The sequence below is a fragment of the Mixophyes fleayi genome, chromosome 4, assembly GCF_038048845.1.
Source record: "Mixophyes fleayi isolate aMixFle1 chromosome 4, aMixFle1.hap1, whole genome shotgun sequence".
In the NCBI taxonomy this organism is placed as follows: Eukaryota; Metazoa; Chordata; class Amphibia; order Anura; family Limnodynastidae; genus Mixophyes; species Mixophyes fleayi.
The window spans coordinates 94,306,003-94,594,360 of record NC_134405.1 but is presented as its reverse complement, the minus strand read 5'-3'; the positions used below and the strand labels follow the sequence as shown (position 1 = coordinate 94,594,360).

The following is a 288,358-nucleotide window of genomic DNA, read 5'->3' as shown; positions in this document are numbered from 1 at the left end:
CTTTCTCAATTTCTATTTATATTCTAGATTATATAGCGGCTGAATAGTTTTCTATTTTACTCCTAGTGGAGAGGGGATCTGATGCAGACAGATACCAAACTGCCTTTGTCCATTTCTTTGTATATTTGAATTTCTAGTTCTACTGTCTATGCAGGCTGCTTTTTTTATATTCAACTACAAGTGTAGGGCGGGGGGGGGGCATAGATAGCCACCAAAGTAACGTGGTCCATTTAATTTCACTTTCTAGCTCCACAGTCTGTGCAGCCTGCTTTTTTATTCTTTAAAGTATTTACAAGCCTTGCAATCTAAATTAACTAGAGGTAGTGACGTGGTAGAACTCCAAAAGGCAGTTTGGAAGCCCCTGTACAAACTGGCTCTATTTTACCTGAGTTGTCCCTCCTCCAGTGTGTACTCGGAAAGAGTTTTTAGTGCAGCGGGGAACCTGGTCAGTGAGCGGCGAAGGAGGTTGCTTCCTCACAACGTTGAAAAAATGATGTTTATAAAAATGAATAATCAATTCCTCAATGAAGTACAGCACTGCCCTCCAGATAGTACAGAGGGACCTGTGGTTGTGGAGTCCAGCGGGGACGAATTGATAATGTGTGAGGAGGAGGAAGTACACACTGTAGGGGGAGAGGAATCAGAGGTTGAGGATGAGGACGACATCTTTCCTCAGTAGAGCCTGTTTAGTTTGTACAGGGAGAGATGAATTGTTATTTTGGTGTGGGGGCCCAAACAAACCAATCATTTCAGCCACAGTTGTTTGGTAGGCCCTGTCGCTGAAATGATTGGTTTGTTAAAGTGTGCATGTCCTATTTCAACAACATAAGGGTGGGTGGGAGGGCCCAAGGACAATTCCATCTTGCAACTATTTTTTTGGCATTATGTGACCATTCAACAGTCGTTTGCCATGTTCAAAAAGTAAAAGAAAATGTCAACAAATTAAAAAAATGTAATCAAAAGTTAAATGCCCTGTCATTATTTAAAACAAGAGGGTTTGACGTGCTAGAATTAGTGTAGTGTTAATATGTTATAAACACTACACTTGGAACTTGGAGGAGGTATTGTGGCCCCGGTATCAAATTTAGTACCGGGGCCACCCCACTACGCAGTCCAGATACTTGTTTGGTGGAATTCTAACCAGTTGAGGGTGTAACTATTTATTATATTGTGGCCCCGGTATCAAATTTAGTACCGGGGCCACCCCACTACGCGTTCCAGATACTTGTTTGGTGGAATTCTGACCAGTTGAGGGTGTAACTATTTATTATATTGTGGCCCCGGTATCAAATTTAGTACCGGGGCCACCCCACTACGCAGTCCAGATACTTGTTTGGTGGAATTCTGACCAGTTGAGGGTGTAACTATTTATTATATTGTGGCCCCGGTATCAAATTTAGTACCGGGGCCACCCCACTACACAGTCCAGATTTTTTTTTTGGGGAAATTCAGAGCCGTGGAGGGTTTTTTATTAATTATATTGTGGTGACCACTCCTCTACGCAGTCCAGGTACATTATTCGGTGCGATTCAGATCAGTTGATGGTTTTCTTATTATATTGTGGTGACCACTCCTCTACGCAGTCCAGATACATTTATTGGTGCGATTCATACAAGTTCAGGGTTTTTAATTTATATTGTGGTGACCACTCCTCTACGCAGTCCAGGTACATTTTTTGGTGCGATTCATACCAGTTGATGGTTTTCCTATTATATATATTGTGGTGACCACTTCTCTACACAGTCCAGGTACATTATTCGGTGCGATTCATACCAGTTGATGGTTTTCTTATTATATTGTGGTGACCACTCCTCTACGAAGTCCAGATACATTTATTGGTGCGATTCATACAAGTTCAGGGTTTTTAATTTATATTGTGGTGAGTGACCACTCCTCTACGCAGTCCAGGTACATTATTCGGTGCGATTCATACCAGTTGATGGTTTTCTTATTATATTGTGGTGACCACTCCTCTACGAAGTCCAGATACATTTATTGGTGCGATTCATACAAGTTCAGGGTTTTTAATTTATATTGTGGTGAGTGACCACTCCTCTACGCAGTCCAGGTACATTATTCGGTGCGATTCAGACCAGTTGATGGTTTTCTTATTATATTGTGGTGACCACTCCTCTACGCAGTCCAGATACATTTATTGGTGCGATTCATACAAGTTCAGGGTTTTTAATTTATATTGTGGTGACCACTCCTCTACGCAGTCCAGGTACATTTTTTGGTGCGATTCATACCAGTTGATGGTTTTCTTATTATATATATTGTGGTGACCACTCCTCTACGCAGTCCAGGTACATTATTCGGTGCAATTCAGACCAGTTGATGGTTTTCTTATTATATTGTGGTGACCCACTCCTCTACGCAGTCCAAATACATTTATTGGTGCGAATCATACAAGTTCAGGGTTTTTAAATTATATTGTGGTGACTCACTCCTCTACGCAGTCCAGGTACATTTTTTGGTGCGATTAAGACCAGTTGATGGTTTTCTTATTATATTGTGGGGACCACTCCACTACGCAGTCCAGAAAGATACCTCGTTGAAACGTTTTGGACTAATAACTATATTGTGAGGTGTTCAGAATACACTGTAAATTAGTGGAAATGCTTGTTATTGAATGTTATTGAGGTTAATAATAGCGTAGGAGTGAAAATAAGCCCAAAAGCTTGATTTTTGAACTTTTTATGCTTTTTTCAAAAAAAATCCGAATCCAAAACCTTAAATCCGAACCAAAACCTTTCGGCAGGTGTTTTGCGAAACAAATCCGAACCCAAAACATCACGAAAATCCAAATCCAAAACACAAAACACGAGACACCAAAAGTCGCCGGTGCACATCCCTAATGAAAATAACATTGTGAACTGTGAGGTGGTCAAAATTGACTGCAAATGACTTGAAATTAGTGATAGTGAGGTTAATAGTAATGTAGGGGAGAAGCAAAATTATGTGATTGTAGCAAACAAAATAGGGATTTTAGAAAAAAATAGGGATCCAAAACCAAAACCAAAACACGCGAGGGCGGTTTTGCTAAAACCAAAACACAAAGTTATTCCAGATCCAAAACCAAAACCAAAACCAGAGCACGGGGGTCAGTGAACATCTCTAGTTTTAAGTACTGTTTGGTTTATAAAATTCAAAGGACTGTGCAAGACCACCATCTAGGAGATATATGGGATATTTGCATTTTCTCCTTAATAGACCTTGGAGCTATGCAAGCAATAACTGGATGCAATGTGTGTTACATATTACAGGCACCATAATCAAGCTCACTGTATATAAAAAAAAGAGGTGGCAAGAAAGAGGTTAAATAAAAAGAGAGTGGAAATAATGGCCATTACAGAATGAGAATGTCTCAGGCTACTTTCCCATACTAAATAGCACATGATTCTTTTCATTCCATTTTTCCTTTGACAGCAGAAAGGTTTTGAGGCCTTGAATGCGAGTTAGAAGATATTCAATGTGCATCTTCATAGAGGCTGTTAATGACAGTCTGGTGAAGCCTCACTCCTTAGACTAATAATACCAAAATGCATCTCCAGTTTTGTCAATGTGGCTTTCACTCTTTCACAGTCATGTGCTAATTAATGCACAACACCGGTGTTCTAATTATCTCCTTGTTGTATGCTGTTATTTCCATTTGTCAAAGGAAGAAAGAGACACATTCCTTGCTTCTTTCAGTGGCAGAGGACTCATTTTCTCAGGTTTATAGTTATTGTTGTACAAGTAAGAGAGAGAAATCTGCATCTTATGAAACTGTGACTTGTTCGCTATGCAGTAGACCTTTAATGTATGATACAAATGTCATTATGTATAACTGAGATATAACTTAGAGATCTAAATGTATGCTTTTTGAAAATAATTAGTCAGTGTAGCCCCAACTCTGAGCATTTTTTCAACTGTACATTTGAACTGTAATGTAGGAGAATGCAGACACTAATGTGGACAATAGCTCCCAAATGCAGAATACTGTGAATTTACTGAAAACACATCTATTTACTAGAGCCTACACTACTCCCATCTATACTACTTATAGCCACACATTTGCTGCCATCCGAACCTTTGCTCTGCACCAAACTTGCTCCTGTTGTCCTAGCTCTGCCCCTTTCCCAATAAAATGTGAGCTCTCTGATGAGCAGATCCCTCCATAAACTATGTTTTCATGTCTACATTTATTTTGTCTATTTTTATGTATGTACTGTTTACCCATGTGGTGCATTACCAATTAACGACAATAATAATAATATGTCATGACTCCTTGCCATAAAAGGCTGGAATGCCTTCCTTGAAAATAATATCCACAATTTTTTCTCCCACCATTATAAACTGATAGTGAAAGAGAGGACAACTCCTCCATCCCCCTCCCCCTCCCCATTTTTCCCACTGCAATGATGTAATCATGGGGGTAGAACAGGGAGGATGTTGAGCATTCGGTAGGCAGTTCCGCAAAACATAAACCATACATTGTGTACATGTGAACACGGAGAATAATGGGGAACAGCTAGGCTTTGCGCTCCACTTTTTTTTTTACCTCCTCTACTCTCTAACCACCAAAGGAAGTATTTCCCCTCCACTCTTTCCCTGCTTCACCCTCCTCCTCTCTTCATCACTACCATACTGTGAAGCATATAGGAATATGGGAGACTATGGAGCATGGAACATATAAGAGCAGATTGGAATATATATATATATATATATATATATATATATATATATATATTATGGGAATATGAAGGGAAATGATTAATAATGATGTATACTAGCAGACAGTGGTGTTTGATACTAGGAACAGTGGTGTTTGTACATGAGCAGTGTTGGTGTTTCTATACAAGCACTGTTTGTAGCAGAGTAGTAGTATACTGAGTGTGGTTTGTACTGGAAGCAGTGGAGTTTGTACTGTGCGTAGATTGTATTTGACTGTAATGGAGTTGTAGCATTGTGCGGAATAACAGAGTTGTAGTATTGTGTGGAATAATGGAGATGTACTATTGTGTGGAATAACAGAGTTGTAGTATTGTGTGGAATAATGGAGATGTATTATTGTGTGGAATAATGGAGATGTACTATTGAGCAGGATTATTGGCAGCAGTAATATTCTATTGAGCAAGAGATCGAGCAAGAGCTTGCTAAAACCCAGGGCCAGATTAAGAGCCACATGGACCTGGGGCTGAAAATTATAAAGGGCCTATTGTGAGAAGAGCTGTCTCACCAGAGGTGTGGCTAGTAATGTGTGGGTGTGGCCAGCTGTGTTGTGCTGCCAGCACCATGGATGGCAACCAGGGAAGCTGCCAGTGGGGAGTCCACATCACCATCCCATTCATCGCCCCAACCCCCCCTCCCCCTTCCTACGCCAGGTGTCCTTACAAGAAAAAAATATAATTTTTTTCCTCCTGGTCGCTTTCAACAGTAGTCATCGGAATCATTATGTCGTAGTAAGTGTTGTAGGGGTATTCGGCATTGAAATACCGTACCCCACCCATCTAAATGTAACACGGCTAGGATGTCTGCTATGATGTGCATGTGGAGAGTATATAGTGATACATACTTCTAATGCAAAGCGTTAATTCACTGTACAAAGGAACAGTATTGGTGGGTAAACTAGAAACTGCCTTTGCAAATATGTAATTAATTATTTATTAAATGGTCGCAAAATATTTTCCATGCTATCCACCCTTTTACCCTGATACTGAATATTCATGTTTGTGAGCTTGGTCACTTCCTTCATTTGTGCATCTGACATCAAGGATCTTGATTGAAAGTTGCAGAACTGAATAGCAGTCTTTCCCTGTCCCCTGATATCCTTGCCTCTCCCCTGGGATCCTGTCCCCCTGAGACTCCCCGCTTCCCTGTTTAAAATACAAACAAGATAAACGGAATTAAATTGAGATTTCCATTTTGTCTATAGTATATTTATTCATTGACACTGACAAATATAGTTTTTTTTGCAATGCATGTGACAAAAGGAAAACTTAAAAAAATAGAAATAAAACGAGGGACCCCCCCCCAAAAAAAAACATTGACAACCAGAAACCAAAATCAATTGCAATTATCTGTAAATATGTTTCTTTTACCTGAAACTAAACTCCAGATAATATTGCAGTTGTAATAAAACAAACCACAGCACAGCTACGCAGACTATATCATTTGGAACTATTGTTGGTTTTGGAGATTCACTTTTTTCATTGCTTCTGGCAAAATGCCAGGGGAACAATACAGACATGCTGACCAATTTTGCAGAGTAATTGTCTTTCTCAATAGACTTCAGATTTGAACATTTATCAGTGTGTGAGCATTTTAGCTATTCATTCCAAATTGACATTTAGCTATCAAATTTGTCTCTGCACAAAACAAGTGGGAAAAAAAACAACCAAAACCAGTTGTCAGAAGTATCTTTGGCTAGCAGGTGTTACGGATGAAGTCTGCTGGACCTGGTTTTGGAATAATAATTTCTCAATCTGCAGAAGAAGATACCTGATTATCTGAGCCCTCTGTTTTAAAAATGAGGAGCTGCAGAAATGAAAATGAAGTGGCTGATTTATCACAAGGCAAGTTTGCTCCGTCCATAGGGCTGTTTTCTCTGCTACCTATATAACCGGCATTAGGGGAATCTGTTTATAAGGACCATGTTAATTGAAGAACAACCAAGACGAACCAATCAAAACATATTTTATTGAATGCATTTATTAATTATTATATTTTTCAGTAGGGATTTTAAAATGAAGAGTTATTGCACTGCCCCAATAAACTAAATATTATTTTCAGAGTGAGGGGGGAGGGGGGTGGTAGATATAACATAACATATTTTATATCTATTGCTCTATGTTTATATATAAAAGCTTCTTGTTTAAATGTTTTTTTTAAAACTTGGTAATGGCAGTGGAACTGGAAATTCAAACCAAACCAGTAAAAGTAGAGAACCTAGTGAAGACAGTGCAGGCAGCTCAAGATCAGAACAGGAAACTAGACCAGGATCAGGACAAACAGATATAGACCATGGTCAGGTGATGTCAGCAACAGCATATAGGCTGGAACAAAAACAACAGTCAGCAGACAGCTGCAAGACAAGCAAGACCAGGAACAAAGACTTAGAGATACAAATGGGAAACAAGCTGGAGCTACAGGACATTGGATGTCTGAATAGGTCTGAAACTGTGGTAACAAGCATCAGATAATGGCAAATCATTATAAGCAAAAAGTCTCATAGGCTGAAACAGCAGCACAAGGAATCTAGTCTTTGGTTAAAATTAAGGAGGCTGGAGCATTATTTGCCAAGGTTAATACCAGGAGTAGAAACCACTGGGCAAGGGCAGGTAATAGGCTGATGTCAAATCCAGAAATCAGTACAATGAGAAGGTCAGATAACAAGCAGAGTTCAATTACCAAACAGCTAATTAGGAACACAAGAACGCTGGTTTATGGGCAATACTTTAATAACATGGCATTGTGTCACTCTTGTGGTCCATCTTAAATAATTCTTCTCTATCTGCTTCCTGGGTGGAATCTCTGATGGAAGTTTTTCATTGGTCAGACCTGGTGAAGGACTGGCACCACAATACAGGACCCGATTGAGGAAGAATTGAGAACATCACTTCTTCCCCAGCACCAGTACTTTCAGGACCTAACTGTGAAAGTCACTGATGGAAGACCTGGGACGAACAGGAAAGGAGTCTAAAAGGGCAATAATATAAAATAGGAGCTAGTACCCTGCTATCAATAACAGTGGCTAAGGAAAATTTTGCCCGCCTTGCTTTTTAAACTCTGCCACTGTTCTCTTATCTCCCTCCCCCTATATACCTTATTTGTCACCTTCAGTCCAGCCTTGAGCCACTATAGCACAAAGTACAGGGCCCCCGGATCCTTGAATCTGTCCTCATCACCAAGCCGAACCCAACTCATATTTCATTGTTGACCCTGGACAATTCACTTGTATGTTAGGCACTAAAATAAGTTTCCATGGTGAGTTGGACAGAGAGATCTTGCTGAGAAATACTTTTACAGAGCTCTATAAAGTTTCCTCACTATGCATAAACATATTCAGTGATTAACACTTTACAGGTTATAATAAGGAAACAGCACTAACAGTTAAGTTTTATGTAAGATGCTTTATTATTTCAGCATTTCTCCTAAAATGCACTGAGGTCCCTAATCTCCCAGTCTCAACCATATGGTGCCACACAGCAAACATCATCAATCCTTCCCATTTTCTAAATCTAGCTTGTACTTGTATTATCTGATTTAACTCGCTGCAGACCAAGCATCTGTCATATTAATCACATGACAAATGATGGGATCTTTCCAAGAAAAACCTATTTAACACAACCCTAAACTTTGATTGCTATTAAAATCTATGCTATTGGAAGCAGTAGCAGGAAGGGGTCTAACCTTTTAACTTACGCTGGTTCAAATATATAACAGTCTGTCTATTTTACTGCTGGGATACTGCGACTTTTTGGCAATGAATGGAGCTTTGTGAAACTCTACTGTGCGGTCATTCAAATCCAATCTGTAAGTCTTTTTAGAACATGTTTAAAAAAAATATCAATCTAGAAATACTCAAGGACAAATAAGTCAACTGGTGATTCAGTCAATTAATGTTTTTATTTGCTAGGCTTCAAGTAAGAAAATTATGTTTTACTCGGCTCACCTAGCACTGCCCATGTTCTGCCTGTGTAGACCTTTTAGTTTGAAATTGCAGCAATCAATCAATGTGTTAGGAGACGATAAAGGGACAAAACTGCTCTTAGTTAAGGATTAGATAGGAGAATTAAAACAAATGAAATAAAGAGGTAGTAGTGTTTCCCATAGCTAATATTCCTAAAGGTAAGGCATGTTAGAGATGACGATAGAGTATTTAGGGGATTTCCACTTTTGTACCCCCCATGTCTCTGTGGGTAGTGTGTACCTCCTTCTCTAATTGGTAGTCCCTTCCATAAGAACTTTCAATATTAGCTCAGGACAGACTGCACATTTTATCATCGTCCAGCCTGTAATTAGAATTGACCCTTCCAATAAACACCTACAGTATGCTCACTGCTACTCTGTTGATCCCAGCACTTTACCACTTTAAGTCAGAGAGCAGACAAAAGGAAGGAGGAGGAGGAGACAAGGCATGTACCTGTGAGATTAATTATTATTATATTTTATTTATGAGGCTCCAAAGATGTTCTGCAGCACCAAACGTGACATTTCCAGTAGTATACAATACAATACACATACAGCAACAATCCATAGTATATTACAAAATACAGTAAATACACAAAATACATTAAACTAAACAAAATTATACAAAGACAAGACTTCTAGTAATTAACAGATTACAAACAGATAATTTGGTTTTGTAGATCATTGAATTTTACGGGACAGTGAGTAAGAATTATGGGCTAGGGAAGCAGGCCTAGAGGAACAGGGGGTGATGCAATAAGAGAAGGAGAGCATGAGGAAAGAGGGCCATGGCTGTGAGAGCTTACATACTAAAGGGGAGGACAGAAATAGGTTGATACTGAGTGAGAAAGTGGAGGTGAACGTGATCGGTTTGAAAAATAAATTAGTTTTAAAGGCACACTTGAAACCTTGAAGAATAGAGACTAATCTGATAGAGCGTGAGATATCGTTCCATGGGTATGGAGAGTGTCGGACTGGGGCATGTAGTGCACACCAGGAGAAAGCAATGGTAGGGGCCCATAAAATAGCGTGGGCGGCTGAAGGGGTGTGGCCAGCCACAAAAAGGGTGTGTGGCTAGCTGCCAGAGAGGCGTGGCCAATCACTAGAGGGTGCTGAAGGAAAAAATCATTACCCCAGTTTCCTCACCTGAGTAATTCTACTTTTCTTCTGGTACAATGTCAGAAGAATAGATGAATCACTTAGCGACAGGTATAAAAAAAATTGTAGTATGTGTACGAATGTGAAGATTACTGCAAAATAGAGATAGGATTTACTTTGCACATAGCATAACATGGTTTGTGGAAATACGCATGCCCATTGCATTCCCTATAGTCACCAGCAGCGATAAGCTGCTGTAAATAGTAAAAACAGTTTGTGTTGGTGGGGAGACTTAACCGGGGCTCCCGGAGCAACCCCGGCATGTTAAATGTTAAATTACAGCAGTACATTGCTATGTATGGCTGCGATTTGCATGGTAAGACAATGTAACGACCTGCAGAGAGGGATAAAAACAGATTAGCAATAGTAGTGTATATGTACTCCCTAGGAGAGGTCTGATAATCCCAAAGTTGACAGTCAGTACATAAGTCAGAGCCTCCAGACACTAGAGTCAGGATAGGCAGTAAATAACAGTAGTCAGATAAACAAGCACAAAGGTCAGTGCAGGTGGCAGGTATCTGTAGTCAGGTTAATTAGGCACCTAGGTCATTCAGTGGGCATATATATTCAGTATAACTTGCACAAAGATCAGGTTGTAATCATAGTCAAGGTCAGGTTAAGTTGGTATACAACCAGAGAAAAAATAAACCCACGCTCGATATATCCCATATTATATATGGTCTCAGCTGCATGGCAATAAGCCTGCGCTTGGTATATCCCATATTGTATATGGTACCAGCTGCGTGGCAATATAAATGCTCATATATGTATACAAAACAAAAAGCCAATTGTCAGCTCTTATCCTTTACACTGCATATCTGTGTGTATCTTGCAAAATGCAAACATAAGGTATTAGTTCACATCCTTAAATTGACTTGATGGACATCTGCTATGCCAATAAGGCAATATTTTCTCTGGTTTTGTTTCAAAATATTGCTTTTTTGTCATAGCAGCTGTCCATCAAGCCTATTTAAGGCACACTTGTGTGTAGCTCACAAGCCAGCCCTTGCTAGATGTGAACCCCTATACCTGGGAGGTAAGTGTATCTAATTTTAACTGCAATTTAACAGTGTTTAAAGCATAAAGGTCAGTGTAGGACCTACATTTAATGATGTGCCCTTGACGCTGGGATGCAGGCTTAAATGTTTTGATCAAAATATGAACTAATACCTCATGTTTTAATTTTGCTAGATACACACAGATATGCAGTGTTAAGGATCAGCGCTGACAACTGTCTTTTTGTTTTGTTGGTACATGGAAAAGTTTGAAGAACAAAATTCAGTATAAATAAACTTAACCGTATAATGAGCAGCGACTACAGGTATGAGCCCCTATTACACATGCCAATCAGTTGGCTTGGCCAAAAAGGGGTCCTCTAACATAAGATTTTCTCTGAAATTGCCAGCACACAAGTTTTTTGAGATGTTTTGACTGGACATCTTCTACTGGAACCCAAGATCTATTCTCTCTCCATATCCATTTTGAAGCACTTCAAGCATTCATTGACCACGTAGAGTCTAGATTTTTTTTAAATTTATTCTTGTTCACCTTCTACAAAATATAGCTGTTGTCTTGAGTCCTTGATTTTGGATGATTGAAAATGTTAGCATTTCTCCAGGATTGAAATTATGTGGTCCTTGAGAAGAAGCTCAAACTAAAACAGATATTGTTGATGTGTTCTTATCTTAGAGAGCTGTGGGCAATAGTGTACATCTCTTGTAAATACTCTGAAGGGATCCAGACAATAAAATTCCAAAATAACTCTTAGTATAAGATCAAGCCCAAAGGGCCTACTCTCTTCTCTCTGATAATCAAAAGTAAGATTGAAAAAACTAATAATAACAACAAGGACTGTGTATCATATATACTGAGATAAATTAATAAATGCTAAACCAGAAAACACTGGAAATTTTGGATGACAAAGGCAATGGTCCTATCTGGAGCAAAAGATAAATAGGGAAGAAGGTAAAGCTTCAGCCCCTCTAACCAAACAGACCAGACTCTTGTGAACCTCAAAAGAGACAACAAAAAACATATAATACGCACGGCTCCAGCAAAACTAGATATAAAACGTTGGGTACCCAAACTATGAAAGATTACCTATGGAACATGATGTGGGGGTGAATTATGCATGGTTCTGTCAAGATAGTCTTCTCTGTGACAGGACTACCAGGAATGTAAACGGAATAAGAAGCCTCATAGGGAAAATAAATGTTCCCATTCTGACAGTGTCACTCTCTTATTTTGGTACTTCTGGAAATGGGGATAATCATTTATTTTTCCTGCAAAGTGTGTAATCAACTGCAAAAACTACTAAGTCAGTTTTCTCCCATTTGTACTTAAAATAGCATGCAGTTCATCATCATCATCATCATTTATTTATATAGCGCCACTAATTCCGCAGCGCTGTACAGAGAACTTATTCACATCAGTCCCTGCCCCATTGGAGCTTACAGTCTAAATTCCTTAATATAGACACACACTCAAACAAAGAGAGACAGACAGACAGGGAGAGACTAGTGTCAATTTTGATAGCAGCCAATTAACCTACCAGTATTATTTTGGAGTTTGGGAGAAAATCGGAGGACTCGGAGGAAACCTACGCAAATACAGGGAGAACATACAAACTCCACATAGATAAGGCCATGGTTGGGAATTGAACTCATGACCCCAGTGCTGTAAGGCAGAAGTGCTAATCACTAGGCCACTGTGCTGCCACATGCAGTTGTATTATGCTCATTTTCAGTGGTCATGTCATGGTGATTGAGGCGTTGAGCCATCTCACCTTATGTTTGAAGTTTGTAAGTTCCTATATTATTTCATTGTTTCTTCAGTTTGTTTATTCTATTTTAAACTTCTGCAAAAAAGTTACTGCTCTTTAATGAATAATAATATAATATAATATGATATAATATAATGTAATATAATATAATATAATATAATACTAAAGCACAGTGGTGAGGCACTCATCCTTGCAAGGCATCTATATCCTTAATATACAGCTAATTGACCTTGGATGACTACGTCTTATATAAAAAATAGATAAGTCTCATGATATGCCAGAAGAGTAAGTTGTTTCATTTCAACTGATGAAGGACATAACAGCATCAAACAATTTAAATGAGATCAATCAATATGCATCAGTGGTGTATAATGGATCCCTACTGCCTATATTCCAGGATCATTTACAGTAATGACCAGTAAATGGCCACAAAAAAAATAACTAAGTACATCAGTTTGATGGATACACATTTAGGAGCTGAGCTGTATATAAAATGGGAATAAATTACTCTTCAATAAAGAGCATAGAAAAATAGCGTATTTTCACCAATATGCAGAGCCATGCACATCCGCCTTTGCATTAGCAGCAAATGCACCTAGTGTTTGAAAAGTCATCATCAGTGAGTATTTGCCCTTGCCCTATAGCAAAGAGTATAAGTGGGTTTATGCAGGCCTTCATGAGTGGCATTTGCATAAATACACATTTACTGTGCGCGGCCAACTTTAGAACGTTAATTCCCTTCCCCTTCCTGACTCTCAAGGTGCAAGTGGGCGTAAGTGCAAGAATCTGCATATGTGAATATGCGTGCATCCACTTTACAGCCATGCGCATGCAAGATACGCTGCGCACACTAGTGTACGGCCCACTCTGCTTCATTCCTTAGTTTCCAAAAATTCTAAATATGTGCTTTGCAAGGGCAAAATATAACTATGCCCTTATGTACATCTTAAAAAATAGTCTCCATTCCCTTATCTTATATTTCCCATTTTGCAAATAAATTCTACTCAAACAAGTAATACTAAAACATACCTAAATACTGCCCAAGAGCCTCTGTTTTATTTATCCGTGTGAATGTGTCTGTGCATGTGTGTTTCTTTTGTGGCATAAAACAATCTGAAGTTGTAATTAAATAGAAGACAAAGTTCTGGTTCTCATTTGTTATAAATGTTTGATTTAATTTAAGGTGTGAAGTGATTGCATAACTGGATTTATTCACATTAATGCAATAGATGTGTCAAAAATATGGGCCAGTTGTCATCAGCTTTCATGGTGCAAGATGAAATTTAATTTGAAAGAAGTCTCTCAGAGACTTTTAAACAAATGCAAACTAAACAAGGCTGACTACTTTTTAACAAACGCACCATTGGATTACATACATTAGGATGTCTATATTACTTTTTCACCTTTGCAAAAAGTCTTGCCAGATGTTTGAAACGGTTGCTTAAATGTTAGCTTTCTCTGGAGTTAGACGTGTATCTGACATAAAGTGACCTGCACAATGGGACTTGGATGGGCTCCAAAGCTAAAATGAATGTGCATGTTCATGAATTAAAAGGACAAGTCCTTCCTGAAAATGTTGTGTTTAGAAACATATGCATATGTCATCAATGGATACCAATTGAGCTATTAACTATAAATAAATCAATGCTAATTAAATTTTTTAAAAAGAACGGCTGTAATATAAATTTAAATATATAATAGAATATACTGTCATGACTCGACAAAGTTATTTATAGCTACTATCAAATTTCTCAGCATGTTTGTATTATTTAATTTTTAGATTGTAAGCTCTCATGAGCAGGCACTTGTATCAGTTTGGTATCATATATATGTCAATATCTGCAACCACCCAATTTAATCAGCACTGCAGAATATAAGCGAAGAGTGCACATTTTACATATTGATTCATCAATCGGTTAATGGTTGGTGGCTAAGTGGGTGTGTGTGTGTTAGGAAATTTAGACTGTAAGCTCCAATGGGACAGGGACTGATGTGAGTGAGTTTTCTGTACAGCGCTGTGGAATTAGTGGCGCTATATAAATAATTGGTGATGATGATAATTGGTGATGATGAATTGCCAGCAGGGCCGCCGAGAGGGGGGGGGAGCGGGTACACTTTACCCGGGCCCGGCCATGCCAGGGGGCGGGGGCCGGACCCTCGCTGCTAATTTAATTTTTTTTTTAATTTTCTCTTTTGCAATATTTTTTGTTTACTTTTTTTTTCTTTTTTCCCGCGGGGGGGGGGGGGGGGGGGAGGGGGTGGTATTTGGTTTCTTGGGAGCTGAAAGAAAAAAACAACAAAAAGAATCCAATACTCACGTGATCGCGCGGCGCCATGTCCCTCCTCTCCTCTTCTCCATTCACACTGACTGCCGGGCGTGACATCTTCAAGTCACGCCTGTCAGTCAGTGAGGAGCGCCGCAGCCAGCATGAAGAAAGAAGACAGAAGAGGAGACAGATGAGCAGAGAAGAAAAGAAAGAAGTTGACAAAAGGTAAGTAAAGAAACGGAGAGGCTAGGGGAGGAAAACAGAGAGGGACAGTACTATAAGGAAAGGGGAGAGAGAAACAGAGGAGGAAAAAAAAGTGAGAAAGAGAAACAGAGGAGGAAAAAAAGGAGAGAGCCACAGAGTAATAAAAAAAAAAGTGGGAGAGAGGAACAGAGGAGGAAAAAAAGGAGAGAGCCACAGGGGAATAAAAAAAAAAGTGGGAGAGAGGAACAGAGGAGGGAAAAAAGGAGAGAGCCACAGAGGAATAAAGAAAAAATTTGGGAGAGAGGAACAGAGGAATAAAAAAAAAATTTGGGAGAGAGGAACAGAGGAGGAAAAAAAAAGTGGGAGAGAGGAACAGAGGAGGAAAAAAAGTGGGAGAGAGGAACAGAGGAGGAAAAAAAGTGGGGGAGAGGCACAGAGGAATAAAAAAAAGTGGGAGAGAGGCACAGAGGAATAAAAAAAAAGTGGGAGAGAGGCACAGAGGGGAAAAAGAAGGAGGGAAGGCAGCATGGAGGGCGCAGCATGAGCATAAGGGGGCACAGTGTAGTTGTGAAGAAGGGGCACAGTATTGTGTGTGTGACGGCACAGGGGGCTTGTTGCAATGTAGTGAGTGTGAGGTAGGTGGTGGATAATTAATGGGTGCTATTTTGTTTGTAGGGTGATGGTGGGGACTATTAATTTAAGATGGGGTGGTTTGGGGGCTATTGAATGTTGGGGTGAGTTTAGGGAGAATGAGGTCTATTTATTAAATGTGACTATGAATTATTTCATGGCAGTGATGGTTGCGGGAAATAGGTATTGCTGGGGCTGTTTGCAGGAAGGGAAATAGGTTTATTTATTAAATGTGAATAGTATTATTTTAATGTTGGGGCTGGAGGAAGGCCTAATTATTAATCGTGGGTGCTATTGATTTAACGCCGGGGCTGGCTGTAATTTTCTAAATGTAGCCATTTTTTTTTCAAAATAGGTCCTTCAACATTTCTGGATCCGGACAAGCCACAACTAAAGAAACCAGCAGCCACAGGTGGAGAAAGTGAGAAGAACAGGTAGGAGAGAGCAGCAGAGTGTGTGAAAAGTTGTGATTCTAGTAGGGACAATACCAATTTTTGGTGAATGTTGTGCCCAATGTAAGGTGTAGGCCAAGACTGAACTGTTTGTGTACACACTGCATTGTTTGTATACTACACTGTGGTGGTAGATGTCCTGAAAGTCAGGAGTGCTTGAACATATGTGACGCTCCGGCGAATTGAGAGCCTAGTGGTTTTGATGTTAGCCACGCCCCAATGGCACGTTTGCCACGACCTCAAATGCATGACCACACCTCCCAAAAATTTTGCACCGCCGTTTGGCTAGCCACGCCCCTGAATGTATGACCATATACTCAATTTTTTTTTGCGCCGCCGTAATTTTTTGGGCTTACTCGACTATGAGGGGGGGCCCATGAATTTGTTGTACCCGGTCCCTGAATTTCTCTTGGCAGCCCTGATTGCCAGTAACCGCAAAAGTGAATATCTCTATCTCCTGATGTGCAGGGCTTCAATAAGAAGCCTTGTTGGGGTAACACAGTCACCTCACAATAAGAGAGTCCATCTTCAGCTTGTCAGTCTAGATCACAAGTGCACACTCAATGAATCAAGTTTAAATTCCTGCCACTTTTACTGTTTATAAACCAGAGTGGGCTGTCAGAGAGCATGTCAGGTGTCAGCGCAACACTCCCCTGATGGTGTCTCGTAGCAGTATACTGACAGCAACAAACTTGTTCTGTAGTGCTGTGATTACAGATAGTCACATACAATATGCATGCAATCTTACTTCTATTTCCAAACCAGCACAAATGCTAGCTGTGGCTCAGCTTGTGAGATTTTATCATCTAAAGGTTAATAAATATGAATGTTCCCACTTACTATGGGGTAACAGTGTTTCTCATTAAAGCCCGGTACAACAGGATGAGAGATTAGATTAGATCATGGCTGGGGGGAATGGATTAAAAAAGAATCACAATAGCTTTTTACAATAGTGATTTCAAACTACCTGACATGTGGAATCAGAGCACAGGAAATGATCCCTTCCCCTGAAAGTCTTCAGAAACAGTTACCATTAGATATACTTTACTAAAGTTTGTGTAATCAATGTTAAAATATAGGGACATACCTATATTTAGAAAAAGACCCTTTTGGTATAAAATGGTAAAGGTAAATAAATATTAAAGGTAAATAAAAAAGTTGTGATGTATATTATTATTTCTCTGATATAATTGTTCATGGGATAGTGTTGCAAGATCTTTTGCTGTTTTTAATTTCTTGCTCCCACTGTATACCTCTTTCAGCTGTGATTGTGATGCTCATATGTAAACTGTAACAAATGATTATATTGAAACACAGTAATATGTTATATAAACAGTATAACTATGATATGGAAGTTTGTCTTTGGAGATTATATATGGGACAAGTTAACCCGTGCATGATACTCATGCATTCTAGTCAAATCAAGTTACTCAAGGTGTTAAAAAGGTTCTTGTCATGCATTTGGGCCATAGCCCAGGCCTCAACTACCAACCACTCCCCACTGTCACTTCTCCTTCAAGAAATATATATATATATATTTTAAATCTTTATAAACACTTTTAACAATTAACAAATTAAATTAACAAATTAAAAACATCTTAGTATACCAAATTTCAGCCCTTTCTGAATTTTTTTTTCCACACAGACTAAGAATTTAGTAGGTCAGTGTATAACTCCGCCCAGCAGGTGGCGCTGCAGCTTGGTTTTATTTTTTCCACACACAGACAGACTAACACACGCCACTAGACATTTATATTATAGATAATGTACTGCTTACTGCAAATCACATGGAGGCTAAAAGGCTATGAAGGGATTATGTGATATAAAAGCACAATGTTATAGGCCAATTGATTTTATACAAGTTGCTGATGTCCAAGGTGATTTCTAATGAGCTAACTTCTAGTATCCATAATAATTTAGAATATAGGCTGCATTATTCATAAGACTTTCCGGAGGAAATTTGAAGTCATGACATCAGAACTGTTTAATAGATGTTTGAACCATTTCTTTTAGTGAGGCTTGAAAGCGAAGTGATGTTTGCATCAAATGCAGCAATTAAACTGTACAACTGACATATTTAAAGTAAATATTCTCGAAACACTTCATCCTGCAACTAATGTCTTTCCTACTTGAAGAAGAGCAGACGTTCAACTGAATGTGGTTCCTTGAAATAGTCTCTTAATTTCCTCTCTTTTATGTTGAGAGCTTTAAGTAGAATCAGCTAAATGTTCACAGATGAGCTTGCTCAATGCATGTTGATTGAGTAGTGGGATAAACATGGAATATAAGTATGACTGCAGCAAAACAAGATCATTTCAGTTTGAAAACAAAAGACTAAATATAATGAACTTACAAAAGTCCTGTTTGTTGCAGACCTGTATACTGTGACTGTATTATGCACATCCTTCAATCTAGACTACAGACAAAATTTATGTTCTCAGTTTGGAAGTAAGGTTCATTTTATTGTATTTTTTTCTAAATGTTCAGTAAAACATATCAGCATATGTTATCTTGCACATGAAACCTTTTTCTCATCTTATTTGTTATCGTGTTTGTTAGTTGCCCTAGTGTTTGTGTTGCCTAAGTAAATCTAAATATTGACAACAGCGCCCCTAGTGATCAAATTATGTAAAAAGAATGATAAAACTTGCTTAGATTTTCCAAGTGATGATTCTCAAATATTGCACGTGTCACACATGGGGACACCACATTTTATTAGGGAAGAAGATTTCTAAAACATACATAATATTTTTTCTAAATTAGTCATATTTAGTATAGTGACACTGTACAAAATAGAAACAACTTTAAAGGATTTAAATTGAATTTTGTTTAAATCCCTTTTCTTCACTATTGACACCACCGTGTGTTGTATTAAGCAGGGTTCTCTTATGTACATATAGGGTTATATGAAGTCTTAGAAATTCTATTTGTTGAGAGAGTTAGGGCTCCCTGCACTATTAGGAGCTGGTAGCTTACCTGAAGATTCCTGCAGAGAAGAGCCCACTGTCTGCGTCCGCTGATCCTGACAGGTTGCCAGTGCAGTGCACCCCCTAGCAGAAGAAAGGAAACCTTTGATGAGGTAATCAGGGTGCATAGTCTACAGCCTACTGTTAGTGTATTTGTCAGCAGTATGAGATTGATGGCTTCTGATGTACCACCCAACAAGAGGATGCAGTTGTTGGTTGGACACCCTTTACTAACAGACATTGCATATGTTCAGGTACAGAGACCTGTGATTAACTGCCTTGTAAAGCGCTACGGAATTTGCTGGCGCTATATAAATAAATGTTAATGATGATGATGATATCAAAAACCATATGAAATCTATTCTGACCGCTAATTTGTCCAAAACAACAAAAATAATGCCACCATATGTAAAATTATTAAGTATTGTCCTGTCGAAATCAGATAATTGGATAAGGTCATTTCAAATTAATATCTATCAATCCGATTGTCTATGTCCGGAATTATGCGAATAGCATGCTACGGCATGGAGGAGCATAATTAACCGCAACACGTGAAAACACTTATACACACATTTACATGAACACATACTTTTGTAATTAGCTCATATTAAATTTAATTGCAACACATAGTTATTTGTAATGAAATGTAGCAAAGTTTATGGTGAAATATTATAAAGTTATATACACATTAGTGAGATCTAAGGTTCAGGTCACAGGAAACATATCATGTCTGGTATCATTCTAATCCCCTATTTTTCTGCAGACGTCCGGTTTAATCGCCTAAAGGATCGCACCTTGCGTATGCTATATATGAATTATAGGGAATAAATGATCAGACTGGTATTGTCTGTGTAATGTAAATAGGCCAGTTTGAACTAGTTCTTGGTGGGAAGATTAGTATGCATCTTCTGGAGAGATGACCCTCACCCTTGGATGGCATCATTTGAACTGGCCAATGACCTGCATTACACTGGACCTTCCTGAAGCCTGCACCTATGGAAACATGCCAAATCATATGTATTGTTTTCACTGTATCACTGACTGTATATAAGCAGGGGCTCTGGGACCAGTATTCAGTCACATTGACCACAGACTTCAGGACTGAATGACTGTATGCTGGATCCAGGGCGCTTGCAATAGTAACGGCTGTACTTATTTTATTTGAATTGTTATTCTGCTGCTTTTTGCTATTAAATCACAATGTGTTTTGGAACCACATCACTGGAAGTGGACAATCGTTGTTGGATAGCAACTAGACGTACATAACAGTCCCTATATAAAACACTTACCTAAAAATTACCTCTTTCTTGGCCTGCCATAATCCAATGAGAAGATGGTTATCCATATGTAAAAAAAAAAAACTTATGAAAAGAATGGCCTGCACTTGAAGCGCATGCAACACAAGATTATTCAATCGCTGGTGAGCCCAGCTAGTTAAAAGTCAGACAGTCAATCAGGAGAAGGCTCTTTAACGGCTTAGCCAATCATAATTAGGCTATCACAGAGAAATAACAGCCATGGCATTGTCTGGGTCCGGGAAGTTTTTTTTTGGGACAGACATTCAGCATTTTTTGATGTTTATAACATGCCCTCTGAATAGTAGTTCTGTCTAGCTATGTGATTGTTCCTTGTCACCACTTGATGTAACTTAGCAAGCAGTTTCTGAAAGTTGGATATCTAATGTCATTGTCACCAGAATGTGCAAACACAGACTGGTTTGCGCTGTGTACAGGTAACAATAGTTTACCACTCATTATATTTTTTTTACACCTAAAATAATCAGCACTATTTTTGTTTTTTACATTACAATTGACACCAACATTGTTGTTTTATTGCGCAATGTACTTGGAAATGTGATGTTTTTTTTGCCTGTGCCAGATGTAGATATGTATTGCTGTCTAATAAGTAAAATCCCTTCAGGCAGAAGTAGTTTAAAGACCTGTCAGTAAGTTCAATCAGCATGCAAGGAAGACAGCTGAAAGAGGTTCAATGTAGAATATACCTTTCTGACTATATGTGAACAGTGGTACATTAAACAAAAACAATTCACAGTGAACCAGGATCATAGAAACAGTAACACAGGTAAGTGTCAGCAGAATGAAGAAATGCATCTTCATGGCTGTGGGAAAGCTTGACCAATAGCAGGAGAGCAGAGCAGTAATCAACATGTGGGATAAAAAACATGTATTTGGGCTGATAAAAGGGAAAGGTCCAAGGGTGGCTGGTTAGAAAGCCGGGGATATAAGCCAGGTCAATATACAGGCAAGGAGATCAGGGGCAGTCACAAATAAGCTGGTTCAGCAACAGGGCCAGTAGATCAGAATGATGTCTGGATGTGAGCAGGTCAGATAACGAAAAACAAACAGGAGCAGGGTAACAGCAATATCCACAAAGCAAAACACTGGGATCTTGGCAAGGATAGGAGGTCCTGTGATCAGGGCCGCGAGGGGGGGGGAGCGGGTACAAATTACCCGGGCCCGGGTATGGCAGGGGGCCTGTCCCGGGCCCTTGCGTCGACGTTCTTTTTTTAATTTTTATTATTGCATTTTTTTCTTTTAAACTAAATTATTTTTTATTTTTTTTTTGTGGCGGGGGGGGGGGGGGGGGGAGGAGCACAGCCGTTTGTAGGGGGAGCAGGGTAGTTAAAAAGAAGCAAAACATACTCACGTGATCGCGGCGCTGGTGTCCCTCCTCTCTGCTGCTCTGTGCTCCATTCAGACTGTCTGAATGCCGGGTGTGATGTCATCATGTCACGCCCAGCATTCAGTCAGTCTGGAGCAATGGAGCACACAGCAGCAGAGAAGACCAAGAAAGTAAGAGAAGAAAAGGTAAGTGAAGGGAGGAAAGCGGGGGGGGGGGGCAGCTTCACACAGAGGGGTTAAAAAATGGGGGGGGGCACCATGGCACAGAGGGGTTAAAGAAAAGAGGGACAAAAGCAGCATGGCACAGAGGGGTTAAAGAAAAGAGGGACAAAAGCAGCATGGCACAGAGGGGTTAAAGAGAAGAGGAACAAAAGCAGCATGGCACAGGGGGTTAAAGAAAGGAAGAAGAAAAGCAGAGAGGCACAGGGGGTAAAAGAAAGGAGGGACAAAAGCAGCATGGCACAGGGGGTTAAAGAAAGGAGGGACAAAAGCAGCATGGCACAGGGGGTTAAAGAAAAGAGGGACAAAAGCAGCATGGCACAGGGGGTTAAAGAAAAGAGGGACAAAAGCAGCATGGCACATGGGGTTAAAGAAAGGGGACAAAGGCAGCATGGCACAGGGGGTTAAAAAAAGGAGGGACAAAAGCAGCATGGCACAGGGGGTTAAAGAAAGGAGGGACAAAAGCAGCATGGCACAGGGGGTTAAAGAAAGGGGGGCAGAGGCAGCATGGCACATGGGGTTAAAGAAAGGAGGGACAAAAGCAGCATGGCACAGGGGATTAAAGAAAAGAGGGACAAAAGCAGCATGGCACCGGGGGTTAAAGAAAAGAGGGACAAAGACAGCATTTCAAAGGGGGATGATGAAAAGAGGAGGCAAAGGCAACATGGCACAGGGGGATGAAGAAAGGGGCAAAGGCAGCATGGAGGGCGCAGTGTGATCATGAGGGGGCATAGCATTGTGATGATAAAGGGGCACAGTAATGTGTGTGTGATGGCACGGAGCTTTTGGCAATGTAGTGTGTGTGTGTGAGGTAGATGGTGGCTAATTAATGGTTGCTATTTTGTTTGCGGGGTAATGGGAATACTATTTTAATGTTGGGGCTGGTGGAAGGCCTAATTATTAATCATGGATGCTATTGATTTAACGGTGGGGCTGGCTGTAATTTTCTAAATGTAGCCATTTTTTCTTCCAAATAGGTCCTCCAACATTCCAGGATCTGGACAAGCCGCAACCAAAGAAACCAGCAGCCACATGTGGTAAAAGTGAGAAGAACAGGTAGGACAGAGCAGCATAATGTGTGAAATGTTGTGATTCTAGTAGGGACAATGCCAATGTTTGGTGAGTGTTTGGTGAGCCTAGTGGGTGCAGGCTAAGACTGAACTCTTTCTGTATACACTGCATTCTTCCTATACTATACAAGGGTGCTAGATGTCCTGAATTTCAGGAGTGCTTGTACAAATGTCACGGCCCGGTGAATTCAGGACCTAGTGATTTTGATGTGCTAGCCAATGGTGCATAGCCACGCGCCCAATCGTGTGACCACACCCCTGATTTTTTTTTTGCTTACTCAACTATAAGGGGGGCCCCATGAATTTGTTGTACCGGGGCCCTGAATTCCTCTTGGCAGCCCTGCGTGTGATGGTTGATATAGTGTACCTGATAGGGATAAGGTACATAGGTAATCCTTTCTTGACAGCTTATAACTTAATGTTAAATGTTCATTTTCATTTGACCAACACTGAGCATGGGAGGATAGTAAATGTGGATCATTCCTCTCAGTGTGACTGTTACAGTACTATATTTGTATAATCCTTAATCTCTCACTTTTCAGTCCCAGGCACTTAATTGTAATCAGATACACTTTGTTTTTACCACTGTTTGCAGGAGCTGCTGGGGTGGGAGCCAGGGGGGCATCTGTCCCGCAAGTCATTCCCTTAGTTGCCTACCTTGGGTAGGGTCACTGGGCCACCTGCATTTTTTTCCTCTAAAATGTTCCTGATAGGCTGCTGAGCCAAGTGTTGCCCCCATGCTAAAATTTGCCAGCCAGCTACTGACTGCTTGCACCTGACATATTATCCTGACAATTCGTAAAGGTATGACTAAATAAAGAAAGCACTGTGTCACAATTTAATAAAGGAGAAAATAGCGAATCACACGTTTCTTAATGAATTGCCACCATAGCCTAGTTATACCTTAAGTGTATATATGTGACTCATATTTACAAAACCATTACTTTAAGGGAAGCTTCCATTTTTTGGGGTCATTTCTTTTCTTCAGGCAAATGGTCATTCTCTATAAGGTAATGAACAGACTATACAATAAACTTGATATTGTGACTTACCAATGCAATTAGGCCTTCAATTACAGGGGATGGACAGACTGACTACAGAAAGTGACAAGTACAGAAAGAAGTGTCCATCTGCCAGTGTGTTGTAAAATACGCTAGATGAGATGACAATGTATTGCTGGTTATTTGTACACATAGTGGCTGATGAAGAAAAGAACGCATGCCAGTTTGCGTAGCGCATCTTACATGAAGTCTCTCTGCACATGCCCAGGAAGTGCCTGGAGAGGTGGGATGGGGAGGGAACAAGCGCTCAAATATTGGTTGAGTACAGTAAAGGTGTGTGTGACAGGGTGGACAGCCTATGTCACTTTGTCTGTTGTTGCTGGGAACCGGCTGGGCTTACTTTGCCACCGTCCTTTTTCATTATTCCGAATACGCTCCTCCTGCTGCAGTAGAAGGAGCCTGCTGCCACCACTGGACTCCTTTATGGCATCCCGAACCACGTTCCTTCTGAGTAACTGTTGCAGCTAGTGTACTCCCGTGCTGGTACACTTGGGCTGGTACCCCTGATCAGGGTGCTGTAGATGGATCCCCCTGGCCTATCACACTTGCCAGAGCTACTGGTAAGCGGGCAGAGCGGTGTTACTAGGAGCAGGGTCCAAACTTCAGAACAGCCGGAGGACGGATTAGATTTAGGGTCTAATCTGTAGGTCACAGGATTACAGCAATATTGAAGAAGTTGACAAGCAGGGTCTTGAAGCAGAGAGTGATGTTTATTTCACTCAAGTGCCCTGACAAGGACAGTTCCACTGATTGAAGGTATCAGTGGTCAGGTCAGATGGAACATCAGAATGAAACATTTCAGTGCACAAGGGCTCTCTTTTTATACAGTTTTAGACACAGCCTCACAGGCTATTTTTAGAATCAGGATGCAATTTGCTTACCCAAACATGGATTTACATGCAATGCAAAGCTAACAATATTTACGCTCATCTGTGATATTCTAAAACCTTGCTGTGAATTCCTGATTCTTATTTTGGACAAAATGGCCATATGACAGCAAGTCTAATTACCCCTTCCTTACCCTTAAGAAGTATTGAACACTTACATCAAAATGTCTAATTAACATGAGATTAGCATGGGCGCTAACTTCCAACAGTTACAAAATATACATTTCATCCAAAGAAAAGGATGCCCCCCAGAAAAGTTGCAATCCCCAAACAAGGCATTTCCTTACACCAAGATACACAAAAGGCTTCCTAAACAAAGACTTATTGTATCAGATATATATATATATATATATATATATATATATATATATATATATATATATGTATGTATATGTATATATATATATATATATATATATATATATATATATATATATATATATATAAATATATATAATGCATTTCCTCGAGCAAGGTTAAAACAAACGAGTTTCTTCCCTGGTCTCAGAAATAACGATTTCTCTTTTGCCAACATACCCACAATATCAAAAATAAGTGCATTTGCAACTATATAAATAAGTGCCCTGCGCTATTTCCTTTAAATAAATTTATACCATAAGTTATTTATAAAAGTAATCCAGTCACAGTATGTTTATGTAAATATGGCTCTTGCAGACTTGCAGAAACATGCATATAAAAGTCATCATCAGACTTGCTGATGATGATGACTTGTTGAAAACCAGGCGCATATGCTGCTTATGCAGAGACAGATGCCTTTTAAATATGTATATTTGAACATTCGCATATGAGTGCAAATATGCCATTTTAGAAGTGGCAGTATGGAAACTATAAGTGAATGGAATTTGATTGTTTGAATTTTATTTGTGTTAAACACTTGTCCCCTCTCTGTCCACATGATTCCCCCCTCCCTCCAAATGTGTGTTTGAGCACTCCCAATCATCCTTCATTCTTTCTTGTGTTTTATCTGTGATCCATCTCTCGCATTCTCCTGTTTCTGTTCTACAAATCCAAATCTCTCAGACTTCACATCCACATGGCACCTGGTAAGATTTTTTAAGAATCTCACATCTTGTGCCTCCATTGAATAATCAATAGAAATTATTACAAAAAAGTTTGACATCAGCAGTCATTTTATACATTGGCTACTTGAATATTTTCAGGCCTGAAGTATACGCTCCGCTAGTACCAATGTAGGCATCTTTCGAATTTTCAACTGTTGTTTAACTATATATCCAAGCATGACCTTCCCTGCCCGCCTTATGGTTCCTTAACAACTAGGGTTTCATAGGTTGCTCAAGCAGATTTTTCACTTAAGCTGTTCTACCTTTCTATCTCTTATGTTTGGTCTGTAGTACTCCACTTTTCTCGAAGTGTATTTTTATCCATATCTATCACTATAAAATGTTACTAATATTTCTCAAAATGGTGGCTGCATTCCTGAAACTTCTATTCTCAAGCTGTTTCTCCTGACAATTCACCACTTACCTATCTCCCCTGTCTCTCTTACCTATAACGCTGCACCATCTTCTCTCCTGTCCATATCACATATCCCTCTGATCAATCTTCTCCCTTATCCCTCTTACCTATGCCCCTGTACCATCTTCTCACCTGTTCTGCTTATCTATCCCCCTGTACCATCTTTTCCCCAGTTCCTCTTAGCTATCGCACTGCTCCAACTTTTCTCCAGTCCCTCTTACCTATCCCCCTGTGCCATATTCTCCCCTGTCTCTTTTACCTATCCCCCTGCACCCTCATCTCCCCTGTCCCTCTTATCTATCACTCTGCACCATTCTCTCCACAGTCCCTTTTACCTATCCCCCTGCACCATCTTCTCCTCTGTCCTTCTCACCTAAGCCCCTGCTCCATCTTATCCCTGTCCCTTTCACCTAACCCCCTGCACCATCTTCCCCATGTCCCTCTAACCTATTCCCCATGCACCATCTTTTCCCCTGTTCCTCTTATTTGTCATCCTGCAGCTTTCTTTTCTCTAACTCATTTAATTTAATTTTTTTGTTTCCCACATCCTTGTTTCAATCACCTCTCTGCTAGTCCACTGTTTCTCCATTAATCACCTATATTCTGCTCTCACTTGTGCCTCACTCGGCAAGTGAATGAGATGAGAATGAGACTGCACTGCTTGGGGGGAGCAGGGGGCACACGATCATAGCTACACTACTGGGAAGGGGGTTGCAGCCACACTGAAGAAAGGGGTGGGGGGCACGCTTACAGCCACATTGTTGGGAAAGGCGTGATCACAGCTACGCTACTGGAAGAGATGGCGCGATGGCGATCACTCTGCTAGACTGCATGCTGTGGGGTAGTGGATTCATCAGGAGCCTGATGGTCTGGTCCTGAGGGTGGTACAAGGACATGGAGAAGGGGAGGTTAGAAGGAGTGGAGAATGACTGTTCAATCCATTTGGATATTTATTACGGTATACCATTGTAAACCAGGCCACTTTGAGCACAGCCACTTGACATTCCAAAATATTGACTGGGTATTTTAATGTTCAAAAAGCAAATGGCAAGTGAAGGAATAGCTGTGTTTTGCCTAGTATATATTGCATGTAAGCTCAACACCAGTTGAGGTAACATGCAGTTAGAGTTGAGAAAACTACTCAAAGTATCACGTATTTGTCCGTGAAATTTAACATATTTTATTGGTGGAATATATCAAAGAGAATAATAATAATAACAACATGTTCCAAGTAGGGATGCTTGAACCAGCAGCTGTTCGATTCGCAAATTGAATGCAAATTTCAAAAAAGAATACATCAGGCTTGAACAAATAAAAATGTAACTGTTAAATAAATAAATAAATATGGAAAACATTGATCTAAAAATTAAGAAATTTCTAAGAAATTAATTTTTTTTTTGAAAGTGGCTATCTCAACCACACAGACACGATGAGCCTGCAGCATATGTTGACCCGGTAAGCGTCTTTGAAGAATAAAGCAGCTTCTGACGAATAATGCAGCTTCAGCAGTTTCAGCCATTCCATGCACTCCACGCTGGTTTTCATCTACTGGAGCCCGCAGCTCCTGCCTAGTCCCCTGCTATCTTGACTGCTTCCTCTGTTTTCTCCTGAAGTTGCCCTGGCTCTGCTCCGTTACTGCCTACCGTCCTCTTTCACTTGCGCTCCCGCCTTTGCCTCTGTTGCCTCCTCCGTGTGACCATCCTCTGGTACTCCTCTACTTGGGTCCGTAGCTCTGGCCTAGTCCCTTGCTGGTCCCTACCATATCCTTTGTCTCCAGCCTCAGTTCGTCACCTCTGTCCTCAGGAGCACGAATGCTGGATGCCTGTCTTCACTGACCTCCTAACCTTGGATACCTTTCTCCACTGTCCTCCAATTGACTCTCCATTGGACCCCATGTTCCTGCTCTCCTCACCTACCTCCCTCATCTGATCTCCACCACAATCCTCTTCACCAGACCCCTAGATTCTCTCTAGCCCTGTTTGCCATTCCTTGCCCTCACTTACAAGATTTCTTACTACTGACTTCCTAGTCCTCCCATGCTCACTCACAGATACTAATATTACTACCTCCCCATGTTCCCATCCAGAGGCTGAACTAGTAAGTTGTGGGCCCCTGGACAGGCAGGAGGGAACCGGGGCCCCCGACCCTATGCATATGGGCACTATTATCCCCATGGGCCCTGGTGCATGGAACCTGCTGCACAATGGTAGTTCCGCCACTGCTCCCATCTCGCGACATGGTCGTTCTCCCACATTCCATTTTTACACTCCATTTCTTGGGCGTTGTTTTCCCTCCGCCCCTTTTCCTCACGGACTACATATCATTACCTTACATCTGGTTCAGTACTCATTAATACACATAAGTAGCTGTTTGCTACATTTAATTTATAGAAACATAAACACATATAATTTGACAGCAGATAAGAACTGCTTGGCCCATCTAGTCTTTTTTTTTCTTATTAACCTACGGTACTTTAAATCCTATTTGATCATTTATTCTTTATTAGGATATTCTCATGTCTATCCCAAGCATGTTTAAACTGCTCTACTGTATTAGCCTTCACCACCTCTGATGGGAGGCTATTCCACTTATTCACTTCCCTTTCTGTGAAGTAGTTTTTCCTCAAATTTCTTCTGAGCATACTTCCCTTCAGTTTCAGTGCATGTCCTCATGTTCTAGTACTTCTCTTCCTTTGAAGAATGTTTCCCTCCTGTACCTTGTTCAAACCTTTGATATATTTGAAAGTGTCTATCATGTTCCCCCATTTCCTTCTCTGCTCCAAACTATACATATCAATGATATTAATATATATGGACCACTTTAGTTGCCCTTCTTTGTACAGTCTCTAATGTATTTATATCCTACTGGAGATATGGCCTCCAGAATTGAACACAGTATTCTAGATGAGGCCGTACCAATGACCTATGCAGTGGCATTAGTACTTCTTTCTTTCTGCTACTGACTCCTCTACTATGCGGCTAAGCATCTGACTTACCTTCCGAATTACTTTGTTACATTGTTTAACTGCTTTTAAGTCACATGAAATAGTGACTCCTAGATCCCTATCCTCTTCAGTAGTTTCCATTACTATACAATTAAAACTATATTTAGCCTTTGGATTTTTGAAATCCAAGTGCATGACTTTGCATTTTTTGGCATTAAACTGTAGTTGCCACTCTTTTGACCATTCCTCTAGTCTATCAAAATCATCAATCATTTGTTTTACCCCTCCTGGTGTGTCTACCCTGTTGCATATCTTTGTGTCATCTACAAAAATGCATACTTTCCTTTGAATATCATTTGCAATGTCTCCATTAAAGATATTAAAAAGCACTGGTCCAAGTACAGATCCTTGGGGTACACCACTGGTAACCTTTCCCTCCTGTGAATGCACTCCATTTACTATAACTCCCTATTTTATATCCTGCAACTAAGATCTTATCCATTCAACCATCTTAGAATAAAATCCCAAGCTTTCAAGCTTATTTAACAGTCTGTGATGTTGGACAGTGTCAAAAGCCTTACTAAAATCGAGATAAGCTATATCTATGCCCCCCCTTGATCTATTACTTTAGTGATCCAGTCCAAAAAGTCAATAAGATTCATCAGTTGTCCTCTGTACTCTCAACTTAAAGTGAGGAAGTTCACTCTTCTATCCTCTTCCCCTTCCACCTGTCCACTTGTTCCCATTCCCTCCAATCTCCTCAGATTCCCCTTGCGCAATGCCTGTTCCCACCTAGCCCACCTCTTCAATTTATCCCTCTCATATGGAATTTTCCCCTCATCTTTCAAAGATGCTATAGTCTTGCCTATTTTTTTTTAAAAAAAAAACAAATCTTGATCCCATCATCCTGTTCAATTATCGCCCTAACTCTCTCCTACCCCTTACCTCCAAACTACTTGACCAGCTAATCTACAGCTGTCTCATTAACCACCTTTCCAACAACTCCCTTCTTGTTCCTCTCCAATCTGGATACCGCCACCTCCATTTCTCAGAAGCTGCCCTTCCTAAAGTCACTAATGACCTTTTATCTGCCAAATCTAAAGGCCACTACTCCCTCCTCACCCTCTTGGACCTTTCTGCAGCTTTTAATAAAGTCAATCACCCGATCCTGCTTGACACCCTTCCAGTGGCGGATCCAGGGGGGGGGGGGGGGGGGCGATCGGGGCGATCGCCCGCCCTAGCAGGGGCTTGCTGCCGGCGGCTGCACACTGTGCAGGTCCGTTCAGCAGTGACAGTGTGCTGCCCGGCTGCTCTGATTGTGTTTTAAACACAATCAGAGCAGCGGGGCAGAACACTATCACTGCCAAGCGGACCTGCACATACTGTGCAGCCGCCGGCAGCCTTAGAAATTAGAAAGGGGCGGGGCCTAACCCCCCCCCCCCTAAAATCGCCCGGGGTATAGCAGTAGTCTAGATCCGCCCCTGCACCCTTCGCTCCTTTGGCATTTCTGACACTGTCCTCTCCTGGTTCACTTCCTATCTCTCTAACCACTCTATCTCAGTCTCTTCCTCTGGCTCTTCTTCTGCCCCTTCCTTACTTCCTGTAGAAGTCCCCCAGGGCTCCATCCTTAACCCTCTGCTCTTTTCTTTGTACAGCTCTTCACTGGGTGATCTTATCAGCTCCTTCGGCCTTCAGTACCACCTCTATGCTGACAACACCCAAATCTACATCTCCTCTCCTTTCCTCTCCCCTTCTATCCTCAATAAATTCTCTCTGCCATTTCTTCCTGGATGTTCCATCATTTCCTCAATCTCAATTTGGCCAAATCTGAACTCATAACCCGCCCCCTCTCTAGAGACTCTTCTCCTCCTGTCCTCTCCATCACCATTGGTTCTACCATCTTCTCTTCTTCACCCCCAGTTTGTTGCCTGGGGGTCAACCTTGACTCCTCCCTGTCCTTCACCCGTCACATACAATCCCTTGCCCAATCCTGTCACTTCCATTTCCGCAATATAGCACGGATCAGACCCTTCCTCTCCACTGATGCCTCTCATGCACTCCCTCATTATCTCCCGCCTGGATTACTGCAACCTCCTCCTTACTGTCACGTTTCAATGCAAAAATCACAGCTAAGGAGCCCAGAATATGGTGAAACACATAATGTTTATTGCTGGAAGCTACAAACCGGATGGTGTAGGAATGAGGATTGCAGGGAGATGCAGAAAGCAAATACCAGGAACATTGCTGATGCAGTTAAACAGGTAGTATGAAGAAATCCCTGGGAACGGGTGAACCAGGAGCACAGCAGGAAACAACATGGAACAGCAAAGCAACATGGAACGGCAAAAACAATAACCAGCAAGGTATGCTGGGAGTGACAGGTATAAGTAGAGAGATACCCAGGTGCAAGGGATAATTAGTGCAACAAGTTAACCCCTGGTGATGAAAGGAAAGGCACAATAGCAGCGCCGCTGGTGAACAGAGACACTGCAGATAATACAAGAAACACAAATCCAAAGTCCAGGAGGCAGGAGCTTCCAATGCAAGCAACATGTAATGCAGAGGGATGCAGGCAGATCCTGACACTTACTGGCCTCCCCCCCGCACCCGTCTTGCTCTTCTGCAGCATGACTTATCTTCCTTTCCCTCATCTGCCTCCCATATCTGTCAAGCTCTACACTGGTTCTCCCTCTGCTTCAGAATCCTCCTCAAACTCATCACCCTCACCTACAAAGTCCTCTCTAACTCCACTGTTCCATATCTCACCAACCTCATCTCCACTCATACTCCTTCTTCTACATTCTTCCAAGGACCGCTTCCTCACCTCCCACCTGGTCACCACCTCTCAATCCCGCATTTAAGATTTCTCCCCTGCTGCCTCACTTCTCTGGATCTCCCCAGTTCCATCAAGGTTTCCCCCAGCCTGTCTAGCTTCAAATGCTCCCTCAAAACCCATCTGTTCACATTAGCCAATCCTTCCTCCACCTAAGCCTCTTCACTATCCTTCCACACTCACCATACTCTATCTCCCCCTCATTCTTCCTTTGCTCCTTCTCTCTCACATTCATCTCGTCCCTTACCTTTCTTGCTCCCTTACCCTATCTCCCCTTTTTGTGTCTCCTGTCAGTCTCCCCATCTCCATAAGATTGTAAGCTCCCTTGAGCAGGTCCCTCTATCCTCATGTCCTCTTTCTCTTGTTTACCTTTGCCCCTGCCGTCCTTCTCCTTTTTGTCACTCTACTTCTGCTGCTGTCTCTCCTCTTCTCCCTTGCCTTTAAATCTCCATCTTTGCCCTGATCCTGTTAGTGGTGCCCACACTAGTGGGCACAGGTTCAGCCTCCTTTCTTCACTCCCCACCTCCCTCTCCCCTCTATTTGTACATTGGTAGTCAGTTTTAACTTTTTCCCTCAGTACCTGCTCCCTGCTAAGTTTGACATTTTTGCACCTTAATTGAACTTTTTATACTTATTGCACTTTGTCTTTGTACTGCCTGTATGCTGTGTACTGTTATCCTGTACTGTTGTCCCATGCTCTATGTATGGCACTGTGGACTATTTGTGGTGCCTCATAAATAAATTATAATAATAACAATAATAATAATAACAAAAAAGTGACTTTCTCTGTTCTACCACAAAGATGGTCTGATTGTGACCTACATAAATACTTTTCTCTTTGCCTTAGAGTACACCTCGTGTTCCAAAAACTTTATTTTTCTACTTGTATCTGCCCATTATTTTTAATTATGGTGTTATATTTTATTCATCAGAAATGGTTAATTGTTTGGATTATTTTTAATGTATATTTACTTCCTACTTGCAGGAGCTCATTCAGTTAACTTTACCAGGTTAGAAATTCCCAGCTCAGAATTTGTATGTGTGACTTTCAAACCAAGTGTCATCAGTGCCTGGGACCAGGCCAATACTGCAGGGGAGTTGAAGATCTGAAAGCAGGAGTCTGAGAGAGGCCTGAAAAGGGAGAACAAACAGGTTTCCAGAAGGTGAAATGGGGTGGGGTGGCACTTCAAAGGTAAAAATGTCCCATATTTCCTTATCAGGGGTAATAAGTCTAATATAAAAAGCAAACAAATCATGTTGGATAGAAAAACATTTATGGACAATTACAACCTGCTGCCAGTAGCATTAACTACCATTAGAAATTTGATATAATCGGCTCCATTCATGGGACCTGAACTTGATGTAACCAGCCAAGAAGCAAATTCATAAAAGGTTAGAAATAACCTGTCTAGAAAAGCCATCATCAAGAAATGATGTATTTGTCTTGGGAGCACTTTATCATATGGTGATGTAAAAACTAATCAATCAGAAATGAATGATGTCTTAAAATAATGGAGCTCTGTTGGTCTCTATTTTTCCAGTGCATATTACATTTTCACTAATAGAGACTTTACTCTTTGACAAAGCTAAAATTGCCTTTTCATTATCCGCTGTACATCCAGATTTACAATGAAGGCACTATACTGCTAGCTGGATAACAGTCTGAAGTACAGATGGTTTAAATCAGTGTTGGGCCTAGATCCCATGTGGTTGATGGGAAGGAAATCTTGACATTGTGAAGTTGGCATTGATCTGTAACCATTGAAGTCCAATTTGACATGCCTCATGTTACTTTATGCTTACATTACAGTAGTTTTGTGGTCATCCATTGCCCTCTAGCCCACACCACTAAACACATCTTTCTGAACTACAGTTTAGATTGTTGTCTATGAGTGTGCCAGCATTTTGTTACAGGATGAACAAGATTGACAGACCAAAAAACTAACCAATACTCATATGCACACACATTTCTATTTAAATGTATGCTCTTGTTATGCTAATGACTCAAAACTACAAATTAGATTACCTTTTAAATAGAAATGATCATTAATCATTTTAAAAAACACCCAGATCTTTCCACACTATACAAACTGTATGGGCGGTTGTTTGGGGTGGGGGTTATACAGATGCCTTTAGAGCAGAAATGATATAGGTGCTGCTTACAATATAAAATGTTGAACAACTTTTTCTAGCAGTGTTGAATACTTTGCATCGGCTTCTTTGTGGTAAAGGACTTTGTAATTTATAAACTTATTTCAAAGCAGTATGTACACTATACACTAGAGATGATTTTGAGAAATCCGAATTTTGGGGTACCGAGTAGAACCGAGTCATGACAAATTCAGATCTGAAAATGAAGCATAACGTAATTTACGGATCTCACGAGTTGTGGATCGATATCTCTATATATAGCCCTCCCCCCCTGTTCTCATCTGCCATTTTAGAAGTGATAGCTTGTGGGTAGGATGGTGGGTGCAATTCTGTGTTAAGAAAATCACTTGTAGAGAGTTGCACAGTGTGAAAAAGGTCATTTTTATAGCAATATTTTGTTATATAATATATATATATATATATTTCTGTGATTTTACTGCAGTTTAGTTAGAGATCAGTCTGCTAGAATTGTGAGCTGATCAATTGGGTGTCAGAGAGTTTAGAGTAGTGCCTACTGGCTGTTAGTAGTGTGCATATAGTATAGACATCTGTACTATTTAAGAGACAAAAAATGGTGGTGATTGACTGTGAGCAGCACACCTCAAAAATCAAATAATTTTATTTTTTTTAAATAAGTTTTTATTGGGTTTTAATAACACAAACAGGTTATAAGTGCAGATTCACAACATTGAATGATCAGCTATTGGCAATAACAGAACGAGATCCTGGCACCAGGCCACGATATGCTTAGAAACCTAGAAAAAGGATATGCCAAACCATACGTATAGCTGCTCATAACCTCATAACATATAACACGTAGACAAAAACAAAAGGAAAAAGGGGAGAGGTGATCACAATGGGGAGGGAGGGGGGGAAACTAAGCAAAAATCCTCGCTCATGACCTCAGTTTAGTGCTCTGACAACCCAACAATTTGTAGGTCTACAATACCTAAGACAAACCTATAAAGCCCTCCTTATCAAGCCAATATTCGGATGCTAAATAGAAACCAATCCAATCAATTAGTCTCATCTGAGAATGGGGATTCTTGAGAGTCTAAAGGGTTTAACCATGGGTCCCAAATGGCATAACACATTTCGAAAGAACCTGTGGCTGAACAAATAGATTTTTTGCTTTTAAAATCGCAAGTGTTTCAATCTGAAAGCAATGTTGTGTCGGGCAATATATCAGTGACATCTGAACTATTTGGTTGACAGAATAAAGATGATGTTTGAGTGTGAGCAGCACACCCCAAAAAACACATTTCTTGCTTCCATTCACTGGCTATTCTTGCTGCTTGGGGCAACCTGATACCCACTGACCAGTATGACCATGCCAAGACATAATGGCATCAAGGGTGGAGAGGAGGCTGAGTATTACTAAACTGGTTATTACTTTATTGCCCAATGGCTAGTGGCTAAGACATCTATAGATCACTATTAGTATTGTGATGTTGTTGTAGGATATTTTATAACTAGCACTGTTTCAGAATAAGCAATTCTGCTGTATTAGACAGTCATTGTTTCAACACCATCTCCCAATAGATCTTTTTGTTTGCTCACTTATTAATTGATGTAATATTAAATAAACATGTTGAAACAGAAATATGATGTGCTAAGACCACAGATCAACAACATGGCTTTTAAGATAAGCCATAGAATAAAATGTAAGCAATCAAACACAAAGTGATGCCGCTGCAGTACTGTTACCTCTGAGCAGTCACAGCATCCATTTAGGCACAATGTTTAGTGGGCAGATAAAGTTTACTTAGTGAAGGTTATGATAATTGAGCAGTTTATAGTTTTTCATTTTCTCCCCTGTCGTTATCCCTACAGGCACACAGACACCTTTGTTCCCCCAGCATACATTGCTTCTGATGTGCAAAGCATTTTTTTCAAACACGCAAAATTTGCTCTCACTTTAATCAATCATTCTCACACTTTTTCTCCCACCTACTCACTCTCCTTTAAATATTTTTTCTGACTTGTATCCCTTCCTTCCACTCTTACTCTCCCTGCTTCTCGTTTTCCTTTTGTAGCCCTTTCTTACCTGTGTGTAATGTAGGTTCTTTCCACACTTGCACCTACCTCTTGCTCTGGTTTCCTCACATAAAGCTCATTCTCTCTATTATCCATGGGCTCTGTGGATTAAAAGGATGAAAAAGGACTGTGGTGAAACAAGGGGTTAAATGTGCGCTACCAGTAATGTACCTTTTTTCTTACAGTGATTGGACAGTGACAGGTATTCTTATCCCCCAGTAATCATCTATGGTCAAGGAGAAGTGGGTACTAGACATGTTCAATAAAGTTTAAGCCTGCCTGATGAAGGGTTCAGGCTGCCCTAGGCTAATAAGTTCATAGCACCCCCTCATCATACACACCATGCTCATAAGCATTAGGCAAAAACAAATTTGTTTACCTTCAAGCACCTGCTTGAGGATGACTCATTGTCTTCAGCCTTTAACACAGGAATATGTCAAGATTAAAACCTTACTACATTTTTCAGCCATGTTTTCTTTTTACTGAGAACAAATATTCTGTATTTTAAAATCAATTTCATTTTATGCCAAATAAAATTTGCTTCCTCCAAAAGCCTTGCACCATAGGCTGCAGCCTAGTCAGCCTATTAGATAATCAGGTCACTTTCCACTGCTTGGTTTAGGCAAACAGCCTGTAGGTGCCCCCAGGATTGTGACAAGGGTACAGGAAGGTTTGAAGATTAATCGAGTTGTTAATGACACATGCATAACTTGAAAAAATAGGAGGCCAGACCATCATTTGATAATGTTTACTCCTTTATTAGACTTTTCCAGCACACACTTATATATTCAACAGGAGCTCACACTTAACACTTTGGGAACAGTCACTCTCATGTTCTCAATATCTACTTTGTTTTCTTAGCAACTCCCTTGACCTCTCAACATTGGATCTGTCTCCACTCGAGCCTTCCTTTCACGAGCAATGGGATATCTCACAGGTTACAGATACTGTCTTAGGATTCCTTACATCACAGTCTTACTTTCTAAACAGGTTGACCCAACAGTCTCGGACTTGGTGCGATATCAGTCCCAGCATGCATATAAATGAACTCGAAGTCTGTGCAGCGCCAGAACTCTTGCATTACTTAAAACTTAAGACACCTTTATGATAAGAGGATGTAAATGATATGCAAATATAAGTGCTAACACATTAGTAGCTATTCACTAAACTCTCAACACAAGGTTGAAAAAGTCATACATTTATTGAACACCTCAATGTGCCATTATAGCTCACTTTTAGGCTTTTTACCAACACTTTAGGGGCATATATATGAAAAGTAGCAGAAATTACCCTTAAAGTATTATTTCTTATCACTGCTTATTATAGCTATAAAAAATTAAATAGCAGAGCACTTTATCAATTGAGATTTGCCAAGACAGCGCCTCCAATAAGTGACTCCAATAAGTAAGTATCTGGTTTTCGCTGCTTCCTTCCTGCAGTGGGGAAAGACTATACTTAATGGTTCTGTCCTGGCTTTATTCATTGCACATGCGCTGCCATAAGTTAGCGCATGCACCAATTACTTATTCATTGGGTAGTGCCTTCCTGGCTGGAAGTAAGTCTAACTTTCGTGGGAATATACACTTAATGCTTGACCTTGTGATCTGTAGGAACTTGTTGTTGGGCTTCAATCATAGTGAAGCATCAGTGTAAAGTTTAAACAATTCAAATGAACTGACAATTATATTTTGCAAACAAAGTTGTGTTGTGTTAAACATTTTATAATCTTCTGTTTACATACATTTATGTAAATTAGCCTTTTTATGATGACTGATATAGGAAATGTTATACTGAAATACGTAGAAGAGAGGAGCTTGCAGCTTGCCAGGAAGGGATCAGAAGAGTTCCCTCTACACTGTGGCTTTAACCATAGAATGAATAGGTTGGTATTCACACGAACCGTCACACCAGGATAGCTGAACCAAGTGTCCAATTTTATTGTCAGGATGGTAAGAACAGCAGTTTGTTCAGCACATAAAAACACCTGTAGCCATTCAAAATCCCTATGACCCTATGTCTACATAGTGTTAGAAGGTTGATAAATTGCTCTGTTACTTCACTTTGTATATATGTCTTTAGATAAGGCACTACATAATTAATACTCCTCCATGTGCTATACACAACACAGAAGTGTGAAATGGTATTAGGATGAAGGTATAAGTGCAAGACTGTGCAGGTAGATGTAAAACAAGTGTAGAAATTCTGGAAAATCATTTATTGAAGCAATTGTCTAAGGACAGGTAGGGCATATATAAAAGGTAAAAAGCAGGGGGATTGTGAATAATTCATTAAAAATGGAAGGAGTGAAACAATATAGAGGGGTAGAAAAATAATAGAAAGCAGAAAGAGGAATTGGCAGAAATAAACTATAAAAGAATGGATGCACTGGGAAGACAAGGATATATATGAACGGCTGTCTGGGTAATTAGAGGATAACTGGTAATTAGAGGATAACTGGAAGCAAAGGTATGGTATCTGAGACAAGGATATATATGAACGGCTGTCTGGGTAATTAGAGGATAACTGGTAATTAGAGGATAACTGGAAGCAAAGGTATGGTATCTGAGACCTGGATTGATGTGCATAGGTAAGTGTCCCAAATTTACAGAGAGAGTCCCACTTTGTGGGAATTATTGTCCCTGAAAATGCTCCCATTTTTTAGTACTGTCCAACTTTCCAATAAAATTGCTTTATTTCTGCTTCTACTTCCTCCTCACTGGGAATTGGAAAGGGTTATTTATAAATCATCTGATCCTGCCACTTACTCTTGATGTCTCTCAAAGGTGGTACCATCAATCAGTTCAACTATGGGGCTCAGTTAATTAAATGGTGCTTAGCTTAAGGAGCGGTATATATTTAACACTTTCTGACTTTTTCACTCCTCCTCATGCTTTTTATTACACTTATGTTCATTCCTTCTCACACTTTTTCTCACACCTATGTTCACTCATTCTCATACCTTTTCTCACACCTATGTTCACTCATTCTCATACTTATGTTCACTCATTCTCATACTTTTTCTCACACCTATGTTCACCCCTTCTCACGCTTATTCTCTCCCCCATTTAACATTCCTCCAGAAGTTGTTTTTCATTCTTCTCACATTTTTTCTTCCTACTTCTAACTCTCCTTTTTGCAATTTTTCTGATGCTTCTCCCATCCTTCTCACCAGGTGCAGTACTATAACAGTAGCACTCATTTAGGTGCTGGTGGAAACATATCGATGCCCCCTTTCTCTCAGGAAATTTTGTTAGGGCACCCGGCAATTGCATGTTACACCACTACTTCACACTTTTACATTCCCTCCTTTTGTCTCCCTCCATATCACTCTCCTCTCTCTCAATGACTTCTCGCAGCAGCCTTTAAGAGCACAAGTGAAAGTTATACATCACGACTCAGAAACGGTGGAATGGAACTAATTGAGGAGAATTCTAGGTGGAACAAAAATGATATGGGAACTTCCACACCAAACATGTCATGGCTTATTCCGCTGAAGAACTGTGCCAAATGTTCAGTGGAAATTTCCCTTGTTTCTACTATTCTGTCACCTTTAGATATCACTAGCAAGAAAGCTACATATGCTTTATCAAAAGAAAACTAGGCCTTACATTTTGTCTCTGTAAATCAGTCTTTAATTGTTTCTGAATTATTTTATGCTCATTACTGTCACCATTTAGATGTCAGAGACAACTATGACACTATTTTTTTTTACCCAATTCATCCAGAAATACAGGTCTCAAATACAGGTCTTACATGAGGAAAAAAATACATATAAGTTTGTGGAGAGTGAGAGGCTGCCCATGTCTTGTGTGCGTCTCAGGGCTGTTATTACAACTGCATTACCAGCATTGATTTCCATCCAGTAACCTGGTACACAACTGCCTTCATCCACATCTGCTGCCATAGTAACCGTTACAATATGTGAAAGTGACTGCTGTCATACCATGCAATTCTATTCATGTCATTATGCAGGGGGGCTACCAGACTGAAATTGCGGAGGGACTAGACACACAGTTAACCCCTTCAGCTTAGTAGTGCGTAATATGACAGGAATTATGCTCCCGCCGCACAATGAAACACTGCAGCACTATAAGTATATTCAAATCCCCATTGTACATACACTGAGAAATAAATGCCAGGGAGACATGGAATTGAAGACTCTGATGATAGTACAATCATCACTAGCCATTAACGGAAATGCATGTTTGTCTATTATTGCCTTTATTATGCAATAATAATGAACAGAAAGTTTCAGTGTAAATCACTAGCTTAGGTTTATTCAATTAGCAGATTTTAATACCGTAAAGAATCAAGGCCATAAAACACGAAAAAAGTTTATGCTTTTAATTTGAGCTGGTCTAAAAATATTATGGCAAAAAAATAAAATATCTGTTCTAGGTTAGGATATAGAGACAAGGCACTTATATAACACACAAACTACCAAAAATAAAATGGCAAGAAAAGATGTAATAACTATATGATGTATTATATTATAAAATTAGACATTTGGGAGTCAGGTGCAATAAAGTAGGCTTAGGTTGGCCATCTAAGTTGGTAAAGGATCCACTAGTGTGCCCCACAAGTCAATGGATCCTTCTGTAAAGTAGGGGACTTTATTCTCCCCTAATGAATTTGATCCATTCTTTAAATTACTTTTTATTGTATAAAATTGTATATTATGGACCTAATTCATGTTTGTACATATGTCCATTTGCGTAGCATGTGAAATAGCACTGTGCATACTCAGTAATGGACCTTACTCCAAAGAACACAATTGCATGCAATTCATGTCTAAACACAAATAACACTTATTACTGCCTGCAACTTGACAGCTGTAACGAGGGAGTGAAGGGGCAGACTAATGTATGCCATGTACAGTAAGAGCGTTTTAGCACAGATGTGGCCGATTCAAGCCCTGGGCTTCTTGTAAGCACACTTGGTTTCACCCATATAATTTGCACCCACTAAGGGGCCGGTGTATATGCTGACTGATAGTCATGACTGTCACGACATAGTCTTTGATTTAAAAAGTACATGTATGTGTGCCACTATCTACCACAGAAAATCTGTATGTAAGTAAGACTATAAAAACTCATATGTACAGTATTCATGAAAGCATCTTTATATAGTTAATGTAAAAAGAAAAAAATGAATATTTGAAATGTAATATTTATATAAATTATTATACTGATAATCAGGGCCGCCATCAGGGGGGTATCCGGAGTATTATTATTATTATTATTATTATTAATTTTTATTTATAGGGCGCCACTAGGTGTCCGTAGCGCCGTACAGGGACAAACGAAATTACAATACGAGGTGAGAAAGCACAGTACAGTAAACAAAAAGCACAGTAACTCAGTGAGCTCAAAGCACAGCTAGAGGGGCGGGGGAGAGTAGGGGAAGGTCTGCATACGACGGATCCCAAGAGGGAGGGCACGGATAACAGGGTGACCCCCAGAGGGGAGAGGAGAGAGCGATAGGAGACGGAGGAAAAGGGTCCTCGAAGAGGAGGGCTAGGTAGCTGGAGAGCAGAGTTAAAAGTGGTGAAGACAGGAGGAGAGATGGCCCTGCTCAAAGGAGCGTACAATCTAAGGGGTGGGGTAGACAGCCAGAGAGACACAGGGGAGACACATGAGTACAGCAGTATATAACCCAGCCCTGGGCCCAAACAAATTTATTAGGGGAGGGGCCTCCGCAGTGAATTAAGAGAGGAAGTGGGCACCATTTCTAGGCAGCAGTTGCTCCTGAGATGTGAAAGGGGGTGTGGGGAGAGACCTCTGCACGTAATTAAGGATGCGGTAGTGGGCCCCCTTGTGGGCAGCATGTCTGCCTCCACTCCCAAGATGTCAGGGCCAAACAGCTGCTGCCATTTGCTCCAGACCCATCCTCCCAGGTGCCCGGCTCCCAGATATAGAGTTACAACAAGGCAAAAAAGCTCCCTGCAACATCGCTGACATCATGTAATGAATAACGTCACAGCACTGTCAATATGGGCAGCACGGTGGCGTAGTGGTTAGCACTTGTGCCTCACAGCACTGGGGTCATGAGTTCAATTCCTGACCATGGCCTTATCTGTGAGGAGTTTGTATGTTCTCCCCGTGTTTGCGTGGGTTTCCTCCAGGTGCTCCAGTTTCCTCCCACACTCCAAAAACATACTGGTAGGTTAATTGGCTGCTAACAAAATTGACTCTAGTCTGTCTCTGTGTGTTTGTGTGTTAGGGAATTTAGACTGTAAGCCCCAATGAGGCAGGGACTGATGTGAATGAGTTCTCTGTATAGATAATGGGGGAAAGCAAATGTTGGATAGAGAATAATTTAAAAATGAGGGTGGTGCCTGTTACATTTATACTGGGCCCCACAATTTCTGATGGCAGCCCTGCTGATAATGGTTATAATTTTATTTCATGGTCACATTTTTTTATGAGTGCTGATGTAACCTTTTATTGTACATACACATGTGTATATACTGCAGTCTGTTCTGTGTGTCTGCGTACTGCAAGTACTGTGTAGGTAGAGCGTACTTACACCCAGATTCAAATCGAAACGTATCTTGAGATACGCTTTGATTTGAATACAGCCAGTACTCTGCTAAAGTTCCATGCTCTTTTTTTCAAATACAACTTATGTGCAAGTTGCATTTGGATTTGAATCAGGCCCTATGTGTATAAAATGTTTGCAGTGCATTATATTATATGAATTTGTGTATGTATTTTTCCATACATTTTTTGTTACTTTCATTTGCACATGAGAAGTATTATTATAAATGCTGTATTATAGAGGGTTGTTTTATTTAAATCATACCTAACAGCAAATATGTTTTTCACTATCAAAACAAATGTTAAAAAAATGTTTTGTGCTTATAACCTGGCTGAGTGTAAGTGTATGTGAGTATAAGTACACGTGACGTAAACCTGGCACATATGCTGCTTGTGCAGATCTACGTGGATCTTCAGATACCTCCAACTCAACATATGGGCATAAATACAGTATTTTTCATGCAGATTTTTAGAGCTTACTTTTTGAATGTACAATATGTGTGTCCAACTTAGCATGATACCCCTTACAATATCATCCTGTAATCAGCAATATTACAATATCATCCTGTAATCAGCACTGGACCCCTGTACATTTTCCAGTGAGCACTTAATTCCTCTGTCCAAAACTACTACTGAGATAAATTATTGGGAGAGAGAAAATCATTATTTCAGGAAATATATAATATATATTTACCAATCAGATATATATTTCCCTGTATAAATAATATTTCCTACTGCCCTTCAAAAACCCTGCTTCACTCTTGTATATTGAAATTTAAAATGTAAGTAGTTCAGGGATGTAGATACAGTGTATGCTTTTCAGTGCAAAAAGAATAGAGTATTTACAAGGATTGCTTCTGGAATCCAGTGATCTGAACATTTTGTACATTTACTAGATTATGATAAAATCTTTTGCTCTTATAAGATACTAAAATATATATAATGCATTTTAGTATGAAGACCTCAGTGAACAAAGTAGAATTATGTTGTGAGTATCCAGGGGCAGATTGGGAACTTAAAGTGGCCCTGGAAAAAATTGGCCTCATGTGGGTGGGGCCACATCAACTGTGGGTGGGGCCAACACAAAAGTAGGCGGGTTTAGAACTACTGGAATTTGGTTGTAGTAATATATAGGAAAACCTAGATGTGATGACTTAATACACAGTGGGTCATCTCTCAAGCAATGCAGGGCAAAAGCTGGCAGCCCTGTGTTATAGAATTACATGACTTTTGCATTTTATACTTTTGCATTATCTGCGACTGGTTAATGCCTCTGTGCTCAAACTTGTTTAGATGCCTACTGACACATGCTTCCAAAAGTCCCTTCATGGAAAAATATCTGACATTGTTTAATAAGTTTAACCATTACAAAACATGTTGGTAGAATCCTATTTGATCAGGCTGCCAGAGCAGCATATGACCACCTCACCGCACTATTGTATCTTGCCTTACGGTCATGAGATGCAAACTACCAGTCAAATCTCTATCTTTAATATAGAAAAGTATGTACTCTGTGTTTAAAAAAATACATTAAAAATAATCCTTAAAATAAATGGCTATCCAGCGCAATCACCACAAAGGTGAAAGGCATCAAGAATCTGCAAGAAAACGCTTCTTTTGTAACAATTGTGTATGAGCACTAAATGTGCCCAGTGATTGGTGGTGGTTTGAATTAATTACAGAGCAGGGAGGGTTGGCAGACAATAGTATAAGTGAAGGGGAGAGCTATTCCAAGGGTTTGCTGGTGATATAGTAAATGCAAAGGAGGCAGGATTAATGATATTATCAGTGTAGTGGGGGCTGGCCATATGTTCTACAAAGTGATCTGAGAATGGGACCAGTGCAAGGTAGAAGGCAAGCAATGAAATCAATGCAAGAACCACTACAGTATTGCCATAGCTGGAATAAGGATCTGGATGGCACAGGACACTTAAGACTGGAGGGTTATCATTTTAGACAAATACACAGGCAAAACTGTGTGCACTACTGTTAGGTACACGCAGCTCTGCCTTCACGAGCAGTACAGTGTGAAGCGGAACATACCTCCCAACTGTCCTTTCAGAGGGACCAAATTGGGTAAGCAAGACAGTCACCCAAATTCTCGGCTGTCCCACCAGATTCAGGACAGTTGGCAGACTATCCTGCTGTCTCCTACCTGATCTTGTCACTGGTTTCTAAAGATCAGTTGCTGCTTGTCTGGATCCTGGAATGCTGGAGGCCTTATTTGAAAAAAAAAAAATAGGTACATGAAATTTAGAAAACTCCAACCAGTCCTGCCATTAAATAAATAGCACCCACATTTAATTATAAGGCCTACCTCCAGCCCCAACATTAAAATAACAGTACTCACATTTAATAAATAAATCTATTTCCCTCCATCCAAAGAGCCCCAGCAATAAATTAATAGCAATTACGTTTAATATAGCCATTTCTCAGAACCATCCCCGATATTAAATAATTAATATTCACATTTAATAAATAACCCTCCACCCCAAACTCAACCCCACATTCAAAAGTGTAAAGGAGCCTCAGCTCCAGATCCAGAGTTCCCGTACATCCTGCACTGCCCATGTATTTAAATGTCACAAGTTCAGGGTAAGGCGGAGCCTCTGGGTTTGCTAATGTGGGCACTGCCCCCAGAGAGGTGCAGAGTCTAACGGAAAGAGAGGTGTTCACTAGGGATCCCGGCAAGGGAATATGGACTTCACGGCTCTCTACTTGCAGGTCGTGGTCCTCTAGGGGGTGATGAGTGAGACCAGAATGAGAATCCAGAAAGTAAGGTGAGAGCAAGGATATGACTGAGCTTCAGCAGAGTGCACAACTGGTGTGAGAGGAGCTGACTGCTAGGAGTATAAACAGGAAGGTCAGAAGGCACACAAAGAAGAGGAGAAAAGGACACTCAGTAGTGCAATGGTCTGCAGAGTGGAGATACGCTAGGGTCCTGATGAGTAGGATAGCTCTGTAGCACGATCAAGAAAGAGGTGCAATGGTCTACAACGTGTCAGCGAAGTCCTGAATAAGGAGGGGGTGAGTCTGGTATACACTAGAGAGCAGAGGTCTGCAGGGTAATCATGGAATAGGGTCCTGATAGCTGGATAGCCCGGGAGCAGGATTTTGGAGGAGGTGCAACAATCTGCAGGGTGTCAGTGGAGTCCTGAACAAGAAGGAGGTGAATCAGGTATACACTGGAAAGCAAAGATCTGCAGGGCAATGATGCACTAGCTGAATAGGCCGGGAGTAGGATTTGGGAGGAGGTGCAATGGTCTGCAGCATGTCAGCAGAGAAAACAGGAGCAGGAGGAATAGAAGTCCTAACAGGTAGGGAGACATTAAAATTTGGCACCTTAGACTTGAAGGAGGTGCTTTATATAGAGGAAAACAGCCAGAGGACAGCCAAAGTGAATTCAGCAACAAGTTATAAAGCCGGGTCCGCGCATGTGCAGAGCTGCCGGCAAGATGGCGCCCGCCAGTGGAGGAATGCTGAGCTGCCAGGAAGAAAGAGAGACTGCCAATGGGGACAGGTAGGCGTAGCGGACCCCTAATGTGGTTAACCGGTGCAATGTGTGACATTAGAGTTCGACTGGCCCTGGTCACCCTCTCAGAGCAGGAGGTGTTGCAGATGTGTCACCTGAACCGCACAAGCCTCCTGCAGATTTATGAGAAGGTGAGATATGATTTAGAGCATGTAATATAAAGGATCTTTGCAGGTCTGGGTTCCAAAATTATTGGGTGCCCTACATCTTATGGCCACAGGCTCTTTCCAGTCGGTGAGCTCAAAAGTGTTTGGAATTACACAGCCAACATTTTCCATAGATATAAAGTGTTAAGTGTTATAGTGTTAAGTGCATTTAAAAAATAGTGGCATACATATATCTGCTTCCTCCATCAGGAGTCAGAGTAGCATGACCTTAAGTTAGCCTTTTATAGGGTCTCAGGGATACCTAATGTCCTAGGAACCATTGATTGTACTCATATTGGTCTGAGAGCTCCTCACCAAAAGGCAGACATCAACAGACATCATTACCACTCCCTCAATGTGCAGGTGGTCTGTGTTGCAAACATGAGAATTATGAGTGTAGCTTCTGGCTTTCGTGGGTCATGCCATGACGCCTTTATCCTGCGGCAGTCTGCTCTTTTCCAAATGTTTATCAGTGGGAAAATGTCATAGAGCTGGCCACTAGGTAGTTTTTATATTACCGTATTTCCACATGTATAAGACGCACCCATGTATAAGACGCACCTTCATTTTGGGGCCCAAAATTAAAAAAAGATGTAATACATAAAGTTATTGAACTCAAATTTTATTTATCATAAAACTACTCATCACTGTCAAAACTCTTATCCATTATCTTGTCCTCATCTGTGTTTGATGTGGAATTGGTGTCTTCATATATTGCCTCGTCCTCAGTTCCATCTAAGGCATTTGAAATGCCACACTTCTTAAATGACTTGACAACGATCTCAATCTTGATATTATCCCAGGATCTTTTCATCCAGGTATAAACTTCTCCTATAGTTGGTTTTTTCACTTATCCTGCTGGTGTCAAATTGTCCCCAGAAGACTTCATCCATTGGTTCCATTCCTCTCTCATGGTAGCTGTGAAGGATTTGTTAATGTTGACATCAAGTGGTTGGAGCTGGGATGTCAAGCCTCCAGGTATGACGGCAAGTTTTTTTTTTTGCCCTGCAGCAGTCTTCTTTGTGTTTGGTGTTATGTGGGCCCTGAACTGATCAAGCACCAATAGGGCAGTTTTGAGTAAGAGCCCACCTGGTCTCCTGCTCCAAACTTTCTCAAACCAAGTCTTCATCCCATCCTGATCCATCCAACCCTTGCCATGGACAATCACTCCTCGAGGAATGACTTCTTTTGGCATTGTTCTGCGTTTGAAAATCAGCATAGGAGTCAGCTTGGATCCGTCGGCACAACAAGCTAGAACAACTGTATAATGGCTCTTTTCATGTCCACTTGTCTTCACATTTACAGTTTTCACCACCTTCTTATCAACAGTTCTGTTACTTGGGACACCAAATTGAAGGGGGACTTCTTCCATATTTGCAATCTGTCCCAACTCAAACTGATGTGTCTTCCGACATTGAGTGACAAAACAATGAAATTAAAGGACCTTCTGCTCATAGCTTTCAGGCATCTTTTGGGCAAGTCTGGTGCGTGTACGCATGCTTAGTCCATTCCGTTTCATGAACCTGAAGCACTAATTGTGTCCTCCTTTGAAATCAGTAACTTCTTTTCTATCAGCAATTCTTTTGCCTCAGGCTGAACCATATTTGTGGACACAGGAAGTCCAATTGCCCTTTGCTCTTCAATCCATATCTTCAATTCTCTCTCTAAATCAGGCCATTTTGCTGACTTGCCTCTCATAGCCTACTTCTGCCGTGTTGTTTTCAGTAGGGTTTCTTCTTCCCGTAGCCAGTCTCGGATTGTTTTCTCAGTTGGAGGAGGACCAAACTTACGTTCAGCAGCACGATTTTCATTCAGTTTTGTAAACTGGGTCACTTTTAATTTGAAATCAGCACTGTACGAAAATCTTTTCTGAGCCATTTCTGGGCAGAACGTGGAAAGGTACTGATTTTATAATTACGGTATATGGCAAATGGTATTGTAACCTATAGTAATGTAACCCTGCCTATAGATTTAGCGTCTGACAGGGAGATTGATGCTGAAATACAGATTGCTAACCCAATTACAGTAAAATTTGCATATCAAGTTTTTAGCAAATAGCAAAGAGGAATGGTACTTTCACTGCTGTAGATGCTGCTTTATTATTACAACATGCAGTGTGCAGCAGGAGGAAGCAGAAGGCTTGTTTGCTTTTAGTCAGAGATCTCACATCTAGAGGTTTTTTACTATTTACTAGTTACAGGTTATTCAAAGGTTGTTGAAAACCCTCACATAGGTTCACCATGAAAAGGCTCTGGTGGATGAAGTGATGGTTATGCTAAGCAGAATGTTAAAATACTAAACAGCCCAACTAACATGCCTAATAGCCCATCTAGCATAGTGACATGAGCGCTACTGCACAGTGTTATTGACAAGAGACGTAGACACACCCCAAGCGTGCCTACATGACTTGTCTATTGTCAACACCCGAAGCGTGTCTACGTGACTTGTCTATTGTCATCAATACTGTGCAGTCTACTGCCTACAGACTACAAACACGCTGGGCTCAATTATCGGCAGTCATCGGAACTGTCGGTCATGTGACTGACAGCTCCGAGACATCAGAGACTGTGGGGGGCACCTGAAGGTCCTTTTACCAAAACTAGGAAGCACAGATCGGTTCAGCGGGGACTCCTCTCTCTTATCCTCACACCAGGAGTCTTCTTCTTCATTCAGGTAATAGCGCTGGCACTGTATAGGACGCACCTTTTTTTAGACCCAAAATTTGGTAGAAAAAGGTGCGTCTCATACATGGGGAAATATGGTATTTACTTTGCCCTATACTTCACATTTGCTGAATTCAATATAGGTTGACTGATTTTGTCATGTCTGCTGCGTGTGATTTCAGGTGATTCGGGATATGGTGACATCATTCCTGTTTACTGAGATCTCTGTTGAATCCACAGGCTCCTGCTTATTACAAATATAATGAGGCTCACGTAACCACTCAGAATGTGATAAAACGTATCTGTGGTCTATTAAAGACCAAATTTAGGTGCCTTGACAAATCCGGTGGGGTACTCCTCTATGACCCTGGTGGCAGATATAGTGAATACTTGCTGCATGCTGCAAAATATTGCATTGCGTCAAGATAGGCCAGAGCCAGACACTATTGCAGTATACAAGAGTCCAATTGGCATCTTCTCATGTAGAAAATACAGAGGAGGGTAGGCAAATCAGAGAGAGGCTCTCCACACTCACCTCTGCTGTGAATTCTAAGTTCAACTTATTTGAATTAATATTTACATTAAGAAACCTTCCAAAGATGATCTATCTCCTTCCCAAATAATAATAAACATCATCAATATACCTATACCACTGTACAAGATACTCCATATATGGATTACTGTCCTAAATTTTATCATCTTCGCACTTAGCCATATATAGATTAGCAAAACTGGGGGCAAATGTTGTCCCATCTTTGCACCATTTAACTGTCTAAAGTGGGATCCTCTGAACCAAAAATAATTGTGCATTAGGATAAAATGAATGCTCTTAATGAGAAATTCCATTTGTACTGATTCTAAATTACTCACCAATGACAGAAAATGTTCAAGATGGTCACAGGTTTCCTTATGTGGGATACAATTGTATAAGGACCTAACATCCCTAGTGGCTAATCAGAGACTTGGTTTACACTTTATAGAATTAAAATGTTCAAAACTTGTGTTGTGTCTCTTAAAAAAACTCTTTTGCTTAGCCACTAAATGTTGGATAAAATAATCTATATAGGTACAGATCTTTGATGTCAAGGATCAAACGTCCGAGACTATGGGTCTTCCTGGTGGTTCAGGTAAGCTTTTGAGTATTTTTGGGAGGTAATTAAAACCAGGAATTTTAAGGTGCCTTAGCAATTCGAATTTGTGTTTAGTTAAGATTCCCAGGGATTTACCTTATTTCAATACCTTAATGTATTCTTCTAGTCCATTGTAGGATCTTTCTTTAATATCTCATATGTTTTATCGTCTGATAACAAACAATCTGCCTATTTCGAATAGTCGTTCTTATTCAATATAAAAATTCCTCCCTCCCTTGTCTGCTGGTTTAGTCACCAGTTGTTCATTGTTTTGTAGTTGTTTAAGTGCTTTATGTACTTTGTGGGGTACATTGTATTTGACATAGCTTTTTTCATTAAAATTAATAATCTCATCCCCAACCAATTTAATAAAAAAAAATAGTTTTTAATAAAACTTGAATAAAAGGTGGAGTTATTTTTTTTAATTCTTGTACAGAAAATTGGATTTAGTCTTATCTGGATTCAGAATCTCAACCATCCTTGTCTTATATTTCATAAAATAAAATATTTGAGCAAATCTATAAAGGTCACAAATTTATTCAATTTATTATGCGGAGTAAATTTCAGGCATTTTTTTTTTTTTTTAAATCTCAATGTGTCTAGGTTCCAATGGAAAATCACTCAGATTATAGATACATCTGAATTTAATATTTTTTTATGCTTTTATTTTTTCCACTTCTTCCCCCTCTCCTAATTCTAACAGTCCTTTTCTCCCAATTTTTCTTCCTATTATCTAATTCAGATATTCCTTTATCGGTGATTTTTCTGGTTGTGGGCTTCTTTTTAAAAAATACAAAAGATATTTGGTTAATTAAATCCAAATGTTCACTATAATGATGCCCATTCCCTATCTCATCATATTCACTTAACTCTTGGTTTTCTTTTAAGGTTCATTAAATCATCATTCTTGGCATTATTCTTATATAGTGATCATTTATTGTAATCATTACACCACTTCATTATGCTATTCACGATTATATTTCCTATTTTTGTCCTTTTTCTTAGTATGGTAGTGTCCATTTTCATTGGTTACCCTGGATAAAAATTTATTTTTAGTACAATTTCATATGTTACTATTTCTTCCCAATTATTTTGACTGAGGAAAACCATGGCTTCTCCCTTACAAGCTGTAAGCTTTGTCAAAATCTGGCGTAACCATCTGTCACTTTGTGTTCATTATAAGTATTGCGATAATCATATTTATGATTATCTTGGTCTCTTTTCAATTTCCTCTGTTTTCTCTCTTTCACTCCACTTTCAATTCTATCAAGTTGGCTTGTGTCATTTTGAATAAATTCACAAAGCCCTCCATATGTTCTAGTGGTTCTAGTTGTTCCTGAATAGTCAATTTCTTTTGTCACATTTTGAAAAGACTCTTCCCTCTGAAGAATCAACAATTCAATAAACGCAAATGAACTGTGTTCTAGAATTGTATTCCATTTACTCATAGATTCAACATATTTTAAAGTATGTGTTGGATTTTTTTTTCTTTTTTATAGTAGGATGACATAGAACGTTTTAACTATATTAGGTCAGATCCATGTTAGATATGATTTTTATTTAATCACTATAATTTGTCAGGTCACTGTGTGGCATTATTCGAAAATCTGTGACAAGCTACGTGTATCAACAGCTTGTTATGGTGAAGTATATTGTCTATTTAGTTAATTATTTTTATTAGATTTGTGTTTATGTGATGTTGTTCATGTAAACTATATTGCTCTCGGAATAACACAATATTTAATATTCAAGATTTTCCAGTAGCATTGTTGGAACATTTTCATTGAATAATTATAAGTGTGAACCAATTCCCTCCTGTGGACTTTGCATTGCCACCGAATAGGAGGGGAAGGTGGGAAAGAAATTCCCTATTTAAGAGATTGTGGAATATGGTAGTATCGTCCATAGGGACGAAGCACGTTGGGTCGAATGATTGGTATCTGGCTTTGATTGACAATTACGTATGAGGAACTGGAAGCTGTGTGCACAAGTAGTACGTATGCGTTTCAAATGATCGAAGTGGAATGCACGCAGCCGCCAGTAGTAAGAAGTACTCTTGGACCGAACTGAATGTTAGTACTACCTAGATGGAGGAATTTGTTTTGCTTGGATGAGACCTCAAGACTGTGACTCACTTACACCGTTATTGAAGTACCAGCATTCACATCGTTTTTGGTAAAGGGACACTATTGCTATTTTGTGGATTAGGATGTGATGCTGCACTTTTGTACTTCCAGACTTGTCTTTTTGGATGGATCTTGAGAAAGAATTATGAACTTACTGGGATTCTTTATGCATATATTATTCCCTTGTGGTATATTTTATTCTTAGTATTCTACTTCAGGGTTTTAGAGTAAGAGAGCTTTAATTGTTTTTATATGCAATAAAGTAACTGATTTTATATAATTTTTATGTGATAGAGTGTGCTCCTTTTGGGTTTAATATTGACCAGCAGAATATATATTGATCTCAGGTATATACTAGAAGTTCAGTTTGTTATAATTAACTTCTATGTAGTTAGTATCTGCGTCTGACTGCTTAGGACTCCATATGTGTGATAATAACTCCTGGGTCCTTTGTTTCATGATAAAGCGAATGGTAAGATTACGGAATATAATATTACTATAATAAAACCCTTCTCTGTAGGTTAAAACGATTCTAGTGACCCTTTAGTGAAAACTTGTAACTTTATTGTTCTCCACAAATAAATAATATTAGGTTGGAGGAGAACATTCCTGTTTAACTAAATCAAAAGAGAAACCAATTTTAATTATTAAGTTTATGTTTTCTTTTAATGTGAATATTTCTGTACCGAATAGTATGTTAGTGAAAATAAGCATTATGCCTCCTTAACCCATTTGGTAGCTGATGGGATTTTCAGACAATTGATCCAGTGCTGGTAAAATATCTATAAAGAGATTAGAATAGTTTCTAGTGGATAGCGATGAGATAGCAACCTTCTATGGCTATATAATAAAGTTGTGTATTCTCATTCGGCGACCTACTAATCAGTCTTGTTTAGTGCACCGCTATGCCGGATTAGTCTCATACTATACAGGTGTATTGCTGCCTCCTAAAACCCGTTGTAAAGGCGGGTATAGTTCCCGGGCACCCTATCCAGCAAGTAGAGGTGTGGAGTCACAAATTGATAATGCCTTGGTCAGTAGTTCATTGGAACTGACAAGCTGTTAGAACTCACATCTTTTGTTATTTACTGAACACAATAAGCACAATTTGGAGCTTTAGCAAGAGTATTTTTAAGCATTGAAGGAAAATCTGCACTACTGTTATATTATTGATGAATCTTTCACTATATGAAACTGATCTCACCATAAAGCTCCCCCCGTCTTTTTCACATATTTCCCTCTCCCCTCCCTCGGCCTTGAGGTCAGCAATGTCCTCTATGGAGAGAGAATCACTGCCACTTGAACCTCATCCACAGAGTACCAGAAAACTATGCTGGCAAATAGATTTTAAAATGAATGACTAATAAAATGTATTTATTTATTTTAATTGCCAGAATCAATTGTTTGTGAAGTCTTTACACAATTATAGAATGCTACCTCAAGCCAAAGAGGAAGCACATAGTGTGAAACATGTCTAAAAATGGGCTTTCACCATGGAACTACCAATCATCACACTGCACTCCATATGGGATGCTTAAAGCAAAAATGTCTAAATTGAATTGCAGTTGATACTGTTCATGGATTCATATTAAACAGATTGTATTTTAATTATGATTTCTTCTCCTTTTATACACTTATCCAAAATGGGCATAGTTGTTGGTGGAGGGTGGATTGAGGCATTGCTTAAATTGCCCCAAATATTCATTTAGTAGTGTTGGCAGGTAAGCAAATGTTATTGTTATTAAATCATTGTGAAAGAGGGAAATAGCACTTCATTTGAATACTAGCCTATTCATTTGCACCAAATTCACATGTAATTGAATGAGAATACCGTGCTTGTGTAGCTAATAACAGTTTTAGATAACCCTCTTGAAGTTTGGTTACTATTTGAATGTTGTTTTACACCTTTTTTTCCCACCCCATTCTTGTGCTTCTGTAGCAGAACACCCATATGGTTCATTCACTTGTTTAACCTTATTCATCATTTTGTATATTGTGTTATTTATTCATCGATTTATGACTTTGATGCCTTTAATAATGTATTTATATACTGTATTTGTAATGCCCTGCAAAATTAGGGAATTTTTTTTTTTACAAAACACACAAAGAAATTTGCCGCGCTGGTTTTAGTTTTACATAAATGGTTAAAATAATTTAAAAAGTACAGCGATACTACCCCCCCCCCTTTCCTTTACTTCATTCATCTTTCAGCTATCCTCCCTCAATTTACATTCTTTTCTCCTTCCTTTACCTTTCTTTATCCCTTTTTTCATATCATCCTTCTCCCCTCCTTTATTATACCCCTTTCTGCTCCCCCTGTCCTCAATCTGCATATTCAGACCCCCCTTTTCTCTTTTTTCCTCCATAATCCCCTTTTCATATCCTCCACATGGATGTATCAGAGCGCTCTGGTAGTAGTAGCTCTGTGTCATCTTCCTCAGTTCAGTGATGTGGGCACGCCGCGGCTGAGGCAATGGGAGACCCCCTCCCTGATCACCACTCTCCAGCAGGGGAGCGAGTGCTAGGCTTAGTAAGCACACGAGACATGCAGAGGAGGAGGGATACGCTCCCACCCGCTGCATGTCTGGGACGTTGCCGCATCTCGAGCGTCTCTACCGCTATTCTGAACCACCAGGGCTTCATCTAAATATGCTTCCTCAAGGGGGGCAATAGTTTATCCTGCTGCCCATCCCCCCTCAGCCCCATTCCTGACACCAATACTAAGATGCCCCCCAAGAATAAGGGGCACAAAGGGGCACATAATAATGTGGTTGGGGGGGTGGCATGTCTTCTGGTGTGACATCCTAGGGTGGTGCAAGCAATTAATAAGCAGTACTACTTCCCCAGTCATCAGCTTGCTCCAAAGACTGGTGTTGTGCTGCCTGTCTTATGACATCTCCTTTAGTGCTCAGCATGTGCCTTGTGTTGAAACCAGTCTGGTGGATGCTCTGTCTAGGTGTAATTGGGAGAGGTTTTGGTACTTGCCCCGGAGGGGACTCTCAATGGTTCTCTCTATCCAGCTTATGTGAGGCAGGAACCTGGCAGAATCCTCCTTATATATAGCTAAAGTCATTGTTCTATCCCCTCATACTGCTATATTGCAGGGTGTGGCGGTCTAAGATGGATCAGCTGGGTAAGAGGCAGTAGATTACACTGTCGCCTCGGCACGGTGGCTTGGTTTGCCCAGTGCAAGTGGTCGCTGGTTTTTCTGGACTGGGGTCAAGGGATACATTGCCGTGGCTGGGGCGCCCCCCTCAAGCGGTTTCAGTTTACAATGGTCTTTAAGGGCACGTTAGATGCCTCATGATTGAATAGTAAGCAATCTGGCACACATTCATTTAGAATAGGTGCGGCCACATCTGCAGCTGTGAATGGGGGGATGGGGAGTCAGGCCCATTTATTAAGGAGTAAGGCTGATGAAAGTCCATTGCATACCGACGTTAAGTGAGGCCCTCTCTTTTCTCTTGAACTTTTCTTATCCTCCTATTCATGGGTTCACACATTTTTTTGTTGCTTGCTGCTCTTAGGTGCAGGGGTGAAAAAGGGATTTCTCCAGATTTTCCCTCTAGAAGTGGACCTCATTGACTACTGGTACCACAAGGTTTTTACTGTTTAACCTTCGCCTGTGTTGCCCGTCCTCATCTTCTTCTCAATTTTCTTCTCATTCTCCTTTCAGTTTCCTACTTATCTCCCCTAATTTTTCCTTCATCTCTTTGGAGTGGGTCTCAATTGTCTCGATGTGCAGTGATTTCCATATAAAATGATCTATGGGAATGCTATGTTGCTGTGTGGTGCTTTAACAGTGTTGTGTTGCTGCATTACAGTGCATGGAACTGGAGCTGAGAATCTGGGTCACCCGTTGTGCATTAGGCTGCTTTGCACTGATCAGCTGGTAATACAGGTGCATTCCCTGTTAGGTTGGAGGATAATGAGGTGGCCAAGTTTTAAAAGACTACATTCCAGAAAATAGCAGATAGTGGGGTTTCCCATATTTTTTGGTTATACATCTGGGTGTAAATTATTGCGACAATGCCAAATCTATCTAGTTGGGCTTAGCAATAATTCTCCGACCTAGCATCGGTGTATGCCTCATGACCTAAATTGTTTCCATGCTGCTCCTACATAGTTCCCTGGCTAGTAGGGAGATTTTTTCCAGAAGGAATAATGGCGGATCATGCCTGTAAGAAGGTGAATGTGGTTGTGGCCAAATATCTAAAATCAATTGGTGAGCTGAGAATTGAGCACCCGGAAATTAGATTTCAAAACCCGGGCCTATGTAGACCTGATGGGATGCACCTAATGGATGAAGGGTTAGGTATATTTATAGCAGAGATTTATAAGGCATTTGGCGAGTTTGTTAAGGGCTAGTATGGTGGTGGACCTAGGTTCAGGAGGGAACTTGGCGTGGCATATGAACATTGTACAGTATAACCAAAGTGGGTAAGCACACATACATGGTAGTCTGGTGTTTGGAACCCGTGTCCTTGGAAGAATCAGCTTAGGTACGGTGCAAGTACAGCTCTTCTGGGCTGACTTGCAGTACATTACTATTAGCCCAGAAGGGTGCGGGTTCCGGATTGCCTGGGGACGGTTGTCCCATTAAGTTTAACAAGCAGTGTGCGTTTTAGATGGACAAGGTTGAATACAGTGTTTTCTCACCACCATAGCAGCCAACAAGTCAGTGTGGTGTCTTTTATTATATTACTTTAGATTTAAGGTTACGTCTAAGTTGATTATGTTATCAACCATAAGCATTTTAAACGTATTGAGCTTAGCAAGTGTTGACTTAACATGGAGGGGATGGGAATCAGTAGGCAATCAGTTTTAGGGCTCAGGGAGGAGCTACGCTAGGGAAAGCATATAAGAGTGGTAAGAGAGAGCTTTCTCTTGCCTTCTGGAAAGTTCCTGGTGAGTATAGCCTGAATGATCTGGTTGGTAAGTACTTGTGGATAGTGCTTTCACTGTGCATTTATTTAAATTTTTTCTCTCTAGCTTACTATACATTTTTAGTTTGGCCTTTTTTCTATATTTTTCTCTTGTCAATTTTCTCTTTAGCTCTAAAATGTTTATCCTGCTCCTGATTTCTTTTTCTTATTTTTGTTATTTCCATTTTTCTCACTTTTTATAGTTTCTCTATTTTCTTTCTCTCGTTGTTATTTTGCCAATTCTCTCTTTTTCTTTGCCCTTTGTTTATTTTTCTTTTGGCCGTCCCTCATAATTTTGGCCCTGCCCCCTCAGTATGTCCTCACCAATGCTGTGCCCTAGGAGACTCTTAGTTCCCCTGCATCGACTCATAGCAGCTGCCCATGGTCTCCCATATCTTATCATGTGGTGAGTCCAATCAGCGGACTCACCGCAGATTGCTTCCCACACTCCTGTTGCTTGCCACAAGCCGGATGAGCGAGGGGAGACTGCCTCTTGTGGCGCAGTCTGATGTGCGTCTGTGTATGCGCTGTGTCGTTCACGCGCACATGTGCCAAACATGACCATCCCGCATGTGCCTTTGGAATCAATAGTCGCAGCAGCCATGTCAGCTCCGGGAGCTCCCAGAGCTGACTCCACTAGCACCATTGTGGTGATGGCATGTAATGTGTGTCCCCCTCCGCCCCCCTTCCGGTGTTTCTCTTGATCCAGGTGCCAGGGTGGACATCAGTGATATTAGCTCTGGGTGTGACATTTCACCCAGCAGCGCCCTTCTCTTCTCTCTTCTTCTTTCAATGGTGGGGATTCATCTTACAACCAGACCCTCTCCTCCCCTGCTGAGGGAGTTGTCTCTGCAGATTCTCTGCAAACTAGAAATAAAAAAGGTCAATTGACCATGTAAATGTTTAAAATGAGCGTATTGTGGCTCCAAACATTGGCCCTTCACTGCAGAGCAGTTTAGCTGCCCCCTATCCCCCCATTGTTATACAGTCCCATGATTACAGAGTCTTGTGCCTCCCCTTTTCTGTTTTGCCAGCACTCTTGAAGGCGCAGGTTTCAAGTACTATTGCCCCGATGGTTGGTACTATTTTGTCTAAATATTGCTGGTTTCTAGCACCTGCGTTACCCCCTCTGCACATGCATTTGTATCTAATTCCTCACTTGTCCCCATTGCGACAGCTACAATCGGCCCTGCATTGGATCATTACAGCACATGCTTTCCTTTCCCCTCCTTGGCAGTTTTTGCAAATACTCAGTGTAGCGCATTTCCCTGGTCCACTGATCAGGCGGCTTGTGGCCCTGTGTATCGTGTGTATTCTGCGCTTGCGCAACACAATTTTCCTATGCAGGGTTTTGGTTCTAGTTGGTTCCCATTTTTCCTGAGTAGTTCTCCTTTTCTTGTTAATTATCCAGGCAAAACATTTGGATTTCTTAATGGTTCCAAACACATTACAGGCTAAGTGTTTAAACACTTAGCCTGCGGGTTCCAGACATTGCAACTTTAAATTAACATTAATGTACGGCGCACTGACGTGAAAGTGAAGTGCCAGACAGCTGCCTCATCGGAATGACTGCCTGTCTGCATGCGCTGCCATCGGAAAGCTGGATCTTCGGTTTTCAGGTAAGTCTCTTTACATTGGATTTGTTTTTTGCTTCAATCAGAATTTAGGTGTAGGTGTGAAGCCTGTCGGGGTTCTCGTCACCATAAAGATGATTACCACCGCTCTAAAGGTAGTATGTGGTGGTGGTATGATGAAGACTTCTGTAAGAAGCAGGATGGGTTCCTGGTAATGGATTTGGGATGTAAAGATGTCGATTTGGGATGTAAAGATGTCCTGGTAATGGATTTGAGATGGAAAGGTAACGCAGCCTAGAGTGTCGCTGCATGATTCTGCAGGTGTGAAGCAGAGGCAAAGAGATATGGGTTGTCCTTTATTGCCGTGGCAGATGTTTTGCCTTCCATGGGGGTTACTGTGACTGGGGGCAAGCCTGTCGATTTAAACATGTCTGTTCTTCATGTGGTGTAGGATATCCTAGGAGAGAGTGGACTAAAAAGTCAGCCCTTGGTGCCACCGAGAAACTCAGTACAGGGGCACCTGCTCGTTAAGTCCTTTTCCCCAGTGGTACTGCCGGTATTGGGTTGGTATCCCAATAGACGAGCAGCACAATGTTTATGGAATGGTTTTCTTCATGGATTTAGCCTGCCAGTGAATGGGCAGGTTAAGGTCGGTACATCAAGAAATTTGAAATCTTCCAATGTCACTAGTGGTTCAGGAAAAAGTGGATAAAGAAGTTTGGGCAGAATATGTGGCCCCTTTTTTTCCCCTACTTTACAGGGTTTGGTTGTATCACTTGTAGGGGTTGTTCCCAAAAAAGACCAAGGAAAGTTCAGACTAATACAGCACTTGTCACATCCTCCTGGGATATCTGTGAATGATGCAATTGCGGATGATCAATGTAGAGTGGTTTATCAATCATTTCAAGACGCTTTGCTGTTTGTGCAACAGTCTGGGTCTGGTTCGTTGCTGGTGAAACTCAATATTGAGTCTTCTTTTAAAGCTTCTGTCTTTGCATCCTTTTTTGTTTAAATATATGGGTTTGTGTTTGCCAAGTGGTTATTACGTTGACAAATGTCTGCCTATGGGATTTGCAGTGTTTTGTTCCATTTTTGAATGTTTTAGCTCTTTTCTTCATTGGAGTATTATTGCAGGTTCGGGGAATCAAGGGGTTGCCCAATATTTAGGTGATTTTTTATTCATTGGGCCGGCCAGTTCGGAGGTGTGCAAAGATGTTTTATTTTCAGTTCAGTCGTTATTCCTGGTTATGGGTGTTCGAGTTAAGAAACAAAAAATATGGAAGTCCAACGCAGCGGATATCTTACTTGGGTATTGAGATTGACACGCTGGCAGGTTACTGTAGGCTTCCCAAGGATGAAGTAGTGAAATTGAGCAGGAAGTTCGTTTTGTTTTTAGGGGTTATGTAAAGTTAAGCTGAAACAGGTCCAGTCCCTTCGTGGTCTGCTTAATTTTGTCTGTCAATTTATTCCAATGGGTAGTCTCTTTTATCGGAAGTTGAAGAGAACAATGGCAAGCACGGTAAAAAGTCATCATTTTATTAGGCTCTCTCAGGGCCTATCTGGACAGTGAATGATGCTACGCTCCATGACTTCCTTCGTAGCATCTGGATGGTTTCACAAAAAATCTCTTGTTGTTGGAATCGTTTCCAATCATTATAGCTGTAGATTTGTGGGGTGATCGCTTACAGGATAGAAATATAATTTTTTGGTGTGATAATCTGGGGGTGGTGCATGTCATTAATAACCAGAAGGCAACCTCTCCCCTGCTTTAATGTTGCATAGACATTTGGTATATAAATGTTTCTGTTTTAACATTATTTTCAAAGCGAGACATGTTCCTGGGTCTGCTAATGTTATTGATGATACTTTGTCGAGATTTGATTGGGCTACGCTTTGTTCCCTCGCACCAGATGCTAATATTGTTGGGGTCCATTGCCCGATTCTCTTTGGCAGATTATAAGACCAGTATAGAAGACCTACTGTGACATGCAGTAGCTCCTTCCACCTTATAGAGAAAAAGGGAGTCATGGTTATCTTGGGAGTTTTTCATTACAGGTAAGACAGTTGAGCGGTGTATTCTTGCTTTTGTGTGGAATGGCTTTATTTTAGGTAAATCAAAGGTTTTTATGATAGTGGCCCTAACGGGTATTTCTTTTTTCTTTCAGTTGAAGGGTTTTTGCAATGTTAGTAAATCCTTTTTAGTGCATAAGGCGTTAAAAGGCTGCGCTAGGCTTTCCCCGGTTCAGGATGATAGGAGACCTATTGACAAAGGTGTTTATTGAGACGTTTGTTATTTGGGACATAGCTAGTGATAGCTTGGAGGCTGCCCTTTTCCACTTAGCTTTCTCTATGGCTTTCTTTGGGGGTTTTAAGATCTGTGAATTTGGTGGCTTCTGGCAAGTTGTCAACTTGTTCTGGTTTGCTGTATAAAAATGTGGTGTTTAGGGAGGATGCTATAGTTTGTAAGATCCATCGGTCTATTACAATCCCACTCGGGAAAGGAAGATTACTTTGCAAAGAATTTCCACTTTATGCCCGATAAGATTAGCTTCATTGTATTGGACTATGGAGTCAGCACATGACAGTAATTGGCTTAGACATCGAGATGGCTCCCCGTTAACAAGATTTCACTTGAATGCAGTATTCAAAAAGTGTTTAATTAGCCTTCATTTGAGTGTTGCAGATTACGGGTCTCATTCGTTGGGAATTGGTGCGGCTACTGTACCGGCCTTGCAGGGTAGTTCAGTATTATGGCTTTAGGCTGAGGTCAGGCTGTTTTAAAAAATACATCAGGCTTGTCGCAATGCCATAGTTAGTTTGGTATGTTGCTAGTGAGGCTGACCCATGACGTGTGTCACTTGTCTTGTTCAAATGAGGGTTTATCTATTGTTTTTTCTCTAATAGGAGGCCTGATTGGCTGGTGGCCTCCAGAGGTTTTCGGTTTTACCTCGATTTGGGTCACCCGATGCATGTGCGGAAAGTGCTTTTGCCGTGTTTTTATATGTTAAGGTTATATGTTAGCTTTTGTGTTTCTTTCATGTCTTGTTCACCTCTGTATTTTTTGGTACATTGCGGGACATCAAGTTGGTTTGGCTTGTAGGCAATTCATTTATTTTTTGGGCCAGTAAAATTGGTCCTGCTCGAGCCTTGAGCATTTTCCCTCAAGCTAGATATGTTTACTGGCTGGGTTTTAGGGGGCTCACTGGTTTTCATTGTTAAGTATCATTTTTGATAGTGAGGCTAAGTTTGGATGTTCATGAACTTTAGTTGGGTGGGAACGATTTGGGTAAGCGGACGGGCCTTGATCTCATTGCCCATATTAAATCAGACAATGAAGTCATTAAATCCTGATGGCCCTCTGTTAGGTTAATTTGGTCTGATATTATTTCCAGAATTGGAGAGGAGTTGTTAACCTGACCCGCACTGACAGGGCCCATTCTAAAGTGAATAGAGTAGTGAAGAAATTATTTTTAGGCCTAGGGGGTGCAGAAATTAGTTACCCAGCCATTAAGGCCAAATTCACTCATTTTTATAGGGCTGATGGGGTATATTTATCTGATGTTGATGTTGCATATTTTGTTGAGCAAATCTATCGCTTTCTTGTTGGGTGTTGAGAGGTCACTTTGGTGGCGGACTTAAGTTATTGGGGTGGGGGAACCTAACTGTGATGGAAAGCAGTCCAATCAGCGGCCATAATGACACATTTGGGTGGCATATAAGGTACTCTACCCTAACAGGGATGTTCAATTAGTTATACTACCTTCGGGGTAGTTGGGGGGTACCGCTTGGTCGGGTGGGCCTCAGCTATTGAGCCAAACAGGGTAGAGATGAACGCCACCTCCTACAAGTGTCCCAATATTTAGTTGAAGAAGTTTATGGTTTATGAATATGGCTGAAAGCTGATTGGTCTTGCTATTTATCGGCCACCATTCTGATTAACATTTAATTTTAAAATAGTATTGGGTAGGCCAAATTCTACTCTATTATTATTATTATTATTATTATTATTATTATTATCATTATTAGGTAGGATAATAAATGATTAATCAGTCTAGCTTGCTGCCAGTCACCGGGGGTTCCAGGTCTTGTCTCATCACCCCCCTCCCTTTCCCCCCTCTCCTCCTTTCTTTCTCCCTCCCGTAGCTATTGCATACACCTATATACTATTGTATGCCTCATTCAGGTTGTTTACCTGCTCTCGGCTGGTATCATACATTTACCTATGTACAATATGCATTTGCTCCATCTGAGAAGGGTGTAATTTCCTTATTTAATTTTGGAGGTATCACTTGTGTTTGCCTGCTTATGTTCATGCGGAATATTTGAGTATTGTATACCAAACATTATATATAGAGTGTTTAAAGAAAAAATAAAATTTTATTTCACTTATTTTTTGGTGACCTTTCATACGCCAAACAACTGTCCCGTGTCCTTATTTTATGGTGTTAAGGTAACTCTTGTTAAGTGAAATAATGTAAAAGGTGATCAACCGTTTGGCAGCTTAGGCAATATCTCCCTTTGGCAGGCAGCTTGTTGTTAAGTGATTCGTTTATTAGTCTTTAAATTGAAACAACCACCATCCTACCAGCCTGAGGCTTTACTTTTTATAGGTTTTTTTTAATCTTTTACAGTGAAAAGCAGGGGCATGCCTAGAGCTGCTACTTAACTCTCATATTTTTGTCTGTGGGGAGAGGGAGAGACAGAGGATGTACTGGAATATTATGCTGTCAGTCAGTTATGTTCCCTGTTACTGTGACCTGAGATGTGTGTAGAGGAATTGGGAAAGAGAGACAAATGTGGAGAGACAGACACTGAGAAAAGAGAGATCTAGAGTAAAAAGAAAATTATTACAGCTTTGAGAGACAGATAGAGAATATTAATCATGGAAAATAGAAATAAGAATGGGAGCTGATTAATTAATGAAAGAGGAAGGAAATAGTGTTAAATAAGAGACAATATAGTAAAAAAAAAAAAAAAAAACGGATCTAGTTCAAAGGCAGCGCGAGAGAGACAGAAGAAATAGTTAGAGACAGTTACTGAATACCTGTCAGAGAACCAGCTGGTTAATTAATGGGTGTCTGTCAGTCAAACACAAATGATGCTATTGTTGTAATGACCAGCAAGCTGACATAACTGTTAGTTCCCTAATTTATATTAAGTCCAATAGCTAAGCAATTAATAATTTCTGTCAAATAATCAGTAAGTTGCTAAAACCCTGTCAGGAAGCCAACTAGTTTAATAGAAACATATTGGTTACACAACATAATTACAGTGAGATTATTAGCAGTCAGTAAAAGCACCATCCTGACAGGCAGGAAATATGAAGAGATAAATGATTTAGGGAAGCAATCAGACCTAACCAAAGATTGGAATTGGAATAGGACTAGTGACAAGACAAAGGTGCACTAGGAGTTTTGAGCATTCACACAGAGTAGTATAGGAAAAGAATTAGTCTAGAGAAAGGAATCACAGCAACACAGCCATCGAATTTCAGCACACTTAAGAAGACGTCATCAATGATCGGTTTATCTTATTCATAAAAGGGACGTCTAAGGAGAGCTACATATGAATCACACTCCAAGCCAGATGACACATGCCACCGATACAGATTTAACTAAAGCAAATAAGTGGTACCACACGTGCAAAATGCACATAGAGCGCACCTTAAGTTACCAACATTACACGTCCTGGCTAGCCGAACATTTACCTAAAAATACTAAGCATTTCAGAGACATTTAAACTACAGTCACTAAAGCAAAAAACATTAACATAGTTTACAAAGAATCCTAATTGACGTCAGCAAGGGTTATTAACCGAGAACTTATAATAAACAGAATTAAGTGAAAATAGAAACACTTTCTGGACTACAAAGAGCCAAAGCCTACCAGAGAGGGAACCGAAGATAACTCTCCTGTGATGCTCTCCTCCTCTCATAGTTTATAACTGCTAACAGGCATTAGCTACCAAGACCAAGCTCCCAATTTTGGAGCTTGATAACTAAGGCAAAATCACAGGCCCCATATAGACACCAATGGGAACTGCATTTCCGATTGAAGAGGCTGGGTCCACAGCTGCGGTCCTCCATTAATAAATAGCCTCGTTTCCATTTATATGCTTTAACTGCAGTTTTCAGGGGATTATAGGTTGATAAATAGGCCCCATAATGTCTAGTGGTCAAATCTTATCTCTGAGGGTAGTGCTCAATGTCTAAATGTATTTAAAGGCCTAAATTTATATTGAATACACAGTATGATCAATAACACTTATAAGTGTACATGTAGGCAGTATAATTAGGATTTCATTAGCAGTATCATGAGGATTTATGAAAATACTTTCCAATTCCCAAAACAAATTCTCTGTTAATACATCCCAATAAATTATATTTCAGCATAAACTTTTACAAGAATTAAACCTATACAGCCATCATTCATGAAAACTTTTTTTTTTTTTGCAATTAGTATAAATCATCTTTTCATGTCGATGTTCACATTTTATACAGTATATCTAAATGGTTAACCTTTTCTGAGTACCATTAGCTGTAAGAATCATAAATTACTTCATGTCCATTACAGTAAATGTTAAAAGCTATATAATCCTTCAGTATAATGCATTTCATATAATGACTAATTTTTTCAGGCTGCATTCTCCAACAAATTCCCAAACCTAGTAGGTGGAAACTAAGGGAGAAATTTACTAAGGGCGGAAGTACGCGGTTTGCAACTACGACACATTGGATATAATTTTCAGATACAAACCGCAGGATTAACTATCCTGCAGTTTGTAGGCTGAAAACTAAAACCGCATATGATCTGCTGCAGTTTGCTAACCCCTAAACTAGAGATGGGCGGGCTCGGTTCCCCGAGATCTGAATCCATCCGAATTTCGCCTATCCGAGTACGGAGCCGAGCTGAGCAGGTTCGGTACTCACCCGCCCATTTTGGAATCGAAATCGAGGCAAAATGTCATTGTGACATATTCGTATTTCTGAGCTTGGTTCTTGCGAGATTTTAAAAGCATAAATATCCGCCTCCACAGCAATCCATCGCCATTTGACAGAGGGAGAGAGCAGGGTTAGGTCAGAGGCTGTATTAGCGCAGGGACAGACCAATAATTGTTCATCTTATTCTTTCTATTATTCTTTCATTTCGAATCTATTCAATTCTATTATTAAATCAAATTCTATTTGCAATTGTTAGAGCAGCAAGACAGGAGGATAGAGGAGGCTTATTTTTCAATTTGTTTGCACTACAAGTGCATTGGGTCTCCCATATTCCCCAGTGTTTAATACTAATTTTTCTGGCTGACAAAAAAAGTCATATTTGTCAGCAGTATCTATATACGACAATATTGTGCACTATAAGTGTTTTAGGGTGTCCAATATTCCCCAGTGTTTTACACTAATTTTTCTGGCTGTCAAAAAAAGTCATATTTGTCAGCAGTATCTTTATAACACAATATTTTGCACTACAAGTAATTTGGGGTGTCCAATATTCCCCAGTGGGAATCACTAATTTTTCTGCCTGTCAAAAAAAGTCATATTTGTCAGCAGTATCTATATAAGACAATATTTTTCACTACAAGTGATTTGGGGTGTCCAATATTCCCCAGTGTGAAACACAAATTTTTATGGTTGTCAAAAGTGATATTTGTCAGCAATATTTCTAAAAAATGTTTTGCACTACAAGTGTTTTGGGGTGTGCCATATTGCCCAGTGTGAAACATTAATTTTTCTGGCTGTCAACAGTGCTATTTGTCAGCAGTATTTTTTAAAAAAATTGCCACTACAAGTGCTTTCGGGTGTCCCATATTCCCCAGTGTGAACCAATAATTTTTCTGGCTGTCAAAAAAAAGTCATATTTGTCAGCAGTATCTATCTAATACAATTTTTGGCACTACAAGTGCTTTGGGCTCATTAAAATGGATTCAAAGCACGTCCACATATGAGCAGAATCAGCAATCAGGTTCTGTCACCAGTCCTGATGGTAGTGTTCCCAGTACGTCATCTGGGAAAGGTGATGTAAAAGTACATAGTCTTTTTAAATCAGGGGAAAAAAACACACACACAAAAAAAACTTCCTGTGTTGAAGCGAAAAAACTGAGGAAAAGTTAATTGCTGATAAAAACAAAAATTGCCAACATGCCATTCTACACACGCAGTGGCAAAGAAAGAATGAGGCCTTCGCCTTTCTCTATTAGTGGCAGATCAAAAAATGTTACTGAGCCTTCTTCTTGTACGGTCACTCGTGACCAAGTAAGACCAAGTAATTTGGAGTCTAAAATTGGTGCACAACTACTGTTACGCCTGAAAGGCGAGCTGCAAGAAAACAGTAAGGCATTAGAGGATAATGTATGCTCAGAAACAGAAATGACACCAATCCCTGTGGAGAGTCCATCCACCAGTAGTATGTGTAATTGTGAGCATTCTGTTAGTGTACCCATAAAGAAGGGACTTTTCAGCAGTTCTGCTGATGTGTGCCTTAACAGCCCGAGTGTAGCCGGTGATACACCAATTGAGGATGCCACTTTGGAATTAGAAGAGGACGAGAGGGAGATTTGTGTAGGCGACGAGGGCGCTAATGATGATGTTGATGAGATAGATACCAAATTGCCTTTCTAAATTTCTATTTATATTCTAGACTCTATAACGGCCGAATAGTTTTCTATTTTACGCCTAGTGGAGAGGAGTCTGATGCAGACAGATACCAAATCCATTTATTTTTATATTCTAATTCTACAGTCTATGCAGGCAGCATTTTTTCTATTCAACTACAAGTGGAGGGCGGGGGGGTGTCTATAGAGACTGAAACTAAACTGCCTTTGTCCATTTCAATTTATATTGTACAGTCTATAACGGCTGAATTTTTTAGTATTTTCTACAAGTGGAGGGGGGCCTAGAGAGACAGAAACCAAACTGCCTTTGTCCATTTCTTTATATATTTAACTATAAGTGTAGGGTGTAATATCCACCCAAAGATGATGGCTGCATTGCCAATAGGCTAAGATGAACATGAAGACAACCAGGTTTGTGTGCAGCATTAAGGACGGCGTACCAGGGATTAAACTGTTTTCTTCCTAATTTATTAGCTTTAGAATTACTTTACTTATCCAAGAAACAGGTGGAGCACTAAATTAGGTTATTTTATGCCCAAAAACATTGATTTTTAAACAAAATTGCAAAACAAAACCAAACAAAACCAAAACCCAAAACACGATGGTAATCCAGATCCAAAATCAAAACCAAAACCAAAACACAGGGGTCAGTGAGCATCTCTACCCTAAACTGCATGCTGTTCAGGTCAAACCACATATGGTTTAGGCCAAACAGCATGGTAAAACCAGTTATAAAACATTGACTCCTTCAAGCCCAGTGCTACTCAAAATCGGGTCTGGTCCTCTAGGAGTGGGGGGCGAAGGGGAGGCAATTAATGACCAGGCTCACGCACCTAGAGTGTACCAGCCCAATGTTGAGTAGCAGAGGCGGAACCAGCGAGCTGTGGGCTCCGGTGCAGGTAGGCGGGGAGGACGGAACCTCTGCATCTGCCATGCAGTGGGCCTCATTATCTCCATGGACACCGGGTGCACGGCACCTGCTGCACCAACTGTAGTTCCGCCACTGCTGAGTAGTACTCTGCCCCTCCTGGCACCCCAGGCCAGTGGGAACCAGGGTAATACTCACTACAAGTGCCACATGTGTATACTTGCACTTGAAAAACCACAAGAGCATGCAATCCATTTTGAAAGGAAAAGCTACTTAGCTGCCCCCCCTCTCATCCCCGCCTCCCACTACCACTTCGCCCAAGAGGACCGGAGTGCTATTTGACTTTTAGAAAGCAGAAGGGATTAACCTGGATGCTTTACATTTGGTTTTGCAACGCTATCGGGCCTAAACTGCATGTGGTTTACGGCATACTTGCCTACACTCCCGGAAATTCCATGAGACTCCCAAATTTCGAGGAGTCGTCCCAGACTCCCAGAAGAGTAGACAGACCTCCAAGACCCAAAAAATTGACGAAATTCACGGCACTGAATAGCGGGGGTGGGGCTTAATCATGTCATTAAGCCTCGCCCCCACTATTCAATGCCGTGAATTTCGGCCGTTTATAGTAGGGGCTGAGGTATGGTGACGCAAAGACGTCACCATGCCCCCTCCTACCACTGTCACATGACCTGTCATCCCGGAGGACAGTGTCAGAAAGTCGTTAGGGGTATAGGGGTTCGCAAAACACACCGGCCGGTAAATGTATTAAGCTGAGAGTTTTACGGCGGGTTTGAAAAACCAATCAGATTCTAGCTATCATTTATTTAGTACATTCTAAGAAATTATAGCTAGAATCTGAAGGGTTGCTATAGGCAACCCCTCCACTTTTCAAACCCGCTGGCAAACTCTCAGCTTGATACATTTACCCCCGAATGTGGTTTTAGTTTTCAGCCTCTAAAATACTGGATAGTAGATCCTACGGTTTGTATCTAAAAGCCACATCCGCTGTGTGGCAGTTTGGAAACTGCCTGCAAAAGCATTTAAAAAAATCTAGATTGCTCTATCAGATCAGGCAATTTTGATGGATGCAATTTGATGTGCGGTTTGGCCTTTAGTAAATCACACAGTTAACAAACAGCACAGTAAAACCTGCTGCTTCATAAAACCTCAGGTTAGTAAACCTCCCCCTAAGAGTTAAAACATTATCCTGTAACTCTCTTTTAGCAAACAGTAACAGAAAAACAACACAATCTGTCTTTCTAAACCTCTGCTTAACAAAATAAATATGCTGACTGCTAGAGTGATAAAACTAGTGCTTATCCTAGTCCTTTCACAACCTTAGACAATAGGTGGGTCTTAGGCTGTTCTGGAACTACAAGTGCCAGCATGCCTGATTGGCAGGGCATGCTGGAACGAGTTGCTCCACAAAAACTGGAAAGCCACAAATGGTGTAAGTTGTCTGACAAGTCAAGCTTGCATTTGCAGCAGGCTGGCAGGCCTGCTGTATGTTTAATTCCACAGCAGCTGTGGAACTACATATATTTGTAAAAGTTGCAATCTATTCTATTCTAATATGTTGTCATGCCATTTGATTAAGTCACAAGGTACACAGTGGATATCAGCATCCAAGAGAGTCTGCAGATACGAAGAAGGACGTGCAAAACTGTTCTGTGTAATTGCTTATTGTTTGGGAAAAGTAAACCTTTTTATACTCCTGCTGCTTGAAAACATGAGGATTCATTGGCATCTGCAAAGAAGCAGCCTACACTGTGCTGACGTGCAGGCAGTGCCCTTAAGGAAAAAAAAAAAAAAAAGAGAAGCGCCTAGTGGATGTACTGAGAAATAAAGCATCTTGGTTTACACAGAGCTTCATGTATAATAGTCACATCTGTGTCTGTGTATTCTGCTTGGAAGGTTCCTCCAGCCCTTGAGTGCTGCTGGCGTCAGTGGGTTACAGAGATCTCCTTGATAAGATTCTACCCTTGGTCCCCACAGGAGCTAAGTCACAGACCATACTTCAGAGCTGCATTTGAATCCCAGCCCAGAGCTGCATCTGAACAGTAGTCGTCAATCCTCGCTTTCATTAAAGCTGCCCGTGTTTCACTATGGCCTCCATATATTTCAAACAGAAAAGCGTCCCAGATGGGAAGAGACGTGAGGGTGGGAGGGGAGAGGTTTGGGCCCACAAACAACTGTTCTTCTGTAAAATGTATGAAAAGAGTTTTTTATAAGTACTATGCTGTGAATATTCGGTTATTGGGCTTCCAGCACCAGCCCTAACATGCACAATGCACACACAGAAGACTCAATACACTACTCTTACCTGTCTTTTGTATCAGAAAGTGGGATCACACTGTCCAGATACATCGTGATGAAAGTAGCTTCAATGATCTGTATCAAGTCTTCCTAACCTGTAGTATGTGTATCTCCAGGAGTATAGCAGGCAGATTCAAGGGGTACTCCAGTTGTTAAATTAAACTTAAAATTAGAGTTTCATATATAAGTAATGAATAAAACATAATCCAAACAAAAAAGAAGAGCCATTCTTTTAAAGGGAATAAAAGGTTATTTGGCAATCAATTATGCATATTTCGGGGTACTTGGAAGACGTTTACATTTTTTTGGGGATACATGGCATAGATTAATAACCAGTAGTAGGTACTTGGTAATCATTTATGCTCATAAGGGGGTACATGATATATACTGTTTGAGAAACCCTGTTCTATATTAAGCATATATCTGGATACCTCTGTAGGAAATGAGTACAGTTCTGCGCGCAATAAATGCATTTAATTCAAGTTATTAATGTTTTATTAGAACTTAATTATACACTGAAAGCAAGTTTCTGATTGTCTGCTACAATTTACTGCAAAATATGCACCTAAATTGAATGTTAGTAAATAAGCCTTTTTAAGTTTATTAAGGGACACTACAGATAGCCATAGGGAGCTTAAAATAACTGATAGCAGAGGACAAAAACGTCTACTTAACTAAATAACCTGCCTGTTCGGTAGGATTTTACGATGAAACAAAACTCCAACACTGATATGGGCGACTTGAAGAATCCGAAGCTTACATGTCCGATGAAAGTGTAATTGCGACTGTTTTCAAAAATGATGTTTGGTAACCGCGACTATGTGACATGCCAGTGCTAGTAAATGACATCATTTGAAAACGTGACGCCATTATGAGTACTGTTAAGGGGGTATAGTCTGCTAGGTTTTTCTAGCCATAAAAGATCTGCCAATGGGAATGGAGAGGAACTGTGTTGTTCTATGGTCGCGCAAGGTTTGCATGGGGAAGGGGCTTGCCAATCTCTAAGTTGGTCTAGTAGGAAAGCATGTTGGTAAGATTCCAATTGGGGAGTGGCCAGGCCAACTCTTATTTTAGATCTGAACATTTCCTCTCTAGAAAGCCTCGGACGCTTGTTACTCCAGATGAGCTAAATGCGATGGCATAGAACTTATTAAGAAGAGTCATGTGAACAAGGTATGGGATAGAGCAAAATAAATACAGGATCTATGGACTCAACATCATTTTCAGGGCAGCTACCCTGCCCATCGAAGAGATTTTAAAGTTTACCCAGGATTTGGTGAATATATCCAACTGTCTCAGTAGTGAAAACAAACAAAAGGTTAATGCTCATAGCTTCTTGCACTATAAGAGTAACCATTCTAGGTTATGGAGGGATAATATCCCAAAAGGTCAATTCCTTAGGATGAAAAAGAATTGCTCCACTCTAGTAGATTTTCGGAAACATGTCAATAAATTACACCAGTCTTTCTTGGAACAGGGGCACCCAGATATAGTTTTGAAGCAGGCCCTTAATGATGTTGAGAAAATGGATAGAATTGACGCGTTTAATCAGGTACCTAAGAAGAAAAAGAAAAAGAAAAGCAAAGATCCATGGTTTTCATTACGCAATATAATGGCTACGTTAGTCATATTAGACATATTATAAATAAGAACTCCATTTTATTGAAGGCTGATGATTTCATAGGTTCCTCCATTAATAAAGGTAGAAATGTGGTCTTTAGGAGATCTTGTAATTTAAAAGAGCAATTGGCACCAAGCTATTTTGGTCCCAGGAGGATGACTAAGGTAGCCACTGATTCATTGACGAGCAATTGGCTCATTATTAGACCTAATGGGTTCTATCGCTGTGGTAGAAATAAATGCTTAACTTGTGGGTTTGCGGAACATAAATGTATACATTTTGTTTCTCACATCTCTGGGGAGAAATTTTCTATTGATAAAGTTCTAAATTGTCAATCGACCTATGTAATCTATCTAATCAATTGTCCCTGCGGGTTACAATATGTGGTGTGCAAAATGTTAAAATGCATAGTCTATCTGTACATGTTAATGTTTGTGGAGGGGGTTCTTTGGATGAAGTTAGAGTTATTGAACAAATAGATATTACCCCTAGAGGAGCTGACAGTTTCAATCTTCTATGCAGAAGGGAGGCATATTGGAATTTTAGATTAAATACTCTGGTTCCCCGCGGTTTAAATGATAGTATAGAACTACATTGTCACTCCTGCCCCCCTGGCACTATTTACAGCACTGAAACAAATGGCAATGTCAGGCCTATTTACATACAGTATAAATATAGCTACTGGAAAATCTATATAGACCTTACCTCACAGCAGCCACTTAGGGTCTCATTATGCATGAGTACTAAAATGTGCCCATATATAGATTTGTGTGAATGGGGGATAGACAAGAGTTAGTTCAGTACAGTGAGGGTACATGTAGCCATGGCTGGCACCTAGAGAAAAGAGCTCATGAAATTTAGATGATTTCCCAGAGACGATTCTTAGGAGGCATATCTTTTGTGGGTATTGGAGGCCTGGGGGTAAATTTATCAAGCTGTGGGTTTAAAAAAGTGGAGAAGTTGCCTATAGCAACCGATCAGATTCTAGATATCATTTATTTAGTACATTCTACAAAATGACAGCTAGAATCTGATTGGTTGCTATAGGCAACATCTCCACTTTTTCAAACACACAGCTTGATAAATTCACTCCCTAGTGTAAATATGATAATGATGACACAAGCTGCCTCTATATAGCCTCTTCTCATTGGCTGTTTGTGTATTGATCCATTCAAATTCATTCATTAGCACTGTGGCTATATTATATTAAGTAGAAGCCATCTATTGAAATGTCTTATTTGGCTAGTTGGACTACTGCAGGTAGATGATTCTTTTTGGATTCATAAAGCGGTAAATGATAGATGTGGAGGGGTTTATAATTAATAACATTATATATGGATAATGCAATTTTTGCATTTAAAACAACCTCACCTTTAATACACAGTTCTGTCTTGTGTATATTATACTTCATTATATAATATTGTGTATGAATAGGGTAGTGCGACTTTCGCTTCCAGGGGCATGATCATGACCGATTGTGATGTGGCCCTGCCCTTATTATGACACAGTCATGCCACCCTGTTCACTGTGTTCAGATTCACAAAGGATTATATTTGCAGATGGTATTTATTAGCTAATTATATTATCTGGATGCAGAGCCGTAACTTAGAATTCTAGCGCCTGGGGCGAGAAAGACAAATGCCGCCCCCCTAGCCCTCAATTTTAACCAAATTAACCTAAAATATTCCTAAAATGCACCCCCCTTCAGTGTTGCGCCCTACAGGTATTATTATCACATCCGGGCATTGCAATTCCTTGTGGATTCTTTCCACTTCTGGGATCACCTGGACCTACCGCATGCCTGTCAGTCCAAACTAATGTAGCAACAATGGTTCAGATTCAATTCTCAGGTTTGTTCTAAAGGGAGCTCTGTGTCCCCTATTCCAATCCAGTGTATGTATGCATATACACACTTTAAAGGGACAGGGCCTAAAAAAATCAACAATGAACATGTAATACTGCCAAAAAATGCCCAACACTTATTTTCTTCTATCAATCAACCATATATTTTGCTTCACTCTTTCTGTTATCATCACTAGGTTTTTGGTTTTATTATACTTTCAATAGTCTTGTCTGTAGGTTTTACAGCTTAGCTTAAATCTATTTGACCTCCACCTCAGTATGTTTTTAATTGTCATGTTATTCATGTCTACCCCTGCTGCCTCAGTGGCTGCCCTATTGTGGAAGGAATGAGTGCTCTCAGCTTTCTTGGAAATTAATATCTGGTCACCAAAGTGAAGCCTTTATTAATAAATAGTGGGCCAAGAATTTGTGGCCATATGTGTACAAACTTCTTTACTTTTTCTATTGGACATATAGTGGAGTTAAGCAGCCTCTTCAATTTTACTTTGCTTAGCTGATGAGGTCCTTCTGTTGATAATTCTAGCTCTCTTTTGCTCAGCTTAATATCGCCTTCCCCCTCACACCTCTGTTTTGTACTTGTTACTTGCTACCTATGCTACTAAGCCAGATTCTAACCATGAATATGCTTGGCTTTGCAAGTGTACTTGGCAGATGTTTCCCCTTGCTGTACTCTGTTGTTGTTATGGCCCATTTGGCTCTCCCACCAATGCATGACCTTCACCTACTTATCTGGCTTCAGATACCTGGTTTGTTATATCACCTCTGAATTGTGCCACTAACAATGCTGCAAGCAGACCAATCTGTCCTGCGAAGCAGTGGCCTGTTGTTGTGGCCCATTCTCGGTCCTTGCTTGAGCAACTGTTCTCCTTTTTTGTGGAAATGCCCTACTGTGGTACTCCCAACAGTACATTCAATGGGACCCTCCTTTGGTTGGCAATCGTGATGACTAGGGGATTTCCTTCATCTGCACATTTCCTCATCTACTGCTGGCAAGAACCCCACTGTTGACTCTCCCAGAAAAATTGTGGTTTCAGACATCACACCTGCAGACCACACCTAAGCTTGTGAGCTGGATTCCCAACCTCCAGGGAACAGCCATCATAGTAACCAATTCAGACTCTTTTCCAGAATTCTGACTCTCACAGCATCCAAAGCTATCTCCTTGCCTGTTTCAGATAACATTGCCATTTTCTCTTTCCATCACTCTGCAGGACTTGCTGCAAGAAAATAAGACACCCACGGAGGCGCCCTCCGCATGTTCTACTGGAAAGAGGGGGAGGTGAGTGAGCCATCTAATTTTATATGTCACTGTTGCCTTGGATATGACGCTGTTCACCCTCCCTCTCTTCCCCTTCCCATTCCTTAATATATCTATGCGGAGCTTCTAAAGCCCAAATATACTGCTTGCTCCCCCTACAATAGAAATCTCATCATTTTTCCTCCTGAACTGAGACATCCTCTGCTTGCAGAGCAGCAGCAGACCCATGGCAGTCTCACTGCTGCTGTCATGACCAAAGATGTAGCTTCACATTTTAGCACCTGGGGTGAGAAACAATAATGCTAACCCCCTAGTTCTCAATTTTAACCAAATAAACCTAAAATATTCATAAATTGCGCCCCCCCATCCTTAAGCATTGTGTCCTGGACGGTCATCCCTATTGCATAGTTCTAATTACAGCCCTGGTCATGACCCTCAGTTGACTCCTATCAGGTGCTTAATGCAGCTCTGCCACATTCTATATAGATATAAAACATACCCAACATAATATGACCACAGTATATGATCATAAGATAATTCTATTATACTGTATATAAATATAGGATACTATACCTACCCAACATGACCTAACCACTGGACCTGACCTTTATTACACTCTATACAGGCACAGAAGACTACACCTATCTGAGATCACCTGACCACTGAGCATAATCAAAATAAAAATCGATTACACGCTGTGCAGACACAAGACAAAACACATATTTAGTGGACATGAGCACTGGACATGATCATACTAACAATTCTATCACACCCTAAATATATATATATAGGACACTACATCTACTCAATAAGAGCTGGTTACTGAATATAGTCACCATGCAATATATTAAACATAAATATACATTTGTAATCATTTTAAATTTATAGAACATGCAGGATCAGAATAAATGTTGAGAATTATGTCCAATTACGAAAACAAGGAGATACTGGTCTAATAGTCCTTATTAAAAAAAAAACAAAAGACATTGCAATGAACAAGGACTAGGATAAACCTTCAAAACCTGGGACTGTCCTTGGAGATCAGGGACAATTGGCACTTATAAATCCTGAATTTGAACATTTAACAAATAGAGAACTTCAAACTTCACAAATTATTACACTGAATCTGGAGTTGATACACTAGATTTTTGGCGCCATCTAGTGTGCCAAGTATCAAGCAGGAAAATCTTAAAATCATTAACCCTTTCAGTAGGCTTGATATTGTACAATGAAAATCAGCAAAATAACATGAATTTTAGTGCAAGGGCACAATGCTTTGCTTGGCCATAGTATTGTGGTTTGTTAACTGGTTTTAATGTAATTTTTTAGCATTTTAGATTCCCCTAATCGATATTTATTAACTAATTACGTCCATAGAAGTACAGTGAGAAATACAGAATAAGAAACATTGTTCTGTACAGTTTGCAAGTACACAAATAAGCACCTTTACATTGGCAACATTTTGAAGTCCTTGGAAATTGTCTCTACTATGATTGATGCTCTGTGAATGAACATCATTTTATTCAGTTCATGAATCTACTTGAGGCCACCAAACTAGCCAATATCTGACAAATTCCAAACAAACTGAATTGTTTTTGTCATCTATAAAAAACCAACATAACAATATAGAGACTAAGAGGGTCTTAATAAATCTGAGAGCAGTAATTGGTCCATGGTATTATACAGTAGTTATAAAGTATGATTTTTTTTTTAAATCACAAACCCCATGTCTGTTGTTAGTGATACAGAATTAGGCAAATGTACAATTGTACATTTTAATTGTACAATTTAAAAACCAAGACTTTTTATTTGTATTTTAACTGATGTCTCTTTATTAGTATCATTAAAGCCCACACATAGGCAGAGACATCTTTAAAGATAAAAAAAAAATGGTTAAACACTGTATTGATTCCCTATTGGTGAGCGTTCCCCAAAGGCCAATCCATGATTTAGAAGTCGGTCATTGGTTTTCTGGGTGTAAGCGTATGTACCCAGTGAGAGATCCATGGGTGCTGGCATTTTGATTACAACCAAGCTTTTCACATTTGAGTTCTGCAGGTATAGTGGCTATTTAAATCATTCACCCCTTTTTTAATTTTTCAACATTTTCTATTCTTACATTAAGGAATCAAAATTGGTTAAAATTGCAGTGCCCATATGTGCAAAGTAGGTAGAGACTTACCCTAATTGCAGCTAAAGGTGCATCTATGAAGTATTACAACAAGGGTAGGAAAACCTATGCATTCAATTCTTGTCTGCTTTTTATTTGTACAATAGATAATTAACAAAATTATTTGGAATTGATTTTTATTTGACATTACAGATCATTTTACTTTGATCAGTGGTAAAAATATTTCAGAATATTCAAATTTTATTTCATGATACATGGTACCAATATAAAACATGAAACATTACAAAGAGGTAAATATATTTTATAGCCACTGCATGTGTGGGACGAGATCTGGAACAAAGAAGAAATCAGAGCAGAGGTTACAAGGTTTCCCGTTCAGCCCTGTTCCAGCTTCCATTCATTCAGTAATTACAGGATAGTCTATTCTATTAAAATTCAATTCACTTCATTCTTATAAACCAAGGGTTGCACTCTACCATCTCTCAAATTGTAACCTGACATTGCTTCCGCTATTATCGTCACTCGGAGATGCTCTGAGACACAATAAAGCCTCTTGGAAGCCCTGAGTCCTTCATAAAGTTTGTAAAAGGATAGTTTTCTAGAATAAGTCCACTAAAAAATTATGTTGCCCAATTAAAATCATTCTGCTGGCTATTCAACTTACTGGAATAATTCCTGACATTAGAAAGAGACTTCTGCCTGAAATTGCTTGTTGAGGACTCAGAAGCATACTGCTTGCCATTTGACAGTTTGTGAAAAACAGACACTCCTTAGCAACATCTGTAATCATGGAAATAAACTGTGGCCTGCACTTATCCATTCCAAAAAAATACTTGATCTATTATGTCCTCCATTCAGCAGTATGTTCAGTCAAAGACCAGAATTACGAGATAAAGCATAAAATTAAGCAACTAACTTAAAATGTTGCATTATTCTACATTACCTCACCAGGGATTGGCAAAACTGTAAAATGGCAAAGTAGCTTAAGGATACATGGTCTGGAGTAAGAAGAAAAGGAGCAGAGAAGGTGCTTAAAGAAGCTTGCTAGAAAAACTTATTGGAGTAGACGTGACTATTCAAAACTGAGAGTGTGCTTATATTAGAGGAAATGTTTTTATCTTTTTGAAGACAAATATCTATTTCAAAGGGTGCATGCATGCATTGCACTGCATACAAAGCTAGCAAAAAAGATAATCTTTGTGTGGTAGAAAGAAAAATATATATTTAGTATCTTGCACATAACATGTAACACACACAGTTCTATGAATGGTATAGCAAATAAAGATATTCATAAACATAGCATAGCACACAGTATGGCAAAAAAGCAAATACTGTGCATACAATCCTAGTGTTGACCATGTACAGCCCCATATACACAATAAACAGTTTCTAGGTCCCATATACAGTGCAACAATAAGATACCTAACAGTCAGTATTATGCACAGTGATATGGCTAGCAGGAATTTTTATGCCAAAGAATATTCACAATAAGATTGAATACACCAAGTTTTATGCCAACTAATAAACCAAACACTATGCAATTTGTCATGCAATATGTACTCAGTGTAACATACAAAACAAGATGTAATATACCAGGTATGGTATTCAGCATGATGTAAAATGGTGAGAAATATACTCAATAAGATAGAAGATTCCCTTTGCTGTGGTCCACAAAGCTCCCTGAGATATATCCAGCAAGACACCCTGTGCCCCAGCATGGTGCCCTGTGCCCAGAAAGATGTCCCCTGCTCAGTAAAGTACCCAATGTCCAGCAAGTGCTTTTTGCCCAGGTACTCAGCCAGATCACCTGTGGGGTGTCCAGCAACATGATCTGTGCCCAAGATTCCTAACCGACGAGTGTATCACGTCCTCTTTTCAAGTCCACACTTCATTCCAGCTACAGTGCATTCAAGCACTCACTGATGCATGACACACAATGTGACATGAGGGGGTAGTTGCCTTCTTATTTGCCACTCCCCCAGTGGGGGACCAACTGTGAGGAAACAAGGGGCTAACTTGACATCACCAGTGATGTGCCTCGTTTCTACTACAGTATGGAGGTTGATCAGTATACTTTTCTGCCCCCTCTGTCCCCCAGATCCTCAGGTTAACGGCGAGGCAGGTACTATCACATTCAAATCATGTCATGCCCTCTCTTCCACACATATTTCCAGTAATGTTTAAACCTATGTCTTTGTTATATCTAAGGTGTGAATGTATTGGGGTTCATGTTTATACTGATAATATGTCCTTTGTTTGAGATCCATGAACAATGCCCTTGCTAATTTCATCAACAGTGATTAGGCTCCTCTCTGGAAATCCATTGTGTGAATCTAGTATTTAGACAACATGGAGCCACTGCTGGCATGGGGTCTGAAAACAGAGATGGGCAGTGCCTGACATATGCTGTAGCCCCTGGGAGATAACAGCTGCCAGATAGGTAACTGAGGAAGGCATGATCCAGCCTTGAGAGATAAGGTCTTTCAATTGGGGGGCCAGAAGAAAAGTGCCACCTTGAAGGAGGAGAACCAGAGACTGGATTTATGGCTGTGTCTGAAGACCAGAGAGAGATTCAGAGATCATGAAGAACTGAATGTCAGGAATGGCGTTGAAGGTGTAATGGCTCCCGTTGGACTTACTGAAAAGTTGATGGCTACAAAGACTGCAAAGATGACACTCTTTTTTTCTTCACCTGGGATTCCCTGTGGGTCTTGTGGATCTATGTGCCCACTGAAACTTGGAGACAGTGAGCAGGACCACAGCCTTGCCAATAGCAACAGAACGAAGCCTCTTCCCTGCAGAAGGAAAGATGGTGCTGTTCAGAATTGTATCTTTTGTATATTACTTTGCTTCCGCTGTACTTTCATGTTTTTAACTCCTTTATAGAAGTGCTATACTTGCTGTGTTTTGTGTTAATAAACTTAATGAATGCTTTTATCCAGATATTCGTCTTGGTGTGAAATATGTTCCCGTGTCCACGTTATTGAGGGGGAGGATGGCAATAGACTGGTTAGCCTGGTAAGAGCTATTCTGGTGCAGGAGTCTTCTAGGCAATCATGGGTTCACTCTCCTCTGCTTAGCCAGGATAAACAGCCTGTGATTGCCCTACTATCGCAACACCAATGATATCTGTGGTCTTGACCCCAACAACACTCCCTCCCATACACGCCAAGTTCTATGTAAATTGCCTCCACTTTGCCCAACACAAATGTAGGGGCTTATTGGGGCCATTAGATATTATTAAATCCATCATGCTCCAAAACGAAGCTCAAAATATTTACATGCCTTTATAGATTAAAAAATATTTTCATTTTAGTATAAAAAAGCAGTGTAATTTCTGCTAAATAAAAGGAATAACATTTCAATTATCATGAAATATTTGCAACATTTACCTATGAGCAACACACAACCACTTCATCCGGATTATTGCCTCCTATAAAAGGAATTTCAATTTGTCATACACACTTCTCAAGTCCTGCCAAGGACTGAGCGTCTGGTTGGTGAAGCTGACAGGAGAGATGAAGGGCTGCCTACTTCTTGCATAGGTTTGGTACTGTGGGGCTGCTTGACTTCCATTATCTCAATTCTTCTCAAGGCTGCTTGTCTCAAACAAATAACATTCTGTTTTCATCCTTTCTTTTTCTGATTCCATTAGTAACCTTTTGGCAACCTTTCTACTGAGTTTTTATATCTATAATCACTATCTTCTTTTTTTTTACCAGACTTTTGACTTTTTTAATATTTCTTTATAAGTTTGTAGGAGCAAATATAATGTTTATAAAAGTTAATTTATATGTCTGTAAACACATAATGATATATTGTACTAAATATTGCATTCATAATAGTTTATGGTTTGATGATGTAGCTGATTTTCACATTACCTCATTAAATTTACTTACTAGATATTTGTGTTGATTTGTGTGCCATTACATCACTCCTTCCACTGCCTCCATCATCACAGTTTCACTCTATTTTTCACATTGTCTGAAGGCCCCCTCTCATTATATATCCCCAATTTTTCCTCTTCATATCTGACTAGAGAGCTCTTGCGTTTTTCCCTCTACTGGCCATGCTGATTGATGCTCAGTTTTTATTTGCACTCACTTTATAAAGAGTTGGAGGTTAAAAGGTGCCAAAAGACTCTTTATAGAGCAATAGAGAGTATTTTTACAGCAGGGTTAGGGTGTCGACAAGCACTTGAGCAATGCGGTCCACAGCAGCAATACTAGTGAAATACGCATATTAGTTTATTTACCCTTAATGCCATTTACTATGAGGTACCTGTGAACCAGCGGGTGAGAATAATGATTATTGTGCGTTCTTAAATACTGCAAGTGGTGCTGCTGCCTGCAGACATACCTCCTAACTGTTCCACCCTTCTCCCTTAGACCCAAATTCCCATGCTACTACTTCAATTTATAGTGTCCATCTTTTGTGTCTGATGAGTATACGATTAGATATTTTTACCTCCATTGAATCTCAAATATATATATATATATATATATATATATATATATATATATATATATATATATATATTATTATTATTATGTATTTTAGTTCTTTTGGAGGTGTCTGTTGCTCTATTTATAGTAAACTGTGTTGTATGTAAATCTGTATTTGGCAACCTGCTAAGGCACGTTCTGGCCATTAAAAATGTTGTGAGGCATGCACGAATGGTGAGCAGCAAAGATTTAGCCATTTGCCATTGTTGATAAAGAAAGTTTGAAAGCTCATATTTATTAGGCAAAAATAATCAGTGTAAAAGCAATCACCATTACTTCAATGTAATATAGAGGTAAAACATATATATTTTTGAGCGATTTCTGGGCCTAGTCATGTTAGCAGAACTCCACCCCCTCCACGGCTGACAGTCAGGACAACCTGTGCATACAAATACAGATTATTATTATTATTATTGCTATTATTATTATTATTATTACTATTATTATTATTATTGCTGTTGTTATTATTAATATTGCTATTATTATTATTACTATTATTATTGTTGATGATTTTAAAGTGTGGGGGAAATGGAACATACATAAAATAGGGTTATTACATCAGATACTACTATGGGTCACTTTCTATGTGGGTCCAGTATGAAGGTGGACAAAATAAATGCAGACATGAATACAAAGGGTAAGGCGTCCCTGCTCGTGAGAGAGCTTACAATCTAGTGATTGTAGGTATGCATTGCTACTTGAGCTAAACACAGAAAGGATTTGTATTAGTTAATAAATAGAGGTCCAAACACAATTCTTATATAGGGGCCCTCTGTTTTCTGTGTCTGCTTGATTCACAGTAAGTAATCTAATGACAGCACAGATTGATTCCTATTGGTTACCATGAACAACCACCAGGATCATGCAGCCAGCACAAGACAAGTAAATGGATGTAGCTTTAGCCACTGAAGAAGATACATCCTTGTTCAAGAGGCTACAATGAGAGGTCAGTAATGGACAAAGGAGAGCAGGGATGTCTAGAAATGTTGTGGCTATGAATAACCCAGTGTGTCTTCTTTTTCTGTTTGGGTAAACTGTGGTAGCTCTATATATGGAATATCTGCCACGCTTAAGGAGTTTATGTTCTTCAAAATGGAGTGTTAAATAGTTAGCCGAAAACTCTACCCTATAGGGCACATTATGAAGTGAACAAATGGTTAATGCCCAAACACTGTGACACCCCTTATTGTGTCTGTAGAATGATAAGAACATTATTAGTAGCTTTTATTTATAATGCACCACAAGGCTACTGCAGTATTGTACATAGGGGGTAAGATTCTACAACAAAACTACAGAATGACTCAAGTGCATACAGATGAGAATGGAAAATGTCACCTCCTGGTTTGGCTACTGATCTGTGATAGTTCATTAAATAAAAGAGGACATTAAATAAAGCTGGACATTACCTTTTTTACAATCTGGTAAACTGCAAGCATCCACAGTGGCCATGGAAGTGTCCATAACTTTACTTGGCACCCAAGTTTGGCAAGCTTGTGTCTGAGACAAGGCTCAAAAGCATGGTCTACAGGAATCACTGAGGCACTGCCAGAGTTATTAGGCAATTCCAGAGTTGCCTTCAGTTGGCCAAAAGTTGTTAGAATATTCAAGGTTAATTTTGTGATATATTAAGCTACTCTTTTCATAAGCCCCCACAATTTCAATAGAGTGTTTACTGTCTCAAAGTGATATCAATATCTAATCTCAGTATTCATTAGCTTTGCCTTGTAGGCTCAACAAACTTCCTATTATATACACATGGTTAAAATAACATCTTTCCAACTTTGAGGAAATGATGGTCATGTACTCTGGTATATTTCATGCCATCTGTATCAAACCTTCATACTCCCGGAGACTACGTTGACTCTGGGCACTTTCTATAGGGGTTCAGTGTGTCAAACTGATAAATGAAAGAACATAAAAGCTTGTTAAATCCAGTGTGCCTTTTTGCTTTTATTTGATTATCTTTGAGGCCCTAATATCTGCCCAAGATAAATAGTAAGAAAACGCAGAATGTGCTGTTAATTGACTTCTCTTTAAACACAATTTGTATCCCCGCAGGCAGTGGGAGCAAGGAAAAAAATGTGTCTTTTTGTTTTGTTTTTAAAATCTCACTTTAAAATTGATTTATTTTATCATTTAAATTAATTTTCAATTAAGTAATACAACAGCTGCTCTGGCTTTGCTTATATAATTAGAAGAGGGAGAAAAGACAGAAATGGAAGTTGCTCAATCAGTTTATAGGTTCACAGCAGGTGCTTGAAAGGGTGGGGTTATCCAGAAAGAAAAATATAGAGAAACATCCCCCAACACACTGCTAGTAAAATAGCTGTTATTCTAGTAAATACAAATGCAGAATTCTCAGTTACACACATTTGCAAATAAACCACCCGTCACTGCGCTTCTGCTAATAGGGTGATCCTAACTAAAGGCAGCTAAGCTAACAGAACTGTCAATGGACTCTAAGACTGCATCGAGCTGTATGTTTGCTCTGTCGATTAGTAATGGTACAAACACACGACAGTCCATAGCACTTCTAGGAAACATTGCCACACAGCAGTGGCAGAAAAGAAAAGTGGTACAATATGGAATTGCCCTTTGGACCTACCACCCACCCTTACTTTGGATTGACTTAATATGATTGATGGGCAGCAGAGTAGACAAGGTTATAATGTCGACAATATAATGCCATCAATAGTATTATTAGGACATCAATTGCAATGTAGACAATATTTATTAGGTTGACAATTCAATTGTAGACAGTATTATCCCTAACTCTATCCCTGTCCCTATCCCTGTCCCTGTCCCTATTCCTACCCCTGTCCCTATACCTGGCCCTAGACCTACCCTTAACCATATCCCTAGCCCTATAATAATACTGTCAACATTTGAATAGTCTCCCTAATCATACTGTTCACCATGTGAATTGGTGACCTAATAATACTGTTGAGACCTGAATAGATAGACAAAGTCCAAAATGTCAAACAATGCAAGATGAATTGACCTTGGGAAATATGTTAAAAAGGTTTAACAAACTCACACAGAACCAGGAGGGGTAGCAGGTACAGTTTAACAAACCACTGAACTCTAAGATTGATGTATTTTCACTGTTCCTCCATCCTCTGAAGCATATAAAGGGTGGAATTCCACCTTGTTACCACCTCTTGCTTCAGTTTGTGGCATGACAAATTGTACTCTTCTTGTAGCTGCTGCAATCTAATTGACAGAGCAACGGCATAAACACACGGCAGTTCATTGCACATCTAGGAAAACAATGCCACACAGTAGTGGTAGAGAAGAAAAGTGGTGCAAGATGTAATTGTCCTTGGGCCCTCCTACCCACCCTTATGTTGGATATTAAAAACGACATATTCAGCGACAAGGAGTGCCACATTTGTAGCTGAAGTGCTTGGTTTGTTTGGGCCCCCACAAAATAAGCTACCAATGAACAGCTAAGCTAACATTGCTGTTAATGAAGTCTACAGTGGCATGTCATACACCAGTGGAAGTAGTTCTTGCCAGTGATAAGAAGGCCATTGTCATGCCTGGGCATAAGACCAAAAAATCCACCTCTTATGTGTGGAGTTATTTTTACCCAAATCCTGACAACAGTTGTCTAGCCATTTGTAGCATTTGTAAAGCCAAGGTCACTAGAGGTAGGGACCTTAACCATCTAGGAACCTCATGTTTTGCCATTTGAAGCAAGTTCATTGCAAGGTCTTGGAAAAATCAGAAACTTATGCTATAAAAATATCAACAAGCAGTCCAGCATCAGCTAGCTCCCTTCTTTCAGCTAGACCTCAGCACCTGCAATCTACAATCCCAACACCTTCATCATCAATATCATCACTACTGAGCAGTGCTAGTCCTGCATACAAGTTGCTAAGGCTAGATGACTCCTCCCCTATCCCAGATTCCTCAGAAGAATCCTTGAGCGTTAGGCCTGTTGCTGCTGCTCCTGGGCTGAGGGTGGATCTTCAACCCAGAAGCAGTTGAAGAAGACTACTAGTAGTTTACAACAAGTGACTGTTAAACAATCCTTTGCAAGTATGACAGCTGTCAGCCAGTCTCATAGCGGATCACATGAGCCATGGCGACTATGCTAGTGTGGTGCCCCAAAATCTGAGTACCCTGGGGTGTATCTATATGTTTTTAATTTGTTAATTTAATTTGTTAATTGTTAAAAGTGTTTATAAAGATTTTAAAAAAATATATATATATATTTTCTTTAGGGAGAAGTGACAGTTGGGAGTGGTTGGTGGTTGCCGGGAGTAACAGGAAGGAGGAGTGTGTTGCATAGCAACAAGTCCACTAACTTTGGTAATAACTGTAAACTCCCAGAAGGCAGTGGGAAGAGGAAAGTTCTAGACTTCTGAGGGAGAGAGATCCCTGTGTCTGCATAGACTGAGAGAGAAAAATAGGAACAGAATGAAAATCGGACAAAGTGATATATAAGCAGATTAAAAGTGAAGTAAGTGTAAGAAGAGAAGATAAGAAGTGAGCCAAAGAGAGGTGTGAGTAAAAAGGAAAGTACTGAAAACAAATAAGCAGTATAGAGATCTGTGACATCACACTAAACAGAGACTGAGCTATGTACTGAGAACAGTGTGAGAGAAGAGAAAATAGAGAGGTCTGTGAATACACACAAAAGAGACTGTGCAATACAAAAGATCATCAGTTTATTTGGGTGAAAAAGTAATTTATGGGCCCCAACCACGTGCACCACTTCTACTAAATTCCTGTGCACAGTTCAACCCAGGACTGAGTGTAAAATATGGTAACGTTACCAGGGATAATATTGGTGCACCAAATGTTTTAGTTGATGTTAATGTTATGTGATTTACCTGAAAATTGATTTATTGTTATTATATGTTAAATGCTATTGTGCTCTATGTTGATCAAATTAATATTTTGTCATTACCATTGAGTTGAAGTGGTCAGTGGCGCGGTGGCTTACCAAAATTATCTTTACCGCATTATTAATAAACCCAAGTTATTTGTCCAATCCCTGTCCCTTTCATTGAAGAATTTATCTCCTGACCACCGGATGTCCGAATAAAAAAGAACCTGACTCGTGTCTGGAGGACAAGGTAAGGGAAGGAAAACCCATCAAATACTCGGCCACCACACTAGTATTAGATCTGCGTCCAATATCCACCATTAATGCAGCAGGTTTTGGACAGTTAGTTGAGGTCCTGTGTCCCTGTTCCAAAATTCCATCTCAACACCATTTTACGAGACAAGCAATTCCTCACCTGTACCAGGAGGTTACAAAACAGAAAATTAATGGGCAACAAAATGCCATTCTACCCACTGTACATTTACCCACAGGTATGTGGACAAGCGGTATTGGGAAAAGTAAAGATTATATGACTGTGACAGGCCACTTGGTTGGTGAATCGCCTTCAGCAACAGGAACAGCAGCAGCATCTAACAAACAACGCCAGATCTTTTAGAGGTAAGCAAATCTGTGTATCACCTGCTTCACTTAGAGGCATACAGCTGACACCCTGTTTGAAAAACTAATGGATGTCATTGCAACATGGCTTATCCCGCTTTGACTCTCCTTAGGATATGTGATTTCTGATAACGCCACCAATATTGTTAGAGCATTACATTGGGGAGAATTTCATTGTATTCCCTGTTTTGCTCATACATTCAACTTGGTGGTACAGAGCCATTTATAAAATAACAGTGACCTGTAGGAGATGCTGTTTGTGTCCCAAAATATTTCGGGTCATTTGCAGCATTCTGCAACAGCATTTAAGAGATTGCAGCAGCTGCAAGAAGAATAAAATTTGACAGTGAATGTACTTTAGTCCAGCGCAGTGGAGAATACTTTCCGTGTTATGCAAGGTGCTGAAACCACTGGAAGCAGTCACCTGTGAGGTGAGTTCAGACACTGCTAGCTTGAGTTAAGTGATTCCCTTAATTAGACTTTTGGACAAGCACCTCGAGAAATTGAAGTAGGAGATGAAACAAAGAAATTACGCTAAGTATGTCAGACTAGATCACGTGCTGGGATCTAGCTGAGAGAAGGGAGCTAGCTGATGCTGGTATGCATGTTAATATTTTGGGTAGAATGGCATGTTGCCAATTTTATGTTTTTCTATAGTAAACTTTCCCTTTATTAGAGAGGTGTTTGTTTATTTACCAATGTAAAACCTTGTCTTTTGGATTTTAGTTTCCCTGAGTTAAACCCACTATGCCCTTGAGCATAGGCTTTAGTAGATGAGGTAGAAGGACCAGTATCATCATGACTGGTGCCAGCAGCTGGTTGCCATATCAATGGTGCTAAGCTATGGCAAGAACACTGCTACCCATCCTGTTTCTGTGTGAGCAATGACGCTGAGCAATGGCACTGGAAACTGATAAGAACATTGTCACCCCTTCTGTTTCTGTGTTAGCAATGACGCTGAGCAATGACACTGGAGACTACCAAGAATGCTTCTACCCCTTCTGTGTCTGTCTGTGAAATGGCGCTGGTTTTCCAGGGCGGAGGGCATTACTTATGGAATCCAAAACTTGCGAGATCCGACAACGCGCTGATGATGTTTTGCCTCGATGTCCGTTCTGAGCACACGCGAAAGTACCGAGCTGTCTCGGCTCGGTACTCGGATTGCCTAAGTTCGGGAGGGCTTGGTTTTCAAAAAAATGAGCCTGAGCATCCCTACTTTAAACACAATTTGTTTCCCCGCAGGCAGTTGAAGCAAGAAAAAAAATGTGTCTTTTTGTTTTGTTTTTAAAATCTCACTTTAAAATTCATTTCTTTTATCATTTAAATTAATTTTCAATTAAGTAATTTAACAGCTGCTCTGGCTCTGCTTATGTTATTAGAAGAGTGAGAAAATAAAACCACAAGCTATGGAAAACAATAGGCATTTTACAAACCAAATGACAACATAATTAGTGAAATGTAGTTCTCTAAACATGATAAGCACAGTTAACATTTTGTATCTGCATAATGTTTCACCCCACAAACATTCAGAATTTTCTGAATAGTCATTTCGTAGATATTGTAAAACCATGGTTAGTTGTGGAGCTGTACAAATAAGACCACTGTGTGTGTGAAAATAAAAGAAAGATGCCTTGGCGTTGGCAGGTGAGCTTATTCCAATATTGTGCACAAAATTCTCCTATTTAGGTATATGCTAACACAGTGATTTATATATTGTTTGTTTTAGAGTGTTGGGCTATCTTTCTTTTCTTTTTATATACACAGTGGTCTTAATTGTTCTGGTTGCACTTTTCAAATTATTTTATTCACTTGCACACAATTCATTAATTTATAGAAGTGCACATTGTTTTCATTTGTTTCTAAATTCAGTATATATTGGATGACCAAATATCTGTAATAATGTAATAATCACAAAAATGAAAGACTTTAGACAGTTTGCATAAGTTCTACAGTTCACCAGAAATCTAGGACCCCACAACGCACAGATACCCTTTAAACAATGATAATGAACAATAGGGTAGCAAACAATCACAGTGCCCCATACCACAATTTTAATTCAGCCTCTCACTTTACTATTTGCATCCCTCTATAATTATTTACCTTACCTGTTGTGCATTCTGAGTATATTGTGGGCTGGCACATGTTCATGGAGCACCATTTGGGATTGTACTTCCATTGTGATAAGAATTATGATAACCCTTGGTTTGTACGTATGTCCTCTCTAATATTTGTAATGTGTGATCAGAATGTTTTTAGCGGGTGAGCAGGGATCACTTGTAGGCAAGAGACGAGCAACTTGCTACACAAATATTATATATATTAGTATATAGAGTCCTAAATCGATTTTATTAGAAATAATTTCCAAAAGTCATATAAGGCCTTAGTGTTTGCAAACAGGGTTTTATCCTGTGTCATATAATTGGATGAAAGAAAGTATATTGATTAATATTGTTTTACCGTACGATTTCGATCAGTACGCCACGTGTTACGTGCCATGGCGCAATCGCACGATAAAGCACGCATGCATACACTCTCATTCATTTATATATATATATATTTCATATTTATAATGGTTCCATTACACAGTCATCTATGAGCAGATGGTATTTGGTTTATAGTTATTTATATTATAAGGTTATATGTACACTTTAGTGATATTTTAAGTTCAGGCCATGGGAAGCATGTCAAGTTTGGTATAATTCTAATCCTCTATTTATCCGCAGTTGTCCGGTTCATTTGCCGACATTGCGTGCGCTATTTATCGATGATAGGGAATAAATGATTGGAATGATATTGTCAGTGTAATGCCAGTGTAAGATCAGTTTGAACCAGTTCTTGGCGGGAAAAACTAAGTATGCATTATCTGGAGAGCAGACCCCCACCCTTGGAATGTTGACCCCCACCGTTGGAGGGGGTTGTTTGAACTGGCCAATGACCTGCATTGCACTGGATCCTGCTGAAGCCTGAACCTATGGAAGTAAGCCAACTCATCTGTATTGTTTTCACTGTATCACTAAGTGTTTATATACAGCTCCCTGGAACCAGAAAAACAGTCATCTCTGACCACAGTCTTCTGGACTGAAGGACTGTAGCTGGTACCAGAGCGCAGCGGTTGCGGCGTATGTATGTATGTATGTATGTATAATATATCGGCTGTACTGTACTTTACTTATTTATTGAACTGCTAAACTTTTGCTTTTGCTAAATAAATTGCTTGTGCTTCGGAACCACACAAATCGCTTAAACAATGCTTATTGGAAAACGATTAAATTACTTTAATAATTGCAAACTCAGCACCCGTTTGCCCAATCAGCTACCTCTCCTACCTATACTTAGGTGTCTTTCCAGTCCTTGTATATGCAGAATACAGCAACAGAGGTTTGTTAATCCTTTAAAGGATATTATCATATTATCATTATCATAGGCAGGGCCGGATTTAACACTAGGCAACCTAGGCACCTGCCTAGGACCCAGTGGTCCTCAGGGGGCCCCATAGCAAGCCAGATGGGGGGAGCGCCAGGCAAGGAAAAAAATATATTGCGCCCGTGTCAACACCAGCAAGTACCATTCCCACCCCCCCCACGACTCATGGAGAAAAAGATGCCCCAGTCGCCAAAGCGACGGCCGGGACACGTCACAGGAGGAAGAAGTAAGCTGTGAGTCGGGGGAGGGGCTGGTTATTATTTCTGTAGATCTTTGCCTCAGCCTCACTGGCTAGTAACCAGACCCTATGATCAGAGCTGGATAAAGACCAAATGGGGCCTAGGCAAGATACTGGCTTGGCCCCCCCTCCCTGAAATAATCCGTAGCACTATATATTTTAGTATAGTATATACTCCTATAGTTAAGTAGAAGGCTAAGCTATACTGGCCCTCTCATCACACTGTGCCATTCTTTATCATTACACTGCATCACACTGCGGCCCCTCATTACTGTCCCTCTCATCACACTGTGCTCTCCTTTATCATTACACTGCATCACCATGTGGCCCTTCACTACTGTCCCTCCCATCACTCTGTGCCCTCCTTTGTCATTACACTGCATCACACTGTGCCCCTCATTACTGTCCCTCTCATCACACTGTGCCCTCCTTTGTCATTACACTGCATCACACTGTGGTCCCGGCAGTTAAAGAATAATGACCATGTACCCCATATTTTGTCAAAGTATCTAGCAAAATTTTGAATTATACTAGTCATATACTGCATACGTGGAATATTAAGCTCAGTGGTCGAAGTGGAAATTTAGAAGTGGTGGTATAAAAAATCTAATGGTAATGTAAACAAGTAAATGGAATTTTATTATTTAACAATGAAGCCAGTATGAGAAGTAGCGGTATGGCATACTAACGTGTACACCCCACTTCCACCACTGCTTACTTTTCAATTCACACAAATTGTACCTTATCTTTAACTAAACATAGGTATTTATCATAATTAACATGTCAAGAAACTGCAGTTCAGGGTTAGCAAGCCCAGTAATAAAAAAACAGCAGTCTCCTATCGCTACCACGTCACAGACTGTTCGCTATTACAGTTACTGACTGCAGCCCTCTACCTACAGAAACATATTAACATGATTATTACATTCCAGCACTTTTTCATGTTAGTCTTCTGCATGAATCCCATAGTGCACCTTTTAAACAAGTCAGACCTCCTCATAATATAAATCCCATCAGATACAGGATAGTTGGCAGACTGCCCTGCTCTCTCCTACCTGTTCTTGTCACTTTCACCACCTGTGGCTGCTGTTGGCTTTAGATCAGTTGCTGCTTGTCTGGATCCTGGAATGTTGGGGGCCCTATTTGAAAAAAAAAAAATGGGTACATGAAATTTAGAAAACTCCAACCAGCCCCAGTGTTAAATCAATATAGCACCAACATTTTATAAGTAGGCCTCCCTCCAACCCAAACATTAAATTAATAGCATACACATTTAATAAATAGACCTATTTATAATTATAATTTCCCTCCAACCAGCTCCAATATTAAATTAATAGTGTCCCCATTTAAAAAATAAACCTATATCCCCCCCACAAACAGCACCTCACACACACATAATATAAATACACTGGCCCCTCACACACACACTATGAATACAGTACACTAGTTCCTCACACACTCATATAATATAAATAGAGTACACTGAACCCTCACACACACATAATATAAAGACACTGGCCCCTCACACACACACACACACACACATAAGATAAAGACACTAGCCCCTCACACACACACACACAATATAAAGACACTAGCCCCTCACACACACACACTCCCTAATATAAATACAGTACACTAGCTTCTCACACTCACATGTTATATTAATATACTACCCCCCCAACTTACCTTTTTCCATCCATGTGCACTGTGCAGTCTTCTTTCTCTTTACACACATAGAATGGCACCTGTCACGTGGTGCGCATCCTATGTGACACTGAGCAGGCCACACACAGAGGAGGAAGGGAGGGGACCAGTCACCTAGCAATATAACACCAGCCAGGGCTGCCATAAGAATTTGTGGGGCCCAGTACAACTGAAACAAGCTGTGCCCCCTTATCCCACTTGCCCCGGCCCAGGGGACACAGAGGTGTAGTGTGGAAGCATGGCACCCAGTGCAAACTCAGTGTTGCGCTCTCCTACATGTAATTGGAGGTTTCACAACCTGCTTTTATTTTGGTTTATTTTCTGGATCTTGGAATGTTGGGGCCTATTCAGATAATGTATAGGTACATGAAATATGGAAAGCAGAGCAATAAGTCAACACAGTACATAACACAGATCACGCAGTATATAATACATACATCCAATATTCAAAAGGGCCGCACATTACCCTTAATTTTGAGAATAAAAAACATCCACTTCGTTCATCCTAAAATGCTCCTCCATACCCCTCAATTTTTCCAGTTTTCCAACATATGCAACTCACACCACATAGTTGGTCAATATAGCCCCACATGCCCTCAGACCTTCACTTGCCACAAAATGCACCCACAGGCACTCATACTCCCACAAGCTCTCAGAACCCTCATGTACTCCAAAACTCTCCCACATGCCCGGCAGACCTCCAGAACTGCCATCGAACCTCTTTATATGCCCTTTACATGCCCATAAGTCTCACCACATGCCCTTTACCAGCCCCTTAGACCTCTCCACATGTCCATAAGAAGTATTGTTAACAGTCACTTACAGACCCTGCAGATTACAAGATTAGTGATGCTCCTTCCTCCTCCCATAGGGTGCATGCGGTAGTGGGAATATGTAAAAGTGATGTCACCAGTCATCATATGAGCTCCCTTTCAGTAGCATGGGCAGGGCTGAAGCAGGCTCTCCCTTTCTATTACAGCCCAGATGAAATCTAGTTTGACATTGGTTGTGGATGGGCGAAAGGAGCAATCACAAGCTACAGTTCCTATATGCTCTCCCCAGCCCTCAGCTGCCATTTAATTTAATTTAGCAAAATTGATTTAACTGCCCTGGGGTCCGGCTTCCTTAGTAAAAGAGATCTTACCTAGGTAGTTGAACAGCTTTAAATAAACAAAAAAATGTATCGCCCATTATTTATTTAAAAAAAAGTAAAGACACAATATAATTATTGCACACACTAAAAACATTATTCACCTCTTTTAAATCTGCTTTTGTATGGCACAAATTTGCACATTTGTTTAAGTGGCAGATGGCAATTTTTCTTCACATAAGGCCACAGAAAAAAGTTTCAAGCGCAAAATCAAGTTCATTCCAGTCAAACCAAACCAAAATATACCCACAAGAGTGTTAGTAAATCAGTCACACAAAAAAAAGTGTTGGAAATGATTATAAAAGTCCACTGAAATGACCATTGAGCGGATCTGAAATGTAAATCTCAACATAACAACCTGTGTAATATTACATAGGGAATCAAAGAACAACTGCTGGAGACATAGAAGATAAAATCTAGTGCTCACCTTGCACACCTTCCCTCGGATTTACACCAAGCATCCAGGTAACTTCATTTGCATCCTGCAACTCTAGTTGCACTTTGCAGCTAGCTAAATGTAAGGGCCGGAAACTCCCAGTAGCTGCAAGATTTCAATATCTTAAGTGGAGCGGGGGAGGGAATTAAGGCAGCACACAGGTTTCTTTAAATTCAATTTTGTTTGGTAGCTACCTTCGGTCAGTAGGCTCTCGGCTGGTGAACCTCCCCCACTTAATCCGGATCTGCTCACTTGTCTTTCCCCAAAGGATTTTCCTTGTCTATCTCTGCCCACCCCTGCATGTCATCAGCAGTGCCGGTGTGCCCTGACACCAGCCCCCAACCAGTCCTCGGACTCATGACTCACTGCTTCCCCCTGTGAAGTGTCCCGGCCGTTGCTATGGTGACCGGGACGCCACTTCCTCCACGAGTCGTGGGGGATAGGGAATGGTACTTGCTGCGATATATTTTTTTCCTTGCCTGGCGCCCCCCCCATCTGCCTTGCCGTGTGGCCCCCTGAGGACCGCTGGGCCCTAGGCAGGTGCCTAGGTTGCCTAGCGGTAAATCCAGCCGTGCTTCCACGCCCAGTTCACTCCCTGAAATGGTAGGCTGCAGTAAGTGTCCTTTGAGCTCACAGGCGCACAGAACAGGACTGTGTTCATGGACATTTCTGAAGATTCTGGGCATGTGAAGGGTGATTTTAGGCACAATACACTCAAAATTGGCAGATATGTGTTTTAATAAATCAGGCCCAGAGAGTTTTGCAGGTATTTCCCAAGTTGACTCCTAGTGGAGACTTCTAGAATCTACAGCCCAGAGAGAGAACAAAACTCGGGTAAGGCATTGCAATCACTACCTTTTAAAAAGTGTTTATATTTTATGTTGACTGTTAAAATTAGTGCAATAGATTATATTTTGGACATTTTATATTATTCTTTTATTATCCATTTACAACATATAATATAATAATGCACTAATCAGTGTATTAAAACTGTGAATTCATCATGAAAATAGTTTCTAATAAGAATTGTTTTTTCATTGATATATAAACTTTACTTTTTAATATAATACAATAAATAGTTAATATTTAAAGATGTATTTGTTTCATGTTCCCATATTAATTATTACTAATATTTGTTTGATAGAGCACTGGTTTATATTTTTCTCTTTTAAATTTTATACCTGGCAAGTTTATTTACAAATATATTGTCTATATAGGTGTATATTGAACATCCCACCATACAATTTATGATAAAGATAAGTTAAATATCATAATTTATATATAACTTGTCTTTATCATAAAATGTCATTTATATATTAGAAGTGGCAGTATAGAAACGTAAGTGAATGGGATTTGATAGTTTTAAAATCAAAGTAGGAGAGGTGGCAGTATGCCATATACCCCCTCACTTCGACCACTGTGAGTATATATATTTATATACAGTGTATCTCAGAGCCGGATTTACACCTCATGGGGCCCTAGGCAAGATATCGGTTTGGGCCCCCCCCCTTCACACACACACAGTGGCCCCTCGCACACACATAATACACGCACGCAGTAGCCCCTCACACATACATAATACACGCACGCAGTGGCCCCTCACACACACATAATACACATAATAATACATGCACGCAGTGGTCCCTCACACACACACACATAATACACGCACGCAGTGGCCCCTCACACACACACACACACATAATACACACACACATAATACACGCACACAGTGGCCCCTCACACACACATAATACACACAGACAGTGGCCACACACACACACACACACAATACACACAGACAGTGGCCACACACACACGGGGCCTGATTAAGGGTTCTGGCAGCCCTAGGCTAATACGGCTGCAGCATGCAGGGCAGGTCCCCCCCCTCCCTATAGATATGCAGGGCAGGTTCCCCCCCTCCCTATAGATATGCAGGGCAGGTTCCCCCCCTCCCTATAGATATGCAGGGCAGGTTCCCCCCCTCCCTATAGATATACAGGGCAGGTTCCCCCCCCTCCCTATAGATATGCATGGCAGGTTCCCCCCCCCTCCCTATAGATATGCAGGGCAGGTTCCCCCCCCTCCCTATAGATATGCAGGGCAGGTTCCCCCCCTCCCTATAGATATGCTGCTGCTGCGTGATTCTTTTGTATTCCACTAATATGCGATGAAGCGCCATAGGCAAATAATCTGTCTCACAGTTGCGCCACAGGCAGGTGGTGCTTACTGTGTTATGATGGCCCTGCTCTTGCGTGCAGAAGGAAACATCAGGGACAGTGTGGGCATGTTTAAATGTCCTTTAGTATATTTTAAACATAGTGCTTCAATTACAGAAAGAAAATCCTTATCTGGAAAACCAGGATTCCCTAGAATTCTGGATAATAGATCCCATACCTGTATGCATACTATATAGTACCAACATATTCTGCAGTACTGTACAAAGAACTATATGGGGCCAATTCAATTTGGCCAAGTTAGTCTAGGATTAACACGGCGTTAGTACTATTACCTTTAATACGGTAATTTTAACCCGGATTTTTACTCGCGGCCCGAGAGGCGCAAGCAACAATCAGCGTTAAAATTACCGTACTACCGGTAATACTGCGCATTTTTGCCGTACTAACAGTAATAGTGCGCAGGTTGCGTTATTACTAGAATAACGTGGCCCGAATTGAATTGGCCGTATGAATTAAAATAAATATTAACAAAATGAAGAACCCAGGCGGAAAGAGTAAGTATTGAGGACACTGTATCCTATAAAGCTAAAAATTCATTTGAGGAGTCACATAAGCATAGTATCGGATGGATAGTCATCAGATGGAGGATTAAGTGAGGTGGTATTGTAAACTAATATATTTCATTGTAGGCTTGGATAAAGTAGTATATCTTGAAGGTCCTCTTAACAGTTTGGAGGTAGAGAGACTTATATTTTTGGATAACAAATTCCATAGAAGAGGAGTCAACATAACATACGTGTTGTAAATCTGAATGGAAAGAGGTTATGAGAGGACGAGAAAGATCACTGGAGGATAGGTGAGAGCAAATACTTGGGAGGTTAGGGATAGAGACCTGGAAGCCAAGGATTGTACATCTTATACAGAAGGAAATTGAAAGCCAGTGTTGTAATTTGGAAAAGAAAAGGAGACATGAGAGGTGTAAAAGTCTTACAGTCAGTATTTGCGGCAGGTTCAGATATAGGACATGGACTAAAGGATTAACATTATTTAATTAACGATGAAGAAAGTATTCTGTTGTCGAGCAAGTTACTTTAAAGAGAGGACTTCCCTCTCTTTTTAAAGTAAGGGTTGGCTTATCTCCCAGGCACATCACTATTAGTCCCACTGTCCTGGTGGGCCCAGGTAAATGCCCATTTTGCCCTTTATTATAACAACCCTTGTTGCATTTCAGTTACCAACCTTGCAAAATACAATAGTTCATTCTGAAGAGTAGATGAAATGTGAAGTAGATGAATTTGCAACAATAGTAAAATACATGAAAGTGGAAAGGCACCATGTTTACAAAAAAAGACAGGCACACTGTAGAACAACATAACATAATAAAAGGATACCAAATTCCAAGAACAGTCTTTCAGCAGACATCATAAAACAACAATTAAGAAGGAAAAATTGTTTTACGCTTTCTGATAACTATTAAGCATTTATATGAAAAGAGATTTCAACTCAAATCTACACAGAACAATATGTAAGGGATAATAAGTGAACCCATAAAAAATCAATGTGGCTTTGTTCAGGACCAATACAGCTCATGGAACTTTGTGATGTGTGTTATTGAACAAAATGTTGACTTGTCAGAGCATACACACACACAGCTCCATTGAAGAACAGGATAGCAATCTCTTAAAGCCACCACTGAAAAAAATGTCACTAACACGATACTCCTTTCACTTTTTCTCTCATTAACTACCAAAAACTGTCTAGGGTGTCTATGTGATCTTACCTTCCGCACCTTTACTGTCATTTTAAAGTGACAAACAGAGTTCATGGAGAGGGGTTCGTTAATAACATTTTACAGTAGGTGACATACAGCTTTAATACACCATCCTAGTTAGTGACATGTCCTTTCTTGTCCAGTTTAACAATTATCCTTGACACTGTATCTCAATGAAATAAAACACTACTGAAAAACAGAGCAATATCTTCCTGTGCTTGTGGTTTATATATATATATATATATATATATATATATATATATATATATACCCGGAGACTGTCTCAACAAAGTAGTAAGTTAATCCTTACGGCTCTGGTTCAGTGTTGCTCAACTGCCTTTGAGATATTTTATTGATAAATTGCGGTGATAAGTGATTTTTATCGGTCTGATAAGAGGCGATAAAAAAATCCTACTTATTTTCGCATTTTGATAAATCGAGGCCCATATTGTTACCTCAGGCATAAAAAGGTGGTCCACTTCTAGAACCCTGCCTCCATTATCGAAGCCAAGAAGAAACTCATATTTATCAATACAGTCAATTAATTGCTCTGACTCTGTCAATCTGTCCAGTCCATTTCATTTCCACCTTTAATTCTGGGGCTCCAAAATATTCAGTCTGGTTTCCAAATGTTTACAAATCTGCTTAATACATTAGTCTATGAAATTTGACCATGTACATTCCCATGTTCTGATACACTACCGCAGGTCGGGTCCAAACTGTGGCTCTCCAGGTCTTGTAAAACTACAAGATTGAGCATGCCCAGGCCACTATCAGCTGACTATCTATTGGGAAAGCATGCTGGGGCTTGTAGCTTCACAACACCAGGAAAGCCACAGGTTGGCCAGGCACTACTGTTCAGTGAGAAGAACAGGTTAAATAATTGAATTATTGCAAATAAAACAGACTAAAGACAATATGCTACTACAAAATTGTGTTGTGGAAAGCAAGCATCTACTCTGTTAACACAGATCCGTTTCCATCCATCTACCACCTACCATTTGTATCAAATATCACAGTATGGATATATCAGAATATTGGGGTGGCTGGTGAGGAACAATAATATACTAACATGGCAATTGTAGCAATTACATGTTAGGACTCCCTTTGATTGCTGGAAGAGCTACATAAATTTATAAATACTAATCAAGGCTATTTGAAATAGTAGAATCTCTGAGCAGAACCCTTTTTGACCTGTAAAAAAAATTTGAAAATAAAACCTATCAAGAGAATCTGTATAACAAATGAACAATCGCAATATGTATTGACACTCAACTAGGTTGTTAGAGTTAAAATCATCAATTAATTGATTCATGCAACAAAGGAAATTTTACTGCTTCATTTTGATCCTACACATAGGACGTTTGGGGCTTGTTCAGACAAGTCAGAATCTGCTTATGCAAGTTCCAATTTGTAGACAATGCAAACGATGCAAAACTGGTCTGTTTCACAGTTCAAATGACCATATGAACTGCAGTCGTGCAGGCACTGGGTCACTGACACCAACATCTGCAGTTATTATTTTCACAGCGGTTTGATCGGTGCTCCAATCTGGCTATGTCACCCTGTTGTTTATCCCTGGAGCACAGACCAGCAGGGACAGAAGAATGTCTGCTGTTTGTGACATGGACATGCAGATATGATGAGGTACGATGAGGGTTTAGCTGTCAGCTCTGCAAGCCCCTCACACCACTGTCACTACTGTGACATTAGCACTTGGTTTCTTGTACTGGCAACACCATTATTTGAAGTAGACACTTTTTCAGTTTTAAGATAATTGTTCCTTCTAAGCTACAAGCTGTGAAAATGGGTGGATGAGTGGACTTTCCCAAGCAGGCACTCGCTTCCTGCTCAGAGTGCAATGACTGCTGAGAGTTTAACTGGAATGGTACGCCTGTCAAATCATAATGCAGGTGTCCAAAGGTGAGCTCAGGGAGGACAGAAACCTCCTTTGGTACACGGGAGGTTTCTGTCCTGTCAAGTGAATGCCCTTGACCCACCGTTCCAATGGGTGCAAGGCACATTAAGGTATGCTTAACTCAAAACACGGACTCAAGCTGTGCACATGTCCAGTACAAAATATTTTATGCAAGTCGCTTTTTTATGTGGTGCATAGACTTACTGCACCTTTAGAACAGCTCCATAATGTTAGTGTTCTATTCAGGATTTCTTGATGTTCAAACCTTTACACAATGAGATGTAATGTTATATAAAATAATTTGTAGTATTTAATTTGGTCATCAGTGATTTTTATGTGTATATCCATGGCTTAGCAATCAGACTTTCATCCTTCCACACTGACAACTGGTTTCAGATATGGTACATTATAAATGTGCACTAATCAGGAAAAAACAGAAATAACATGTGCTTATTGGGTTCTAGCTTTAAATAGGTTTGGAAGTGACCACACGCTTTCAGATCACAAGGACTGACAAAGAAATACAAACCTGACACGGCTGGCAGATACAGGGAAAGAATGTATCTGCAGAATAGACTAATAATAGTACATTATTCCACACAATGCTTTACTGTGGATTTTAAGTGTGTGTGCTTGCAGTAATCACAGAAACTCTTTTTATATTGGAAGCTCGGTGTGTTTTACTATAAGGCACAGTGTTCCCTGCAGTGTCTTATTTAACAACAGGGACTGCAGTAACTAGAAAATATTGAGCAAAAATAAACTAGCTTATAGAAGAACCTTTGTTTCACAATCCCTGGCAAACTCCAGCCGTTAAGTTACCAGTAATGTTGATTCTACATTTTCCTATCTTAAAAGATACAGATAATCTGAAGGCAGAAACCAGTTGATCAAAACAATTATCACATTATCAATCACATTATCTTTTATCTGCCCAGCTTCAGATTGGCCTTGTTTTTTATTCATAAAAAAAGCTTAATTTTGTAGATTTATTTAAAACCATTGCTCTGTCTGAATATGGGCTATTTTTTTAACAGTGCTTCACCAAAATATATCCTGTCCTCTTTATGCAGTAAATAAGGAGGATACATTCTGTAGGTGGGGGGCATTATTACATGTGAAACCTCAGGGCAGTGTATGAGAGTAAGGCTGGGTACACACTGCAGGGTTTTTAACTGATTATCGAGCCAATCACATGATAAACGACAGTTTGGCCCAATATCGCATTAGTGTGTACACTGCAATGATGAACAATTATCGTTCTAAAGCACATTGTATCAATTCATTTGATTTTTACACTGAACTAAAAATCTCATTCAACAATGGAACAATGTCATTTTAATCCTGCAGTGTATATGTACTCACGATCTGATAAGAGTTTATTATCTTTTCAGCTGATGGTTATAACAGATGAAGAGCACATGTTTAGTGTGTACACGTGATTTAGCAGGCTGATCGGGACTCTTTTCTTTTTCATTCGTTGATAAAATCGTTAACAATATCACATCGGGAGAAATTTTCTGTAGTGTGTACCCAGCCTAAGGTCACTCTTATTCAACAGAGCTCTATGGAGCTTAAGAGGGGATTGTCTCCATTAAGGGAAAATATACCCTACATGTCAGTCAGGCACACATCCTATCATGTTCCTATTTGGTGCTCCCACAATATCGTGGAAGCACCAAATAGGAACATGATATTGTGGGAGCACCAAATAGGAACATGATAGGAAGTGTTGGTGCTCCCACAATATCGTGGAAGGTCACTGGCAGCCAGAAGACTGCAGCCATTATGTAAATAGTGATTGTGGTTACTGAATAGATAGGACATCGTGGAAGTCAAATAATTGGATGAAGTAAACTAAATTAATATTGTTTTACTGTGCTATTGCAATTAATGCACCACGTCTTATGACGCAATCGCAGATTCATAACACACACATTTACATTCGAACTTACACTTGTAAATAATGCACATTTATTAAGGTTCCAATCCACATTTATTTATTAGTAAAATGTATTAGATTGTTTATACATAAATGATAATTTATTAAAAGTATCTAAGGCTCAGGAAATGTATCACATTTAGTGTCATTTTGATCTGCACATTACCATCTCTAATCCGCTACTTTCAGCTTTGCGATCGGTTCCTGCGATCAATAGTTATGGAAGATAAAAGAATGAATGATCAAAATTACATTGTGTTTTACGTTTGTTTAGAACTGGTTTGGGTCAGTTTCCTTAAACATCATATGTGTTCAGCAGTTGGGGGTGGGGTGGTGAGTGTAACAATCCTGTCCAGGTTTGCTACTTTTCCTGTCTGCTATGTTCTCCTGTGGATCACGACTCACTTCAGGGCGTGCCATTCAAACCTGCTCTATTTAAACTCAGCACTGACACCTGCTCACTGTCAGTGCAACTTGTTTGCTAACCTGTCTCCATGGACTTCTGTGTATTCTCTGATCCTTGTGTATTCCTGAGCTCTCCTGTGGGTGAACCTGCTTCATCAACCAAGTGCTGGTAGCACCATCTTTGGAACTCCGTTTGCAAGTATCTCTATGCATCAATTTACAAGACTTTATTATGCTAAGTGGGCGGATTCTCATCATTGTGATATTCTGAACTGCCATATCACCTATACTACTGCACAAGAACTTATTTGATACCTTCTGGGCTGTTCCGCTGACGCTACTATTTCTACACTCTGCGGTGATCAGATCCTTATCCTGCATATATGTTGTAGTGAAATCTCTACTAATTACCGGACCCCTGTGGTATCCTGAACATCATTACTCACCATCTCTGCTGTGTACAGAACTTTGCTGCATTGTTTTTCATGTGTTGATACGTACTTATGCTCATATTAACTGAAGTACTTATTAAGCAGACCCACCGTCTTGTGTTCTTATTCTCTAAGCATTGTATGATCCTGACTCAGCTAGTCATGTGCACAGGCCATCAAGGGAACCGCCCACTAGGCCTGATATTATTCCAGTCCATAACAGTGACTCCTTATCAGAGGAATCCTTTAAACTGACCTATGATCAGCAGACAACTGAAACATTATTAACCCTGAGCCAATGAAGACCCCTAGACATGATGCTTGTTTACTTAGTGACATCACCAGTAGTTTTTTCTATACTGAAGCTGCATATAAGCACACTGGCCCATTGTTCTCTCTCTCTCTTTTTCCCTGACTACACAGTAGACATGAATACCTTATCCTAGGCCTCGATGAAGCGTTAAAGGAGATGTAATGTACTCAGTGTTTTTATACTTTCCTGCTTTATTGTAATATCATTTATGTGTAATAATGGCTTGCTGTAAATCCTGCTATATTTTGCAATTAAATATCTTTGTACTTTGGAACCACAACAATCGCATTGGACAATGTTTTATTGGTAAACGATAAAATGACTTTAATAACATGCAGTGAATTATTTCATGAACCATTTTAACTGAAACAAAACACAACTTTGTCCTAGATGCCTGAACATGGGTTGGGTCTAGCACCACTGAATCCTATAACCTCCCAGCGAGGAGTGTCATGCAGCACTTTAAACGCTAGCTGGCTCTATGGTGACAGGTTAAAGTGAAGGAGGAAAGCTCTGCCCATCGCTATTAAGCTCTGAAAACATTGTGGGTCTCATTCATTAAGACACGCAAAACTAAGGTAATGTGTGCTTTTTAATAGAACAAAAAAAGAAAAGGCATGCAAAACGGATATACCCATGTTCATATTAAACATGGAGCAGATGTGTAGATACATGTGGTGATGAAGACGGGGTCTAGGTACGCTCTGCTCTACTATACAACACACTGCAGGATGTGTACAATACATTTGTGGAATATAAACTCTCAAAAGAAAGCGAACGGAAAAAAATATTCAATTAATATCACCTAACAATATAGTCATTAATGACAAAATATTTGAAATAAAAATCTTATTTTCCCAATAAAACATATTAGGCTGTTCTTAATGGGTACTGTACATAAAATACTCCTTAATGAAACATGATGAGGAGCCTTCAGAGCTTAACTGCCCTTATGACTCGGGGAAAGAGTGTTACCCCTTCACTTCAACATGTCACCACATAGCGATTGAGGTTATACAGTGCTTTTCTAAATGCCCAACTGATACCACACTAACAAACGGGGGCTGTACAACAAAACTAAACATTTTTTTTTCCCATGAGTGTTCCTTTAATGTCATGGTTAGTAACTTTTCAAACCAAAACATTGCAGCATCTCCAGATATTTGCTGCATGCATTATACTGTGTAGGGCCAGTTCAAGAGTTCCATAATAGGTGCTGTTTTAGTGTACTTGTGCTATTGGCTAGAACATTGTTTGTTCTATTTCAGTGAACACTTATATGCTGCTGTAATTCACTGAACAATAAAGAATAACATTACATCAACACATTAGTAGCAGGAACTACAACTACTGGGGAGGAGTAAGTAATTTAGAGCTGCTTAATATGATTAGAATGGGTTGTAAAATATGTTGGTGTGAGATCGTATGTGCAACATCATATAAGGGACATGAGAAAAATTCAACGTGGCTCCCTTAACAAGAGGAGCACGGACATTCTTTTATTAATCCAAGTTTGAAACCAACCACCACAATGTACTACTTTAACCATTCATGTTGTAAACGGATTCGCACATAAACGCTGCTGGGAAACCACTATGCAATTAGAAAACGGGAATCCACCTTCTATTGTGTGAACACATAGCTGCGCCTGTATTGCACATCCCAGTTCGAGTTTCCATATCAAAATTGGGCTGCTAGACTCAGGCGATGGAGCATTGTAACAATCTAATGCTCGAGATCAGCATCGCTGATCTGTTCCTTACTTTATCTCTTGTATCGCAACCTGAAGGGGTCGTTGCAGCACAGTCAGAAGTTCTAGAAAAAATTAACAGATTTAGGGTACTCACCAAAATCGCAAAGAACTTTGACATCTCCTACAAGGTACTCTCAGTGCAGTACAGGGGATAGTATTAAATCAGGTCTTCCCTGTCTACCTGCATTTCAATTTATAGAAGCAGTTTTATTATTCTATAGGATGCAGTATACACTGAGCCTATTAGAGCTGGCAAAATAGAGGACGACTCCCTGGTTAATAGATTAGGCCTTGGGTCACAGACATTGGCTAATTCTATTTTCATCATGTCAGTGGTGGGGAGAGGGACGAGATCACGGACCCCTATGGATTGACACCAGGGCAGGGCATGTGGGGGCCTTGCTAAAACCAGAAGACAGAAAATATTCATAGCACGTCCAATCCACACTATCAGAGTGTACCTAACATTACGTATCTGACGACAGGTATGTATGAGCTGTATGTTTATACCCACACTCGTGGCTGCTTCTTTGGCCCAGGTCTGCAGGGTTCAGTTTCACAACAACTTGTATTCAACACGCTAAGGCAGGGAAGGTGGCAGGGAAAGACCTGTATGCACTACCTCAGAAGTATGCTAGATGCTATGACAAGGAGGGAGGCCACCAGTTTGTTGGGCTGTTTGTGTACATGTTGTGGAGTGGTAAATTATACATGATCTAAACAGAATAGACAATAGAACAATAATATTTAGTTAAAAAGGAAGCGTTTGTTGAATAATGTGTACAGTGGTCATATGCTGCTGACTCTTTTCCTCAGATGTAAATTACAAGCAATACTGCAGAGAAAAGCAACGTACTACAATTCATTCCATTAGCACCAGTTTAATATTTTAACATTTACATTTCAGTCAGCAAAGAGATTATTCTTCCTCTTTATGGAAGAGAACGAGTTACCTGTAAATAAATACGTGATTAAGTCCCTGGCTAGCAGCAGTACACATATTATATATATATATATATATATATATATATATATATATATATATATATATATATATATATATATATATATATATATATATATATATATATATATATATTCCCTTCAATGTACTAAACAGTGTTCCAGGGCCCATGTGAAAATGCTGAAATGTCACAATGCTAAAAGCTGCTTTCTTCAACAACTGGAATAAAGGCCCCATTTAACAGTTTAATTTTGTGTTGGCATTTGTGATGACATGGTTAAGGAAACCATGGGTATTAATCAACTATTTCTGATCAACAATATGCTCAAGTATGTCTTATAAACATCCAAGTAAAATACTAATCAGTGGCAATAATTTATCAAGTCACAATAAAACTTAACGTGCGTCACAGTCCAATAATTCATAGTCTGCATTTAAGTCTGCTGGCCAGTACTGATCATCCAAGTATTGGTTGTTATCTGGAGCACTGTCCACCTGGGGGCTGCTGAGGAGGTCTTGTTCCACCTGCTCTTCCACCAATTTATACAGTTCCATGCATGTTTGAGCATCTTCAACTGATGAGTGGCCCTTATTCCCAATCTGCATTAAACAAACATAAAAAATTATTATAATATTTTTTGTTTATCTCGCTTGATAAACCATCCTGATAACCTTCCCATTCTCTCTTTTCCGTTGTCAAGTGCTAAAGACGTTGATCACTTTTAGGTACAAACATTTTTACCAATCTAATCTTACATCCAGGCATCTCTAGTATGATTAAAGCTTAGTATAAACAACAAAAGGAACGTTCAAAACATGAAGAAAATTTATTGCACAGGGTCATTGTATCATATTGAATAACAGGTTGGATGTACGAGTTTCGTTTCATACAGAACTGCTTTTGATACCCGTTTTTCCACATCAGTTTGACAGGAGTCCTTGCTTACCTCATTATCCTAGTTTGTGGCTTCCTACTTCTCTACATTCCCTTTCTCACATCACATCTTTACACTGATCATGTAACATGCAGCCCAGTCCTCACATATGCAAATATATCAGTTGACAAGTCACTGCCATTCACAAGATTAGCGCACACACATCTCCAGAAATAATATGATTGGCTAGACGTTGCTCTGTCCCTGCACACTTCAAAACTGTGGGCACAGAGAATGATCACAAGAAGAACAACACTAGTGTCCTCTGTACCCTAATCAAACTCACATTAAAACAGGCACTGAAAGTATTCAGCTTCACTCCTTGTGTGACATCATACAATGTCCCAGGACCAAGAAAAGTACTGAGCAACAAAAGCTTCTCTGAACTGCATTATTAGCATGACATAATATAGAATTTTAGGGTGTTAGTTGCTCAACAAAGTGAAAAAAAAAATCCTAATTCAGGGAAACTTACATTTAGTTTTAATGGGGGGAGGGGGAATAAATTAGTTTACATAAAATACCACTTAGCCTTGTGAGGTCCTATGGGGTGACAAACAGTCTCCTGCTTCATAGGGACTGACCAAATACTCTTTGGCATGTCCACCATCACTGGCACCCAATTTATCTGCTTAGCCAGTGATTAATCACACTTATGTTGTTTACATTGTATGTTCCTGTTTTAAGTATGCCCTGCCTCTGCCTCTGCCCAGTGCTGTAGAGCATTGTGGCATCTTACAAAATAAAATAAATTATTATTATTATTATTAATAAGATATCCATTGTGGGTCTTACCTGGATCCTTTTATGCAGGATTTGCAATGCTAGGCTTTTTAATGAAGCACTTCGGTTTGTGGCAATTCCTGCAATTTGGTTCAGTATACCCATTTTACTAGTGTCTCGGGTCTGCTCACTGGGATGGAAATATTTCAGAACTTTGAAATCATTGTGTACCGCATGTCCAATTACCCTTTTGTCCTTGAGGATCCTCAGTATCTAGAAAATATCATCATCAAGTGCTTAATACAGGTTGGTAAAAGATTTTTTTTCTGTGCAAAGGCAACTAATTCAGATAATTAGCAAACAAATAACAAAATTAAATGCTGATAAAATATCTGCAGAATGTAATGAAAACCATGCTGTACCATACATACTGTTATAGCAAAGAATTTTGAATGCGATATGTAAAGGAGATTAAAAGAACACTTCAGAATAATCCGGTAGCAGGATGGAATTCTAGCAAACCATGTGTTGGGCAGCTTCTCACAAAAATATACTGAATACAATGAACATCTGAAATTTCTGATTAAACAGACGTTCATTCACACTTTGAAACAGAGATTATAGAACTCATCCTCCACTAGCAGAGTGATATAATGAAAACCACAGAGCAATATATAAAATTGGTGCCCCTTCCCAAATGAGCCACTATTTGGGCACCTCCATCTACTCACTTGGTTGCCCACCACCGCCCCAGCCTTGGACACCAATGTAACCAATATGCAGCCTGTGGAGAAGAGAGCTATCTGGGCTCAATCTGTGCAAGACGTGAAGCCCATTCTGAATTCAAATGCATTGCTTATACCGCTTTCATACTACCGCCCTGGCAATATCCCGGGTTTTTCAAGCCGGGTTTTCGCCGGGGCTCGGAGTGTCCCAGCTCAGAAACACCATTCATACTGCACCTCGGACCCGGGATGTTCCCGGGTTGACCCCATTCATACTGCACAAGTCTGTGCCCTGGCAATTTGTGGGAGTCATCACCAGAGCAGTTTTCATTGGCTTGGTGATGTCATTGAAAGGTAGACAATTGGATTAATAGAATAGACAATAGAATTGGCAGACAGCCAATCAGCTTGTTTTCTGTGCAACCCAGGTTGAAAAACCCGGGTTGCACCATTCATAGTGCAGGCAACCCGGGTCCGACCCGGGAACTACCCCTCGTTAAATCCCGGGTTGAAGACCCGGGTTTTTTTAGACCCGGGATTTTTGACTTGTACCATTCATACTGCACCAAGACCCGGGTCGTTTGAGCTCGCCCCGGCAAAAACCCGGGATTTTGGTGCAGTATGAATGGGGAGTTTGAACCTCCCCACTAGAGACATTGTCATCAACAGTATTGACGGTAGTCTACTGCAATAGGGAAGCAGAGGGATTCTCCTAGGGGAAATCTTACTTTAGGATGTGCCTGGTAAGCAGGTGTACAACCCCCTTTAAAGAGACAAACTGCTGCAGACAGAGATGAAGAGGTCACTACACCTTGATAGTTATTCCATATCAGATGGCCTTTTTTAAAACACATCAGAGTTGTATATAGCAACAAACAGGTTAACTCAATAAAAGAAATAAAAACCCATACACCATGCCAAGAGCCAGATAGCAAATGTACCCCCTCCCTTCCCTACACCAGTACAATAAAAAAAATTAAGGTAAATAAATATACTGCTGGTGCCCAAGATCCCATTTTTTACAGATCAATGGGGGCAGATACAATTAACCACAAAAGTTCATGGCTGCGCATTTTTAACATTTACCACTTTTAAGATAAAACAAGCAAATATGTATAACACAGGCTCATACCATAAATCTCTATCGAATAACGTGCGTGATTGTATATCTGAAAGTCACCGGTCTTGTTGGAACATCTGGACAGAGTTCATCGTGGAAATAGAACGGTTACTCCACAGCAAGGGTCTCCAATATATTGTGTGGTTGCAGATATGCAAAACAAAAAAATAAGAAAACAACTAAATAATGTAGCCAAATGGCCCTCAGTATAATGGTGGAGTGAATACTCAATGTCCTATGGATTCATTTATGCACCACATGTGGAATTTCTCAAACAAACAATAAGTGACAGGGGACTCGTCCCTTAATTGCACTTACTAAATTGCTGTCAAACCGTGCCTATAATCATAATGAAACATGCTCAGCTGTAACTAGTATCGCCTTTTTTCTTTTATGGTCTCGTATGTTTGAAATGAAGTTTGTACATAAAAAAACAAAAATACAGCGAGATCTGACGTAATACCTTAAAAACAAGTTTTTATTCCAGCACACTTATAAACGGAAAAACCCAAAAGTGAAAGCTTTATATGTATTGAATAAAAAATTACATATACAATCAATAAAAATTTGATGAAAAAATTCCAGACATTAAACAAACAAGTGGTGTGGAGGCTAACGTACGTGTCCACCCCGCTGGAAAAACCAGATTGATCGGCATCTTATCACCCGGGACTTGCAACATCTTAATGCCGATTTCTTCATGGGAGGAGTGCACTTGCTATCTCAAAATGAGATGTTTGTTATTTAATGTCTATGGAATTTTTTCCATCGAATTTTTATTGATTGTATATGGATTTTTTTTATTGAATACATATGAAGTTTCTACTTACTTTGGGTTTTTCCGTTTGTAAGTGTGCTGGAATAAAAACTTGTTTTTAAGGTATTACGTCAGATCTCGCTGTATTTTTGTTTTTTATGTACAAACTTCATTTCAATAATACAAGACCATAAAAGAAAAGGGCTATACTAGTTACAGCTGAGAATGCTTCATTACGATTAAAGGCACGTTATGAGAGCAATTTAGTGGCAAGTCCTGGGGGAGAGTCCCGTCCCTTATTGTTTGTTTAAGAAATTCCACATGTGGTGCATATATGTATTCATAGCGCTCTCTGAGCATTCACTCCACCATTATACTGAGGGCCATTTGGTGTTAGAGTCTGATTTCCATTTATTACCTACATTATTTTGTTGTCTTCTTATTTTTTGTTTTGCATATCTACAACCACTCTATTGGAGACCCTTGTTGTGGAGTCATCATTATATTTCCACGATGAACTCTGTCGAGGTCTTCCAACAAGACCTGTGACTTTTTGATATATAATCACGAACATAATTTGATAGTTAGGGATTTATGGTATGTTCCTGTTATGCATATTTGCTGTCTTATACATAAGTGGTTAGCATTTCTGCCTCACAGCACTGGGGTCATGAGTTCAATTCCCCACCATGGCCCTGTGTGGAGTTTGTATGGTCTCACTGTGTTTGTGTGGGTTTCCTCCGGGTGCTCCGGTTTCCTCCCACTCTTCAAAAACATACTAGTAATTTAATTGGCTGCTATCAAAATTTACCCTAGTCTCTCTGTCTGTGTATGTTAGGGAATTTAGACTGTAAGCTCCAATGGGCAGGGACTGATGTGAATGAGTTCTCTGTACAGCGCTGCGGAACCAGTGGCGCTATATAAATGGTGATGATGAAATATATTTTTGGGTCTGGTGGTACCCTTGTTTGTATTGACAAGGCAGTAATCCTTGAGAGAGAGTGCTTTTAAAAAATTCCCTTTTGTCCATTTACCACTTTTGCTTGCATCTCTATGGGGTGCGAGCAAAAAGTGAGCAGATTTTTCTCTTAAAAAAATATTGACGCATGGTGTCTCGCAGCCGTCACGGGACCCTACGTGGCAATTTGTTTACAATTGAATCTGCCCCAATGGATGTACTGCTGCTCTAGCTACTAGTGCTGACCAACTGCTTCCCGAATTTCCACATTTGTTTTACCCACCAGGAATCTCAGCATCACAGTAGTTACCTCTTTCTGAGCCGTTTTAAATGAAGTTGCATTTTTCATGTGACATTTGGTAATGCCACTCCATCGTGTTCTGTAGTCTAAAATTGGCAGCTCGGGTTTAATGTATTTGTCATACACAACATCTCCCATGTAGTTGACCACACTGCATCGTGCTAAGGCACCGATCCTCCCACCAGGACCTGTTCCGACCATTTCACAGTCAATGGCAACACACTTCCCAGGTTTAAGCCATGCGACAGGTGAAGAAGGTCTGGTAGAAGGCAAACTCCCCGACACCGACAAGCCACTGTCGTAGTCATATGTTATAGGATCAGCAGAGGTCCATGCAGTCATGGCCGGTAGAGCACCCAGCATAGCCTTGATCTCATCAAGTTTTGAAGATGGACTCTCTAGACAATTGTTGCTTGATTCACCTCTCTGAAAACATGACTGGCTGTTTACATTGTGAACAGTCACAGAATCTTTGCCTGTTAGCTCTTCTATGTTTCCAGCTTCATCTTTGCCCAGTAACCCGCTGTGCTGCAGAAATGTCTTGCGTAGCAAGTAACGCTGGTGTTTCCGGCTCTTCCTACGATTCCTGACACATGCATCTTTATTTTCATCCATGGCTATGATTTTATGAGAGTTGATATAGTGACTGGACCCACTGAAACCATGGAATAGATTATTGGAAGCAGGTCTTTCCATTACTCAGAATTTCTAAATAAAAAAAATAAAAAAGGCATAAAAACACAAGTGCACAATTAGATCAGTCAGGGCCTCAAACACACAAATACAGGTTTAACACCATACAGACACCAGGGGGTAAATGTATTATGGTCCGTTTTTTCCAACTCGCCGGAAATCGGCGAGTTTACAGCTAAAATTTAAAGCGGCGCTGGCTTGTAAAGGCATGTCTGCCTTTACAAGCCAGCGCCGCTTTGAATTTTACCAATAAACTTGCCGAATTCCAGCAAGTTGAAAAAAAAACGGACCATAATACATTTACCCCCAGTTTTTATTGGTGATTTGATGTGAGTTTAGTGTTTGACCATATGCAACCACCAATTAGTGCATTAATCATGTCTACATATTAACTTGTCACTGTATACACCATATAAGCAATAAAAAATTCTTACTATTTACTACATGCATTATAAAAGTAATAATTTTCTACAACAAACAGCTACTACTCAAGAACTCAGAAAAATATACATTTTAATAATACATTTTTGTTTTGTTTTCGGCTATAAAGAGCCTGATAGACATATACAGAGAGGCAATAGTGACTAGTTGATCACTGTAAGCCGGCTACAGTTCAGTTTACTTGGGCAACCTGTGACCCTATTACTGCTGGGGAACTACAAGTGCCAGTCTGCAGACAGCAACCTTGACTTGTAGTCCCACAAACGTGAAAAGCTACAACTTCTATACATCTGCCGCCCCTCTGCTCCACCATCACTCACCTTACCCCGATTAGTTGGCCTCTAGAGATCCTAAATGTGAAACGATCCCTTTCCTCTCTCTCCACCACGTGTCAGACAGCCGGCTTCTCCGCACTCATGTCCAGGCATGTTTCTCTGTCTGATCAGCTGTGATTGGTTGCCCGCTCCAGACCCCGCCTTTGTTCCTCTATGATTGGACATCGGAGACATCCTGAATGGGAATTGATCGTACATTCATCTATCCGGAGCGCAGGAAGCAGAGACTGTATAACGTCATCACAGCGAGAGTGAGTCACTAGTACGTCTGCATGACCCACGTGGCTCTGCAGCAGCATATGGCAAGACAGGTCAATGCACATATTATATACACACATTTATATCTATATATTTATATAGCAGTGACTGAGCAGGATGTGATCTAGTTTAGAACAATAACATTTGTTTGTACAAATTGCATTTTAATGGCCGAGCTAATGGGATACAAAACAATCTTCTGTGTATGTGGTGGTTCTTTACCATAAAAATCATGTACCACAAAAATGTAAAATGTACTTACCCATGCCTCCCAAATGGCCAGTGTTTATAAACGGGCACTCAATGGTATGGGATCTCCAAATAAGGATGCTTGTAAATGTCCCAGTAATCAAGGGGCTATAAGGATTTTAGACTGTCACCTCCTGTGCCGAAAAATATTGGATTTGGTTAGACAAAGACACAGCAACGTGACCTCTTTCACGTGGTTAAACAAATAATCTGCTCCCAAATACCACCTATAATTATTTTAATATTGCAGTCATCTGACCTGGATTAATTAACTGATGTTTTTGTAAAAATATTCTTATCAATTAATCTAGCGCAGGTCACTGCAATTAGTGATCGTAAATTTGGGAGCAGAACATTTAGCACCAAGTGGAAGGGGTCATGTTGGAAGGTCCTGTTTGCGGCACCCATGCTCCTGGCACAGGTTCACCTTGTGCTGATCTGTTCCCTGGTCTGACCCAACAATTCTCTGTACTCCCCCTCTCTTCTACACAACTCATTTGTGCTTGTTTTCATTAAGTTATAGGGAGATGCTCTGCCCTACCTTACTGCTTTGCTATTTGATCTGCCCCATGCCACAATTCTCTCCTGTCTGTTATTGTGTAATGTTTTGTAATGTAATGGAAAGTATTCCTATATGCTCTTTGTGCGGCTCTGCAGACCCTTTGCGATACAGTATAAAAATAATAATAATTACTTCAAGTCACTCTGTGGCCCATGCGTTTGATGCCTGACAGACAATGAACAATTTTAGGCACATGTAACGCCATTAACCACATACTAGGTCTAGGGAACCTGTCTTTTGCCACTTCCACAGCATAATTTGATAGTTACTGGCTGTTATCTGCTTTTGCAATAGAATTAGCTCTAAACTACATAATACAAAGGGCAACTAGAAAACACAGGTCTTCCAAATTGTTACCAACAAACATCAATGAAATGTCCAAAATACAGGGTGGGTAACTTGTAACTTTATGTTCTACAGTTGTATGTGAGATCATGGCTATTGTACTTTCATCCTCAAATATAAGACTTTCTCAAGGGGTCACCTATATATATATATATATATATATATATATATATATATATATATATAATTAATAATGAAACACATAACTCAGTATAGTCAGGAACTAGAATTCACTATCAGAGAGTTTCTCATCCGTCTTTCGTGTTGTTACAGATGCCTCATGATTAATTATTCTGTTAGACACTAATATTCCATTATTGAAATACATAAAACCAGAATAATGATTAAATACAAGTATGTTTTGAAAAACAAGTTAATTCTTTTTTTTCAAACATAAGCAAAGCTGCTTCTCTCCAACTTATTGTATGACTGTGTCGAAGTCAGCAAATTGGATAAAGTCATTTCAATTAAAGTCTAGCAAACTTGGTTGTCTTTGTCTGAAAAGATGCGTACGGTACGCTATGACGTACAAGGGCACGCTACGGCGTGAAAGGGCGTACTCATCCACTACACGTGGCAGCAACAGTAATTGGTCTTTTACCATACATTCGCACAAACACGCATACTTATAAAATAGTACACATTATTGGTAGTTGCAACACATAGTCAGTTATGTCGAAATATAGTAGTATTTATATGTTATATCAGAGTTACATGCATATTAGTGAAATACACAGAACGGGTTAAAGGAATAACATCATGAGTGGTATCATAATGAACCTTGTTACATATCCTACTGTTTGGTGCGCTCTGCGAGGGAATCGCAGAGTGCATACGCAAGTTATGAATGATAGGGAATTATGAACTACTTAAGACTAAGGAATTCTGGCGGGAAGAGCAGAGCATACCCCCTGCAGAGATGACCCCCTCCTTTGGATTCCTTAGGATGAACCAGCCAATGATTGACGACCCCTTGGACATTCCTGAGACCCGGACCAATAGATGCAAGCCATACCATCTTCATTGTATTACTGTACTTGATTGTGTATATAAGCAGCAGCTTGTGATCCAGAGTGCAGACTTCTTGTCCCCAGACTTCAGGATTGAATGACTGCACTGGATCCAGAGCGCCTGCGTTAAGTAACGGCTGTATTTACTATTACATCGCTTGAGCATATTTTTTCCACTTATTGCGAATAAATCTTTGTGCGTTGGAAACACAAATCGAGGTTCGACAATCGTTATTGGTTAGCGACAATACGCACATTACAATTTGGGGGCTCGTGAGCTTTGGAGGTTTCGTTGCCGATGATACGCAAGACCAACGGATTTCGGTTCCTCAACAAAGGGTGGAGACGCGTCATAAACGGGTAAGAACGCATGGTGTTCAAAACCTGAATTTTACTCTGTGTTGCGAAACCGAATGTCCGTTTTGCATTATCTAGGGCACGCTAACTAGAACCTAGGGACAAAAGAGAAAACTGTTTCTTTTTTCTGTCATTGTGCGTTTTAACTGTATTGCATTGTTTAGCGTATGTGTACTTCCTGCTGTGCGTACGCGAACTTCCGGTAAACTTGCCACGTGGTTAAACAATCGTGTTGATAGTTATTATACATGCATAGTATAATTACTTGTGAAAGCCTCTGAGACATTATTACTATTGTTGGGAACTTTTGATTTTCTGCGCAGAAAAGGTGTATAGTGTGTGATGTTGTAACGTAGATACACTGTTTTATTGTTGAGGTGCTCAGTTGCTGTCTGACGAGGCGGATTGCCCAACTGAAGGACGGTATACAGGGTAGGTATACCGAATGCGAAAACTGGGTTTTCGCAAAGCGCTACCAATAGATCGCAAGGTTTGCTAATAATTAGTATTGGTAGGCAGTGCGATCCGGTCGCACCGTTAGTGCGAATTGGTGAAGCAGCTAGGAGGAATTATACTGGAAAGGCAGGTTGATTGTATCGACTTTGCGCTCCCAGCGATAATAAACTCAGCAGATTTTGTGGTTTAGCCAGGGTATCGAGGAGCTGATAGCCCTTGGGGCCCACAGTGATATTTCTGTATTAGGGAAAAGCGAGTGAGCGCGGCTAAAGGAAATACGTTCACCGAGGATTATAGATCTCTAGCGGTGAGTATAGCAACAGAGTTGAAATTATTAGGTGGAAAGAACAGAGCATTGCGGTGTGTCTGTATTTCACATTTGGCCGGAAGGAACAGAGCATTGCGGTGTGTCTGTGTTCCGGGTAGAAGGTATATTGTTCAACATGGGTGCTAAGCATACGCTAGAGATGGTCAGTGTACTGCCTAAGGAAGGCCCTATTGGTTCAGCGAGGTTTCTCATGTGTAAGAAGTATGGTGCATATGCAACTGTGTATTGTGACACGTGGGTCGGGATGACCAAAGCTTGTGATAGGCCTTTCCCAACAATAGGGAGTTTTAATGCAGAGGTACTGAATACTGTAAAAGATAGAATATGGTTGATCAAGTCAACGAAAAAGAGAAATAGACATAATGATTGTTTAAAATTGTGGCAAATGGAAGGTAACACGTTGCAGAGCAGCGAATGCAAACCGGAAATAGGCGTGGCGAAAAGCGCGCGCAAGGCGGATGTAACCATTGAGAAGCGTGGCGAACTCAGCGCAAGCGCGCCCCCGCCACCTTATGTGGCGGGAGGGGTAAGTACAGCCGTTGTTAAAACTGAAAATAGAAAAATTACTAAGTTGTACCCTGTTTTAAATCAGTTTCAATCAAGTGTATCTGAAAACGAAGATGAACCCACTGTGATTTCGGCCATTGCCCATGCTGTTAATGTACTAGAGGCTCAGCGCAAGTATGAGAAAATGGCTGAGATAGGTGAGAGTAGCGTGATCACTAGGAGTGAAAGTGTTCTAAATCTAGGGCCTGTAAATCCTGTAGCGTCCCCTGAAGTTAGTGTACCAGAGGGTGTGTTCCCGGTCCGCACAATATCAGTTCCCAATGGGAAACCAGATAAGGATGGTATAGTTCCTTTAAGAAATGTTACAATGCATTGTCCCTGGACTAGATCAGAATTACGTTCCATTATGACTGAATTCCCAGATCCTAGAAAAGAGTTAGCTAAATGTCAGAAATTTGTTAAAGACTTAGGGAATGCTCATGAACCAACCAGTAAGGATTGGCGGGTAGTGTTGAGGGCGTGTCTTCCTCCCAATACTAACATACAAAAATTTATTGGAGATTGTTTGTTGGAGGAAGATGACACCCTGACTGATGAGATTAACCAACGGAATATAGAACAAATTGTCAAACACTTAGCCATCTGTTTTCCAGTAGTAGTAAATTGGAGTAAGATTTTCACCATTAAACAAAAGGATAGTGAAACTGCCTCAGATTACTTTGCTAGAGCTATAACAGCGATTGCACGATTTACTGGGATATCCAACATAAGTGAGGACCCACATCACAGAGAGGTAGCTGTAGGGGTACTGATGGATGGCCTTAGGGAAAATTTAAAGACGAGAGTACAAACCACATTACCTAATTGGAGAGGCGTCACGGTAGACTTCCTTAGGGAGTCTGCTGTGGAGCATGACAAGAACCTTTTTAGAAAAAGGGAAGAGAAAAGTGATAGGTTAATGACGGTAAGTATACAGGCTCTAGAAGGGGTGCATACACGACCACCAGCATACAACCCATATAACAGGAAACCTAAAGTGATCAGGTGTTTCAACTGTAACGAGGAAGGACATTACAGGAGAGATTGTAATAAAGAAAGACTCAATACACATAGGGGTGGGTCACATAGATATCCTCCAAGAAAGGATTCACATAGACTAGAAGACTCACATCTACCCGCGCATATTACGGCAGCAAATGCTGCGCGGGAAATCAATAGTCAGCGCTAGGGGTCAGGTCATACCTGTAGTCTACAGCCAGTGAGGTTAACTGAGAGTCAGAGTGAAGAACCAACAATGATAGTTGACATAGCTGGCAGGAAACAAACTTTTCTTGTAGATACAGGGGCGGCCCGATCTGTGATAACCTCTCCTTTCAATCTACAGGTGACCAGCAAAACTATTCCAGCTATGGGGGTGACGGGAAAAGTGTTACATTATCCTCTAACTAAACCCGCCGAAGTTACTATCGGGCCTCTGCATACTAAGCATTCGTTTCTCTTGGCTGCAGCGGCTCCTACTAACTTGCTAGGGAGAGACTTGTTATGTAAAATGGGATGTGTCATATACTGTACTTCAGATGGTGTGTTCCTAGATATACCCGAGAAGGTTGCACATGAGGTACAGGACATATTGGACACCCCTCCAAGGTTAATGTTACACTCTCCTGTTATAGAACAAAGTCCATCTCAAGTAAAGGGGATGTTGCTGGAAATACCAGGTTCCCTATGGACCAGAGATGGACAGGACACTGGACTGATGGCAAACGTAGCCCCTGTCATGGTCAATCTAAAAAGCGGTAGGATAGCTCCAAAAATCCCACAGTATCCATTAAAACCGGAGGTGGAACTAGGGGTATATCCTGTTATTGAGAGGCTGTTACAACAAGGGATTTTAATTCGTACAGCCAGTACAGCAAATAGTCCCATTTTCCCTGTGAAGAAGAGTGGGGGAAGGGGCTATAGATTAGTCCAGGACTTAAGGGGAATTAACAAAGTTGTTGAGAGCCAATTCCCCGTAGTGCCGAATCCAGCTGTCATCCTCATGCAGATTCCACCGTCTGCCAGTCATTTCACTGTCATTGATCTATGTTCTGCTTTCTTTTCAGTCCCTCTTCACCCTGACTGCCAATACCTTTTTGCATTCTCCTACAGGGGAGTGCAATACACATGGACCAGACTACCCCAGGGGTTCATTGACAGCCCCAGTATTTTCTCCCAAGCCTTACATGACTGTTTGCAATCCTTTCAACCCCACAATGGGTCTGTTCTAATTCAATATGTGGACGATTTGTTGTTGTGCTCTGATTCTTTTATGTCATGTTTACATGATACTAAATTGTTGTTGCTTCATCTTTCACAAACAGGGCACAAGGTGGCAAAGGATAAATTACAGCCATGTCAGACTAAGGTCAAATACTTAGGACACTGCCTCACTAAGGGGCTAAGACACCTGACAACCGACAGAATTGAGGCCATACAACACATGACCCTGCCGCAGAGCCAGAAGCAGATTCGTACTTTCTTGGGGATGTGTGGATACTGTAGGTCCTGGATCCCAGGTTTTTCTATTCTGGCATTACCATTGCAGGAGCTAGTCTCTTCCTCAAAACCAGAACGTGTCATACACACAGAAGAGTCGGAGCAAGCGTTCTTTAATCTTAAAGATAGTCTGACAAGAGCACCTGCATTGGGAATACCTGATTATGAAAAGCCTTTTGAGCTATTTTGTACTGAAGCTGATGGCTGTGCAGCAGGTGTCCTCACACAGAAACATGGTGACGCTAGCAGACCGGTAGCATACTACAGTGCACAATTAGACAATGTGGCAAGGTCACTCCCAACATGTCTCAGAAGTGTAGCAGCAACGGCCCTTCTAGTAAGTAAGAGCGAGGATGTAGTATTAGGACATAATTCAACCATCTATACACCCCATGCTGTATCAGCTCTGTTAAATTCAGCCCAAACCAGACATGTTTCTTCAGCTAGATTCACAAAGTGGGAACTAGCCCTGATGGCACCCTCAAACATCACCATCAAACAATGTAGCACCCTAAATCCAGCTACATACCTTCCGTATGTGTCTCAAGAGACACAAAGGGTGGGAGGTGAGGAGACCCTGGTTGATGATGAGTTAGGCAAGAATACTGACACGCATGACTGTATGGAACACCTGAATCAGACCTTTACTGCAAGGCCCGACATATGTGACACCCCCTTAGAAAATGTAGATTTTACGTTTTATACAGACGGAAGTTGCCATAAACAGACAGAGACAGGAGAGCTATGTACTGGTTACGCTGTTGTAGACGATCAGGATGTGGTAGAAGCTGAACCCCTTGGTCCACCTCACTCAGCCCAGGTGGCGGAACTAGTAGCACTAAGGAGAGCGTGTGAATTGGCAGAGGGTAAATCAGCCAACATATATACTGACTCTAGGTACGCCTTCGGGGTAGTGCATGATTTTGGGGCCCTTTGGCGTCTTAGAAACTTTACGACAGCAGCGGGTACACCAGTGGCACACTCACAACACATAAAAGGACTTCTGACAGCGATACAGTTACCCAGAACAGTAGCCGTCATAAAGTGCAAAGCCCATACCTTTGAAGAAGACCCAGTGTCATTGGGCAACAACAGGGCAGACAAAGCTGCTAAATGGGCAGCAGGGCAACCTATGACTGTATCGACCGAGACTATGATGGTTTTTCAGACATTAGACACGCAGAAATTAATTGAAATGCAAGATTTGTGTTCCCTGCAGGAGAAGGCGGTCTGGAAGGCGAAGGGATGTGGTCAAGAGTCCTCAGGACTCTGGAGGGATGGACAAGGTAAGCCTGTAGCTCCACGAACATACTATCCAAGCCTGGCTGAAGCAGCACACGGCCTGACTCACCTGGGTAAAGAAGGTATGTGCAAACTGGTGAGAGCATACTGGTGTGCTCCCGGATTTTCCTCTCAAGCTGGTAAGAAAGCAATGTCATGTCTTACTTGTTTGAGGAAAAATGTTGGGAAAACTATTCCAACTGAGCCATCCCACATCCCTCCTACAGACGGACCTTTTCAGGTAATACAAATTGACTATATCCAACTACCACCGTGCAGGAATCTGAAGTATGTGTTAGTGTGTATTGATGTGTTTTCCGGTTGGGTAGAAGCATATCCGGCAGCCACTAATACTGCTGTGTTCACTGCAAAGAAAATTGTACAAGACTTTGTGTGTAGGTTCGGTATCCCTAGAATCATTGAAAGTGATAGGGGTACCCATTTTACTGGTGATGTCTTCCAAAATATGTGTAAACTCATGGGAATCAGTAGCAGACTTCACACCCCTTACCGACCACAAGCCAGTGGTAAGGTGGAGAGAGTAAACGGTACTATCAAGAACAAACTAGGTAAGATAATGGCTGAAACTGGGTTGGCATGGCCTGAGGCTTTGCCGTTGGTCCTCCACAGCATTCGAACCACTCCTAGACCTCCTCTTAATCTGTCCCCCTTTGAGATACTGTTCGGACGACAACCTCATTTGATCGTGAGTCCACAAGACGACTTAAAGTGTAATAATGAAGTGACTGTACAATATCTTATAAGAATGAGTAGACAGCTGAAACAACAACAACAAAAACTAAAAATGCTGTCACCTGGTATGCCAGAAACGAACTGTCATGATGTTGAACCTGGAGACTATGTTATGATCCGCAATTTCTTACGTTCAGGTTGTTTAACAGACCGTTGGGAAGGCCCGTACCAAGTGCTGCTGACCAGTACTACATCACTGAAGGTTGCAGAGAGAGACACTTGGGTCCATTCCACCCACTGCAGGAGAGTCCATAATCCGGAGAAAGTGCAAGACAAGACTCAGACCGACGGCATAGAGCTGTCACTTGTGAGCCTGTTCCGGGAGACCTAAAGCCTGCAGTTAAGACACCTGAACCAGAGACGTTGCCTCAAGAACTATCTTTCCAGCGATGGAGTGGCGGTTTTTGTTTTTCTTTTGTTCCAGGATTTTCCTTGTTTTTACTTTTTCTAGGACATTCTATTTTTGTGAAGGAGAATGGAGGATGGAGGAGAGTTCTGGGAGTGATACGGATGAAATGGAGGCCGAAGAAAAGTTAATAGGATATCCTGAGCAGCCCATTATCAAACTTGGTCCAGGGGTTATGAAAAGGTCTGCTAGCTCAGGAACTCGGAGGCAGTGTGAGGGGCTATTGTCTGATGAGTATTGTATCTGCAAGTTCTGCAACTCCCTAGTTGACGAGAGATGCATCCAACGATGCCAGTCCCCCAGTACTCTGAATATAGGCGGACATCCTTTGGAGGATTATCACTCCCTGGTGGGTAAGGTGCTAAACCAAACTGAGTGTTGGGTGTGCTCTCACGTGCCTCAAGGGCAGCATAACATAGGACTAGTGCCATTCCCGCTAAACATATCCGAAGTACTCGAATTAAGGGGTGGGAGGCCCATAGAAGGGAGGTACAATAACACTAGGTCCCCTAGTCTGACGCTTCGACAATACTCCATAGGCAGATCTTTGCTGTGCCTAAACATATCTCATGCAAAGCGCCTGGAGAATTGGGAGGCTGACCTATCAGATCAGACAATGGCTCGCCACACTCATTTTAGAGAGAGACTCACAAGGTCACTACTAGGCAGGAATGCTGATGGAAGTCACAAGTTAGGGCGCATAACCAAACATAAGAAGGTATCTATTGGAAAAGTCTCTACAGATAAATGTGAAAATATCATTAATGCCGACACGTGTCTAGAGCAGATGGAGACACTAGGCATGGGTAGTTTTATCAAAACTCTGTGTGATATAATTCATGGGCATACTGTTCCTTATGTTCTCCCTGATGATGTGTATTTTGTTTGTGGGAGGAAAGCTTATTCCTGGGTGACTCCGAGTTCCAAGGGCTTGTGTTTCTTAGCTAAACTGGTTCCTGAAATCATGACTATTACTCATGAAGAAATGGTAGATATTCACAAGACTACATCACCACCATACATACACACACAGTATGAACACCGTGGCAAGAGAAATATGATTCCTGGTGAGGAACCCATAGCCACAAAATTGATTAGTGAAACTGCTGGTTTCCAAGTTATGGTTGCTCTAGATCTCACCAGGACCGCTCGGGGAACATTAAACTTTAAATATATCCAAGACCTAGCTAAATTAATAGATAATATCACCGAGATGTATGATGACACTTTCAGGTATACTGGAAGGGAGCTACAAGCGTACAAGAAGGAGTTGGTGCAACATAGACTGGTACTAAATTATCTCACCTCTATTACTGGTGGGTACTGTGTGACACTGGCCACCCAGTTCGGTGTCAAATGTTGCACGTACATTACTAATAATACGGAAGACCCTAAAGAGGTTATAGACCGGAAGATGGATGAAATTTTGCAGCTGAAATGGGAATTTCGAAAGAGCCATAATTCTTCGTTATATGAGGTCGGGGAAAAGGTGGCGGGTTGGTTCTCATGGTTGAACCCAGCAAAATGGTTCTCCGGTCTGGGGGAGTGGGTACAGGAAATGATTGCGAGTGTAGGTAAGCTCCTTCTCCTTATACTGGGTGTCATTTTAGCAATTGGTTTAGTTGTCAAATGTGTTCCTACTGTGTTGAAGTGTGGAAAACGGTCTCATAAGAGTAAAGAGACTGAAAGGGTGGTACCAGATACCGAGATCATGGTCTGTGAAGAAGTATTGTATAATCCTGAACTTGAAACGGTGATTGGGTGATAGTTTATTACACTATCAAAGGGTGGAACTGTCGAAGTCAGCAAATTGGATAAAGTCATTTCAATTAAAGTCTAGCAAACTTGGTTGTCTTTGTCTGAAAAGATGCGTACGGTACGCTATGACGTACAAGGGCACGCTACGGCGTGAAAGGGCGTACTCATCCACTACACGTGGCAGCAACAGTAATTGGTCTTTTACCATACATTCGCACAAACACGCATACTTATAAAATAGTACACATTATTGGTAGTTGCAACACATAGTCAGTTATGTCGAAATATAGTAGTATTTATATGTTATATCAGAGTTACATGCATATTAGTGAAATACACAGAACAGGTTAAAGGAATAACATCATGAGTGGTATCATAATGAACCTTGTTACATATCCTACTGTTTGGTGCGCTCTGCGAGGGAATCGCAGAGTGCATACGCAAGTTATGAATGATAGGGAATTATGAACTACTTAAGACTAAGGAATTCTGGCGGGAAGAGCAGAGCATACCCCCTGCAGAGATGACCCCCTCCTTTGGATTCCTTAGGATGAACCAGCCAATGATTGACGACCCCTTGGACATTCCTGAGACCCGGACCAATAGATGCAAGCCATACCATCTTCATTGTATTACTGTACTTGATTGTGTATATAAGCAGCAGCTTGTGATCCAGAGTGCAGACTTCTTGTCCCCAGACTTCAGGATTGAATGACTGCACTGGATCCAGAGCGCCTGCGTTAAGTAACGGCTGTATTTACTATTACATCGCTTGAGCATATTTTTTCCACTTATTGCGAATAAATCTTTGTGCGTTGGAAACACAAATCGAGGTTCGACAATCGTTATTGGTTAGCGACAATACGCACATTACAATTGTTTTCTTGTTATCAATACATTTTGGTACACATCCAGCCTGTATTGTGACACACAAATGTGTCCTGACTAGAAGTCAGTAAAATGTTCAAACCTGTTTTGTGGAATAATTTGCCTCATTCTTCATTAAGCTTTGTAATTTAATACTTTCTGCAGTGGAATTTGGCCTTAAATGTTCTGCATGGAATTCCACCTTTAATATGTTTTCTGTCTCGACCTTTCCATTATTGGTACCATTCCACATCATGGCATGAGCTGAATGTGAAACACGAAACACAGTTTGAAAGGCTCGGTCACACTAATACCGCTTTCATACTGCCGCCTCGGCAATATTCGGGGTATATGAACTTGGGATATTGGCAGGGGACAAAGGCTCCCACGGAGAGAAATTCCCGGGTAGACCCTGTTCATACTGAACATGTGTCTGCCCGGGTCTCCTTGGCAACATCACAAGAGGAGCTCTGATTGGCTCCTCTGGTGATGTGTTTTATTTTTTTCAAATTTATAATTGTATATGGTGAGACCCTAGTTGAAAAACCCGGGTCTCACCATCCATAGTGCAGGCAACCCGGATCGGACCTTGGAATTACCCCACCAAAAGTCCCGGGTCTAATTCTCGGGTCATCAGACACCATTCATACTGCGCCTCGCCCCGGTTCGTCTGGGTTTTTGGTGCATTATGAATGGAGTATAGCTGCTGCTGCTGCGAAGAGGTCATAGTTAGACAGAGAGAAAAAGAGGAAATGCTCAAAAAGAGTGGAAACATTTTATAGTTCATTTAAACATATTTAAGAACCTCGTACACAAACGTCGAACCACAAATGTGAGTTTGCCATTCAAGGACAATGTGGCCAAGGCAGTGAAACCAGAGGGACTGAGACACGGGAGAGAATAAGTCTGAAGCCAGCAAATCTGCCAAATTTAATCGAATTTCAAACCAGTTGGAATTATTTGAGCAGGTCTATGTCAGGATTATGGTGTAGTGTAATTATACAATACTGCATGCCTGGGGTTTTGATTGTTTCATAACACACATGAGTTTAAAATTAGCCATGGGTGCTATTTATGTGCATATAAAAATGAATACACAAAATGTAAATAAGCGTGTTAACAATGTATTTAGTGCAATTTTTATTGACAGTTTGTCACACGCTGGACCTGCAGGTGAGTACCGGTGGACTTACCTGCTTCATGCAGGCAATCTCTTCGGCACACAGACCCGCTCCTCTACTTAATACCTCCCTGCTCGTCTCACATTGGCTCCTCTTTATTGTCTGGGTAATTAAGGCACCTGACATAGCAGTCAGGTGCCCATTCTTTGTGCTCACTTTAGTGTAGAGTTTGGACTTGGCTCCCTGTGTGCCTGTATACCTACCTGCTTATATACTTGTATTGGACTCCACGCTTAATCTGCACACTATTTGTATTGGACTTCAGGCAGTTCCAGTGACTCTACAATCCGCTGTTCAGTGTTACCTCCTAGTGTACAGCCCACAGTTCAGTGCTATCTATCTGCAGACCATTTGAATTGGACTCCACGCTGTTCCAGTGACTCTATAATCCGCTGTTCTTTGTCATCTCCTTGTGTACAGTCCTAAGTACAGTGCTACCCCATCAGACTACTCCTGCATTGCTCTCTTTGTTGTTTCAGTGGCTCTCCATTCAGCCATCCAGTGTTTATCCCTCGTGCTCCCTCCACAGTTCCCTGTTACCATTAGCAATCTGTTCTCTACTCTCCTAGGGGATCTGTCTGGTGCTCACCCAAGGGGCCGCGACCTGCAGGGCAGAGGCTGCAAAGACCATACCTCCTTGGGGGTTTCCTGACGAAGATCACCTGTCCTGTTATACTCCACGCCTTTGGATAGAGTAGTGCCAAACTGGGCAGAACTGGGGGATCCAAAGATCACCCTTGTACTCCGTGACACAGTTTATTTTTACCAATCATTTGGAGGAGCCTAATGTGGAATACAATGTCTGTGTTGTGTGCGTCTCTCTGTCTGTCTGTGTGTGAGTGCGTGTCTATAGTAGGGAATTTAGACTGTAAGCTCCAATGGGGCAGGGACTGATGTGAATGAGTTCTCTGTACAGCGCTGCGGAATTAGTGGCGCTATATAAATAAATGATGATGATGATGATGATGAATACAATACTAGCATGAAATTCTGTAGAATTTTTCATTTTAGAAATTGTAGTTTTGGGCTGCAATGAATATTGGAGTCTGTAATATTGTTGCCAACTGTCCCAAATTCCCAGAAACAGTCTCAGATGTAAAGCTTTGTCCCTGGAAATTTTGGTTCCTTGGAATGTCCCCATTTTGCAATATTGACCAGATGGACACGAACATTGCTTTTTTTTTTTTTTTTGCATGTTAAATGCAATTTTTACCTTGTCATTCTTATTCTCTAGTTCATATTTTTTGAGCAGAAATATTAGTGGCACTTTAAAATATTTGAAAGTGTTATAAACAAGTTCCTAAACCTAACATGATGGGGTCTGTAGGGCTCTGAGTTCCAATCCGACAATATCATGGATAATGTGCCTTAATGCATTCCTGAAAACTATTTTGAAATGTTGGCAACTATTTAGTTGTATCTTATGATGCATGTAAAATGTGAAAATTGGTCTGGCCACCAGTGAGCAAACCTAAGACAGCGAAAGAGTTAGAGTACATATCCTGAATGCCTGAAAAGATGTTTAGGCATATGCAAAAACTGTGACTAATCAGACTAAGATGTGAAAGTCACAATAGCTTATAGGAAACAGAACAAAGTGAGATATGGTATAAATCAATGCGTGACTATTGAAGTGTAGTAATCTGCTGCAAATTTGTTTCTTGATAACTTTTTCCTATTTTTAGTCCTAATTGGCTGCCAAATACACAGACCCTCAAATTCCTGTATTTTCAGCTTTTTGATCTGTATCAAATCCCATTCTGACAGTGTTCCAGGATGTGGGTGGAGCTTCAGTAGAGTGTCAGCTTAACACTAACAATGTATTCGTACTTTCATGGTTCATATGTAAAAGTGTAAATTGTGGGGTTTAGTGGCCCTGTATACATAATGGTGATTCTGTGTGTGGATGAATTAATATTACGCAAGCTTCTCAAGTACCATGTACTTTGATTAATTTATGACTATGACACCTAGATAAACTAATAAAAACATAGCTAGACATAAAAGGCTTATACCAGTAAGTGGTCCATGTAAGTTTGAGAATCTAGACACTGACAACTCGCAAACATGATGAGAAGCACAACTTTTTTTCTTTTTATGTCTGAGTGTGCCTGCAGGTGAGATACTGTTTTATATTTTCTTCGGTTATGAATTGCCTCCTTTCTTTCTCATAGCATATACTATTGCACTGTGTGATTAAGATAAGTAACCACAGAATCAGTAGGAAATGCAGACTGACTGCCTACCTGGAGTTCTAATTGGGAATTCTCACCTGTAACATTGCAAGCTGCTTTTCTATCACACAGAACAGCTGTGCGGAATGCAAATCCCCTGCTACATGTGATTAAGATGACTAGCTACTATAGTGCTGACATAAACAGCTTGGGCAGCCTACCTTTATATAACCAGGAGATTATGATCCCCCATGGGTCTCAGAAGCAGTCACCATAGACAGAGAAGTATCAATTTTGTAATGTATTTATAATGTGCTACTTGTCATTCACTCTATCAACTATTCTGTTATGTTTAAATAATGGAAGGCTGGACATATTGAGGCAATATATATATATATTGTAACTTCCCTTAATAAAGCTCTCTGCTGGATGTCACTATTGCTTCACAAACAGCAATTAAACTGCCAGCAGAGTCTCTTTAAAAGCCTGCATGATACAGCCAAGCGTTTTTAATATTTACCGCAGTTCAGTCTGCTATTAGTATTCTTAGTCCCAATTTGATGCAAAAACTCACAAAACTATGTTTGGTGGAAAAAAAAGTATACTTTTATGTTTATGCACACCATAATAGCAAAATAATGATTACTTTGGACTTCCAATATGTAAATTTTGCTACATTGAACTACGTAGTGGAAAGCTGACTAAAGGACCACAAACTATAAATGATTATTTATTTCCCCACACTCATTTTATGCAGGGCTTCAGTGAGAAGCCGAGATGAGGGGAACGCTCACCTCATATAATAAACAGCTGCTGTGTTAGTGCAATGTGGCCTCACAAGTGGTGAGCTAAGTTGCACAGATCTGAATGGATCGGCTGGGACATAAGCATAGCAGTTGACCAATGATTCATCATCATCATCATCACCATTTATTTATATAGCGCCACTGATTCCGCAGTGCTGTACAGAGAACTCATTCACATCTGTCCCTGCCCCACTGGAGCTTACAGTCTAAATTCCCTAATATAGACTGCACAGATGTGCATATTGCAGCCAGCCAATCATGTTCTCTAGCAAGACTGATAAAAATCCTGATTGATACCATTTAGATAGTGGTCATATTAGTTAGTTATGTTAGCCATACAAATAGAACATTGCACAGCAGATGTCCTCTTTATAATGTTGACCATCCACGCCCACTTAGATGCTTGGAGAAAAACAAATAGACTCTCAGTGCAAGTGTGGCAGGCGGCCTGTCATTTTTTAAAATTGCCCATAGCAAACACTCATATTTTGCTTTAAGTTTCTGAATTGTACCAAATTAGCAATAGGGGGAGATTTAATTTGGCGCAAGGTATCTCCTGAACATCCACATGTCTTGCTATCCCTATTGTCAGTGGTTGGCGCAGCATTCTCTGGTTGACTACTGCGTGAGGTCAAGGATACATCTATGTCAGCTGAACTTGGACTTGACAACAGACACCGATCATACTGTTAATAGGGAGTGCTACACTCTGTCTCCCAGCTTGGGAGTGTTGTCGTCTGTGATGTCTACATCGCTCTACTGAGCATGTACAGATAGGAAGTTCAGCTCTCAGCAGGTTCTTCGAAGTGATAGTTGAGCTGTAAAGACGTATATAACTGGAGTTGCATTCTTTTTGTGTAAACTTATATATAAATATATAGTGAGTGGAGGCACAAAATATATATGAGCAAGCTGCTCTCTGAAATTGCTCGCAATATAAGCTTACTACTATCTGCATATATTAATGTACTAGAATACTGTTAAGTACATTAACTGTATAAGCTTATTATACTGCCTGTCTGTTGCAGTCAAAATATAACTTTGAGCAACTGTATATATCTATATATCATCTGTTACAACAAGTTCTGGAATAAAACCAACAAATTGGTTAAGTTGCTTATTATGATTTAACATATAACACCAATGCCACTGACACCTATTACATATAACAGCACAAGTGCCCCAATAATAGCTTTTCATGCCAATAGGTTATGGGTCCAGGATCCAACGTTGAAGAAAGTGCTTAGATATAAAGAACAGTAACAAATGCACAAAAATAAAAGGAAGCTGTTTTTCAGAAACGTCCACTACTTTAATAGACCGTAAAAAGGTGTACATGAGCCAGTATGAGCTTCGCAAATCTGACAGGCTCAAAGAATGATGGAACATAGACATTCGCCATGGAAATGCAGCTTAAATGTGAAAAATTGTGAAAGGTCACAATAAACCAAGGAGAAAGTCCAAATGTCGATGAAGTACCATAGGCTTAGCTGTAGAGCAGCATGTATATTCTATCAACAACGGAAAGGTGTCAGCACAAGACATGTGGGCCGCTCTGGAGGTAGCATATGAGAACAAAGGTTTAATGAGAAGAATTAACTTGAGGTGTACATTATATGGGACAAAATTAAGTGCCTGTGAAAATATGAATAAATATATAGACAAAATCTTGTCAATAGCTCAGCAGTTAGCATCTGTGGGAGCACAGGTGGATGATGAGGAGGTTGCAATGGCAGTGCTGCAGAATTAATGCCAGAATTCGATTTCCTGGTGATAGATTTAGAGTCAAATGGCTACAGAAATTGAAAGTTACTGCATTACTCACAAAAGATACAAAGTCCAAAAAGCCCAAGTACATATGCTTATATGTCACAAAATGGGACAAAAAGCATCAGAGTGCAGGCTGAGTGTGACAAGCCCAATGAGTCGGCATTAAACATTGCAGACAGTCACAAAAAGGACTGCTAGTATATGGACTCAGGGGCCACTAGACGCTGCAGCCAAGAGTATAGTTGCCTACTCTCCTGGAATGTCCGGGAGATATCTGAATTTTTGGGAGTTCTCCTGGGAGAGCAGGGCAACCTCCCACATTCTGCTCATGCTGTGGGTGGGGGAGGAGCTAATCGTGGTATCTTGTCCCTGCTCCCCGCTGTAATAGGCCAAATTTGGTTCATTTTAGCCAAGAGGCAGGGCCTAATGACGCAAATCATGTGGCCACACTCCCAAGATGCAGCATGGAGAACTGCTCTCCCGTAGAAGGCAAGATCTCCAAAGTTGGTAAGTATGACCAAGAGTGGTTCACTTCAATGAAATCATATAAACCCATATCTTTAAAAGAAATAGAAGACAAAGTCCTTACTGCCACAAAAATTGGGTCAATCACAGTGTGCCTAAGTATAAAAGGTGAAACTGTCATCACAAACAGCAAAATATATGTCCTAGACACCAAAGAGTGTTTTGCGATGGTTGCATCAGATAACAACCAATCCATGGACCTGTGACATAAGAGACTGGGTCATTTGGGATATAATAATGTATAGAAACTAGATGATGGGATGGTGACAGGGATCACTGAATAATCCTGAGACCGGTATGTGAAAGTTGTGTAGGGTAAACAAACCTGGAGACAACGCTAAACAAAGTGGGGTGTTAATATGGAGCGCTACCCTCCGTCTCCCATCTTGGGAGTGGTGTCCCCTGTGATCTATTGAAGACAGGAAGTGGGGCAGCATCAGCCGTCTGCATCTCTCTACTGAGCATGTACAGACAGGAAGTTCAGGTCTCGGCAGGTTCTTCTAAGTGACATTTGAACTGTAAAGATGTATATAACTGGAGCTGCATCCTTTTTGTGTTCTCTTATATATACGCAACCTAATCTTTGACATTGCCCACAATATAAGCTTACTACTATCTGCATATATCAATGTACTATAATAGTGTTATGTACATTAACTGCATAAGCTTGTCATACTGCCTATCTGTTGCAGTCAGTATCAGCTGAGAGCAGCTCTATATATGTATATATCATCTGTTACAACAAGTTCTGAAAGTCTAAAAGCTTCTTAGGGTTTAGCATCTACCACCAATGCTGTTGACACCTATTACATATAAGAGCACAAGTGCCCTGATAATAGGTTTTCCTGCCAATACATTTTCTAACAAATTCCCATTCAAACTTAATCAAGCCCAGAGTAGGTGTTGAGGGAATACCTCAAACCAAAACTTCTGTAATATGATTTGTGTTTATTTTATACTCCTAGCCCCTTATGAGGTTGAATGGTGTTGGCAAGCATGAGATGAGTACAGTGAGCATGTACACATGAATGTTGCAAGCTCCATGGAGATTGGATCAAACGAGGCTCGAATATGTCCCCAGATACTCTTCTTAGGAGCCATATCTTTTCCGGCTACTTGAGGCCTTGTAAACTGATTATGATGGTTGTATTAGCAGCGCTAGCTAACAGCTTTTGATTGCCTTTTTTAGCATTGACTCCTCCAGCTGATAGTACTTAATTTGTTAGCTTTGTGGCTATAATATATCAAGTCGCGGCCATCTATTTAGATTACTTATTTGTCATTTCAATTTGGACTGCTACAGGAAAGAAGATTCCATTTAAATTTATAAAGCCATAAATAATGGATGTGGGGGTGTTTTTATTTCATTACATTTTATAAGATACATGCCACTCTCACATATATTAATAAAACTGTAAATACACTATTCTCTTTTGTATATGACCATTCATTACATGGGCAGCACAGTGGCCTAGTGGTTAGCACTTCTGCCTCACAGTTTGATTCCCAACTATGGCCTTATCTGTGAGGAGTTTGTATGTTCTCCTGGTGTTTGCGTGGGTTTCCTCTGGGTGCTCCGGTTTCCTCCCACACTACAAAAACATACTAGTAGGTTAATTGGCTGCTATCAAAATTGACCCTAGTCTCTCTGTCCGTCTGTTTGTGTGTAAGGGAATTTAGACTGTAAGCTCCAATGGGGCAGGGACTGAGTTCTCTGTACAGCTCTGCGGAATAAGTGGCACTATATAAATAGTTGATGATGATAATTACATTATATTGTGTATGAATAGAGTAATGTCTTTCACATCTACTACTAATACTGTGAAGCCGCATCTCTTCGGTATCATACATTGCACGTATATGCACAGAAATAATGCTGTGTTTTTAGCTGCTGTGTTTTTAGATGGATGTACAACACAACATATGCATTTTTTGCAACAGAATTTTTACGTGTGCATTAGGGGTGCAGAATTAGTCCAACACTAAACGGTGTCCATTGTAACACATTCCCTACCTGTTATTCACTATCAGTGCTTCCATGGGTGGCACTGTACCAAGAAACTGAAGTGCGAGGTTGAAACACAACACTACTAGACACTTGCTGGTAGCACACCAATGAGTGTCGAGGTCACAGTGGTTACAAACAGCAGAATAAATGCCTTTGGTTTATCTATAAGAAAGATATAATAAAGAATATCAACAAAAAATGTCTCTTGTAGCATACATTGCTGCTACCAGGGCAGGTTATTTATTCAACCAAATTGGTGACTTGAAATGTTGGGATGCCTTTTACAATACTTGTCCACTCTCCCAGAATGTCCGTGAAACTCCCGAATTCCGGGTAGGTCTCCTGGACAATCGGGAGAGCAGACCATTTCCTAGTGAAGTGATCAGGATGGGAGCTTTGGTGATGCAATTTGCAGTGAATTGTATAGTTTTGTTCACCCTCCCTCCCCCAGTGTGGCAAAATTACGCTTTTGCGCCATTGCTTTGTGGGGGCAGGGCCTGAAACCACGCCAATCGCCACAACATGCCTCTCCTGAAAGGAAGGTGTAAAAAGTTGGTACGTATGCTCTTCACAGAGATGTGACACTTATCAAGGAGCAATTTTTAAATAAGACAACAAGAAAAAAGGAGGGTTTTAAAGAAGCGCATAAAATTCATTCGGACTCCAAGGTGCCACCATATAATAATACTCGGCAGTACGTGTTAAAATTTAAACATTTTAATAAATATTAAAAAACATAGAAACATAAGTATAAAGGAAACCGTTTTGTTTTTTTTATATGTTTTAGAGTGATTAATTGTTTTTTAATTTTGATTGGTTGATATGGGTTTAAAAGGAAACCTGCTTTTCACTGCATTAAATGTTGCGTTTCTCCACAGCTGTGGAGAAACGCGCAAGGCACTTTCAGTTGTTGGAACATAGGATGTAATTTAATGAAATTGGCTGACTATTGGATTTGGAACAGTTTGGAAGTCTAAAGACCCGGGTCTCTCATTGGAGATAAATGCACATGCTTGAAGTCCACCCTATGATAATCCGATTTGTGAGGAAGCCGGGCGTTCTGAAAGTTAAGGGAGCTCAATTAGTGTATAAGTATATGGTGGTAATTTATGTTCTATTAATATGTGCAATTGACTGTTGAATGAGAACTATATTGTTCTAGACTTTCAAAATAACCATTGATATATTTGTGGTTGATAACTGATCAGTAAAATTTTCCCCCTATGGAAGCCAGAATTTCTGAAAGCTGAAGTAGTTGAATTAGTGTATAACAGCAGCGGATATACACCGCCAACACACGCTACACAGACCTTGAATGGAACGGGCTTAATTAAAAACATACTGGATGGTGGCATTTATGTTTTTTCATTAATACATGCAGTTGATTTTTTTGCTCAAATGAATGAGAGCTATATTGTTCTAGACTTTATAAAGTAGCCATTGAAACAAATGTGGGATTGAAAACTGATCAATAAAAACATCCCCCTATGTGAACTAAAAGGCGAGAAGTTGTGGGTTAGCACAAATGATCGTCCTGGTTCCTAATTAATATTTTTATATACTGTTTCCTTTATACTTATGTTTCTGTCTTTTAATGTTTATTAAAATGTTAAAATTTTAACACATACTGACGAGTGTTATTATATGGTGGCAACCGAATGAATTGGATCCGTTTCTTTAAAACCCTCCTTTTTTCTTGTTGTCTTTTTTTGAGCAATAAGGTTGTAGCACAACAACCTTTTAAGGAGCAGCAATCAATTCAAAAATTATTGGACATTCTGTTTATATTTAACACTGGAGGTATTATATTGATTGGTCAGCGCCCACAGTGATATCCCCTGTTGGCGGATATATCAATATGCAATTTTTAAATAAACAGCTCTGTTCTGAAATTTTAGGAAGACCATGCACTTTACATAATTTTATAGCGTATCAAAATGTTTTTGGGTGTTACATTCCACTTTAATTCTATTTATACTTATGGCAGTGTATTGTGGTTCCTATGACATGTATTATGGGATAAATATATGGGTTCTGTTCTTGCCTCTAGATATTTTTACCCTTATGTATAAGGAGTTATGACTTTAGACCAGGTCTGTTCAATAACAGGGTGTCCGTTATAATGCTGAAACGTTTTCTCTACTCTGATCGTATGGCATGTATTGCGTCCGGCTGCCCCAGTGGTTTGGCAGGTTGAGATGTGAGATTGAAGCGTTATTGGAGCATAAAGATCAGTTGTTGAAAGCAGAGGAGTAGCCCGGAGTGAAATGCTCTGTGAGCCCCTAACACTCTAGGAGGCAACAGAGAATTTAATTTGCAGCTATTCTCATGCCACACGAGTGGGAAATTGAATTTTGAATTATGTGTGATTTTCCTGTAGGAAAGAATGACAAAGTTGTATCTGTTCTTTTTGTATTCTCCAAAAGAATCTGTGGAAGAATTTGTTGTTGTTTTTTAGGTATTTGCTCTACATACTATACATTGTATATACAGTATATATTATAAATACAGAGAACCTGATTTGTGCAATGCAGCCATGCAGAACTGATTGCTATTTAGACATTTGAAATTACCTCTACTTCACTGATATGAATGTGTTGCTGTTCTGCTAATGAGGGGTTGTATGGTTCTATTCTAGCTTTTACAATGCCTCCAATACTGTCAGAGTATAATTCTGGTAGTCCTCTTACTCTAATGCCTCAGGATATATTTTCTACATTAAAAATCTAGATCAGAGCTAAGATGAAATCCAGCTAAACGATGCAAATGTGCACCTGGAGAAACCATGCTGTGATGCAAGGGGAGCAAATGCAGGGGAAATACTGGCTGCTTTTGCATGTAACACATAAATGCATTGAGATTTAGGGCTAGATTTACTAAGCTGCGGGTTTGAAAAAGTGGGGATGTTGCCTATAGCAACCAATCAGATTCTAGCTGTCATTTTGTAGAAATGCCCTACTATCAATCTTTGATAACCTGATTTCCTATGTGGTATTTTGCTGTCGACAGCAGAGTGAAGAAGTGAAACACAAACAAGGTGTTGCAGTTTCAAAATCAGCTCTGAGGGTCTTTGCAGCCTGGCCCTTTATTTATACCTAGGGTCCAGCATTAACTGGTTAACAACAAGTACATATAAGGAAATCTCTTTAGCTCAGCAAATATTTCTTTGCAACAATAATACATATAAGGCAACATCCTTTGTTCAGCATTACGTGCTTTTCCTGCCGGCCGTTTCCTTCAGTCTGGCATCATGCTATTGTCTGTTCTATAGGAAATACTTGTTTTTCTTCAAGGCATTGTCCTACATCTGTAGTATGTAGTATTTTAAGGCATTTCACACATATATTTGTACATCTTAATAACTATTAATTATTTTATACCCTCACAATCCCCTCTTTTTATTACATTAAACAAATATACATGTGTTTCCTGACCCTTCTTATCATGTCATGATACAGGGCTACCTGATTCTCAAGCTACATTTATCCAGATTTTGACCTAAAGTCTCCATGTGGATAGAGGATTGATCATTTACAAGAGAAAGTATCCTCGCATCATTTATTCTTTCCCTAGCAGTATTTCACTGCAGTATACACATGTCATTTTTGCTTGATAGGGGTTATTCCGTTTACATGAGGTACATACTTTTCGAGTTTGATTAAAATATGTTTGTACCGGAGTCATGGCCTGATTAACCATTTTTCTAAACTTACAGGACAAATAACAATTCATAAAATCAACAGGATCAAAACCACTATTATTACCAGTATTGGATGGAGCATTACCTTAAAAATACCTGTTGCAGTGGGGGAATTACCTGTGAACACATCCCACCAATGGTGTTTCAGATTATCTTTTAATTGATGAGCTACATATTTTAATTCCTGTGCTTCTATTATTGTCTGCATTTGTGCATGATTAGCTGAATAGTTTACCTGTGCCAAATATTCTGCCAGGCGCTGGGTGTTGTTTATAGCATTGATTATCCCCTGAAGATTAATAGTCAAGTTATAAGAGGGTAGTTTAATTGGGATAAATTGCTGATATATATTGTCTTTCCTATCCTTATAGAATATATGTCTCATTTCTCCATATTAGATGAGTAACATTTTGGATACATCCTGAAAATGGATTAGTCAAGTTATACATTTCTATAGTTTGTTTATCATGGGTTACTAAGAACACTATTTGTGGTCCTACTTCTATAAACATATAATTTCTCCTGTCATGGAGCTCCCAATTACAGACACTAGTTGGATGTTCTAGCTTACAAGGTTCATAAACTTGAGTGTTTTGAGAGCACACTATTCCATTGTCTATATTTGAACACAATCCTAAGTTATGTGTGTTGTTTTTATCATCTATATACTCCCCTCTTATCTGCGGGGTCCATAATTGTGTTCCACCGACCTGGGCATAGAGTGGGATAGACAAAATGAGGAATTTACACATTATCTCGGTCCTCAGTATACTGTATGTCTGAAAACTTCCTATGCAACAGTTTTCTGTACGCTTCACACCCATTCCATCAGTTTGAATCCATAGCTGCGTAGCTACATTAAACATATTTCTATATACCAGTTCATTGTTAGTCATTAGTTGAGTTTGAGCGTTACTCTTTTGTATTTTCTGATACAGTGTCTTAATTGAGCATTCAGTCCAGTTAAACATCAAGGAGATATTTACATCTATTCCTAAGGAATTGAAAAATGTTGCATTAAATATCTGTAAATATTCTTTGTCCCATAATATTAGTTTCTGCAAAGGCGTGAAAACTGTAGGCATCCACTGTGCCTGCATGGTGATTACCTTGTTTTTATCTTCTCCTGCTGCACTCATCTTATTACTCAATGTTTCTATGTCTATACTGTTAAGCACCCCCATTCCAGTACCTGTTGCCCCCAATAATGTATCATACCACTCCCTTTTCTTCCTATTTTGGCACTTGGGATCAAGAGGGAATGTGATATTGAAAGTGTGCTGGGTTGCATATTTCCTAGTACCTATATTTCTGCAAGTAGAGGGCACCTTGATTAGAGTATCATTAATGACTCTTGGCTTGGGGTCTAATATGTATAGTTTTTCCATGAGTACATACTCCCCTGGTATCTCAGTACTGTTGGTACACATCATCATCAAATCCCCTATTCCCTTCCACGCCCTTCCTATTGGTACTGTATTATTATTGGAGCCATTTACACACTTGAGGGCTTCTATCCAGGCATGGTTATACCCTTTTAATTTGATAAATGGTTCAGTGCAGCATATGATGGGAGTACTATTAGTCATGGTCATAGTATCATTTTCCCCTGGTGCCCAAAAATAATGGGGTTCTTTCCTCCCTGCTGTTTCTACAAACCTATGGCCACCAGTAAATGTAAAGTTTGACCTACAACAGGGATATGGAATCTTTCTTCTGCTTCTTCCTGTCCCTACATTTATCTTCACACATTCTTCTTGATTACTTGATTTATTCCATATCATACCTGCACATTTGGTTAAGTCTACCTTCTGAACTTTATTTCCTGGCATATACATGTATATACATTATCTGTACTGTAACTAGTGCTATGCACATTATCACATAGAAAGGATTCATGGTGCTTCAATTTTCACCGTCAGCTTTTTGCAGTGAGACGCGTGGACCCAGGTGTCTCTTCCTCCTAACTTAACAGAAGTGGCAGTAGTCAAGACCACTTGATATGGACCATCAAATCTGGGTTCCAAAGTTTTCCTCATGTGCCTTTTTAGGTAGACCCAATCTCCTGGTTGCAAGGCAAGTGTTCCTGTATCGTTATTTGGATCTGGAATGGAGGAGAAAACTTGAGAGTGCACATTAGTCATTATCTTTGTAAGCTGTATTAAATAATCAGTTAGATCTGCATGATTATGTTGCAATTGCTGAGGAAAATAACACCCTGTCTTCGGGGCTCCCCCAAACAATATTTCATAAGGGGACAACTTATGCTTCTTTCCTGGTGTTGTTCTAACTGTCTACCTTTAGCTCTATATTCAATCTACCCAGGTTTTTCCTGTTTCTGCAATCATTTTCTGAATTTTTAACTTTAATGTGCCATTCAATCTTTCCACTTTTCCACTTGCCTGAGGCCTATACGGGGTATGAAAGACTTGCTGTATCCCCATATCCTTCATTATATTTTGCATTACTTCCCCCGTAAAATGCGATCCTCGGTCTGATTCTATTGTTTCAGGTATTCCATACCTGCAAATTACTTCACTTATCAGTTTCTTGGCAGTGTTTTTAGCTGTTGCCTTAGCCACTGCCCAGGCCTCTGGCCAATTTGAGAATAGATCTGTACACACAAGGACATACTCATATGTTTCTACCCTAGGTAGCTGTATATAGTCAATCTGCAATCTCTGAAATGGATATAATGGCTTTGGTGTGTTCTTCTGTGGTGTTTTCACTACCTGACCTGGATTGTATTTTCCACATATCACACAGGCTGCTGCATATGCCGTAGCAGCAGCATTGAATCCTGGTGCTATCCAATGTCCTAAGACAATATTGGTCATAGCTTTAGAATTGTGGACCAGCCCATGTGCCAATTGAGTCATCATAGGGTATAGGCTTCTGGGCAAACAATACTTATTATCTGTTCTCCAGAGCCCTCCCTGACATGTAGCACCTTCCTTTTCCCAGGCTTTTTTGTCTATTGAGGAGACTTGTTCCTGGAACTTTTGCAGTATGTCTAGGGTTACAGGCTCTACAGGGTTTTCACCCTGTGTCACATGACAGACCTGCACCCTGGGCATAAGGGCTGCCTGTTTAGCAGCAGCATCTGCCTTGGCATTTCCCATAGCCTCCCTAGTCTTTTCTTTAGTGTGTGCCTGGACGTTCAATATAGCTACCTTCCTGGGTAGCTGCAGAGCTCTAAACAGAGCCCTTATCTGTTCTGCATGCTTGATAGGGTTTCCTGCTGACCCCACAAAATCCCTGCTCTTCCATATTGGCCCAAAATCGTGGGCCACGCCATATGCGTACCTGGAGTCTGTGTATATGTTAGCATATTTGGTTTTCTTCCATTATACATGCCTCAGTGAGTGCATGCAACTCCACCTCCTGCACTGAGCAGAAAGGTGGGAGTGGTTGTTGCATCAAAGTCTCTTCCAGGGTGGTCACAGCATACCCTGTGTGTGGTGACCCTTCATAATAATACCTGGAACCGTCAACAAATAAGTTCCAATCTGCATTAGGTATAGGGACATCTGTCACATTTTCTATTTCCTTCATATCTAGCTTCATTAGTTCAGCACAGTCATGTGACTCAGAAAAGGGGACATTTTTGTGTGTATTTTGTCTGGTACATTCCTCCCTTTCTGATTCATCAAGGGTGGGTAGGTCCCCACCCACCTCTCTCCCCTCTGTTGAATCTGCTTCAACTGGAAACAGTGTAGCAGGATTCAAAACTGCACCTTTTAATTGTTACATGTGCATGACTTAATAATGACACCTTGTACTTAGTGAGCATTTCTGTGGACAGATGCTTTGTTCTTGCTTGGTTTAGTATTTCTGTAACTGCATGTGGGACCTGTATAGTTAAGGGGTAGTCTAGTACTATATCTGCCACTTTATCTTTTAGCAAGGCTGCGGCTGCCACCGCCCCCTTATGCAGGACGGGGCTCCTCTTATGATACTGTCTAGATGTAATGAATAGTAAGCCAGCGGTCTCTGTTTATGTGAGTGTACCTGTGAAAGGACCCCTTTTGCATGTCCCTTAGATTCATTGCAGAACAAGGTAAATGGCTTATCATAGTGTGGTAATCGTAAAGCTGGTGCCTGCACAATGGCTTGTTCTAATGTTTCAAACGATGTTAGTTGTGATTCAGTTAAATATATCCTGGACACTTTTACCTCACTAAGAGCATCATAGAGGGGTTGCATTAGTAGGGATGCTCTGGCAATCCAATCCCTGCAGTATCCCACCAAACCTTGGAATGCCCTTAATTCCTTGGTGTTCTGTGGTGGCTTTACCTGCTGGATTGCAGTTATCCTGTCCTGTGTGAGGTGTCTGGTACCTTGTGAGATGCAATGTCCTAAAAATATTACCTTACTCTGCGCTGCTTGTATTTTTGTGGGTGATACCTTGCAATTTTGCTGCCCTAAGAAGTTAATTAATGATATAGTCTCTTACTGACACCCCTCAATCGTTTGGCAACACAGTAGTAAGTTATCTACATATTGGAGCTGTTGTGTGGATAAATATTTTGGTCTCCATCCCTGTAATATGAGGTTCATTGCTTCTGAAAATGCTGAGGTTGAGGTGGCTCCCCCCTGTGGAAATCGAGTCCAACAGTATTATTTTCCCTGATGTGTAAATGCTAAGCAAAGCTGGCTGTCCTCTGTAAGAGGGACAGAGAAAAATGCATTTGCAAGATCTATAACAGTAAAATACTCTGCTTCTGCAGGGATCTGATTGAGGAGGGTATGTGGGTTGGGTACAATAGGTGCATCAATCACCATCCTTTTGTTAATTTCTCTAAGATCGTGAACCATTCTATATTCCTCTGGTTTTCCAGGTTCTAACGTCTTTTTTACTGGGAAAAGGGGCGTATTCCAGGGAGACCTGCATTCCCTGAGAACTTTAGCCTGTTGGTATGTCACTACCTGTTTGGTTATAGCTGTATCTTGTTGTTGAGACAGGGGGTATTGCTTCATCTTAATGAGGACAGTATTTGGTTTCATTTTTAAATGTACAGGCTGTACTGCCAGTAATCCGACATCTGTCTTTCCCCTTGACCACACTTCCTGTGGCACTTTTTCACTGAGCCACAGGGGTATTGAGTTTGGTTTTTCTGGGGGAATACTTTGAACCAAATATATGGCAGCGTGCAGCTGACAACTCTGATTTTCTGACAGGTAAGTAATCTGAACCCTCCCATACTTGTATGTTATTTTATGCTGTATTTCTGACAGTATATCAGCCCCTAATAGATTGACTGGACAGGTAGTTGAAGTTAGAAATTGCACAGGTACCATTAAAGTCTTATCCTGTAATTTAACAAATACTGGTTCGCTTTGTTTAAGCTGAACTCCATCCCCTGATAAACCTGTGCCAGTGATTTTTACTTTACTCATGTATTTTTTTGGTATCTCTGAGGCCCTCAATACAGTGCGGCTTGCTCCAGTGTCCACTATGCAATCAATCATTTCCCCTTGGGGTAATTCCAACTGAATTTTTCCTGTGGGCCCTGGGGTATTAATAGTGGGTTGCTGGGGGCCTGACACTGGGTAGCCTATTTCCTATGGGTGTGGGTTGGGTGTGGAGGTAATAAATGCTGAGGCTTCTGGGTTTTGGTGAGTATTTTTCTGCTGCCAGACTTTATATTTCTGACAATGCCTTTTCATATGACCTGGTTGGTTACAAAAGAAACATAATCCCTTTCTTTTTGCCTCTTCCCCAGTGACTCTCTTTTTCTGGTTAAAAGCCCTTTCGTCTGGGAGTCTCCTGGACCACATGGACAGTAACATGAGAGGACTTTTCTTGGCTCTTTCTCTTTTTCTCTTCTCTCTGATCCTCTATAGCCCTTAATGCTTCTAACAGGGAAGCTACTGTCATTGTACTAGCCTCTGGCCTTTTGGCCATTAACTCACTCCTTAGGGATTCTTTGAGTCCCTGTAGGAAAGCGGTACGCAGTAGCCACTGATGGGTAAGGTTATCTTCCTGGAATCCCCTATCCAGATGTGCCTGATGAACTTGATCATAATAATCTTTCACTGACTGGTCCCTCCTCTGTCTACCCTCTGGAACAGCTGACTTTCTCTGCTGTTGTGCCTCACACCAGCGTCTCAACCTGATTAGGAATAGATTACCAGACTCTTCTGTTCTCTGTTCTATTCCTATTTGGGCTGCCACTATTCCATCCCCAACAGGTATTGCAAGTATGTCATTTACACTACCCATTCCAACTATCATTTTACAAACTTCCTCTAAGTCTCCCCAAGTGGCGGCCCAAATTGTCACCAGTCTTTCTATATATCTATGTAAGGCTAGGGGATTCTTCCTGTAATCTGGGGCTTTCCTTACTATATCAGTTAATTCCGCCGGTGCCCAAGGTCTATATTGTTCCTGTCTTTGAGTTACTCTTAATCTAGGTGCATCGGGGTGGTTTAATTAACCAAATTCTGGATTTGGTTTGTGCACTGTCTGTATATTAATTGGGTAACTGGAGACAGTACTATGAAGATATGGGGGTGGCCCTACTTCCACTGGATACATTGTAGTCCTCCCACAATTACATTTGGTACCCTTGGAATCAACCTGACCACAATTGCAGATATTAACCTTACTCCTAGTCCATGTGATGAGGGTGACCACAGGGGAGGTTTTCTATTTAAGTTTCCTAGGAGGGAGTCACATGGTTCTCCTTCAACTGATACCTGATTATCACAGTTTGGGCAGGTACTCCCTGCCCCTGGCATACAAAATCCACAAGCTGGACACTTTTTTTTATCCCCTTTCACACCCCATGCTCTAAGACTGGGGTATTTTACTGGTGTTACAAATGAATTATTGTGGGGAAATTGTCCTGACGTCCCTTCTAATGTGTGATTATGTGTGTCTGATGGTGCACTTGGGGGTGGCTGAGTAGGAGGCGGGTTTACAGTTGTATGTCCCTGGATGTCTTCTAACATCTCCTCCTTTACCATTTGTTCTTGTTCTATTTGTCTACATGCCCTACCCATGCTGACACTTGGTGTTCTTTCTTATTCCTAGTAATCCATATACTATGTTCTTTCTGAAAAGTTTCCCATCTTTTAGGATCTAATGACCCTATATCTGGCATTCCTGCCTTCCTGAAGACGATATGGATTCCTTTAACAGCCACAATACCTTCTCTTTCCTTAACTAGATCTGCAGGAGTGTATGATGTCTGTACCATCATTCCTTTACTGCCCTGGACCCCTATTACTGCAGTTATGGGAATACCGGCCCCTAGTGTGCCTGAGAAGTGACTGTTAATCTAATTTTATACACCTTTACATTTAAATCCTGTTATGGATTGCTTGATCAACTTGGGTGCATACTTTACTGATATTTTATTAATTAATGGACATCTAAGTGGCCCTATCCTTCTAATGTTTTCTGGTAAAAAATGACATATTTGCCACCATCCCAATCCTATTTGGATTTTTAGATAGTCTGGACAACCGTGACTTCCAACTATTGCTGTATATACCGTTGGATTAAAAATTCCCTCCTTATGTTTACCATATGTTACTGAACAATCAGTGTCAGTTCCTATCATCGCTATCAATTTACTAGTTTGTATCATTAATGCCTTTTGAATTATAACAACACATTTACACTCTGGGCAACTAAGATTATTTTCTGACATTTATACTCCCCACAGCATGTCTCTGATTCCCTCAGCTCCCTTTGATGTTTTTATGAAACAATATATTAATACTAGTACAATTATTACTATTAAAATAATTCCACCAATACACGCAGCTATTTCTTCTGAAGGTGTCATCTAATCTTTCTTAAGAAATTATACAGTGGACAGTAGACAGACCTATCCTCCAACCTCAGGCGCCTCTTAGCAGAGGTACCAACAAGGAAATGCGGAGGACCCTTACCAGAATCAGTGAGCAACCTTTCTGCACTTTTACCATGTTACTCGGTTGTTACTTCTTTCAACCTCTAAGAGAGCTGAGGACCCTTGTAGACTGACAGCTGGCCCAGTCGTCGCACGTTACACAAAACAAGGTCAAGCCTCAGTTGCATGTGCAAGGTACAGTCTTTGATCAGATCAGTCTTTTCAAGGTTATGTTGTCCCCTTATACATCTCTTATCAGTACAATATCACTCAATCTTTACAGGAGCGAAGGATTCTTATAATGACCTCTCAAACCCAAGGACAATCATCTACACAAAACAAGGCGAGGTCTCAGCAACAAATATAGAGGAATGCCTTTGATTATCGAGGTCAATTAATAAGTTATGTATTTGCATCCTTTTATATACATCCTGTATCGACACAAACACATACATTCACTTATCTATTTTTCACAAAAAACAAATATATCAGGAAAACAGGTTATTCAGTAATTGTTCAAATACCCGTTATACCATCCCCTACTGAACCCCACCTTATATCTTACAGGAAGAGCAGATAGAGTAGAGAGTTGCAAATGCACAAAACATCAACTACTCACCAAACGGATTTGTCTGCTGTTCCTGAAGATTGAGGAGGTCTCTGGTCAGTCCTGGGCTGGTATGTTGAGTATCCCAGATGAAGTCCCCAGAAAATGTCGGGGTACCGAGGCTTGGTGCCCCTACTTTCAATCTCTGATAACCTGATTTCCTATGTGGTATTTTGCTGTCGACAGCAGAGTGAAGAAGTGAAACACAAACAAGGTGTTGCAGGTTCAAAATCAGCTCTGAGGGTCTTTGCAGCCTGGCCCTTTATTTATACCTAGGGTCCAGCATTAGCTGGTTAACAACAAGTACATATAAGGAAATCTCTTTGGCTCAGCAAATATTTCTTTGCAACAATAATACATATAAGGCAACATCCTTTGTTCAGCATTACGTGCTTTTCCTGCCGACCGTTTCCTTCAGTCTGGCATCATGCTATTGTCTGTTCTATAGGAAATACTTGTTTTTCTTCAAGGCGTTGTCCTACATCTGTAGTATGTAGTATTTTAAGGCATTTCACACATATATTTGTACATCTTAATAACTATTAATTATTTTATACCCTCACAGAAAGTACTAAATAAATGAAAGCTAGAATCTGATTGGTTGCTATAGGCAACATCCTCACTTTTTCAAACCCGCAGCTTAGTAAATCTAGCCCTTAGTGTTGTTCTAGGCTGCGCTTCTCTACCCACTCTAAGAAAACTTTAAACACTTTTTAAATCCCCCCCCATGCAGTGCAATATGGTTTTGCCAAGGTGCATGATTGACCAAGAGAATAGATCTGTTTATGCCAAGCATATTTAAATGTCAGCACTAGTTTTTTCTGCAGGAAATTTGTTTTATTATTTTACTGCTTTCTCAGTAAAACATTAATTTCTAATAATCCTTCTGGAATTTAACTTGCAATACACTCCCAGGGGTGTATTTAGAATTTGCTGTGCCCTATATAAGTGTTGCCTCTTATCCCATATCCCCTCCACCATAAATTGAACCGGGAAAGTAGGTGATTGATAAAAATAAATTATGCTTCAAATTATGTAAATCATTTCCATGTCTTAGATATATGTAGTTTTCCTGTAGGGTAAATACAGGCCTGTATACTCCACTGTCAAACCTTGTTTCTGTTACACCCTTTTTATCATCTCTTGGTAATGATTTAAATGTTAAGCTTTATGAGGGACATTCAATTCTAAAAAATCTTTTTTTTTTTTACAGAAATATGCCTCATGTTTGCTTGTGCCCCATAGAGGTGCAAGCAAAAATGAGTGGATATTTTAAACGGTAAAAATATGCAGTGGAACATCGCGGCCAATTGAGTTCATCCCTATGTGTCTTTATTAGCAATTCTTTTGATTTAAACATGCATACATTTTGTAGCCCTTGTTGTAGTACCAATCTGCAGAACTGTGGTCTGTACTGTAAGGGTCCTATTTATTACAATTACACTTACCGTTGCGTATTCAGCTGCCACGGCAAAAGCTAGTCAGAGCCATTAGAGTTACTTGTCGCTCTGGAGGTCCTCGTTCTGCCCTACTGCGCGTGAGAGGGGGCCTAGTGCATGGGAGCAGGGGCGCACAGAGGATTGTCGGGGGGGGGGGGGGTTTCTCCCCTCGACCCAGAAAAAAAACCAATAAAAAAAAACGAGAGAGAGCTGCTGTATAGGACAGTGGCCACTTAGTTAGCGCAGGGGGGGTTTCTAGAGACTCAGAAACTTCCCCTGCGTGCGCCACTGGGGTGGAACTGGAAGCCTGATTTGAGCTTCGAATTTCCTTTCTACTGCCAAAAAAATTGTAATCAAATCTTTAAAAGAACACATACATACATAAAAATATAGCATTATGTTATATTATATCTACACCCCTCCCCCCCAGAAAATAATACTCTTTAACAGATCTGGAATAATTAAATAATATTTTTTAACAGAACAAGTGGTGGGGTTACATGTAGAGATGTCACATTAAGGAGCAATATGAGATCACCTCCATCACACTTATTTACTAAGTTTATTATATGTTTGTTTGCAATATATATGTCTTTTAATCTTGACATATTTACATCATATTTTTTCGATTCTTGTTTTTATGATATTCATTTGGGAGGACAAAGAGAAGAGAAGATTCTCTTCAGATTAAACATCAGCAAATATAAGTATATTGTTCACTTATATTTTAATTTTCATATCACTGAATGTTTTTTTTTCTCTAGTTTTGTTTTGTAAAGAATTCTCGAGCGATGAAAGTATTCCCACCTTGAAGTTTTTATCTCTATAAGTACAAGTACTGCTGAGGTGCTTGATCTATAAGCAAAATCACTTACTTGACACGTCATATTGCACTTTACATAGAATATAAACAAAATGTGAATCAGGAAAATGGCGTGTTAAGTATTTATTATGCTTGTCTATCTGGCCTCATTTACTCATCTGAGGTAATAGATCAGAGCAATTGGTGCTTAATTGTTACAGAAATCTTTATTTAAACCTCTATACCACAAATGTACCTGCAGCAGTACCAATGCAAATACACTAGATACATCAAATAAATTCCCTTTGTGAAGAAGGGCCATCACTTGCTGTCTACAAGTCTAGCTCTCAGAGCAGTGTTGAGGAGAGAAGCTCATCACAAGTTAACGAAATGCCCTTAGTAGGTGTGTGAATCATTGCATTCAGATTAACACTACTCCCTTCCAGTTACATCACGCCATTGTCAAGTCCACGTTTGTCAGGATCCAACATTAACTTCTGCATTGCTGTGTTGCAGATGAAAAGCAGAGGAGAGGCAGCATCAAAATCTGCTGCTTGACATGTGCAGGTGGTAATTTGTGTAGGTCAAAAGATAACTACAGTAGCAAAGAAGGAATCTGCTGAACACATGGTTAGCGGGAGTGCTTAGAATTTCTTCCATCAGTGTGCTTGCAGAACAAAAAGACTGTAGGTTTTAAGGTATTCTTAGAACAGCAAATCATAGTACATTTTTGTTTGTCTAGCTTCCTTTGAAGATTATTTTAATTCCAGCTGTCTTGACCTTACATCAATGCCTCCTTGATTAGCTATAGGCTTTCCTTTCCACTACCATTCAGGGGGGGTAGTACTGCCTCTAGTTTACACTCTTTTCTTGGTGAAAATGAGATTTCTGATTGGACTGAGCACCTGCTGTCTTTAACATTGACAAGGCGGAAGCCCGTTTTATTCTGCTGGTTAGAACGAAACTCTACAATAGACAAATGTATTTCACATAACAAAAAAAAGTTTAAAGGATGAACTACAATGTTATAATGATGTAAAAAAAAAAAACCCTCTTGACTCTATTAATAGGATGGGCATGTCAATGATTTTATTTTAGAACTGTTAGACCTATAATTGCTTAACACTTGCATGTATAATTCAAAGTACACAAGAAAAACATTTGATACATTTGCTAAGTTTCCTAGATGTCTATCTATTTAAGCCAAATCATAACAAGACACTGCACCAGCTACTCAAGTATTGAAGTTAAGTTGGATTTGTCATCATGGATTAATATTTCCTGATAAAGAAAAAATACATAAAATATACCATCAGATCAACAAAAGAATTTGTTCGAAATGTTTTTTTATTTATTGACATATTTACACATCTCTTCTCCTTTGCAAGGAATCTAGGAGGTGTGTGTTCATGAAACAGGAGAAATTAGACGATTTTCAGCTCAAAATGAATGAGTTGTAGCAGATTTCATTATATCACGATTAGCAACACAAATCCGCAGTTCCTTGGGATTCACAGTTGGTTTCAAAGAAATACAGGCTGTTTAAATAGAAATCGCTTTAAACAAATAGGCTACATGGGCAGGAAAAAAAAAACATACACACACACACACTTCAGAAATAATCTTTATTTGAATAAAAGACTCCAGGCTCTCCAAACCTCATTTGTCATTTTGTCAAAATAAATTTAAATAAAAAATCAATATATTAAAATTTGTATGATGACTGCTTCTTGCAGACTAGTGTCAACTGGCACTAAATGATAAAAGCCATGATTCCCCTTCACCAGTTTGCCAATCACAACTATTTCCCTCATTGGCAGATAACTCCTAGCTTTAATTATATGGGGGCCTAACTATGAAGCCATAAACCATGTGTCAATGACTTTTTCAGCATGGTTTAGGTATTATTATGTATCCCTTCTATCTAACAAAAACCTAACGCGGGAGATATCGTATATATCTCCTGCGTTAGGCTAAGTTTCGCATTATATATATCGCACAATAAATTTCTATTTGCGTGTAACCCCCTGTCACTGTGTGTAATGTGGGGTGCAAACGTTACATAGTGCACCTCCTTCTCAAGCCCTGGCTAGCTGATGGGCATGGGTATAAATGACACAGGTGATGTCACTTTGTGGTGCAGTGCAATGAAAGTCACAATAATTTGTGTGTCAGACCATCTCTATGACAAACTGAACTCTTTTTATTTACACTCTTCTTTCTCCAGCACGATAATCATAATGGTTGCAGCAATACAGAAATATATATACAGCTCCTTAATCTCTCCAACACAGTTCTTAATGAGCAATATGAATATGGTTGCAAGTATATCGCTGTACTCCTCCTGCATAGATGTTATATAACATACTTCCCATGTCTCTTACAGTCCAGTACTCCATACTTCACTGCAGTTCACCCTACTCTGCAGGGGCATTCACATGGGTGCTAACAGGCAGGCAGCTTCTCTTCATTGCAGTTCTGACACCCACTGTGTAACTCTCTGTAGCTCACCCCTCCTCTGCGGGGGATGATTTCTCCTTTGGGTTCTGACACTTCTCTCTGTGTACGCACAGCCCTGGCTCTGACACATTTCTCTGCGTACTCTCAGCCTGTCAAGCCCTGACACATAAGCTACACAGCCTCTTGCAGCAACCCTCTCTCCAGGGTCTCTCATGCAAAATGTCACCCTTTCTCTCTTGGCATACCTCCCAACTGTCCCGATTCAAGCGGGACAGTCCCGCTGTCCCGCCCGAGTTACAGTGTGTCCCCATAAGTAAGGAAAGGGTTTTTTGTTTTTTTCAGTGAGTGCTATAGACAGCATATTATCTATAAGTTGCACTATTGGTATAGCATACTGCACTTGTATCATTGTAGTTTTGAATTCTTCATTTCATGGAGCTTCATTTATTTTACAGTCAGTGCAGCAGTGGGTTGGAAGTATCAGAAGCATCAGTTAGGAGATCAATAAATCAATATAATCGATTGCTATCTTACCATAAACTGGATTGTAAAGATTAGAACCAATCGGTAGTGAAAGTACAGTGCAGAGAGGGGGGCTGGGGTGGATAATCAGTGACAGGCTAACAAGTGAACTTCAGGAAACTGCAGAGTGGGAACACTGGTTGGGATCACTGGCATAGCCTGGTGCTCGCAGTTGTCGGGCGCTTGCTGGCTGAGATTGGGGTGTTCGCCCTAATTACAGAGCAGAGGGATTGCTGTGTACAGGTAAGATCCTGTCCTGATAGTCAGTCTGGGACTGATCCCGGCTGTGCTGGGTAGGGAGGAGGCAATGACAGTCATGGAAAGGAGGAGACTACAGCATGAGGACAATAGGGGGTAGGGAGCAACCAGGCAGTCGAGAGGTACAACACGGGGGGGGGAGGAATCATTGAATACATCAGGGGACAACCAATCCATAAATAGATGATAAATATAGAAATAGTGTACAGTGTGGCTAAACTTTTTACATTTCATCCTGCAAACAGGTGGATGTGTAATCCAGCTCTACAGGAGAGAGAATCTATTTTGTGCACCATTATAGCATAGATCCCAATGGTTCCGATTTTGGATGGACATTCCGATTTGCGTGTCAGAAAAGGTGTGGGGCTTAACATTTGTGGGCTGAGATTGGGTTGAATGGGGGAGTGGCTTATTTTGTCCCACTTTCAGGGCTCTAAATGTTGCGAGGTATGTCTTGGTGTTCTGTTTAGTGATATGGGGTTCTTCCCCTCTCTGGGATTTAGGACTCCTCTCCTCTGTATATGTAGCCACACTGCTGGTTTTATCACAGTACTTACCAGGGTCTCCTGGTCACAGTAGTTATACAACTTCTCACAGTTCAGACGGAATCACAGTATAGCTTATCTCCAATGCATATGCAGCTATTGTATCCCTTAGTGTATGCATGCTGCCACTTGCAGCAATCCCCCTTTTCTCTTTTGGGGTCCTTCCCCTTATGGGGCTCCCCAACTCTTGCTTAGGGGACAGTAGGGATTGTCTCTAGGCAGTAGCCGCCACTCACCCTTTCTAGGGCAATGCCGGGGGACCCTGGGACCTCCACCCCACTGTCCAAGGTCCCCAGCTTTCACATGATCTCTCCTCTGTCTCTTTCTCTGTATGTATGTCTTTTCCACACTTTCTCTCACTTAATCTTCTCCAATCCCCCCCTTGCTGACAAACCCTCCTTCTTCTCACTCAGTCTCTCACAGGCTGGGCTGGTTTGTCACCATAGCAACTAGAAACACCTAGATGACACCTGCTGTAGTCACAGGGGTGCGTGTTTTACTAAAATGCCACTAAGGGGGTATTCAATTAGCCTCGAATGGGCGCTACCCCTCCTATTCAATGCTTTTCAGCGCTGGCATAGAGTCCGCTCAATTAAATGTCTCCATTTTTCTGCGTCATCGACGGAAATAAAATATGTACGCAAATTCGCAGCAACCCCATAGAACAAGTGCAGGCAGGCTATTCAAATGTCATCATTCGCCTTACCTCCTATACACTAAAATCGCGATTAGGCGTTTTTTCGATCACACCATAGAAGGTGGTGGAAAAGCGTTAAAGTATAAGGTATCCTGAAATTCCAAAATGTATTTTAATGGGGGTAAATTTAGAATATATATATATATATATATATATATATATATATATATATATATATATATATATATATATATATATATATATATATATATATATATATAATTTTAGTAAACTTGTCAGTAAATGTATTATCTGTATTAAAATTACCTTTTTAATCCCTTTCATTTAAATGTATGTCAAATGGCCGTCAAATACATCCCCTGGGGAAAAATCAAATGGTATAGTTAAGTAACTTTAAAATTACACATTAGTTACATCTCTCAGTCAACTGCCACGAGAGAAGAAGACTGTCATCTGAGAGCTGCAGACTGTTGAAAACGTTGAGAACTTGTGGATTTGTGTTTCTTATATTGCTATTTTCAATAATCTGGTTTGATTGATATCTTGATGTAGTTAATAGTTGTGCAACTTTTTTTTGTACATAATTATTTTTATTTCTTTTTTTAAATTAGAAAATTTAGTAATGGAGTCATTCTCTTTCACAGTTTGGCAGTATATGTATGCAGCATGTATGGAGGAATATGCACATGTTGGTTTGATAGTTGAGGGAGAGGAAGAAAATGTTTGTGAAATTGAGGAGAATGTAGCAGTGTATGCAGGAGCAAGTCAGGGAGAGAATGCTGTGGCTCCATTACTTGAAGTCATGTGTCTGGTCCCCTGGCCCCGGTGGTACCGCACACATTGGTTACTTGATGGGGTCCCTAAGGATGAGGTGATAAGACTATATCGCCTATCCTCAGATGCTTTTTTTTTTTTTTTATAGAGGACCTGGAACCAACAGTGCCCACAAACCATGCTGAGCCAGGATTGGCAAAACTGCTTGGGGCATTGCACTTTCTTGCGTCGGGGACTTTCCAACCAACGTTGTCAGTAATTGCGTCTTTCTCCCAACCCACATTTTCAAGGTGCTTGTTCCAGGTCCTGAAAGCTATTAAAAACCATACTTGGAAATTTATCAAATTTCCGCAGTTTGAAATTGAATGGCGGGAGGTAAAATCTGCATTTTATACTGTAGCACGTATGCCGAATGTCCTGGGAGCAATAGTGTCACACTTTTACACAGAGAATATCACTGACTGGTATTAGCGCTACTAACCTGAGAGGTGCGGAGTCTAACACACCACCGGTGTTCACCAGGGACCCCCGCAAGAAGGTTTGGGCTTTGCTGCGTGCGATGTGCAGGTCGCGGTTCTACCAGGAAGTCACCAGTGCAGTGAATAGAGGGTAGTCAGACAGGCCGAATCGAATCCAGGGAAGCGAGGTACCACGGAGAATAGGCAAGAGTAGTCAGGAACGGTCCAAAGGTCAATACCAGAATGGGCAGCGAAGTACAAGGGGAATCCGGAAGAGAGGACAAAACAAGCCAAGGAGTCAATACACAGGAGTTCAGGAACAGAGTTATAACTTAGATGCTGGAGCTGGGTAGAACCAAAACTCTGGCACCCTAATGGTGCCAGAGGGAAGTTTAAATAGGGACAGGCAGGAAGCCCTATGGGGCTGATCGCCGGGAAGCATCTGGGTTGTCTGGCAACCGAGCGGTGCATGCGCGAGCACTGCGATCACATGGTCGCGCCCCGTTGCCTAGCAACGGGATGGCTCTTCCGGGCAGAGGGTGTCCGTCTCCGGCACCCCGCGGAGGTGCGGAGACGGCACCTGACAGTATCCTCCCCCTCTCTCTTGCGGGTGGTGCAAGAATCCTGCAGAAATTTTGCCAGTAGACGTGGAGCATGAATATCCTCTTCGGAGACCCAGGATCTTTCCTATGGGCCGTAGTCCTTCCAATGGATAAGAAATTGGCGTTTACCTCTAGATATGCGAGATTCCAGAATGCGTTCAACTAAGAATTCTTCACCACGGATGGTCTTGACTGGAGGAGGTGGAGAGGATTTACTATAAAATTTGTTGAGAATGAGTGGTTTCAGCAGAGATATATGGAATGTATTATGAATCCGAAGGGAAGCTGGTAGACGAAGTCTGTAGGTGACTGGATTAATCACAGAAGAGATGGAAATATAGCGTGGAGCTAGTTTCATAGTGGGAACCTTAAGTCTAAGGTTACGGGTAGCTAACCACACTTTATCTCCTACCCGAAGTCTTGGAAGGTTTTTTCTGTGACGATCAGAGAAGTGTTTGTACTGACTGAAGACAACAGCAACCTGGAACATACTTGGGACCAGATTTGGGAAAAATTGCGGACCAAGTCTTGTGCGGCAGGTACAGAGGAATCAGATATATCAGAGAAGGTGGGGAGAACGGGATGTCTCCCGTAGATGGTAAAAAAGGGAGAGTTACCCGTAGACTCGTGTTGGTGATTATTATGGGTAAACTCCGCCCAAGGTAAATGTTCACTCCAGGAAGATTGTTGGTTTGAACAGTAACACCTTAGAAATGCTTCCAGGTCTTGATTGGTCCGTTCTGTCTGTCCATTCGTTTGCGGGTGGCACCCGGAGGAGAATTTTAGACTAATACCCAGCTGTTTGCAAAGGGACCTCGAGAATCGGGAGACAAATTGGACTCCTCTATCAGAAATGATGTCCCTCGGGCAGCCATGAAGGCGGAAGATCTCTCGAATGAACAGGTGGGCCAACTGGGAAGCAGAGGGTAGTCCCTTGAGGGGAACGAAGTGAGCTAGTTTAGAAAAGCGGTCCACCACTACCCAGATGATTTTAAAGCCATGGCTGGCGGGAAGATCCGTAATGAAGTCCATGCTAATACTCAGCTATGGTAGATCTGGAATGGGCAGTGGGTGGAGAAGGCCAGCAGGGGATCTCCTAGGCGTTTTGTGTTGAGTGCAGACCTCACAAGAGCGGATGTATTTTTGGATGTCTGAGGATAACGAGGGCCACCTGTATAGGCGGGATAGGAGGGCAATCGTCTTCTTAACCAGCATAACCAGCAAATTTGGCGTTGTGGGCCCATCTTAAGAGTTTGATGCGCAGATGTTCTTGCACAAAGGAACGACCAGGAGGGGGGGGGGGCCTTGAAAGAGGAATTGGTCAAGGCTAGAATTGTGGAGGGATTGAGGATAGGTTTGGCAACCATGGATGACGAGACATCGGAGAAATCAAAAGATCGGGATAATGCGTCAGCACGCCAATTCTTGGTACCGGGCCGGAAAGTTAGTATCAACTGGAATCTGTTAAAAAATAGCGACCAGCGGGCCTTTCGAGGGTTCAGACATTGTGCAGACTGCAAGTAGGTAAGATTTTTATGATCTGTATACACTGTGATTGGAAAGCGTGCCCCCCTCCAACAAATAGCGCCACTCCTCCAGGGTGGTCTTGATGGCGAGAAGTTCCTTATCCCCAATCCCGTAATTGGCTTCACTGGCCGAAAATCTTTTGGAGAGAAAACCACAAGGAACAGGAACGCCTTCAGAATTCTTTTGGGACAGTACTGCTCCAATCCCAACGGAGGATGCGTCCACCTCTAAGAAAAATGGCTTATTTTGATCGGGTTGAGATAAGATGGGTGCAGACAGGAAGGCCTCCTTAATGGCTAGAAATGCTCGTACAGCCTCTGGGGGCCAAGACTTGGATTGGCCACCTCTCTGAGTGAGAAGAGTAAAAGGGGAAATTAACGTAGAAAACCCCTTAATGAATTGGCGATAATAATTTGTGAAGCCAATAAAGCGCTGGGTAGCCTTGAGACCAGAAGGTTGAGGCCAGTTATGAATAGCCTCCAATTTGCTTGGATCCATCCGAAGACCGGAGCCTGATACTATATATCCTAGGAAGGGTACTTGAGAGCAATTGAAGAGACATTTCTCGAGCTTGCAGAACAGGAGATTAGCACATAAACGGGAAAACACCTCTTTGACATGCATGAGATGAGTGGACAGGTCTTGTGAAAAGATTAGGATATCATCCAAATAAACAACCACTGATTGGTAGAGTAAATCCCTAAATATTTAGTTCACAAAGTCCTGAAAGACAGCTGGGGCGTTACTGAGCCAAGATGGCATCACCAGGTATTCATAGTGGCCGTCTCTGGTATTAAATGCGGTTTTCCACTCGTCTCCTCTGCGAATTCTGGTTAAGTTGTAGGCTCCCCTGAGGTCCAACTTAGTAAAGATCCGTGCCCCTCGAATACGGTCAAAGAGCTCAGAGATTAAAGGAAGGGGGTAGCGATTTTTAATCGTGATGGCATTTAGTCTCCTGTAATCAATGCATGGCCTGAGAGAGCCGTCCTTCTTCTTAAAAAAAAAAAAGAAGCCTGCACCTGCTGAGGAAGATGACTTTCTAATGAATCCCTTCATGAGGTTCTCAGCCACATATTCCGACATAGCCTGTGTTTCGGGCAAAGACAGCGGATATACCCTGCCTCTAGGAATATTCTTTCCAGGGATGAGGTCGATGGGGCAAGCCCAAGGCCGATCGGGAGGAAGAATCTCGGAAGTGGTTTTAGAGAACACATCAGCGAACTCCGAGTAGACTTCAGAAAGGCCCACCAATGAAGATGTACAGAGACAGGCCAGCTTGGGTTTAGATAGGAAAATGGATCTCAGACATCTTTTATTGCAGGATGAACCCCAGTGGATAACTTGAGCTCACTGCCAGTCGAGAACAGCACTGTTCCGAGGTTTGAGGAGGGACAGTTTCCTCATGGATGGCTGCTGGAAAAGTTAAAACAACTATGTATGTTATTAATTGTTGTTAAACTGAGAAGAACTGTAAGAAAAATAATCTTCCTTTAATTATTTTATTAGGTGATGCAGGATATACCAGAGATGTAATTGAGTGTAGCTTTGGGCTACTTAAGAGCTGGTTTCGCTGTTTGACAGGTCCGGCGGTTCGCTTCTATACTAACCATTCAAAGTTTGTCTTATAGTTATTGCTTGCAGCATTCTGCACAATATCTGTCTGGCAAATAATTTGGAGGTAGAGATTGATCCTGATATTTTACAGGATCAAGAGCTTTCATCAGCGTCAGCAGAGGGCCCGGAAACTGGTGAACTCGATTTTTTTCATGTAAGTGTCCAATTGTCTTTATAAAAAGGGGGAAATTTTCAGGAATGCAATTTGGACTTCGGGACATAATCACAAGAGCGTCGTACAGTGTTACGTTAAAGGTTTTGAAAATATATATATATATATATATATATATATATATATATATATATATATATATATATATATATATATATATATATATATTTTATGGTGTACTAACTGTTCTTGTAAAGTTTTGAAGGATGAGCTGTGGAGTTGGTGAGTGAAGACTACACATTAGCAGCACCCTCTTGGCCAGGTGGGTGTGATGTTTTGGAAAGTGCACTATCTATCCTCTGTGCAATGCAACCTTTTGCAGGTATCCTTACTGACACATTCTCACGCTGACTGACATTTGTCTTTTTCTTTTACCTTCTCAAACATGTTCCTGTCACAACCTATTGATTTGGGATTACAGACGGACCCAGCGGCTGGACAATGGACCCACTCTTGATGCATTTTAATAAATTTTGTATAATGTTAAAAAAAAAAAAAATAAATTGTAAATTGATGTTAATGTGAGAAATGTATGATTTTGTAAAAAAAAATATTATAGTCTTAAAAATGTATTGGTAAATTTATTTTAAAAAAAAATATTCCTTTTTATGTTAAATCATTTTTAATCATTGAATTGTTTTAGTCAATTATTAAAAGCTAGTCTAGCTAGACTGTGGCATGGATTTGTGTGTGTATACAGATTTTAATGGACGTGTTCCGTGTGTGTATATGTGTACAATGGAAAACAAAATCTGTATACACACAACCCAATATACAGTTAAATCACCCCATGACAACTATAACATAATGTGGGTGTGTGTATATACTGTAGACATGGGTGATGTGAGTGTATATCTTAATATCTTTACATGTGTGTTGACTTTTTAGATGGGATCATTGAAGTTGGCTCTAAAATTAAATAGAATAGTGTGTTAATTTTAAATTATTTTTTAAAATAAAAAAGTTTTAGAAACACATATACATCTACATATATACATAGCTTCAGATAAATATGTGGAAGGGTCCTCTGTGTCCACAGCACCTTCCACAAGTATAGGATCTAGGACCTCACCCAGCCTCACTTCCCATTCTTTCATAATGATCTTTGCAGGTTTGCCACCACCAGTTCCTTTTGCATGCCTCTTGGACGTAGCCACCTTCTTCTTTACAATCCGCTTGCAGTCCTGGAACCGTTTCCTGCAATGCTCAACAGACTTTGGAACTTGCCCACAAGCAGTCACCAATGCAGAGATCTCAAGCCAAATCTTGTTCCTCTGCTGATGACTTGTGACATGTGCCCTTTAACCATAAAGGACATCGTAGTTCGATACAATTTTGTCCACTAGGATGTTCTGCTTTTCAGAGAATCGAGGTGCTCTGGTGATGTTACTACAACCCTCCTTAGGATCATCCTCATCATCGTCTTCTTCAGCCACTGTAGATTGCTGCGAGGGTCCAGTTTACACTTTTTGGATGAATCTCTGGCGTCTTCTTTCTTGTTCTCTGTCTCTCTCCTCTGTTCCTTGCTGCCACTCTTCTCCACTGCTGATATCTTCTTCATCCTGGTGTACCTGTTGAGAAAGATTTTTCCTATGCCCCCTAGACATACCGATTGTGTGGTGTGTGTGTGTGTGTGTGTGTGTGTGTATATGTATATATATATATAATATATATGTATATGTATATGTGTGTGTGTATCTCTCTTTCTCTCTCGAAAGATATACAACTATAGTGCAAGTAGCTATTTAAAAAATAATATAGCTTTTTGCAATAGCTATGCATAGTATATTTTTTTTTCCCACAAATATTTTACATACAATTTATAATAAACCACGTCCAGTCATGTTTTGAAAAGTGAACTATATATAACTTATATCAATCTAATAAAACGTTGCAAACTAAGTCAATTTAAACCAATAAAATAATGGTGTTGTGTAGTCTAGTGTTTGATGTAGTGTAGTGTCGTGTTAGCTGTGTACTGTGTAAAATATGTTTGTAGTTCTGTGTTCCAAAGGGTATGTGTAATGGAAAATATATGAAACTGTACTGTAAAATGTGCAATTAAATAAGAGGTTAAAATAGTGAAAATAAGCAGTTAAAATAGCAATCCAAAAAGATCAATCCGGGTGATTTAATAATCTCCAATAACCAGAGGGTCACAGGGATCAGCCAACAGCATCAAAGTCTCTGCAAAATGGCAGTTTGCAAAGATGTAATTTTTTTTTATAGGCAGCATGGTGGCAAAGTGGTTAGCACTTCTGCCTCACAGCACTGGGGTCATGAGTTCAATGCCCAACCTTGGCCTTATCTGTGTGGAGTTTGTATGTTCTCCCTGTGTTTGCGTGGGTTTCCTCCGGGTGCTCCGTTTTCCTCCCACACTCCAAAAACATACTAGTAGGTTAATTGGCTGCTATTGAATACCGTCATTTCCGGGAAGTAGAATAGTTGCAAAATCCGTCATTTTTTTAATTTAGTGGATCATCATTTTGGTTACCGCAAGAGGTCTCGGACAAGCAGAGGTGGCATTAAACATCAGTAAAAGCCAGCAATGGGTAACATTACTGAGGAGTGTGAAAGAGAAATCCAATAAGCATTGAATGGGCTAAAGGTTTTTGTACATTGGCCCATCTCACAGTTAAATCTATTGCTGAAAGATATTTCCTCTTGTCCTACTGCTAAAACAGATTTAAAATTAATTTAAATAGCTTATTTTATAATTTAATATTAAAGACACATTTTAATAAAATCATGGGTCCTAACTTTATGTTGGATTGACTAACGTTAATGTTTCTGATCAACCTTTACCATCTAGGACAGAATAGAATCTGGAGTTTTAGAGACTAGTGGACACTAGCTTGAGAAGTCTAATCACTTTTGTACCTCCTTGTAATAAGACAACAGTTGAAATTTATTTTAAGTTGGGTTTTAAGGATGTTTAGAAGCTTCAAAGTAAAACTGTGCAGTATGATTATAAATCTCTCAAGTGATGAATATCATCATTGGGAATAAAGCGCTAACTTTAAAGCCTGCAGATAAGAGTGGTGTCCTGCTAGTGATTACTAATTATATTCAGGAAATTAAAAATGAATTTGCAGATACAAATGTTTATTCTCCTCCTGTTGGAAATCCCCTCATTTCAATAAAATGAGAAGTTTGATCAGTGATTGCTAAAGCTTTTGAACAGGGTCTTATTGATATATTTAATTATTTGTAATTATAACATCTTTTACACAATGCCCAAAATACATAAAAACATGAGGTTTCATACGGCACATCATGTGACATGGCAAGGTTTGAGGAACAACATATGTATGCGGAGTCTTTGTACTAGCACAATGCATAATAGTGGTGCTATACAGAGGATTGTTTATACTATGGAGGAGCAATATTGGCTCTTCTCCCTTTTTTTAGTGTTCTGAATAATGCAATACCCCACATTGAGTTTACAATCACTCATGATTTTTATGCTGTTAATAAGTGCTCGAAGTGGGCTGGTATTTCATATCAGCACTTCTTCTCACCACTCTGAGACTGGTTTCATGCACTGCTGCCTGTCAAAAAAAATTGAAATAAAAGACCAGCCATCTGCAGTGTGGGCTGAAGTGTGATATTGGGGTAGTGTTTAGGTAGTGTGGGGAGAGAGGTGGTATTGGGGCAGTGTAGGTAGAAGGGTGGCATTGGTGCAGTGTGGGCAGCAGGGTGGTATTGGGATAGTGTGCAGAGAGAGGTAGTGTTGGTGCAGTGTGGAGAGAAGGGTAGTATTGGGGTGATGATGGCAGAGGAGTAGTGTTGATGCAGTGTGGGGATAGGAGTAGCATTGTTGCAGTGTGGGGAGAGGGGTGGTATTGACAGGGCCAACAAATAGGCTTATCAGGCTGGAGCCTGGGGCCCTGGGGGGGGGGGGCGCAGTGCCGGCAGCATTTAAGATTTCCTTTTTTACATTTTTTTTTTTTTTTTTTTTACTTTTGATTACTTGCACCCGGAGCTGCCCCTGCCCCTGCCCTCTCCGCTACGCTATCGCTCCCTCCCCTTCCCCTCCCCTTTCCTTCCTTCCTCTTTCCTCTCCACCTCCTCCCTGGTTGTCATCATCATGTCCCGACAGTATCAGTGAGGAGCCCGGCATAGAAGAGCAGCAGCCCGAAGACAAGTTTCAGGTAAGGAAAGCATGGTGTACAGGGGAGAGGGGTGGTGTGCTTCAGGGACAGCAGTGTTATGCAGAGGGGGGCAATGAAATACAGAGCGGGCAGTGATGTGATGCACAGAGGGGTCAGTGGTGTCATGCACAGTGGGGGCAGTGATGTGATGCACAGTGGGGGTCAGTGGTGTCATGCACAGTGGGGGGAGTGGTGTGATGCACAGGGGGCAGCATTGGTGTGATGCACAGGGGGCAGCATTGGTGTGATGCGGGGGGGCAGTGGTGTGATGAAGGGACATGTGTCATGAAGGGACATGCTAGGGCTGTCTATTCGAATTACTTGTCATTTCCATTTAGACCAATAAAGGAAGGAAGATGCCCATTGCTTTTAACAAGCGCATAATACATTGGTTTATTGTGTTTTTTTGTTCCGAAATCTAACACCTGGATTCTTCCCATCTAGCAGTCCTGTGTTTGCCCCTGGGCAGCAGCGGACTCTGGACTGCATTCTGCATCAACCATCGCTGCATCTGGGCCGCTGGAGGAGGTAAGGCTTAACTTTTTTTTTTTTTTTTTTTTAGCACAAGTCAAGTGTGTGAAGGTCTGGGATGTGGGATTTGGTGTGTGCAAAATTCTCTAGCAAATTTTGCCTTTCACTGTGCAACCTTGTACCAGCCAAGTGGGGCAAAGCTGCATAGTTAAATAAGGGGGACAGGAGAGTGGATAAGGGGGTCAGACTGTGCTGCAATGGGGGGCAGTGTGATTTGCAGAAGGGGCAGTGTGTCCTGAAACGGGACAGCAGAGTGGGCTGTAAGGGGGAAAGTATGATGAAGGGGGACTGAGTGTGCTGCAAGGGGGACATTGTGCTGAGGGGCAGAATGTGATCGAGGGGTACATAGTTCTGTAAGTGTGACAGTGTACTGAGGGGGCCATGTGATAAGGGGCACAGTGATTTGATGGCTGGGGGGAAGAGGGTCTTGAATTGGCCACTGGGTGTTGAGACATTTATTTATACATCCTTTTCACGAATGTTATAAATTGGCAAGTAGAAGGTGGATAAGGAATTGGCTGTGGGGTAGGTGATAAATTAACTTGGGAAGAGGGCATCATGAATTGGCCACTGAGGTGTGATGAAATGGCTGTTTGGGGGGCATGATCTCTGTATTGTTTGGCATTCATGAGGATAACGCTAAACGATAACAAAGCTACAAGAACAAGCAAGAAAGAACAGCAAGAACACATAAGAGAATCTGTCTAAATTTGTTTGCTGGATAATAATTCTGAATGTTCCTTTAATGATTTGAGGGAGGGGGGGGCGCTATGGGTGTATTAGCCTAGGGTGGCCTGAACCCTTAATCAGGCCCTGGGTATTGGTACAGTTTGGGGAGCTGGTTGGTATTGGTGAGTGTAGACAGAAGTATGATATTGGGGCAGTGTAGACAGAAGTATGGTATTGGGGCAGTGTATGCAGAAGAGTGGTATTGGGGTAGTGTGGAGAGAGGGGTGGTATTGGGGCAGTGTGAGGAGAGCGATTGTATTGGGACAATGTGGGGAGAGGGGTAGCGTTTTTGCAGTGTGGGGAGAGGGGTTGTATTGGAGCAGTGTAGGCAGAAGTATGGTATTTGAGCAGTGTGGAAAGGGGTGGTATTGGGGCAGTGTGGGGAGATGGGTAGTATTGTTGCAGTGTGAGCAGAAGGGTGGTATTGGGGCAGTGTGGGAAGTAGTATTAGTGTAATTTGCAGCAAAAGTGGGGATGTCATTGCTATAGTGTTGGACTGGTATACCCAATTGCTGTAATTTGGGATTGTTGTAATGTGGGGGAGGTGTTACAGATTGCTGAAATGTGGAAGAGGGTTGCTGTAATTTGATACTAAGCTGTAATGGGGTTGCTAATAATATGCTAGCTAGGAGAAAAAGGCCAATTTTTTTAAATGTGGATGCTATGTAGATTTAATGTTGGAGCTGATTAGGGTGTATATCATTTGCTTGGCTTTCCAGGAGATGAATAGTAACTGTACATTTTCCAAACAGTGCCTAAAATTCCAGGATCCGGCCAAGGTGCAGCTGACCTTAAGAAAGCAGTAGGTAGTGTAAACTTCAAGAACAGGTAGGAAAGAGACTGTTTTGAATGTGGTGGAGCTAATTAATTTCATACTACTAAAATCACCCAAATCCCTTACCATTCGCTTCAAATTTCCATACCACCACTAAATTACCACTTTGATAACTGCTGTTAACAGTTTAGATTAGAAAAATTTGGAGAGAGGGCAATCATCTCACAATGCTTCAGTTCTCTTGGCACCAAAATTCTTAAAGATTTTTTTCTTTGTTAATTCTTTATTAAACTTTATTAACAGAACAGTGGTGCTGTATTGTATTTATCATACCTCCAAAGGTTGTTTTTTTTGGACAGTCCTATATAGCGCAAATTTAAGTCCATATTGCCCTTGCTTGATCCATTCACAATAAGAAACTCTATAAGAAAATAAGCCTCTAAAACGTAATAAAAATTACAAGTTATTTTTGGTTTTACTTCACATATCTATAAGACTTTTTTTTTTAAATATAGATATAGTAACAATATGCATCTATTGTAATCGATAAACATACCCACATGACTAATGCAATGCAATGTAGAAAGTGAGTTTTTGACTTACATTCTTGTAAAAGGAGGATTGCTGCACTTACCTTGCCAGATTAAAAAGTGTGCGTATTGCTGTAAATATGTGAATTAACCCACTCACGCATTCATCATGTGTATATATGGAATGTAAGCTAAATATGTGTTTTATCTTCCACAAATCCAGCACACATTTGCCCATCACTATAAACCCAAATGCTGTATAATTTTTTTTATAACTAAAAGAAATGTATTTATGTGCTATGTCCAGTGGCAAATGTGTCTCGTGTCTCGTGTTTTTAAGCACTTGGTTTTCATGCCACTATATTACAAACTGACACTCTAGCTTGGATTCTGAATGCTCTCAGAGAGAAGATGAAAATGGGTGATATACATGGCTTTACAGACATTGAGAGGTCTTCCTGAGCTCTCTAAGTCCGGTTGTACAGCAGCATATGGTTCCCAATACTAATCCAGTGTATATCCGGAACAGTACTGGAAAAAATCTGGAGTACAAGAAATATTTAATAGGAGAAATAAAATTCAATAGGAGTGCTATCTATGTGAAGACCTGCAAACTAAATTGAAGGAAGTGTTGCCAGCACACATAAGAATGACAGAAAAGAACATGATCCCTTTATTTGCCTTATTGTTCTACAAAATGATATTTTGGAAGTCTTGTCTTTGCTTATTATGGATAGCTTCATGGAGTTACAATGGTAACGTGAAGCTTCAAAAATGTTCCATGTTGTACCTGCTCCGAGAAGGATTAAACCTATAGACTTAAGTAAAGATCTAACACTAGAGTCTTATTGGAATGGTATTATTTTGTACAGCCGCGGTAGGCAACTGGTAGTTTTCTAGCTTCTATGTAACTACCAAGTACCAGCATTTTGGTAGTTCCACAGCAGCTGTAGGACAATATATTGCCCAAGGCTACTGATAGAAAGCAAACCTACTGTTCTGTGCTGTGGATCTAACATAACTAAAATAGTTGTGGGTAGGTCCAACTCTGCTGGTGGTCCAAAAAGACTTTTCACTATTATTATCATTGGGTCAAGCATGGGTCACTGCTGACAATTTCTATTTTTACAAAACTCCAGGATCAGGTAATAGAAAAACCCCATAGACTAGAAATGTCTGGTGCTACCAATTCCATAACATGAGTTACTTGATTGCTTTTGCTGCACAGTTAAATACATTTTATTAATATGAATTTTGAAAAATCAAATAAAAATGTATGGAGGGAAAAAAAAATTCTTGTAAAATGTACACACATGTCACGCAGCATACACCTTCTCACTCTCATGTCTGGGTTTTATATTCTAGTCATTCATAATGTGCGTGTGTGTGTGTTTATGTGTATACATGTATATTTTCAGATATAGAGATATATATATATATATATATATATATATTATTGTATAGTGCCTAAGATAGTTAGAAATTGTTCTGCTACTTGATATAGATTATTTTTTATTTAAAGGGTAATTCCAAAAATGAAGTTATACTTCATCCCCAAAGTTTACTTATCTGGGGTCTTTTCTTGTGGTTTGGTGGGTCCCTTGATGTCCCCCAATGTTAAGAAATGCATGAAAAGTACATTAACGGGGAATAGGTGTTATGGAGCCCTAGTCATCATTTGTGATCTGAATTTTTACACAAATGTGCCTATTTTTTACCCATTTCATTCATTTTAAGTGCCTGCATTCAGATGATGTTTACAACTATTTGCCCATGCAGCAAAATAAATAAGTTTGATGTGTGGACTTCAATTCATATAGTTGAGGGTTTAACACCACAATGTTCCAGCATCAGCAGAGCATTAACTAGACATTTTGGTGCCATGGTCACTGTTTCTCCATCTTGGTAGAAGCGATGGTGACCAACCAGTTGAGGTTAATGTTCCTAGTACACAGAGGGTGTGGTTATCCATTAACAAGTATTAGATGGCCTTTCAACCTCATTCATGGGATATCCGTTGTATGACCCTACCTTCTCTTTTTCTGTAAGTTCTAGAATTTGAAATATGTATGTTACAAACCTGCAGTCATCCATGTTCTATATTCATTTCAGAATCCCTCACATTGCCTGCCATTACAGCAACTTGGCTTACCTCGTTTGAAACTTTATCCCCTGAGTCTCCTATTCTGACTTTCCCTCAGCCACACTCCCAGACCGGAGGATTGACAAGATGACCGAGGTCTTCAGCTCCCAAATTATATCCCGGAACCTTATTTTCCTTTTAAGCACATAATCTGCCTATTCTCTCCCCTCCAACATATCTTTCTCCATCTTCGTTTAAATATACAGACATCACCAATCCTAGAGAAACCATCTCTTGATCTAACCTATCTCACCAAATAACGATTCTAATTCATTCCTCCCCTTTGCCTCTAAATTTATGGAATCTAGGCTATGTAAGTGTTTTTTGATGAGTGCTTGAAATAGCTCTATGGCGCAAACTGTAGCAACATTATCACAGTCCCCTAAAGTGTATAGTCGGATCGGTTATGCTGTAAGGGCTAGCTTTTATAAACATCTGGAATCTGGATTTGCATTATCACTAGTGCTGTACTTGTTTCTGTTACTATATTAACCTGGCACTCTGACTTTAGCATTGCCAGTTTATTTTTGCAATGTACCAGATTCTAGCATCTCTGGATTGATCTTCAGTGTACCGAATCCTTGGCATTGATCCTTATCATGCTTGCTGAAAACTCCCTGCCTTCTAGCCATACTGAATCCTTTGTATTGACCCTGATCATGCTTGCTGGTAACTCCCTGGATTCCAAGCATACCAAATCTATAGCATTAACCTTGAGTATGACTACTAATATCATCCTGGTTCCATTGTGTACCGAACTTTTGGCATTAACTCTGACTTTGGTTATAGGCACTGTGTGACAGATCTTGGGTTTTAAACTTGGTTACTAATACAGATAATTCTTTGACTTCACTATGTAACAAATCCCTGGTATTTAGCCTGATTCTACTTACTGACTATTCCTCTTCACTGCTGTTCACAGAATCTTTGAACTCGGCCTTGGGCAAAGTTATCAACCACCTTCAGAACACAGGGCCTGATTCATTGAGTCACGCATACTGAGAACAATGTGCAGTTATTTTGAAATGCAGGTAAATCGGGTATACGTAGGCTCTAATTCAACAAGGAGCGGATGTGAAGATAAGTTTGGTGATAAATACAGGTGTAGGTCTGCTCTGCTATACTAGACAAAACAATGCAGGATACATCCAATACATATGTGGAATATAAAACACAAATGAATGCACAAAACAAAAACACTATTAAACTAATGTCACCTGTTAATAATATAGGCATCAATGATAAAACATAAAAATAAGTGCTTTTTATTTTATTTTTTCAATGAAATACATTTATGAGTATCTTAAGAATGTCTACTGTACATAAATTTTTAGAGTTGCTTCTGATTGCAAACACATGTCATAGCATGCATACACAGCTATCATCACTAGTAATCACAACTTAGACTAGACCTGTAGCTGGATCAAGAGATTCAGCTGAAAAACAATTAACCGAGAGATGCCCAGAGCTTGAATCGGATGCTGCTGCATGTGCTCAAGATTGTCACGCCATTTCTGTACATTGACTATGGGAAAACACCCTTTCCCCACTCTGAAATCATAGACTGTAACAAGTGTCCTTTTCGCTCAAAGATGAATTGATGGTTCTGCTCTCTGCGGCGTATAGTCCGGTTGTGGACATGCACAAATTGATTTCGCGGTTTGTACAAACAAAATCACCATTTACGTCCCTTGATGTCCTAGGCCTACTAACACTTACTCTCAGGAGGTTCGCTTGTGCATTGAATTGGCATTTGCTCTTTGGACCACAGTTTCTGATTGTTATGTGGCCACCAGCCCATGTGGTTCATTAGTGAATATAAGAACACTGCAAGTAAATTGCAAATAACATCACACTTTCTCTTCCACTAATCTAGCATAGATCTGTCCATCACTATAAAACCATATGCTGTATGATTCTTGATCTAACTAAAATAAATGCTTTATTTATCTCTATGTCCAGTGGCAGGTGTCATGTCTAATGTGTTTTTTAAGCATTTGATGCATCTATTTTACAATCTGACATCATAGGAAAATAATAGGACCACTCTAGCTCGGTTTTCTGACATATCCATGAAAAAAGATGAAAAATGAGTGCTATGCATGGGCTTACAGACATTGAGAACTCTTCCTAAGATCCCTGGTTCTCTATGCTGTACAGTAGCAGTTGGTTACAAATCCTAATCTAGGGCCTGATTCATTGAGGATCTTAACTTAGGAAGCTTCTTATTTAAGTTTCCTGGACAAAACCATGTTACAATGCAAGGGGTGCAAATTAGTATTCTGTTTTGCACATAAGTTAAATACTGTCTGTTTTTCATGTAGCACACAAATATCAACTTTAAATTTCAGTGTACAAATAAGCTATCAAGTATTTGTGTGCTACATGAAAAAACAGTCAGTATTTAACTTAAGTGCAAAACAGTAACATGGTTTTGTTACAGGAGACTTAAATAAGAAGTTTCTTAAGTTAAGATCCTTGATGAATCAGGCCCCTAGTGTACATTTGGCTCCTATCATGAGTCCTATAAATACACCGGCTTTTATCATCTTATTATCTTAATGGCTAGTTTGGTGAATAAGAAACAATGGATGTAAACAATTAATATGACTTTATACCCTCCCTAAAGGTGCAATTGGGGAGAAATTATAACAGACTAAATGTGATTGTTAAAAACTTTTAACCATAGAACTAATTTTAATCACTTATTTCTATAACTTTATAATTGCCAATGCTAATTTACTATCTTTACATTTCACTGCTTTGAAACTTTGCTCTGGTCATAAATAGGTGTCTTTTATCATTTATTAACAAAAGCAATATTTTGCGTCAATATATTATAGATAGTGCTTTCTGTTTAAATTTATTTCTATCCTTTTTTTTTTTCTTTTTTTGAACATAAACAAAATAGTCATGAGGAAAGGCACTTCTCTACAGTTCATAATAAGTATATGATGAATAGGAATTGAATATTACTTTCATAATAGGGAAGACATATCCATATGAATATGGGGGTATACAAATCACTCAGTTATACTGGTGCAGTATTTTTCACTTTTTTTCCCTTTCTTTTTTCCATTTTCTTATTTTTTGTCCTTTCCTCCCTTGAATGACTAATTTAAAAACATATTTACTTTCATCTTGGGTGTAATAAAATTAGATAACGGACACTGAGGCCACGTAATCTATGCATTCTAAGTCTTTGGAATTTAATGGGAGAAATAAATTTCAATAGGACTATCTTATGGCAAAAACTACAAATTAAATTAAAGGATGTGTTGTCAGCACACATGAGACACACATGAAAGCACCTGCCTAATATTGTGTAGATCCCCCTTGTGCTGCCAAAACAGTTCTGACCTGTCGAGGCGTGGACTCTACAAGACCTCTGAAGGTGTCCTGTGGTGTCTGGCACCAAGACGTTAGCAGCAGATTGTTTAAGTCTGCCTTTTTGCCTTCTTCCCATAGTGCTTCCTGGTGCCATCTCTTCCCCAGGTAAATGACGCACACACACCCGGCCATCCACATGATGTAAAAGAAAATTTGATTCATCATCCAGGCCTGGGCAAACTGACCAATCTACGGCTATGCAGCCCCATACGCAGCAAGCTGCGATGCACTGTGTGTTCTGACACCTTTCTATCATAGACAGCATTAACTTTCTCAGCAATTTGTGCTACAGTAGCTCTTCTGGGAAGTTGAACCAGACAGTCTTTGCTCAACATGCGCATCTGTAAGCCTTGGACGCCCATGGCCGTGTGGCTGGGTTCACTGGTTGTTCTTCCTTGGACTACAATTGGTAGGTTCTAACCATATCGGGAACACCCCACAAGACCTGCCATTTTGGAGATGCTCTGACCCAGTTGTCTAGCCATCACAATTTGGCCCTTGTTAAAATTGCTCAGATCCTTACGCTTGCCCATTTTTCCTGCTTCCGACACATCAACTTCAAGAAGTGTCTAATATGCACTTGCTGACTAATATTTTCCACCCCATTGACAGGTGCCATTGTAACAAGATAACATTATTCACTTCACTTGTGGTTTTAATGTTGGCACTGATCAGTGTTTTTGTCTTTTTTGCCTACAAAATAATTTTTTTGTTGTTGTTAATTATGGGTATTTCTATGGGTTTAAAATGTTAATGTGAATATCACAGCTCATGAAGCTTCCAAAATGTTGCACAGGGTATTGGCTCTGAGAATGATTAAAACCATGTTTTTTAAGTGAGAATCTAGCACTAGATTCTTATTGGAATGCTACTATGCTGTATATTAGTGGCAGGCATCCGGTGGCTCTCCAATTGCTATATAACTACAAGTTCCAGCATGTTGTTAGTAGGACCATACACTATATTATTTATTGCCTTTTTGTCATAGCAGCTGTCCATCAAGCCTATTTAAGGCATATTTGGGTGTGGTTCACAAGCCAGCCTTTGCTAGATGTAAACCCCTATACCTGTGAGGTGAGTGCATCTGATTTTAACTGCATTTTAATGGTATTTAAAGCATATAGGTCAGTGTAGGACCTGCATATAATGAGGTTCCCTTGATGCAGGGATGCAGGCTTAAATCTTTTGATCAAAATATGAACTAATACATTATGTTTTCATTTTGCTATACACACACAGATATGCAGTGAAAAGAATAAGCGCTGACAACTGTCTTTTTGTTTTGTATACATATATGGGCATTTATATTGCCATGCAGCTGGTACCACATACAATATGGGATATACCGAGCGCGGGCTTATTGCCAAGCAGCTGGTACCAAATATAATGTGGGATATACCGAGCGCTGGCTTGTTTTTCTCTGGCTATATTATTTAAGCCTGCTGTTGATAAAAATCAGAACTACTTGTCAGCCATAAAAGTATTTCTGTAGTTACTGTCACAATTAGACACTGTTCTGATCTTCTAAATCAAATATAAAGCAAATTATTTTTTAAGTACAGCATAATTTCTAAAGTGGATATCAGAAGTTATACCACACTTAAAAATTTGAGTTACCTGGGGGTCTAGTGTTGATGAGGTTTGGGGGGTTTCTTGATGTCACGCAAAATTAAGAAACACTAGAGAGCACATTAATGGGGGATAAGGAGCCCTAAGCATTATTTATCCGAAATTGTACACACAAGTGCCTATTTGTTTGCTCTACACATATGTAGATTCAGTCCTAATTTCACTCATTTGAAGTGCTTGCATCCAGATGCTTTTCACAAACACTTGTTCACACAAAAAGAACAAGTTGGATGTATGAACTTCATTAAATAGAGTTGTGCATTTGACACCACAGCAAAGCTATAACTAAAGATTTTAGTGTCCAGAACAAAATAAAACACTGGTGCTACCCCATCTTGGTAGGAGCGATAGTTACCAACCCATTGGTGAGGATCTTCCTAGCGCAAAGAGGGCATGGTTAGCCATTGACATGCATTAGACAGCCCTCCAGCCGCCTCCATGGTTCTCGTTGATTCTCCCAGTTGTATGACCCTACATTCCCCTTCTCTGTGCGTTCTGGAATATGAGATCTGTATGTATTAAACCTATATCCAGCCATGTTTTGTTTTTTTTCATATAAATGTCATTATAGAAACCCTGCATACCTCCTATGCCACGATGTCCCCTGCAGCCCTCTCCTATGGGGCACACTCTTTCAGCCAAACTCCCAAATCCTGAGATTTACAAGGTGTCAAAATTCTCAACCTTTTCAGTTATACCCTGGAACCCTCTCTATTGTTCTCTTCCTTTGAAGTCTGTACTGTACTTCTTTTCTCTCCCCTCCACCTTCATGTTCCTGTCATTTATTTCCCCCCAGGTCTGGTTTCCCAATTACTTGACAACTTTTCTGCCTGACCTTTGACCTACTTGCTCTCCGATGATAACATCCCATTGGCAACCCCACAAGACATCAATTGCTATTGGTCTCTCCCAACGGAACTTATCTCCCACCCACTGTGATGGAAACTCCTTTGTTTCTCTTACTTCTTCTTTATCACTAGTTTATCCAGCTTAGCCTTCCCACTCTTTGATTACAGCCTCCTTTCCTTCAGCCTCAGCCTAGAAAAATACTACCTTTGACTGTGTTGCACAGTGTTTTCCTCTCAACATGTTGGCCAGTAGCAGCAGAGTGCAGATATATATAGCGACCACAGGGTGGGCAAGGAAGGGCGGAACCCTGTCTCTCTTTCTACCCTATGGGCAGCTTCTTGTGACCTGAAGAAGGTACTCTATCGGATGCAGTGCAGGACAACTCTGAACCCTAAGGAGATCGTGCACCAGTGAGACCATTGCTTCATGTGTTTTTTTTTTTTTAATTAACTATTTCTTGATATCACTGCTTTGTTCTTGTTTAATTGTATAGTTTAGTGTTTTTAACTTGCATTATTTTTTATTGTTCTATGCTTGCATTTTGCACGTTATATATGTTTTATACATGGTTGTTAGACATTACATTAGAATTAAACAGCTAGAAGTTAAACAGCTGCTCTTGAAGTTTGTTGTAACCAGAACAATGTAACTTGACATTTAAATAAAAAAAAGAGGCCATTTACAGGCTGATTTGCCCATGCCCTGCACCCCTCAAATGACAACCATATCTGAGCCCAATATAAAACTATTCAGAAAATGCAGCTCTCCCAAGTACTTATAAATCATTATATGTGGTTCTAAAAATACAGATGATTATTATTGATCCATCTGTCTGTTTTCGGACAACAAATGAATAATGGGTGGTTATAACTGCAATTATGTCTCGTTTAACCAGCCCGTTACATCTTAGAAATACACATTTTGGTAAACAATAAAAATGAAATAGAGAATTTAGTGCACACACCCAAATTTGTCCAATGTAACTGTAAATGGAATGATACATCACCGCTGTGACTGATTTTCAAAATACAGGACAAGTATGCCGGAACGCACGTTGGATACTAAAGGCATACTGATCACAATAGGTAACATTTGTGTATTAGACTCTGTAATATTGCTATATCTGAAATAAATATGAGGTTCTTAGTGGCATTTTGATCAAATTATGAATGCCCATCTACTGTCAGAAGGAGACCTTATACAGATGGGTACCTACACTAACAATTCATTTCTATAACAGGGTAAATACCAAATGAAAATACATTAAAACAGGTATTGCAGGCTGGCCTCTCCATTAGGACCTTACAGTATCTCACTGGTAAGAACAAAAAACATTCTTAGGAAAAAAATTCTCAACAAATAAAAAAAATCTTTAATAATGGGAAAAAAGAAATCACAAATTGGCAAAAGGTTCACAGCAGACACGTATTCCTCCGGCTCCAAAATAAGCTCACAGCATGCCTTGGTCTTCCTTTTTTACTAGCAGTTTCTTGAAAAATAAATACAATAGACTGAAAAGACGAGGTCAAGTGTATACTGCAGTAATGACGGTGATTACAACAGCTTGCACAATTTTTGCACACTTTTCCAATACAAAACAAAAAAACAGCATAAATGGTTTATAATTTTCTTCCTTTGAAAAGCACTGATGAGCCCTGGGAATTAAGTTCAATAGTCCTTTTCTTCTGAATGCGCGTCTGATTAGATGGATTGTCTGCCTGTCTTTTCCTTTGGTTCTAATGCCGGTGGCAGTTTCAAACCAAGCCTCTTGTTGCTTTTACTTTAAACATGGACAAAAGCAACAACTAAGGTGATCAGAAACACAAATTGTTGAGGAGAAAAATATATCTACATTTTTATTTTTATTTTAAATCTAGCAATTTCGTCTTCATTTAGCAAATACCAATGTGCTCTGTAGTGCTGAACAATATAAAAAATACAAACCAGCCTAGAAGGTCAGTGAGTTCTGCTAATGAAATTTTAAACTGTACCCTAATTCTGACCAAGGGGTCCATTTATTAAAATGCAACAATATGGATGACTTTCTCTTGACTTTTACCGTGGCGATAGAAAATCACCTATCGAGCCATACTCGGCTGCCCCGGTCATACTGGCCTAGTGCAGTAAGGCTTAACTTAAAAAATACAAATATATTTAAAATACTGCTGAATGACTAAAAGCTTTTTTTCATTAATTTTCTTGTACCACTATGCTCCTTGCTTAACACTGAATGCTTTGCATGGGGAAGGTATCACTGGCGAGATCCATTTTCTTAGGAGATGAGGCTTTTGCTCTTTTTAATAAATAGAGCCCCGTGTTTGGTATTTTAGCTCAACTTACATGCTTCATTTTTTCTAGGCAAAATATATTACAGTGTCTCTTTCCGAGAAGTAAATGCCCACTAAACCTAAAATACAAATTGGTGTATATAACAGGACACTAATGAAGTAAATCTGTAAAAGTTCACACACATTGACAGAACTTGAGATATGTTACATTATATTTATGTATGATGTGCAGAGTTCAAGCTATAATCTGTTATGAGTCATTTTATGGAAAAATAGGCTGACTGCAGTATCCTTTAAAGGGGTTTAGTCATTACTGACAGGAAGAATGCTATATATTTGAGTCCTCTCACAATTGCAATATTATCTCAAATCTCATTTCTGATTTTTCTGAAACTATAATATATATATTAAGTGTGTGTGTGTATAATATTAGTAGCTATTTAATATAAAAGCAACTTGCATTTTAGGTTTAATGGGTCTTTATGGAGTTGCCCACTAAATGACGTGCCCCTTACTCAACTAATTCCCCACCCCCATGTATATTAATAGGATCGGGTGTCAATAAATGCTAGGGAGGGGTCCTCCACCTAATGTCTTTACAAGTTGGCGGTGGTTATAAATAATTAGGAAGAGGGCATGCCTTACATAAGTGTTTCTCAACTCCAGTCCTCAGGACCCACTAACAGTGAAAGATTGCTCGATGACCAGTGAAATAATTATACCACCTGCTACACTGTGTCAGTCCGTAATGAATACACCTGTGCTCCAGCAAGGAGATATGGAAAACATGTACTGCTAGGGGGTCCTGAGGACTGGAGTTGAGAAACGCTGCCTTAAATGGACCTCTTGTACCTTACAAATAGCATAGCAAAGCATCTGTTATTTCATCTTGCACAGCCGTACTCTTTTACATTCTGCTGGTGTCACAATTGTGATACACTCCTTCCAATAGAAACTTTGGCACTAGTTTTGCACTTTTCATTGCAAGAACAACCTTTACTATATGGATTTTTTTCAATTAAGAAAAATATTGTTAATTTACTGGCAATTAAGATTTCTCTTTTGTTACAATATGAAGTGCTATAAGATACCCTTTCAACATTACACACCGTAAATCGCACCATATCATAAGGTAATAATATGTATTCTATGAAGACATCACATAAAAAAGATTACCAATCAAAGGCAGCTGTTGAAATGTTAACGCGCTATAAACCTTGCATACTAATAATACATGTGATGATTACTGCAAACATGACACATGAGTTTCACTTGTGTGAAGTCTGGAGGAAGTCAGTGTGATAAGGCTTATTTGTAGCGGAGAGCAGTAAGCGCAGATTACAATTCATGAAGACTCCTGTGCTCTGGAATATCTTCTTGTCATTTCCTCCTGTGGTGGTGAAGAATGCTGGGCACTATGAGGCAGACTGTGACTTGTTGTCATGCAAATTAGCTTACAACAACAAAATCACTAGTCTTCCACAAAGAGTCAGCCTGCATGTGGTCTTCTTACAGTCCTGAGATAAACTCATTCTCCTTTCTTTTCCCATTTATGGACTTGATATGTTTCCTGTGTACGGGTATGTGGCGGGGTAAACCTAGAACATTTAGCAAGAGAAATGACATACAAGCTCTCCTTTGGACAGCAGAATTACTTATTTGGTGCCTCTACAACCTTTGCTGTAGTCAAGCCCAGGAGGTCCAACATCTGTGTTATACAACAATAACTGCCTGGAAAATTGGACTCCGAGTGTAAATTGCGTAAATGGATAGTGTCACGCTATTGGTTGGATAGCTTTAGTTATTATGACATTGGGATCCAAATCATCCCGCTAGTTGAAGTGATGGATTTCATATAAAATGAAAAATCCATTGTGGGATTTAGTTTCCATTTAACTTACAGTAGTTGCATTCCAAAAACAAACTGATTGTGAATGCTTAAATAAAATGATTGTAGGTTATGAAAATGTAATATCACATATTTATTATTGACCAACTGGCATATTTTTTGCAGTGTAATGTTACCCACATAATAGGGCCTGTTTATGAAACAATATTTTGCCTTAAATCCTGCAGAAACAGCTGTTTCCCCATAGATTAAGCAATTTTTAGTATGTGGTCCGTTTAACAATGGTGTAATGCCAGAGATATCACAGCAGGGCAGCATGGTGGCTAAGTGGTTAGCAATTCTGCCTCACAGCGCTGAGGTCATGAGTTCAATTCCCGACTATGGCCTTATCTGTGTGGAGTTTGTATGTTCTCCCCATGTTTGCGTGGGTTTCCTCCGGGTGCTCCAGTTTCCTCACACACTCCAAAAACATACTAGTAGGTTAATTGGCTGCTATCAAAATTGACCCTAGTCTCTGTGTGTGTGTGTGTGTGTGTTAGGGAATTTAGACTGTAAGCTCCAATGGGGCAGGGTCTGATGTGAGTGAGTTTTTTGTACAGCGCTGTGGAATCAGTGGCGCTATATACATAAATGGTGATGATGATGATGATATCTCCAGCATTCATTAAATTATCGCTTCGTACCGCTATGGGAACTATGGGCTTGTCCAATTTAACAAGTCCTGACAAGCTTAGCTTTTCAGAGCTTGTCTGCATTCACTGAGGCCACCTTCAGATGGCAATAGCAGCTCTCCCCCTATAGTGGAAGCCTAGCAGAAGCAGGATCATGTGATCCCTGCCAGGCAGGCTGAATGCTCCTCCAGTTCACCATTTGTGTGCATATGCCCCCTTGTTGTTCCATTAACGAGTCTTCTGAGAATGGTGTGGATGGCTAGCAGTTACTTAAGGTAACTGGTTAACAGTAAAGATGTTACTAGGTCCTGAAACCAAAGGCCCACACCCCGAGCCACAAATGCTGTGCCTCAGTAAGGCAAGGTACACACTGGAGAATTTTCCGAACAATCTGTTACCTACAATGATTGTACCTACGACTGAAGCTCTGACTGGTCGGGTTATTCATGCATACACACTACACACGATTTACCTTCAGATCTGTGCTCTTCATCTGGTCCTCTAGTCGTTTAGAGAATGACAGCCTATAGTCACTCATTCATTCATTCCTGTCACACTGATTAAAACTGCCTGTTATAGCTATCCAAATGTCATACCAAATTGTGCCAGCTTCTGTGACTCTGAAATTAAATATTCAGTCTCAGAACGAACAAACAATTTATTCCATCTACAGCACTCTTTACCATTTAGTCGGGTAATTGACCCGAACATTTGCTGAATAACCTCTAGTGTCTACCTTGCCTTAACCTGTTTTGTGATTTCACCCCAGATACAGCTATAATAAACATAAATTTTGTTATTGTCACTTGTAACTTTATGCCATGTAGTAAGTTGGAGCAACTACTGGAATACTGAGCTTGATAGTAGGGTTAGGCAACACCACTATTGCAATATGTACAAATGTAACAGCAAGCACAGATTACGCTCCTGTTTTAAAAGCGAGTGTTTGGGGCACAGATGATTATAAAAATGTATTTATATGACAATATCTCAGATATTTTAAACTCCACTAATCAGGCGCGGGCTGGGAGAGGGAAGCCCGGGGGGCACGCAGGCGGCCGCATCCCCTGTCATGTGATGCGGCCGCCTGTGCGCTGACGTGGCCGCATCACATGTCATCAGATGCGGCTGTCGGGGAAAGTGTTGGATATTGCATCCGGGGGGGCGGCCGGCCGGCCTACCCCCCTTCCTAATAGCGGTCTGACTGAGCGGCCGCTGCCCCCTGGGCCAGCCTGCCCCTGCCACAAATAGAGGGTGCACAATAAGTCTGATACAACTGTGGAATCCCTACTGCTGGAAAAAGTGACTTAGTCTTTATCATTAACACTGAGAATACAAACATTTCAGCACACTGTATAATTTCTGACAATGCACAAGGGCACTTTTCTAATTTCACGCTTTGAAAGTTTTTCTCACCTTCAAGAGGACAGTAATTCCTAACCCCATATATGAGCCAACTGCCTGTGCTGAAGAATCCAATGTATAATGAGGTCATACAATGGATACCATACAATCACATCCTACAATGGAAATGGCCATTGAAAATACCACAAGTAGACTAACTGTGTGGTATTAAGTAATACAAAGTAGAATACAGTTCATATCGCAATATAAGAAAAATTTTCTTTTCCCATTGATTAAATATGGTATATTTGGAAGAGATTATAGGTGTTTTCACTGCAGCTGGATAATGTAAATCTTGACTGTCCTTAATTATCATAAAACTTTTGCAGCTCACCTGATGTGTCGATCATCCTTTAATGAGCATCTTTGTGTGTACTGTGTAACAATCTACTCTATCTTGTGCAAACTACCTTAATAACTCTGAATGAGATGTGCATTGTCTCTTTGCTTCTCAGCACACAAAGAAGAAAATAAACAGCAATCTGCCAAGAGTTTTACTTACTTTGATCCCTTGCAATTTTCTCTTAACTTCTATGCATTATTTTTCCGCAAATGACTCATCATAACAATGTTATCCCACTGTGCAAGCAGAATGAACAAGATGTACTCGCTACATGCGCCCTATAGTAATTGTAGTAAAACATCTCTATTGAAGAACAAAATTACCCTGAATTTTAAGAAGGGTTTTAATTCCACACTTCTCAGGCAATGACTGTGTTGGGGCAGATAGCTTCAAATCACTGGACCATTCTTGAACATTACACTAAATGCAGCATTTTACATTTGGTTTAAACTTAAAGGGAAACATACCCTATTTATATGTCTAGTTTTTATCTTTGGTTATCTAGAAGCGTTCAATAAAACAGTTGAGCATACATTTATTTCCACAAAAAAAGTAATTTTTCTGTTTGCGTATATTGTAGATGATGGGCAGCACGGTGGCTTAGTGGTTGGCACTTCTGCCTCACAGCACTGGGGTCATGATTTCAATTCCCGACCATGGCCTTATCGGTGAGGAGTTTGCGTGTGTTTCCTCCGGTTGTCTAGTTTCCTCCCACAATCCAAAAACATACTGGTAGGTTAATTGGCTGCTTTTAATTTGACCTTAGTCTCTCTCGGTCTGTGTATGTATGTCAGGGGTTTTACACTGTAAGCTCCATTGGAGCAGGGACTGATGTGTTCTCTGTACAGAGCTGCAGAATTAGTGGTCCCTATATAAATTGCTGCTGCTGATGATATGTTAAAGCCAACCAAAAGCCAAAATATACATTTTCATATTTAACACATTAAGGAAACATTTTCAATGTTGCTTTGTTAAAAAGCAAATTGAGTAATTTCTCTACTCTCCATTACAGACAGCTGAAGCCACATGCCCATTTCACAGTGTCCATTTCACTTGCGGCAACATGAATGGTGCTTGTCCCTATTTATGAATCCACCAAGCTGCAGCCAGCACAAAGATGTTTCTGTTAGCCAATCAGACTAGCTCTCCACTGTTTCAAGACAGAGAAGCGATGGCTGCTTTTTCTGATGGTAGAACACAGAGCATGGTTGATGTAATTTCATCTTGGATATCCTTTCAAATCTTTTAAAACAGAGTTAATATTCCCACCCACCAAAAGAATTTACCTACCTGACATTTCTAGTTCTGTTGACAACATGACAATAAATCTCACACCACAAGTTCGTTGCCTAGGCGTTATCCTTGACTCAGAACTATCCTTTGTTCCCCATATCGACTCTATATCTAAACTATGTTACATACATCTTAAAAACATTTCCAGAATACGCACATATCTCACACAAGAGACTGCAAAAGCCTTAATTTGTGCACTAATCATCTCCTGCATTGACTATTGCAATTCACTCCTTACTGGTCTTCCCAGACTCTCAACCCTACAATCCATTTTGCATGCAGCAGCTAGATTCATTTTTCTTGCAATTCATTCTTCTTCTGCTGATCCACTGTGTCAGTCTCTACATTGGTTGCCTGTGATTCACCGAATCCAATATAAAATATAAATATAAAATATTTCTAACATACAAGGCCGTCAATAAAATTGCACTGACATACATCTCCTCACTTGTCTCAAAATACCTCCCAACTCGACACCTCCTTTCTGCACAAGACCTGCACTCATTAACTGCTCCCATTCCTTGTTACAAGACTTTTTGGGGGCTGCACCCAATTTGTGGGATTCCCTCCATTGTACAATAAGACTTTCCTCTAATCTTCAAACCTTCAAGCATTCACTGTAAATTCAACTCTTCAGTCAAGTTGATATCACTCTCCTATTACCATCCTTTACATAGTTAACACATGACAACAACCCTTTGACCAACATTGCTGTGTGACTGGATCATATAGCCCACTGAGCACTTTTTACTTTAGTTATCTGTTTGGACCAATATGCAATATGTATGTAGCACTTAACCTCATGTATCAAACTCCCAATCCATTGTTCTATAGATTGTAAGCTTGCAGGCAGGGTCTTCTTACCTATCTGTCTGTCTATATTACCCAGTATTGTTTTATTACAGTGTTTGTTCCCAGTTGTAAAGTGATAAAGAAATGTCTGGCGCTATATAAATAAATAAATGATGATGATGATGATGATGATGATAACACAAGTTGTTAAGTTGTGTTCAACCTACTGCAGTCAAGTTCCAAAGGTTTTGTTGCTAGAGGTTCCCCAACTAATCCTGTCAACTATATAGATTTTGTGAACACGTTCTAGTGTTGACGTTGCATAGCACTGGAGATACTAGGGTTTATCAGCCTATTAACATATAATATTTTAAAAAGGGTGGATATCCCCTTGTATGGTCTGAGGATTCCCTATTTATTGATCTGTTGGAGTAGAATGACATTTCCACAATAGGCCACAAGAGGATACTGACATCAAGTGGCCAAATTGTCAAGAAAATGGCAGAACTTATGCATATCATTACCCAGTTGCCATTACCAAAGGGAACGCTAAACCTGTTTAGTTTTTTGTTTTATTGTTACTACTTTAATCCTGTCTTCTGTGCAGCATATGTAATTGTTGTTCCTGTCTATTATGTTTCTGAATTAGTTACATAAGAACTGCTCATTGCACTGAATGTTATGAATGCCCATTGAGTGCCACTCCAGCGACAAATTGCAAACATGTAATGCTTAGGGAACTACTCTCAAAGTCTAAAAGGCGGCGAGATATTGAAAGAAAAGGAGTAACAGAAAGTGCAGAATCCCTTTAACATAAAAATAAAAATGTTTCTTTATAAATGTCCAGGAAAGGTCATGAAACAATTGTATTTTATGAATTTCAGGCAAAATTATTATATTATTAGAAGGACCTTTAGACTGGTTTAGGTCAAATCATGCAGATCACACACAGCGTTGATGTGAGTGATGTTTTATACAAAGACAATTGAGAAAGTGTGTTCAACATCTTAGACCTTTCCCCACAATATTCTTTATAGTCAAGAAAGACTTATCATACATAAATAAGACAGCATTTGCAATGTTGGGCTTAATTGATTGTACTTTAATGATCCTGTGTGTATATAATGTATATCACTTTCTGTGTTTCTCTTCCCGTTTCAGGAATATGTGCTTCCTCATTCATGCTCTGCCTGTCAGCAATCTCAGTAGCACACCGACAGGCCATAGAGTCGTCTATTGAGGTAGGTCCATGTTAGCATACCTACCAACCATTCGTATTTAGGCGGACTGTCCCAATTTCAGGGCTCTGTCCCACCATCCCAGTTGGGATAGTTTTGTCCCACGTGTGGGAAATTTTGGATGTATGTGGGAATGGGGGTCACACGCACTGGTGTGCACAGCAATGAATGGTGTTTGGAGTGGAGGAGAGTAAGGGGCAGTCTACCACATTAAAAGTGCTAGGAACACCTCCGGGGAAGCCACACCCCCATCATGACATGACTCCCGTCCCAATGCCGGATTCCTAAATGTTGGGAGGTATGTGTTAGAGCTGTCAGTTATGCCCTGGTCACGCTGTACCTCTCCATTACATCAAAAGGGATCCCTCCATCAATCGCAAGCATGTGCTTTCTGTACTGAGCCTGGTACTCGTGTATAGCAAGTTTAGAAAGCACAGAGCTTACTGGTGATTAATCGAGGGTCTTGCTTTGATGTAGGAGAGGAGAAAGTACTACGAGAACAGTGCATGCTATTTGCTTTGTGGACAGGTAGTAATGAATCAGAGAATGACTGACACCCACCACAATAGGCAGTTTTTACAGAAAGTAAGCAAGGATTTCTGAAAAGGGAGGAGGAGTAAGTGCTATTCGTTATATACACATAAGATCCCATGGTGATGAAAAGGTGCAATCAAATTAAATTGTTTGGTCCATGCATCACAGCTACCAATTGAAATATTTTATGTTGTAACCCATTTAAGTTTTGGGTTTTTGTTGTTGTAAGATTAAAGGTTTCATCATCCTGGAACTGAGTGTCACAAGCAAATTAATAAGGAAATAAAAACCAAGGATCATTTCAGTAGTGATCGTCCAAATTTGACAGGTCAGGAGAGGTTGCAGTCACTTGTGAAGACATAGTTGTTTATTTTGGAAGGGCAAGAAAAGCGTAGCAAAAAACCCAGCAGCTAGACCAGCATGGCCTGGATTAGTGAAATACATGTTTCCAGATAGAGCGTTAATGCCAAGTTTGAATGAGATGCCTTAGTGATTTTAGTCCCAGAAACAAATCCTGCCCTTCTGCTATCCGCTTATGCAAATTGACTAAATTATTCAAACTGAACTTAATAAGCATGCAGGTATGGGCAAATTCTAATATCTCCCAAGTTAAAGCAAATTCCTTAGAAATGTTCCTTTTTTTGTTTAACATACCTTTTTGCTAATAGCAGTTGTTATGTTCCACTAATACATGTTCTTTACTATTATTAGCCACTATATTAAACATATTGTAGTATTGCATTGTGTTTCAGATACAGATTTTAGTAATGCACAAGAGCCAAATATATCCATTCCACAAATCAAATTTAAAATTGTGCTTGGTTTGTTATGATTCAACAAAATTAATGAATAGTAATATATATGGCTATTGTTAAAGACACATCAATAAAGCTTTTCTTAGACAGTGATACAACAATAGTGGTTACAGTAGCTGGACAAATGACTGGACCCCAGGCTCTAGATGGGTTCCAAGTGTTTGTGGCTGCAATCCCAATGTACTTAGACCTTTTTAAAACCTAGGCTGTTCTTAACACACGTGCATCTGATCTGCACTCATATGGTTTTGGTGCAGAGTTCTGTTGATAACACTTAGCCTAGAAGTTACTCTCAAAATAGTTCCCTTAGCAGTAGTTATCCCTGGAACCACTACATGATCAGTGATAGCACATGTGACTTTTTAGGCTAAGTATTATAAGCAGAACATGAAGACAAAAAAGCCAATGCGGCCCCCATGACAGTGGGTAATGTGTAGATGGTAGTGGTGGTGGTTTGTTAAAATACTATTAACAAAAACAGTATAAGTGATGTGAGAGTGGCACATGGAAATCCTTAAACTATGGCACTTTTCTTTCAAAATTTCCAATGTGTTTTTTTGAGAATTGAACAGTCAGTTCTTGAAGTTGATGTGTTGGAAGCAGGAAAAATGGGCAAGCATAAGGATCTAAGCAACTTTGACAAGGGCCAAAATACGATGGCTAGAACAGCGGGCAGGTCTTGTGGGTGTTCCTGGTATGCAATGGTTAGTACCTTCCAAAAGTGGTCCAAGGAAAGACAACTGGTAAACCAGCGACAGTGTCATAGACACCCAAGGCACATTGATGGGTGTGGGGAGTGAGGGCTAACCCATCTGGTCCAATCCCGCAGAGGAGCTATTGTAGCACAAATTGCTGAAAAAGTTAATGCTGGCAATGATAGAAAGGTGGCAGAACACACGGTGCTATGCAGCTTACTGCATATGGGGATGCATAGCCACAGACCAGTTAGAGTGCCCATGCTAACCTCTGTCCACCACTGAAAGTGCCTACAATGGGCACGTGAGCACCAGAACTGTACCATGGAGCAATGAAAGAAGGTGGCCTGGTCTGATGAATTACATTTTATTTTACATCATGTGGATGGCTGGGTGCATGTGCAATGTTCACCCGTGAAAGAGATGGCACCAGGATGCACTATGGGAATACTGCAAGCCGGCCGAGGCAGTGTAATGCTCTACGCAATGTTCTGCTGGGAATCCTTGGGTCCTGGCATTTATGTGGATGTTACTTTGACAACGTACCAGCTACCTAAACCTATACAGCAGTATAATGCACCCTGCGACACAGCAAAAATTGTTCAGGAATGGTGTAAGAAACATCACAAAGCGTTCAAGGTGTTGCCTTGACCTCCAAATTCTCCAGATATCAATCTGATCAAGCATCTATGGGAAGTGCTGGAAAAACAAGTCCAAGCTATGAAGGCCCCACCTTGCAACTTACATGACTTAAAGGATCTGCTTCCAACATCTTGGTGCCAGATACCACAATACACCTTCAGAGGTGTTGTGGGGTCCATGCCTTGATGGTGAGAGCTGTTTTGGCAACTTAAGGTAGACCTACACAATATTAGGCAGTTGGTTTTTATTTTGGGACTGATCGATTTTATATATGTATGTAATATATTTATAGCTTAATTAGTGTAATTATGGAAAAATGTGTTAATGTTGATTTGATCTTAGTATCTGAATTTACTTGGTCAAAATGGTTTCTGTTTGTGTTACTCCAAGTTCATTGTTCATGGAAAACATAATACATCTAAGCAATACTTTCCATAATCTATGTAGTAGACCCAATGGGTTACTCATTTTCTTACAGCAACACTCAGCCCAGCTGCTATACAGCATTGGATAATCTATGCAGTAGAGTGTATTTAATGCTTGCTTAAGCTTTAAAATTCTTTTTTTTTATATTTAAACTGTATATATGCTTCACATAAGGGTATCCTCACCATCCTGTCACTTGTCTGGAATCGGTGGCAATTCATATTCCCAACATGAAAACCGTTATTTCAAGGGTTTTTGCGTGGAAAGAAGTGCCTTTCTAAACATGACTGCGAGGCAGAGATAAATAGCTCAAGATCATCAACTTTAAATAATGTAAAGCTAAGTAATAAAATCAATCTGACATTCAAATCAATGAGGCAAATTATACTGTCTGGGGAGAAAGCACTATAGCAATAAGGTGTTGGTGAGTGGTTATTCCCTGCTGAGGACTAGAGTTAAGCAAATTTTGTGTGTGAAGTGAACATTTGTATGAATTTCTTAAATTCACATACACTGAGAATATAATCTGAGCAATCACTGTCAAGCAAACAAAAAAAGCCAATCACAGTGGAACATCATATGACTATAACCTTATAAAAGCAGCATGAAGCCGAGTTCACGGGAAGCCTAATTTTCACAACATTACTGTAAAATGCTCTGCAAATGAACAAGCCCCCAAACGTTGTAAGGCAATGCCCCCAGACTGATTAGGCTTCCCTACCTCCCTAGAGAGTGAAGTCCTAATTAGCAGTGGAGAGAGGGAAGTCTGCTCATTATTGAAAAGTACAAAACAAAACATTCTTAAGATAGTCTGAAATAATCAGCGTAACAGTCTCGCTTATTCAGCATAGAAATGTCATGTATGTGAACCTGAATTCACTGGGATGGCAGACTAGTCCACATTCATTTCTTTATTCCTCCTCCTTTGCTTCAGCTGAGCATGCGGCAAAGAATATTATCTATGATTCCAGCCATTGAGATGAGCGTCTTTATTTGTTTCTACACAAGTTTATGTATAGATGAACACACAGAAATCCAAGTCACCGTGGAACTGCTCAAAGTGCACATGTGGTGTAGTACTGTTTGGGAGAGTATTAGCTGTGCTATTGGACATTGTATAGGAAACCGACTGCTGGGCAGAAAGGTTATATGTAATGATAAAATACAGTATACTTGTACACACTTTGATTCAGGTTCATATGAATGACACTGCTGTGTTGTGTATTTGAGTTTATCTTAAAGAAGTTTTTTTTTTTTTCAATCATGAGCATAATTCATCTAGTCTTTGTTACTTAATACTTCAGTGTCTATGGAAGGGATGGACGTCTAATCAAGGGGCCATTTGGGAGTGTTCATTTGCAGATTGTTTCAAGAAGACCTGTGTAGAATTGTTTCTCCCATGGTTACACTCATTGACCCTGGTTGTAAAAAAGGAGAAATACCTCTCACTGGAGTATATTTATCCAAGGGCGGTATGTATTTTTTCAGTTCGCCCTATACATCAAAGGGTTACTGCCACTGGTAGCACTGCTATGGCTGCGATAAACAGACCAGTGGTAAGATTTACCAGTCTTTGCATGGGAAGCCTATTTATCTATAATCACAGTAGTACAGAATGGTGATAACAGAAGAAAATCATACATATATTTTGAATAATATTTTAGGATTATAAAATAAAGTATATATTTTTTTTTCTTAAATTTAATTAAAGGGACTGAGAGTTGACTCAAGCAAGTGCATATTGGCAGATACCGGCCCAGTGATGCTGTAAGCTATCCCTTACCCCTCTGGTCCAGTATTGTCTTGGCATGAGTATCACTCAGCTGCCTCGGCATGGTTTTTTTATGATGAATTGCTGCCTTAAGTTTTTTATTGCTGCGATAAGCATCAATCAAAAAATCAAAGTTAAGTACGCATTCTCTGCTCAATTCTACAATAACTATCTGTTAAACGTCAACACTTTCATACATTGCTGGCTGTACAGCTCCCATTTGTTATTTTCCAGAGGGATCAGAGCTAGGGTGTTCCAAGGGGGGACAGCTTTTACACCCAGGCGCCATTAAAATAAACCTGGGCAGTCTGGGCATAACGGGGCTGGCCCTTGTCTACATTGGTCCACCAGCCACACCCTTGCTGTGCTTCTTGGACCAGCCGCTTTATTGCATGTATTGTAGTTTAGTGATCTGCTCCTCCCTCCACTTCTCTCCCTCCCCACCCCTCTTGCTTTCCCTCCCTACTGCAGCTCTTATTTAAATGTTAGGGGTAGTTAGAGGAAAGGAGGCCTATTTACTAAATGTGAATTCTGTTAATTCAATATCAGGGCGGGTCGTGGAGAATTAGGCCTATTAAATTCATATGAATTATATTAATTTAATGTTTTGACTGGTTGGAGGGACAGAGGACTGTTTATCAAACATAAGCTTAAGATATACTGTTGCTGCCACCGGTCCTGATTCTCACAGCTTTGCCCCTGAATTCTGTATAATCTTGCTATGCCTATGTTTAGATTGTAAGCATTTTGTACTATATTTCCGTAATACGTATATTGCAGTAGATAACTTTCTAGATCTAATTTTGTTATACAAGTTTGCATTTGTTTCTTTTAAGTAACTTATATTTGTCCTTCAGCTCACCCAGATGTTAAAATGTCTGCCTTTTCTGCCACAGAAACGAAGCACACATGCTATAGCAAATGATTTCAACCAACGTCACCCAAATAGGCTACCCATTACACAGTGCAGTTGCCAAATCTAAACAAATCGGATCAGTTGCAGATAAACCAAAAAGTGTATGCGCAAAAACTGCTACAGATAAAGCAAACAAAAACTGCTGTGCTGGCATCATTTTCAAAGAGCCTACCACGTAGCACTCATCGTCTGTCTTGTGAATGTGAGGTTATCCGTACGGCTATTTTGAGACATTTGCCCACACATAAGTGGCACCCCTACAAGATTCAGATGTTGCAACACCTGACTGAGGATGACCCAGACTGTTGGGTGGAGTTTGCACACTGGGTAACAAATCAACTTCAACTGAACCCTCATTTTCCACACCAGGTATTGTTTAGTGATGAGGCAAATTTCTTCATCAGTTTGGCAACTACACTTTGACTATTGGGTGGCCTATTTGGGTGACATTGGTTGAAATCATTTGCTATAGCACATGTGCTTCGTTCTTCAGATATCAAGACAATCTTAACACATTCTTTCTGTGTTAGTGTGATTGTCATTAATGTCACTACCTGCAGGAGAAAACTTGAGAATGAATAAAGTTACGTTAAAACAAAGAACATCATTGTTTTCTTATGAAATTCTGTTTAATATGTCAAATGACTACCTTCCCATTTAAAAAGTTACAGTTGCATCCAAGATGGCCGCATCCAAGTTGGCCGACTTCAAGATGGCCACCATATGAATCGAATTTGACTTAAAAACTGTGTATCTAACTAATAAAGGTAATCTGTACTTAAAAAAAAAATAACAATGCAGCAGTAGTGATGTGATGCTCCTAACAAACCAATGCTGGAAGACTGTAGTGTCAAATTCACCTCTATATAAAATTCAGTTAATACATTCAACTTGTTTGTTGAAGACAGGTTTAGTGTACAGTTCTAAGTATGTTAACATATATTGCTTTTTAAAAATGTTTCATTTTCTCTAGTTTAATTCTACTTGAAATTGATTTGACTACTTCCCGTTTATACATTTTAAAAATTACATTTTGCTGTCAGAAAATGCAAAATATCTGCTCATTACACTTTGTATTAAAAATTATGTGAAGAAGATAATACACATACTGTATAGTATGTTTGTGGGTATTTAAGCCATACGCATTCATTCTTTAATGATATATACACAGTGGCAGATATATTTATTGGTGTCTCCTAGAAATCAAGCAGTTAATTTGAGTGATCTGACATCTGAATTCAAGGACAGCATTTTTTAATATGACTAAAGAAATATCCTAAGCAGTCTGGTGCCTAATTTGCATTATGGAAAGTTCATTCCTGTGATAGCCCTGTACATCTTGACAATAGCTAAGTCAACAAATGTAGCAGATATTCCTTTCCCTGAGAAATCAAGAGATGGAATCAAGTTCCTAACATCCTATTTAAAATGACTATTGAGGAGGACATCTTGACATTTGGAGAGTATGCTGGCTCGTTCGCTCCCCATGTGTGATCCATATTACCAAAGAGCAAAGTGGAAGTAAAAGACGTTATATGGGATTAGAGCCAATTAGCTCAGTTCATGTTCTTGAATGTAGATCAGTAATTCGAAGAAACCTTCCAGAGAGTGATAATGCTCTCTAACAATCCCTTCTCAATGTCGCCTTCCAAGGAAAGTAAAGGAAGAGATGTAATAACTCCATTCATTTCTGCAGCATTGTTTCTCCATATATTCACCAGAACCAGCTAGTAATTGCATTTTAAAAAAAAAAAAAAAATCTAAAATATCCAGAGCCTAGAATAATATTTTAGACATTTAATTCAGCAAATATGGATAACATATATTTAAAGCCACAAACTGTAGTCTGTGTTGACTAGATGATTAATTGTATAAATGTTACTGTGTATCCAATAGCTTGAACTAAATAAACATCTATTTTTTATTTGTGTCTTTTTTAGCTTTTTCTTAATTGTTCCCTTTTGTTTTCCAGCTCAATAAAGAAATGACATAATTTTACTGCCATCCACCATTTTCAATAAATAAATAAATAAATATATATGTGTATGTGTGTGTGTGTATATATATATATATATATATATATATATATATATATACATATATATATATTGTAACAAAGGGAGGCATTTATCCGACAATATGCAAAGAAAACATACAAGCAGAGTAAGACATTGGCGCAGTTATGCACCTAGATTCAGGTTAAACCAAGTAAAGACTTATGTGTAGTTTAAAGTTGGTTAACTTACATGATTTAAAAGCTGCTTCCTCTCAGCAAACAGACAGGGTCTGTTAGTTGAAACAGAGCCAGTGATGGGCGCTTTCTCTTAAAAAGAAGGTGGGTGTGTCACCTGTCCTTCAAGCTAAGGCTGGGGAGGAGTATCATGTATAAAAGCTTGTTTGTGCCATTTGTTCACGGAGACCAACACTAGGGTAGCTGGCTGGTCTTGAGAGAGAGCTGGTCCATGTATAGCAAGCGTTTAGGGTCTCCATAATTGCTGTGAAAGTATACTGTGTCAAAACATTTATCATCCTGACAATAAAGCTACCTAAAAAGGAAGAAGTTGTTCGCGTGTGCTTCTGCAGTAGCGGGCTCTTTCCACAATATGTATATATATATATATATATGTGTTTAAATAAGGTCAAAATGTGTGAACATGTGGACATAAATATTAATAGTAAAGATATATACAACTGAAGGCTGTAAGTGCTGAGAATGTTTTGATACATCTAGTTATAGCTTACTGAGATGAATGAAGCAATTTGACTAATTTAAGTTCACAAAATGTTTCTTTATTCATGGACAGCAAATCAGTTAGGAAATTATGGCACAGGAAAAGTGTGAAAAGATTTGGAAGAATAAAGGAGCCAATCAAAATGTAGGGATGGGGTTAGATTTGATTCAGTTGTGTATCATTTTGAAGCAGGGGTTATGTATTATTGAAATTCTAAAACTACACTGTAATTCTAAAATACACATTGGAATCTGTAAAAAATATATAATTCAGTCAGATAGCCATTGAAGTTACATGTATATGTATTCCAGTCCAGAAGGAATTTTTTGAAGGGGCAGGGTTGCTAACCATGAGATACAAATTGGCTAGGGCTACTCCACCTCAGATAATTTTGTATTCCTAGCCATTAGAAGCAGCACTTACATTTGTCTGTGTGTGTGGTAGTTACCATTTATGATAACCTTTGCTATTCCACATTGACTTGATTTTCTAACCATTCGTTTTATTTGCACTTTGTTGCTTAAAGTAATTAGTTTATTCCTATGAATTTAACACAAAGTGTAACTGCGATTCCACCTAATAGGCAAATGTCTGCTGTGGGAATAACTGTACAGCAAGAAGCAGCAAATAGATCATACAGACAAAAATCTATCTGTCAGTTAGTTTGTCTTTGGCCCCTTATTGCATAGTGTATGGGTCCAAAACAACTGCTGACCCTGATGGAGATCAGTCAGTTAATTTGAGAATGGTGGAAAGTGCATTCAGGGGATGACCGCAGCCTGACTGTACGTGATCATATTCTGATCGCGTCTCGTGCCAAGGTCAAACAGTCCAACCTTTCTGATAGGAGAGAAATTAAGACACAGGGAAGTTCGATGGAATAACTAATAGAATCATTTGATTGCAACTGCATAGTGAGTGAATTGGAGATTCAGAGGAGCTAATGATATGTGGGAGATGAACTGAAAGGTTCCTACAATAAAGGTAGATAATGAACAGAAAAGGAAGAACTGAGGCCAGGGTCATGTTGCTTAGCTCCTGCACCTCTCTCATCCACAGAGATTATTTAATAGCAGATGCCATACCCAGTAAATGAGACCCAAACTAAATGGCAGTGACCTTGTCTCAGGATGAACTGCTGGTGTTAGATTAGCACAAAGGATACAACTGTTCTTGATTCAGGCAAGGTGTTCCTGCAGTTCTTTTTCGGCTGCTTGTCATCATCAGCATAATCTATTGCTCTGCCCATTGGGTTTTCTTTTTTTTTTTTTGAAAGCTTATGGAGCACCTGTGAATGTGAACAACAGAGGAGAGCACAAATGAGCTATACAGGGTATAATTTCAGCACAAAACATGACACGTGCACCTGCTGACAATGAATAGCATTATCACATATGCAACTTGTCCGTGTTTCTCTTGGAGCTTTTAAAGTGCCAGCACAATAGGGGCTGAATGACTGTGCGTTCCAGGCTTATGGGGAGGATGCCATTTTTTGTGCCTGTAATAATAACATCTGCAGAATCTATTTTAAGGAAATTGCTGCACTAAAAGCATTCCCAGCAAAGTACTCCCAGCATCCTCAGCAAGGGATACAAAAGGAAGAGGGAGTGTTACAAATAGGCATTACAGAGGGTGCAATCCACCAAAAGTGGATAAAAGCCTGGACTGTTTTGACAGTATTTGCCAGCCCCTTAAAGGTACATACTAACTCTGATTCAGTTGCAAACACAGTATTTAATTGATTTTAAACTTCATTCTTTTTGCATTTCTTTATGAAATTCAATCTCTGAGCTTTGTACATATTTTGTAGCGTTTAAGGCTATTTATGTAATTGCTATTATTTTTATTTTGTTCACTAAATAGAGTTTTTTTCTAGTTTTTATCTTACATTGCTTTGAGCTTGCCTTTCATTTGTATGCTATGTTAACTATATTGTGTTTAGGGGATGTAAAATACCTAACACAGACTCAAAAACTATGCCCACCAATATTAAAGATTTAACTGTTAACCCCCCTCCTCAACCACCCTGACTGGGGTGATTTTCCCCTAATCTGCTAGCTAGGGACATAGGGGGCATTCATGCCCTGCGATGTACTGTAAAGTGCCTCCAGAAAGTGGTGAAGGCACTCCATGTCGCTGTATCTTCTAGCTTGCCATGTCTGGTGGCACAGCACAGGAAAATGGATTCCCCTAGTAGAGTTACATATTTAGTATGGGTGGATGACTCCTTAAAAGAAAAATAAATACTTCATCATTTGCAAGCATGGTTTATTTTTATACAAAAATATTCAGCAAAACACGTGAACAGTTTTTATTTTACAGGAAAAATTGTCAAAACTTCCCCTTGTGTGGGCCAAATCCAATAAAAAAATAATCTGATCACACTGGATTTTGTTTGAACTATGTGTTAAATTTTGTCCCCTGAGGACTCTCCTGATTTGACTGCATTATCTTTGTGGTCATCAGGGAACAGCAGACATTAAATGACCATATCATTAACTATGCACATGTGTGACCAAATTGGCCTCAGAACTGTCATATCAAATAAACTAAAACTTTTTAATGATGCTCTCCTGAATTGTGATGCCCTTTTCCAAATTCACTTAATTACAGCCCTGTGTTTATGGTGTTTGAAAAATAGTTGCTTCTTCTTCATTGCATTAGTTACCTGAGACCTCTTTCCTTCCTGATTAATTAGAGAATCCAGGTAGTATCTATTGGCAGAGCTACCTATCAGGAAATTATAGGCTGATGTCTGTGGTAGGTGTTAGTGGTGCTGGTTATGGATGTTAAACCACAAACAAGATTTAAACCTAACCAAGGGTGTTGGTTTTATTATATCATTACACTGTTGCAGATGGTTAATGCACAGTTTATATTGTAGTGAAATAAATTATGTGTATATAAATATATATAATATTGTTGAGGACACTGAAAAGATGCAGCAATAGCTGACACCTCTTTACTCATGAATGGTCAGAGAAAGAATGGCTCCAAAGCTATACTTCCGTACAGAGTTTGCCCCAGTTCCTGTCTTCACTAGAAAATCATGGATAGCATTACTAAGGTAGGAGACGGAGCATAGCGTTCCATATTAACAGTATCTACAGTATGCTGTTATATATGAGTGGTTTATCAATTCAGTTTGTGTAAAGTGTATGGCTCTAATAATTTTTTTTGGTTCATTAGTGTCACTTGTATCATTGTATTGTGTACATGTGCATATGGTACGGCAGGAGATTGTAATGTGTTAAAATTTGTGGTTGCTCTGGAGCTGGGCATTCACATGATCACATCTAATCTATAGTACATTTTTTTTATGAAACAAGACATTTGTGTACAGGAGGTGGTGGTAGTGTAGGTGTATAATATTGTTCTTTAAATTGTACTTGGAAGTGAAGTTAAAGTCTAAATTCGTTTTTTCTATAATGTAGATAATGATTATATTGCCAATATTTGTATATTTGTATTTGAAAATGTATACTACTCAGTGGTCGAAGTGGGTGTGGTATGCCATACCGCCACATCTACCTACTGCCTTCATTGTAAAACTATCAAATCCATAATTTCTGTATTAACGGTGAGTTATGAATTCATCATTTATAATTGGTGAGTTCTGATGTCACCACTTCAGTGTTCATTAGGAGAACCTGTGTATTATGAGGAATAATGCACAGTGTGCTGTGTAATATTACAGATTAGAGGTAATCTCAGATTTCTGTGACCTGTATAAAAGTATTCGGACTACAGACTCATGATTTTATATAGTCAGATATCCTCTATGACTTCTAATGTCCATATAATTTAAAGTAGAGGGCACTATCCCATATTTTATTTGTTGTATCATCTTAAAAAAAAGCATAAGATGAATAATAATAATAATAATTTATATATATAATAAGAAACCAAGTCATACAGATCATACATATTGCTTTAGAAGGGTTTTTTAAACACTTCCACTTCACTTAAATACAAGTTGTTCCAAGATAAAATATGAGCTACGATGAACAGCAATAATTATAAAAATATGAAAAGCATATCCATCTGTATATATTTTAAATAAAAGAGGTCACACTTTGCTGGTCTTTTTAACAAGTACCAGCCTCAGCTAATGTAGTATAATGTTTACCAATTGCTCCCCAAGCTATATGTTTTACTTTTTTAACTATAATTAAACTGTTTTCACATTCAGGTACATTAACCTTTCCAAGACATGATAAGACTTGTCCTTTGTACTGGCCATAAACACAAACCATTAACTCTTTGGTGTGTCACTGGTGGGGAACCGTTATAGGATCCTATCTACTAATCATGCAAATCCAAATGTAACAAAGGGTGAATAATAGGATGATTATAATTTCATGGTAAATGTTCCATGGGAAAAAACAGGACTGTAATAGGAAAAGTGGGAAGAAGAGCCTTAGATGTTTTACTGTTGTACTACTATCCTGTTTGTTTCTGCAAGTGGTATGATGCTAGCCAGAAAGTAGAGGGGTGTAGCTTACATATATCATACATCACAACTGCCCCAACTTTGATGGGACAGTTCTAATTCTGGGGGCTGTCTGCCGTCCTGTACGTCATGACTTTTATTTCAACTACCTGATTGGGGGGTGCATGCAATACTGTGTTGTTTTTAGGAGAGGAAAGAGTGGTTAGGGCAGTATTGCTCTTCAGAAGCGCTAGGTACTGCCCTGGGGACATTGTCCAAGACCCCATTAGGATATGGCCATGAACCCATTGTGACATAACCATGCCCCCATCTCGACACAGACATACGCCCATAGTTACAAGGACACGCTCCTTCTGAGGTGTCCTTCTTTATAAAATTTGAATGTTGGGAGGTAACATATATGCTGGGCAGTTTGTTGTCATGTGTATCTAGCAATAGCAGGAAACAGATATATTTTTAAATTTACTGTCTCCACTGCTTCCACCAATATTTGTTTGCATTTTAGGCTCTAAAGAGACAATGTAATATTCAGCCCTTTAATTCACTAGTGACAGCACTGAACCATGAGTCATAGATTATTATGATGATTTCTGGTTCAGCCCCAAAAAATGTCAGCCTCCACTGTGGATAAGCATTCAGTTCTCTTGACTTCTATTGAAAGAGTTCTACAATTGAATACATAAAAGTTATTAAATAGTAAATGTTTTTTTTTTACATTAAGATGACCTCTTACAAACAACTTTGTCACTCCTGTCTACTGTACTTTATATACTTTCACAAGAAAGGTTTCAGTGAGTATTTATTTTAATAAATCAGTGTTTACCATCTTGGACCATCTAGTATGTTTACTTGGACCAGACCCAAGGGAAAAAAATAAGGAACCAAATGGAGCAGACCAACAAGACAACATACTAGATAAAGAGAGTGAAGATAGAGAAATCCAGTATTTTGATTTCTACATGATGCTATTGATATGATTAGAGGATAGACGTTTATTATTATTAATCACCAAGTTGATGATAAGTCAATTTAATTGTTAAATTGATAGTAGTTCAGAATGAAAAGGTACAGCATAGTGTTACGTTTTCCAAGAGCCCCATATGTAATGAAACACCTACCAGTGCTCTTTAACATACTGTCTAGCTTTTACTGGTTGAGTGTTGAGTGTAATCTACAGGTATTTTATTACCCTTCATTTCTTATACTGCATACATTTGCTGCAATCCTGCTGCTTAGCCAGAACGCTTCCACTATCTATGTAGCCTGTCAGTTCGGTTGGAAGATGACCAACACTAAGTGCCGAAAGTGGTTTCCTTCCACATACTTTTGGCAAGTAGTGATCTTATTGACTTTGATTGGATCATTCTGGTTCAATGTGTTTGTGTGAGAGCCATATATGCAGCCTTATTCAGTTGATAATACAGCATGTATGTCCAGCATTATATATGTCTACCATGACATTCTCATTTTTCAACCTCTCTGCTTCTCACTTTATCTACATTTCCATCTATATGGAGCAAGTATCTATTGTTATTTATTGTGTACAATGATATGTTATAACCTAGATATCCAAATTAATAATAATTCACACACAACAGCACATTATTAAATTAGCAGTAAACATACCAAATAATAGTAATAATAATAATTAATAAAAATAATATACTGACGGCATATAGTGGTGATGAAAATGTATATTATTCATTTTATAATTAAAGCCATTACTCATGTAACTCAAAAACCACATCTAAGAGCATAGAGGATTATCATGCTAAACACATGATCAAGCTTCATAGCATGGATGTATTTCTGATTAGTAGTGGTAAACTTGACACCTGATGCTGACCGATATAGGTGATAAGAACATATATAATTAATTTAGAGCTTAACTAGTCTAATTCAAACACCATATCTAAGAGTAATAAGAAAATTACTATGCTAAACCCATAATGGAGCCTTAGAACATGGGTGTATTTCTGATTATATAACATTCACCATGTACAAAATAGTCAAAGTTAAGGCAGGACCTTTACTGATGCAAGAATGTTAATGGAAAAAATGGGATATCTAACTGGTTTGAAGTCCTTGACTCTTTGGTCTTGGAAAACATGAGGACAATTTGATTCCTGAAGTAAAACCTGATTAAATAAAAAGTCAAGCAGAGATTTGCATTCCCTCTTACAGAGAGCCGAGGGGCAGAGAAATGTATCCGTCCCACTCTGCGGACATGTAAATTGAGTTAGTGTGGCGACCAAAGCTGACAGTTAATGAGTTGGAAGCCTCTAGGAATAAATGAATAGATCTACATAAATTAGTCCTCCACTGGGAAAGAATTTGCTGCCAGTCCTTTTATTCACCAAAAGCAAAACTGCTTGCTGGGTTGAGATGAAGCTTGTAGATGATGCATCTGACTAGATATGTGCAGGTAGAGTATCTCTTCACAGCACCTGACATTGACAGGAGCCCAGGTAGTTGTATTCATTTCAAATGGACTTGCCAACAAAAACATTACTTTTGTATTGGCCTCAGTTATCATTGAAGTGCACAAGGAAGGATATTTGCTGTATTATGCATAAAAAAAAATCACACTATCTCACTCAATAGATTGGAGATAGCAACTTCTCAAAATCTCTGAGTTTTTTTCTTGTATTCATAGAAAGTCACTTTGCTACAAATTAGTGACATCACTGAGGCACTAGGCACTTTGCAAGCAATATTCTGGATCTTATGCTTCAGTGGTGTCTAGTATCAGTTACTAGATTTTTAATTAAGCCTACAAAATAACTACCTCTACTGTATGCAAGAAACAGTGCACTTTAAATATGAGAGAACACACATTGGGGCTAATGCAGAGTTGGTCGCAAAATAGGAGTAAATTGCTCTTTAAAAAAAAAAAAAAAGAGCACAAAAAAATTTCCGCCCATATGTAGAGCTGCATTTGCGTAAACACGCCGTTACTGTACTCAGCCAACATTGTAATGTATGTGCAGGGATAAGTGCCAGAATTGCACAAATCTGTATATTGGCATATGCGTGTACCCACTTTCTGAGTATGCACAGATTGATTTCACACGATACGCTACGCAAACTTGTATACATCCCAATCTGCATGTCTATAAAGTAATATAAAAAAGCAGGTTGCCCTATACATTTAATAATAATGTATAGTAGTTGCAGTTACAGTGAATGGATAAAATACAGGGTGACAACATGAGACAACAAGGCTCCTGTTATTTACTGAACATCATTATTGCTGTCCAGGTTTTGTGACCAAGAATACACGTTTTGTGAAGCTGATTTAGTTAAAATAAATATCATGGAGTCCCACAGGCATTAGGCTATATTTTACAGATCTTTTTCTTAAGCTTCAGGCATTGCAACCAAACCATGTTTTAAAGTGAGCCCTTTGTTGACTGTTATTTGTACACTGGCCAATGAATTACTCACAGCTGCTCCATAAACCGATGACTGTTGGCTACATTTAGACCAGTGCTTTAAAAAAAAAGACAGAGGAGTATATTTACTAAACTGTGGGTTTGTAAAAGTGGAGATGTTGCCTATAGCAACCAATCAGATTCTTGCTGTCATTTTGTGGAATGTGCTTAATAAATAATAACTACAATCTGATTGGTAGCTATAGGCAACATCTCCACTTTTTCAAACCCACAGTTTAGTAAATCTAGCCCAGGGACTTTACAATCAAGCTTAAGACTTTACAAATTACTCATGCAAAAGCAAAAATTGATGTTTGTTTATAAGGTGCCACAGTGCTGGGAGCTTCAGACAGTGGGATAAAATACCATATACACTCAGTGGCAACTTTATTAGGTACACCTTTCCAGTACTAGGTAGGACCACCCTTAGAACAGCCTGAATTATTTGTGGAATAGATTCATCAAGGTGCTGGAAGCATTCCCTAGAGATTCTGGTCCATGATGACATCCTAGAATCACAAAGTTGCTGTAGATATATTGGCTGCACATTCATTCTTGTGAATATCCTGTTCCACCACATTCCATAGATGCTCTATCGGGTTGAGATCTGATGAATGTGGAGGACATTAGAGTACACTAAACACATCATGTTTGTAGAACCAGTTTGAGATGACCGGGCATGGTGCATTATCCTGATACAAGTATTCATTAGAGTATGGGTAGACTGTGGCCATAAAGGGACGCACAGGTTCAGCAACAATACTCATGTAGGCCGTGGCATTTAAACAATGCTGAATTGATATTAAGGGGCCTAACGTATGCCAAGTAAACATTCCCCACACCATTACACCACCACTAGCAGCAGCCTGCATGTTGATACAAGGCAAGATGTGTCCATGGATTTATATTGTTTAAACAATATTGCAGCAAAAATCAAGATTTGTCAGACCAGGCCACATTTTCTCAATCAACTGTCCACTTTTGGTGAGCCTGTTCCCACTGTAGCCTCAGTTTCCTGTTTTAGCTTACAAGAGTAGAACTCAGTGTGGTCTTCTGCTGCTTTAGCCCATCCAATTAAATATTTGACTTGCTGTGCATTCAAACAAGCTCTACTGCCTATAACTGTTGTAAAGCATGAGAAAGGTAATGTAAAGCCATGTGCGTGATAATACCAGAAGATCAGTTTTTGATATACTCAAATCTCCCCTTCAAACACCACCAATCATTCTACGGTCAATGTCATTTAGCTCACATTTCTTCCTCATTCTGATGTTTGGTCTGAGCAAAAACTGAACCTTTTGGACATGTCTGCATTCCTTTATAAAAAGCTGAGCTATATAAGCCATGATTGGCTGGGTTGAGACTAAATGACAGGTATTCATGTCCCAGGCTGGCTGTCTTACATGCGTTTAAACCCAGGGAGTTTGTTTTGTATAGAAAGGAGATTCAAAAGTATTTTTTCAGTTTCAGAAAAGCCGGTAAGGGTTCCTAGTGTGCTGTATGGAGAGAGCAGGATGGGCTCCATACATAAGGCCCAGCCAGGTCTTCTGACCTTCCTGTCTCACAGCAGGCTAATCAGGATTTACACCTGGGTAGGTGCTATTAAAATGCAGCTAGAGTGTGCACCCTGTCTCTCAAACCTGGGAAGGAGGTTGGATGCCTCCTGAGAGATTATGGTAAGAGTGAGCAAATATCCTTATGTTTAGTATGTGTCTGGGACACAAGATCCCACATTTGAGAGAGGGTGTTGCTGAATGTATAGTTATTGACAGACAGACAAGGTCTTTTATTTATGTTTCGTTTGTTTGTTTTAGCTTAATAAAACTGATTAAGGTCAGTTATACCGAAAACCGTGGACTGACATGATTCTTTGCTGCTGTTCGCTGCCATCTACTCTAGGAGATTGTACCTACCCCCTTCATTAGCTCACAATAAATTTATATATATATATATATATATACATATATACACACACACACACGGCAGTTGGAGTAATCTGTACACTGGCTCAGCTCTTTGCCCAAGCTCTCACTTTTTCTTATTCTCACAAATATAAAGCTGTGGATATTTCTGAATACTGTTGGTAAACTTCACAGCAGCACTGAGGATCAACTTCATACCGAAAAACATGGCTTTTTTAGGATCTACTGAACTACCATCTCTGTTTAGCTGTAGGACCCACAGAGTTCAACTGTCATTACTGTTTCAACTTCTGTTCAGCTACCCACTAAGCTCAGTTGTGACTGCTGTAATCATCTCTGTTTGGCTGCTAGACCCTCTGCACCCAGCTGTCAGCATCCTCTTGGACCTTATTGTGTCAGAGCAGAAGATACTGCCTACTCCATTAACCCCAGCCAGGGGGCGGTAACGTTTCCTTCACCTCTTCCATTGACCCACATAATTTGAATCAATTGTTCCTTTCCATTTTCTTATTACCAACTCTAGCTAATGCACATTCATTTACATCTCTCCATCATGTACCTGCTCAATTTACAGTCTCTCCTATTTACTGTCACCATACCTCTCATCAAGCTCCTTTTCTTTCTCCATCATCCTATTTCTCCCTCCATTATTATGATTTCCCCTTCACTACTTCCCTCCTTACTAGTCTGCACACATGAACTGTTTTTTCTCCTACACCCACCACACCCACCAGCCTACATAAGCATAAATAAACCTCACACCCTCAAATCCTCCTCGCATCTCCTCTTTATCACCCTGCTCCTTCTCATGGCTGCTGGGGACATCTCACCTAACTCTGGACCCCGTACAATCCCCATTATCTGCTCAAGCTGCTCGCTCCACCCCAAACCTTTCCATCCATCCCGTACTTCCAATCCCACCAACCTTATCCACATGTCTCCACTTCCCTCTCTTTCCTTCTCCAGTGCACTATGGAATGCAAGATCTGTTTGTAACAAACTTACATCAACCCATGATCTATTAATTTCTAAATCCCTCAACCTCCCTGCCATTACAGAAACTTGGCTCACCTACTCTTACACTACACCCCCTGCAGTTTCCTCCTATGGGGGACTCTCCCTCAGTCACACTCCCAGGCCTGGAAACAGACAAGTTGATGGAGTAGGCATTCTACTTTCTCCAAGCTGCACCTTTCAAGTCATTGCCGCTGAACTCTCCCTCTCATTCTCTGTGAAGTCCACACTATCCATCTATTTTATCCTCTCCATCTTCGTGTTGCTGTCATTTATAACCCCCACAGGTCCAGTTTCCCAATTCCTTAACAACGTTGTGGCCTGGCTCACTTGTTTCCTATCCTTTGACCTGCTTACTCTCATATTAGGCAATTTCAACATTCCCATTGATAATCCTACTGTCTCTTCTGCCAATAAACTTCTTTCACTTACTTTTGGTCTCTCTCAATGGACCTCATCTCCCACACTGTAATGGGCACTCCCTTGACCTTGTCTTCTCCTGCTACTGCTTCATCTCTAGTTTCTCCAATTTAGCCTTGCAACTCTCTGACCACAACCTCCTTTCCTTCAGCCTCACCTTACCTCATGCCCTCCCCCTGCACCCAAATCCACACATACAATACGAAACCCAAGTACTCTTAACCCAATCCACTTCTCATTTTCATTAAAACAACTTTTTTCTCCAATGACTGCATTGTCCTATCTTAATCAGGCAACCTCTTTCTTTAACAAAACACTAATTTCAGCCCTAACAATGCAACTCCAGCTATTACATATAGTCTCCGACGACCCAAACCCCAACCATGGCACTCCAAACAGACCCGCTACCTGCAAAAGTGCTCCCGCACTGCATAGCGTCACTGGAGGAAATCTCGTTCTTATCTTGATTGTATCCTCTATAAATTAATCCTTTCATCTTACAGCACTGCCCTTTCAATTGCCAAACAAACATTCTTCAAATCTCTGATATCCACCCAGTCTTCTAACACACATTGCCTCTTTGCCACCTTCAGCTCACTTCTCTGCCCACCTGCACCATCTCTCCATTCCTCCCTCATAGCCCATGATTTTGCCACCTATTTCAAAAATCAACACCATTTAACAAGATATTTTCTCATGCCAAATTCCACTTACTCCACCCACTCTACCCACCTGTACCTACACTCCCCAATCCACACTTAATTAATTCTCTCCAGTAACTGAAGATGAAGTCTTTGCACTCATCATCCCACCCTACAACCTGTCCCCTGGATCCTATTCCCACCCAACTTCTCCACTCCCTCTCCTCCACTGCATGCCCACCTCTATCTCACCTCTTCATTCTGTCTCTCTCCACTGGCATATTTCCATCCTCCTTTATACCATCTCTTGATCCAGCCTCTCTCTCCATATACCGTCCTATTTTTCTCCTCCCCTTTGCCTCCAAACTACTTGAAAGATTAGTGTACAAACGCCTCCTCTCATTCCATTCTTGACTCTCTGCAATCAGGCTTCCGCCCCCAACATTCCACTGAAACTGCTCTAACAAAAGTTATCAATGATCTACTTACTGCAAAGTCTAAGGTTCATTTCTCCATACTCATTCTCATGGACCTTTCTGCTACTTTTGATACTGTTGATCATCCTTTTCTCCTACACACCCTTCACTTCATTGGCCTTCATGACACAGTTCTTTGTTGTGTAATTTCCGACCTATCAAACCACTCCTTTCATGTTTCTACCTCTGGCACATCTTCCCCTCCAATCCTACTATCTGTTGGGGTTCCACAAGGCTTTGTTATTGGACCTTCGCTTTTTTCATTGTAGGCTGCTCATTCAGCCTACAATAGCACCTCTACGCTGATGACACCCAAATTTATATCTCTTTCCCTGACCTCTCTCTTTCTGTACTATCTCATGTAACCAACTGTCTTTCTGCTATCTCCACATGGATGTCCCAACACTACCTAAAGATCAACATGACCAAAACAGAACTTATTATCTTCACTCCTGCCAAAATCACAACCTAACTTCAAATCTCCCTAACTGTCAATAACATCACAGTTTCCTCAGTCTCAGCGGCCTTGGTGTCGCACTTGACTCCGACCTTTGCTTTATTCCTCACATCCAGACTCTCTCCCAGTGGTGTCAACTACACCTTAAAAACATTGCCAGAATACACCCTTTTCTTATTCAACATGCTACCAAAACTCTTATGCATTCTCTCATCATCTTCTGTCTTGACTATAGCATCCTACTATCTGGAATTCCTGACACCCATATATCCATATTTCAATCCATCCTAAATTCTGTTGCAAGACTGATCATCCTTTCTCATCACTCCACATTTGCTGCACCACTTTGCAAATTCCTACACTGGCTCCCGGTGTCCTCCAGAATCAAATTCAAATTACTCACCCTTACCTACAAAGCACTTAGCAATACTACCCCAGTATACATCTTAAATCTCGTATCAAAATACTCTCCCTCCTACTCTCTTAGATCTACCTCTGACTTGCGGCTTGTCTTATCTCTGGTAACCACCTCTCACTCCCGCCTACAAGTCTTCTCCCGTGCTACTCCCCACTTATGGAATTCCCTACCACACTCAATGAGTCTTTCCCACAGCCTTAAAATCTTTAGACACTTAGAAAACCCATCTATTGTTTAGAGGTGACCTTATCCCAGATAACACTATTCACACTAATACAACATCACAGCAGTCCCAATCTCCACTCTGAGCCACACTTTCTCCTCTTGTTTCAGCTGTGCCCTCTTCCACTAAGAATGTAAGCTCTCTAATGAGCAGGATCCTTCATACCTTTTGTTTTCATGTTCCCGTTTATTTTGTCTACCTTGTATATCCCTGTTTTATGGCACCTTACAAATCTACGATAATAATAATCTGTATCTCTATCTCTATCCAGCTCTAACCATCTATCTATATATATATATATATAGAGAGAGACACACACACACAAGATGTGCAAAAAGAGTGCTGCCATGAAAACAAAGGGTATGAATGGGTCTGCTATGAGAACTTAAAATTTAGTGGGAAAAAGACATAGCTTAATTAAGACAAGGCAAGTATGAATCAGAGTGGACTTTGCTACAGCAGCATGGCTGCCCAGTGTCAGGGTAGACTTTAAGAAAGAGGTGAGTTTTCACAGAGCATTTAAACATTTAAAGGCTGTGAGAGAGTCTGATCAGGGGTAAGGGAATCCATAACTGGGTAGCAGTAAGGGAAAGTAATTTAGGCAGTAGTGAGAATTGGTTATCAGAGAGGAGATGATGCACAGATTAAAGGCAAATCTAAGAGGACATAAAGGAGAGTATTTGAAGATGAAGTTTGGGATGTATGAAAATATGAGACCTAAATCATTAAGAAGAGCAAAACATAAAAACGAGTAACTTTGCACCTGGGCAAAACCATGTTGCATTGGAGGGGAGGTAAATTTAAAATATGGGGACAGATTTATAGTTGGGGAAGGACATGTCATAGATCAACTTTAAATTTCAGTGTAAAAATAAAGCTATCAAGTATTTCTGTGCTAGATGAAAAGCAGCCAGTATTTAACTTATGTGCAAAATAATAATCTACTTTGCACCCCTTGCATTATAACATTGTTTGTCTCGGAGAACATTTACTCCTCTATTTTTTGCCTTACTTTCCTTAATGACTCAGGCCCATGGTGTTTTTGAGAACTTTGTAAGTGAGGGTGAGTAATTTGAATTGTGTTATGGAGAATATGGGGAGCCAGTGTAGGGATTGGCAGAGTGGTGCAAAAAATGTGGAGCAGTAAGTGAGGTCATTCTTGCCAAGGTATTTAGGTCAGATTGAAGTGGGCAAAGGTGTTTGAGGGGTATGCCAGATAGGAGGTGGTTGCAGTAAAGACAGGAAAGAATGACTGAATGGATTTATTTGCCTCCTGGGTAAGGAATGAAGATAATTTAGTAATAGTTTGAAGGTGGATGTGACAGGACTGCTAGAGAGACTGGATATAAAGAGTAAAGCATACAATGAAGTCAAGTATGACTGAGGAAATTGTGGTGGTGTTGACAGTGAGGAATATTTGAGGAGTGGTGGTAAGTTTGGAATTAGACTGTTTTGAACCTGTTTAGATTTAGATAGAGTTGAACATCTATATGGAACTAACAGAGAGACAGTTGTTCACACTTAATAGAGGATGCAAGGCGTCAGGAGAAGAGAGGTATATTTTGGAGTCATCAGCGTATAATTGGTTCTGGAAGCCGAATAAATTAATTTGTTTGTCAATAGATGACGTCTACAGTGAGAAGAGCATAGGACCAAGAACAGAGTCATGTGTTATCCCAAAAGATAGTGGGAGTGGAGGGAAGGATGTGCCAGGTGTAGCGGCACTGAAGGAGGATAAGTAGGTCGTCAACAAAGAATGAACCATCTCACAAAGGCCAGTAGAGAGTAGGTGAAGAGAGTGATCCAGGATGTGGAAAGAGGATCAACAGGATGATAATATGTTTATGGAAAAATGAGTAAATGTAAAACAGACAAATCAATTGATTCCCTTTTCAGTTATTGTGTACAATAAAAGCAAACATGTAAAGAAAATATACTAGACATCGGGTAAAAAAAATCAATTGGAAGATATCTCTTCATGGCAAAGGAATAAACATCTAGTAACAAAAGAACGACTATGAAATAGCATTTTCCTGCACTATTCATACAGACAAAAAAAATCAAGTAATGTAAATGTCATGAAAACACTTCTAAAATTATTTAAGTATTTATAATTTAATATAAGCATTACCTCAAAAATTGATTTGATAAGACTTTTATTTAAAATAGTTTATTAATTTACTAATTTTTGTTACCAATCTTATGTATAGGTTTTTCGTTAGCAGCATCGTACATAAGTTAATAACCTGAGGCAGCCACATTGTATCTGGTCCCCATAAATTGTGTTTTACTATTGTGCAGTAATATATTGGGCCTCATTTTGATTGGAATGCAAATTTTCATCCCAGGCATTGATGCAAACCTATGACTGCAAATTTGCATGTGTATATTTAGATTTTTACAACTTTCCGTTGCACATATCTCAATATATGTGTAGCTCAAAATATATTATATAAATAAAGCCACATCAAAAGTATGTTCTGGAATATAGATGCAACCTAAGTAAAGATCATCATCATTTATTTACAGAGCGCAACTATTTACATAGCACCGGACAATCTTCCTACAGATATGACCTACATCTTACAGATATAACATACATGAATTTAATAAACATAATAACAGATACATGAATACGAATAAGCATAATAACAAATACATGGATAGTCATAAGCTAGCAATTACAGCCAACACAGATATCGATATGAATTCCAGGCATGTGAGTGAACAATACATACAGCAGAAGATTCAGACTAACACACGATATCAGGGTCATACAAAGTAGAGAGCCATGAGACACAGGGGCAGATTCAATTGTCTACGATATTCCTAAGAACATTGCGGACGCGTATTTTTATCAACATTATGGTAAAAAGTAATGCTAATTTTTGCCTGCACCACTACGGGGTGAGAGCAAAAATGAGAGTTACTTTTGTAAAAATATTTTAAATATATAATATATATATATATATAATTTATTAAGAAGTGAATCTGCCTCATATAGTAGAGAGGACTCTGTCCATAGCAGCTTACATTATAGAGGGAGGTGATAATGAGAGACAGTAAATGCAAATAGGACACGTATATGTGGACGGAGAAAGTAGATGGAGTGGACATGGGGGTCCAGAAGGACGTAGGGTAGGCAAGCATGAAGAGGTAAGTTTTGAGGAAGTATTGGAAGTTTTCAAGGTTGGGAGAAAGTCTGAAAGGGCGGGACAAAGAGTTTTATAGTCTTGGAGATGAAAAGATACAGCAGTCATCATCATCAAATTGACAGGCTGGCTGGACCAGAGAGACCAACAGCATGGGGTTTAGCCTGGTCAACACAAGTTTGAAAGCCTAGGGGAATAGGCTACAATACACAAAAACATGTATCTCTTCCCCAAGAACAACCAGACCTTGTTGAATAGCATTGGGGCTCTTCCTGGCACACCCAAGGTGGTGGGCACCAGGATAAGAGTGTAAAGTTAAAATTAAATTAAATATTACTGTGAAAATACAAGTCCTAGCAAGCCCTGCCAGCCATTCACTGCTTGGGCATACTAGAGCATGTGAAATTACAAGTGTGAACATGCCCATGGCTGCCAGAGCATGCTAGACCTTGTGATACTACAAGTGCCAGCATGTCCTAGCAGCCAGGGCCAACTGGAACTTGTGGTTCTAAAATAGTATCTAAGAGCAAACACAAACACCATATTTAAAAACATTTAAATTCAAATTAAAATGTCCCCACAACCTTAATTTACTTTTCTATTCTTCACTTACATCCATAGGCAATCTACTTTTTTCTTTCCTGACGTAGTCCTTAGGGATATAAAAATAATAATAATAGAGCGATACAGTTTGCTCCTTATATAGCTGTGACAAGAAAGAATTAAGCAGTGAATACTTGCTCCACCAATGAGAATGGCTTGCACCTGATTGGCTGGGGCTCTATAAAACATCTCTGATTGGGCGATTGCTTATTGACCCCTTGCTCAGGTCATTTAAGTTCATTCATTCTTGTTGGGTTATGGTTATTTTATTTTATATCCTTATTAGTATATGTACCTCTGATCAAACTCTCCGGGATTAAGGGGCCACAAGTGCTAGCTGAATCATAGTCTAGATACGACCACATTTTCTGTGCATCCAGTGTGGCAAAGCGCATTTTTACATGCCGTTATCAGACTTATGTCCAGCTCTACATCAGACCAATTTTAGTGTATTAATGATTCTGCAACATTTTTGTATATTTGCATACACACAAACACTTATGTATACTATATATATCTATATAATATTGACTGGCATACTTGTGACACATATTTATTGCATATAGATAATATTGTTTAATAATTGACTAATTTCAAACTTTGGAGCCAAGATTAGTTTCTTGAAAATTTCTAGTTTGAAATTTCTATGGAACTAGTTAACCTATACATTTTATATAAAACTGTTGCAAAATTGATCCTACATTAATACTTTCATTTATAACTGTTTATGACATGGCCAGAAAGGCAATGTAACAAATAAATGCAAAAGATTTGGACATAATTGGCCTCAAGCATTGTTCATCTCACCACACACAAATAGTATTAATGGTCTCCCGTTCTCTTTGCACCACTCAAGAAGATGCACAAGTCAACTGAATCCCAAAACCAGAGTTTATCAAGTTTTGCATGAGCTACTTTGTTTCCACTAAAAGAAATCATGTTCTGTAAGACATTTCTTCCAAATATTAGAATTCACATAATATATGATGTTCTTAGGTATATCTGTGCTATGCACTGTAACAATAGCATGTGTCACATTATCAGATGAGTGTCATCTATCTCATACTTGCCAACTCTCCCTGAATGTCAGGGAGACTCCCTGAAATAGGGGTGATCTCCCTCAATCCCTGAAGAGTCTGACATTCTCCCTGATGCTGAGCCAGTACAAGACGTGGTTGGCTTCGCCATCTGTGACATGATGACACAGTTCAGAAATTGTGTCCTATGTCCATGTATTGATGCCTATGGAGGTGACCATTTTCATGGAGACCAAGATTTAATCAAAAACTGACAGGTAAAACAACATGACTTCAGTTATGGAGACAGAAATGTAAAAGACACTTCAGTCTCTAGAGATTCATTAGCTGCTTTTCTTTAACGCATAGTTGCCTACTCTCCTGGAATCTCCAGGAGACTCCCGTATTTCTGGGAGGGTTTCCGGGAGAGCTGGGCAACTTCCTGGTTCTTGCCCCGCAATAGATAAGTGATTGGGACGGGGCTTAATGATGCAGATATTGCGTCATCTTAGCCCTGCCCCTGCTGTAATTGGCCAAAATTGTTTAGGGGCAGGGCCAAAATGATGCAATTCATCAAACCCCGACCCCACACGCCCACCTCCCCTGGGATCTCCCTGAAGCCAACTTGGAAAAGTTGGCAAGTATGATCTATCTCCTGTTCTTTATATGGCAAAGATAAACATTAAAAGGCTAATTTACAATTGGATTCATTTGCATCAACAGCGCAGATGTAAAATATATCGCTCCAGTGTGTGCAATTTAAAATAAACACATAAATGCATCTGCATGAAGATATGTTTAAAGCTAATCAAGATTTAAGCATATCATGATGTGGCGGCATACCAGAGGCACTATTCATCATTATCAACTTGATGGCGATGAATGGCATTTTTGATGTTAATTAAAAAGGTTTAAATAAATTATTTTTAAAAAAAATAAAACTGTATGCCTACCCCACAAAAACTGATCCAAGAACCAGCACTTATAACCTGGCCGTGGAAATTGCAGGGCGATGATCGTTGTGTCATAATGTGACATAGCCCCAGCCTGTTCAGCACAGGGCTGAATTCCCAGAGGAAATTGGGTCCACAAAAACAGGCAGACCCCCTCCACTGGGAAAAAAACAGCCCCTTGCTAAAAGCTCCAGGGCTCCTCCCACCACCACTGCTGGTGGGATTTGGGGCAATAGTTAAATGTAAGATGTCAGGATTTTTATATATGGCAATACTGATCCCAGTATGCCCTGGCAGCCATAAACTGCTTTGAAATGCGTGCGCTTGTAGAACTACAAGTACTAGTATTCCCATGGCTGCCAGAACATGCTGACACTTGTAGAATCACAAGCTCCAGCATGCCCTGGCATGCAGGGCAAGCTGGGACCTGTAATGCCCTATAAAAAATACTGTTGGAAAACCAGATACCATGAATAAGATTTTATAAAAATAAACACTGCCCAAAACCCTCTTTTATCAATGTGTTGTTTACCTACATCCATGGTGGAGAATCTTTTCCAACTTTTATTCCATAAGGGAAAAAAATTAAAAACCATATAAGCAACCTTGAGTAACTCCATCTCCACTGCGAATGACAGGCGGCCTTTTGCTGACCAGTACAGGGCATTTGGGCATACAGGCTCTAGCATACCCACGTAGTACATGTACATAATCGTCTGCTTCAAATTCTAGAAGATCCAGTTAGATTCTACGGGGAGCCATTATCTCAGTCAGACAATGAAAGCATACACAGTCATATTCAGCCTTCCCAGTCACTGGTGCACATTGAAATGCCAAATGGAGTAGTTGTGGCTTGTGGATGCCCATGTATCATTGGGAGCGACCATAGGACTTGTTTCTTAGTCGGATTTGTGGGTATGAGAGTATATAATGGTGCCAACACAGTGGTACTGTTATGTCCTTGAAAGATCTGGGGCTCATAAACGGGCAAAAAAAACATTTGTAGGAGGTACTAGAGCCAGACGATCCATAAGACAACATAGACTCCTGCCTAGGACTCAGTGGACAACAAGGGGTCCTGATCACCCTAACCAATGTTTGTGTTTTATTTTTTTTACAAACAGAGAGGGTAAAAGGGTCCTAAACCAGTATCTTGTCTAGGGTCCGAAAGGGTCTTAATCAGGCTACTTTCTGTAGCTATATAGGTGCAATTGAAGTCAATGTCCTGAGAGAGGAAAGCTGAAACTCCTGTTGGTTTTGTGTGTGAAAGCAGAGAGTGCCATTTGCAATCTCTTAATATGGAGCCATTAGTGTATAATAAATTGTTCTGCTATATAGGAGCAGGATGTATCTAGCTATACATTTTCTTTACTAGACTTTTAAAATCATACATTTTATCAGGCAGCTAAAAGCATTCTTTAATATGTTGCACTTTCGCTAAAGTACCAATGAGACGAATGCAGACATACAACAATAGTAGAATTCTACAATTTGGTAAGATGAGAGCATGATAATTCATATCACTAATGCATTTGTCATCTTTGCTCCGTATTATACGGGATAAGGAGTTAACCAGGGACACATTCGGAGAAAAAAAGATAATTCTGCAATCACATTACGCTTGCAGTTTGATTATCATTGTGCTTCCTCATTTTCCGTGGCATTTCATACAAGGAGTTATTAAAAGTCAGACACGGAGGTCCAAGGTATAATTTCCTGTCTGCAGAGATAAGCTATGCTCTACTCTCCATTTAATTAGCACCATTATTTTGAGTTTTTTGCTAAGTGCATTATTTTAATGGGATTTGTTCTAGGCTGTTTGTTCAATATGTTATTTACAGACCATTTAATGTTTTCCTCTGTTTCATCATTTGCTGTAGAGAGTATCATGAGACACAGTGGAAACCATGGATTCCATAGTCCCTACTTGAGAATTTTAAATACAAGTCAGAATAGGCCGTAATGAGACAATCGTATAAATAACTGTTTTTAACAGCTGTTTTTTTTTCTCCCTCAGCTCTCTAGCAATTAGGCAAAATAACTACTGGGGTCTATAATTAAGACATACTTAAAATTGTAATTTAATAGTGGAAAAACTAGATGTCGTCCCGACTAATCATCATATATTACATATTGATCCATATAATTTTTTATGTATGGATATTAAAAAATGTTTTGGCAAACGTCGTAGCCTGCTATATTATTTGAGAGTTCTATTTAACATTTAAGCTAATTATTGGCTTCACTTCAATCAAACAATTAGTCAAAATTAATGCACCATATGCACATCAAGTATTTTGGATGTACTGAGTCACAGTAGTAGTACATTTAGCACTTAGTATTATTTTGATCATTTTATTGTTGCTGTATTTATTATTACACTGTATTTGCTAAGAATATATATACGTTAGTCTCTGGGTAAAGGAAATTCAGTTTGACATGCTTGTTTGTCAATACTAAATTGCTGCAGGTCAGGGAAATATATAACAACAAAGGACAATATAAAAGACAAGATATGAAGCCTGTGGAGGTAACTTGATTACACAGTTAGTCCACATGCAGGCTGCAGGTCATTAGAGTGATTGTTTTTAAATAAGGGACTGTGTGGGGCAATTTGCAGACACAGGAATATGTGAATACGTGACTCAACAGCTGTTTCTTCCTGTTTAATGTCATTATGTGTCTGTGCTCCATTGGGTCTATTTTAATGGCCATACAAACAGTGCACATCAAATATAGCATTTGTTAATTTCCTTTTATTGGCTTCAGTGGCGTCTTTTACACTAATATGTTTTAAAATCTTAGCACTTGGTTTTAAGGTTCTAAAATGCTTCCCAGACAATTTTCAATTTGCTATTGCTCATTCTATTTATTACAGGAGCCAGGAGGAATAAAAAAAAAAGCATTGGAAATGCATGTAAAAAAATCAATGTGTTTTTAATTCCTTTTTAATGTGTTAATAAATATGCGTAAACTATATAAAAGTAATATACAGTTCCGATAAAATTGCACAATATAAATTTAATGGTTGTTTATAAATAGCAAAAAAAGGCACCAAAAACACACCACAGATTGTACTGTGCACATTTGTAGGGATTAAGGCACATTTGCAAAGTTGCAAACGTGCCATGACCTTCTGTGACATCAGTAGTCTACGTTTCCCACAAGTGCACACATTTTGAAGGGAAACGCATGGAATTGTGGCCAAAATCTGTAGGGGAGACGAAAGTTTGTTTCGAGTTGTTGGCGGATGAAGCGTGTTCCTTTCTAAGTGCTGATGAAGAGCACAAGTGTGCTCAATTATATTTGATTTTGCAAGCTGGCATTACTTAAATGAGCAGGCGCGGTGGAAACAGCAGATATTGACGTGTTGGCACAAAACCTTTTATTTAAAGCAAAAGGACTTGGGGGTATATTTACTAAACTGCGGGTTTGAAAAAGTGGAGATGTTGCCAATAGCAGATTCCAGTTATCATTTATGTAGAACATTCTACAAATGACAGCTAGAATCTGATTGGTTGAAATAGGCAACATCTCCCCTTTTTCAAACCAGCAGTTTAGTAAATATACCCCTTGGACTCTCCGGCTGGTCAGTGCTGTAGGAAGTGCAACCTCATCCCTGCACTTATATCCCTTCCAGTTGTTGAAAAGCGCATTCTCATCCAATGAATGTAACAACATTTAAGCAAAAGTAAAATGTAATATAGTCTCAATGTCCATTCTCTCTCAGATTCATGTAAGGCATAAAGAGGGCTAAGGTGTGCACTATTGTAGGAAAAATATAAACCTTAATTTAATGAAATGGTTGGTTTAAAAGTGGAAGTATACCTAGCTGGACCAAGCCCTTAGTGTGACAATTGGCACTGACTGCAGGAGGAGCCTAGCTTTGATCATTACAATGGAAAGAGTAAGCTGGACATTCCAAGCAGAATGTGAGATATTGCCAATAATGCACCTGATACTGAGCGTGAATACAAAAAAATTGAATTTGGTTTAAAGGACAATATAATCTACTTATCTATAAGGGGTGAAGACTTTGCATATTTCATGTGTGCAAAACGGACACATTTTAGACGTGGCAGTAATCAGACCTCAACCACTTATTTCGAATTAGTTAAGAAGGTGTAAATGAGAAAGTAACCGCTACTTTGAAATTACTTTCTTAATTTTGCAGGCATGCACATTACCATTTCAGAGCAATTATTGCAAAAATGTCACACAAAGCACCTAGCCAGTAAAAATGCAAAAAGGGGTTATCGGTCATGCTAAAGTAGGAAAAAGGGTACATTTGCACAAAATGTGTTCTGAACCTGCATTCTCCAGATCAGAAATGATCTACATTTCATTCCTAAGTTGTTGAAACAAGGGCTTGTACATTCAATAATGATATATTATGAGTAATTATAATAAGATATAAGAACTGAAGCAATCTCCATGTATAATACAAATGAATTAAGAGAGCAAAAGCAAAATTTGCAGTTACCTATAAATTACATAATTGCTTTAAGTGAGCCAATTGAGCTACAAGTCAACTGTAGTAGTTCTTAAGTTGATGAATATTAGAAACTGGCTGTGAGTGTGGTGATAGCTGAGATCAGAGCAACAAACACAGATTTTGCAGTGTGAAAATAGAGACGACATCAACGTACTAAATGTGCGTTTTATGCTGGTTAGATTAGTGCTTTTTATTTAATGTTTTATTATTAATTTGACTATATATTTTTTATTTTATGAGTGGATGATTGAGACTTCTGTGTCTGAACTGACCTTTTGGCAGGCGCCGTCCTGCTTCTGCCTCTAGACGAGCACCTGCCCCCTTGCGCTGTCCGCGTCCCGTTGCATAGCGACGGGATGTTCTCCGTTTCTATTCTCATGCATATACAGAGCTTGGTATTCCATCGCATAGCGACAAGAGACGTTCTCAGGTTCCGATCCGCATGCATGCGCAGGGTATCGCTTTCTGTCGCATAGCGACAAGAAACACTATCTTCCTGTCTAGTGGTTGGTTGCGTTCCTCCCGCCCAAAACTGCAGCATGAATCAGGGAACACTTCCCTCTATTTAAAGATCACTCTGACTCCATTAGGGTGCTAGAGAATTTGGTCTTCAGCCTTGCTCAAGCGTTTGTTCCTGTGTATCTTGCTCATCTGGATTCTGGCCCTGGCCTGTTCCTGACTTCTCCTTTGGTTCCATATTTTGGCTTAGAGTGATCCCTGGTTCTGATTTTGCTGTGATTGTCTCTCTGGTTTTGACCCAGATCTGCTGACTACCCTTTGCACTGCTGCATCCAGACTTCCTTTCAGTATTCTGGTGCTCCATCACCGCTGCCTCATTGGACACATCTCCAGCTAACTGATACTGATACTGAGGGCCACAACCTGTACGCTGCTTGCAGCCTCAGTACTCAGTAGCGCCCACTGCTGGTAGGTGTCACCATCTTCATCCTCTTGGTTGTGACACCTTTGCAAAAACCTGCTTTGTTACATCTTCTCTCTTGTACCATGATAGAGCAGTGCAGAGGCACAAGTCCCATTGCAAGAGATGCAAACTTCTAGTTAACAGTATTGTTATGTACATATTTGATTATGTATAAATACCACTACAATTTAGAAGTAACTTACGAAGAACCATGCTTAGAGTTGAGTGAAAAGTAGAGCAAATTTAACTTTAATTGGTAATTGTTTGCCTTATGGTCCTGAGTCATTAACGACAGTAAGGCAAAAAAAGGAGTAAATGTTCCCTGGGACAAATCATGTTACAAATCAACGGGTGCAGTTAGTTTATTATTTTGCACATAAGTTAAATATTGGATGCCATGTAGCACACAAATACTTGATAGATTTATTTTTACACTGAAATTTAAAGCTGATCTAGGACCTGTCCTACCCCAACTATAAATCTATTCTCACATTTTATTTTTACCTCCCCCTGCAATGCAACATGGTTTTTCCCAGGTACAAAGTTACTTTTATCCTTTGCTCTCCTTAATGACTCTACATGTTCATGTCGCTCTACAACAACCTCTCATTAATAATTCTTATTAGGAAAACACATATTTAATATTTGGTATTTAGTACAGGTCATCTAGTAAAAAAATCTAAAAGAAAATAAATATTAATTAAAATGAACATAAAACAATGAATATGCTGCCCTCCATTGGCACTGCTGCTATATAAACACATTATACTTTATCTAAAGATCATGCTCAAGTAAAACTTTAAATCTCACACATGAGGCTGCTTCATTCTGTGATTGATTATATAAAGTTTTTCAGTCATCTGAAGCTTAGTGTTATGAAGTGTTTGTAACTGAAAGGTTTCAAATCTCTACTGAGCAAACACAGACATATGGCTGATGTTCCATCCGGCTCACTTACTACCCATTTACAACAACTATCCATCTTCATCAGAGGGAACCATGTCAAATGATAAGGCTTATGCATTAATGTGCCTTTCTTTAGGTCAGCCTGCATGTGGGAGAAGGTCCTGTGTTTGAAAGTACCAGATTGTGACTATATGGAAATCAATTATTTATATCTGTGTAAACTGTGATAAATCCAAGGCTGAAATATATTGCAGATAAGAAATATAAAAATATGAGATATAATAATATGGTAGTGTTGTTATAGATACATTGTACAATAATACTGCAGAAGGCCAGAAATATATTTATGGGTATTTGATTAGTGATAAACCAAGTTGCAATAAAATTTCCTACAAATCAAGTTTTGCCATGGAAGAGCCATTTCCCGGAAGTACAAATTTAACAGCGATACAGTCTTCGAGTTTCAAGTGTGTTTCATCATTTCAACCCCCCAAATCTATACATGCAAAATTGGGACAAAAAGGACTCAATATGCGTAAACTGCACTCCCGAATTTAAGAGTGATGCAATGATATAGTGTGTAATTAGGATTTGTGTGGAACCACAACGATGAAATTTGTTGTGATTTTTGCTCTTGATAGAAAAAAAATACCATTAAGGTTCTATACCATTAATTAACCAAGTTTTACATATAGGGCCTAATTCATTCAGTAACGTAAATGCCGATACATGCCGTTTTTTTGCAGTAAAATAGCCCTGTGCATGCCCAGTAAAGGACTCTACGCCAGTGAACACAAGAACATCCAATTCATCTTTGAGCGCATAGAACCCTGACAACAGCCTACGAAGTTATGGAAGGAGCGGGGAGGGGACTGGGCGTATGCACATAGGCAATGTACAGTAAGGGCGTGCAAACCTTGAGCGCACGCAGCTGCGTCCAATTCAGGCTTTGGGCATCTCTCAGTTACGTGTTTTTCTGTCGTATCATTTGCATCAGATACAGGGCAGGTGTAAGTGCTGAGTGATAGTGATGATGGATGTGCATGCATGCTAGAACATATGTTTGCAATAAGGTGCAACTGTAAAAATGCCGTAGCCATTAATAATATCATGATGAATGTATTTTATGGGGGTAAAAAATGTTTTTTATTTATGATTATATTATTAAGAGGCGACAAAAATTTCAAAACTCTTATTTTTTTGTGCTTTCTGCAGGGACTTTAAGTCCCCTATATGTATTGGACGTATTCTGCAATGTATTGTGTCTGTCAGAGCAGGATGTTCATAGGCCCATATTCAACAAAAGACATTTTTTCAGATCCAGGTTGAATGCATATGCCTGAATTACGTGCCTTTTAAAAAAAAATACATTCTTGTTGCGTGCTTTAATGAATTAGGCCCAGACTATGCATTACACACATACCTCTGTATGCAATGAAGTTCAAAAGGAAGAGACGTAGAGGATAGAATTTGCAGAACTTCATTCCTTTCAATTAATGGGTTTGATTGAATTGAACGGAGTCCTGTTCAATGCAACAAAACCTCATGGTCCAAAAATCAGGACATTCCAGACATCACAAACTTGCATCAATTTACCTTAATGTAACATGCCTAAAAGTAAAGCATTTGAACACATTTATATTTTGATTTTAATGTCAATATAAAAATGGTACAGGAAAAACAATGACACATAGGAGCTTTATCATTTTTATATGTGCAGTTGTCTTTGACCTTCAGAAAACAAATCAATTTTATTTGCAGCTGAAGCTCTTGGGCTTAAAAATTCCTATAGCCACACTGGAAGATTTTACCTTTATTATAAAAATCCAAGCTTATTTTTATTTATTAACCCCAATGTTTAAACAGCACCAAAATGACATGAGAAGATCCCCTCGATCATATGTTGGTGGTTGCAGGGTAATGGATAATACATAATCTGCCCCAGCTGCGCATGGACTTTATTGCTATGTTAAAGTTTTTTTTTTTTAGAGCATAATGGTTAGAATTCTGAGCAGAGCAGGGAAGGCTGGAGAACTAAACAGAGTATACAGATGATGTTGGGAGCACGAATCGAAACATGATGGCTACAGCATTGAGCAGATCTTCGGATGGCTAAAGCCTGAGTATACAGTAAAGGGTCATAGATTGAAATACGTAAAAGATTATATAGTGGAATGTAAGGTTATATAATGGAATAACAGTTGGTAACTAGAGAACAGGACAACACATGGAGTTTAACAAATGTATGGTGGCTAGATATCGACAAACACATGGAAGGCTTGAACATAAAAAAGTTTAGAAAACAAAATCAGGGCACGGAGTGTATGACAGTACCGAACAATATATAAGTTCTTATACAATAACACGAGGGAAGGTAAAAGTACAGAGCAGTACATGGAGAAAATGGCAGAGAAAGTGCACTGAAGACTGGATGGAATACCAGTCCTACTTCAGAGAGTACATATAAAGAGGTTGTTAATGAAAAAATAAGAAGATAATATAAAAACATAAGAAGGAATTAAAAAAAAGGAAATGAATAATCACAGACCACTAAGGGGAAAATGTATACTTCCAGAGTACCATGAAGTTAGTTATAATATACAGCAATATGAAATAAAAATATATAATCTAATTATAATAAAGTCATAGACCTGTGTATCTAATCTATAATAAAGCAAAAGTTCCATGGACACAAACCATGTGGTATATATGGCCCTCCTCTTAAGACCAGACACAGCAATCATAACACACCCTCCACATTTATACACACATTTATACACACTTTAGCTCCATGCCTATATCCACATCATTTACCATAGTTTAAATCCAACTTCGCCATCCCTGTATACCAGACGCCCCCCACCAGGAAAGGAGGAAGATTAGGGTCCAAGTTCAGCACACACCAGAATCTCCAGGATTTTCTGACTCTCTGTATCCATGCTTCAGTCTGTGGGGCCTGGTGTGCTGCTGTCATTGTATCCCTGCTGTGCCATTCCCTAGTAATCTCCTCTACAGGATCTTCATTACCTCACATACCTACTGTCCCAGCAGCTCCCATGTTACTAGCCTTCATGCCCAATCCCACCAGCTATCATCACAGTAATACAATCTCCCCTCGGTTCACCTCCTCACAATGCTGCAGCTTCCACTTATTGTCCCAGATCTGTAAAGTGCTGGTAATTGGCTTTCTCTGCAAATTACCTATAGTGCGTACAAATGGATCTGTGTGTTACATGAATGCGTCTCATTTGCTAATGTCAGAAAAACAAATCTAAATTAATAAAAGCTGATATATCCTGAAACAAATGATGTGAAGCATTTTTTTACATAATTCACTCTGCTTACCCGTTAGAAGACAACCAGTTTTGTCCTATTTTCATGTTGTTCAAGCTAATGATTTACAATTTGCTAAATGTCATGCGATTACCATGACAACCACAGTTTCATGACATGTCAGAGTGAGCATAAACACTTTTGGAAAATCCCTTTTGTCATTATGCACACTCATGGTAGAGTCCCGATCTTCCTTCCTTTGTCATCAAATGACCACTAATGGGCTTACTGATTGACTCAGATCAGGTCACACTTTCCTCATGAACCATCATCTGAACATCTGAGCTAACATCAAATGCTTCCAGACCCTTTCTTGCAATGGCAGCCATATCAATCTGCCACACAGAGAGATTATGCAAAGGGAAAACTGAGTTGTAAGAGGACATCCAGAGAAAATGACTTTAAGTTTCATGTTACAAAGGCACAAACTTGCAGATTTTTTATTTTTTTTGAATAAAAAGGTCTAAATGAGGTTGTAAGGTTGTAGTCACTGTAGTGGGCACTGTAAGAAGACACTGCAGAAAACAATCCTCCTGTAACTCATGGGAAAGGGTCCTGTAATGTAAGTATCCAGTATGCTAATTGGTCAGCTGGGCAGTGCTCTATCTCTACTGTTGCCCTCCCTTCTTTCAGCCCCTCTTACTGGTCTAGAGCACTGATGTAGACTAAGAGAACTGATCTACAGCATCACTGAGTATTCCAATTGTCCATCTGGGCAGAAACCCGTGAGATCTCTGCAGATCTTTTTCTGTGAAGCAGATACACATAGTTTTAAAGGCACTATCTATTGTATCTTTCAGAACATTTTCATTCATTTAAACTTTCCCCTTTTTCCCAAAATTCTGCACATTTAGATAATACATCACGCAGCATAATACATGGTCTCACTGTTCATTTTAAGATTTTCTATACATTGGCTTACACATGAAGTTGCACGTGTTCTATATTATGCACAAGATGCAGCTGAAGATAATGCCACCATCACAGTGATGACAAATCTTTGTCTTTATGCAGTTGAAGTTTTTGCTCCTCTGAAACATTGCCATTTAAAGCCATGCTCTACAGTGTAAAAGCAGGTACAATGTGCACAAAAACATAGGTTTTCTACAGTCATATGGCTTACGTCCATAATTGTCCCCAATGTGTGTTAAATACAAAAACCACCAACCTTCTAGAGAGAAGTGGTATTGATGCATAAAATCTATTGGTACAGTAGGCGCATCCACCTACAGTTAGGTAGGTGGGTGCTCCTACTGTACCAATAGACTTAATGCATCAACACCACTACTATTTTCGAATCTCAAACCTACTTTTTTATCACTAAAACTTAAGAATGTACCAAAACTACTTCTGGCCAAACACCAACTCCTTTTACAAAAGATTCTGCTGAATACTGAACTGGATTTGAACCCAAATGTGCATAATAAAAAAATAAGCAGGAGGGGCCTACCTAACACAAGACAATCAGTAATTGTAGCTTCTAGAAGCTGTAACTTTATTTTGCAGCCAAAATTACAGGAACATCAGGATTCGGATAAATGCTGAACTGAATCCTAGAGAGAACAAGTTGTTTCATAGCGGTGCAAAGTTTTGGCGATACAAACTTTGAGTTCCACTATTCGCTATTCCATGCCATTTCGCTGTATCAGTAAATGTATAGGTTATGGATGGAGCTAAATTGATGACAGTGAACTCATTTTGCTGTGTGGTGTGCTTGGTGTAGGGTTAAGAGCATTTAAGGCCAGATTCGGTTTGAGAAATGTTTGAAATAAAGTGAATATTATGTTTTGAAAATGTTTGCTAATCTTTAACGGATTCCCTGCATTTGCAGATTACACATCCCCTTACTGGTGGCAGTTAAGAAAATAATGCACTTTCGAACGCCACATTTCCACTTTAAAGAACAACATACAAATGCTGTTTTTATTTGTATACAGGTGTTCCAATCTGACAATATAAAGAAGAAGCACTTAGTTTCTAAAATACTCCCAAGCTACACCACTTTCTTCTTTTTTTCACAATTTGTCTGTTTTATCTTTAGAAAATCTTCAATGTTATAATAAGTAATATTTTCGCAATCACTGAGCTGACCAGGCACAGCAGTGGTTTTGTGTGGCTAAGTCCGCACAGCAGGAATAGATCTTCTCTCAGCCAATCAAACAGCAGGACATCACCAGCCAGTGTACTGTCGCTCTCTACAACTCTGCATGTGTAAAATGTGGCCTAGCTTTATCACAGCATCATATCAATACACATAAACATAGGCCTAAATCACTGGACTATGCGCAGGATGCACTGATAACCAAACCACATGGAAAATGTGTAAAGGAAGATTTTTTTTGATAGCTACATGAAAGACTTGTTTTGTTTCAAAATCAGAGTTTCTACATGTGCGACTGAATCATTTCTATTTTTCCAATAAACTCCAATTCTGATTTATTTGACCAGTTAATTAAATGGCACAGATACAAGATGCAAGAAAAATGAATGAAATCCTCTCAATAAGCAGCATCTCTAGCTATGACCCGCCTAATCAATTGCCCTATTTTACATAATGGCAAAATAATTCATTTTGGGCCAGTGAAGATAAATTAATCTCTCAATTGTAAAAATACATTTCAAACTAGCAGTGTACAAAGCGCTTCTTGAAATCACAGCACTAACAGTACCATATATTTTAGGTCTCCCAAATAATTGCTACCTAGGTTATAATGGCCAATGCAATGTTGATTTCTTACACATTATGGGCCTATAAAACTTGGTTGCAAAATTGCAGTCGTTTGTGTGCATATTGAGTTGTACATATTTCAAGATACATCCAACTAAAAACACAGCAGTATTTCAATTCCCATATCCTATTTGTACACAATATAATGTAATGAAATGTCATATACACACATATACAGGGCAGCATGGTGGCTTAGTGGTTAGCACTTCTGCCTTACAGCACTGGAGTCATGAGTTTAATTCCCGACCATGGCCTTATCTGTGAGGAGTTTGTATGTTCTCCCTGTGTTTGCGTGGGTTTCCTCCGGGTGCTCCGGTTTCCTCCCACGCTCCAAAAACATACTAATAAATAATTAGTTTTGTGTGTGTGTATGTTAGGGAATTTAGACTGTAAGCCCTAATGGGGCAGGGACTGAGTTCTCTGTGGAGCGCTGCGGAATTGGTGGCACTATATAACTAAATGGTAATAATAATAATAATAATATACACAAGAGACAATATTGTTATTAATAAATACTTTCCATATAAAATGTAATGAAATACAGACACCACTTCATCTGTTGTTTACTTCATAAATCCAATGAATATCTTCTTTCCTGCTGAAGACCAAATAGAAAATGCAGATAGATAAAGTCTTCAAGTCTTTAAACGTAGTCTGAAAACTCATCTCTTTATTAGAGCTTACCCAGCTCCCACCAAGACTACCCAAACTAATGAACCCTCACAACAGCCCTAATCTCCACTCTGAACCACACTTGTTCCACTTGTTTCAGCTGTGCCCTCTTCCAGTTAGAGCATACTTGCCAACTCTCCCGGAAAGTCCGGGAGACTCCCGAAATTCGGGTCAGTCTCCCGGGCGAGCTGGCATTTCTCCCGCATCTTGGATTTCACAGAGAATTGCATCATTTGACGCGATTCTCGGTGAATCACGCCATTTTGGAGGGCAGGAGGGGGTGGGGCGTGGGCAATCGCGTCATTTTGGCCCCGCCCCCGCGACGGTAATTACGAAACAAGTTTCCGGGAGTTGGCAAGTATGAGTTAGAGTGTAGCAGGGTCCTCGGGAACTTAACATCCTACTGCAAATAAAGTCCTATTCCTTGATATAAACTATTCGGTGCCTTTGTACACTTCCTTGTAACACCAAACAATTTCGGATGTAATAATGGCAACATAAGATATAATATCAGCACCTGTAGCATTTTCTATATTCTGTATTATTGCCAAAAGCACAATTTATAACAGGATTCAGAAAACTAGTGCAATCCCCACAGAAAACCAGTGTATCTGTTCTTGTATTACTTTTGTAAGCAATGCTACATGTACTTCATAAATGCATCAAAGATTGCCTGAACTTCATTTATATTGTCAGCAAATCAAAATACCCGCTGCTCTAAAGACCAACCATCTTAAATTCAAAGCTTAATGAAAGTGCTACATTGTTAATATTATGTCCTGTATGTAACATGATTTCACTAAATGATTCTCATTATTGAGAATCACTTTCTACATTAGTGTCACCTATCATCCAAAGGACTTAAGTCTTACTCCACTAATTTAGATGTGTTTCCAGGGCTGGCACAATGCTCAGACTGGTTAATTATTCCTACCTGGACTAACTAACGCTAGGTACACACTGGAGGTTTTTTCAGCTAATTATCAGGCCAATAACTCAATAAATGACACTTTGGCCACATATCGTGTTATTATGTATACTTACACTATGAACGTCAGTCGATCCAAAGTGACGATTGTTGTTTCATTTGGTTGGTCATACTATTTAATAATCTCGTTACAATCACCCTCCAATCATGTAGTGTATATGCACTCACGATCACGATCTCCATAGAGTTTACAGAGTCATGGTGGTAAATGTATTATACTCCAATTTTTTCAGCTAAAATTTAAAGCGGCGCTGACTTGTAAAGGCAAGTTGCCAACTCGCCGATTTCCAGCGAGTTGAAAAAATCGGAGTATAATACATTTACCCCATGGTCTTTTCAGCCGATGCCAGCAATGAAAATGTCATGGTGACTAAATGTAGAGAGTGCTGTATATGGAATAATTCGTTAATTTGTTCTGCATCTGAATATTTTATTTCAGAGTCACAGAAGCTAATGAAATTTGTTACGACATGTGAATAGCTGTAACAAGGCGGATAATCAGTATTACTGGAATGAATGAATGAATGCATATCGTGCTATCATTCCGTAACTATACGGAGCAGATGAAGAGCATAGATCGGTAAATCATGTGTAGTGTGTATGCACGAATTGTCCGTCCGAGTGGACCTTCAGTCGTAGGTACAAAAGTTGTAGCTAATTTATTGGTCGGAAAGTTATCCAGTGTATACCTAGCCTGACGTATCAGCAATGCAACTTTGTACAAGCCTATACAGTACAACAATAGCATAATAATATGCAAACATGAGTATACAACAGTAGTAATTATAAGACACAGATATCTGTTAGAGCAAAGTAAAGCATTCTCACTTCTCACCTCATCAGTTTAATGGACAACTCAACGAAAAATTGGAAACTTGCGTTTATGAAAGATGAAGATAAAGTATTCTGTCCTATTCTGACTGTTAAAAAGTAGACTTTAATTATTTACTCTGAGCTACATCATAAATCGTTATAGCCACCTAAACAGCTAGTGGATACTGTGTAAAGTAAAATGGTACAAAAAGCTCAATTGATAAAGCATATGTTAGTTATGCTTGATGGCTAAAATATGGATCTGAAATGTAGGCACATTTCTGGTTATCTCTTGAGATCAGAGAGTAGGCGTACTTCCCAGACACAGCGGGGCAACACCGAGGCATTTTGTGGTGAGCATCAGATGCCCATTTTATAGTTAAGAGTTCTTGTCTCATAGCTGTGTGGTAACATCACAGAACAGTGCCACTGATGTAGAAAGCCTCCTGTAAAACAAAACAGGCTGTGCTTGTGTTTCTTTGGCTACAAAAAGAGGAATAAACCCTACTCAACCTTATCCTATTCAGCATAATGTTACTATTACTGCTAAACCATATCATTATTATTTTTATTATTATTAACTAATAATATATATAAACACATACACACACAGGTAAATTTGCATGAGATATGTTGTAATGTTAATAGTATTATTTAATAGTAACTATTCGTTATTTGAGATATACAGTACTATTTAGCTCAGTGATGTAATGACTAAAGTAATAATATAAAAAGCAATACAGTAATGGCCAAAAGGGACTTTAAATTAATTAGGTTAAGTGATCAGTGTAACACTTATGAAATGGTTTGTCGCTTACTGTAGATGCCCTATTAGCTGGGAAGTACAGTTGCTAGACAGCACTTTGCACCTGCTGTCTTTAGGAACTGCAGCCTTCCCAAGTAGAGAAACTGCTACATGGAATATTCTCCTCATTCTCCTCATTCTACAAAATTGGAAACTTTTCGCTGAAGGAATTTAGCCTTAAGTGTTCCCAGTTGTGTTCCCCGTCATAGCTCAACCAAACCTCACAACAGATTAAATTGGCTGTCACTGACCCAGCTCTACTCATAGGTTCTAAATTCTGTAATAAAATATACATTTTAAATACAGTGCAGAATGGAATCGAATGTGAACTGGGAGACAGCTCACTCAACGTTTCGTCGTCAGATTTTATCAAGAGGTCACCATTGCTGACCTCTTGATAAAGTCTGATGACAAAATGCGTTGAGGTGGAGGAGGCTCACATATATATATATATATATATATATATATATATATATATATATATATATATACACACATATATATATATATATATATATTTATTTATTTTTTATTTATTTAATTTTTTTCTGAAAAGCACAAAAAACAAATGTTGCTGACACAAGTTTGCTGAACCACTTTGCTGTAGTTTATTCAGAGATTGTACAGACAGCAACTCTTGTGGTTACAGCAATTCAATCAAACTAAAGTATTTACAATTCCATGCGACCCTGCTGCTAGCTAGACACACCATCCCCTCACTAGCAACTGGCCACTGGTTGGCATTGGTTGCCCCGCCCACAAGATAGATCCAGCTATTTAAGCTCCCTCCTCAGCACTAGCTAGCTAAATCACACCCAGGTGTTCCACCTGTGATCTGTGTGTAGTGAAGTGTGGAAAGTTAACCCTGCCTGAGTTAATTTTAGGTATAATAAATTAATTGAATAAAGCAAAGATTTTTAATAAATAGTAATAAACATATTTCAGAAGTGAGTATTGAATTACATGGTAACATGTATATGCTTCATTGTCAATTCAACAATATACTGTATATACAAGGCTATGTGTAAGTACTGCACATACACAATAAAGGACTATTAACCTTGGATACCATTTAAAACGCGTCAATGAGTGGAAATGTTTTTACTTATTTCTACCATCATCTGAAATCTCTTTGTATCATTACACTCATTGCTAATTCATAGAGTTCCTAAAAATCAATGACTATATTGACACAAAGAAAATGCAGATGAAAATTGGAATAACGAAAACTGTTTTCACTCATTAGCATGGTTTTAGTCCTTTATTGTGTATGTGCAGCACTTATCATATAGGAGAACAGCCTTGTATATACAGTATGTTGTTGAATTAACAATGCAGCATAAGCTCCCTACCACACACACAAGTGCACACACAACTACGGACCATTTTGTAAGAAGCCAATTGACCTACGAAAATGTTTTTCAACTGTGAGAAGAAATAGGATCATCTAGAAGAAGCCCGTGTAAACACGGGGAGAACATACAAACCAATCAGACCCATGACCCCAGAGCTGGGACTCAGCCATGCTACCCACTGTGTCGATTATTTGTGTAGATTTGTAGACCAAGATTACTTTCTATTTTTTAGATTAAAATTAACAACCCCAGTGCCATAAAGCACTATCTCTTAGTGTGACAACTGCTTTCTTCTAACCTGAAAAGAATCAATGGTCTCCACAGTGTCAAAATCTGCACAGAGATTTAGTGCGCCCACCTCAAAGAGTTGCAACAAATATTGGCAATATTATAATTATCATAATTTCAGGGGGTTTTGTGCATATGAAAGACTATTGTAGAACTTTACCTTTGGCTACCATGGCTAGTTGAATTATCCCCCCATGTATCAGGTCAAATGGGACATGTTGTAAGGTCCACAAAAATGCCACTTTCTCAGAGATTCTGGTCCCAAAAGAACCCACATACCTGGATTTCAGTATACTCTCCCATTTGTTCAGTCTAGTTACATTTTATATTCATTGTATCTAATCATAGTACTACACATTTTGTCTTACTAGTACTTACTATTGTCATGCAGAGTTTGTAGCACCAGTTTGATTTTTCTTGCCCCAGGCACTTTATTTAATAAATCAATGGCTCCAAGGATATTATCTCAACTGAGTCCTTTCAAACCTTTCCTGCCAACTATCCTTTTGCCAAAATAAAAGTTTAACACAAAGCGATTTCCATCACATATTTGTCCCAACCCACAAACCTGTATTGAAATCACTTATTGGCAGTAATCACTTGTTAGGTATTCCCTTTAATGCCAAAGACCCTTGTTAATTTGTGATTCAGCATGTGTCGCAGTCTGATGTGTAATTAGAAATCCTAAGGCCTGTCTCTCACCATAATTGCCTTGACTAAGGCCTCTGCATATCCACTTGTTAATTAGTAAACCACAATATCCAGGGGGCTCGTGGAGAGCTGGCTTAATTGTATTTCAGATAGAAGGAAGGGATAATTACCCTTCTCTATCCGTGCTGCTTTTTTAATTCCTTTCTTTTTTCGTTATTATTTTATTTCTCCGTATTCTCTCTTTCTCATTTCCTCACCACAGCAAGAAGCAAAATCATAGTTTTGGCCAGATCATATTATCTGGGCAATGTACGTATGAAATGTGCAAAAAAAAAAAAGGGAATTGGGAGATTATTTGCATCCTTAGACTAATATACTGCACAACTCCTATAGCACCTCTAACATAATAATGTCAAACGAAATGTTTGGAAACAAACAAATGATGTCATTGTGAAATCAGAGAGTGAACAGTGCAGTAGGCAATATATCATTTATTTGTGTTTGCAGATTATGCAGATGACACTAGTACTGATGTAAGCTGAGAGTTTCTCAGGACTCTGCACAGGGTCTTGCGTACCTTAAAGTGGACCTGTTATTCACACACTGAACCACTTCTGTCCTGTTTTGCTAAATATTTAAACTCTGTGACAGAAAAAATGTTCCTTTTCGTCTGCCTTGCCTCTCGGGAAAGGGACAGATAGAAATCATGTTTAGTATGGTAATAGCAATTCAAGCAGCAACATGTCCCTTCCTGTCAGTCCATTCTTCGGAGTGCAGTGGGAATGCAGTGACTGTGATTAGCATGCTGGCCTGTTTGGCATGCTAGCCGGGTTTATTAGAATGCTAAACAGACTGATTAGCCTGTTATTGGCCCTTAGAATGCTAAACAGACTGATTAGCCTGTTATCGCCCCACAGAGTCACTCCCTGGGGAGGGCGGAGAGAAGAGGGGACTTTAGTGCATTACTGCAGGTTCTTAAAAGCTTGTACTTGAAAAACGGTTGTCACCATTGGTGCAGATGATATTTAAATAATTTGGTAGTAATAGAAGACTAATGAAACAAAAAAATATCTGGATCAATCCAATTAGAATTTATGGAAGGTTGAATTTGTGTGTCTATGTCTTTTTTTAACCTTACTGACTATATAACTATAAATATGAATAATAATAGACATCTAATATTTCTCATACTTGCCAACTTTATGTTGGCCACGCCTGGGAGTTCCTGGAGGGCAGGAGGGGTGTATGGGTGGAGGGGGTGGGGCTTCATGTATTGCTCTATTCTGTCTCCCCAGTGATGTAAAGCCTGTTTTGGGTCTTTTTGCAGTGGTAAAAAAAAACCAAAAAAACAGGCATTACATCACTGGGGGCGGGGCCAAAGTAACAAGATTCGCAAAGCCCCTCCCCCACCATCCAACCATATAATTTTGCAAAATGTACTAAATAAATGATAACTACAATCTGATTGGTTGCTATAGGCAACATCTCCACTTTTCAAACCTGCTGGAAACTCGCAGCTTGATACATTTACCCCCTGGTCTAAGTAAATTTGTATTTTAAACAGACATTTTGAACATTCCTTTCAATGAATTTCACTGGCCACTAACAGAGGAAGGAGAGAAGAAAGTTTTCTATATTCCAGATTAAAATATAAATAGATTTAAGAAAGATAGACGGACAGTTAGACAAATAGATAGACCCAAACAAAATGCCATATAAAGGATGATGATGACCTCACAATATTTATGCTTTGAAAATTGGGACATTTTAGGTGACGCTGCAAACCACACAACTAGCACCCTGACAACAGGCCATGCCCCAAATCATGATGCTGGGTTTACAGGCTAATACTTAATACAAGCTCCAAAAAACATTTTTCCCTTTAAGCTCTACACTACTCTCCATAGAGAGGATAATGGCCTTTTAAGTATATTTGAGTTAAGTACAAATGTCCATAAATCAATAATAGTTTTTTACTTAGAAATGGTAAATCTTGCAATTTACTGTTTTCCTCTACCTTTATTAGCATACTCCACTCCTGGTTTGGCTGTTTTATGCTGTTTTAGTTTGTTGTTATTGCATTTCTGAAAAAAGACGCTTTTGATTCCTCCGGGAGGAAAGTGGTAGATAAATAATTTATGACTATTATTATGAACACTATAAACTTGTGAAATGACAGAACTGAGATGCATTTATAGCGAAATGTTTCAGTACTATAAACAGATATAGATAGGGATGATAAATCCAAATTATTCTCAAATCACAAACCCTATTCCATCTAGCAACCATAACCAGCAGACAAAGTATGATTTATCAGATTACATCAGAGGCTGGTCTAACCATTCTGCTGCCAAACACCAGGGGTAGGTCTAACCTTTCTGCTTCCTGATGTCAGAGGTAGGGCTAACCATTCTGCTCCCTGACATAAAGAGCAGGTCTAACCATGCTGCTGCCTAATGTCAGTGGTAGGTATAACCTTTCTGCTGCCTGGTATCAGCGGTGGTGTAACCCTTCTGCTGCCTGGTATCAGGTTTAACCTTTCTGCTGCCTGATGTCAGAGGTAGGTGTAACTTTTCTGCTGCCAGGTTATAAGAGGTAGGTTTAACTTTTCTGCTGCCTTGTATCAGAGGTAGGTGTAACCATTCTGCTGCCTGATGTCAGAGTTAGGTGTAACCTTTCTGCTGCCTGAAGTCAAGAGCATGTCAAGCCATTCTGCTTCCTGATGTCAGTGGTAGTCTATACTTTCAGGTTATGTTAGCACATATGGTGTGTGTGCTCACCATTCTGCTGTCTGAGTTCAAGAGCAGGTCAAACTGCAAGGGGTGGGGTTATGGATTGGAGCCTGGGACGGGGAAGGAACTCACACTTGCCCTACGCATCACGCCGGTCTCTGGTCGTTTTCAGGAGCGTCTTACCTCTCCTTGAGGGGGGTATCGAGTATCTGAACGCAACAGGGGAGAGGGCCCCTTGTCTTGTATGCTGGGCACTCGTTTTGCTGTAAAGGGGGTTTTGTGAAATAAGGGGAGGGCAGTACCGCAAGGTGAGTGCACCACTGGGAACAGCCCACACCGAACTATACTCACAGAAGCTGGTCCACTGGCAAACGGGAAAGGGCATCAGCATTACCATTCTGCTTACCAGGACGTTAGTGAATCTTCTATTGGTACTTGGCCAATCGCGCCACCCACGGTTGCTCCAAAGCTCCAATATTAATGGTTCCAAAGGATGGCCAGGGGTTGTTGTCAGTGACAATCTCAAACGTGGCTCCCGTGAGGTATTCCGCAAAATTTCTCTGTCACAGCCCAGACTACCGCCTACAGCTCTAACATGAAGGAACTGTAGTGCTCTGGGTTCCCGTCGGACTCTTGTAAGCTTCTGCTGGCATAGGCAATCACCCTCTCCCTTCCATTTTGCACTTGGGTGAGGACAGCCCCCATTCCGCGGAGTCTGCCATCGCTGTAGAGAACAAATAGTTTCTCAAAGTTGACAAAAGCCAACACCTACCAACTCCTCTTTCAGTTGGTTAAATGCTACTTCTTGCGCAGTGCCACATGCAACGGTCTGGTTCTTTGTTCCCGTTGTGGCTCCTCTGAGTAGTTTGTGTAATGGTCCCGCTATGGTGGCAAAGCTCTTGATGAAACGCAAATAGTAACCCACTAGTCCAAGGAGGGCCCTCAACTCGGTGATGGTAGAGAGCGTTTTCCAGTCTTGGGTCGCGGTTACCCTGCCTGCTGTAGGCCTCACTCCTTCCCCAGACATGAGGTGGCCCAAGTACTCTAACTGGAATTCAGGAGGTGACACTTCCTCAGCTTCAGTTTCAGACCGAACCCCTCTAGCCCCTATAAAACCAGATCCAGGCGCCTGGAGGGCCGGTGCACACTCAATGATGTCATTGAGGTAAATCAAGATGGCATCAAAGTTAATGTCGCCCAAGCATCGCTCCATTATCCGTTGGAAGGTGGCTGGTGCATTGAGTCCGAAAGGCATTCAAAGGAATTCAAACACCCATGGTGAATTGCTGTTGCAAAATTCAGTCAGGCTCACCAAGGGCCTGAAAGAACTGGAGGTCCCTCTGTTGCAGCTCCGCCTGCAGATCTTGCAGGGCATTGGCAAACTGTCGGATGGTCTTGTCCTCCCTCTGTACCCGGGCGAAGAACCTTGTCCAAACTGTCAACACTGAAACAGCCGTTCCATAGGTGTCTTCCAGGATCTTGAAGACACTATCCAGGGTTGCTTGCTCCAGTTCAGATGCCAACAGAACCGACCGACGTGCATCTCCCTCCAGGGCTTGCAGTGCAAGGTCTGCCTTCAAGAACATCCCTGCTGGGAAGTAGGCAAGGGGTCGATCAGGTGCGGAGACCTTTGATGGGCCGGTCCCGTTGCTCCGGTCATTTGCTTCTTGGGCGTTCCTTGGTCAATCCTGCCAACTATGCCAAAATGCAAGGGGTGGGTTAGGGGTGGGGGCCTGGGATGGGAAAGGAACTCACACTTACCCTATGCACCACCCCGGTCTCTGGTCGTCTTCGGGAGTGCCTTCCCTCTCCTCAACAGCGTCTGCGAAGAAGGGGGGGCGGGGATGTCCGAGTACCTGAACACAACATGGGAGAGAGCCCCTTGTCTCGTATGCGGGGCACTTGTTTGGCTGAAAAGGGGGTGGGGTAACATACGGAGAGGGCAGTTCCGCAAGATGAGTGCCCCACAGGGAACAGCCCTCACTGGACTATACTCACAGAAGCTGGTCCACTACAGCAACTCCCTCGGTCTCTGCTCCAGGAGGTTTTCACTTGCGGTGGTCTTGCATTGCCCTTATCTGCCATCCAAAGGCTGTATATAGAACACAGTCTCCCTACCTAGGCTGTCTCTCTCCTAACTGCTGCTACGCTTCTAAACTCGCTTGCACACCAACCCTGACAACTATCATGTGCGCACAATCTGCAATAAGAGATGCACCACACAGCAATAATGCAACAAAGGGAACAATCAGAGGGGGGAACAGTATACAGTCACAATACGGCATATAAACACAATACGGCGATATGATGCACTCACTACAGCCGTTAGGCTAGGGATGGCCTGCTCAGCTGTTCACGGGGGTAGGTGATACAGTCCAGGGGCCTAGCGAAGCCTAGGGGCTGCCTGGGGCTGGGTGAGGCCTAGTTGCTGTCTGGGGGTGGGTGAGGCCTTGTTGCTGCCTGGGGGTGGGAGAGGCCTAGCTGTTGCCTGGGACTGGGTAAAGCCTAGCTGCTGCCTGGGCATAGATGAGGCAGGGCCGTAACTAGGGCTGTGCGACAGGGGCGACCGCCCAGGGTGCAACACTGAAGGGGAGCGCAATTTCGGACTATTTTAGGTTAATTTGGTTAAAATTGAGGCTAGGGGGGCGGGATTTGTCTTTCTCGCCCCAGGCGCCAGAATTCTAAGTTACGGCTCTGAGATGAGGCTTAGGACTAAGCTTAAGGGAGAGGAGACTAGGGATGGCCGCCCAAAGAGTTAGGAGGCTAGGGATGGGGGCTAGAGGTGGAGGCCTGGAACTATGCTGGGGCACACACACACACACAGACAAAGAACACTTACCTGCTGTTCCTTCCTGGTCATTTGAGCTCTGCCACTGCTGCTCTCCCCTGTGGACCGACTGTACAGACTTATTTTTCCCCTTGTCGCTGCTGGTATTTGGGCACTCCTTCTCTGCTGCCTGACATCAAGAGCAGGTCTAACCATTCTACTGCCTGATGTCAAGAGCTGTTCTAACAATTCTGCTGCCTGATGTCAGAGGTAGTTGTAACCTTTCTGCTGCCTTAAGGTAAGAGCATGTCAAACAATTCTGCTGTCTTTAGTCATAGGTAGGTCTAACCATACTGCTGTCTGTTGTCAAGAGCAGGTTTAGCCATTCTTCTCCCTGGTGTCAGAGATAGTTCTATATTTTCAGGTTATGTTAGCACATATTGCGTGTGTGCTAACCATCCTGCTGCCTGATGTCAAGAGCAGGTCTAACCATTGTGCTGCCTGATGTCAACAGTAGATCTAGCCATTCTGTGGTCTGATGTCAAGAGCAGGTCTAACCATTCTGCTGCCTGAAATCAAGAGCAGGCCTAACCATTCTGCTACCCGATGTCAAGATCAGTAAAACCATTCTGGTAGTTCTATACTTTCAGATTATGTTAACACATATAGGGCCTGATTCATTAAGGAAAGAAAGCAACAAAATGAGTAGTTTTTCTCCAGGAAAACCATTCCACCTCCTGATGTCAGTGGTAGGTCTAACAATTCTGCTACTTGGTGTCAGAGGTATGTCTAACATTGCTGCCTGAAGTCAGAGGTAGGTGTAACCTTTCTGCTGCCTGATGTCTCAGGTATATTTCAAAGAACTTGAGGAAATGTTCTTGCTGTTTACTGCAATTGCTGAGAGAATGAGGCTTGCTGAGTTCATAAATACCTTAGAGGAACATTAATAGAGAACTATAAGTGTTTTAATCCGCTCTATCCACCTAATTTTCCGGTTTTTTTTCTTGTATCTAATTCAAACTTCGCCCCTTAGCTATATATTTGTGCAATACACCTTTTACTAATATTGTAGACACAAAAAGTTGATCACATATTGAGAGGCCATCTCTCTCCCACACATTGCATACAGGCGCTGTCTGGCACATTACACCAATACCACTGCCACGGTGGTATTGGTGTAATGTGTGGGTAGAGGTGGTGAGGGAGGTATTTGTGTTTGATCGTTAGATTGATTGTTTGCCTCAGGCACTGAGAAATGTTGCACTGACCCTGCTGCCACAAAAATATAAAGAGAGGGGGAAAGGGGAAAGAGAAGGGCAGTTGACAACCACTTCATTCTCTCCCTTAATCCCTATTTTCATTAAACTTTAGCTTAAGTTTTTCAACTCTTCCATGTTTTGATCATTTCATACTTATTAACTGCTCTATCCACCTAATTTTCCGCTTTTTTTCTTGTATCTAATTCAAACTTCGCCCCTTAGCTATGCATTTGTGCAATACACCTTTTACTTATATTGTACTTATTTTTTAAGTATGACACTAAGCATATTGTTATATCTTGGTTATCTTATCTCAGTTTTGTGTGCAATAAAAATGTATTTTCAGATAAAAGGATCCAATATGTTTTTATGGATGCTGTGTATGTCAGATGCATTTCTCATCATCTTAGACTGCGGTGCAGTAGGTTTACGGCGATGACTGTCTCACGGTCGAAAGACCATAAACATAAAACCCAAAACAATATAAATATACACTCATAACATTTATATATGATACCTTACAACCAACATACATCAGTCAATCCTCTAATAAAGTATATTTGATATATCTATGAGTGATAGATGTCAGTGAATACATTTACAATTACAAGCTAAGGAATGGTGTTCTAGCTTCCCACAGCCTGCATCAAGGGACCCTGCAAAATATACCTTATAATATCATTGTTTGTCATGTTTACTTAGAACAGTGATGGGAAACCTAGTATGCTTCAAGAGCAGCATGTGCGGCCCAACTGCAAAGGGGCCACACTTTACCCTTAATTTCAAGAATGAAATAACAGCCTGAAAACTTCCTTAGCACGCCAACATCACTCATCCCAAAATGTCCCCACATTCCTCTCATTTACTCCGAAATTCCACCACATGCCACAGATCTCCCACTTGTTCCAAAATGCCTTCAGACCTGCACTTGCCACAAAATGCACCTACATGCACTCAGACTCCCACAAGCTTCAGATCCCACATGTACTCCAAAACTTTCTCATATGCCAATCAGATCTGTTGACATGCCCCCAACATGCCCCTCAGACCATCCCACATGCCCATTAGACCACTCACATGCCTTCAGACTTTCCCACACGCCTCTTACATGCCCATTAGATTTCCCAAATGCTCAACAGACCTCTCAAGATGCCCATCAGTTCTCAACCAAGCCCATAAAACATCCCCACATGCCCATCAGACCTCCACTACATACACACTTGACCTTTCCACATGCCCCTTACATGCCCATCAGACTTCTTACATGTCCATCAGACCTCCCCACATGCCCATTAGACTATCCCCAGATGCCCTTTAGACCTCCCCCAGAAGCCCATCAGACCTTTCCACATGTCCAACACATGCCTTCTCATTTCTTTTCCATAAGCCTCTCACGACTCCCCCACATGCCTCTCACAACTTCCCTACTTTACCTTACTTTTGCAGCTTGCAGAAGAAGGAGGGAGGCCGCATAGGAAGGAGGGAGAGCACGTCGTGCAGAGCACCCTACACCCCCTCCTCCTCTTTTGGTATTCTGCAAGATCTCCATGCATTGTGCAGAGGAGGACATGTAACGCAGAAGCAGTGCTCCTGTTTAGTCTTATTCTCTGCCTTATTACAAAGCAGAGAATAAGTCAGGTTGGGTACAGCCGACTGGGAGCTGCTAGCAAAGGCTAGCCAGGTGCCGGCAGCCCGCAGGTCACCTATTGTCCACTTACCTAGAACCACTCTTTTAAAATACTAGTACAACTTATTCTTTATGGCCTCGGCTCAGCAGTCTATTATGAACATTTTAAAGGAAAAGACACCACCTAAATGGCTATGGATCCTCCCTAACCTTGAAAATTTGTTTGGTCATGAAGAAAACAAACAAAAATGTTTGTCTCTTTATGAGATTCATTTGAAATTGTTCCGTGTGGAGGTCCCCAGCGTTACTAGAGGCTTACATAGCAATCTCATTTTATTATAACTCTTGATCCATTCACTCAATTAGTATGGCTAAGGATAACTGGGCTATAGGCAAGACTAGCAGTTAATTTGCGATAATACAAACACCTACTATATCCAGCTATGTAAAATACCTAGAGACTGAGGGAAATAGTTACAAAGAAAGAATTATACATAATTTGGATGATAATGTTCCATTAATATTTGCAACTCACAGTGTCCCAGGGGACACTATATATACCACTCTAGAGACCTCTAAATCAAACATACTTTGTGGTTCAATTTGACGTAAACAATTGCTTATTAATTTTAAATCTCCAATTGTGGGCTGCACTCAGGGATAGCTGTTTTTATTATTATTTTCACTCTAGTACTCTTCCTGTATTCACTATGTGCAGGATGTTCATTTCTATAATGGTTAAATAATTTTATATAAATAAATTCACTGTAAATGAAAATGTACTGAAAACGAATGCCGGGGAGACAGGCTTCCTGTGGATCTCATGCAGAGAGCTGGTGTGTTGCAGCTTATTTGTACCTATCATTCATTGCGCTGATAAAGAGCTTTTACGTTCACTGCTTTTTAGCAATATCAATCACAACACAACACATTCAGTCCCCTCTGAATTACCCTTGTGCCAGTCGCTGATTACGCAGCTGGCTTAAAAGAAGCACTTCAAATAACCATGGTAACAATTAAATGTCTTTGTCTTCTTTTTTTCCCTGTGTCTTTTTTTCATCATTTCACTAGAGAGGTGTGTTCTATGGCAACCTGTGTACGATATATGTGGCTGTTTGTATGAGTGTCTATAAAGGAGATATTGTACAGGGATGGTCACTAATATCAACCTTCACTCCTCTACTCTCCTTATTATCACTCATGTAACCTATTTATTCCCAGAGCCAATACCTCTTAGTGCCACTTGTTGAGTTCTAAACACAATCTCTTTCATGCTATACGAACAGTATCTGTGTCAGATTTTGGGGGATTTTTCTAAACAACTTTTTACAAAATTAATATTAGTGTAATTATATTTTATATTTTTATTTTTTTCCATTTCAGTTCTTCCATTCCAAATCTAATATCTAATGTACCTGTTACATATTAAGGAAATATGGGAAACAATGTCTCTGTGATATTTTATCTTAATTCATATCTTTCAATTGACAATAAGATGATTTGCACTTTATTGGTATTAATTGTTGCTGCTGCTCTTGGCTGAAACATTAAACAGATATTTTAAGTTTGCTCGAACCAGTAGACTTGGCTTCAGGTGAAATGTATTGTTTCAGTTTGGAAAGATAGTAGTCTGATCTCCATTTCCTATTTCTACAATGGAACTTGGCAGTCATCACAGCTAGTTAGTTTTTATTTAATGCAACTGTGTTTCAGCTCTACAAAGGTTGAAACAAATCTGTAGATTAGAGGGATTTTACAGTTTGACAACAAATTGAACATTCCAATTTTTTTTATCAATACTTAATTATTTTTCAACTGGGTTATTTCTTTTTACCTTTCCTGTGAACTGCATATCTAGATTTTTTTGATTATCAACCTAAATTTACATTCAAACCTGGACTTTTAAAGGTGGGTAAGATATGTTCTTGTGTATCCAGGCACTGTGAAGAAACTACACTTCTGTATATATGCCTCGTGGTTCTCTTCTGTCTTGTGAGCAGGGAAGACAGGTCACAGCACCGAGCGTGTGCTTCAACTCCTGTGATGTAGAACTGACCAGAAGCGGTAAGTAAAGAGGTGCAGGAGGCATGAAGCAGAGGTGGGATCCATCCTGTCATTCAAACCACCGAACAGAGACATATCCAAGGGCAACCAAAATATAAACATATTACCAGCCGCAGGATGCCAAGCACTGAAATCTATAGGCAGAGGGCACACAGACAGAACAAGAATATTGGATATGCACTTATATTGGCATAATGTAACAAATAGGTACAAGTTATAGGAAGGTGTTGGCAACTTGTTTTCTCAACTGTCCCTTCATGAAATAATAAGGGTAAACAACTTAAGAAAATTTGGGGAACCCAGGGGGTGTACCCTTATGTGCATGAGGAGGGAGGTGAGAAAAAGGTGGTTGTCCAAAAAACCAAGTGGGCATCTCCTTTAATTACTTTTGTGGCATGCCAAATGCATGAGATCTCTTTATAGAAATGAATAGCAGAAACACTGCCTTAGGCTCAGAAAGTTTAAGTATAAAAGAAAAGGGTGTTTCCCATAAAGTGCTTGTAATTCAAAAAGATTGGTCATATGTTTGTGATTACCCATGATGCATTCACTGTGGGGAAACCCCTTTTATCCTGGATTTAAAATTCAGCTCTCATAAGTTTGACGATCAGCAACTTTCAATACCTTTTCATACCTGAACAGGACAGTAACAAAGGATTACTGAGCCCTATAGCATATTATTAAAGAACCATCATTCAATACACCAAAGAGACTGTTTGGCGGCTATATTACATTTGGCTTCAATCCTGCCCAGAACCATTTTACAGCCCTTGTCTGATGCCTAAACCCCAGCCTCATTGTAAGGTTATCCTGGCCCATATCACAGAACCTAGTTCCCCAGCCATAGCAAATTTTCCCTGAGCCCAAACCTTTAGGTGTCTCTGCAGGTGTCTACTTTACTCCCCCAGGAACCTCCACTTGTATGCTAATGATCTGGATATTCCGGAGGCGTCTGCCGCTGTTAGCACCTTTCTGCTTTGTAGATTAGAAGAGTGCTAATAGCATCAGATGTTCCTGGTGCCTCCAGACAATCAGCTTCCATGTGGATGTTCTGTGGGGGAGGGGAGTTAAGCAGTCACCAGCCATACTGTATATTAGACCTCTCTTTTTACATAATCACTGTTAAGTTGATCTTGGTTGATTTGGCCCAATATACCATTGTAACTTCTAGCAACCACAGGGGATGCTACTGCTATAATTGCCTCTGCATCAAGATGTGTTTGAAAGTCTGACGGAATGCACTTTAAATGCTGCTTGCAGAACATAGTGAACTTATTGTAACATGAACAGGACTTAGAGGTTGCCAAAGGGATCAAAAATGTGCCAGCTGGTAAATAACATAGACCAGTGTTTCTCATGAAAAATCTGTGTGTACCGGTATGTACAACTAGCAATGATCCTACATATACAACCACCATAATTTTATCTAGATTATTACTGTGCAAAATCCCGCAAAGCGCAAAAATACTTTGCCAGCATTGAAAAATGCAGTGAGTTTAACTCAAAGTTGTAAGTCAACTCCAGAATAGCAATATCAGATAACTTTACCATTTACATGGGGGGTCAGTTTATATTCTGTGTACAGGGGCATGAATGTTAATTTGTAGATTATAGTGCAGTTAATGTTATAGTGATTTCACAATATCCCTATGTTTCCTTACTATTTTTTTGTGGTTAAATCAAGGGAATCCATTTCTAATTCTAGCACAAAGTGGTTTAAGTCCATGTAGTGCACAGTCACATAACATAAAGCAAATCTTAGGACAGAATTTTGTACACATGTTGTGGTATCAAGCACTTCCTGTTGCCTGCTATGGAACTGTGCAGATGAAATGCTTTCAATTGCATACATATCAGTTGTACAAATATGAAGTCTATTCTTTCTGTTTACTGGTTGCAACCGAGCACACTATATATCTCAAAAGGAGACATGTATTGCTGCTTGTTCCCAATCCTCCATTCATTCAAATAATCTGCCTCAGGCCATCTAGGGTATATACATCACTATGATCTCATTACATTATATTATTAAGGATTATACAGCAAGCTATTGTTTGGCAGCATAGTGAAAAGTGAAAAGCAATTGAGACTGGGAAAAAGCTAGAGATAACAATTGCAGCTCCAGTATGCTTTATTACAATAATCAGTATTTATTCAATTTATCCTATAGAAAAGAATACCATCTAGACCAGTGATGACCAGCCCTGATATTCTTCAAGGGCCACACATTACCCTTAATTGCAAAGATGAAAAAACAGTCCAATCCTTGTCTTGGCACATTCAGAACACTTTTTCTAAAATGTCCCCAAACACCTCTCATTTGCTCCACAATTCCACCATAGACCCCCTATTGCCAGAAATTTTGCCCACATGCTGTTAGACTCCCGCAAGGTTTCAAATCCTACATGTAATCCAAAATGCCGCAAAATGCCATTCAAATATCCCCCAATGCCCCTGAGACCTCCCCACAGGCCCATAAGATCGCCCAACATGCACTGAGACCTTCCACATGCTATCAGTCATCGCCACATGCCCCTTACATGCACATCAGACTCCCTTCATGCCTCTTACATGCCAATAGGACCTCCCCACATGCCCATCAGACCTCCACACATTTCTATCTGACCTCCCCACAGATGCCTATTTAAAAAAACAAAACAATATGCCAGTCAGACCTCCCACATGCTTCCAAAATACCATTCAGACCTCCTCAAATCCCCTTAAGACCTAACCACAAACCCATCACATCTCCAACACCAGTAATCCCCACATGCTCGACACTTGCAACAAAATGCACTCAGACCCCCACAAGGCTTTAGATCCCAAAAGTACTCAAAAACTCCCCCACATGCGACTCAGGCCTTCCCACACGCCTTCAATATGCCACTCACAACTTTTCACATGCCGCTCAGATTTCCATGACTATCAGACCTCCCCACATATTCCCTCATTATTCCCCTTACATGCCCACCAGACCTTCTTACATCCCCCTTACATGCCCATCACACCTACCCTATATGCCCCTTACATGCCCATCAGACCTCCCTACATGCCGAACAAACTTCCCCAGATGTCCATTACACCTCGCCCAGATGACTATTAGACCTACACAGACTCCCATCATACCTCCCCCACCTGCTCATGAGACCATCTTACATGCCACTTACATGCACATCAGACTTCCCACATCATCATCATCATTAACATTATTTATATAGCAGCAAACTCTGTAGTGCTTTACAATTGGGGACAAACACAGTAATAAACAATACTAGGTAAAACAGACAAAGAGGTAAGTGGGCCCTGCTCTCAAGTTTACAATCTATAGGTCAATGGGAGTCGGATACATATGATTAAATCTACATATTGCATATTGGTCCAGCCAGTTTGCAAAGGTGAAAAGAGATTTGTTTGCTATGTGATCCAGTCACATACAATGTTGTTCTGGGGTCAGAGGGTTGTTTTCTTGTGGGAAATGTGTAAGGGGTGGCAATATTATAACCTAGTGAGGTAAAGAGGGTGGTTGAGGAATATTATAAGATGCCTGAAGCGGTGGGTTTTTAGAGAATGCTTGAAGGTTTGTAGACCGGAGGAACGTCTTTTTGTGCGAGGGAGGGAATTCCACAGAGTGGGTTCAGCGCAAAAAAAAGTCCTGTAACAGCGAATTTAAGGATATAATGAGAATGGATGAGAGACGCAGATCTTGTGCAAAATGGAGTTGTCGAGTTGGGAGATATTTTGAGACAAGTGAGGAGATGTATGTTGGTGCACTTTTGTTGATGACCTTGTATGTTTGTAGAAGAATTTTATATTGGATTCTGTAAAAAACAGGCAATCAATGTAGATACTGACATAGTGGCTCAGCAAAGGAAGAACAATTTGCAAGGAAAATGAGTCTGACCGCTGCGTGCAAAAGAGTTCGTAGGGGTTTGAGTCTGTTTAGGGGAACACCAGTAAGGAGGGAATTACGGGAGATGATGAGTGCAAGAATTAAAGTTTTTGCAGTGTTTTGTGTAAGATATGTGTGTTTTCTGGAATTGTTTTTTAGTTGTATGTAACATGATTTAGATATAGAGTCGATTTGGGAAACACATGCCCTCAGACCCCCACTTTCCAAAAAATGTACCCACATACAGACTACCACAAGGCTTCAGATGCTACATGTGATACAAAATGCCCCCACATGCCACTCATACCTCCCCACATGCCCTTCAAACCTCCCCACATGCCTTTCATACCTCTCAACATGCCATAAGACCTCCCTACATGCCCCTTACATGCCTATCAGACATCTCCACATGCCTCTTACATGCTCATCAGACATCCACACATGTCTCTTACATGCACATCAGACTTCCCCACATGCCCTTTACATGCACAACAGACCTCCCCCACATGCCTTCCCATTCCTTCTCCATAAGTTTCTCACACCACGCCTACATGCTTCTCACAACTCCCCCAATTCACCTTACTTTTATTGCTTGCAGAAGAAGGAGGAAGATTGCATAGGAAGGAGGGAGAGCATGCGGTGCAGAGCACATGTCCCCTCACATGCCCCTCAGACCCTCCCCACATGCCCATCAGACCACCCAACATGCCATCAGGCCTCCCTACATGCTATTAGACCTACCCAAATGCCCCTTAAATGCCCATCAGACCTCCACACATTACCATGACATTTCTATAAGACCTCCCCACATGTCCCTTACATGCACATCAGACCTCCGCACAGGCCCATCAAATCTACCCCACCAGCCCATCAGACCTTACATGCCTTTTTAGAAATCCCTACATGCGCATCAAATCTCTCCACATTCCCATGACTCCTTCCCCAGATGCAAATTAGTCTCATATAGATGCATTTTAGACCTCCCCAAAATGGCCATTAGACTTATCCTATATGCTAATTAAACTTCCCAACATGGTCATCAGACCTCCACCAGATACCAATTAGACCTCCCTTATATGCCCATTAGACCTTCCCCACATGTCCATCAGACCTCTATCAAATGTCTCTACAATTTTAACTATAGAAAAGAATACCATCTACACCAGTTATGTACAATCCAATATAGTTAAAGGGCTGCATGTGCGGTCCTCCAACATTCAAAAGGGCCGCACATTACCCTACATTTGAAAAATCAAAAATTAACATCCCAAAACAATATGAGCACACAATACTCATCCCAAAATGTCCACAAACACCTCTCACTTGCTCAAAAAAAACACTACATACCATTCAGACCTCCCACTTTCCAGAAAATTTGCCCACATGCTTTCAGACTCCCAGAAGGTTTCAGATCACACATGTAATAAAAAATGCCCCATTATGCCACTCAGACTTCCCCACATGCTTCCAGAATGCCATTCAGACCTTCCTAAATGGCCCTTAGACATCCCCACGGGCCCACCAGACCAACCTGTATGCCATGTCCTCCCACATGCCCATAAAATGTCCCCCATCTGCATATCACCTTCCCATCTGCTCCTTACATGCCATCAGACCTCCCCACATGCTATTAGACCTACACACATGCTACTAAACCTACCTTAAATGTCCATCAGACCTCCCCACATTACCATCAGACCTTTCAACATGCTCATCAGACATCCTCACGTGTATCTTACATGCTCATCAGACTTCCCCACATGCCCCTTACATGCTCAACAGACATCCCCACATGCCTCTTACATGTACATCAGATCTCTCCACATGCCCCTTACATGCACATCAGACTTCCCCACATGCCCCTTACATGCTCATCAGACATCCCCACATGCCTCTTACATGCTCATCAGACATCCCTACATGTCTCTTACATGCACATCAGACTTCCCCACATGCCCCTTACATGCACATCAGATCTCTCCACATGCCCCTTACATGCACATCAAACCTCCCCACAGGCCCCTCAGATGTACCCCACAAGCCCATCAGACTTCCTACATGCCCCTCAGACTTACCCAACATGCCCCTACAATTTTACCGATAGAAAGGAAGACCATCTAGACCAGTGATTGGCAACTCAATATGCTTCAAGTGTCACATGCGTCCCTCCAAACTTCAAAAGCGCTGCACATTACCCTTAGCTTCAATAATTAAATAGCAGCCTGAAAACAACCTTGGCATGCCCACATCACTTATCCGAAAATGCCCCTACAATCCTCTATTTTATCCCAAAATTCCCCCACATGCCCTCAGACCCCCACTTTCCAAAAAATTTACCCACATACAGACTACAACAAGGCTTCAGATGCTACATGTAATAGAAAATGCCCCCACATGCCACTCATACCTTCCCACATGCCCTTCAAACCTCCCCACATGCCTTTCAGACCTCTCAACATGCCATAAGATCTCCCTACATGCCCCTTACATGCCTATCAGACATCTCCACATGCCTCTTACATGCTCATCAGACATCCCCACATGTCTCTTACATGCACATCAGACTTCCCCACATGTCCCTTACATGCACATCAGACCTCCCCACATGCCTCTTACATGCACATCAGATCTCTCCACATGCCCCTTACATGCACATCAAACCTCCCCACAGGCCCCTCAGATGTACCTCACAAGCCCATCAGACTTCCTACATGCCCCTCAGACTTACCCAACATGCCCCTACAATTTTACCGATAGAAAGGAAGACCCTCTAGACCAGTGATTGGCAATTCAATATGCTTCAAGTGTCACATGCGTCCCTCCAAACTTCAAAAGCGCTGCACATTACCCTTAGCTTCAATAATTAAATAGCAGCCTGAAAACAACCTGGGCATGCCCACATCACTTATCCGAAAATGCCCCTACAATCCTCTATTTTATCCCAAAATTCCCCCACATGCCCTCAGACCCCCACTTTCCAAAAATGTACCCACATACAGACTACCACAAGGCTTCAGATGCTACATGTAATACAAAATGCCCCCACATGCCACTCATACCTTCCCACATGCCCTTCAAACCTCCCCACGTGCCTTTCAGACCTCTCAACATGCCATAAGACCTCCCTACATGCCCCTTGCCCCTATCAAATGTCTCTACAATTTTAACTATAGAAAAGAATACCATCTACACCAGTTATGTACAATCCAATATAGTTAAAGGGCTGCATGTGCGGTCCTCCAACATTCAAAAGGGCCGCACATTACCCTACATTGCAAAAATCAAAAATTAATATCCCAAAACAATATGAGCACACAATACTCATCCCAAAATGTCCACAAACACCTCTCACTTGCTCAAAAAAAACCACTACATACCATTCAGACCTCCCACTTTCCAGAAAATTTGCCAACATGCTTTCAGACTCCCAGAAGGTTTCAGATCACACATGTAATAAAAAATGCCCCATTATGCCACTCAGACTTCCCCACATGCTTCCAGAATGCCATTCAGACCTTCCTAAATGGCCCTTAGACGTCCCCACAGGCCCATCAGACCAACCTGTGTGCCATGTCCTCCCACATGCCCATAAAATGTCCCTCATCTGCCCATCACCTTCCCATCTGCTCCTTACATGCCATCAGACCTACCCACATGCCATCAGACCTCCCCACATGCTATTAGACCTACACACATGCTATTAAACCTACCTTAAATGTCCATCAGACCTCCCCACATTACCATCAGATCTTTCAACATGCTCATCAGACATCCTCACGTGTATCTTACATGCTCATCAGACTTCCCCACATGCCCCTTACATGCTCAACAGACATCTACACATGCCTCTTACATGCTCATCAGACCTCCCCACATGTCTCTTACATGCACATCAGATCTCTTCACATGCCCCTTACATGCACATCAGACCTCCCCACATGCCTCTTACATGCACATCAGATCTCTCCACATGCCCCTTACATGCACATCAAACCTCCCCACAGGCCCCTCAGATGTACCCCACAAGCCCATCAGACTTCCTACATGCCCCTCAGACTTACCCAACATGCCCCTACAATTTTACCGATAGAAAGGAAGACCATCTAGACCAGTGATTGGCAACTCAATATGCTTCAAGTGTCACATGCGTCCCTCCAAACTTCAAAAGCGCTGCACATTACCCTTAGCTTCAATAATTAAATAGCAGCCTGAAAACAACCTTGGCATGCCCACATCACTTATCCGAAAATGCCCCTACAATCCTCTATTTTATCCCAAAATTCCCCCACATGCCCTCAGACCCCCACTTTCCAAAAAATGTACGCACATACAGACTACCACAAGGCTTCAGATGCTACATGTAATACAAAATGCCCCCACATGCCACTTCTACCTTCCCACATGCCCTTCAAACCTCCCCACATGCCTTTCAGACCTCTCAACATGCCATAAAACCTCCCTACATGCCCCTTACATGCCTATCAGACATCTCCACATGCCTCTTACATGCTCATCAGACATCCCCACATGTCTCTTACATGCACATCAGACTTCCCCACATGTCCCTTACATGCACATCAGACCTTCCCACATGCCCCTTACATGCTCATCAGACATCACCACATGCCTCTTACATGCACATCAGACTTCCCCACATGTCTCTTACATGCACATCAGACTTCCCCACATGCCCCTTACATGCACATCAGACCTTCCCACATGCCCCTTACATGCACATCAGACCTTCCCACATGCCTCTTACATGCTCATCAGACATCCCCACATGCCCCTTACATTCACATCAGATCTCTCCACATGCCCCTTACATGCACATCAAACCTCCCCACAGGCCCCTCAGATGTACCCCACAAGCCCATCAGACTTCCTACATGCCCCTCAGACTTACCCAACATGCCCCTACAATTTTACCGATAGAAAGGAAGACCATCTAGACCAGTGATTGGCAACTCAACATGCTTCAAGTGTCACATGCGTCCCTCCAAACTTCAAAAGCGCTGCACATTACCCTTAGCTTCAATAATTAAATAGCAGCCTGAAAACAACCTTGGCATGCCCACATCACTTATCCGAAAATGCCCCTACAATCCTCTATTTTATCCCAAAATTCCCCCACATGCCCTCAGACCCCCACTTTCCAAAAAATGTCCCCTCATACAGACTACCACAAGGCTTCAGATGCTACATGTAATACAAAATGACCCCACATGCCACTTATACCTTCCCACATGCCCTTCAAACCTCCCCACATGCCTTTCAGACCTCTCAACATGCCATAAGACCTCCCTACATGCCCCTTACATGCCTATCAGACATCTCCACATGCCTCTTACATGCTCATCAGACATCCCCACATGTCTCTTACATGCACATCAGACTTCCCCACATGTCCCTTACATGCACATCAGACCTTCCCACATGCCCCTTACATGCTCATCAGACATCTCCACATGCCTCTTACATGCACATCAGACTTCCCCACATGTCTCTTACATGCACATCAGACTTCCCCACATGCCCCTTACATGCACATCAGACCTTCCCACATGCCTCTTACATGCTCATCAGACATCCCCACATGCCCCTTACATTCATATCAGACCTCTCCACATGCTTCTTACATGCATATCAGACATCCCCACATGCCCCTTACATGCTCATCAGACTTCCCCACATGCCCCTTACATGCACATCAGACCTCCCCACATGCCTCTTACATGCTCATCAGACATCTCCACATGCCTCTTACATGCACATCAGACTTCCCCACATGCCCCTTACATGCACATCAGACCTCCCCACATGCCTCTTACATGCTCATCAGACATCCCCACATGCCCCTTACATGCTTATCAGACATCTCCACATGCCTCTTACATGCACATCAGACTTCCCCACATGCCCCTTACATGCTCATCAGACATCCCCACATGCCTCTTACATGCACAACAGACTTCCCCACATGCCCCTTACATGCACATCAAACCTCCCCACAGGCCCCTCAGATCTACCCCACAAGCCCATCAGACTTCCTACATGCCCCTTAGACCTACCCAACATGCCTCCACAATTTTACCGATAGAAAGGAAGACCATCTAGACCAGTGATTGGCAACTCAATATGCTTCAAGTATCACATGCGTCCCCCCAAACTTCAAAAGCGCTGCACTTTACCCTTAGCTTCAATAATTAAATAGCAGCCTGAAAACAACCTTGGCATGCCCACATCACTTATCCGAAAATGCCCTTACAATCCTCTATTTTGTCCCAAAATTCCCCCACATGCCCTCAGACCCCCACTTTCCAAAAAATGTACCCACAGACTACCACAAGGCTTCAGATGCCACATGTAATACAAAATGCCCCCACATGCCACTCATACCTCCCAACATGCCCTTCAAACCTCACCACATGCCTTTCAGACCTCTCAACATGCCATAAGACCTCCCTACATGCCCCTTACATGCCTATCAGACATCTCCACATGCCTCTTACGTGCTCATCAGACATCCCGACATGTCTCTTACATGCACATCAGACTTCCTGACATGTCCCTTACATGCACATCAGACCTTCCCACATGCCCCTTACATGCTCATCAGACATCTCCACATGCCTCTTACATGCACATCAGACTTCCCCACATGTCTCTTACATGCACATCAGACTTCCTCACATGCCCCTTACATGCACATCAGACCTTCCCACATGCCCCTTACATGCACATCAGACCTTCCCACATGCCTCTTACATACTCATCAGACATCCCCACATGCCCCTTACATTCACATCAGACCTCTCCACATGCTTCTTACATGCACATCAGACATCCCCACATGCCCCTTACATGCTTATCAGACATCCCCACATGTCTCTTACATGCACATCAGACCTCCCCACATGCCCCTTACATGCTCATCAGACATCCCCACATGTCTCTTACATGCACATCAGACTTCCCCACATGCCTCTTACATGCACATCAGACCTCCCCACATGCCTCTTACATGCTCATCAGACATCTCCACATGCCTCTTACATGCACATCAGACTTCCCCACATGCCCCTTACATGCACATCAGACCTCTCCACATGCCTCTTACATGTACATCAGACATCCCCACATGCCCCTTACATGCTCATCAGACATCTCCACATGCCTCTTACATGCACATCAGACTTCCCCACATGCCCCTTACATGCTCATCAGACATCCCCACATGCCTCTTACATGCACAACAGACTTCCCCACATGCCCCTTACATGCACATCAAACCTCCCCACAGGCCCCTCAGATCTACCCCACAAGCCCATCAGACTTCCTACATGCCCCTTAGACCTACCCAACATGCCTCCACAATTTTACCGATAGAAAGGAAGACCATCTAGACCAGTGATTGGCAACTCAATATGCTTCAAGTATCACATGCGTCCCTCCAAACTTCAAAAGCGCTGCACATTACCCTTAGCTTCAATAATTAAATAGCAGCCTGAAAACAAACTTGGCATGCCCACATCACTTATCCGAAAATGCCCCTACAATCATCTATTTTGTCCCAAAATTCCCCCACATGCCCTCAGACCCCCACTTTCCAAAAAATGTACCCACATACTACCACAGACTACCACAAGGCTTCAGATGCCACATGTAATACATAATGCCCCCACATGCCACTCATACCTCCCAACATGCCCTTCAAACCTCACCACATGCCTTTCAGACCTCTCAACATGCCATAAGACCTCCCTACATGCCCCTTACATGCCTATCAGACATCTCCACATGCCTCTTACATGCTCATCAGACATCCCCACATGTCTCTTACATGCACATCAGACTTCCTGACATGTCCCTTACATGCACATCAGACCTTCCCACATGCCCCTTACATGCTCATCAGACATCTCCACATGCCTCTTACATGCACATCAGACTTCCCCACATGTCTCTTACATGCACATCAGACTTCCCCACATGCCCCTTACATGCACATCAGACCTTCCCACATGCCCCTTACATGTACATCAGACCTTCCCACATGCCTCTTACATGCTCATCAGACATCCCCACATGCCCCTTACATTCACATCAGACCTCTCCACATGCTTCTTACATGCACATCAGACATCCCCACATGCCCCTTACATGCTCATCAGACATCCCCACATGCCTCTTACATGCTCATCAGACATTTCCACATGCCTCTTACATGCACATCAGACTTCCCCACATGCCCCTTACATGCACATCAGACCTCTCCACATGCCTCTTACATGTACATCAGACATCCCCACATGCCCCTTACATGCTCATCAGACATCTCCACATGCCTCTTACATGCACATCAGACTTCCCCACATGCCCCTTACATGCTCATCAGACATCCCCACATGCCTCTTACATGCACAACAGACTTCCCCACATGCCCCTTACATGCACATCAAACCTCCCCACAGGCCCCTCAGATCTACCCCACAAGCCCATCAGACTTCCTACATACCCCTTAGACCTACCCAACATGCCTCCACAATTTTACCGATAGAAAGGAAGACCATCTAGACCAGTGATTGGCAACTCAATATGCTTCAAGTATCACATGCGTCCCTCCAAACTTCAAAAGCGCTGCACATTACCCTTAGCTTCAATAATTAAATAGCAGCCTGAAAACAACCTTGGCATGCCCACATCACTTATCCGAAAATGCCCCTACAATCCTCTATTTTATCCCAAAATTCCCCCACATGCCCTCAGACCCCCACTTTCCAAAAAATGTACCCACATACTACCACAGACTACCACAAGGCTTCAGATGCCACATGTAATACAAAATGCCCCCACATGCCACTCATACCTCCCAACATGCCCTTCAAACCTCCCCACATGCCTTTCAGACCTCTCAACATGCCATAAGACCTCCCTACATGCCCCTTACATGCCTATCAGACATCTCAACATGCCATAAGACCTCCCTACATGCCCCTTACATGCCTATCAGACCTCTCAACATGCCATAAGACCTCCTACATGCCCCTTAGATGCCTATCAGACATCTGCACATGCCCATCAGACCTCTGCAAATGCACATCAAATCTCCCCCACATGCCCATCAAATATTCTCCAGATACCCATTAGTCCTCCCCTACATGCCTCTAACACCTCCCCCACTTTAACTTGCTTTTACAGTTTGCAGAGGAAGGGGAGAGTGCACATGTTGCAGTTCACCCTGATCTCCCTTCTCCTCTTCTGGTATTCTGTGTGACTTCCCTGCATCGTGCAGAAGAGGTCACATGAAATGGAAATTTGCTACTCCCGTTATCTGCTTTACGTCAAAATAAGTCATATTGGGAGCAGCCGATTGGTGGCCGGAGATGAAGACTTACCAGGACGTCTTTTGTCCTCCAATGATTCAGACCCTCCTTAAATATTTATTTTAACCTGAATATATATTATGAGCAAATTGGTTAATAGTGAGGCTTTTCAATGGTGCTGTCACTGTAAATTTTTATGATTTTATTTCACATTTTATAATGAATTAGTAAATGGGAAAAATGCTTTCTATCAGAAATACAGAATATATAGCAACAACTTGTTCTTAAGTCTTTTTCCTCAATTTCCTTCCTTCTGGGATTTCCTGCCTAATGCCAATGCCATCTATTTATTTTGCATTTAGTTCTACCCATTTCAAATGGTCATTTCTGTGCACTTCCACAAAAGCTGGGAACCTGGCTCACAAAGTCTCATACAGTGGCTGAAAGCAAGCTGACACATACAAATATTTGTTCTGGCAATTATATATGCAATTACTGACAACTAGTAGTTTTACTGACATATTATTTTGCTGCTTCATAATTTATCCAGAACTAAATATAAGAGTAGAATCTACAGCAAGATTGAGGGACTTGGAGCCCTACCGACTCTCAAACTAATTCTTGTTATATTGTTATATATAGGTACATTATTTTTGTTATATCAGGGTGTCTAATTTTGACTGATAAATAGATTTAATGGGAGAAAATGAGACACATTTTTATTTACTAACAATACATTTATTGACAGCTGCCAACCCTGGGCGCATGATGTCATAAAAGAGAATAGAAGCCTTTTGCTCTCTGCTGTGCTGCTCTATTATAAATGATCACTAATATGTCTAAAATGAATCACAACAAAGTGCTCTTAGGATGAAATTATTAATGATAGCCATCAAAGGTCTGGTTATCAGTTTCACCCCAGCTACTACTGTCCTCTGTCTCTGAATGCATAGGTGATCATGAGCACAGAAAAGAAGCATAGATGGACTCCTTGGAAACAAGTAGTTTCCATGAAATGGAAGACCTTTTCAATTTAGCTCCAGTCATCATTATTCACATGCCCATAAATAATTCAATTTTTTTTCTTTCGCACACTTGAATGGTGCGGCCCTGATCTCAGGCACACTCCATGTCCACCTGCCTATACGTCACTGACAGATAACAAAGCTAATAACATTCACTGAGCATAGATGAGACAAGGCAGGTGGCCGCACATTGCTGCAGAAGGAGAGGATGGAGAGAAAAATGGCTTTTATTACGACTTTTAACCCCCTAAATAGACATATCTAGGGCTATATATGAAATAGAAAAATGTGTATTTCTATTGCTGCACTTACATCTGGCAGTACATTGTGCAGAATGTCTTTTTCGTAGTAATTTTATGGTGATGTAGTAAATAGTACAGGAATAAAGATGAAGGATATGTGCAAAGGAGTTAAAGTTTTATTAAGGCAGAGTTTCGGCAACATTAATTTCTTAATAAACCCTTACAATTTCAATATACGGTATGTAATATAATAATATATAAATAAATAAGAAGTATGGATCACTGAAGTATGGATCTACATATGGATGCAAACTCTTGTTTGCATCCATATGTAGATAAAGACCACACTATGTGAATCTGCAATCTAGTGAAGGATTCAGGATTTGAAACTCAACTAATGCATTAAGCATAAAAAAACTAAATAATTTATTTATATATTCGAATACATAGTGGCATAATACCCCCACAGGGTGCTATTTATGTAGAGCTTAAATTCAGATTGTAAGCTCCAGTAGGGTGGAGACTAATTTACCTGAATAAAGTTGCATAGTAATGAAATATAGTAATTATCATAACTCTTGTGTTCTAATGTATTTGTTTTTCAACTGAACTTTTAAAGCAGAGTACAACTTTTATAATTATCTACAAAGTTTTTATATAAAATAAACTACAGATTAACCATGTATTCTACAGTATGGAATCGTTTTTGTCCAATGAGATATTGGTATTCCATCTCTGAGCCTCTTGCTGTTGTTTACTGCCAGTCCTTCCTGTCAACAGCATTTCATACAATGGTGGGAGGCAATGCAAAAGAAAATTGTCTCTGCCTTGGTGGACAATACTGAAAATGTATCCACAAGAACTCATTTTTTTTAAAGGCATCAGTATAGATGTATGAGGCTATTGACAGATACTCTTTAAATTATTTTTTAGGATTAGGTAGCAATAAGTAGCCCTATGCATTTATACTGTATTTGCTTTAAGGTTTGATTCCACAGGAAAACCATCAAAGAGAATTATTCATACCGTATACATAGTGGTAGAAGTGAAAGCGTAGTAGTGGCGGTATGAAAAATGGAAGTGAATAGAATGTGATAGTTTTACAATGAAGGCAGTAGGAGAATTGGCTGTATGGCTTAACACTGTATACCAGCTCACTCGGACCACTGTATGTATGTATAGATTATATAACACCACAAGCTTTGCAAAAAACTGTGCTGTATGTATGTCCATACCACTGGAAAGTGCTGTATGTATTTCTCTCTCTCTCTCTCTCTGTATATGTATATATATATATATATATATATATATATATATATATACATATATATACACATATATACAGTGTATATATAGATATAGATATATATACATACATATATATATATATATATATATATATATATATATATATACAGAGAGAGAGAGGGAGAAATACATATATATACACACATATATACAGTATATATATAGATATAGATATATATACATACATACATACATACATACATACATACATACATATATATATGCATATAATGTGTGTCTATACCTGGCCTCACCATATGTATCCCCACTAGATAGAATTCAGATGTTTCCTGAGAAGAATTCTGGCCTCCCTATCTCCCTATTAATAATATTGACACCATGGGCTAGATTTACTAAGTTGCGGGTTTGAAAAAGTGGAGATGTTGCCTATAGCAACCAATCAGATTCTAGTTATTTATTTGGTACATTCTACAAAATGACAGCTAGAATCTGATTGGTTGCTATAGGCAACATCTCCACTTTTTAAAACCCGCAGTTTAGTAAATATAAACCCAAGTCCCATTTTTACCGCCAGATAGTAACCCTGCCACTACAAGTAGGGCCACTACAGGTAGCATAAGATAGAAGGCTTAAACCAGATCGATTAGCAAAATATTAATCTTTGTTACCTGAGCAAACAACAGAAACATTGGTCTTCAGCATTGGGTGCTTGACATATAACAACCTTCATGAAGATTTTAAGTGTTTAACCCACCTAAAAGTTTTAGTGTAAAAGGTAATTGACCATTTTAGTATTTCCGTAGCCTTAGTGATTTGTGATAAATTCGATAAATTTCCCTTCAATGTCCTGTGCTAGATGGAGCCTGTCAGAAAATGGATTATATTTTAGCAACAATTGTACTATTGATCTTTTAGCACCTACTAATGGTCATTTGTTTTTTTAATGTGCAGATGTAGGAGTGTGTGTACTGCAGCACCTGTTATATAAACAACACCACTAAACAAGCACGTGTTTTAGCATGGGGTGATAATAGAGATGGAAAATCTATAAGCAGTCCTATGAAGTAAAGTAAAATGGACAGAGGTCACGTATGCACAGATCCACCAAGACTGACCTAGTGAAGCCAGCCAGCATCTCCGGGCAACTGAGTATCACTCAGCTGTCCAAGTGATTTTATAATGGTAAATCTTGGGAAGAGGAGGCTTTCTAATGCTGCGATAAGCGGTAATAGAAAACCAGCCCTATCGACATTTATTAATAAGTAGACACAACGGATATTGAAACTGTAAAATGATTTGCCATGTTTGGCATACAATATGTTGTTTTAACTAATGTTTTGTTGGGGGGTTAAACTCTGATCATAACCCTTTTGCATTTTGGGCATGTTGCATTTTTTATACAAGTTTTTTTATTAATTCTTTTTCCTAAGTATAAACATTAGTTTAAGCCTTAACTGTTTTTCAGATTGCTCATCTTTAAGGGAATATTGCGCAGGTATTTCATTAAGCATTTCATAAAGGGCTAAGTTGAAAATAAGAGGATATCAGCCTAATAAGGGCTTTAAACAGTTTATATGCTGTCAAGGTATCAGATTTAAACTAAGTCTAGCAAGTGGAGCACACAGTTAACCTAGATATCCGGAAAGGAGGAAGGCTAAATGAGACCTGAGAAAAATATCTAGCAATGATAACCTGGATATGTGGATGGAGATGTTCTGCTTGCGGGCAACAGCTACAACCACCACATTTCCCCACCTTCCACTGTCTTCTTATGCCAGCTGTACCACAGCACCAGAAACTGCACAAAGATGCCCGCCACCAATGGCTGCTTTACACTAGCAACATCCACTTTCCCTACCAACACCTACATGTGTTCTGTTAACTTATGTATCAAGTGTTCTCCACATCCCTTACATTGTAAGCTTATTTGAGCATATGTAGCAAGTGTTGCCACTTTACAAATAAACAATAATAAAAAGAAGAATAAAGAAGAAGTGTGGTTGAAGCAATATACAGTTGCCTGACTATTTCATTCCATCCAGAGCTTACAATGAGTATTCCATGAGATAAAAGAGCTGTGTGAGATTATCAGAAGTGCTATTATCATCAAATACAAGACCTTTAATGGCTATAAGGCCATTTCCAAAGACATTGACGTCCCAGTTTCAGCAGTGCGCTATGTTATAAAGAAATTTGCTACTCATGGAACTGTGAAGAACCTCCCTGGACGTTGGGGAAAGAGGAAAATCGATGAGAGAAGTCTTCAAAGGTTGGTACGAACTGTGTGAAAAACTTTCAAAGAGCTGAAGGCTGACCTAGGACAATCTGTAGTGATGGCTTCCACCTGTACCATACGCTGCACAATAAAACAAGAAGGGCTTTATGGGCGAAGGCCAAGGAGGACCCCACTTCTGAAAAAAAGACATAAAAAGGAGTAACTGATCTGCTAGGCAAATTTTCTTTAGACAGACAAAACCAAAGTAGAGCTATTAATCAATGCAGATCAGTGATTAACAAATGGACAAAATTAAGCTTTTAAGGAGAAGAACATGCTACCTATGGATAGAAATGGTGGAAGATCCATAATGTTGTGGGACTGCTTTGCTGCCTCTCGCACTGGAAGCCTTGACTGTATTGAAGCAATCATGAAATCATTGCTACCTAGTATCAGAAAACTAGGTTTAGGTGGAAGAACATTGGTCCTGCAGCTCGATAAGACCCAAAACACGCATCCAAAAGCTCAAAAGAATGGTTGAAAATGAAAAAATGGACTGTTTTGAGTCCTGACCTCAATCCAATTGAAAATCTTTGGAGGGAGCTGAAATCTGCCATTGCGAAAAGAAATCCTGCAAACATTCAGGAGTTTTAACAAATTACAATGGAAGAGTGGGAGCAACTACCGGCAGGCTGTTAAGAAGTAGGAGCTCTCCTGCTTGATAGATCTATCATCTGTGCAATTATTGCTATAACGATGTGTATGATAATTACTGCAGTTCACGGATTCAGCTGGTTCCTAGCTGCATAGTTACAAGCTTCATTAAGCTCTCAGTCTGGCAGTCTCAGCTGTGCAATCACCTGCAACACTCAAGCAGCTAATCATCCTGCCGTTCTCATTGGTACTGCTGCCTTTATAAACGTCTTCCTGGCAGCATACCAATGCTGGTGATAGTTCCTGCTTGATCTATGGTACCTTGTATCCTTATTTGTTCTTCTATCAGTGTTTGACTTGGATTGTTTATAGAAATGACTGTCTTCTCCATTCCTGACTCATGTCTTTCTTAAACGGATTTGTTCTGATATCTCTACCTGCCCTTACCCCTGGCTTGTTTAAAAGGATTCCGCTGTCTTCTCTACTCCTGGTCCCTGACACTGAGTTCTGCCAAATACATTCTGGTTGCTCATTACCTGCTGCTGTCTGCTGTCCACTTCATCAGACAAGCGCCAGATTACTCCACATTAACCCGTGCCTGTCTGGCGCAGAGTTCTGCTGTTTACAGTCTGATTGCTCACTTCCTGCTGACGTGTGCTGTCCAGTCCATCAGACAAGTGCCAGACTACTCCACATTAACCCTTGCATGTCTGGCTCATAGCTAATATATCCTGGTTGCTCATTACCTCCTACTGTGTTCTGTCCTCTCCATCGGGCAGGTGCTAGATCCACAACTGCTACTGCTTAAGTCCTGGGGACAACCAAATATTGTGAAACTTAAGTTCTCTAGAAAGGGGCTGCTAAAGGTGAACATCTCGCAAAGCGTTTCTAGCAGTTCAGGATGTCATGCTACTCTGCTCTTAACACAGACAGGTGCAAGAAGCTTATAGATGGCTACAAGAAACGCTTGGTAGCATTCGTTGTTGCCAAAGGGTGTGCAACCAAATATTAAGAAAGCGTGCATTTAATACTGTCCAGGTCATATTTTATATCTACATGTAATTTGAAAAGGAAAGTTTTTTGTGTTCGTAACTTTGGACATCCTATTAAAATATTCTGAAGATATTGTACAGGTCATACAAAAAATTTAAGGGTGCCAATAATGTTGACCAAAACTGTATGATGGTTAGATATGGTTGGCTGTAAAAATCTGTAAGTATTGTCAACATGTGCTACATCATATAATTTAGGAGTAAGTAGCACAGTGGAGATATTGAAGAATCCATGGCAACCAAAAATCAAAAGAGCTTTCCTTGTCTAATGTCCACTGAATTGAGCAACACTAATTCTATTTGTGGGTTACTGCACTTTTGCAATTTGTTATTAAATAACCCCCTGGAGGAGTTCTATTACATTATACAGTAGACAACAACAAATCAAATGCCTCTAAATAGTGTGGGGAATGGACTGATGACATACCCTTAATGTGTACAGTAGGTGATGTGTTAGTTTTGGTAAGGCACACATTTTCCTAATACTTTTTTCCTAATACTGAAGTGATGATATCAGTAAGGACATATAATGATGTCACTAAATGCTGTCTAATATTTATTTTTACACTGGTTTATACAATTAAGTTATTATCAGTATTATAAAAAGATCAGAAATAACTTTTGAGTATCATGCCCTATACAAAAGAACGAGGACTTTCATTTCATGAGATCCCATGTATTATTTACGTAGTGGATTACAAGTATTTACTAAACACTAACTACCTAATATACACTATATGGACAAAAGTGGGATGGACTATCATAGTTCATGTACAGTATGGACATTCCAACAAAGCTGCGGCCAATTATAGTCCTATGTTTGTCATAAGTACGCTTGTTTTCACCCATGTCTTTTGCACCCAGTACAGTGCAGCTGTAAATGCCGACTGATAGTGGTGACTGACATGTCTTTGATTTAAAAATTACACAGAAGGCAGATTCTTTACATGTATCCTGGCCCTCTACTGATCACCTTCGGCTACTGTCTCAGCAAATGGCCTTACCTCACGACCCTTAACTGTTGCCAATGGCACGCGTCAAGGAAGGCCCTTTTCCCCAATAATTTTTGCCCTTGCTATTGTTCCATTGGCCACCAGGAACCGAGCCAATAAAACCATCTCGAGCATAAGGGTCGGCTCCACGGAGAATAAACTGGCTCTCTATGCAGATGATTTCCTGTTGAATATATCTCACCCGCTTACTTCCCTCCCTCCGGTTTTATCTGAACTGGAGACCTATGGCTACTTCTCTGGATTCTACATCCCCAAATTGACAAGTCGCGCTTGAAAACTACATTTCCCTTTACCTGGTGCTTACAGAAACTCAAATACCTGGGTGTTCATTTGACCAAAAGTCACCATCAACTCTTCCTAGCAAATTTTCCTCATGCTCTATCTACAGGATAATCTGACCTCACCTCCTAGTCCTTCTATTTAATTTCCTGGATAGGCCATGTTAAAGCAGTTAAAATAAGCATTTCTCCCACGTCTTCTATACCTCTTTCAGACCCTCCCCATCTGAATACCCCCCTATGTCTTCAAATTTCTAAAGCATATTACATCAAATTTAATTTGGGCAGGTAAATGCCCACACGTTAGGCTCCGAGTCCTCCAGAGGCCTTCTCGGGATGATGGCCGTGCTATCCCAGATTTCAAATGATACTATCTCTTTGCCCAGCTTACTCAATGTGTCCTATGGAACAGCCCCATGGCATTCAGAGTCTGAGTATCTCTCGAGGCTGAAGGTCTGGGTCTCTTCTCCCCACTTCTCTTCTTTGAAACTCAAAGTACCACCGCCCTAAACGTGTCCTGGCCCATCCTACAGTCTCAAACTGCCTTGCCTCTACTATTTACTCTGAACTAACCTCCTCGACTACCCCCTCCCACGATTGTCAGAAGCTTGTATGGGAACAAGACCTGGGTAACCCATTTTATGATGACGACTGGACTGAAATTTGGGACAATGCCATTTTTAGTTTCATTTGTGTCAGGGTAAAAGAAAACTTATATAAGTTTCTGTTCCACTGGTACTATCTCCCCACTCATCTCCATAACATGCTACCAGACTCTTCTGATTCTGGCATGCATACTCTGGTGTAGGCACATTTCTCCATATATGGTGGGACTGCCCAAAACTAACCAGGTTCTGGCTGGATGTCAAATCCCTGATGGAGTCTAAACTTCTGATTGACCTCCCGTTAGAGGCCAAATTTTTTCACAATAAATTGGCTTGTCACATTATATTGGCGGCCACCTGCCAAATAGCAACTGATTGGAAACAAACTGCCCCCCCCCCTTCATTCACCTCCATCATTGTCAAAGGCTGGCATGTTCATTGCAACAAATGACTAGTATCATCAATAACTCCTCCAAAACCTTTAATAAAATGTGGGACCCATGGCTGTCCTCTTTACAATATCGCTCCCAATTAACATAGTCTAAATGCCACACTGCCCCACCTGCCCCACTTCCCTCACAGCAGCTCTAGCCACACCACCCATCCTCTGTGCCTTCTTCTCCTTCCACCTGTCTTCTCCCCTCCCTTTCCTTTCCTTCCTTCTCTCTTCTTTTTCCCTCTGTGACTCTCTTTTCAACTCTATTTACACATAAAAACCTTACAATCTTATTTTTTCGAAGTTTCGACTTGTTCAGCTCCCAACAAGTTGTACATATTTTGGGTGTCTTATTTTTAATGTTTGCACATCACTGTACCTATGTACTTCTACTATTAACCTATACCAGTGGTTCCCAAACTTTTGCAGTTCGCGGCACCCTTAGAGTCTCCATAATTTTTTCATGGCGCCCCTCCAAAATAATTACTGAGCAGCCCTGTTTTAGAAGTAGTTGGGTCAAAAAATTGTAATAAGTATTTATGTCAGGAGAGAAATACTTATTTAGTTGTATGCAAAAATGCCCCCTCTGCATCCAGACACTCCGCCCCCAGGCACTATGCCCCCTCTGCATCCAGACACACTGCCCCCTCTGCACCAGACACTCTGCCCCCTCTGCATCCAGACACACTGCCCCCTCTGCATCCAGACACACTGCCCTCTCTCACCCTGCCCCCGCTCACGCTGTCCCCCTCCTCTGCCCTCTCTCACGCTGTCCCCCTCCTCTGTCACATTGTCCCCCTCCTCTGCCCTCTCTCACGCTGTCCCCCTCCTCTGCCCTCTGTCACGCTGTCCCCCTCCTCTTTCACGCTGTCCCCCTCCTCTGCCCTCTCTCATGCTGTCCCCCTCCTCTGCCCTCTCTCACGCTGTCCCCCTCCTCTGCCCTCTCTCACGCTGTCTCCCTCCTCTGCCCTTTGCAACGCTGTCCCCCTCCTCTGTCACGCTGTCCCCCTCCTCTCTCACGCTATCCCCTTCCTCTCTCACGCTGTCCCCCTCCTCTGCCCTCTCTCACGCTGCCCCTCTCCTCTGTATCGCTGTCCTCCTCCTTTGGACTCTCTCATGGTGTCCCTCTCCTCTGTCACACTGTCCCCCTCCTCTGCCCTCTCTCACGCTGTCCCCCTCCTCTGCCCTCTGTCACACTGTCCCCCTCCTCTCTCACGCTGTCCCCCTCCTCTGCCCTCTCTCATGCTGTCCCCCTCCTCTGCCCTCTCTCACGCTGTCCCCCTCCTCTGCCCTCTCTCACGCTGTCTCCCTCCTCTGCCCTCTGCCACTCTGTCCCCCTCCTCTGCCATGCTGTCCCCCTGCTCTCTCACGCTATCCCCTTCCTCTCTCACGCTGTCCCCCTTCTCTACACTCTGTCACGCTACCTCTCACTCTGCCCCTCTGCCGCTCGCTAGCCATAGAAAAAACAAAGAACACAAAAACGTATCAATCCGCGCAGCGCCAGGAACCAGCATCCTCCTCTCTCATGCAGCTTGTCGATATTCAGTGACAAAATGCGTGAGAGAGGAGGATGCTTTGTTTTTTCTATGGCTGGCCCGCGGCACCCCAGTGACAGCGCCGTGGCTCCCAGGGGTGCTGCGGCGCACACTTTGGGTACCGCCAACCTATACTGTATCATTCTTGTTTTGACCGTTAATAATCAAACGTTTCAAAAAAGTACATGGATGAGTGCCAGTAGCTATGACAAAACAACTATATGCAACAAAGATATACTATTAGGGGGGTATTCAATTGTTCCTCCGGGCGCCGCCGGAACGAGCGCGTTAAAACTATTACCGTTTATACGGTAATTGCTCCCTGAGCTGCGAGATGAAATTCAGCGAGTAAACTACCGTATTAACAGTTTTTACGCGCAAGTTTACCGTATAAACGGTAATAGTTTTAACGCGCTCGTTCCGGCGCTGCCCGGAGGAACAATTGAATACCCCCCTTAAAATGCATTGAATGTACAGTTTGCAATAAAATCATCTTTTTTATGTAATGAGTTAAAAAAATTATAAAGCTATATATATTTATATATATATATATATATATATATAAATATATATATATATAAATGATTATACTGTTAAGAGTTAATATTTTATTTTATGATCAATTAAATGTTTTATACGTTCTGATGTGAGCTTTTATTGGACTTATGCATGTACTTATATTACAGTCTATTCTGTGTTTCTACGCAAGGCAAGTACTGTTTAGGCAGAAATTACTTCCACTTGGATTCAAATTGAAACATATCTTGAGATATACTTGGAGAATACAGCTAGAACTACGACCAAGTTGAATGCTCTATTTAAAAAAACGCAACTTACGTGCAAGTTGCGATCAGACATGATTCAGGCCAATGGTGATTTTTCCTTTACTTTTTCTAAGCAGCAATTAATGATTTGCAGTTTGCCAATGCTTTATGTGGCAACCATGGTAACAACAGTCACATGACATATGATGCAGTGAGCAGAGAGGCTCTGGAAATCAATTTTTCTTAGCATGCCCTTTCACAGCACAATTTCCTTCTTCCTTCCTTTGCTTTCATGTACATGGAGCAAAGGCTCTGGTGACTCCTCAGAAATGAGGACACTGAAAGTTCCAGTTGAGAGACTCTGCTTTGGAGTGCAACCATATAAGTCTCCCCCATAGAGAATGCAAATGGAGGACGGAGTTATAAGAGGACGTCCTAGAAAAATAATCAGATTTGTGTTAAAAATAAAATTACAAAACTTGTTCAATATTAAAAAAAGTTAATGTGGGATCGCACCTTTGAATTGCGAGTAGATGTTTAGTATATTTAGAGATTAGATACTGTTCATTATAATGAGCATTTTGAATTTGGCACATGTTTTTCTCATTTGCATGTGATGTACCTGCCTATAGGTGCAAGCTGCCAATAAAGGAGAAGCAAATGGGTCAGGTAAAAATCAATACTGTATTCTCTGTCATGTTAAAAATATATTAGTCATGAAGACAGCATCTACATTTTTCCAGAAAACATGGACATATGTTTTGGACATAAGTATAAACACAGTTTGCTATATTAAATATTAGGGCCTGGTGTAGAATAAACATAGGAAAAATGTGACTTTTGCATACACTTACGTTGCTGTATTTTGACTTGCATGTATGGTAAGATCTGTGCAGCAATCTAGCATATAAATATGTCCAGTGCAAAGATGCGGCTGTCAAATCGGAAAACAGTACCAAGCCTAGGAGGCACAAGGAGACACACCTCAAAGACGTATCTTAGATCAGATGCATATCTAAGGGTTGTGGATAGTATACAGCTATGTGCCCCTACAGTACAGAGCCTCACATGGATGGAAGTATAGGAAGCTCAACTAAAATACGTGCAAAAGTTGTCTGCATGTAGTATGATGCACTTCACTTATTTTGCATAAGCAATTGAATGAGGTTTATGCTTGGGCATGTTAAAATGGAAAATAACCTTAAAAGAATTTGGGAATGCAATGCTTTTTCTTCAGTATTTGCCTTCATACATAGACCCATAAGTGTTATGTTTTAATCTGAAGAGTTTCACTTAATCTACCCAGCCAGCCTAGTTTATCAGAAGTTTTTGTCGGCTCTTTCTCTTTTGATGCCACCATACACATGATTTAGTGCAAGGCATTACAGCTGCAGTCAACAAGCTTCTTTTCCATCCCAGACAGTATAAGTTATGTGGCTCTCATCACATGGGGACGAGAAGGTCTGTAGGGATGACTCATCCACTTATTGATCTGTCAGTGTATATGTGAGGGCAGCCTCCAAACCTGCCTTCTTGTAAAGTAGCTCTGAACAGTTACTTTGAAACCACCTGAACCAATATTGTCTACAGCAGACACATTGTCACTTCAAAAAGTTGAAAGCAATGTGTCTGTGTGCTTAGAGACTTACAAGGAGATGCAGTTTTGTCAAGAGCTACCTGCTTTTGTGATCTAAGGCCAGAGACGTTTCAAGAGAAATTGGGTATCCTTTCATTTCAAACCCGCACCATTCCCTCTGCAGCTGAATGTCTGTTCTGATGCATATTGACACAGCTTTGAAAATAAGCCCAGGTTTTCACAGCATTAGCAATACAAGAAAGCATCTGGTAAAGTACGCATTACTATTAACAGTTATTTATACTCGGCAGCACTTTACAACTGGGCTATTAATCATACTGGTATAAACATTAACAGCCACTGGCTCATGTATACCTAAACCTCTACTTGCACCACTTCTCGTTTTTGGCAGCAGACTTTGTGGTTCTGTATTATCTTCCTATATAAAAATTGATTTGTAAATGTCCCTTAATGATGACACTTATAATATGTATTAATGTGAGAGTTGAACATTTCATAATTGCAGCAAGTTATTTGTACACGTTTATCACAATAGTTGCAGCCAAATGATGTACATTTGCTCAAAGTCGAAACATGCATTTTACTGGGCTTCTGAAAATAGAAATGCTCAATTACTGCAACATGTTAATAAACAGTTTCAGGGGGTGCTATAGATTTAAAGACTTCGGTACTCAACGTAATGTCCAGTCAAATGTATATGTTGAAATTGGACCTTGCGCTGACGTTATTTTTTTTTTATTTTTTTTGTTCTCTCAAGTAGTTCCTGCCTAAACTGCATTTGCGAGAGAGAGAGAGAGATTTGGTTTGGCGCCCTAGTCTCTCTGCCTGGCAGGCTCCCTCCAGCTGTAAGATATAGAGAAAGGCTGGAAATGAGCTCTGGTGCTTCCTCTTTACCTCACAGCACTCCTACTGTGCAGACTGGGGGAGGCATGGTACCTGAACAAAATGCTCTCTCCCAAGCGCATGTGAGTTACAGTGGAGCCCCCTTCTTTTCCTTACAGCAAGGTACTCAAGACATACAAAAGTCTTACCTTACCTCCCAACATATGCGTATGCAGGCTCGGGACAGGGGGTATGGCTATGGCATGATGGGGCATGGCCACATCACAATGAGGGCATGGCCATACCTGGGGGCATGCCTAGACTGCCGGTTCTCTTCTCCAACACCCGCATTGGCACCCGTTTACCACTGCTCTGCCATGCAGAGCAGCAGAGAACAGGCAATGACTCCCTAATTTTCCACCGATAGGGACTGTTCCTCATAAATGGAGACGATTGAGAGGTGTGTGTTTACTATGTACGCAAGAAAACAGCTACAGCTAATAGCTGGGCTGGGGTTCCGGGGGATGTCATCTGCCCCCTGGGCCGGTACCAGATTGGACTACCTTAGGTTTGGTCACTGGGCCACTTGTATTGTTTTCCTTTAAAATGTTCCTAATAGGCTACTGAGTGGAGTCTTGCCCCTGGAGCTAAAATTTGCCAGCCCTCCCCTGTGCAGTATATGGGGAGATACAGTTCAGTTCGTTGTGTCTCCGAGAACGTCCCAGGAGACACATTGCGTCAATGTTATGGCAGAAATCTCTGCTCATTTTTCCAAGCATCCAATAGAGGTGGGCAGAAAAGTGTGTGGAAATTTATTCCGTAATAACTGGCAAAGTGTACAGCGAATATTTGCGGTGAAGTCACATTGGCGGTACATCGCTACTAGTTGAATCTCCCCCTATAGCTGTTATGCTAGATGGGGAAGGTAGGCAATATATTAACCATAGTTTCATAATATGATGGAGGATAAAAGAACAGACCAGTCTCAGTCAGAAATGTCTTATTTTACATTGTGATATTACAAATGAAAAGGGTTGTTACTATAATTTCATTATAACCATAGAGCACTGTAATTTCTCAGCGGACCATTGTTTTGATCAATACATTTTCATTTCACATGTTTTATGTTTAATTACATGGTATCTCAAATCACAGTTTATAAAGCCAGTTAAAAACACACTTTAAAATGTTCATTAAGCAGTACAAATTAATGTATCACTGACAACCGTTTCATAAAATGACACTAAGGGGTAAATGTATCAATCGGCATTTTTTTAAAACCACTGATTCTCAGTAGTTTGCTGTCATTTTCTAAAGTGGAAATGTTATTAAAGGAAAAACCGGATGGGCTTTGCATTAATAAAATTACAGTTTTAAAAAATAATGGCAAACTCCTGATAATCGCAGTTTTAAATAACCCCTGGATGATATATTTACCCCTAAGCCTTCTCGGAGAATAAAAAAATGAGGATGATCAGTTCTAAGCATGAAACATGTTTAGATGCTCACAGTAACATATGAATGAAAACAGTGCACAAACGAATTAGGAGGCATTTACACTGCACTGTAATATGGATTCAAGTGGAATCTTTCCATTTCACTAAAAATAAATGTGTTTATATTCAGAATAACAGTAATAATAACAGTAAGGTGGTTGCACTAGTACCAAGATCAAAATCAATCCCATAATGCTGGTAGTGTAGGTACAGGGACAGAACACTGCATTATCGGGCATCACAACAAAAGTGGCATGGGGACCCAGCTATTCCGGTTCACCCACCCGCACCCCCTCCCCCTCCCCCTCTGCTCTCAATAGAGCAGAGCGGGACCTCTGCAGAACATGCATGGTTCAGAACATGCACCCACTGAACATGCGACGGACTGCTGTATTAGCAGACAAGGCCTCCACTCTGCGCTATTAGGACCAGAGCGAGGTATCAGTGGGTAGCAAGGTTGTCAGAGGAAAGCGAAGCCTAGGTGGTGGTGGTAATCAGGCATTGCCATGCTCCCCTCACCTGCGGACCCAGTACCGCCACACCTCTTGCACCCACAATAGTTATACTCATGGATAGAGATTTATCTGACCTACCTAAAAATACAGATATAAAGTGTCATGAAAATACAATGCAGTAGCAGGCTAATGTGGGAATGATAACATCCTGTCCAGTAGCCATATTCAAATTTAAAGGTGATCTTCAGAAAATGATTTTCCCTCCCTTCTCCTGGACCAGAGTATTGGTCTAGGCAAGCAGCCATGAATAAGCTTCATATTTTTTTTCCAGAAGTTATCCAGGCCAAAGTAGTTGGGTGTTGGACCAGTAAGGAAAGGAGATTGGATGCACTTGCATGCTGCAATACTGAGTGGAGCTAGGGAAACTTGTATTGTATTGTCTTGTATTGACTACTGAAGTAGTGCTGAAGCCATTCAGTGTAACCACCGCCTCAGAGGACTGGAGGAGACTGGCCGCAATATGCTTTATGCCTATCCTGCTCTCCCCTGGACTATGTAAGAGCCGCCCTGGAGGAAAAAGTTTGTAACTAAGACTTGTGCATTTTATTTACAAATAGGAGGCAGTTGTAATTAGTCTTTTTACTGTCTGACAGCAGTGTGCTCTGTGACTTTGTGTGTTACTTATCTACTTACTGTGAGTGATATACATTATAGTGACATTTGTTACTGACCACACCTAATCTCAGAGAGAGAAGAACCTGGAAGTAACTCAGGAACAAATCTCAAACAGTGTTTTATTGATACAGAGCCAAAACATTTTGGGTGTTGGGACCATTGAGCACTGCAATGGGGCAGGAGGCTTGTATGTGTCAAGGCCCCTGGGGGGGGGGGGGGCAAAATTTAAATATGGGCCTGCCCCTCCCACAAGTTTCAAAAACCTGGAAACCTCAAAGTTTGTGAGAGACTGCACTCACTCCCATGAGTATGTCTGGCGTACGCAATCTAACTGTCCAGTTTTTCCATCATAGAAGGGATGAGGCTAAAATAATCAGGGGAGAGTATGCCAATTTAGAGTGTGCCTGGGCAGAACAAAGGTGGGGCCTAAAATTCACAACTTTCCAATATGGGATGTTAACACATCCCATATGCTGGGATATGCTGGAGAAGTGTGACTATAAATGTTGCTTATTCTAATGTTGTCTATGCTGGTGAAGTGATAAGCCATAACCTGCAATAACAGCTTTATGGTAAGCAGTGCTTACTGTGCAACTTTCCAGACATAACCATTGTTTGTTAGTCTCGGTGGGAGTGAGTGTCTCCTCAGCTGCTGGTCTTCGGACCATCACTCTTCAGCTGGTTCAGAGTGAATATGGGTTAATCTTCTCAAAATAAACCCCTGGTATCTCACATTATAATGCAATAGTGCTCTCATATCTTACTAAAGTCCTACACATCTGAAATGTCAGTTTTTCAGATTGACAGGTACATTTTGAAAGGTTTTGTCCATTTGAAGTACCTGCTTGTGATGTAATGTAATACGTGACTCTTGTCTAGCCCAGGACACATATAGGACAGTCTACCCTTAATTCATAATCATTTTTTTTATAAAACTATAACAGGGAGCCTATAAAACAATGACGCTAATAATACTTCTAATATAACCTACATATAACTTTTCTAGACTAGATTAAAATATTTTTTTCCATCAATACCACAACTGACTCAGCATGAACAGATGAACAGCAGAGGAGGACCCTGTAGTTCTACAATAATCTGGTGGGCAACAGTTTTGGATAGATTGGATGACTTTTGATAAAGACAAACATAATAAACAGAAAACAAAGCTTCTGTCACATCTGGAGCAAAGGAGATGAAGGAAATTATTTTGGAGCTTTGCCAGTTGGCAGTAAATGTGCAGACGGATAGCGGTTACTAATTGTTATTGTATGCAATAAAATTGATTCTTCCTACACAGTGGTGCTCTGAGATGTGGCCAAGGGAAGTGTATTCAGAGGGAGCAAATTAATTGGACGCTACTGTTATTCCAGTTTCTTTTATCACTTAAAGGGAATACAGACACCAAAGCATTTCTTTCAAATGACGCCCCCCTGATTAGCAGTAGAGCGGGGTCTTTTTCCCAGGACAACCACATTTCTCCAGACATATCACTCATCTTGATGGACAGCTGTCACTTTCGTCCCACCAGCTGCCACTGCACTTCAATTCTCAAGGCAGCAGTGCCTGGTGAACACATAACTGTTAAGGCTGTTTACCAGTCACAGGGGGTGTCTCAGGGGAAGAAACCCTCACCTAGAGGTGAGTGTGAGCTTTGGAGAAAATATGCCTTCTGGCTGATATCCCCCTTAAAGAGAGACTATGCAGTACACATTAAAAGATGCAAGTTTAAAATACACTTGCTGCCAATTTATCGGAGACAGATTGGTTTGGTTTTGAACTTAAAAGCAGTGTGTGAGTAATATATTAACATTTCAAAGCCTGTTTAGATAGAAAACGCATTGACACAATTAATGTCCCTATTTACAAAATGCATTGTTCTTCAATTTATACAACACTTTTAAAATAAACAGAAAACATAATTAGCACCTGCTGTTAGGAAATGGATTGCTGCCATAGCTAAACATTTCAGCAATAACATGTATTTGTTATTCATTCTCTTAGTCATCCTCTTTTTTATTTGAAACATTTACCTAGAATTAAATTCTACATTAGGATGACATAAAATTAGATCAATGCAAAAAAAATGTTTTCAATCCACTTTTTCAGTACTAATCTTTACATTTTCAAACTTTTTTAAACTAACTAATCAATAAATAGAATAAGAACATGTATATGCATAACTTATTTTATGGGTAAACTAATACTGTATAACTGATACTAAAACGGTTATTTTCCTGTTTCCAGTTCTCATGTTGCAATGGTTTTCGTTGTAAAGACGTAGCAGTTTTAGTAATCACAGTAATGTCTTTCTGAAGCACGTCTTTTATCTATATTATGTTGATGGATATAATAGAAATACATAAATGGAAGAATTATTCCATTAGCCCATTTTCAATTTTCATTTCCTGATATCAGATTAGACTGTACTTTTCCTATTTTCCATTTTTATGTTACCTCTCCTGGTGTCACACTAATCCCTCCTCTGCTTAGCTCTTGTTTTTCGTTCTGTGGATTTAGCGCAAGTTCTCGTATTTTCTTTAAATTGACTTTGTTTCATTATCATAACCAATTCGTTTTCCCTATTTGACTGTCCTCGCTAAAATTAAAGTAAATCTCAGTTCATCTGCCTTATCTCTGTACACAAGCACATTTGATGGAATTTTAAAAACATATCTCTTTGTTGCTTTGTTGCACTGATAACAATTGTAAATACAGTACTGTCCATATATCATCCCACCCACATGAATCCCAAGGAAACTGACATAACATGAAACTCTGATCTGTATCACCCAACATTTCCAGAGCAATCGATCATTCAGGGCCTTATTTTCAGTTAGGAGCAAAGCAAAGAAAAGGAGCAACTTTGCACCTGGACAAATCATGTTACAATGCAAGGGGTGCAAATTGATTTATTTATTCTTTGCTTGTAAGGGAAAAACTGACTGTTTTTTTCATGTAGCACACAAATACTTGATAGCTTTATTTTTATATTGAAATGAAAGTTGCTCGATGACATGCCCTACCCCAACTATAAATCTGTCCCTACATTTTAAATTTACCTTTCCGTCTACTGCAACACGGTTTTGCCCAGGTGCAAAGTTGCTCCTTTTCTTTGCTTTGCTCCTAACTAAAAATCAGGCCCTCAATGTACAGATGAAGAAGACTGTGTACAGCATTTTCTGTGGTAGTAGGCAGTGTACATCTCACAGAATGTCCCAACTTACCTCCATTTCCTTCATGACCCTATAAATGGCAATCTGATAAATCCACCAGATCAATGACACTTAAAATGTCCCCTACAATATATATATATATATATATATATATATATATATATATATATATATAGATCACAAAATTGCAATTATGTGCACCAAAATCATGCTGTCATAGGACTTTGTAGACAATTTGAAATTCATGAGAAATAAAGTAGTTGGTTTTGTTCAAAATCCTTGCATCTTTTTGGGGTGCTAGGTTTTGTAACATATTTATAGGATAATATTTCTACCACATGCCTCATTCTTACAAAAATAATGTACACAATGGTGCCGCTCCCTCTCTGCCCTATACATCCTGTTAAAATTAGATTAAATTAGTTTTTAGAGATGGATGGAGATTCAGTGACAGTAATCTTACGTGATCATTCAGAGTCTATGTTCTAAAACCCGCCAACTGCCTACAGTTTGATGATGCTGTAATGGTCACAATTGTGTGAATAAGTCTCAATAGACAGGCAAACCAAGGTCTTTATTTTTAGCACCTCCCTCTTGTACAGGACATAAAGGGCCTGATTCATTAAGGCACACAATCTGAGAGCAACATTCGTTTGTTCAAAACGCATGGTCTGCGCACTCCTGAATTCATCAAGGAACGGATCTGAAGATACGTGCGCTGATGAAATCAGGTGTAGGACTGCTGTGCTCTCCCACTCAAGACACTGAAGATTAGGTCCAATTGTGGAATATAGATTTGCAAAATAATGCACAAAAAAATAAATAAATGAATGTCACCTATTAATAATATAGGCATTGGTGATAAAACAATTAAAAACAAAAGATATTTTTTTAATATTTGTTGTTCCCCATTAAATACCTTTATTAGGATATTCTTAATGTCTTCTGAACATAAAATACATTTTTATAGTAGCTCCTGATTGCAGACACATGTTATAGCATGCATAGGAGACTGTCATCACTACTGATGAGGACTTAGACTAGCCCTGTAGCTGGAGCAAGAGATACGGAAGAAAAACAAGTAACTTTGAGACGCCCTGAGCTTGATTCAGATGTGGCTACATGCACTTGAGTGTGGCACCTCCTTACTGTAAACTGACTATGGTAAAACGCCCCTACTCCGCACCATTCACTCCCCAAAATCGTAGGCTGTAGTAAGTGTCCTTTGCTTTCAAAAAGAGAAAGGACAGGACTGTATTTACTGGCGTACATCCCGGTTCTGGGCATGCACGAGTAATTATGCTTATGACACATTCAAAACAGGCAGGCGTGTCTTGATGAAGTAGGCTCAATGTGTTCACTGGTACTGGTTGCCATCAGGTTTTGTACATGTAGCTATAGTACTGATTAATATGATTACAACTAGCAACCAACAAAAAGTGAAAGAGACAAGATAGGCCAAGTTACATACAAACAGACAAAAATAGTACAAACAAAATGTTGAAGTCAAAACCAGCTCTAAAATCATGGCGGGCAGGATAGAATGATGGTCAAGAACAAAGCAAAGGTCAGTGACTGTAATCCAATAACAAAATAAAACCTATAATAGAAATCGAAGGCTCGGGCTGACTGAGTCAAGGAGCAGACCAACATCTGTGAGCGGACTTTGCTAAGAAGATACTCGACAGATATCATCATCATCATCTATTTTTATATATATATATATATATATATATATATATATGTATATATTACAGGTACCATAGAATGTTTATATGGTTCACACACTCAATAATCGGCAAAAATATTTATACCTGCCTAGAAGATGGCTAACTTCAGCATGAAATGCGCATTTAAATGTAATTATACAATTGGCAAATATAGCTTGTGTTGGTTATATATTGTTTGTTCCTATGTATACTTAGTGTGCAGTTGTGCTCATGTGGCAGGTACACAGACATACAGTAGGACACCACCTGGTGGCAATTTAACTAATAACTAACATCTTTAACGAATCACACTACAGAGACCCTTGGTTGTAATTAGATATACATTGTACAAACTTGTGCAACAAATATATGAATGATTGCTTTGCTAGCGAACGCTTGTTTATGAAAAATGTAACATCGTATGGATTTTCATAATAGCCCAGAAATATGTTCATTATGTGTTTTCACTTGGAATTTCAAAAATAAAATTTCTCTAGTAAATTAAGTACTCAAGAATTTAAGTAATCAAAGGGACGGCATAGATCACCATACACCCACTTCAGAAACACTTAGGATTTAGAATGAATAATATGTCTTTAGAAATGATAGAGAATTGGAGCTTTTCTATTAATTTGACATTAAAAAGTGCCCAGCAACTGAAAGATGATAACAGCCTTTTCTTGCATTTCAGATAATGATTGTTAATGACATAATATAAATCCATAAGTGCTATTGCTGACTGCAATCTCTGTCTTCTCAATGCAGGTTTACTCAGCTAATATTACTGTGAAATGATTCTGGGAGTTATGAAACAATTGGCCCATCTGCTCATGGGAAAGATATTACTGACGCAATAGAATTCACTTCCTATTTACCATTTATTATATAAGCTAGTTGTTGGATAACGTTCATGTAATATGATAAATAAATAAACCATATTTGCTAAATGTGGAATTAGGATAACACTTGTTTTGTATTTTTTGTTTGCCAAAGATTTGTTCTTTTGTCTATTGGATTTCTGTTATAATATAATTCAATGGGCACAATTGTGCTATAACCCACAATAAGCAATCAGATCACAGCTGACATTTTTCTGTCACTACATAGAAAAATGAGAGCTAACGCCTGATTGGTCGCTATGAATGACAGAACATTTTGACAAATAGCACTGTTCTATAAAATAGTTTGTTCATGTTCATTAAAATGTTTTATTGACTTCTGAATTGTAAGAACCTGAGCTTTTCTACGGTAAATCTTTGTTGACAAGGAAGCAGTGTGATCTGTCAGTCTGATTTTCAGGGAAAGTTAAGTGTATCTTATTCAAGGGTTTCACAATGATGTAAGCAGGGTGGCAGTGAATCAGACGTTTTGTGAAACGGCACAGCCACAAAATTTGCAGATTCCCTATCAGTCGCTCATTCTTGGCAACGATTTACACCTTCTTCTCCAAGTTATTATTTAAGTTTAAATGATCTAAAATTGTTTGCAGAGGGCCTTTGTGTTCCCGACTACCGCTGATTTCTTTTAGTGTTATGTCTAGTTTAGTAGCAATAGGCATTTTGTTAATATGTAGTTACCTACTGGTAAACTGCAGGTGCAACATCTGTGCTGTAGTAAACAAACTATTCTCTGTGCTGTAGAAGTGACAAAGGAAAGAGAAATATATAATACAACTGGGGCTTTGCTTGATAGGTGCACAGAACAGACTCCACATGGAATGCAATCAGCACACAATAACCAAAATGTTGTATCTTTTCAATGGATCGTTTTAAAGCATTACACAACAATATGAAGTCAGCACAATCCCAGAAATGAGCAGTGTTCCCAAAACAGGTTCAGAACCCGACTTGTTTCCGATATTAAACTACAGTGTTGCATGCGAATATTAAAAGATATTGAACAATTGTATAACGTACAGTGGGTTAAATTAATGTCTGGTTAATGAAAACGTACAATTGTTCTTTAACCTTCACATGCTTTCAGTACTAAAATTATCTGTATTTTACCTCTATTAATTTTTTATGTTGTTTACAACCTGGGACCGACCTTTAAAAGCAACTATAACAATTAGTATAGTTAAAGGGTAATATCTTTATACAGTCCAGCAATTTGTGACGTCCTGTTAGAAGGAATAGATGGATAATAGGAATCATTTTGTCTTTTCCCCTATTTTGAATGATTATTTTAGGGTGGCATTGCCTGGCGGTTGTTCAATGTTGTGCTTTCCCAGCTGGTATAGTACAATGTCCAAATGAGCTGAATCATTCCCATAGTGACATGTGTGAGCGAAGGAGACACTCTCCACCCCCGTCACACAAGAGGGCTTCAGCACAGCAGACAGGTTAGCATCGTCTTCAGAGCGGAATCGCGCTTATGTGATATTGTTTCCCCTTATCTTCCATGTCACCCAGTTCTTGTGGACATTGCATGACACATTCAAATGCGGCAGAGTAACGCCACCCTTGGACACAATGAGGGTTATTTATACTGTTACTAAATGGAACTAATCTGCACTAAAACCATAGCAACCAGTCAGATATCTGCTTTCATTGTCTAACATTCATTAGACAGATAATAGGTTATTTCTGATTGGATGCTAGGGTTTTAGAGCAAATTTTCAACTTTGAGCAATGTTAATAAAAAAATATCTGCATTGAAAGACATGTATATATACAAGGCTTTTCAGACTACAGTTGTGAATTATCCCTATTTTCCAGGTAGAGCCCAAGTTATACATCTTGTAACCTGGATTTTTCCCCATAGAATTGTCCGTACTTTTCAATATCACCCAACTATACAGTACATGTCAAATCAACTGTTGTGTCTGGCATTTGGAGGTATGCACTATATCAAAAATACTTAGAATTATTATTTATTTAAAAAATAATTATTTTATATTATTTTGAAACTATTCAATTAACTGCTAATAATAAGTAATATTGATTGCTTGAAATGGGTGCAATTCTCTACATCATTTTGGCTGCAGGATACACTCTGGAGTCCAGAGTCAAATATGACTAATGGAGAGTATTTATGATGAGAAAAAAAACTGAACCCTAAATAAAGTAGTCTTGCAAAACAGAGATGACCACTGATTGACTGCATATATTAGACTTTATGTTCCATCATATGGACCTGTTGGTTGGGTGTTTGAGAAAAGGTAACCCCTGTAGCTTCCAATCCTAGAGCTGGAATTGCTCTGCCAGAAAACAACAGGTAACTCTCAGCATTGACTTTTGCTTTTAAAAGCATGAAAATATAAATGTTTGATACATTACTTCAGTTTCTTTCCTTGAATGAATAAATATTTTGTGTGCCACTATGTTCCCCAATAATATTTCACCAGCATCGAATGCACCTACAGCGAGTTGACATTGGTTAAAATACCAAATCACGGCAGAGAAAAACCATATGTCATGTGAGTGACATACACCACCACATATGAAATGCTCATTATTATGAATTATTGTACATTATAAAATGTCAATTGAAATAAAAAAAAACATGTACTGTAATAATTAGAAATGATAATTCTAAAAGGCATAATAAAACAAAATGGTATGAAATCAATGTGAAACATGTATAAAGACTGTAGCTGAATATATGTGTTTTACCTGCTCTTCATAAAAAAGAAAATTAGCATTTAGACAAAAATCCCATTTAAGTGGAACACTTCAAAAAGCACAAATTTGCATTAGAATGGAAGCAGATATTGTTGTATTAAAGGGAAAAACAGTCCTGTATTGTAATTCTTTAATTTAACAATAAAAATGGTTGTTTATGAAAAGGGTGGCAAACAGTTAAGAATCATCATTACTTTAGCATTATGATGCAACTCTCCAAGATTTTAAATGTGTCACTTTTGACTTTTATGCTGTAGTTTGAAGCGAATGGGGAAGGTAATAGATTAATATCGCCTGGCAGTGTCATACAATATTCAACCCAATAATCATGACATTTTACGTGGAGCGAAGACTATATTACAATGTTATAATAATCAGATGTGCTAACATTTAAAACTTACCATGGCATTTTACACACCTACGCGCAATATATTCTTAATTTTTAACTTGTATATTTCACCTTAAACCACCACCCACATCTGCTATGCTAGCATTTTTTTTTTTTCATTTCATTTTCCACTGCTTAGAAATGGATATTAATGTGCACAATGCTATAAACTATTGTGTTGCCTCGCATCATAATCTCCTAAACCAAGGCTAAAAGTTGTGTTAAAATCAGTTGAAAAAACCGTAGCCTGGTTCTAGCAGTCTTTTTATACTTATATTAGCTCCGCAAGTAGTATAGACCAGCTATTGCTAAACTCATATTTCAGTAATTTAATTTTTCACTGTCATTTTAGACAAAAGAGTGGGAGAGGATGGTATATACTAAAATCAGCAAACAGCTGGATATTTGATCAACACAGTGACCATCCTGCTGTGCTAACTGACTCTAGTACCGAATCTGGTACTCGTGCGTGTGATATACTGAATGGTATGCCAGTTGTACAATATCTATTTACTTAACAGTTACACATCACAAAAAGTAAGTAGCGCCTTCAAGGGAATAAAGCTCATTCAACATTGCTGACTCTCTGAAAATACACAATCAATAGGTAGAATTATGGTACGTCATGTTACTCACCTGATAGGGTGAATATTGAACTAACAAAAATAATCTTATAGCATCCCGCCACTATTTTGGGGTTATTATGAGGAATTAATAAACAAATAATGGAATGAAGTAAAGACTCTTACAATCGTATCACTTTGTCAGGAAAATCTATTATCTTTGTTTTGTTTTAATGGCTATAAAAATATCACATTCTATGTTAAAGATGATCGGTTTCAAGTTGCACAAATTTTTTTTTTATTGACAAATGTTTTAAATTGTAATTAATGCAATACATGTTTTATAGGTCAAGTATAGTAGATGAATATACCGTATTTTAAGGATACATTTCGTAAAAAGACTTTGTGTCCCATTGTCATGCAAAACGCTAAGGTCTAGATAGATAGATAGATAGATAGATAGGTTATATATATATATATATATATATATATATATATATATTAGCACATATTTCATATCTGAGAAAAGCACCAACCTTACAAGTGTTTTCTCCATAGAAAACAGGATGTCATTTCTTTCCTTGACATTCTCTCATCTCAGCCTAGTTACTTGTTTTTCTCCTGGGCAGTGCCTTTGTGCTCAGCCTAGACAGATCTGTAAAGGTAAAATGAATACACTGGTATGTTCAGTCACGTTGTAGTGTACGGGGAATCTTAATAAATGATTCAATAAAACAGACATGGTAAAAGCTGGAATATCGCTATCTGAAAACAATTTAAACTTTAAGCCTGTTAGCATCACCTAATAAAGTATTCTAATAAAGTATTTTAGTGATAGTAGAGAAATGTCACATCCATCTCATTGTCCATATAAATGAATAAAGAACAGCGCAAAAGTATATAGAAAATTATTATTTATTTTGTATGCTGCAATACTCTTTCATGCACCCTTTTAATGTGCATTTCTGTAATGATGTATGCATGCATATAATGTTAAGGTTGGAGTTGCTTAAGCTGTGGTGTGGTACATCAAATCTTTACGAAGTGCAACTGACATCCCTGTGCTCACGAGTTACTACAAGCTAGCATGTTCCAGATAATATACTTTGTTCATAAAACAATTAGAACATAGCGAGAAAGCCTTCAAATAGTATAGTGTTTTCAGAGTAGGTCTTGCAATGAGTACCACGTGGATTGGTGGATTTGGGGCTGAAAAAATGTTGTAAAACAATTCATAAATTAATGTTCTCCTTTGTTAGTGGTTTCATAATGACCACGGCAGTAGTTTTATTTCATAGTGTCTATATAGACAGTATATGTTGCTTAGTTTGTGTAGGGGATGAGAAATATGCCATCTAATTTGCCACCTTATACAGCAAAATGGTTTGTTCCAGCTCTGGGTGTCTTTAGCAAAGTGATTAGTATGTTTAAGGCTAACCCCTCCTCCCCCCAAATAAAGAATAAATAAACTGATAGAAATGTCAAACACTTCACAAAATGTACCACAAAAAGCCATCTGTTAATCCTGAGAAAGAACAATGGATTCCCTAATAAGCGTATCATTGATAAAAATCTTCAAGCAATAATGCATGAATAAAGTACCAGGTCAAAAAATTGATCAAGAAATAAGTAGTAAAAAAATAGTGTAATATGGTGCTCATAAAATCACAAATATTGTATTACTTCAGTGGCATTTGGCAGCAGTTAGCATTGCTGCCTCATAGCTCTGGGGTCATGGGTTCTATTTCAACCAAGGCACTATCTGTGTGGAGTTTGTATGTTCTCCCCATGTTTGGGTGTGTTTCCTCCAGGTGCTCCAGTTTACTCCCGCAGTCCAAAGACATAGTGGTAAGTTACTTGGCTTCCGACAAAATTAACCCTAGTGTGTGTGTAGTAAAGCAATTAGACTGTGAGCTCCACTGTGTAAAGCACTGTATAATACGGAGACGCTGTATAAATAAAGGTTAACGATAACAAAATTCAAAGTGTATTTGCACAGCTAATTTTTTAGGGGATTATTTTTTTTTTAACTAATAATTCACGAATTAAATGTATGATTGATTTTCCAATAGGAAAAATAATTCTAAAAAAAAAGTGCGTTTGGATCAAGCTTGCATGACCAAAGCCATAGGTGAAAACATGTTCGTAAAAAAAGGCATAAAGCGCGAAATCTAATGAATCCAATGAAATAAGGCACAAAAGCTGATGCTACAAACATGGGGGAGCGGCTGGTATAAATATGAGTACATGTAAAGTAACTAAACCCTTATTTAGGTGTTTTTTATTAAGGTGAACATACCTCTTCTTTGTGTCTTTTCCATAACCATGGAAATGCTTTAGACACCATATTGTATCTGCATAATCAGATATCTCGGTCTAGTAAAGTTGTATGATACTGTACATTTCCTAATGTCAATATGTAATTTTCCTAATAATATTGCGATCAAATTATTTGTACAGAACACCTAATTACAAAATTGTTTCAACATACATGCTTCCGATATTACAGTTAATCAATCATTTTAGTGGCAAAGTTAAGCAAAGGTAAATCTAGAATTCTATATAAAAGTCTAAGTCTTATAACCATTTTATATTATGCTTAAAATATATTAGTTAATGTCTATTCATTAGAAATAAAAAAATATATATACTGTTCATGTTCATACTTTTGCTAATTGTCCACCCTTTCACCATTCATTCATTCGTCTACTACCTTGTGATCTACATAGAACAATTGAAATTGAATGCTGACAAAGATTGTGTGGTTTCAGCAGTCTATAACACAATTTCATATGTGGAGGCTCAACTTCTGATCGCTGTCCACAGATCTGGTGCTGAATGTGCTTGCACTAAGATGCCACTAAGCTGAAATTGTTTTAAGAGCAAAGGTTTTAAGAATCAGGGAAGGGCTACTTAATAGTTAAATGTCTTTTTTTTTTTTACTAAAATGCTACACAAGGAAATCTGCCAATATTTTATAGTATTACATAAATGTGTAAAATACTAACTATTCGAAAATTTTCATTTTGGTAAAATTAGTACATACCTGTTTCTCCATATACTAACGTATTTCTATTTTTTTTTTATTTTTTTTTAAAAACAACTCCGGAAACAGCAATGCCAACTAAAACTCATAGAATAGGAGTGAGAATAATTTGAAGCTGCAAGTAAGATACTTTTTGCTGAGGTGGTTTTGTAGATCTGTTTGTTTGAATAGAGCTGAGGATCTATTAATTAGGGTGGTGCTCAACGTACCTTAATGAAAATCTCTGGTTACCATTCAAACCAACAGTACAAAGCCAGGCCAATCTACCTGCTCAATTATTAACCACAATACATTACTAGAGAGATGGCTGGAAGATAAAAAGTTCACCATTTCTAAACATAATGCCTTATCTCTATTCAACAGATGGAAAAAACACATGCACACACACACACACTGCACACACAATGCACACTATATACACATGTGTGAGTAATGACACTAAATACTTAAAAAGATGTTTCATTTTATTTTCCCTTTTCAAATTCTAGAAAATTGGTTTATGTAAAATAAAAATGACTTGGATGTTTTATATACATTTGTAGAACTACACCATAATCTGTATATCCTAATTTATAAGATGTTACATAACAAATCACAAAAAAAAGATGTTTGGGAGTTGGGCATCTTTTAGCATTTATTTGTTAGTTGCATGTATATTTTACAAAATATAAGAGAACATGTGTCACTGTGTAGAACAGAAGCTTGCTGCATATACATGTGGCTGTGTGTCTGGGAATAAGGAAATGTGACCAGAGCATATACTTTGTTAGAAGTAAATGTAATTGATATATAATGTAATTTTCTACCAGAGATTTTTTTTTTCTCCTTTATGTTGGAGGAGATCCAGAAATCCACACAGTCCAGTAATATTACATTACAATACAATAATGAAATAAGGATTTTCTAAATTATATTATCATCCAAGCATTCTGATCTGTTTATTTTCTATTAATACACATTTTGCAAGTGTACAGCTGAAATGACAAACACAACTGTTCAGAGCCTTGTGCAATCTTCCCCTTGTTCCATGAAGTTCCACACAAACTACAATTTAATAATGCATTACATGAAAGATTTGCTATGTAAACGGATGTATGATTCCTGAAATGAGCACATTGAAGAGAACGAGACTCTTAAAAGTAGACTTACACAAATCAAATAATGGCCACATAAAGTTAGCATGGGTATAAACATCTACCACTGTGTATATCTAGATAATACATCAATTTATACTATAGTTGTGTACGAAATCTAATATTGTGTGAATCATTTCTCAGTCACAGGTATGTACTCTGCTTAATTGTGGACATATCTCTTTATATAACAACTGTGCCTATTTATCACGTATAGCAAATAGCTATGACACCTGTTCATATAAGCCAATTGATTTTTTTCCTTTCTACCTAAAACTTTGAGTTCAACGTGAAGCTTCATCTGCTTCACATGCACATAAGTGTGTTTTGTACTGCAAATATATAGCCTATTTTTAAATCAATGTACAACAACTATTTTCTTTGTATAGGTACAAATAAACATGCACATTTGCCTATATATTTTCAATAAATACTTCACATATTTAATGTCATAGACACACATACTCATGTATTTCTGTGTATTTATGCCTACTTGCTATATACATCTGCTCTATCTAAATGTCTACAAATTTGTTTTTGAGGACAACTAACTTGTCATTTATTAGTTATAGAAGAATACTGAATGCCTGTGTTCCTTACCTTTTTCTTTTACAGCTGTGTGTGTCCTTCTTTAAAGTTTTCAGATGACTTCCGTCCTCTTTCCAGCAGTGATCTTGTTCTATTGGTCGATTTATGTTTCTTTAAGAAAAAGAGGATTTCACTTGATACTCTGTGACAGAGAGGAGGTTCTTCTTTACACAGGCAATTAAGGCATGCTAACTTATGTCTCTTCATCAAGATCGTGCTAAGTGAGGAGCTTCTTGGCAACTGAGCTGGGGAAAAGGATTGTCCCCCATCTTTATATCAGCCTCTCAGACAATAGCCAGGGCTAGTGTTGCAGCTGGAGGCTGTCTCTTTAAACCTCCAACCCAAAGGTGGCCTGTCACATCCATGGACATCTATGACGTCATCTGATAGAAGCATGAAAAAAAAAATCCCTTTTCAAAACAAAAGTCCCAGGGCGACCATGGCAACAGACTGCAAATGTCACTGTATATCCATCAGGATGCTGCTAAGCAGCTTTCCCTATGCCTCCCACATTGCATGGAAACAGTGTAAATCCACTGCAATTAGCACTATTGCCAAGCTTCATTTGTAATGGGAGAGGAAGTCATTGTGAAAGTGGCATAGGTTGGCATCGGTTATATTAGCTGCAATTTATCTTTGCATGCTACTCAGCTGTTCAACTCCTCTTCGTCTGTGCTTTAATCCAATGCACTGCTTTCTGTATGCTTTGTTAATGGTATTATGTGGGCTGCAGCCAGCAGACAGCATGATGCAAATCCCCTCCTTCAAAACTGCATTATCCACAGAATACAAAAAAAAAAAATGAAAAAAAATGATATCTTATCTCAGAATTGTCACTTTCTCTCTTGGGTTAATGTTTTAACAATGACCATCTGTTTCAAAATTAATAAATGTCCAGTTATCTTGAAAAATACTGTCATTTTCTAGTAATTTTATCAATAATTTAAAGTTCATTGACAGGAAGTGGACATGTGAAAAATATATAGTTGCACCTCCTTTAACAACATGTATACTATGTAAGAGCTCTATAGCCATCACAGCCATAACCACACCCTACTACACAAGGATCTGCACCCAGATAAAAACGGATTACATGAGAGCACAGTACAGCAATAGGGATTGAAGTTATTAATCGTGATTATATCAATTGCGTAAAATAAGATTTATTCACTTGTTATACAGTGTAATATTAAACAATGTAACGTAATGCAGAATGAGAACAGGGCAAAGTTTATTTTCTAAATTGTTGAAATATTCCAAAACAACACTAAATGATCTTGTTTATTAAACAGTGGAATGTTGTAATATGAAATGCACATAACATAGCACACAATAATTTGTTTATATTTAATTTTATTTAATATATATAAGATTTCTTCATTTATTCTATTTTTTACCAACCACCTTGTTTGATTTTATGTGGTTAATTAATTAATCATCACATTACTTTCATCATGTATTTTTACCACATAATTATTTTAATTATAAAAATGTAAACAGTTAAAAACAAAATATTGTGCATAAAATAGTGAGTTCCCACTGTGACTCTCTTTAGCAGTGCTTTATGGTAAATAATGTATATCAGTGAAAAAGGCTGTTCTACATCTTTTCTCTATATCCCTATGAAAGTTTTTTTCAAAAAATTAAATGGCCTGTTGCAATGGAAAGCCCATCATTTTCACAGTGGGGGAGGGAGTGGGGTGTACAATTACCTTTCACAAACAAATTCCTAACATTCTAATATTCTGTGTTTTCACTTATATATTTTGAAGCTTTTTTTTGTGCATTAAAGCAGGACACCACTTTTCTAAATTAACACAAAAAAAGTGCACATCACACTTGATTACACACGAAAATTAAAGATATCAGACAATAAAAGTTTATAATATGGCCTCTGTCTGCTTCCCATAAAATAAAAATTGTAATATATTCTAGGATGATTGAAAGAGGGAGTGTATGCTCCCGAAAAATTTCATGTCTCTCTTACCTGTATATTGGATGTAACCCCTGTAATACGAGGAAACAGTTTTTGCCCGTTTGCACAATGTTTTCTATTTGTCTTCTTTATATTATTGCATATCAGTATTTAAAATACACATAATAATAAAAAAAGTAGCCAAATCAATAGCAGATATACTAAGATCAAGCATATTGACACAACATACAGCTGGTGATACATAACACGATACTGTGTATTCACTTACATTACAAGTTACTGTAGAGGTAATGGGGCAGTTTAAAAGCACATACTGTTGACACTAAGAAAATCCTACATGCAGTTTTGATGTCACTATGGAGGCTCAAGTCTATGTTCAAATAGGATACAATCAATTATTGACTTGTCAAGCTATATGACTTGCTGAATCTCCTATTTGTCTACCACATAGTCAAAGGCTTGTTTAATTTAAAAAATGGTGCTAAATGTCTAATTTACAAAAATAATTCAGCAAGCAACAGCGCAGCAGAGTGCAACAGCAATTTATTTCTGCTTGTACTCTGTCATGCACCTATTTTTCCAGGGTTGCACTTGTTTCTACAGATTATACACATATTACCTGAGCAGGATGCAGATGAGCAAATATTAGCTTAGGGTTAGAGGCAGGCTGGGCAATTCATATGGAACCATAGTAATGTGATGGATTATGCCCAGATCCACCAAAACAAAAATGGGAGAATAAAATTAGCTAAAGCTGATATGGGAGGTGGGTGGTGGAGGACTGCACATAGTGTAAGGTGTTCCTGATTAAGTGGGAGCTCCTTTACCGCACACAATGGCAGAAGGTGTAGGAACCACTTCTCGGCCATGACTTTCAATGGCGTTTAGCTCATTCTAGCCACAAAGGATGCCCGTTTATATGCAAAAAATAAATCAGCGTCTTTAAAAATTGACACGTTTGAAATAAAGTTAGCTCCAATCTCCCTTTATTGTCCTGACCTACAGCACATAAAGCCAGGTGACGTGAGCAGATCATTAGGGAGGGAAAGTACAACATAATGAAGGGGATGTAATAGCAGACATTGCACTGACATGACTTTCAGTAGTGTCCACCAGGCGTGTTTCATGACAGTAAAAAATATGTAGTGATTGTGGAAAGCACTTGTGCAGATCAACCATGAAATTTCATAATAAATGACCTTTAAGAGTTCCACTACAAAGAGTGAGTGTACATCATCATAGGAAGTTTAGCCTTTATTAAACAGAAATATACAGTTTTGCATCACATAATCACTTAAATACTTGCTATGAGATAAGCATGTAATTTTGAAGATAGCTGTTTTGCCCGAGAAATGGTTTATCACTTACATTAGTGTTATTGATTCATACATGGTTTTTATACCTTACTTCTATATCATAAATATATGTAAAAAAATTCAACTTGATTATAGATTGGTTATACACAGAAAATAGCATACAAATCCCTCATTTGTTTTCTCATGCCTCACCATGTGATTTCCCAGATTCATCTTCATGGATGCACAGCAATATATTTGCATTGTACTTTGTAATGTGCTTGAACCACTATATGTGTACACATGAACCTGGCTGGATGCAATCAAGTAAACTGAGCAGCAAACAAGTATGTGACTGAGCAGACCATGAGGCCAAGTGAGCTTTTTGCCACTTACATTCTGAATGTAGATGGCGTCATTTGGTTGGACCCAACTGAAGACCTTTAAGTGTTTTTGTGGCTATTGCACCAATGACAAATGAGGCATTCTGAATAAACCATGACTGCCAGCTTTGCAGATTCTTTAATGGTCTAAATAATTGCTCAATATTCACCAAAATAAACTTCTACCATGTGGGTTTCCTGCTTCCCCTGGCATTCAATAACTGAGGACCAATCCCCCTCCCCTCCCATCCTCCCTATGTCCCCCCTTAATTTACATTACTATAACTTGATTTAGTTAGTTTTAGTATTATCGTTTACATGTCTTACTACAAATAGCACTCTTACTGTGAAATGTGACACTGATTGGTTTCTTTGTTACTACTATTTCCTTTATGCTTGTTGTCACTTGTGTTTGTATAATAACATTTTCGAGTTAAAAAAATATAAATAAACTTCTACCACAACCCAAGCCCTAAGTCTCCAATCGCAAAAAGCATAGATTTGGGAAGCCATTTCCGAAGCTCGTGTACAATGGATTTAGAGACACTTTTATCTTGACTAAACCTAAAATGCAAATTTCTTAATCTAGATAAGCCGCTGTTAACATTCATAAATGTATTTGCAAATAAAGATATTTAACATTTAAGAAATCTAACATAACTTTAGGGTTTCAGTGAATTTGTTTGTTTTACATAAACCAGATTATCTGCCTGTAAGATTATTGAAGGTTATTGCATCATAGAACTGGTAGCCTAAAATGGAACATTAGAGAGGACAATAACTTTAATTCAGCTTGCTATCAGGATTACATTCAATGTCTTAAGTTCCTTCCTGGAGGCTTACACGTAATTAAACTATATGATTTTTGAGGTTGTGATTTCCACTTCCACATGTGATACTGTTGGAAAAGGACTACTGATTGGTAGATCTATAGGTTCATGTTCAGCTTAGGTCACATGCAACATTTAGCACAAATCAAGTTCTGTGGTAGAACAGTTTGTATTGTACATTTACATTTTTCTAAATAAATAGAGCTGGCTAATAACATTCTGTGTGATTGGGGTTGGATGGGGAATCTTTAAAGCCAAACTAGTGGAACAGTTTTAAATATTTTGTCCCTCTCTATTTAACAGTGACTCACAAAATTTTATACATTCTGTTGTTGAATTCAACATTCTTAACTCTCATGTAGACAACTCAGTTAAAGATAAGTGAAATAATTTTGCAATTTTTGAGACTCCTTTAAAAAAAACAAAAAAACTGTGTAAAATGTGTCTGGTTGTAAATTAAACCTAAACAACTTGACTGCACTCTTAGGGCCTTGTGTGTAGTTAAACATATGAGTCGCCTTGCACAAAATTTGCATTACCGTGCCGCACATGTGCACAAGGAGACCTATGCTTCCGTCCTTATGCAGATCACATCTTATAGTTACGATTCCTTATGTTTAGAGAGGCGGACTGGGGAAGGTAAAGGGCGTGCAAATATACGCCAAGTACAGTAAGGGCGTGTTCTCGGAAATATGACTGAGTAGGACCTGGAAACTGATGCATATATGACTGTCGGAGGCATATCTCTTGTAGGTGTTAGAACCGCATTGATGATAATGACGATCAGAAGCATTGGCTAGATGTCTCTCATTGGTTTACTACTTGTGCTCCCCAGCCGACTGTACTTAATTCATTTGTTGTGGCAATACGATGTGTGTCTTATTTTTAAGCCTTACAACCATTGTGTCACAGAAGCAGAAGATTCCCATTGCACCAGATGTAGTAAAGCAACAGATGTTGGGGAGTTTCTAATTAAACACTATTTGATTGCTTAATTACAATTGGTGCATTTAATTAGTAACACTGTAAGCATACACTATAAGAGAAATATTTTTTCTTAAAGCAATAGTTCAGAAAAAACCACAAAGGGAACACTATTTTATTTATTTTTGGGTATGGCAGTAGCTGCATTATATTACCAATACTTCAAGCACATAATATAAGCAACATATTTGTTTTTTCAGATTAATGATGGAAAAAACAAATTGTTGTATTACAGTGCTGAATGCATTTAATCTTATTTTGTCAATGTTAATAAAAGTTTGTTTAAACAAAAAAAGTATATTACTTTACTTATATTACATTATCTTTAGTCATTTCATTAATTAATTGTTATTGAGTCCCACAAGGTACACAATCCTTGACCTTGACCTGTGAAAAGCGGTACTATAAAAAAAACAGTACCCAAATCAAACTGACTGCTGATGTGATAGCCTACACGTGTATGGAAGCGTAAAATCCATACAGTAAGTGACAATACTGCATCCACTCTGAGCTGGAGTATATGAGCCATCATCATTAGGAAATATGGCATATGCTCTGTGGCATACACCCTGCTCTGAATTGTTACACAGTCATATCTTGTACTAGCCTCATATCCACAGTTGGACGCAAGTACATTTCATATGCGCCTGACGTCATCCATGCACACATGCGACCACTTAGACCTGGATGAACCTTGTGGTATATCTGTCTCAGCATGCACACATAATTGCTTATTTTTTCAGAAGCATTTTACGTCTGTATTTTTTATTTAAAAAGTCAACATCAGGCTTGAATCTTTATCTTACTTATTTTATCAATGAATTTATGTAGTGCCATTAATGCCTGATTTCCAGGGAGAGTGAATTAATGCCCTTTTTATCGTACCCTTACCTGATGAGGGGAGCGGGGGGGGGGGGTTCCCATAGAACATCGGGGAATCACTGTACCGAACAAATTAATTTAGAAAGCCATCTGGATTTAATTTGTAGCATGCTGGGACACTACACCTGCATCAGAATGCTAGACTGCACCTGCGTTCATTAAATATGAGCGAGTAGAGCTTTGACACCTTCGATTCATATGTGTCTAATTGGAGCCTTTTTTATAGCTTTTCAATTTGCCACTAAAATGATT

The 288,358-nt window shown here is 39.9% G+C and overlaps 1 protein-coding gene and 1 long non-coding RNA gene across 3 annotated transcripts; both read right to left on the bottom strand.

The window, feature by feature from the left end:
- Window positions 1–106,447: 106,447 nt before the first annotated feature.
- LOC142151766 (apoptosis-enhancing nuclease-like) lies at window positions 106,448–112,614 on the bottom strand. Its single transcript, XM_075207761.1, has 3 exons — window positions 111,895–112,614; window positions 108,097–108,297; window positions 106,448–106,966 (listed from the first exon to the last, which is right to left on the bottom strand). The coding sequence occupies exons 1-3, from the start codon at window positions 112,579–112,581 to the stop codon at window positions 106,763–106,765; spliced, it is 1,092 nt and encodes a 363-aa protein (XP_075063862.1). The 5' UTR covers window positions 112,582–112,614; the 3' UTR covers window positions 106,448–106,762.
- Window positions 112,615–139,053: 26,439 nt separating this feature from the next.
- Window positions 139,054–282,144, bottom strand: LOC142151765 (uncharacterized). Of its 2 annotated transcripts, XR_012691246.1 has the most exons (5): window positions 281,809–282,144; window positions 277,566–277,684; window positions 191,801–191,923; window positions 146,055–146,149; window positions 139,054–139,297 (listed from the first exon to the last, which is right to left on the bottom strand). It is a non-coding gene; the product is annotated as an uncharacterized LOC142151765 (long non-coding RNA). The 2 variants fall into 2 exon arrangements; XR_012691245.1 differs by lacking the exon at window positions 139,054–139,297 and having other exon boundaries at window positions 145,891–146,149; window positions 281,809–282,140.
- Window positions 282,145–288,358: the final 6,214 nt, after the last annotated feature.

Excerpts from the sequence above, each read along its gene's own strand:
- LOC142151766 (XM_075207761.1), bottom strand. The coding sequence starts at position 112,581 with ATGGAAAGACCTGCTTCCAATAATCTATTCCATGGTTTCAGTGGGTCC. Across the intron at positions 108,298-111,894 it reads TTAAAACGGCTCAGAAAGAG|ATACTGAGGATCCTCAAGGA; the intron begins GTAACTACTGTG and ends GATATTTTCTAG. Across the intron at positions 106,967-108,096 it reads TCCTGCATAAAAGGATCCAG|ATTGGGAATAAGGGCCACTC; the intron begins GTAAGACCCACA and ends TGTTTAATGCAG.